We start from the raw sequence: 257,960 nt of genomic DNA on the forward strand, positions 1-257,960 counted from the left end.
AGTCTGACAGGCGGGACATCCCTGGGGGGGTGTCCACCCAGCCCATATTCCTGACTCATGATTCCTTTTCCCTCACGAGAACTGGTCCACACTTGGGCTCACAATACTCACTGCTCTCTATTGTTTGGGGTATGGGCACGGTTTTCAGGCACGGTGACATTTTATAATTTAGTGAGAAAGTGACTACCCATGGTTTACAACTCAGTGAGAAAGTGATTTCTCAAGGTCCCCTGTGGATAGGGGAGGGTGGGAGCTGACATTTTACTCATTGTTTATAGAAAAGACAGGTCACGGTTTGAGATTAGGGCATCTGGCAGTAAACAGCTCTTTGTCTGACCCAAAGAAACTTGCAGGGTTCTTTCTTCTTGCAGGGTTCTTTCTTCTTGCAGGGTCAAGCAATGTTTCACAAAGCATGTAGGCAGCAATTCAAGGAGGTTAGCTGGCATCTACACAATGATAGTTAGACATTAACTCCTTTGACAGGAAAGATCTAACTTTAGTTGACTCTCACATCCACCTCCCAGGTAGCTGAGGTTACAGGCATGAGCCACTGTGACCACTCAAAAAAAATCTGATTTTTTTATTAGAATTTGTTTACTGAGAGCCAAGGCATCAGTTACCAATTCATCCATTTTTAATTTGTTCATTTATTCAGCAAATGTTCCTTAAACATCCCTTAAGGAGCTCCCTTTCGTGATGGAGACAGAAATATAAAAGGTAAATAAAATGTAAGGCAGAATGAACCAAGTGTGAGAACTCAGAAAGAGGCACTAGTAAAGAATAATAAGAGCATCCAAAAGGAATGATAATAACTAACTCTTTCTGGGCACTCACCATGTTCTAGATTCCTTCAAGTGCTTTATACCTAGCAGATTAATCTTTACAAAATCCCTATGATGTGAGCAGTAGTTTTCTCCCTACATTTATATCAGAAAACTCAGACACAGATGATTTAGTAAATGAAGAGGAGGGAGACGGGTCTTCTCTCTACCTTTCCTAGTTTTTAGTTGTGAGGGATCCCTGCAACAAAAGACAGATTAATCAAAGGAAAACAAACAAGTATAATAACATGTGTACCTCATGTATATATGGAAGATACCCAGAGAAATGAGTCAATCTTAAAGAGGTGGCTTTGGATTTAGGTGTAAAAACCATCATTCAATGAACAGAGAAAGAAAGGTGTGGGAAAGGGCAGTTAGGGGAGGCATCCAGGAAAGGAACAGTAAGCAAGAGGAAGTTCAAGGTGTGGATTTAAGTTGGTGCCACCTCTATGTGTAAGAGTTTCTAGTTATTTGGAGTTATCTTTCTCTTCCTGGTAGAGAAAGGAAGCCAACCTTACAAATGGAGATTTCTTCTGCAGATTATGTTTCCCTTACAAAAGAGTAATTTTGACTTTGCCGTCAAGAGCATCTCTAATGTGTGCAGTTTTAAAAAATAATTAGTTCAAAATAAATCCTTATGCCTAAAAGGCATATTTGGGGCATAATCTGATTTCCTAGTCACATCTTGGGGTGGAGCTGTCCTCCTACAGAAATTTGTCAAAGATCACAAAACTAACAAATGAATCCAGGCAGCCTGGCTACTTGTCTTACTGGAGTTGTTCAGGGGCAAGTGATGCTTAGCTTTATCCTCAGGGATCAGGGAGGCTTCGTGGAAGAGAGGTCATTTGGCGTGAAGCCCTGAAGGTGAAGTAAAAGAATGTTCTAGGTTGGAAGAGTAGACACAGAGACACAAAAAGAAATATTTGAGGATAAGCATTTAGCGTGGCAAGTGAAATGGGGTTTTCTGGTAAGTGGCCTGCACATTATTCTAAAGGCAGAAGGAAGTGAAGGAATTTTTCAGAGCAGGAAAGGACTGTATTATGACACCCTCTAGCCCTTTAATCAACAAATATTTACTTTATACCCAATACTGGGTGGTGGTAGAGGGGAACATTTCCTGCTATCAAAGAAGAACTACAAAGACACAGGACTAGAACACTTTTTGTACTTGTAGACAAGTTGAAAAACATGTTACAAGGGATGAACCAAGGTACTGCGTAATTGTTGAACAAATCATATGGTTTCATAAACTCAAGGTATAGTAACCTTTTTGGGGGGTGGGACTGGGTTGAGGGTTTGCAAGGGTGAAAAGTTGAGAGTTTGCTAGTGGAAGAAAAGTCTGGAAAGCCAGTTGGGGGAGTTTTTGGAGAGTCCTTAGTTAATGGATGGTTAGTCCTGGGCTGCCCAATGCAGGAATGTTTGTACAGGAAGAAACACAGTATATACAGAGTCCAGCACATCATGGCTTCTGGCAACTGAGGGACATCTTGGAGACCTTGTAGATGAAGAACTACCGTATTAGCAAAACTGCATTGACTTTCCTCATTGACTGTCCTTTTCTCAAATTCTCCTTTCAAAGAGTCTTAACATCTTACAGGTGCCCTTATTAATTAGTGGGTTGAATGAAATCTTTAATCCATGTTAATTTTATGTTTGCGTAGAAGTTATGTCTTTACATTTAAAAAAGATTTATTAGGTGGAGGTGTAGCTCAGTGGTACAGCACTTGACTAGCATTCATGAGGCCCTGGGTTCAATCTCCAGCACTGCAAATAATGAAAAAAAATATATATATATATACTCTAACACTGAGAATTCTTATAGATTTTCTAGTATCTAAGCTAACTAGAAGAAAGTAAATGCCAATATCTACAAATGTACCCAAAGTAGTTTCCAGAAACTCTAATTGTGGTGCTTGTAGGTAACTTTGAGAATTCTAAATGCTTTATGAGAAATTGTTTTTTAGAAAAGAAAAAACATTTACTATGTATATAACTACCTATTACTATGCCAGGTGATTACAAACATAATTTTTCCTAATCCTCAGGACATTTTGGAAATAGGGGCAATACTGAGGAGGGATGGCAACACCCATTTGCAGGTGGAAAATTACAGTAGTGGTTCATTAACCACCATGGTTAAAGGGCACACTCTAAATAAGGAATAAAACTCAATGAACAGGTGAGGGAAAGGACAGCCAGCAAGATTAAAGTCATAAACAAGAAAAACCAGTGCCAATGCTTGGGCGGGTCCTCTTAATTACCTGGATAGTGCTGGAAGGCTTCTTTAGATAGCCTGTTTCTTTAGCCCTCAGCTAACTGACTTTCCCACCCCCCTCACCCCCTATCCTACCACCCCCACGCCCCCACACCAGCTGTCTGCCGCCCTTCCTGAGCAAGACAGGAAGTTTAGAGTCTTCCTACCTCAAGACATGACGGCAATTCTCAAAGGCATGCACTCTACATGGTGGGAAGGCAGCACTGGTGACCAGAGGCTGACAGAATGAATCAGCCTCTTAGACACAGCAGGAAAATGGCTTCTTTGTAGGTCTGTGATGCTTCCTTTCTAAGCTACTAGCTCTGATGCAAAATGTCTTCATGCTAAAACTTAAAAGCTGGGTTATATTTTTCTCTATTCTTGTTTCTACACTATATATCATGAAAAATAAGTTTATCACTATAGCTGGGCATGGTGGTTCACGCCTATAATTCCAACTACTCAGGAGGATGAGGAAGGAGGACCACTTGAACCCAGGAATTCAAGGTCAGCCTGGACAACATAGCCAAGACCCAGACTCTAAATTAATTAATTAAGTTGATCCTTAGGAAAAAGAAAATCTGGAGGTAGCTTGAAATTGTTTAAGCTGTTTGTTTTGGTTTAGAGCCTACCAACGCTGATCTCCCTGGTCTACTCCCCTTTTCATCTTCTACCTGGTAGATACCTCCTTCCCTTGGACACCTTCTCTTATAAATGTAAGGACAGTTCATGGAGATCCTACACAGGAAAGACTTGCTCAGTTAGTCCACAAGTCTCTTCAGGCCTCATTTCTTCCTCTGGCTTCACAGTACTGACTTCAGTTCTCACTCCCCCTCCCCCCAACTACAGTATCTTCTCCTGTATCTTCTCTGTTTGGGCATATTTTATTTTATATTCTTTTCTTTTTTCCAGTACTGGGGATTGAACTCAGGGCCTTGTTTGTGCTAGGCAAGTGCTCTACCACTTGAGCTATGCCCCAGCCCTTTTGTTTGCATTTTGTTTTTGACATGGTGTCTTGCTGCTTTTTTGGCTAGGCTGTCATCAGTCTGATGATCCTCAGGAGTGTGTACCTTCTGAGTGGATGGAACTACAAGTGTGTATCAGTGCACTGGGCTGATCATGTTCTCATAAACATGTTCCCCATTCTCCCTGCATGTACAGACACACAGCCTAGACATGTGCCTCAATGTGTTCTGCAACTTAGTAAAGAGTCTCTGTAGTTATAGAATCAGAGGCTGAGAATTTCTGCCCAGTGTGCCAGAGCAGCCCCTCTGCTTCCTTCTATTACCAGGTTACATTCTGGCAGCCCACTCAAGTAGTGTGAGGGAACTGGGCCTCCTGCAGCCCTTGGGCACAGCTCTGGGAAAGTACTTTTTGCTTCTCTGCTGGTCGCCTGTTTGCTGAGTGGAACTCAGCTGAGACCAGGACTTTGTGGCAGTTGCAGTCAGGATGGGCTGGTGTTTGAAGCAACTTTTGCTACTGCCTGATACAAAGCAGCACCTGTAAGGCTCCAGGTGTCCACAGACAGCACTGGAGAGCAGGGTTACCCTGAGGTAGCAGCAGTGCCTGCTCATCTGTGCTTTTCAGCCCTTTCTGTTCCCTCCGGCACCTGGGGCATTCTGACAGTCCTGCTGCCTTTACTTTCTTCTCACGCAGCCCCAGTCTCCTTGTCCACAGGACTACTGTGACAGCCTCTGGTTGAAAACCCCAGCAGCCTATAGCCAGCTGACTAAGTCTGCTTCCTGTCAGTAGGAAGCAATGTGGCTGGTCTGGTGTGTCTCCTCTACAAATCTCTTTGTTCTCCACTGGCTCCATGGGTCACACTTCCTTCTGAAACCCCAGCGGTACCCACAGAACTTCCCTGAAGCCTTGTCATGAGGCTTTCCACTTGCCTGGTTTGAGTTCTGGGCTCTGAGAGGGAGCGAAAGTGAACCCACACTGCTGCCTTTCTCGGGAAGGTGGGAGGTGGACTGTGCTGCAGGCAGAGGATGGCACACATGGGCTGCTCCCAGACAGGGGAAGGCAAAAGGAGAGGGGAAGAGAGGCCAGAGGACCTAGCCCTGTGGTACCCTGAAAAGCATGGGCAAGGGGAAGGTGAGTCAGGAAAAGCCTTGGAAAGTATAGTGCAAGGCCACCAGGTGCCAGACCCTGAGGGGTCGAGGCCATGAGAGGTCACTGATGACTTAGGACAATAGTGTCTGAGGGTGGTGGGGTCTGAACACTAATTGGAAAAATTTAAGGAATGGCAGCTGACAAGTGGAGAGCCTGTGGGAAGCCTGCTTTCACAGTGTTGTGAAAGAAAGGAAAGAGGTAACTCAGACCGGGGCACAGGGACAAGTAAAGTGCGGGATGGTAGAGAAAACTGGCTTGGCTTGTTTTTGTCTTTGCCATGGAGGAATATGTTGATATGCAGAACAGACTGAAAATGTAGAAGACAAAGGAAGCAATTGACAGAGCCAAGTCCCAGTGACAAAGGAGGCTTGTAAAAATCACACTGAAGGTGAGGTGTCATTTGAAGCATAGTGTGACATTTCAGGGGGCATTGAGTAGGAAATCCCAGCTTAGCTTAGAGGTGGCATCTCCTTAACTCCTATCTCCAAATCCTGGGATCTTATCTTAGGAGCCTGGACTTCAAGGCAGTGTTGTGGAAAGGAAGGAAGTCTATAGGGAATGAAAAAAGAGCGACAGTCCCTGCAGGCTCTGAGTTAATGTACTCCTGTAGCTCCTAGGAAAGAGGTCTTGAAAGGAAAGAAAGATAAAACATGTACACACATAAGTGTGCACACATGCTGGCCAAACCCACAGAGCAGGCTTTTATTTTTCAGTCACCTATAAGGAAGTATTAGATGAACAAGTAAGAATAAGACGCCCTGGCCCTAAAAGAGGTCACTCTACTTTAACTTCCCTGCTCCCACTGCTTAAGGCAAATGAAGAATAGAAGGAAGATTCCAACAAGGCCTAGGATTTGGTGCACCCCATCTTGGCTCCTTGGTAAATGCTATTGGAACTTTCTCAGATACCCTTCTTCTCAGTTGTTACGAGCACAGGGATCCAGGATCAGCATGGGTGCTACGGAGCTTAGAACAAGGCAAGTGTGGTGCCACCCACTAATAGTGCCAGCACTCAGGAGGCAGATGCAAGAGGATCATGAGTTTGAGGCCAGTCTGAGATACATAGCAAAAGTTGTCTCAAGAAACAAAACAAAAAAGAGCTTAGAACTGTGCCAGGCTGTTGTAACATAGCAGCTACATATCTGCTGAATATGACTATTGTCATATATGTATTAGAAAATTGTGTTTGACTAAACTGTTAATCCCAGCAAGAACATAATGATATTCTATTTCTTCAATGAGTAACTAAATGTTTCTACTGTGCATTGGAAAAATATAATTGGCATGTAAGATCTATGCTGGGCAGGCATTCTACTGCTTGAAGTTTTATTACAGGGTAAAGTGTACACTCAAAGACTGCAGGTTTCCCAAGAGAGAGTCACATCCCCGGGATCTTGGGTAGCTTCTTGTGGGCAAACTTAGTGGAGGAAAGGGTACTCATGAGCTAAGGTGGGGAAAAGGCAGGGAATTTCAGGAATGGGTCAATATTTTCCCAGCATGGGGTTTACTCCACTTTTCTTTTGGTCCTTTTATGGGGTTTTGGGATGTATATGATGGGAGCAGGTAATTTTGCAAGGCTAATGATATGAAGCTGTCATTATAATGAAGCAAAGGACACTTAGTGGTCTTCTTGGTCCACCATGTTGGTCCCAGCCGGTTTTGGGTGGCCTTGTTTGAGAGGTCAGTCACATGATGTCTGGCTGTGATCCAGCTCTGTCATTGCATTAACCTCTAGCCACCTGCAGTTAGCTTCTTCCTCCATCCCCATGCCTATCTAGCCTGCTTCACAATTGAGATGGAGCAGGCAGGCAGACAGGGACAATATAGCAAAAGGGCCAGAGAACAGGTGCAGCACTGTATCCATTACAGCTGTATCCTGTATACTGGAGTAACAGCTGACCATGGTAGAGAACTTCTTGGTACAGTGGCCAGCAGTCCCCCAACATGGACTTTTCCTACTCTAAAGGTTATATAGAAACTTCATCTATATCTCATGATAGTTTTTTTTGGTATAGTTTGTTTGTTTTTGCAGTTTCACGTACCAACTTCCTCTCAAATTACCATCTTGGCTCTGAGGGCACTTTATTAGGTAAAAATTACTTTCCATTCTCTGGTTCTTGGATAAGCCTTCCTATTTCTTAGAAACATCACAATTATGTACCTATCTTTAGCATAAGCCGTAAAGTGCCTAAGACCCAGAGTTTGGGGCACACCCTTGATTCCCTTGAAGGGTATACTTCCACATTTGCTTTAATAAATATTACTCTATTAAAACTCCCTGTGTTTCTGACCCTGAATTCTTTCTTTGGCAAGACCAAGAACCTGTCATTCATCTCTGCTGATACAATCATTTATGACACTTTACTTTGGGAACTAACATTGGAAGATATTTTTACACTTATCCACCTATTTGAGGAAAAGCCTAAATTTTAACAATTTTCCCTTCCCATGGAGACTCTTACTATTCAAAGTATGGTCCATGGACCAGCAATAGGGTGACCAACCATTTAAGTTTTCCTAGAGTTTGGACATTTCCAGGGACAAGGGACTTTGAATGCTAAAACCTGGGTAGTCCTGGAATGAGCTGGTCATCCTAAGCAACAGCACCTGGAAGCTCATTAGCGTGGAGACCTCTGGGCCTCATCCCAGGTCTGTTGAACCAGAATCTGCACCTAAACAAGACTATGTTCACAATCATGTCTGAAAAGCATTTCTCTAGAATGGATACTGGTGAGTTGAATGGTCCTCTGTATTGGTCAGGACTCTTCAATGAAATAAAAGGATATGATTTATTTATAATAAAATACAATAATGTGTATCTTTATGTGTATATATGTCTCTTTTATATGTATATCTATTATCTATAGCTATCTACACACACATACACATAAACACACATAAAGAGATTTAAGGAATTATTTCACACAGTGATGGAGACTTGGTGAGTTCAAAACCCGATGGGGGAAGATGATAGCTAGAGGCTCAGGAAAGAGTTATGGTTCAAGTTCAAAGGCAATTAGGCTGGAGACCCAGGAAAAGTCAATACTGCAGATGAAGTATGAAGGCAGTCTACTGACAGAATTACGTCTTGCTCGGAGGAGGTCAACTGATTGGATGAGGCCCACCCACATTATGGAGTACTTGAAGTACATCAATTTAAATGTAAGTCTCACCCAAACACTCTCACACACACACACACAAATCCAGAATAATGTTCAACCAAATACCTGGGTATGATGGCCTAGCCAAACTGACACATAAAGCTACCATACCCACCAAAAGATAGATCCACATCAAATCCCAAAATCTGTGAGAGTCTTTGCAAATGTGATAAAGTATCTTGAAATGAGGAAAATATCTTCAATTATCCAAGAAGGCCGTAAATCCTTATAGGAGCTAGCCAGTAGAGGAGAAAGCCACGAGAATACAGAGACTGGAGTAATAGCATCACAAACCAAGTAAGCCAAGGAAGGCCTACTACCACCAGAGCTAGAAGAGCCAAGGAGGGTATCTTCCCTAGTGCCTACACAGGACATATGGATCTGATGACACTTTGATTTTAGATTTCTGGTGTCAGAGCTGTGAGGAAATAAATAACTGTTGGTTTAAGGTAGCAGCTGGTGTAATTTATAATGGAAGCCATGGGAAACTAAAACAACTGGGAAATGGCAAGAGGCTTATCTGCCTCACTTCTCTACTGGGGCCACTTTACCACGCCAGGTGCTTATGCGCTCTCTCTCTCTCTCTCTCTCTCTCTCTCTCTCTCTCACACACACACACACACACACACACACACGCACGCACGCACGCACGCACGCACTGCGCGTAGGAGGGAAAAGCAGGAACCGTCACCTCTCCCTCAGGTCCCTTCACCTCTAGTCTCCCCTCAGCTCCTGCTCTGCCAAAGCCACTCAGCTCTGCTTCCCCATTGCCAGCCTGCGTCTCTCACCAGCCAGCACCCCAATCCTGTATGCCTCACTGCTCAGGCTGCTGATCCTGATTCTTTCTTTGAGGCCTAGGAGGCCTTAATCCTGCTTAGCCCTGCACCCACCCACTGTCACTGCCTCTCAAGTCAGCAAGCATTTATTGTGTGCCTATTTCAAATCAGTACTTTTTGCAGTGCTGGGGGCACCAGTGAACTCCAGGATTTCACTGTCTGCTCAGTGACCTCCTATTGGCTCACCTCTCTGAAAACATGGTCTGTGGCCACTGGTGTCCAGGAATCTGCTTAGCAATGGCTCCTCTGTCTCTCAGGGTGCAAGGACTCTTCTGCAGAAGATAATGTACCAAAACCAAAGCCTCTTTCAAATGTGCAGCTTCTTTTGTTGATCTTTGCTGTAGAAGAAACTTTATGCCTAATGAAAGCAAGGCAGGAGCTGAATCTGACACGTGGAGTTACAAAGGTTATTTCATTAAAGGTATAGATCTTATGGCCTAGTCTTATGTATAATAAAAACAAGATAAGGAACAATGAAGTTATATTTTTCTAATGTACAATAGTTGGAATTTACATAAACATTTGAACTCTATTACTAGAAAAATATGAGGTTAGCTCTGATTTCAAATCCTGTATCTTAAAAAAATTATACTGTAGCAGGGTATGGGTGGCTCATGCCTATAATCCTAGCTACTTGGGAGGATGGTGGTATGAGGCCAGTCCAGGCAAATAGTTTGTGTGACTCCAGCTCCAAAATAACCAGAACAACATAGACTGGAGGTGTGACTCAAGTGGTACAGCACCTGCTCTACAAGTGCGAAGCCCTGAGTTCAAAATCCACTCCCACCCCCCAAAAATTATGTAAAACCTATTTCAGTAATCAAGATATCAGTATATATTTATATTTATCATAATATATGCTATGTGGTAAGTGTAGGTAGGAGGACCACAGTCTGAGGCCAGCCCCAGGCAAAAAGCATGAGACTATTCAAAAACTAAAACAATTAACTAAAGTAAAGAAGGGCTGGGAGCATGGCTCAAGTGGTGAAGTGCCTGTATTGCAAGTATGAGGCCTTGAGTTCAAACACCAGCACTGCCAAAAAAATTGTTTTAATTGAACCATCTTGATAATTGAGATGAACATCACTTGGTGCTAAGCTGTTATCATACATTGCTGGATTTTACTTACTGATATTTTCTTTGGGATCCTTTAAATCTATTTCATACATGGTTTGTGCCAGCCTGTGTCAGTAAAATAAAATCTGCTAGCTTGCATGTCTACAAACCTTCCTGTGTTATTCATTACCATCTAAAAAAAGCAATAAAAAGGAACATCTTCTTACAAGTGGATTACTTTCTGTTTTATTGGGATAGGGTGTGACTAATGTAGTCCAGGCTGGCCTTGAACTCACAATTTCCATGGTTCAGCCTCCTGAGTGCTAGGATTGTAGATGTGAGCATTACCATACCAGCAAGGTAGATTACATTTTTAAAATTATTTATTTTTAGCATTCGTTAATAGAACAAGGGTGTTTCATGTGAAAACTTCACATACACATGCAGTGTATTTTGAGCATGTTTGCCCCTCCATTTTAAAAACAATATTTGGTGAGTTTTTGATACTTTTTAATTACAGATTTCTTTAAGTGGAATATAGATGTTTATGATAGGTAAATGTGCACATGAGCATCTGTCAGAGAAATGGAGAACTGTATTTGTTTCTTAATTATTTGTAACCAAATTTTAATTCCAAGGAGAATCATATTTGATAACAAGTCAATTGCCAGCCAGTACCCTCACAGCTTTGAGGGTCCCTGGCACCAAAACCACAAGGTATATCCTTTATAAAGTGTGGTACATTTTCTGTCCTAATGTAGCTGAGATAAAATGCAACAACATAGACTTCCTCCAATCTCATGAAACTAAAGTTTCTAAATATTGTGAAGTATATGGTTATTAAGGAATCCTAGAAAAAAGTCCTTCAGTTTTAATGTCTTTATTTTCTTTGCTCAAAGTAGCATGCATATCAATAAATGTTATCAATGTACCTATGTATGAACACAATGTGAAAAAGATGATTGAGATTATGACTATACATTTTAGGGTTATTATTCAGAAACTCAGAAGAAAAGCTAGTGGAAAATAAAACCACTTGGTAGAATGGCAAGTGAAGAACAGGGAAGTGACACTCCAGGTGCCAGCTGTCCTCCCACTGTCCAGGAATACAGGAAGAACTCAGAGCCACGTCTGTTTCAGAGAGGCGGGGCTTGAGCCTTCATTTGGAATTCAGATGCTTATTAATGAGGGCTGTGTGGAAGCTAACCCAAGAGAACAGACAGCTGCTGTGCACAGTAATTCAGACCACATCGGGGACCAAGGCTTGTGCTACAGGATGGAGAGCAGTGTGTACCCTCTCCGGGAATCCTGCGGTCTAGGACCTCATGTAAGTACTGTAGCAATTTCACAAAGCTTTACTATGGACACTGCTGTCAGGAAAAAGGGGAATTACTGGTAGAAGAAGAAAGCTTTGGTTTTAAGTCTATTACATCACTTTAAATTTTTTTTTTTAAACTGCTAACTCAAGTTAGTCGCTCTCCAGTTCCTATTTGTTTCTCGGTTATTGAGCTGAAACCCGTGGTCTCTGTATTTCCATACTGGATGCTGAAAACAAACTCCTTCAGATTCTCAATGCTTTCGTGAGATAACACGGTTTGCTGTTACTTTTTCAATTCTCTGCTTCATAAACCCAGTTCATTTCCAAAAGGTATGATACTTGCTGCAGCTGTTTTAATTTTTCATAGCATGTAGAGCTGCCTAGTTGTACCTCTTTTCCCCCCAGTTAATTAACTGATCACCTGGATACCAAAATGAAAGGAAATTAACATGTTTATCAGTATATAAATGGGTCACACAGTCTATTATATTATAATGTAGTGAGACTGTCGAAAGAAAGAAAGAAAGAAAGAGAGGGGGAAAGAAAAGAGAAAGAGAGAAAGAACCATTTCATGTTTCATTTGTCTGCCTGCGTTTGGTGGCATCTGTCACCAGCTTGAAGCTCTCTACATGACTTTCAGGTTACCTTCTAAGGTACTCTCCCACTTAATAATCCAGTTATATTTTCCTGTATTCCTTAGCAAAAACAGTTCTCCTGTCAGGCTGTTCTCCCGTGTAGGTTGTTCTCATTCTCATTTTATTAACTTCAATCACAGGATGTTCTCTTCCAGGAAAATTCTCTTTAAAAAGTAAATTGAGCTGGTCACTGGTGGCTCACACCTATAATCCTAGATACTCAGGAGGCAGCGATCAGGATGCAAATAGTTTGCAAGACCCTATCTCAAAAAATCCTATCACAAAAATGGGCTGGTGGAGTGCCTCAAGGTGTAGTTTAAGCCCTAGTACAGCAAAAAAAAAAAAAAAAAAAAAAGTCAAACTGATAGGATTTCACGGCATACTGAATGTGAAAAACAGGACAGGATTTCACGGCATACTGAATGTGAAAAACAGGACAGGATTTCACGGCATACTGAATGTGAAAAACAGGACAGTGGGAAGTCAAAGATGCCTCCTGGGTGGATGGTACTGCTACTCACTGAGAGTAAGAATGGAGAAGCCCACATTTATGAGAAAGAAGAAAACTTAATTTTGGCCAAGTTGATTTGAAGTGTCTATGGGACACAGCCAAATAAAGTTGTCCTATAAACAGTTGGTAATTGGGTTTGGACTGGGCTAGAGATTCAGATTTAGGAATAATTTTAAATGATTGTTAATTTATGCAAGTGAATGAGATCAAGCTGGCTGAATACTAAAATGAAATGTAAGGAAGGCTAAATACATAATCCTAAGACAGAATAACTACATGTAGAGATTTTAGGAGGTACAGCAACCAGAAATGTTAGAGTTAGACAGGAAATCAGGTGTCCTGGAAGCCCAGGAAGCGGAACATTTCAAAAACGATGCAGGGTGATGCAAGTAACCAACAGTGTAAAGACAAGAAAAGGTTTTGTGAAGGGAAGCTAAAGGGCAGAAAAGATAGTGCTTGGGCACTTGGAAAAAGTGACTTGGAAAAGGGGAAATGGGAACATGGCCAGGAAAGCACCACTGAACTTTTAAAATAAAGTATAGTAGGCTAAAGTCCTTGGGTTTCCACATTTAATAATGTTTGAGAATCTAATTGTCTAAGACTTAGACAACAGGATATGTAAGATACAGATGTCCCTTGCTATCCATGGAAGATTGTTCCCAGGACCTGTCAAGGACAGCAAATGCTGTGGATGATCAAGTCCTTTATGTAAAATGTCATAGTAGTTGGGTAGGAGGGTATACCATGCTATTCAGCTACTTAAGAGGCAGAGACAGGAGGATCAAGCTTAAGACCAGCCTGGGCAAAGGTACCAGTGAGACCCTATCTCAAAAACAAAATAAAAACAAACTGGCTAGGGGCATGACTCAAGTAGAGTGCTTGCCCAACATCTGCAGGGTCCTGGGTTCAGTCCCCAGCACACAATATTTGCAAATAACCTTTACACATCCTTCTATAAACCTTAAATCGTCTCTTCATTACTTACAATGCTTAATATAATGTAAGTGCTAGGTAAGTACTTCTCATACTTTTAGGGAATAATGACAAGACAAAAAGCCTGTACATTTCAGTACAGACACATTTTTCTCCCTGAATATTTCCACCTATAGTTGTTTGAATCTATGGATGTAAAACCTGCAGGAACAGAAGGCTGACAATACAAGAAGAGTTCTGAATTGACAAGAAGTATCACAAATTCAGATTTAGAGACAGAAAAATCCAGTGAAATGGCTATGGTAAGAAAGAGTTGGGTGCCTTAGGTTAGGAGTGAGCACTGAGTCCTGTAGGTGCTGCAAATTTAATATATCCAGAATTAGGGCTCACATCTTCTCATCTATTCACACACTTATCCCCAAATCTGCTTCTCTTCTATTTCAGATAACTGCATTCATTGCCAGTCACCCAGTGCTTGAAATAAAAATCTGTCATGTCTTTTATCATTATCCCTTCCCCATCATCTTGGCCCTCAAGTCCTATCAACTCTTCACATTCTTTTGATTCCAGTCTCATGATTCTTTTCCTTCCTTTCTTCCTTTCTCCCTTCCTCTCTCCCTCCCTCCCTTTCCTTCCTCCCTCCCTCCCTTTCCTCCCTCCCTCTTTCCTTCCTCCTTCCCTTTCCTTCTGCCCTCAAGTGCTAACCACTCTTCTCATTCTTTTGATTCTAGTCTCATGATTCTTTTCCTTCCTTCCTCCCTCCCTCCCTTTCCTCCCTCCCTTGCCTCCCTCCCTCTTTCTTTCCTCTCTTTCATTCCTTCCTCCCTTTCTCCCTCCCTCCCTTCCTCTCTTCCTCCTTTCCTTCCCTTCCTCCTTCCCTCCTTTTCTTCCCTTCCTTGCCTTCCTCCCTCCATTTCCTCCCTCCCTTCCCTTCCTCCTTCTCTTTCCTTCCTTCCTTCCTCCTTCTCTTTCCTTCCTTCCTTCCTCCTTCTCTTTCCTTCCTTCCTTCCTCCTTCTCTTTCCTTCCTTCCTTCCTCCCTCCCTCCCTTCCTTCCTTCTTTCTTCTGGTTTACTTTTTTGGGGGCAGTACTAGTGATTAAACTCAGAGCCTTGTGCTTGCTAGATAAATGCTCTACCACTTGAGCCACACCTCCAGCCCTTTTGCTATTACTTTGTTTCTCAGATAGGGTCTCTCACTTTTACCCTGACCAGCCTCAGACCAAAATCCTCCTACCTTAACCTCCAAGATGCTGGGATCACAGGCATGTTTCACCATGCCCAGCTTGTTTTTGAGGCAGGGTCTCACTATCTTTCATAGGCTGGCCTTGAACCATGACCCCCTATCTCTGCCTCCAGAGTACCTGGGATTACAAGTAGGCACCACCATACCTTGTCCTCATGATTCTCTTAATTTCCACTACTATCACTTTAACTCAGGTCCTAAAATACTATTCCTAACTGGTATCCCTTTATTAATCCTTCTTCCTCTTCCCAATCTATTGCCCATAATTCTAATTAAGCAAATCTGATCACAACAGTTCCCTGATCTTAAAAAGAAAGAAAAAACCTCTCAATAATAGGAGAAAATTTGGTCTCCTTGGCATGACATCATACAGGGTCCTTGTTGACTTTGCTTCACCGCAGATCTTAGCCATATCTTCTGTTACTTTCTACCTCCACATGTCTTATAACACCACTAAAATTTCTTTGTGTTTCAATTTAACATGTTCTTCATACATGATTCATTATGCAGTCTGAGCAACAGCACTGTACAACTAAGATCATAAGCCTATATGGTGGAAGAGTGTTATGGGGGAAACAATACTCGTAAATGGGCCAACCATAGAGAACAGAGATGGCAAGGAACTTTGGTAAATGACACGATCCTCCTTTGACTCAATGTTTATTGGCTGTTTCTTACATAGGCATGATACAAGGAACTATTACAAAGACAAACATACCAGGGTTACTTCATGAATTTATAACTTGATTAAAGAAATAGGTCATATACAGTGAGGTAACTAATATGACGGGTTTTTTTTCAGGTTTCTCATAATACACCAGATGTATAACTTTACAGTCACAAATACATACATTCAAAGAAACCAGAGAATAGTAAGTATGAAATGAATAGTTGAGCCAATTGCTACAGGAACTCAGAGAAGGGATTATTTTGGGATAGAGAGTTCAGATTAGGTTTCAGAAGCCCAAGTATGGTGTAAAAAGCAAAGACTAGGAGCACCTTCTAACATGGGGAATGACACAAACAAAGGTAGACAAGGAAGTGTTCATGACCAAAGGATATGTATAAGATCAGCAAGAGGTTGGGACCTTCAGCGCCAAACTTGATAGGCTAGGCATACCTCATCCAGCAGGGAGTGGGAGCCACTGAAGTTTCTGTTAAGCAAAGAAATAACTTGATGAAAGCAGTCTTTTAAGGAGATTGACTGGGTAGTTGTGTACAGGACAGGTGAGAAGGGCAAGGAATTTGGGTGGGAAGAGCAAGTAGGAACACAGTAATCTAGGTCTTTGATGTTGTATTTTTGGAGACACTATTGTCATAACAGGTTTTTGTAATAAAAAAAACTCTAGCTGAGGACATGGCTCAAGTGGTAGAGTGTCTGCCTAGCAAGCACAAGGCCCTGAGTTCAACCTCTAGCACTGTAAAAACTCTACATTAAACAGATACATAAATCTTGATTTAGGAATGTAAAATCATGAAAAAATAGGTGACTCAGATTTAAGGAAATAAAACAATAAAGAGCTGAATTAAGACAACAGGATCTGGAAGGGAAGAGTACATGCAAGAAACATTTTTGAAGAATCTGAAAGACTGGATACTAGAAGTCAGAGAGGGTGAAGATTAAAATACAACTCCATGAAATGGGAGGAGGAAAAACAACTAAATTTGACATATGTACTGAGCTTGAGTTGAGGGAGTATCTAGGAGGCAACTGAAGGTATGGCCCTCAAGCTGGGAGGAAAGGGCAGGCTGGTGGAAGGTATCCAAGGAATTGTTTAAACAGGAGTCAATGTAGGGGCTGGCAGAGTAGCTCAAACAGTAAGAGCAACTGCCTAGCAAGTGTGAAGCCCTGAGTTAAAAAAATATATATAATGTAATTTAGAAAAGAAAAAAAAAAAAAGAAAGAAAGCAAATAAAGAAGTCAATGTGGAAAGCTTAAGAGTAAATGAAATTCTAGGGCGGAGACATGGCTCAAGTGGTAGAACACTTGCCTAGCAAGTGCAAGGCCCTGAGTTCAAACCCCAGTACCACCAAATAAATAAGAGTAAATAAAATTCTGAAAGATGGAGTATTTAGAAGACCAAAGGCAGAGGTGTAATCGTGGTAATGCTCACATTCAGGGCTAGGACAAGGTATAGGGAAGAAGAACAAATGATTTGAAAAGTAAAATCTGATTCACTCCAGAGTAGGGGTATGAAAGACAATCGAACAGAGACACTGAGGTCTATGTACTGTGATTATTTCCTTAGCATACACTGGGAAATCATGAAATTTCTCCAAAGGTGTGTTACTGGTATTGAATGCTGTTGATCATTGTTAGATCCTTGAAAGTCCAAATGAACATGCATCCTGTATAACTTTTAGTGTCCTGTTATTTTAGAACATAATTGTGTTGATCCTACTTTTTATAGCAGAGTCAAAGTTAAAGGCAAACTAGTTTCAACACTTTTCCAGTCCTTCAGGAATTGTTGTGCCAATTAAGCTTTCTGAACTTCTGTTAGTCAGGGATGACTGAGTGCTTTCTGGCTTATGTCATTTCCCTAGTAGCCAGACAATAAAATAATTTATCTTTATGGCCCCTAAAGAAAAATGCATTTTAAAATCCCAGTAAATATTTCACAAAACCATACATGAACTCATAATTTTTATTTGTATGTCTCTGTTATAGCTGGAAAAGTTAGCATAGAGTTGGTTCATCACCACAGGTACTCTAAAAGGCCAGCTGGCTGGCATGGTAAACTGATTAGTAACTGGGCTGGTAAATAGTGATTATATGGTCTTGAAATGTGAATTTCAAAAAGGCTCTCTTCCAGTTATAAGCATCTTAATTAGTGTATTTGTAAGCATACCTTATAATCTCATGCTCTTGCAGACCTGAAGTTAATGAACAGAGTTTAGGATGTTACTGATTTATTTTCAGCCAGTAATTTTAATCCTTGAATGTTTTTCCTGGGGATAAAGAACTGTTTTCCCGCTGGGGGCAGGTGGCTCATGCCAATAATCCTAGCTATTCAGGAGGATCGAGGTTCAAAGCCAGCCTGGGCAAATAGCTCGGAGAGACCCCATCTCGAAGAAACACATCACAAAAAAGGGCTGATGGAGTGGCTTAAGGTGTAGGCCCTGAGTTCAAATCCCAGTACCGCAAAAAAAAAAAAAAAGAACCATTTCCCCTATGTAATACAGCCTCAAAAAGTTACTCAGTGCAATAAGATCAGTTCTTTGTCCCAGGGAAGTTATAAACAGTTGGGCTTATGCAGTGGTATCTGGTTTGTAAGGTGTGTTTTACCTCAACATGATCTAAACACTCTGGCAATTAAAAGTGTTGTGGCTGACATATAGAGTAGGGTGAGAACAGTTAAATGAAAGATATTTATGAAACTGAAACATCTAGCTGAATATGGTGACTGCTCAGTTTTTTCTATCTCGTCTTGGCTGATTTCTTCATGATATTGGCTCAGGACAGAGATAACAAATATAACACCATCCCTGTTCCCTCCAGCCCCTTAAAAAACAATATGGTGGGGCCTGATAACATGGCTCAAGTGGTGGCCTAGCAACTCTAGTACTGCAAAACAAAAGTAAAAAACAAAAACCACCACCAAAGTAGTCTTTCCATTAAATTCTTACTCAGCCTCAGAGTCATTTTGACAAAGTTCTCCAGCCATAAAAAATGAGTTGGAGTTGGGGATCAAAATAATGAGGTTGGGCCTCTCCCTGGCTTACAGTTTCGTTGTTAGTATCTTCTGATTGCAAGGGACAGGGCATCTGAAAAAGAGAGAATTTATTTTAAGGATTGAAATCGACTGGGCAGTAGAGTACTTGCCTAGCTCCAGGTTCAATCAAAAGCACTGGAAAAAAAACATGAGAGAAAAAAACAAAAGCTTACCTTTCAAACAAACTGAAATCAGAAAAGCTGTTTAACATTCAAGACAAGTTAGGCACTGGACTCTTTCCCTATAGTCCACCTATCCTATCTTATGTTTTGTTTTTTTTGGTACTGGGGCTTGAGTTCAAGGCCTTCACCTTGAGCCACTCCACCAGTTTAACTTTTTGTGATAGGGTGTTTTGAGATAGGCTCTTGCAAACTATTTGCCTGGGTTGGCTGGCTGGTTTTGAACTTTGATCCTCTTCTCTGCCTCCTGAGTAGCTAGGATTATAGGCCTGAGCCACCAGCCCGGCCCACGGTTTATGCCTATGTTTTTCATATGAGCCCCTCCCTCTCATGCCCAACTGACCAATCCTCTTTTCCCTATCTGATGGTTCAGAGAACTAGTTTAACATTCTTAGCTAATTACTGTTGTGCCTGTTCACCAAATACAGCCTTGGTGCCAGGTCTTTTCATGGATCATGGATAGGCAGCTCTTGAGTAGGTAGCCCATGGACACTGGTAATGTTTTCTTTCCTCAGCTTCATGGTGGATTTTACTTCATGAAAATTCAAAACTAAAACACCTGCTTTAGCTATTTACTGATACCTCAATAAAATTATTTTTTAAAAAAATGCTTATGCCAAACTGACCTCATTTTTTTTTCCTTTTTTTAAAGATGATACTTTAATTTCCTTTTTGTTTTGTTATTGTTTTATTGCACAGTGCTGGGGATTAAGCCTAGGGCTTCATGTGTGCTAGGCAAATGCTCTACTTCTTTTTTCTCTCTTTCTCTCAAGCAAGTGCTCTACTTCTAAGCTAAACCTCCAGCCCACATTTTTCTTTTCTAAAGTTTTATTAGACTAGTAGGTCAGAAGTATGCCACAGACATTTATGTTTTGATTTTAAATACATTATCTTTTAAAATCTCTCAATTTTTTTGGTGGCACTGGGATTTGAACTCAGGGCCTCACACTTGTTAGGCAGGTACTCTGCCACTTGAGCCACTCTGCCAGCCCTCTTTTGATTTTTGACATCACTTTTCTAGGGGTAAATAATATTACATTTCTGGATCTCTGTTACTTTGCTATTAACACTATGAATTAAAATTTCAAAACCTTTCCAAGTAGTTAAGTTTTATTTGGTTTGATTTCCTTTGACTTTAGCCTGAGGTCTCTATGAACTGTGAACAAGTACTTACAGTTTTGTAGTATAAGAATCATATCTTTCTCTAGATTACTCCATTAGCTGAATTATAACTTAAGCATTCAGAATATAATTAGACTATCAAAGAATTATAAATTTTTTTTTGTGAGAAAATAATTTATTTTTTTTTTCATTTTTCTTTTATTATTCATATGTGCATACAAGGATTGGTTCATTTCTCCCCCCTGCCCCCACCCCCTCCCTTACCACCCACTCCGCCCCCTCCCTCTCCCCCCCCTCAATACCCAGCAGAAACTATTTTGCCCTTATTTCTAATTTTGTTGTAGAGAGAGTATAAGCAATAATAGGAAGGAACAAGGGTTTTTGCTGGTTGAGATAAGGATAGCTATACAGGGCATTGACTCACATTGATTTCCTGTGCGTGGGTGTTACCTTCTAGGTTAATTCTTTTTGATCTAACCTTTTCTCTAGTACCTGTTCCCCTTTTCCTATTGGCCTCAGTTGCTTTAAGGTATCTGCTTTAGTTTCTCTGCGTTAAGGGCAACAAATGCTAGCTAGTTTTTTAGGTGTCTTACCTATCCTCACCCCTCCCTTGTGTGCTCTCGCTTTTATCATGTGCTCATAGTCCAATCCCCTTGTTGTGTTTGCCCTTGATCTAATGTCCACATATGAGGGAGAACATACGATTTTTGGTCTTTTGAGCCAGGCTAACCTCACTCAGAATGATGTTCTCCAATTCCATCCATTTACCAGCGACTGGTAACATTTCGTTCTTCTTCATGGCTGCATAAAATTCCATTGTGTATAGATACCACATTTTCTTAATCCATTCATCAGTGGTGGGACATCTTGGCTGTTTCCATAACTTGGCTATTGTGAATAGTGCCGCAATAAACATGGATGTGCAGGTGCCTCTGGAGTAACAGTCTTTTGGGTATATCCCGAAGAGTGGTATTGCTGGATCAAATGGTAGATCGATGTCCAGCTTTTTAAGTAGCCTCCAGATTTTTTTCCAGAGTGGTTGTACTAGTCTACATTCCCACCAACAGTGTAAGAGGGTTCCTTTTTCCCCCGCATCCTCGCCAACACCTGTTGGTGGTGGTGTTGCTGATGGCTATTCTAACAGGGGTGAGTTGGAATCTTAGCGTGGTTTTAATTTGCATTTCCTTTATTGCTAGAGATGGTGAGCATTTTTTCATGTGTTTTCTGGCCATTTGAATTTCTTCTTTTGAGAAAGTTCTATTTAGTTCACATGCCCATTTCTTTATTGGTTCATTAGTTTTGGGAGAATTTAGTTTTTTAAGTTCCCTGTATATTCTGGTTATCAGTCCTTTGTCTGATGTATAGTTGGCAAATATTTTCTCCCACTCTGTGGGTGTTCTCTTCAGTTTAGAGACCATTTCTTTTGATGAACAGAAGCTTTTTAGTTTTATGAGGTCCCACTTATCTATGCTATCTCTTAGTTGCTGTGCTGCTGGGGTTTCGTTGAGAAAGTTCTTACCTATACCTACTAACTCCAGAGTATTTCCTACTCTTTCTTGTATCAAGAATTATAAATCTTATGAGAACATTTAATACAACTTTCTCATCAAAGGGGGAGACCTTTCTAGACTGTTCCTGACAAATAGTCATATATCTGTTTTGACTATTTTTTGTTCATTTGTTTTTTGAGACAGGGTCTCACTATCTTGTCTTACTCTTTTAATTGGTACTTATTAAAAGCAGTTTGTTGTTCTGTAAATTCCACCCATGTAGTAGTGGCCTACACTTCTATATACTTATCTGTATTCAATCAGGACTCATAACAACCTTAAGATGTGCATTTTTGCACCCATTTTATTGATAAGCAGAGCAGAAGCCAGAAAGCAAAATTGCCTGATGTCACACATTTGTTAAATACAGGAGCACAGCATTTGATTCCACCTACTTAGTGGCTACAGTATATTTCCTCTTTACAAAGTAGAGCCCTTACACATTATGACTTCTAGAAACCTGTCTCAGGTTGATCTAAATCATCATTTTTAGGGCAAGTTGTTCCACTGGTTAAGAATTCATTCAACTCTTCTGTTATATTGCTTACATCTCTCTGAATTGCTCACATCAACAACTTAAGAGATTTTAAGGGCTGGTAGAGTGGCTCAAGTGCCAGAGCACCTGCCTAACAAACATGAAGTCCTAAGTTCAAACCCCGGTATCCCCTATGAAAACAAAGAAACAATCAAAAAAGTCATTCTAAGGCTCCTTGCAGCTTCATCTCAAGAGAACACAGGAGGCTATTTGAAAAAGACCTTTTCATTTAAGATTAAATAATTCCATGAACACTGGCCATATCTGGAAATCCAAAATTCTCAATATTGGTCAAATGCAAACTTCCAATGACTTAGTAAGTGTGCACAAATTCTCAAAGTGTATTACCTACTGTTAAAGGTAGTTATGTTTACAGTTACTTTTTCCAAGATACAAACTTATACATTAAGTATTTTGAAAACATATTGCAGTATAACATACATACAAAAGCATATACATATTAAGTATATAATGTGAAATTTTACAAACTAAACACCTTCAGGTCATCAGCACCCAGGTTTTAAGAAATAAACATTAAGCATTGTTTTTGAAATTATTTTTCTTAACTTTCAAGAGAAAAAAAAATAAGCTGGGTGCTGGTGGCTCACATCTGTAATCCTAGCTACTCAGGAGGCAGAAATCAGGAGAATTTAAGATGGGAAGCCAGTCCAGGGCAAATAGTTCATGAGACTCTATCTCGAAAAACCCCAACACAAAAAAAGGGCTGGCAGAATGGCTCAAGCGTAAGAATGCCTGCCTAGCAAGTATGAGGCCCAGAGTTCAAACCCCAGTACTGCCAAAAAAACAATGCTTTACTCTTGATTATCTGCATGTAACTTTAAAAGCAATATGCTCCTCTTGACCATCTGTGACTTTTAATACCACTTGTGGTAGGCAAAATGGTTCCCCAAAACGTCTACATCTTAATCCCTGGAACCTATGAATATGTACCTTTTATGACAGGTCAGATTTTGCAGATATAATTGAGGATTTTGAGATGGGAAGGTTATCCTGGACTATTGGGTAGGCCCAATGTAATTCCAAGGGTCTTTTTAACTGAAAGAGGGGGACAGGAGAGTCAGAGAGATGAGATAAGAGAAGCAGAGGTCAGATGGTCTTCATGCCAAGGAAATATGGGCAGTCTCTACAAGATAGAAAAGGCTAAGAAACATTGTCTTCTGCATTCTCCCAAAGGCAGGGAGCCCTACTGACACTTTGATTTTAGTCCCCTGAAACTCTAGCCTCCAGAACTGTTAAGATAATAAAGTTGTGTTGTTTTCCAACACTAAATTAGTGGTAATTTGTTATGGCAGCTACAGGAAACTAATACAGTATAGTGAGTTTGTGTTCGGATTTGTACATCTTATTGCCTACTTGGTAGCTTCATGTGGCTGGTTATCTCATAGGCATCTCCATCATATAATGTCCCAAATTAAAACTTTTTTTCTTCCCAAACCTGTTCATTTCCCTAGACTTTCTCATCCCCAGTCTTTCTCATCTTAGGAAATGGTACAACCACCCACCCAACTCTAGTAATAGAAACCTGGAGGTCATTCTTGATTCCTTTTCCTGTCATTCTCTTACATCTAGTCCATAATGTTTAATAAATTTTTTTTCCAAAAAAATTTACATATTCACCCACTTGAGTTTCACTGCCTCCAATTCTTGCCTTCCAACAAGTTCATTCTCCATTCAGCAGTCAAAAGGATATTTTAAAAAAGAAATCTGATGTCTACTGAAAATGAACTATTTCCAGCATATTAAGAATCCTGGGGTGAGGGCTGGGTGCAGTGGCTTACACCTGAAATCCTAACTAATTGTGAGGAACAATCAGGAGGATTGTGGTTTGAGGCCAGCATAGGCAAAAAGTTAGCAAGACCCCATCTTAACAAAAAAGCCCATTGTGGTAGTGAGGGCCTGTCATCCAGCTACCTCTGGAGGCCATAGGTAGGAGGATCACAGTCTGAAGCTAGCCTGGATAAAAACAGACGATCCTACCTAAGAAATAACTAAAGTTAAAAAAAAAAAAAAAAAGTGGCCGGGGGAGGAGGTAAGGGTGGGGGGTGGGAGGGTGGTACAGCACCTGCCTAGCAAGTAGGAGACTGAGTTCAAATACCAGTACTGCCAAAAAAACAATCCTGGAGTGAATCACGAGGCCTGGGTTCAAACACTAACTTCACCATACATTTATTTGTGTGTGTTCTTGGGAAGTCACAACGTCGAGGAAGCTCAGTTTGCTCAACTGTGAAAGATTGTCTTAAAGGTGAAGATAAAGTGAACAACATCCAAAAGAGTAACAACATAACAGCAAGCTACTCAATTTTGGGGAAAAAAGATCCGATGGTACTTCTTAACTGTACCCCTTAATGTCTGTTCCTTTGGGCTGATGTGACTTTTTAATGAATCTGCAGGGGAAACGGTTCACAAATATTCCGCAAATTAGAGCTTTACCATTAATTGAAATGGATCACAAACTGCGAAGGTTTGACCGGATTTGAAGAAATCTCAACGCGCTGTTAGGTTGTTTTAAAAGTTTCGCCTGTGGGTTTTTTCTTGTTTTGTTTCTTGACAAGGGGTCTGGCTATGTCTGGCCCGGCACTCTCAATCCTCGGGGTTGGGGGTGGGAGGGCCGGGCAAGAGGGTTGGGAAAGAGGGACTTGAAGGCTTGCCCCGCCACACCCAGTTACCTTAAATTTCTTAATGATTGGAAAAAAAAAAAAAGTCTTAACATTTTGTGTCATCAGTTCAAAGTTTCTTATTAGTGGTGACTCAGGAATTTGGAAAATGACGTTGAATTTCGTCACAGCCCCTTCCTGCCATGTGTCTTGGAACTCGCTAGGGGGTTCCAGCAGTGGAGGCGGATGCTGGGCTGACTGTAGCCATCAGATAGTACTTGTCGTCCCTCCTCTCCATTCGACATTCCCCGAGGGCGGAGTGGCAAGGCTTAATCCCAGGGACAGCTCTGGGACGGCAGGCTGTACAGCAGGACGGCTTCGGGGCAGGTCTACGAAACGAACGCGGGATGCAAGGCGTAAGAGATCCCACCTTGAGTGCAAGGGCACAACTGTCTCGCGAGAGAGCTGCGTGTCGGCGTGTGTGGCGCCGGACTGAGAGCACGCCTCGGGGCGGGACCTGAGGAGAGCAGGCCAAGACCGCTGCAGACCCAGCGCCGCCACGACAACGGAAGGCGCGGCCCGCCCGGCATCCGGCTTCCGAAAAGCCGCTGGGAAGGGGCGGGGCGCGGCGGGAGAACCAACCAATCACGGCAAGGCCTCGCAGGCGTCGTGAGGGCGCGTTCGCTGATTCGGCGCTCGGAGTGTGTGTGTTGGGGTGGTGGTGGGACTGGGCAAGCGGGCAGCGGGGCCGGGGGCGGAGCGGCGAGTCATCTGCTGGCACGCGCGGGTGGTGGAAGCCGCGGGGGCGGGCTTGCCCCGGGCCTGCTTTCACGCGTTCGGTTCGGGAATTGCGCGCGACGTGCCGCGGCGGCGCTGGAGGAGCCTCTGTCCCGCCCTGGTGAGAGCCGCGCGCCAGCCGGGGACTTGGGAGCATCTTGTCAGACCCGGGGCCGCCTCCTCCTCCGGGCCCGCCCCGAGCTCCCTGGCGGGCGGCCGTCTACAACTTGCCACAGCGCCCCGACCCGGGCCATGCTCTGTGTCCTCCAGCCCTACCCGATAGGCTCTTCTTAGGCCCTTTCAGGGCTCCGGCTTGGGGCCGGTGGAGCAGACAGGCTCAGTGGGTGGCCAGGGTCAATAGGGACGGGAGATGCGGAGGAGGCCTAGCTTGACTCCATCCCCGTGGGCAGTGCTGTCCAGCCCAGAAAGACAGCGAGTGTCCCCTTAACCGGGCGTACGAGTAGGTAGAGAGCCTCGAGGGAGACCGGGCTGCTCTGGAGAGTAAGATGGTCTTGAAGGACTCGCCCAGTCTTGCCTTGCATTTATTTCCCCCCACTCCCAGCACACTTGTAAAATCGTTGGAACATAAGGAAATGTGCTTTACTCCTCTGATAGGAGTACAGCTTTGCTGCGCAGATAACTGGCTCTATTGTAGCAGCTCTGCAAGGAAAGGACAAACTGAGTCGTAGCTCCGGAATCGGTTCTGAGTTTCAGAACACTTGATCTAGTCCTTTCCTTCTCATTGCTATGTCTCATTCCCTCTGAATTCAAGGAAGGTTTGCACTTACAGTGCTTTTGGAATGAAGACAAAGCAAACTGTCCTGAGTGCTGGAGGTTCATCCAGGTCAGGGTTTGATCTGGTTTTGGTTGTATCAGTTTATTAACTACTTAACTGTGATTGTGGCAACTAAGTTATTTTCAGTGTTGCTGTCTATTCCCTTTTGTTTGTTTTTGGAGACAGGGTTTTGCTGCCAGTTCATCTTGGCCTTGAATTTGTAATCTTCATGCTTCAGATTTCCCAGCGCTGGGATTACATATGTGCACCACCCTGACCCACTCTCAGTGCCCCGCCCCCCGCCTGTACACTGGGGCTAATGAGAGGACTGGGATGATAAAAATGACTTAATGCTTGGTGCTTTTGCAAAAGTGCTTAGCATATGTTTACTGTTACTACTGTTTCCTCTGTTTAGTGACTGCTAAATGTACATTATTTTGATTACTTGAAAAAATTCCTTTTGCAAATAACTTTCCACTTGAGTGGGACATTTTTTTGTTTGTCTGGAAGGGGTTGATCACCTTTGGCAGTATTTATAATGGACAGTGTTTTCTCTCTCTCTCTCTTTTTTTTTTTTAGGTTTGGGGATTAGAACTCAGGGCCTACATCTTGAGCCACTCAACCAGCCCTTTTTTGTGATGAGTTTTTTTTGAGATAAGGTCTCACCAACTGTTTGCCCTGGCTGGCTTCAAATTGCGATCCTTGTGATCTCTGCCTCCTGAGTGGCTAGGATTACAGGCGTGAGCCACCAGCACTCAGCTGTAATGGACAGCTTGACTTGAAAGTGGTCCTTAAGAATTGTTTCTGAGCTGGAGGTAATGGTGCATGCCTGTTAACCCAGATCTCAAGAGGCAGAGGCAGGAGGGTGGAGAGTTCTAGGCCCAGCCTGGGTCATATAGGAAGACCCAGTCTCAAAAAAAAAAATGTATTTCTCAGAGATTGCCATTGAGTTCAAGATGAAGGCATACTTTTCTGGAAACTTATTTATCTGTGTATCTAAGTACCTATGTATCTATCTATACAGTTGTGGAATTAAAAGTGAAATGAGTGCAAATATCCAGTTCTTCCTTGTAATTTTCTGAGCTTTTGGCTTGAGGGGATTCTAGACAATATCCTTGTTCATCAGTATCCTTCATTTAATAATGAAATATGGCATAATGAATATATCTGAATAAAAATTTTATAATAAAAATAATGAAATATGTCAAATATCCTGAAAAGGATATGGTACCCTTTACCAACCACCAAGATTTAACATACTTCAACATGTGACCATATTTCTTTCTTTTTTTTTTTTTTTTTGTGCACCATTCCTGAAGGTACTGCAATACCAGGTTGAAGCATGGAATGGACGGAGCAAGCTCCTACTCTGTCTCCCTGTTCTATTTAATATATCGTCCTCAGATAGAGGACGTATTAGATATTAAATTGGTAAGAACAGAAACTACACTTGATCTTAGCCAAAAGGCTGAGAAGCGATCCATATTTCTTTCTGATCTTTACTTATGGTATAATTTTTAAAAAATAAATTAATGTTTGTATAAACTAGAGCCCTTTCACCCTCATTTTCTTTTCCCTTTCCCCTCCAGAGATACTACTTTCCTGAGTTGGGTTTTACATATTTCAAAGGATGTACAAAAATGATACCTTATTGTAGCTAGCTCTTTAGAATTTGCTGTGTTTGAGAGTTATCAATACAGGTTAAGTATTCTTTATTTGAACTGCTTGGGACCTGAAGTGTTTTGGGTTTTAGATTTTTGGGGGTGAATTTTGAAATACTGGCATCCATGTAATAAGATATCTTGGGGATGGGACTCAAGTTTAAACACTAAATTCATTTATGTTTCTTTTCTTTTTTCTTTCTTTCTTCTTCTTTTTTTTTTTTTTTTGCAGTACTAGGGCCTAACTCAGGGCCTTTACTTTGAGCCACTCAATCAGCCCTGTTTTTGTGAAGGGTTTTTTGAGATAGGGTCTTGTGAACTATTTGCTCCAGCTAGCTTCAAACCATGATCTTCTTGGTCTCTGCCTCCTTAGTAGCTAGGATTACAGGCATGAGCCACTGACACCCAGCTCATTTATGTTTCATATACACTTTATACACATACCCTGAAGGTAATTTTTAAATAATTTTGTACATGAAACGAAATTTCATAGTATGGAAGTTTCCACTTGTGGTATCTTGTCAGTGCTCAGAATTTTTGGATTTTGGATTTATGGATAGGGATGCTAAAATTAGTAAGTATTGACATAATTGACTTTGTTATATAGGATTCCACTGTGTAAAGAAATGAATATTTTTCTTGTTTTACAACTATTGTTTTACCATTATTTTCTTTTACAGATTTAACTTCTTTCCTTTAAAAAGTTTTGGCTTTAAAAATAACATTGTTGCATTTTTTATAAATTATTTATATGGCTGGCTTACTCAGTTTAGGTAGAATAACAGTTCAGTGCTCTGGTAAATATTACGTACTGCCAGGTGGAAAGTTTACTATTCTTTGTAAATAGAAACTGACCAACTATGAATTACTTGCTTTGCCTCACCCAGCAAGTTAAATATCATCAGTTTATTTAGCTCAAAAAAAATTTTTTTTGTTGTTTTTTTTTTTTTTGCATTACTGGGGTTTGAATTCAGGGCCTCACACTTGCTAGGTAGGTGCTTTACCATTTGAGCCACTCCATCAGCCCTTTTTGCTTTGGTCATTTTTGAGATAGGGTTTCTCATTTATGCCTAGGCTGGTCTGGACCATGATCCTCCCATTTATGCCCAAACAGCTGGGATTACACTTGTGCTACCATACCCAGATTTATTGGTTGAGATAACTTTTTGCCTGGGCTGGACTGGAACTTTGAGCTTCCCTGTCTCTGCCTTCTGTGTTGCTGGGATCACAAGTGCGAACACCATACCCAGCTTGTTTTTTGAGAAGGGCTTTCACTAACTTTTTGTCTGGGCTAGCCTTGAACCTTGATCCTGCTGATCTGTGCCTCCCAAGTAGCAAGGATTACAGGCATAAGCAATCAAGTCTTGCCTATTCAGCTCAAATTTGATGCACTAGTTGAACTATAAGCATTTTGGTATGGCAGTACTTTGACACAGAGTAAAGTTTTAGATAGGAGATATAAACTTTAAAAAAATGGGTTAGGTCCAGATCAGCAATTTGGATTATGTATAAGAATACTTAAGACAGCTATTTTGGAAGAATATTTTTGTCTCTTTAATGACTAGGTAGTGCTTTGGTTTTCTAAATATAACTATCTTTGCAGAATATTCATTTTATTATCCTATAAGTGCTTCCCCTTTAGAGGAATTATCTTTTACTGGGAATTGTGAATTCAGAATGGGCCTGAGAATGGAACAGTTTGCATGGTCACAGAATTCTACTCTATAAGAGACAACAGCAGAGAGCTACTGATGGATTTCCAGTGAGTTTAGAGTACAGTGCCCCTTGTGTTGGCATCCTTACTCAAGCTCTCTGGATTCCTCTGTTACAAATTCTAAATATTGATGTACTTCTTGCAACCTAAGCATTGAGGTCAATCCATGTGGTAAAATTTTACATTGATGTACAAAAGTTTAAAATGCTCCATAAAACAAATCTCCCTTCCCTCTCCCCTGCTAGACAGGGTTTTGTCATGTGCTGGAATTACACACATGCCACCATGTCTAGCTTGTAGAGAAGTTTCTTGTGTTCTATAAAATCAATCTCTTATCTTGTGCCCCAAGTTTTTGGTTTGAACAGAGCATATACATAGCATGAGGAGTGAGGAGTCGGTGGGTGGAGGAGTTGAGTGAAAGCATACTTATGTATGATGGGACCATAGTGCGCAGAGGAAGATGGCAACTGAGAGGGGTGGGCTGAGGCAGACCTGAGGTCTATGTGAAGCCTTTCCAAAAGAGGTAACACTTAGGCTGAGTTTTGAAGGAGCCCAGGCAAGAGGGAAAGGAAGTTTTAGGTAGAGGTACTTGTATGGATAAAGGCACAGAGATCCATTAATTGAAGCATAAGTGATTTGGTGTGGGTGGCACTTTGGCACAGAGTAAAGGCAGAGCTGATATGGTTAAAAATGGGCTAGGTTCAGATCATTGGGTTTTGTACCACGGTGATGTACCCTGTTTAGCATGATGATCAGAATTTAAGGTCTCTGGAAGGATTGTTTAGAAAGTTTGTGGGAGGCAGAGTAAGACTAGAGACACAAACCACTGCCACAGCTGTTTCAGTAGTTCAGGTGCAAGATAGGAACTGGGCCATGGGAAGTCCTGGTGGGGATGAAGAGAAGGAGACAGATTTGAAATATGACAGGACTTAGGAGGTACTGGAGAGAACAGAAAAGACAAGGAAGTCAAGGTATTTAATGAAGTGCATAACTGAGAGAATAATTAAGGAGAAACAGATTTGGAAAAGAAAATGAGTTCACCTTGGGGCATTGACTTTAAGGTGCTTATGGGTCATATAACAAGATATCTGGTAGGCATTTGGAGTTGACAGGTTCGTAGGCACTGGTGTGTAGGTCTTTATCCTGCTCATCCTTCTCTTTGCCATCCCTACCTGAAACAGTGTTTTATATTTAAGGGAGTATACTGTGTGAGGGTGAATAGACTGTATTCTTATGTGATCTTGAATCTTGGGGAAGCAATTCTCTCTCTAGACTTGTGTTTCCCTTTCTGTGAAATAAGGAAGATAAACTAGATTGGTGGTTCTCTATCAAAGTTTTATAACAGTTTGATAGGTTGGGCTCAATTGTGAAGTATCGCAATTTAAATTATAATAAAGAGCTGATATTTTGAGCCAGACACGGTGGTGCATACCTATAATTCCAGTGATTGGGAGGTGGAGGAAAGAGGATTTCAAGTTTAAGGCCAGCCTGAGCTACAGAGTGAGATCCTGTCTCAAAAATAAAAAAAGAAAAAAAATTGCTGACATGCCTTTTGAATGTGAGCTGGTTTATGTTGCTCCTTCTCAGTTATGTTCCCATGTGCTGAGTGTGAGGGTGAATTACAGTTAGCCTGCTGGAAGTTTTTTCTTTAGTGAATACTTTATTAGTTCCTGTAACCAAACCCACATAGATAAGACCTTACATATTTAATGCAGAGCATTACCTCTGAATAAATGGAAAAAATAAGTTTAACATTTCTGGACCAATATGGCTGTTAATTTCTGTAAAATATAACTCAACCAGTAAACTGGAATTTCATAACTGGATATACCAATGAGAGTGTCATACAGGAGTAGGGGGTGGAGAAAAAAAGATTACCAGTCATGTACTAAATGGTAAGACTTATAACTGAAAACTTCTATTTTTATGTCTAAGACTCATTTTGATTATAGACAATAATTTTTTCAGGAACTTTATTTTAAGAAAATCTCAAATCAAAAAAAACAAGTCATGGAGAAGAACAGGAATAACCGAAAACTCCGGGTTTGTGTTGCCACTTGCAACCGTGCCGATTATTCTAAACTTGCCCCAATCATGTTTGGCATTAAAACGGAACCTGAGTTCTTTGAACTTGATGTGGTGGTTCTTGGCTCTCATCTGATAGATGACTATGGGTAAGATGAAAATGTTTTCTTTTTCTTCATTGCAACAGAATGCTGGAGAGAGCTTGGATTTTGTAGCTAGCTTCAAATACCACTTCTACCACTTAATGTTTATGTGACCTTAGAGAAGTTGCTTAACATTTCTGCTCACTTATAAAGGAGTGAAAACCTATATTGTAAGTTATTATGAGGAATAGAGATAGTGATCTAAAGCCTCTGTGGCAGTGATGCTGCTCAGCAGATACTTGACAAATGATACGTAGTTTCATTATTATGTATTACTATACTCAGGAGAAATGATACTTGCAAATGTGTGTTGTGTGACTATATGTGATTCCATGTAATCTATTTTGTGAGGTTTGTTTGGTTTTTTTTGGTGCTAGGGTTTAAACCCAGGGTTTCACACATGCTAAGCATGTGCTCTATTACGAAGCTAACCATCTCCCAGCCCAAGCCTGTTTTTTCAGTTCCAATGGCAGTTCTTCAAAACTGGTTTACAGGTCAACAGCTTACAAAGTAGTATATATGGAACAAGATTTAAAACGTCTAATTGATCTGTGAGGTAAAGTATAATGTTACATTGCCATGCCTTTTGGCATTTTAGTGACATTATGTTTATATTAATCACAGATATACTTGAAAAATGAAGGGTAATCTTTGAGGGAGCAGAATGTAATAGCAAGAAGTGCACATTCACTTTGCTGTAAGTGGCACTTAGTGCACCCTTGTGGCATGGAAGTATTCATGCAGTCTCCAACGATGGTCGACACATAAGTATATATGAAAGAAGCTGTGTTACAGCAAAAGTGTCCGTTTTCAAGACTATTCAGTAAAAGCAAGACAAAAACAAAACAAATTTTAAAAAACTTTATGGCAATTTGCTCTAAGAAAATAAAGAGTAGAGAAGAAACTTATGGAGAGTTCAGAGATCCATAGATTTTTTTTTTTAATAAGACATGAAATGAATTCCAGGTTTCTAAGAATATCCACTTGGGTGAGAGTTACAGAAGAGAAGTTTTAGCTAGACCCAGAGATGAAAGTCTGAGTGGGTTCTATAATAAAGCTTTTATAGTGAAGACTGGATGGAGAGAGAATCCCAGGGAAATTGTGGTAGGTTTCTTTCTCCTAATTAATAGTAATTAAGGTGGAAAGGTAGTATTTTTCTGGTGAGACTATTAAATAGGTAACTTAAGTAGTACTTAATGAAAATGTATTTTTAAAATACCTTTTAACTCAAGAAATTGGTTACTTTGGGGGAGAGGAATTGGATGACCAGGAGATAAAAGAGACTTTTTACTATATGAACTTTTGAATTTTAAACAATATGAATGTATTTTCAATTAATTAATTAATTATTAATTTTTCTTAAGAGTTAAGGTCTTGCTGTACTGCCCAGGTAGATCCCAAACTCCTGGGCTGAAGGGATCCTCGTTCTTCAGCCTTCCAAGTAGCTGGGACTGTAGGCGTGTATTGTCATGACTGGCTTATATTTTTTATTTTAGAAAGACATTAAAACAACAGGAAAAAACCCTGCTTTTTATTTAAACTACAGGCAGTCCCAGATTTGTAATAGTTCAGCTTATAATTTTATGATAATTGAGTCTGAAATGATAGGCATTCAATCATAGAAATTGTACTTTAAATTTTGAATTTTGATCTTTCCCTAGGTTAGTGAGATGAAGTAAAATACTCTTTTTGGATGCTGGGCAGCAAGAACAAGCCTCATCTCACAGTTAGCCATGAGATGAGGGAATAAACTACCAATATTCTACAAAAATATACTGTGTTTCTAAGCTAGAATGGTCAGTTGGTTAGTCATATTAAATGCATTTTCAACTTACGGTATTTTCAATTTACAATGGGGTCAGAAGGATGTAATCTCATTATAAATTGAGAACATCTGTATTTGGATGTTTTTTTAAAGTCAGCTTTTATACCCTTAAGAGTTGGGTGAGGGCTGGAGGTGTGGCTCAAGTGGTAAAGCACCTGCTTTGCAAGCACAAAGTCCTGAGTTCAAACCCCAGTCACACCCAAAAAAAAAAAAAAAAGTTACAACAATACTTAGAAATTCATTTGTTCACTTGTTCATTTAGCAAGTAGTTATTATGCACCTAGAATGTGTCCATTGACAAATTAGAGAGAAACAAAGTCCCTGCTCTCATAGAATATATATTCTCATGGGGGAAATAGATACATACATAAATAATAAAAATAAGAGAAAATAATAGAGGAGATAAAATAATAAAGGAAACCCTGTAATAAGAAATAAATTTATGGTCTTAAGTGATTTCATTGCTGGTGGTGGGGGGAATTAGAAGTAAATGAACTAAAAATTCCACTCAAATTATTAAATACTTTTTTGAGTGAAAGGTCAGGTTGTAGTAGTGTCAGAACAGCTTACATCTGATTAATTCCCCCATAGCTACCTCTTATAAGCTCTGGAAAAATAATTTTTAAAATATTGAAGGCATTGGAGAGCAGCAGGCAGAAACTGAGGGAGATTCAACCCACAAAAGAAGGGTGCCAACATGTTTAGCTTTTTCTCTGAGAGTGTCTACCAATCCATGTGGTGTAGAGTGGCTACCAATCCATGTGGTGTAGAGTGGCTAGAAATCAAGCAGGAAGCCACTGTTGTTTAGGTGAGGTACTAGGAAATGGACCTTGAGCTGCTATAGCAGCTGAAAACTGAGGGGAGAAATTCTAAAAATGAAGGAACATGGAGGAGAGGCCCCAGAATCTATATATAAACTTCTCAAATTCTTTTTTGACCACTGAACTGAACCTGCACAGGACTCAAAAGAAACTCAGCAGAAAGCAGCAACTGAAGGCTGAAGAAACTGAGCAGGAATTTCATTTGCTGTCTACTTCAGATTGGAGTTTGAGTCCTACCAAGTCAGAGGGGCTTCATAAATACCTCAGGCATTCTACTGAAACTGCAGAAAGATTGCACATTAGGTGTAAACTGTATCCCATTTGTTTCTTTAAGAACAAAACTGAACCACATTCACCCTAATAACGTGTTAAACCATGTTTTCACAGATTTCTCAGCCTCTAACTTAACTGTCTAGTCAAGTGAAAATCAATAGTCTTAAGCTGGATGCTGGTGGCTCACAACCGTAATCTTCACTACTTGGGAGGCTGTGATTGGGAGGATCATGGTTTGAAGCCATCCTGGGCAAATAATTTGTGAGACCCTATTTCCAAAATAACCAGAGCAAAATGGGCTGCAGATGTGGCTCAAGTGGTAGAGTGCCTGCTTTGCAAGTGCCTGCATTGCAAATATGAGGCCCTGAGTTCAAACTGCAGTCCCACCCATCCCCCCAAAAAAAATTAATAGTCTTGAGGAAGATAGCTGGGTGTAGCTGCACATGCCTGTGATCCAAGCATTCAGGATGCTAAGAGAGGGATCTAAAGTTTGAGACGAGTCTAAGGAACATAGCAAGGCCCCTTCTCACTTAGAAAAGATAACAGAACTTGGAGGCTCTTCAGTATATCATCCACAGTATTTTAAAGAAACTGGAAAATTTAACCTAATATCGAGAAAAAATGATAGAAATAGGCCCAAGATGTTTCTGATATTAGAATTAGATAATGACTTTCCCAAGCAGCTATCTCAACAAAAAATTGGACACTATAAAGAATTAAGTCTACAACTGTGAAGTATAATATATGAAATAAAAATACAGTTGATGCAGATGCCAACGAATGAGCCAGTGATCTCAAAGACAGATCAATAGAAATTATCCAAGTAAAGAGCAGAACTACAACAACAAAATTTAAATGAAATGAAGAAAAGAGCTTCAGTAACTTCTGGGGCAGAAGCAAAAGCATACTGTGATACATTTAATTGGTGTCTTAAATAGAAGAGGAAAATCAAGTATCCAGAACTTTCAAAGTTTAGTGAAAATAACCAATATACAGACCCAAGAAGGTCAATAACCCCTAAAAGATAGATAGAAGACAACTGTAAGCACAGCATAGTCAAACTGCTGAAAACTAAGTGAAACCTCAAAAGCAACATGGGAAAGATAACATTTCCTACAGGGGAACAATGATACAAATGATAACTGACTCTTAATCTGAAACAGTGGAGACCAGAAGATGATGGAAGATCTTTAATGTGCTCAAAGAAAAATACCATTAATGTAGAAATTTTTATCAGGTAAAGATATACTTTAAAAATAAACATAAAGATAAAAGGTAAAAACTAGGCACATTATCACCAGCAAGTATGCACTATAAAAAATGCTAAGGCAAGTTAAGATCAAAGAAAAGTGATACCTGTTGAAAACTTAAGAGTTGTGAGTAGTAGAAATGGTAACCATATGGATAAATGTGAAAGAAGAATACCTTTTTTATTCTCTTAATTTTCTAAAAAGTTATTGTAAAACTATGCAAAAATCATACAGTTTTTTTTTTTTTTTTTGTAGTGCTGGGGTTTGAACTCAGTGCTTCATGCTTGATAGACAGGCACTTTTACCACTTGAACCACCCTGCCAGCCCTTTTTTTGTGATGGGTTTTTTTGAGCTAGGGTCTTGTGAACTATTTGCCTGGGCTGGCTTTGAACTGCAATCCTTCTGATCTCTGCCTCCTGAGAAGCTAAAATTAGGCCTGAGCCACTGGAACTGGGTGACAATTTTATAAGTACACTTAAAATGTATGATAGTAGTAGCACAAAGGATAGGAAGGGACTTTTACAGTTGTAAGAATCTTACTATAAATAAAATGATAGGATAATAATTCAAAGTAAACTGATAAAAATGTTCATTTCCCTAGGAAAAACAAAAAATAGAAATGTGTAGATCAAAGTTCAATTTAGAAATTAAATTGCTAAGAAATAGTCTGCTAACACAATAGAATATAGGAAAAGAGGAACAACAAAATGTACATAAGACAAACAGGAAACAAATGGCAAAATGATAGACCTATACTTTGATATATCAATAATTACATTAAATGTAAATGGATCAGTTTATCTAATTAAAAGGCAGTGATCATCAGACTAGGTGAAAAGTCTTATGCTTCTACCAGAAACACCATAAATGCAAAGACAGATTTAAAATAAAGGAATGAAAAAAGATACACCATACCCAACAGTAAGTATAAGAGAGCTGGTTTGAGTGCTTATATCAAAGTAGACTTAATTCAATAAAGGTGACTAGAAACAAAGGATTACAACTACTACAGACATTAAAATGATGAAAGATCATTTCACTGGGACACTATAACATTCCTAAAAATGTATATGTCTAATAACAATTTGAAAATACATGAAGCAAAATATGAAAGAACTAAAGGGAGAAATAGACAAACCTTCAATCGGTTAGAGACTTTAATCACTTCTGAGGAATTGATATAACAAGCAGAAAAATCCCCAAGGATACAAAAGCCTCAAGCAAAAGGACCAGTCACCTTAACCTAATTGACATTTAAAGATTGATGCCCCCAATTACTGCAAAATATATGCTTTCTTCAAATGCATATGATTATTCACCAAGATAGAGCATATCCTAGGCCATAAATTGAGTCTCCGTAAATTTTAGAAGACTGAAATATTATAGAGTATATTCCCTGATCACAATTAATAAATTAGAGATAAATAAAACGAAACACTGTACTTCTCAACAGCTCATGGATCAACCCAAAAGCGAAATTGGAAAATATTTTGAACTGAATAACAACTATTATAGTATATCAAAATTTGTGGGGTATGATGAAGCACTGCTTTGGGAAAATTTATAGCTTTAAATGCTTATATTAAAAAAAGAGATTTAGACGGGCACTGGTGGCTCATGCCTGTAATCCTAGCTACGCAGCAGGTAGAGATCAGGAGGATCACAGTTCAAAGCCAGCTGGGGCAAATAGTTCACGAGACCCTATCTTGAAAAAACCCTTTACAAAAATAGGGCTGGTGGAGTGGCTCAAGGTGAAGGCCCTGAGTTCAAGCCCCAGTACCCCAAAAAAAAAAAAAAAAAAAGATTTAGGGCTGACGGAGTGGCTCAAGTGGTAGAGTGCCTGCCTAGCAAGTATGAGACCCTGAGTTCAAACCCTAGTACCACCAAAAATTAAATAAATAAATAAGGTTTAGAGTGAATTATCTGTATTTCCACCTTAATAAACAAGAATGAGAGGAGAAAAATCAAGTGTAAAGTAAATAGAAGACAAAAAATAAATATCAATGGGATGTAAAAATAGATAAATAATCAACAGAGCCAAAAGTTAATTCTTTGAAAATATTGATAAAATTGACAAACTTCTAGCAGTACATACAGAAAAAGGCACAGAAATTACCGATGTGTTAGTGACAATGAGGATAACACTTACATAATAAAAGGATAATGGGAACTATTATGCCAATAAATCTGATAGTCAGTTTAGATGAAATAGATAAATTCCTTGAAAAAATACTGTTGTGGCATTTCACAACCACTTTAATTCTGCAAAAGCTACATTTCCACTCCAAACAGTTATGCTAAGTACCATACAAAGAGAATTCAGAAAATAATTTCCATCATTCAGAAATTTATAGTGTAGGGATATGTCAGGCATCCTGGTTCCCTGCTTTTTCAGGGTTTCTGGTTCTTTTTGAGACATGGTCTCACTACATAGCTGAGGCTGACCTCATAGTCGTTGTGTAGCCCAGTCTGGTCTTGTACTCAAGATTCCTTGCCTCAGGACTTACCATGTAGCCCAGACTGGCCTAGATCTTCAGATCCTCTTGGTTCAGCCTCCTGAGTGCTGGGATTACAGGTATGCACCACCATACCCAGCTTTAGCTTTGTTTTTGTAAGTAACATTTTTCCTATTAAAGTACATATTTCTTTTTAAAAATTGGTAAAAGAAAATTGGAAAAGAGAAAAGTCCTGACTACTCTTAAAAGTTTGGTTACTTTCTTCCTAATTAAAAAAAAATTCTCCCTAGATGTTTTTCCCTTTAGGTACTGACCAGGAGGGCACAAGTAAGCTTTCCAAGGGACTCATGTATTTCATTGATGGGTACACAGAGGTATTCATGTAAAAACACTAATCAACTTGAGTTCAAACCTCAGCACTGCCCCCCCACACACACACAAAATCAGGTTATAAATACTTTTAGGGTCTTTGCTCTTTATTTTGTTTGTAAGTTATATATCAGTCTATTTACTTTGTTTTAACAGATAAAAAATTAAACATTTTCCCCTCTGGGCTAGCATTAGATTGTGTTTCTTGTATGTTAAGAACATGCTCTCACATCCTTTCTCTCCTGTTTTAGAAACACATATCGCATGATTGAACAGGATGACTTTGACATTAACACCAGGCTGCACACCATCGTTAGGGGGGAAGATGAAGCAGCCATGGTGGAATCAGTAGGCTTGGCCCTAGTGAAGCTGCCAGATGTCCTTAATCGCCTAAAGCCTGATATCATGATTGTTCATGGAGACAGGTTTGATGCCCTGGCTCTGGCTACGTCTGCTGCCTTGATGAATATCAGGATCCTTCACATTGAAGGAGGGGAAGTCAGTGGGACTATTGATGACTCTATTAGACATGCCATAACAAAACTGGCTCATTATCATGTGTGCTGCACCAGAAGTGCAGAGCAACACCTGATATCCATGTGTGAGGACCATGATCGTATCCTTTTGGCAGGCTGCCCATCCTATGACAAACTTCTGTCAGCCAAGAATAAAGACTATATGAGCATCATTCGGATGTGGTTAGGTATGTATATCAAACTTTATCAGCCTAATGGGTGTTTTTGTTTAAAAGTGTTGAGTATATTTCAATCATTTTGGAAACTCATGGCTAGAATATTTCATTAATGATGAGAAAGGTAAGGTTTTAGTTCATAGATCTTTCCCTATTATATGACTTCACCTTTGAGATTCACCATTTCTGTAAAATAGGCTTATTGGATTGATTTTATTTTTAAATCTATGCTATATTTATAGAATGGAATGCTTTTACTCCATTAAATACAATGTGAACAATTCCTATTATATCAAAAAAGGAAAAAATAAGCCAGCTACAAAACTGTATGTGTAACAAAACGCCATTTTTGTAGAGATTCTAACAATGGAACGGTTAGGAAAGATGTACACCAAGTCATTTTTATATTAATTTCTGTGAGATTATGGATGTTTTTAATTTTGTTTTTCTGCATTTTATTTTTTAGTAAAAGTTATTATTTTTACTTTTAATGCCTTTCTGACAGTATTGTTGGACTACTCAGATGAGATAATGAATATTGAAAGCAGTTAACAATCCAGAACTTCTTATTAACATAAGAGATTTTAATTATTATTAAAATGCAAAAGTCCAAAAGTCATGCTTGTAACATTAGCTTTTGGTATTTTTACAAATAAGACTTAAGGTCTAAAATTTTTAGTGATCAGTGATTTAGCTTTCTGGAAATTATCTTTTGCTAACCAGAGGTTAAGAAAACAAATTTGTGCTCGCTTCGGCAGCACATACACTAAAAAAAAAATTTTTTTTAAAGTTACAAACAGAATACTTGGGGACCTTCTTTTTTTTTTTTTTGTGGCACTGGGATTTGAACTCAGGGCCAGGTACTCTACCACTTGAACCACTCTGCCAGCCTTTTTTGTGTCTGGTATTTTTAAAATAGCATCTCACAAACTGTTTTCTTGGGCTGGCCTCAAACTGCGATCCTTCTGATCTCTGCTCCTGAGTAGCTAGGATTTACAGGCTTGTCACTAGAGCTCAGCAGGACCTTCCTGTTCTAAAAGGCAGATTATTCAATAGATAATGAAATTACTCAATGGAAATTCATTATTCAATAGATAATGAAATTATTCAATGGAAAATTGATTTGGTGATTATGTAATGAAAGAAATTGGGTATATTTTAAGTCTACATCACATGGGAACAAGAAAGGAATGAGACCTTACCACTAGATAAATTAATCCATTCTATATAGTGCTTATCCTTAAACAGACTTGTAGTGATCAAGAAGTCTGTCTAGAAAATGCTGGTGGAACAAACTTCTGTTTCTTTATCTCCCTCTTCCATATGCTTCTGAGTAAACACTCTTACATTTTGTCTGATGGTACTGTTAGCTCTGTCTGTATTATGGAAAACCTTATCTTACTAAAAAACTTATGATGAATAGAAAGTAGGGAGTGGGATGCAGCAAGATTATAATTAAAGAGTTTAAAATCCTTTCTTTTTTGGTGGTGGTACTGGGGTTTGTACTCAGGGCCTTGCGCTTGCTAGGTAGGTGTGCTATCACTTGAGTCACTTTACCAGCCCATTAGGACCACTTAAATAGTTCTTTATGAAAATAGCAAAAACTAGATCTTATTCTGATTTTTAAACCAGTAAAAAAAAAAAAAAAAAACTACAAGTTGATGAACTAGAGCTGTCCACCCCAACAATAACTTTTGCAGAAAGGCTGTGCCTGCTTCTTCATGAGCAGCTTCATGCCCTGCTTATAGGAAAGTTATGTTGAGTGGACCGCTTATAACATGCAGCCTTGTAATCAGAACATTAATATATAATGATCCTAATAAATTATTAGCAAAGTTAAAAAAGGCATTAAATTCTTAATAATGAAAGACATCCCACAGTAAATACAGAATTTTACAACACAAAACAAAATGATGGCATCTTAATAAAAAAGGGTTGTATGGCAAGACAGAGGCTGCTGAGTTATAGAAAAAAGGCAGAGTGATCATGTCAGAAACTGCAGGTTGAGAAGCAGGTGATGGCTTTGCATAAAACCTGTTACTGTAGCAATAGATAGTTCTAGCTCACTGTCTTGTGGTTTAAAAAAAAAAAGACATCTAGTTTTTACTGTTTTGCCAAACTTTCATAAAGAAACTACTTGTGGCTCCATATAGAACATGAAGATACACAGGGCAATTTCACTGCATGTGCATTGTATACTCATTTTCTATATACTACAAATGTTTAATCACACTAAAAGTAGAAGTTAAATAGGTCAAGATAAAGAATGGAGGAAAGGGGCTGTGTGATGTGAAGATCAAGAATAAATAATTCAACTACCACATTAAAGACTGGCATTGCAAGACAGTTTTGTACTGTGGTCAGTTTGTAGCATATACGTAGTTCCACATCCTTCAGGATGAAGACACTTCTTTTATTACCACTACTTCCCCCAAGGTTTTAATATTTCTCTCTCCCTGTCCCTTTTTTCTTCTCCTTCTCCCTCTCCCTCTCTCTTTTTCTCTCTCTGTATTGGAGTTTGAATTCAGGGCCTTGCACTTGCTAGGTAGGCACTCTTGAGCCATGCCTCCAGCCCAAGTTTTTAATTCTTTGAAATGCTTTCTTTCTAATGGCCCTGAACTGCATTTAGTAGATTACCTGAATTTAAGCTGCTCTCATCTTTATAGACTTCTAGTAACTATATGTAAATGTTAAATGTAAGAGGCTGTTTCCACTTTGATCTTTGAAACTGTGCCTTACCAAGTTTCTGATAGTTTTTTTTTTTTTTTTTTTCAGGCTTGGGCTTGAACCCAGTGCCTTGTGCATGCTAGGCAAGTGTTCTATCACTGAGCTACACCACTAGCCCTCCAAGCTTTTTTTGGCCTTTAGGTCTTTTTCTTAATTTATAACATAATTTCATAATTATATTCCCCCTTCCCCAGTTTAGAAGTTAATATGGGATCAATAGGTTTTCAAAATAAAAATTTTAGAGCAAAACAAAAAACAAAAGTAAAACTTGACACTTGTTGAAAACAGTTGGTGATGGTATAGGAAATGCTTAATAATAGCAATTATTCATCAAAAATATTAGGTAGAAATTGAGAATATTCATTTTTTTAAGAATAATTTGGAGTTTAAAAGCAATGAATTTCTAGTTCTTACTATTTAAAGGTATATTTCATGCGTGTGGTAGGGATTACCTATACAATGTTAAGTTTGCTGATTCTTAGACCTTGTCAATGAAAGTTCTCATTTGATCTTAATTTGGATGCCCTGTTTGGAATGTGACAAACTGATTTTACTGTAGAATTTCTAAAAGCACAAACTTTAGGGTCTTGCTTTTAGAATTTGCTTCTTTGAAGATTATTAACAAATTGTTTCTTTAAACAGGTGATGATGTAAAATGTAAAGATTACATTGTTGCGCTCCAGCACCCTGTGACCACAGACATTAAGCATTCCATAAAGATGTTTGAGTTAACACTGGATGCACTTATCTCATTTAACAAACGGACCTTAGTTCTGTTTCCAAATATTGATGCAGGTAATTGAATTTGAAAATGACGTTCTGCCACCTACCTTTCCAAATTTTGTTTCAATTACTTCTTCTCTTTACTGCCTTCCTATCTTGCCCATCTTGTCATTGAAGGCCATCTACTCTGAAATGCATTCTAATTTTCAAAAGATTACCTATTTTGTGGTAGACCAAAACATTGTGATACTTTTGGCAAGTATAATAGAAACCTTTTTTTTGTGTGGTGGTACGAGGCTTCATACTTGTTAGGCAGGCACTCTGCTGCTTGAGCATGCTTCCAGCAAGCCTGATAGACACTTAAAGAGAAAGAGAGAAATGTTTTTTACAAAAGCTCTTTAGTCTCCATTTTGCTCTTACATTTAGTCTCTTTCCCTCCAGTTTCTACCAACTGCAAGAGCCACAAGATATAAACCTTAGAAGTAAAGTGAAAGAATGTCTCTAGGAAAATGATGATGCCACTGACTACAGTAAAATAGCCATTATTACTATTATTTATGTTAGCTACACCTTAAAGTCATTTTGACTGTGAGCAGTTGGGATCTGGCATCCCCAGCCAAGTGATTAGCACCTGGTGGACAGCACTGTGGACTTTGATGCTAGTGAGACCATAGGTAAGTTAGTGGGGATCTGAGACATAAATGATAAGTGCTAAAGCAGGGCCTGACACTGAGGAATTTTCAAATACTGGCTATTGTTAGCTGATATTACTCACTGCAGAGCTTTTAGGCATTTTTTGGTAAAGGAGGCAGGTCTTTTCTCTGCAATGCAAGATGCCACCACCTTACTGTGAAAGAACCCCCCTCTCAGTGTCTCTCCAATGATCTATTCTGCTAGAGAAAACAAAACAAAGTATTAGCTGAGGAGAAAAAAAAAAAAAAAGAATACTTAACCCAGACGTGGTCAGGTATCAATATTTCAAAAACCTTAATATATATTATTTTCTAATCCTTTAAGTTCTATAAAAATATTTATATTTATGTATCTCTCAATGATATGATGTTCTGTTTGTAATATACTTTCCTGATTGTGTACACTTTAAAATTAGGGATACTTTTTCCTCTATAAAAGAGAAGGGCCAGCTGAGCATGGTAGCACATACCTGTAGTATCAGCTGCTCAGGAGGCTGAGGAAGGAAGATCACTTGAGAGCAGTCTGGACAACATAATATGACACCATCTCAAAGAAAGAAAGAAAGGGATGAAGGGAGCAAGACAGGAAGAGAAAAAAGAAAGTAGCCCCCTGATTTAAAGGGAATTATTTAAATTATGTCTGCTACTTGCCTTTATTCTCTGTGGATTTTTGATACACTGTACACAGGGAATAATAAAGAACTAAGTATGAAAACATCACTTTTTGATTTTCTTACTTAATGCCCAGTTGTGCCTATAGTTCCCCAATGGAAGACTCTCTGGAAAACTGGATTAGTGCATGTGGTTTAGACTTCAGTTCAAAGAGAAGACTTCAAGTGAATCCAGATCTGAATCTTGGAACAGTAGTACTATGTACTGCAGTGATTATACATGAGGATTGGCATACTCTGGCAAAACTGTGTGTGGAGAGAAGTGGCCAGTCCTGTTCTAAGGAGTTGGCCCTGAGCCCATTTTCCTACTTTCTCCATATGAAGAATATAAAAAAGAGACAGATGTATGCACAGCTTCTGTGCAGTAGATGGCTTTTGCCCATTGCAGAGCATGCTATGGTCATTGTCCTGTCTTCTAACCAATAGAATGAGCAGCTTTTCCTCCCATGGCTAGGAGAGCAGAATAGAGGAGGAAGGAGAGAAACATGAGATACTGCTTTTCCCTCATATATATTTAAGATGCATCTTATATATCATTTATGCATTTAAGTTAAAATATTAGCCACAGTAGTAGAATCTATTTGTATTTTCTTGGAGTTTAGTCCACACAAGTGGGAATGCTACCCAGCTGAGCTAATGTTAGTATAAGTGTGAGCGGAGTTGGGCAGAGGCTCTCTGATTAACTTGGTGTATAGCACCTATGACATTCCCATTTAGTATCTCAAAGCCTATCTTTAGCCTCTTAATTGCTGTTGAAGAATTACTTGTTGAAGAATTGCTGTTGAATGAATTACTGGGGTATTAATAAAAGGTATTTGCTTTGTTGAGTTCTGTTTGGAAAGCCCCAACTGCTACTGTTTAGATGAGTTGAAATAGAAATAGGTAGACATTTTAGATGCCCATCTAAAAATCAGTAGTGGTAGAAAGCATTTGCTTGTGTAAGGCATTGGGTTCAATCCCCAGCACAAAAACAAACAAACAAAAAGAATGGGAAAGAGAAGTGATTAAAATTGACTATTTTCCTAATCATTTGTATGAGATTTTATGGGTAGTTTTCTTGAAATGAGGTGATACTTTGTCTCATGAACCATTTAATTATTAAGTCTTTTCATTCTCACAGGGAGCAAAGAGATGGTTCGAGTGATGCGGAAAAAAGGCATTGAGCATCATCCCAACTTTCGTGCAGTAAAACATGTCCCATTTGACCAGTTTATACAGCTGGTTGCCCACGCTGGTTGTATGATTGGAAACAGCAGCTGTGGGGTACGAGAGGTTGGAGCTTTTGGAACACCTGTGATCAACCTAGGAACACGTCAGATTGGAAGAGAAACAGGTATTTTCACCTTTTGTATATCTCAACTGATGAGGCTTTCTGTATTTGTATTAATTATTATAAAGTATCATATATTGGTGCTAGGCATAGTGTTTACTAACAAGTAGGCAAATGAACTCAATGACATTGCAATCTAGAATCTATAACAGCACACAGGGATCACCAAATTTTTAGAGCTCTATTTACATTTTTATTGTCTTTGTGAAATCAATTAGAGCTAAGTGGTTCTTAATTATGGTCCTTAATGGCCTTGTTTAAGAGACAATGTGGTTGAATGTGTCATGAGAATATGAATGCTAGTGTTTCATAAAGTACTGTCCTTTCATTCAGTACTTTAGCAGATGGTAATTCTAAGTAAGGAGCCCATTAATAACAAAAGTACAAGTAGGATTCTTAATAATGAATGTGCTAACTGAGCTAGATCCTGTTACAAACATTAATTAGTTCAAGTTCCAATACTAACTACATGCAAATATATATCTGTAGCTATATATATGAGAAAATGTATGTTGCTAATGGAAAAACAACTGGATTAGAACTAAGGAGATTAGTTCCAGCTCTGTTCTTAATAATTGTCACCCCAACTTCCTATTATCTTTAGATCTTCTCTGCTCATTTCTAGCATATTACTTGCTCCCCATTTCTTCGAGGAAAATAGCAGTCATGAGATGGAAATTCTTTCAGATTCATTAAGAAAATATTCAATAAGTACTTGCCATGTTCTAAGCAGTGGGATTTGGCAGTAAACTATACTAACAAGGGCTAAGCTCTTATGAAACGTGCACTCTGGTGGAAGGGGAGATAAATGATAAATAAGCAAAAAGAAAACTACAAGGATTTCTATGTGCCTTGCAGACTGTAACACAAGATAATGTGATGGCCTACATTAGATTAGTAAAGGAAGGCCTCTTTTGAGGAGATCGCACTTAAACTGACATCTGAATGACAAGGTATCTGCTATGTGAGGATCAGGGAGAAGCAGAGGAAACAGCTGCATGAAGGCCCTGAGGTGGGAACAAGCCAGTGTGGGCTATAAAGTAGTAGCCAAATGCAGATAAGGAGACAGGCTTTTATAAACCAAAATATTGGTTTACCAAATTTGTAATTTGAATTTTTTGAAGTATATGGGGAGCCATTGAAGGGAGGGAATGACATGATATAACTTGTATTTTAGAAAGATTACTCTGGGTAGTTATAGGGATAGTGGAGTGAGATGGGGCAAGAAGGGAAATGGAGACCAGTTAAAGCTATTTCAGTTGTTCAGATGAGAGTATCTTAGATTAAGAGGCAGTATCAGTATTAGAAATGGGAAAAAAGTTAGATTTAGGTTTTGTTATCATACTTCCTGGTGCTTACATGTGGATTGTAAAAGGAAGAAAGGAATTAATAACACCTAGATTTTTGTATTGAGCAGTGGGGGTGTTATTTCCTGATAGGGGATACTGAAGGAGGAACAGATTTGGGAAGGGAGAGAATGAAGAGTTCTCTCATGACTGTGTTAAGTTTGAGATGCCTGGTGGAGTGCCTGCCTAGCAAATGTGAGGCCCTGAGTTCAATCCCCAGTACCACCCCCCCGCAAAAAAAAAAAACCAACAAAACAAAAACCAATAAAAAAAAAAAAAAACCCTCTTTGACTTCACATGTCTCTCTAGCCACCACTCTTCCACTTTTCTTAGCCAAGCCTACTGAAAAACCTGGTTATCTTTGCTATATTAACTCTCACATTGGTCGGGAGATGTATGGAGAGAAAGTGACTGCCTGAACAACTGAGCAGCCATTGTCTGAACAACTGTCTAACCAGATGATCAAACAGCTAGCTGAGTAGGTGTAAGGGATGTAAGGCAGAGCAGGTTGAGAGAGTGGACTTAATGGATAATGTACATGGATACTAGATTAATCTACCCTAGCCAGGTATGGTGGTACATGCCTGTAATCCTAGTACCCCAGAGGCAGAAACAGGAGGCTCGCAAGTTCCAGGCTAGCCCTGGGTATGTAGCTAGACCCTGTCTCCAAAAAACAAATTAATCCACATTCTTTCTTTTTTTGGGGGAGGGTACTAGGGGTCAAACTCAGAGCTTCGATCTTGCTAGGCAAGTGCTCTACCACTTGAGCCATACCACCAGCCCCATCTATTTATTTCATTAAACAAAAATTTGATTTATTTTCTTTAATTTTCTAACAAGTATCTAAACTGTTATGTACCTACCTAATTATGAAAACTGTATTCAAAGAATTGGCAGAGTAGGTCGATTTGGGAGTAAAGTCATGGCTATAAAACTTTGTTACTGAAGAAGACAAGAAAATCCTTCATAAGGTTGAGACTTTCTATGGTGTTACAATGGAGACACATAAGTATGGCTGACCATATTTAACTCCTGGGATGAGGTAGTTTTGAGTGCAGTGCTTGGTGTTGTTGAATAAGCGATCACAACACACACTGTGTTTCTTTGGGAATATTTGAATCTGCCTCAGTTGCTCATAATGGATGAGAAATACAGATTTTGATAGCAAAGTGACTTTAGTCATGAGCTCTTGTGAGGAAAGTCATTGACTTTATCCTCTTTAGAGTTAGCCTGTTGGGGAAGATATAAAAGATAGGGTCCATAAAAATCTTTCTTTTTTAAAAATTTATTTCCTAGTTCTATAGAAATGGCTATATTAGATGTCTGTCATTTAGTAATGTACTTGTAAACTAAAAGATGTAAGTGCCAATTATGTTAGACTGGCATCTCTCCCTTTTTTGTGTTTATTGACCTCAATAGAAAGGCCTTTAAAATTGATTTTTTAGAAAGCACTTGAATACATTTTGTTTGGTAGTATATTTGTTCAATAAAGTATTTAATTAGTGCTAAGTGTGAACTGGACCCTGTTGCTAAATCCCAGTAAGCAATAATATCCTAGTTAGGTATGTAAAATTGCCACATTGCATGTCTTAGTGAAGTATGAATATTAAAATTACATATTCCCTTATATGCTCTTAAGTTTTGCTATATGGGAATCTTGCCAACAATACTTTGCATTCTGCTGGGTTTAGGACTTAATTATGAATACACAGCTAACTTCTTTATTCTTTCCAAATGATTATAATGTGTCACTGGATTTACTTAGGGGAGAACGTCCTTCATGTCCGGGATGCTGACACCCAAGACAAGATATTGCAAGCGCTGCACCTTCAGTTTGGTAAACAGTACCCTTGGTGAGTATATAACCTCTTTTTTAGAGAGATTTAAAGAGGGAAATCTATCTCAGGCACTGTTTGAAAGCTGACCTTGATCATTATTTAATAAGTTTTTGTCAGATTGAACCCAGGGCCTTACACTTGCTAGGCAAGCATTCTACCACCTGACCAATGTCCCCCGCCTCACTGTTTACTCATCTTAACAGAACTTCCCTTCTTATGCTCGGGCCCCCTAACTGCTGGTGAGACAGGGATGGCAAATATCATACTCCTTAGAATTCTGTCCAGGGTGCTGATGTAGAGTATTTTAAATTTGTCTTAATTACTAAAGTACTTCTGCTAGAAAATACTGTAGCCTAATTTGACTTTCTGTAAATATTAGTATGTAACTGATTTTCTTTAAAAAATGATCTAGTCACCATTTTAATTTTGACAACCTTCCTCTTTCAAATTGATGCATTTTCTTAGGAATGTAAAGATAAAACTTCTAAAACATCAAAAACAAAACAAAAAAAAATGCAACTACTCAGTTACTATGTTGCTGAAGACAGCAGATGTTATTTTATTTATTTCTGTATAATTATGATTTCAGTTTTAATTGGTAGATAAAATTACATGATGTTTTGGAATACACACACACACACACACACACATCCATTGTGGAGATGTTATTTATTTTTTGTGATGCTGGGGATTGAACTCAGGGCCTTATGCATGCTAGGCAAGTATTCTACCACTGAGCTATACCCTCATTTCAGAGAGGTTGTTTTAAAAGAAAGCACAAATCGCTTCAACCTGGAGTCTGAGTTCATCAAACCATGACCTTAATACCACATATAATGTATGGCAGATGCATTTAATTGTTTTTTATACTGTAGCTCAAAGATATATGGAGATGGAAATGCTGTTCCAAGAATTTTGAAGTTTCTCAAATCTATTGATCTTCAAGAGCCACTACAGAAGAAATTCTGCTTCCCTCCTGTGAAGGAAAATATCTCTCAAGATATTGACCATATTCTTGAAACTCTGAGTGCCTTGGCTATTGATCTTGGTGGGACTAACCTCCGCATTGCAATAGTCAGCATGAAGGTAAAGTCACTGCTAAGCTCTTAACTTTATATTCCCTATGAGTAATTGATTTTTAAAATGTATAGTTGGAAGGTAGGACTAGAAACACACAGGAGAGCTTGGAATCATTTGCCTGTCATATTGACTTTTGGATCCATTACAATGTTTGTCTCACTATTTACCAATTATTAACATTTGAAAGAAGTAAATTCTCAGGGAATCCAAGGTTGACAATGGAGAGAGCCCTTTGGACATCAGAGGGGCCTTTTGCCCCTGGAGACTTGAAATTTTATACTTTGGTATAGCCTGGAGTATGCAGTATTGAGCATGCGGATCAGAATCACCACCCAGATGAGCGTATCTACAGGTGCTACAGATAGCCAAAGAGACCACCTTTCTCTAGGATATGATCAATTGCATGGATTCTCCATTTTGTAATACAGGTGCTCTTCTGCTGGAGCCACATCTTCAGTCCATTTTGATCTGGTTATTTTGGAGATGGGGGTCTTGCAAACTCTTTGCCCCAACTGGCCTCAAACCATGATCATCTATCTCAGCCTCCCAAGTAGCTAGGATTACAGGCATGAACCATAGGTGCCCAGCCACATTTGCACGTTTTTGAGTAGTACAGCATATCCTCAACGTTCTGCAGCACCTGTCTCATAGCAATGTCTGATTTATCTGAAAAAGGCTCCTTAGCTAAGGCCACTAAGACAGACCTATTTTTTTTCCTGTTTTAGGGTGAAATAGTTAAGAAGTATACCCAGTTCAATCCCAAAACTTATGAAGAGAGAATTAATTTAATTCTACAGATGTGTGTGGAAGCTGCAGCTGAAGCTGTAAAACTGAACTGCAGGATTTTGGGAGTAGGTGAGATGATAAATTATAAATCCAAGAAATTTTTTTGGGGGGTATGGGGGGGCAGTACTAGGGTTTAAACTCAGAGCCTCACACTTGTAAGCAGGCACTCCATCACTTGAGTCACTCTACTAGCTTGTGTGTGTGTGTGTGTGTGCGTGTGTGTGTGTGTTGGGTATTTTCGAGACAGGGTCTCACGAGCTACTTGCCTGGGCTGGCCCCAAACACAGTCTTCCTGACTTTTGCCTCCCAAGTAGCTAGGATTACAGGTGTGAGCCACCAGCACCTGGGAAGAAATGTTCATTTTTATATACACAGTTTACTAAGTTCTGATGCTTGACTGATTATCATGTCAATGTCTGCCCGCTGTGTAGATGGCTCCAGGTCCTCTGTGTGGGCACAAAGCATGGGGCCTTCCTGGGATAACAAGCACTATGGGAGAAGCATGAATAGTTATGTAAATCTGGGGAGAACTATAGATTTACCTCAGAATTGCCTGATATTTCCTCACAGTCCTTGGAAATGTTTGTGTTAGGAGATTTGGGGTGAATTAATTTGTGTTGTGAGCAAGAAGCTGGCATGCTTTCCTAAGATTGCTAATCAGCATTATTTTGCCTGTTTGTGGTGGAGTTCAGGCATTTCCACAGGTGGCCGTGTAAATCCTCAGGAAGGAATCGTGCTGCATTCAACCAAACTGATACAAGAGTGGAACTCTGTGGATCTCAGGACCCCATTGTCCAACACTTTGCATCTCCCTGTGTGGGTAGACAATGATGGCAACTGTGCTGCCATGGCAGAAAGGAAATTTGGCCAAGGAAAAGGACTGGAGAACTTTGTTACACTTATCACAGGCACAGGTAAGTGTTGCTTGAGGAGTTAGAATGGGTGCTCCGACAGGCTTTAACCCTCAGTCAGCCAGTTACAACTCTGCCTTAGTGTTTATTCTAGCTTGAATAGAACCTGAAGGTGAACCACATATGAGAGCTTAGGGCCTTTCTGAGCACATGTCCAGCTATAGTCAAGAGGGGTCTTTCTATATTCCCAGAGTTCTTATTCCCCAAAGCTTCTTATTCCTTAGCTTTCCCTCCCTGTCTTTTTGGTTAGTCTATTATATGTCCCAACCCTTATCCTTTGTTCTATGTAGCAGAGACTAATAATTTTACCTTTAATTTTTTTTTTTTTTTTAATAAACACTCCTGTGTAAGTCCCCTCAAGCCCTGTGGTAGTTCCCAATTGAGTGAGTTTGAACTGGTCTACAGGGAACTATCAGGTAGGTCAAATCAAATAACCATTAAGTTTTTGAGAGTAAGTTGGTTCTGCCCCCCTCAGGTACTAATATCTGGTACTGATGTCTGTACTGAGAATGTGGCTGTTGTTCAAGGTCATTGCCAATGTGAGAAGTGAGTGTCCAGGGAAGTTAACACGCCAGAAAGCTCTTAATGAGATCCAGCTGCTTTCTCCAGTCCTCCCTTCCTCCCCTCCCTTCCTTCTTTTTTTCTCTTTTCCATTCCCCTGCTTGTTACAAACTTTTAGTGTCTAGAGTTCCAAAAAAGTTGATTCTGACAATTTTGCCAGTTTACTCATTGCCATCATGGAGACAGGGTCTCTTGCTATGTACCCCAGCTAGCTTCAAACTTGCAAAGCTATGCCTGCTTCTTAAGTAAATAAGTAAATAAAATAAATAATCTTGTGTACTTAAACTCTATATTACCCCACTTCCCCTTTAAACTCTTATACTTTAGTTCCCAGTTTTAGCAAGCTTGGATACTTAGCTCAGAAAGGTTGATAAACTGCAAGTCAGAAGGATAGAGGTTGAGAAGTAATGGCAAGACAGCTCTTAAATGCCATTTACTCCTTAAAAACGCCTGATCTCCATCAATGCCATTAACCAGGCATTGATGGCTCATGCTTATAATCCTAGCTATAAGGAAGTGAGATGGGGTTCAAGGCCAGCACAGGCAAAGTTTGTGAGACCCCCATCTCCAAAGTAACCAGGCAAAATGGATTAGAGGTATGGCTAATCAGTAGGGCACCTGCTTTGTAAGTGCAAAGCTCTGAGTTCAAACCCCAGTCCCACCAAAAAAAAGACATTCATATTTGTAACATGAGTCAGTAGCAGGCTACGTGATACATTTTAGAAAGATTGTCTCTCCTTCAGAACAGAGTCTAATATAAGGACTTAGGTGTTTTCTTTTGGAGGTGATCCTGAGAAGTAGGAAGGAGTGGCAAAGGTGAAACAAGAAAACCATCAAAGGATGTGTTACCAAAGTTGCTTCAAGGGCAGTGGGGCCTGAAATCTTCCAGAAGCTCTGAAGAGTGCCACCAGCATTGTCATTAGGGTCTGCAGTCTCCTGTCTCCCCTGGCTGACAGCTGCCTCTGGGCACTGGGCCTTCATGGCAGACGAGGTGTTCACCTTAGTGTAGGAGAAGGCCCTGGCACACAGAAGCAGGCAGTGTGTGCTTGAGAGGCATACTACTTATATGAGGCCAGTCAGATGCCCTGAACTGTCCACCACAGCTATGTTTGAAATCATAGACGAGCTGATGGGACACAAGGCATGAGAAGATCTGCTAAAAATATTTCCTTCCAAAATATTGCCAAATGAAGTTTTGGTGCATAGAAAGCTTCAACTATCTAGAAAAATAGGCAAAAGCTTTGCTCACAGAAAAGGCATTGCCATATCTTAGTTTTCTGTTGCAGGTAGCATGCTATGCCAGTGATTGTTGTTTTTCACTGCAGGAATTGGTGGTGGAATCATCCATCAGCATGAACTGATCCATGGCAGCTCATTCTGTGCTGCAGAGCTTGGTCACCTCGTTGTGTCTCTGGATGGGCCCGACTGTTCCTGCGGAAGCCATGGGTGTATTGAAGCATATGCTTCTGGAATGGCCTTGCAGAGGGAAGCAAAAAAGCTACATGATGGTTGGTGTCTTTCTCTTAGGAAATCAGTAACCAAATGGTAGATAAGTACTTCAAAGTAGAAATTCCAAAGAGAACCAGACACTGCAGCCAGAACTTTTATCCTTTCCACTTCCTTCATACTGATACTCAGAGCATCCTTGGTCCTGACCCCAATTAAAATTCTTCTCTGGGGGAGAGGTAGACTGGGGCCTAGAGCTCCAAGAGAGCAGGAAAGATTTCTTTCACTTCTGTTTTCTCAGCACAGGGTAGAACACAGGGTGGGCACTGAATACACATTTTATTATTTTTTTAAACATTTTTTTAATTTTTATTTTATTCATATGTGCATACAATGTTTGGGTCATTTCTCCCCTTTTCCCCCCACCCCCTGTTACTCTCCCCCCTCGCTCCTTTAGCCCCCTTACCCCTCACTACCAGGCAGAAACTATTTTGCCCTTATTTCTAATTTTGTTGGAGAGAGTATAAGCAATAATAGGAAGGAACAAGGGTTTTTGCTGGTTGAGATAAGGATAGCTATACAGGGCATTGACTCACATTGATTTCCTGTGTGTGGGTGTTACCTTCTAGGTTAATTCTTTTTGATCTCACCTTTTCTCTAGTTCCTGGTTCCCTTTTCCTATTGGCCTCAGTTGCTTTTAAGGTATCTGCTTTAGTTTCTCTGCATTGAGGGCAACAAATGCTAGCTAGTTTTTTAGGTGTCTTACCTATCCTCACCCCTTCCTTGTGTGCTCTCGCTTTTATCATGTGCTCAAAGTTCAATCCCCTTGTTGTGTTTGCCCTTGATCTAATGTCCGCATATGAGGGAGAACATACGATTTTTGGTCTTTTGGGCCAGGCTAACCTCACTCAGAATGATGTTCTCCAATTCCATCCATTTACCAGCGAATGATAACATTTCGTTCTTCTTCATGGCTGCATAAAATTCCATTGTGTATAGATACCACATTTTCTTAATCCATTCATCAGTAGTGGGGCATCTTGGCTGTTTCCATAACTTGGCTATTGTGAATAGTGCTGCAATCAACATGGGTGTACAGGTGCCTCTGGAGTAACCTGTGTCACAGTCTTTGGGGGTATATCCCCAAGAGTGGTATTGCTGGATTATATGGTAGATCAATGTTTAGATTTTTTAATAGCCTCCAAATTTTTTTCCAGAGTGGTTGTACTAGTTCACATTCCCACCAACAGTGTAAGAGGGTTCCGTTTTCCCTGCATCCTCGCCAACACCTGTTGTTGGTGGTGTTGTTGATGATGGCTATTCTAACAGGGGTGAGGTGGAATCTTAGTGTGGTTTTAATTTGCATTTCCTTTATTGCTAGAGATGGTGAGCATTTTTTCATGTATTTTTTGGCCATTTGAATTTCTTCTTTTGAGAAAGTTCTATTTAGTTCACTTGCCCATTTCTTTATTAGTTCATTAATTTTGGAAGAATTTAGTTTTTTAAGTTTCCTATTTATTCTGGTTATCAGTCCTTTGTCTGATGTGTAGCTGGCAAATATTTTCTCCCACTCTGTGGGTGGTCTCTTCAGTTTAGAGGCCATTTCTTTTGTTGAGCAGAAGCTTTTTAGTTTTATGAGGTCCCATTTATCTATGCTATCTCTTAGTTGCTGTGCTGCTGGGGTTCCATTGAGAAAGTTCTTGCCTATACCTATTAATTCCAGAGTATTTTGTACTCTTTCCTGTACCAGCTTTAGAGTTTGGGGTCTGATATTAAGATCCTTGATCCATTTTGAGTTAATATTGGTATAGAGTGATATACATGGATCTAGTTTCAGTTTTTTGCAGACTGCTAACCAGTTTTCCCAGCAGTTTTTGTTGAGAGGCTGTCTTTTCTCCATCATATATATTTAGCACCTTTGTCAAAGACAAGTTGGTTATAGTTGTGTGGCTTAATATCTGGGTCCTCTATTCTGTTCCACTGGTCTTCATGTCTGTTTTTGTGCCAGTACCATGCTGTTTTTATTGTTATTGCTTTGTAATGTAGTTTGAAGTCAGGTATCTTGATACCTCCAGTGTTGTTCTTTTGACTGAGTATTTCCTTGACTATTTGTGGCCTCTTGTGTTTCTATATAAATTTAACGGTAGATTTTTCAGTCTCTTTGATGAATGTCATTGGGATTTTGATGGGAATTGCATTAAACATGTAGATTACTTTTGGGAGTATCGACATTTTTACTATGTTGATTCTACCAATCCATGAGCATGGGAGATCTCTCCACTTTCTATAGTCTTCCTCAATCTCTTTCTTCAGAAGTTTATAGTTTTCCTTGTAGAGGTCTTTCACATCTTTTGTTAGGTTTACACATAGATATTTGATTTTTTTTTTTTGAGGCTATTGTAAATGGAATTGTTTTCATATATTTTTTTCTCAGTTTGTTCATTATTAGTGTATAGAAATGCTAATGATTTTTCTATGTTGATTTTATATGCTGCTACCTTGCTATAGCTATTGATGGTGTCTAGGAGCTTTTAAGTAGAGTTTTTTTGGGTCTTTAAGGTATAGGATCATGTCGTCTGCAAATAGGGATATTTTAACAGTTTCTTTACCTATTTGTATTCCTTTTATTCCTTCTTCTTGCATAATTGCTCTGCCTAGGAATTCCAGTACTATGTTGAATAGGAGTGGAGATAGAGGGCATCCTTGTCTAGTTCCTGATTTTAGAGGGAATGGTTTCAGTTTTTCTCCGTTAAGTATAATGCTGGCTGTAGGTTTGTCATATATAGCTTTTATAATGTTGAGGTACTTTCCTTCTATTCCTAGTTTTCTTAGAGCTTTTATCATGAAATGATGTTGGATCTTATCAAAGGCTTTTTCTGCATCTATTGAGAGGATCAAGTGGTTTTTGTCTTAGCTTCTGTTAATGTGGTTTACTACGTTTATTGATTTTCGAATGTTGAACCACCCCTGCATTCCTGGGATAAAGCCTACTTGGTCGTGGTGAATGATCTTTTTGATGTGTTGTTGAATTCAGTTTGCCATTATTTTATTGATGATTTTTGCATCAATGTTCATTAAGGAGATTGGCCTATAGTTCTCCTTTTTGGAGGTGTCTTTGCCTGGTTTTGGGATAAGTGTAATACTAGCTTCATAAAATGTGTTAGGCAGTTTTCCTTCCCTTTCTATTTTGTGGAACAGTTTAAGGAGGGTTGGTATCAGTTCTTCTTTAAAGGTCTGATAGAATTCAGCAGAGAATCCGTCAGGTCCTGGACTTTTCTTTTTGGGAAGACTCTTGATTGCTGCTTCAGTTTCATTTTGTGTTATAGATCTATTCAAGTGATTAATATCCTCTTGGTTCAGTTTTGGATGATCATATGTATCTAGAAATCTGTCCATTTCTTTAAGATTTTCGAATTTATTTGAATATAGGTTCTCAAAGTAGTCTCTGATGATTTCCTGGACTTTCATGGTGTTTGTTGTTATCTCCCCTTTTGCATTCCTGATTCTCCTAATTTGGGTTTTTTTCTCTCCTCATTTTAATCAGGTTTGCCAGGGGTCTGTTGAGCTTGTTTACTTTTTCTAAGAACCAACTTTTTGTTTCATTAATTCTTTGTATGGTTTTTTGGGTTTCTATTTCCTTTATTTCAGCTCTTATTTTTATTATTTCTGTATTTGTTTTGGGATTTGCTTGTTCTTGTTTTTCTAGGAGTTTGAGATGTGTCATTGATTAGGGATTTTTCAGTCTTTTTAATATATGTACTCATGGCTATAAACTTTCCTCTCAGGACTGCCTTTGCTGAGTCCCATAGGTTCTGGTAGGTTGTGTTTTCATTTTCATTGACTTCCAGGAACTTTTTAATTTCTTCTTTTATTTCATCAATGACCCATTGTTCATTAAGCAATGAGTTATTCAGTTTCCAGCTGTTTGCATGTTTTTTGTCTTTACTTTTGTTGTTGAGTTCTAGTTTTATTGCATTGTGATCAGATAGAATGCATGGTATAATTTCTGTTTTCTTATATTTGCTGAGGCTTGCTTTGTACCCTAGGATATGATCTATTTTGGAGAAGGTTCCATGGGCTGCTGAGAAGAATGGATATTGTGTAGAAGTTGGAAGAAATGTTCTGTAGACATCAACTAGGTCCATTTGATCTATTGTATATTTTAGATCTAGGATTTCTTTATTGATTTTTTGTTTGGATGACCTATCTACTGATGATAATGGGGTGTTAAAGTCTTCCACAACCACTGTGTTGGAGTTAATATATGCTTTTAGGTCCTTTAGGGTATGTTTGATGAAATTGGGTGCATTGACATTGGGTGCATATAGGTTGATAATTGTTATTTCCTTTTGGTCTGTTTCCCCTTTTATTGGTATGGAATGTCTTCTTTATCTTGTTTGATCAATGTAGGTTTGAAGTCTACTTTGTCAGAGATAAATATTGCTACTCCTGCCTGTTTTTGGGGGCCATTGGGTTGGTAAATCTTCTTCCAGCCTTTCATCCTAAGCCTTATGCTTATTTCTGTCAGTGATATGGGTCTTCTGTAAGCAACAGATTGTTGGATCTTCCTTTTTAATCCAGTTCGTCAAATGTTACCTTTCGATGGGGGAATTAAGTCCATTAACATTAAGTGTTAGTACTGATAGATATGTGGTGATTCCTGTCATTAGTTGTCTTAGTTGTTTGAAGGTTTGATTGTGTGTACCTAAATCGAGGTTACCCTCTACTTTTTTGCTTTTTCTTTTCCTGTGGTTTGGTGCTGCCTGCCCTTTCATGGTTATGTTGGATTTCACTTTCTGTGTGAAAAAATCCCTTAATGAATCTTTTGTAGTGGTGGCTTTGTGGTCACATATTGTTTTAGTTTCTGCTTATCATGGAAGACTTTTATTGCTCCATCTATTTTTCAATGATAGTTTTGCTGGGTAGAGTATCCTGGGGTTGAAGTTATTTTCATTCAGTGCCCGGAAGATCTCACCACAAGCTTTTCTTGCTTTTCATGTTTCTGTTGAGAAGACTGCTGTGATTTTGATGGGTTTACCTTTGTATGTTTTTTGTTTTTTCTCTCTTACAGCCTTTAATCTTCTTTCTCGGGTCTTTGTATTTGTTGTTTTAATGATAATATGCCATGGGGTAGTTCTATTTTGGTCTGGTGTTTGGTGTTCTGGAGGCCTCTTGCATCTATATGGAAATAGATTTCTCTAGATTTGGGAAATTTTCTGTAATTATTTTGTTGAATGTATTATGCATTCCTTTTGCTTGCACCTCTTCTCCTTCTTCAATGTCCATGATTCTCAGGTTTGGTCTTTTAATGGAGTCGGTGAGTTCTTGCTTTTTCTTTTCACAGGTCTTGAGTTGTTTAATTAATAGTTCTTTGATTTTTCTTTTAATTACCATTTCATCCTCGAATTCTGAGATTCTGTCTTCTGTTTGTTCTATTCTGCTGGATTGGCCTTCCATTTTGTTTTGCAATTCTGTTTCATTCTTTTTTCTGAGGTTTTCTATATCCTGAGTCCCTTTCTCTTTAATGTTGTCTATTTTCATCCTGAGTTATTTATCTCTTTATTAATTGTGTTCTTTGTTTCACTTTGGTGTTTATACAGTGCTTCTATGGTTTCTTTTATTTCTTGTGATTTCTCAAATTCTCTATTTTTATTGTCTTGGAATTTCTTGAGTGTCTCCTGTACATTTTGGTTGACTATAGCCAGTATCATCTCTATAAAATTCTCATTGATTACCTGTAGGATTTCTTCTTTTAGATTATTCTTGTGGGTTTCATTGGGTTCTTTGGCATAGTTTATCTTCATTTTGTTGGAGTCTGGACCTGAGTATCTGTTTTCTTCATTTCCTTCTGGTTCCTGTATTAATTTTTTGCTGTGGGGAAACTGGTTTCCCCTGTCTTCCCGTCATTGCCCTTGGTATTGTTATGTCCCTATACTGTGTTCAATTAAGTATTTTATAGCTTGTAATAATAACAATGGTGATATTTAGAATGGAAGGGTGAGAGGAGAGGGAAAGCAAAGAAGGTTGAAAAAAAAGGGAAAAACAAACAAGTAAAAAAAAAAACAAAAAAGTTTCAAAGATATAAACAGGGAGAGATAGTGTGCTAATCAACAGTAAGCATTAGAGAGACAGAGAGAGGATTGAAAAAAAAAATCTCCATGTTCAAATGCAATAAAGTTTCAGTCTTAATAATTTTGGTGTTTGTCACTCAGTCTCCAATCCTGGAGATGGTGTCTCAGAAGTAATTCTGTCATTGTCTCATCAAAGGGGAAAAAAACCAAAAAAACCCAAAACACCACAAAGTGTCCAATGTTCAAATGCAATACAGTTTCAGTAAGTTTTTCAGCATGCAGGTGTAGTTCGGTTGTTTTCTCATCAAAGGAAGAGAGAATAAAAAAGAATCTGGAGACAATTCTGTGAATGGCTATCTGAGGCTGTGTCTCACCTGCCCGCTGCTGTCAGCCTGCTGTTGCTGGAGGCTTTATTTATGCAGATCTCAGGAGTGAGCTTAACACTCACCTAGCCCCTCAGGCTTTGTTTATTTAGAGTTCTCCTGGGCACAACTGCCACTGTTACAAGTTTTCCCCTCTCCAAGCACACTGAGGGAGGTTATGCTACACCTGCCTTCTCCACCAGCTTGTTTATTTTACAGTTCACGTGGGAAGTGTCCCTTCCCCCCTCTCCTGTGGAGTTTTCCTCCCATCACCACTTTTACAAGCTTTCCCGCTTCTGGTTGCTGGGTGGGTATCGCCGCTCCTGCCTTCTCCAGCTGGCTTGTTTATTTATAGTTCCATGAGGGATTGCCCCTGCCCCCATCTTTGGCGCTCAGGGTGCCCCACCCTCTTTGCTATTTGTCTTTTTTGTTGTTGTTGCTTATTATTCAGTTTTTTTTTTCTTTTTTTCCCTGGGTGGGGGTCAGTCTGTCCAGGGGGCTATGCTGATCTGGCCCAGGGTTGTCTGTGGGAGTACTGCATACCACATAGCTCACCTTGTTGCCTGTGTCTTCCCAAGCGGTCTGGGAGCTGGCATCTTGTGACGCGGGAGCCCTCCTGGTTTCTCCATTTAACGTGGAGTGGGGATGCTGTGCACGGGCTGGGGGTGTGGAGGAGTCAAAATTTTGCCTCTTCTCAGTGGTTTTTCCTGTAATGTGTATCTCCAGCATCTCTCCAGGATTTTACTTTGGGAAGCATGCTTTCTGCTTCCTCCCTCTAGTTGCCATCTTGGAATCCCTTAATGTAAATACACATTTTAATGAAGAAATAAATGGAAGAACACTTCAGTTTTCAAATACTGGGAGATCTATTTGAATTAAAGCTGTTTCTAGACAAGTTATGAAAGTTAGGATAGATTCTAGTCTAATGCAAGAGATTCAGTTAAAATCATTTTAATACAATGCAAAACACATGGGGAATGATGGCCATGGAATGCAGCTACATGTAAAAAGGACACCAGAGGTCCTTCCCCACCTTCTTCATAGAAGCAAAGGGAGTACCAGGGTGCTGTCCTGGAAACTGAGCATCAGGATAAGTGAAATTATCAGGCAAGTTTGGATGACAAGAGCTGTTCCAGGCATGGAAAATTGATGCTGGTGCCTAAATGGCAAGACATGGTATAGTGTAGCAGGAGGAAAGTAGGACCAGCATGTCAGAGAAACCACTGAACAGTTTTAGGGCAAAGAGTTGGATCTGAATTTTCTATTCACTAAACTGTAACTTTATTTTAGGGGACAGGAGAAATGGTAGTTGAATAGAGGATGGCTTTAAGTGGGACAGTTCTAGAGTGACTCAGTTTTCTGGTTGGATAACTAGGGTAGGAAAGATTAAGAGGAGGAACAGGCATAGAAGAGAACAAATGAGGGAGAATGAATTGAGAGCTGTCGCTGCAGGGCCCAGGGAAGGCAGGAGAGCATCAGTCAGTATCTAGGTAGTAGTCTGCATGGTTGGGGATTTTCTTCCTTCAGAGCCCAAAAATAATAGATTAGGAGACTGATAGATCTGGGTTGATGTGTTAATCAGCTAGCTTTCTGTTACTGTAACAAAATACATGAGATAAATAACTTAGCAAGTTTATTTTAGCTCAGTTTCAGAGGTACCTGTCCACATGTAGTTGGCTCTGTTGCTGCACAGTACTTCATCCATGGCAGGAGCACATGCAGAGGCCAGTTCACTTCATAGTGGCCAGGAAGCAAAAGAGAGAGGAAGGGTCTGGGGTCTCAATATTCCCTTCAGATCTAAGCACCCAGTGACCTAAAGTACTCTTACTAGGCCCCACCTCTTAAAGGTTCCACCACCTCCCGATAGCATCACAGGCTGACTAAGCCTTTGACACATGGGCCATTGAAGGACACTTATCCAAACCATATCATACCAACAAAAGTGCCTACTGTTTATTTAACATTTATTCTAGCCAGCACTATAGGTACTTTATGGCCATTATTTCATTTAATCCCTAAAACAAACCAAGGTATTATTGCTCCAGTCTTCTAGAAAAGAGAAACACAGAGATGAAGTGATAGGCACAGGTCCATGCAGCTAGTAGTGGCAGGGTTGGAGCTGTCCAGGCCTGTCTATTCCTTAGCCACTAAGCCCCGCTGCCATACACCATGGGGCACTGGTGAGTATTGCAGCTTTGTATCTGGGATGCATGAGGGAGGAGCTGAGTCTGATAATGGAGGAGGAAGAACATTTAAGGAGTCTAATGGAAATGAGGGAGCCAGAGGGTAGGGGGGTGATGGTCAGACTCAAGGATCTGCCAGCAAGACAAGTTCTGGATTATGTATAACCATGTAGCAGAGGCTTTGGGGGCAATGTATATGGATATTTGTGATGGTAAATCACTTTGCAATTGTGAAAAGAAAACACCTTCTCACTCAGGACTTGCTGCCAATAGGCACAGTTGTAAGTGTGTATAAGTATGGGCACCCTCCACTCCCACCCCCGCCGGGCTGCCCACAGGTTACTAATGACTGTTTTTCCTTGCTTGCTCAGAGGACCTGCTCTTGGTGGAAGGGATGTCGGTCCCAAAAGATGAAGCTGTGGGTGCGCTCCATCTCATCCAAGCTGCGAAACTTGGCAATGCAAAGGCCCAAAGCATCTTAAGAACAGGTGAGCCTGTGGCTTGGGGCAGCTGTGCCACAGGGGGTGATCCCAGACATCCCAGGGCTCCCACAGAGAACCCTCGGTTTCCTTCAGGCTGTGATCTACATTGTCTGTTCAGAGGTATTTTTTCCTATTTACTCAGAAAGCAAGAGGAAATGCATTAAAGGTATTTGGCATCATTGCCTTTTCAAACAGGTTTCTGATTTGGTTTGGTTTTATGGCTGAAAATACTGCTTGCTCACTTTTATAGGATATTTAGAGAAATATCCAAAATATCCAATAATAAGAAAAAGTACCACTGATGAGTTTTAACATTCAGAGATACCAACTATTAAGATTTCCTCCCAGTCTTTCTACTCATTTTTTCTGTAATTTTTATACAGTTGAGAGTATATTTTATATGTAAGTCTTTAATTTTAAATTTTCTTGCAGTGTTGGAGATTAAATCCAGGACCTTGTACATAGTAGACCTGTGCTCTACCACTCAGCCACACCCCCAATTACCCTCCCATTTTTTCAGATGGTCTTATTTGGTTACCCAGGCTGACCTTGAGGTAGAATTGGAGGGACAGCTGGTAGCTGTGAGGTCCAGGAAAGACAGAAGAGCATCAGTTGGTATCATGGTAGCAGTCTGCACAGGATTTTCATCCTTCAGAGCCCAAGAATAACAGTAGATTAGGAAGCAGATTGATGTGGGTTGGGCTCAAACAGTCCCTGCCTCAGCCCAGTAGCTGGAAATACAGGGGTGTGCCACTGTGCCCTTTAAGTTCTCTTTCAGAGACTTAATTTTTGTTTTCCTTTAGCTGGAACTGCTTTGGGACTTGGTGTTGTGAACATTCTCCACACTATGAATCCCTCCCTCGTGATCCTCTCTGGAGTGCTGGCTAGTCACTACATCCACATTGTCAAAGACGTCATCCGCCATCAAGCCTTGTCCTCCGTGCAGGATGTGGATGTGGTGGTTTCAGACCTGGTCGACCCTGCTCTGCTTGGTGCTGCCAGCATGGTTCTGGACTACACAACTCGCAGGATCCACTAGGCCTCCCAGGAATGGACATGGACAGAGACCTAGCCCTCCCTAGTGGAGTTCTTCTCTTAAGATGAGCATTTCTTAAAAAGAAAATTTGGTGTTTAAGTGCTGGTGACATTGGCAGATAAGTGTTTTTCCCAAATTCACCTTTGCCCACACATATTTTTGTAGATGCTGCTCTTCGATACTTTCCTAATAGGGATCACTTTAGTGTAAACCCTGTAAATTCCAGTCACAACTTTCTGTGCCAAAAGGAGCTGCAATAGACCAGGAAGCCTGAGGATTCCACTTACTAAGGTACCACTTAGATATGTAGGCCTTCCTTAGGACGTGAGCCTCATACGACAGTTAGGTTATTAACACTTCCACCTCAGACTCAGACCCTAGAAAGGGATCTAGTCAGAGGACGGAAGAAAAACCTTATCAAGGGTTACAGAAAACTTTTTTTCAGATGGCTTTATTTAAGTAGCTTTTAAAATGCACAATTTGGTAAGTTTTGACTTATGTATTAGCCTGTGAAACCATCACTGCAGTCAAGATACTAGACAAATCTGTCACCCCAAATGTCTTTGTTGAGAGATGTTGTGCTGTGGCAGAACTTTAGACCAGGGATCTGAATTACAATGGCCTTAGTGACCTTATCCCTATCTTCTTAGGGACAGCTAAGAAGCCAGGACTTACAGCCTCTGAAAGGAGATTAACTGTCCCCAAAGGATCTTTGCTCCTGATAGTGTACACTTCTCCCTTCAGAGCTTTTCATACTATGTTGCCTGTGACTCCAGAATATCTATGAAGGCAGTGTTTATATGTGTTAACACCTAGAGACTAGATCCATGGATCTGGATTCTAATAGTAAGAATCTGTGCTTTCATTGATGGCAGAACACAATAGTAAAAGTTCTGCCTATTAATTACAACCTGGAAGAAATACTATTAACCAACGCTTACTAAGTGCCTATTGTGTGCCAGGGTCTGAACGAGGTGCTTCATATACATTATCCTAAATACCTCACAATCTGTGAGGTACATATCCAAATTAGTGTTTGAGTTACACACCGAAAGTATGGGGCTAGTGAGCTTCAGAGTTTGATCCGAACGGCGGGCCTCGTGGCGCAACGGTAGCGCGTCTGACTCCAGAGTTTGATCCGAAGTCCTTCTGTGCTTTTCCTGCTAAGTCACACGACTTCTCATTTCAAAAACTTTCAAAATGTTAACGTATTGTAATTTACTCTAGGCTACAAAGTTTTAGCAAGAATATCTGAGTTGCAAATGACTTGATTTATTCTTGACTCTATCTTTCAGCTGTGAATTTAATGAATATTCCTCTCTGCTATGGAAATCTTGCCAGACAGTATTTGATCTAGTGACAGGGTTTTATGAGTACTTTTAGATAATGTAAAAAAAAAAGCATATGCGTATATTTTTCAGATTTTTTATTTTAGAAAAAAGGCTTTTACAATGTAATGTTCAGTGTTGACATATAAATTAAACTGAAGGTTTTAATACTGAATGACTTCCTGGTGGGTTAATGTAAAAAAGACAGGTTGGTTAACTCCTAGAACTCTACCAACCCCTTAAATCATCTCTGGAGCCTGGTTACTGTTCAGACATTCCACAGTGACTGCTGGGAAGGACACTGGCTGTCCTGTTAGCAGTATCTGGAGTAGGTAGATGGTGTACCCCAAAGGGCACCAATCATTCCTTGGTGAAACCCATAATCACTGTACACCAAACAATGCTACTGCTACCAAGTTTCATGCTAAATATTTGAAAGAATGATATGGAATTAAAAACCAAATCTTAGTTTTTATTAAATCCATGGAGAGACTAATATATTTGGACATAAATTATTACATATGGTTAAATCACGTAATTTATTTAATGTATATATTTTTATGTTACTGTTCTGAACCAAATTCCCAAGAAAAAAATACATTTTCTTGTTCCAATCTTAAAAATGTTGTATTTTGCTTTTTTCTTAATTAACTCACTAGCTAAAAAAAGCATTTCCTTTTCTGGAACAGATTTATATCGTTGCCTGGCTTACATTTTGAAGATTATATAATTTAAGGAATCTAATATTATTGTTTTCTTAACCAAGAAGAAGCCTATTAATAGAAAGCAGTTACATATTTAAATTTTGACTTCACTAAAAAAAATCCAAAGTGGCCCCAAGAGGAGGTTTGAAATTAAAATGTTGAAAACCCATTGAATCACCCCTGATTCCTTTTATGTTAGCTCCCTCCTTTTATGAAGTCCACTAGAAACCACCTCAGGTTACCACTGCCATATAACAGAATATAAAAGATCTGAAAACACCAGTAATTGTTTTCTCTTTCACACCACCTCAGGTTACCACTGCCATATAACAGAATATAAAAGATCTGAAAACACCAGTAATTGTTTTCTCTTTCACAGTAACTGTGAATCAGGAACTTGGGAAAGGCTCTACTTGGCAGGTCTGGCTCACAGTGTCTTTGCACTGTGGTTGGACTATCTAGGAACTGGCCTATCATGGTTTCTCTTGTGTTATGTTGGGCTTTCTCACTGCATGATGGCTTCAGAGTGGTAGACCTTTTTCTGTGTAGCTGGGAGCTACCAAATAGTGTGTTCTAATAAATCACCTGTAAGCTGAGTTGCCTTTTATGACCTAGCCTTGGAACTCACACAGCATCACTTTTGTCATATTATGTCAGCTTTTGTTCACATTTTAAAACTGCCACATCCTCCCTCAAGAAGCCCATCTGGTGTGGGAAGCAATACTGGTCAGACAGTGATATCAAGAAAACACCAAAAAGTAAGCTGTCTCAGGCAGAGGGTTATGGGAATTCACTGGAGAGAGTAAGGCATTAATGGAGGTGGTCTTTGAACTGATTCTTAAATTAGATTTCCACATTTTGAATGGCATTATGAATGGTTAGGGGAAACATGGCTTGTGAACAACAGTGAGTGCAATCAGACGTTGCTAAAGGGAATGAACATGGGCCAGAAATACCCAGATCAAAGCAAGCCACACTTAAGAAGCTGGGAAAGGAGGAAGGAGGAAAAGTAATGGAAGTGCCTCTCCCATCCACACATTATTAGCATTCAGAGAGAGATGATGGACTCTTTCTTGATAATGGCAAGATTTAACCCCCTTCCTGAGTGTACTATTACAGGAGTTTGCTTCATTCCCCAATTTGGAAATACCAGGTGAGTATATGAAAGATAGCTTTATTAGTTGCTTACAACATAACTAAAAAGTGCCACATACTAAACAGGTTTTCTGAGAGAATGTGGGAGCAAGGTTTCCTCAAAGTACCTATTGTATAGATTAGTATGGTCCAGAAGAATTTTCTGGGATGATGGAAATGTCCCATAATCTACACTGTCCAGTTGGGATGCTAGCTATCCACAGGGGCTAATGGGCATATGAAATGTGACTAGGATTAGAAATGTATTTTTAAACTTCAGGAATCAAGAGTCACACACTCATGCCATTCTAACTCAGGTTTACTTGCTGAATCCAAAGGATAGTAAAGACTATGAATTACAAAAGACCATGTAACCCAGACAGACTCCTGTGGAAATACACTATCCAAGACTCTAAACTAAGGGATAATGATGAATGAGCCCATCTGGGAGAAAATGGTTGGTGAGAGGATTCAGAGCTATGTCTTTTGTAATCAATAAGGGGTCAAAAATTAGCTATGAAGTCCCCTTTTCAAATGAAAATTTCACAGAATCCTACAGAAAAGAGAAACTAGCTATTTTAGTTTAAGGAGGGGGTAAAGGTACAATGGCTGGGCCTCTTAGCCCTAGAAATGATAAAAGACAATTCCTCTTCCCTTCAAGCATGTGTCTTCAAGTTGTAGCACATCTTGAAGTCAATAAAGAAGCTTCATGTATAATGTTTGAAACAAAAATTTATTCTCAGAATAATGCACAAAAGCACAGGGTAAGGCTAATGTGGGGAGCTTCCCTCCCTTCCTCCTCCTCCCCCTCCTCTCTGAATGCCAGGGAGAAAGAACACAGTTGAAGGAAACATGCAATCACAAACAATGATCAACTCTAAAGACAAAAAAGGTTTGGTCCAAAAGAACTCAACATAATTAATCCAATTACTGTGAACAGCCTCATTGAGTAGGATTAAGATATTGCAGATGTAGTGTTTCCACAGGGTGGCTCTTCAGTGCACCAGGGGGGCCTGCTTGAGGGAGATGAGGACTGAGCGCATGCGGGAGACATCTTTGGCCTGTTTGCTGGACTTGGGATTAAAGTCACACAGCCGGGCCACCCTCTCCCACTCAGTGCCTGGGGAGGACTCATCAATGTCGTTTACAAAGGCTTCTTCTGCTGCCCTGGAAGCAATAACAAAATACGTTGGTTTAATGTAGAAACCCCTTTGAGCAACCTGGTGGCTGCCTTGCTACAACAAAAGTGACTGCCTTTTCATTCCTAACTAGATGGCATTCTGTTTTTCCCAAGAACTAACAGCCGCTGGCCCAAGTCAGACTCAGGGGCAGACATATAACCAGCTCTCCTAGGCTCAGGGTGCCTGGGCTGCTGTGTAAAATGGTGGAATACAGGTGTTTGGTTCAGGGCTCACTCTGTCTCTCTGTCTGGCTATCTCTGCTCATAAAGAGCATTTTAAAGTAAGTCCTTGACCATCTATGCACTCATTTTACAAATGAGCACTGCAGCAGGTTGATCAAGAACTTAAAAGAATAGCTTATGTTGGGCTATATTGAGTTTCAAGGAAATTTTGAGAGTTCTAAAAAGCCCACAGGTCATTGCATAGTAGCCTCTAGACTTATTCCTAAGGCTGGAGAGAAACAGGGCAGATCAAAAGGAATTCAAGACAAAGCTCCCATGCGAGCAGGCACTCAAGACTATAAAGCCATTCTGGAAGGGGGTTTGTTAGGAAATTCTCTAGTTCAGCCAGGTGCCTGGGGCCACTAGGACATTCTCTAGTTCAGCCATTTTCTCTCCAGCCGGGTGCCTGAGGCCAGTCAAGGCACACTCTGGCAGGAGAGCCAATGTTAGCTGCTTTTTGGCAGGATGCCAATCCAACATTCTTTCACTTCAAGGACGGCCCACCCCCAGCTGGGAACTAACTGGTGGGAGCTGCAGCCCAAAAGGACAGTGGTAAGAGGTGGGAAAGACACCAAATATTCATCTACTCCAACAAGCATCACGGGCAAAGCAAAAGCAATGGAGATGACTAGTCCGTGGGAACGGAGGGATGGCACTATCACAGGGATGGCCGTGGCAAACACTGCTGAAGCCCAGAGGCACTACAACACTGCGACTTCATGGCACACACAGTTAGGGGCAGTGAGAAAGGTTTACTTAACTGTTCTAGGCTGTAGCAAGGATGGTTTATGTTTGTGCTTAAAGGTGAAGAGAGAAACGAGAGAAACTTTAGGTCAGATACAGAAAATGAGAATGAGCTCAATGCAGATGGTCAGTAAGCTAGACATGCCTTGCCACTCTATCTATGCTTAGGAATGTGCAGCTGGCTTTGCTGGGCCACCCTGCTGCCCAGCAAAACCAGACTCAACCTTTCCAGTCTCCATTTCTACTCCAGAGAGAATGTGCAAAAAGTCAGATCAAACACCACCTGTAAGTCCAGCATTTCACAAGTCTCATTGCAAATGCATCTGGAGGCCCAGATAACCCAGTTCTGTCTTCTAATGAGGTGAATATCTCAAGGTTATGGGCCTTAAGAGACTCTACAGACCTCAGTTTGTCACCACATTCTATAGGTTTCTTTCCTCCATTCTACCCTCATCTCCCTTATATAACAGGAAGGGAAAAATGCTGACAGCAATACTGCTTTTTTAAATGACTGGTAAGAATCATTAAAAAAAATTTTATCTCAGAAAAGATGCAAAGTTTTTCTCTTTTTGGGGGGTGGGGGTGCTAGGTGGTTCATATTAGACAGCTTTAGTTATCTTGACCTCACAGCTGGGGCCTTTGTGCTAAGGATGGGAACATGGCATCAAAGCAGTTTCTGATATGTAAGACCAGAAAGAAACAATGACAGACACCCATCACAGGTAGTCCCCTCTCTGCTTTGTACTCCTCTGCCTAAGGGAGAGGCAACCGGCCCCATACTCTGAAGGATCAAGTATAGCAAAGTCAGAGCCCCCATGACTCTGACTTTGGCAATGCAAGGTGCTGCTATTCACTAGCTCCTCACTTCCTGGTATTTTTCATCTACTCCAGGCAGGGAGGCTCTCCTTCCTGGAGGGTAGGGAGGCAATAGGGCCCCAGCAGCAGTGGCAGCAATAGCAAGAGGTCAGACTCTACCCAAATCCCAAACCCTTTCCAGACAAGATCACAGAGGACCTACATTTTGAAAGGGAACCCCTCCAAGATTGCAAATATGAAAAATGGTCATCAGAGGGCACAGGGAATCTTTAATTCTGCAAGATTTTTAGCAATGGATCATATCCAGCTTTATCAATTCTCAGGCAGCTCCCAGTGCCAATGTGAAATATTTTCAAAAGCAAAGCAACTTGTGACAAAAGGAACATTAACTCTAAACAAAAAGTAGGAAGAATCAAAACAAGAAAAGGAATTAGTTTTGCAACATACACATAACCAATCAGGTCAGCGAAGGGTTGTTTGTAGAAAGCTTCATCTGCCACCCTAGACAGCAAGAGGTCCAAAAGGCAGGCAAGCAGGCAGGAAAAAAGAGAGAACATTGAGAAGCAGAAACATCTAAAATCCACAGTAGAGGCGTGACTGGGCTCTGGGGAGCTGCTCCCGAGGCTCCACCCTAATCCGCGGAGACTCCAGCAGGCCAAGGCTTCCCAGAGACCGACCTTCTTGCACCAGGCTCCTCCCTAAGAGTGAGCAGGTGCTTTAATTTCTGGGGCTTACCCAGCAGCAATATTATTAAGCACCCAATTATGAGCCAAGCCCTTCCACATACATTATGCTGATTCAGTTCTCAACACAATCTACGCTGTGGAGAGCTCCAACCCCTCTTTTACAGACGAGGTAACTAAAGCTTACAGGTAAAGCAACTTGCTCAGCTGTAACACAGTGGCCAGCGTTCAGAACTAACAACTGAGCCAGCCTGGCTGTAAGAGCAGGGTTCTTTTTCTGTACGTTAAAGCTGCTTGCCAGCTAGTGTACACTCAGGAAGCCATGCTACCTTTCTGCCAATCTCAGTAAATATCACTGGGCATGACCGCTGCCATGTATCAGATGAACTGAATTCCAAAGATTTAATTTCAAATCTCAGATTATCCAACTACTACTTCTCCATATTGACTGGGTGGGGTAAATTTTCAGTATCCTGGGAACACAAATGTTATTTCAAACTACCTTAGAGAAAAAAAGCAGCTGAGATCAAGTGGCCTAGTGGAAGGAACACAAGACTCTGGTCCTGGCTCTGGCCCTGATTTGTGTGTGTCTTTGAGTAAGGCTGTCTGCTCAAGAGGCTGAGACAGTTTCTAAACATTTTTATGCCATACTTGGACTGGCTCTGACAAATTGCAACCCAGAAATCCTCTTTAACTCTCACTCAGGCATGATAGGGTTCTGAGGTAAAGAAGGGGTGTACTAAGTGAAAAAATTTATATTATGGGGGACAGGCTGGCTTTAACTGTTACCCCATGTGGAATCCATGGGTCCAGCCACCCTTATCCACTATGGCTGGGCAGGGAACCTTCTTCAAGGGGTCTCAACCTATCTCTTGCCAGGATGGTTTAGGGTGGGCAAGTGAAAGGGAAGGAGCATTTTAAAAGGATAATCATGCACAGTTATTAACCTAAGTGTACATATTGAGTTCACTGGGGTTTGAATTCAGGGCCTCACACTTGATCAGCAGGTGTTCTTACCACTTAAGCCATTCCACCAGCCCTTTTTGGTGTTGGGTATTTGCCTGAAACGAACTATTTGAGCTATGATCTTCCTGATCTCTGCCTTCCTCTAGAAGGAAGATGGTGGAGTAGCTAGGATTATAGGCATGAGCCATGGGCACCCAGCTCTAGTAATTTTAATTTCAGTTTATTTTTAAACTCACACATAACCTTTCTTTCCCATTTTGGTTTCTACACAGAAGATGTTTTGTAGACATTTATTAGAGAAAGCAAAAAGAGCAGCCTGATTGTAACTCAAAGTGAAGTGACTCAGCAGGGAAACAGAGTTGTGAGAGAGTCGAGTGAGTAGGAAGGAAAGGAAAGGCAGGCCAGCTTGTAAACCCATAATCCTTTTAGTTTACACAAAGGGCATGACCTAATCGATTTCAACTCCAGCTTACTCCAACTGGAAGAGAATAAAGGTTTAATGATTCCAGTCAAAGCATCACTTGACAACAAAGGCTTGAATGTCAGACTCTGTTCCATTGTAGCTAACCTCAAGACTAAAGATCTTGTGTGTGACAAGCAGAGCCCCTGAAAAGCAAACAGAAAATCAAACACAGCAAATACAGGTACTTCTTTACTCTTTACTCAGCACAACAGGGGACCTGCAAGCAGCAATTGTTAGCCTTAGCAGGTCTGATGGGGTCCAGGCAAGCCTAGGAGAGGGCAAGAAGGAGGAATGCCTAACCACAGGTAAGTTCCACAGGCCTAAATATAATGCAGTACTTCATTCTATAAATTGCCGCACAGTGGGCATGGAAAAAAAAGTATCTACCACTGCTGAGAATCATAGATTCTGCAAACTTCAAGTCTTGACAGAGCTGAAAAGTCTCAGCACAAAAGCCTACTGTAACAGGGGGAATGCTTCTCTTCTGGCTTAGAAAGGAACATGTTCTGGGGGTTGTCCTCCATAAGTAAACTAACTGCAGGAGACATTCACTGCTCTGAATCCTTGGAATTGAATTCACAGGCTGTCATGATTAATTCATGCTCTGTACAGTGACATTTAAGCCTCTATGGCATAAAAGGGAAGGAGGACAGACAACAGCCTACATATTCTGCATGTGGGGCAAAGACCCCACTTGCCTCATGCTGACTGCTGTATGTCCTTTGCTGTTCCCAGCATAGTGCCTGGCACAGATGTGCTCCCAATGCTTTGGTGACTGACTGGGTTGGGAATCTGGAAGGCAGAAGGCCTTTCAAAAGAGCCTTCTCTTTTGCAGTTTTCTGATTTTCTGGCTGATCTCTGGGGTCCTCTTATTATCCAGCTACTGAAGGAATCACCCAGGGAGAATGACATCTGCCTGGAATGAGAACTCCATTTTTTTTCTCTAAAATTACAAATAACAGGAAAGATAAGTTACTTTATAGACATTAATGGTACTTACTCCTTTAGACTCTAAAGTTTAGAGGCAAGCAGGAATGGGGGGAGGGAGTGAGTATTGAGCCAATATCACAGTCTACAAGGTTGCCAGGCATGGTGGTATATGCCTACAATCCCAGCACTTGGGAGGTCGAGGCAAGAGGACCACAGCTGGAAGCAAGCTTGGGCTACAGACTTTATCTCAAAAAACAAAGAAACAAAACAATCTCCAGGGTACGACATATGCTATGGGAAAAAGTTCCCAAAAATGATGTTTTTTCCTGAGATGGGGAATCTTACTACATAGCCTAGACTGGCCTTGAACTCACAACCTCTTGCCTCTACCTCCTGAGTGCTATTAATGCCCTAGTTCTCCTTCTTTTGTTTTTTTGTTCAGTGAAATTTGAGGTGTCACACATGCCGGGCAAGTGCTTTGCCACTGAGTCTCCAAAATTATTCTTAATTGACTCCCACCTCTACCCTCTGAACAATCGCTTCTGTCCTAAGATCATGGTGACAGTGGCTAGAAGGCCACTAGCTTTACGTATGCAGGCTCAGGTCTGTACTGCAGTTTCCACAAGGCCAATGACCTGATTTCTAAATAGCTTGATGTGGGGTGGCTAAGTACCTTCTCCTCTCTCAGATCTCAACTTAAGAGGTTCACTTGAGACCAGCCAAATCAGCATTCTACAATTTCAAGTAAAGAATTAGGTACCATGGCCCTAACTCCCTGCCCACAGCCTCAACCTCTAAGACCAAGCACCCACAACAGGTAAAAGAAAGAGTTCAGCAAAACTGGCTTGAAATTTCTGCAACCGGATGCCTGCTCCCAATATATACATTATTGAAGTTTGAAAATACGTGTGTCAAGTTGCTGATGCCTTGGGAACCCCATATAAGGTTCTACGAAGTACTTCAGAGTTGATTCAAGGGCTAAGGCAGCTTTTCAGGGGAGTATCACCACACTCAAGCATTTTTCTTTATAGATCTGGACTTGCACCTGGGGAAATCATCTTGAGTAAGCCTGATACAGGAGCCATCAGCACTTCTTGACCACCAGCTCAAGAGAAGCCCTGAATACCAGGATGGCAGCCATCATCTCTGGCAACTAAACAGCCTGACCAAGCAGCATCCCCCACCATACCTGCCACACAATTTTAAATAGAACTTGACAGGCACTCCTTGAAAGTCAGAGGCACTGCTTGAAAGTAAGGTGACCAGGACAGAGGCTTGAGCCAAAAAGTCACAAGGAGAAAGTGTTTAAAGGGCTACTGCATGAAAGAAGAGTCCACTATTTCTATCCATCAGCTGGCTCGCTCTTTCTCAGCAGATTTCCAACTAGATTACCAGAGACAAGGGCTCTTGACCCAGTCTTTTTTTTTTTTTTTTTCACTTTTAAAAAAATTTTTTGATGGCCCTGGGATTTGAACTCAGGGCCTCATGCTTGTTAGGCAGGTGCTCTACCACTTGAGACACCTACCAGCTGTTTCCTGACTAAGTACAGGAACCTAAGGCTCTACCTTGAAAATTAAAACTATCCCCTGGCCTAGTCTGCCTGTTTCTACACTGAAGTGGGTGGAATGACTACTATTCAGTGAAAGGTAGGCTGTGAACCCAGAAGAAAGAAGCCAATCTGTCTAGCCTGAGGGGAGCCATGCTGCTTGTCTCTCTAAGCTACTTCCAACAAGGAAGGACTTCCCAGAAAGGACTTCCAAGAAGTGAATGCATTAAAGACCGCAGCTGCTGCTTGGTAATAATATGAGAACAAATGTGTTTCTCTCCACAACTACTCAACCTTCAGTAAATGAGGAAAAGAAATTCTGAAGAAAGCATTTTTCAGAAGCCAATTAAAGATTTTCTTAGGCACAGGTAAATACTCAGCGAATCCTTAATTCTGAAGGCACTTTGCGAAACATCTTTCACTAACTAATTACAGAGCACATTTCCATGCTAAGGACCCCTTTGGGAAGACTCTTTCAGAGAGCTGGGTTTTATTTAGGGGATGTAACATGACCAAGTCTATAATCATCCCCAAAGTAATGAGATCCTATTATAGTAATGAAACTGACCTTTCATTTCAGGGCACTCCATTTTTTCCACGTGGACTTAATTCATGAAATAACTTTCCCTTTTCTGAATTATACTGTTACAGCTGAAGCAAACCAAACTCTTAGTTTAAGAGCCAAATTCACTACAATTGGGATAAAGAACAGGCTGAATTACGCTCACAAGATCCAAGAGATTTGCAGCTTCTGTGTTTCAAGCACTTTCTTCCAAACATGCAAAGACACTTCACATTAAAGGAGGGAAGAGCCAGAAGAACCTAGACTGGATGCTGGAAAATGGATTTGATTCAGTCTTGAAAATAAGATGTGCTAGAATCACTGTGGACTGACCTGTTGTTTGCTTTTGTTTTCTGTAGCTGCTCATCCTGTCTTGCATACCACTCTTCTAGCTCCTTTATTGCTTTTTCTTTCCACTCTGCTTCTTGTTTCCGAGAATTGGCATCTTTGAAGAGAGAGAGAGAAAGACAACACAAATAAGGCAAAGCACAAATTTAAGCTAATTTCTTCAATTTATTTTAGTCTTACTGAGTTTATGGTTGGTGTAGGGATGTATATACATATATGTGTTTGGGAGATTAACAGGGAGGGGAAGATAAAATTCTGGTTCTTTCTTGGTACAACCAACTGTTGAGCTCAGTGATCTTATTTCTGGTCTTTGACTGTATCTTATCCCAGTCCACTGATCTTGGTGGGTCACTAATTGGACTTACTGACAGACCAACTGAATTCACTTCAATTGGAATTGCTTTTGGCAGGGGGAGGATAGGTGTGGAAATAATGAATTTTTAATAGAAAAAGCCTCCTGGTGAACCAGTTGAGGAAAAAAAAATTAAAGATGATTCTTTAATAATGCTGCCAATATTAGGGTGATATTTTCATATCATCTTGGGTGAGGATGAAGCTCAGTGGTAGAGTACTTGTTTGGCATGTGCAAGGTCCCAACAAAACAAACACACATACACACACACACAAACACAATTGCATATTAGATCATCTTTTAGCTCTTCTCATAAAACTACATTCCACATCTGAGGTTTGACCATTAATGGTTTTATAAAACAGAAGGTGGCCCTCTTGTAACTAAATATCATAGAAGCATTGGTATAAATTAGGAAACTATTAGGAAAATTATCAGAGGTAAATATGATTCAGGAACCAGAGAATGGCAGAAAATAGGATAGTAGAGACAGTGAAGACCACAAAACATCTACTCCTACTCAGACTGCAGAGTTAAATTGTTAAGACAAACTGTAAAGGAAACTTCAGTGGAGGGAATTGCAGGGGCCAGGTGTGGGATTGTTAATGGTTAACCAAAAGGTTCTAGAGATGCTAGTGAGAAAATGCATATCTAACAGGTCTGCCAGACTGAATTCTCAAACATAGTTTCTGAAGACTAACTATGGTTTTCTCTAAGATATTTAGCTGAAGAGACATATATCAATATAGTATGAGATAAAAGAAATACATGTCCCAGTTACTGGTGCAGGTGATACTATAGTAAGTGGCAGGGCCAAGATCCAAACCAGGTTTGACTCTAGAACTCAGACTTGTACTTAACTCATTATGCAAGCCAAGAAATAATCACTGCCACTAGTAATCCAGGCAGTTTTGAAAGTGCAGTGCAAGAACCCATCCTGTAATTAATATCTCTTGAGAAGGGGGGAGTAGAAAGCAGGTATGGTATCAATATGACTCAAAGGGAAGAAATGAAGCATTCTTGGGCATTTTTAGGGGCCTTGCAAGAAAGGTTTTGTAGTAACAATCTGCGGAAGGCTGTGGGTAACTACAAGAAACAGTCTAATAGCAGTTAGATACCACCCCCAAGTTTCAGATTATAAGGAACTTTTCACTTTGTTGTCTAATTTGTCAGAAGGTGAACTATCATTCAAAAGGAGAATCATTTTACTCAAGACTTTCCACTGATGACTCTAACGTATCAAGAAACTTCTAATATATGTCTGTCCACAGCATATGTGGAATGGACAACACTGTATTGCAATGAGAGATGCTGTGGGCTGATGGTACCATGTAAACAAGGAACTGAAAATACCACAAAACCTAAGTGCAAGATCTACTTTTATAGGTGAAATTACTTTTAAAAAAGTACTTTTCTATTAGAATAGTTCCTTTTAATGTATTCTAATGATTATTACAAATAGTATATATTAGGACCAAACTATTGTGGAAATTTATCCGAGAAAAATTAGCCTAATTTAAAAAAAAAATTGTGACAACCTGTAGCAATGTAGTTACTGCATATAAAACAGCACATTTAAATTATCTCCTGGCCTTAACAGATTTAGGAAGTGCTATTAGCAGTAAAAATTCAGAATCCTTCAGTGTTTAACTTGATGAGACACAGATTTAGCCTAAACACAGTCTCTTTGAGCCTTAGGGGATGGGAAAGGGGGGTGTTTCAGAAGACAGGATAAAGAGTCCTTTTAGAGAACAAGGCACACTGACAGGCACCTTCTCTGGCCACCCTCATTGCTGTTTGCACAAAATTATTTGAGAATGCAGCCAGGGCTAAGCTGAGAACCATTTTATTATCCCTCCCCCGACTTCTGCTGGTACCAGGGGGTTGAACTGGAGCTTTTCACTTGCTAAGTGAATGCTCTACCACTTGAGCCACTCCACCAGCCCTTTTACATTCATTCATTCATTTATTTATTGATTGATTGGACTGGGGCTTGAACTCAGCCCTTTTTTGTGTTAGGTATTTTCAATAGGGTCTCGTGAACTATTTGCCTAGGCTGGCTTTGAACTGCAATCTTCCTGATCTCAAAATAGGATTATAGGCCTGAGCCACTGGGACCTGGCTGTGTTGGTAATTTTTTGAGGTAGGGTCTCACTTTATATCCAGGCCAACCCAGACCTTGATTCCCCAACTTGTGCTTCCCTATGTAGCTGGGATGATAGGCATGTACCACTGTACTCAGCCACTGGTTAAGATAAGGTTTTGCTATTTATTTGCCTTGGCTGGCCTCGAACTGCAATCCTCTTCATCTCTGCTTCTCAAATAGCAGACATGAGCCACCATGCCCAGTCTGGCTCTCTATTTTTAGCATCTTGTGCTTTCAACAGTTCTTATAGGACAAAAGGTGTAACTAAAGAAATATCTTATTTGTGGACCAACTAAACTGGAATGCAAAGCCAAATGTTCCCTCAAGAAGGCATCCTGAGTTAAGAGAACAACTTTTCATGGCCTATTCCCAAGGTATCCCAACTTGACAATTAAAAATTTAAATTGAAGTTTAGAATTCAGTTTTTCAGTAACACTAGTCACATTTCAAGTGTCAGTGGCTACCATATTCAGTAAAGATACTGAATATTTCTATCACCAAATAAATTACTACTGAATAATGCTGCTATACAGATTTAAACATAGTATGCCTTATTCTGAAAGCTATATAAATTGAACTAGAAATAAAACATCGGGCACTAACTAGCTATCTGGGCTGATTCTTTCCTATTTCCAGGTGTTAGTGATCCCACTTGTAAAGGAGTCATATTTTCATTAAGCAAATGGTCCTCAAAAAGGAGTAATACTGCTGACACTGTGGTTACATGGTACATGGCACTATTTCTACGAAATACACAATGAAATATTTAAACAGGAAGTTGTATCTTTATCTTACCAGATCAGCCAAAACAAAAGCTGTATGTGTAAGACACATACACATATGCAACTCATTTATATAAAGACTATACAATAAGGCAACATGGAATTTTTTTTTTAAGTTTATTATCAGCACTGAGGTTTGAACTCAGGGCTTCACACTTGCTAGGCAGGCACTCTATGCTTGAGCTGCGCCTCCAGCCCCTTTAGCTCATTATTTTGAGACAGGGTCTTACTTTTTGCCCAGGCTGGCCTTGACTACAGCCCTCCTATTTTATGCTTCTCATGTCACTGGGATGACAGGCATGTCCTACCATGTCCAGCTGAGATGGAGTCTCACAAACTTTTTTTTGCCCAGGCCAGCTTGGAACCATGATCCTCCCCATCTCAGCCTCCCTCAGTAGCTTAGAGGTTGATAGGCACATGTGCCACTATTTTTAACCTGCCCAGCTACTGGCTGAGATGGGGTCTATGAACTATTTGCCAGGGCTGGCCTCAAACTGTGACCCTCCAGTTCTAAGCCTCCCAAGTAGCTAGGATTATAGATGTGAGCCACCAGCACCCAGCCATGAAAATTATTTATTATCGATTTTCCTCATCTTTCAACTGGTCTGTTTGAAATTTTAATAAAAAACTGAGAAAATACATGATGAATACATGATGGATTACATCCTCACGTCCTGCCATACTTCTTCAACTCACCATGTAGAGACACCAGATCTCTCCTGATCTTGAAGCAACAGGTGACATTCTTTCCCAAAGGTTAAACTGGGTTGTGTATACTGCATGTATTTAGAAAGAAATGTGATTGAAGAGGATGGGTATGGACCTTAAAGCAAGGCTGAGTTAAGACTGAAACTCTGCTTTAACACTTCTTAGCTATGTGCCTTAAATATTTATTCTACCTGTGATCCCCACTAAAAATATAAAAACGTACCTTATAGGGATAGTAAGGTTAAAAAAAAAATTATGCATATTTCCTATTATGGCTTAAATACAAAGTGCCCCCCACCAAAGGCTCATGTCTTGAAGCTTGCTCTTTAGCTGGTGGAGCTATTGAGAAATAATTGACTCATGAGGGCTCTGACCTAAGCAATGGTTTGATCTATTGATAAATTCATCACTGAATGAACTACAGAGGGGAATGAACTATAGGAGGTAGAAACCATAGAAAGTGGTGCCTAATTAGAGGGAGTGGGTGCCTGGTGGGGAGGGAGGTTATCTTGTCCTTGGCCTTTTCCTCTCTTTCTCTCTACTTCCTAGCTGCTAGAAGGTAAGCAGCTTTCCTCTGCCTTGCCATAGGCCTAAAAGCAATGAAGCCAACTAACCATGAAACCTTTGAAACTATAAGCCAAAATAAATAAACCTTTCCTTCTTAAGTTGATTTTTTTCAGGTATTTTGTCACAGTGACGGAGTGACTAACACATTTCCTAACATATCTCATATTTTTCTTGTGTATTACCTTAAATTCATCCTTCAAATGATAAATGAACTATAAATATCTCTCCTCTCACATGGATATAATAACTTCAAGTTGACAAAGCACTGACTTGAGGGTAGTAATACTGATCTTCCTTCGTAGATGATGACACAGACTGAAGGTTTAAATAACCAAATGCCCACAGTCAGTAAGGTAAGGTTAGGTGACCCAGCCTTTCACTGCAAGTCCAAGGCTCTTCCCACAACACCACTATGCTTTCTTCCTGGAGAAGTGGCTCTCCAGGCTACCAAACTCCTCATAAACAGCCTATGATTAGGAATCTCCATGACTGGCCTTGTGAGCTTCAGACTGAAAAAGATGTCTTCCAAAGACCAGAGAAGGACACGATGACTAATTCAAGTTAAAAAGGGGTAAAAGTAGAGTCTAGGTCAACAATTCCATTAAAAACAGACACCCAAAGACAGAAAGGGATTCCTTACCAAGGGCTTCCAAGCGTTCCGTTTGCTCTTCTCTCCATTTACGGATACTTTCAGGCTCTGATTGCAATCGATCCACTTGTGAAATAGCTGCATAACTGTCTGTTGGCCCATTACTCTCCTTAACACAAAACATAATCATATTTATCAGTACCAAAAACTCCTTCCTGAAATGTGCTCCATAAAATTTAGAACCTCTGGTTACATACAGCACTGGTGGCTGTCATAAAATATTAAAGAAGTACCTTAAAAGTAACAATACAACTTTATATGCCAACAGGGAACTTTCAACATTACTGCACTGAATCTTCATGATCTCATGAAGGCGGAAGAGCAGTTCTTATCTTACCTGTTCACAAGTGGGACACGAGTGGAAGATAGGAAAGTTGGGGATGAGTGGATAATGGATGGATGTATTAGGAAACCATGTTATCAGTTTCCTCACTTGATACAGATTATGTGGTATCTTCAAAGTAACAAAGCTAAGTACTTCTAAATGCCATGTAGGCATACCCTGCAGGAAAAAGGTCATGTATTACTACTTAATAAAAACACAGTAAATTCTAAGAAAGAGTCCAAAAGAAAATGTAGTTACTGTAGTCATACCAGGGAGAGAAGGGAAAAAAGGGCAGGCAAATATGAGTCACAGGGAGCATGGGGTGTTGCAGTGCTTCTTTTAGTGGGTAAGATTTGATAGATAATGAACAAATTTGATAAAGACTCAAACAGATGTTAATTGTTAAAGAGACTTACTCTACTTGTTCCACGAGGGAATATTATCAGTTTAACCTTACCAGACCATTATAGTGCTTTACACAGCGCATGACAGTGTTTAAATTGATCACCATCATCATGAACAATCATTTCTTGAGAATAAAGTTGTTAACACTAGGACCAGTTCAATAACATTTAAAAGAGTGCTCTATTGATGCCACCTCTTTTTAAACCTCCTACTGTGGTAGGTAATATACCATCTACTAAAATATCCAGGAAAGTCACAGGATGGGGTCTCTTTCTAGGTCAATCAATTCAAATCACAGAAGAAAAAGACTCTAGACTTCTACCATTCGACATAATCAGAGTACTTTGTACCTGGTAATATTCGCCATTCATCACGCCATCAACAGCATCTGCAAGACATAAGATTTCAGTCTTTTAATCAGGGTTGGTCAAGTTTGAGCCAAAGGATTACATAGCGGATGATTTCTCCATCTGCCTTTAGGTTGAAGGCCTTTCCCACCATGAGATACTCACTTTTCCTCTGGTATTTCTAAAAGTTTCTCTTTAATCTACCTGGAATTAATTTTTTTGTAAGATAGAAGAGTAAGATAGTTTTAAATCCTAGAGTCTACAAATGGCTAGTCTGACCAGTCCCACATTATGGTTAATATATTACAGCTAACATAACAACTATCCAGTTAAAATATTCCAGCCCAGGGCTACTTCCAAAAAGAAAAGACTTTGATCACTACTACACATACAAAACTAGAAGCAACCCTCATCCCATACTTGCTAAACTACATGCTGCCTGTCCTTTTGGTCTGAAGATTCACCCAGACTCACTGGCATGTGCTTTCTTTATTAGTTACTGTACTACTGTTCTGACATCTTATACGAATCAACTGACACACTAAGTCAAAAGTTAGTCCAGTGCTACAAAAGCATGCAGAAAGATATCTAGGACCTTTGACTTACTAGGACATCTAAGCTAAGCAACTCAACAATCCAGAAGCAAACTTTCTAGGGCACTTTAGGAACTCCAGAAAGAGAAAAGGGCCAGAGAAAGTTTCCAAAGGGAAAAAGACTGTCCCAAAACCAGTTTTGACTTCCCATGTTCCAGAAACATTTGAAATCAAGCAGAACGACGTTTGAATCCCAACTGAGCCACTGATTAGCTTGCTGACTTAGAAACACTGCTTAATTTCCAGTGACCAGTTTTCATCTGAAATATGATGACACTACCCCACAACTTGCAGTTAGTGCTGGATCTGAAAGTCTGTGTACCAGCATTCAGTAAATGTGTAGTGTACTTAAATATTATTCATGACACTTCTCTAAATTCCTCTCTACCATTGCTATCAATAAAATTGCTCTCCAGAAAGCTTCCCTTTAATGTGCTTTACCCCTCTTTGTCCTTCAAGAAAGGGCTTGTCCAAAACACAGTGTGCTCCTGAGTTCCTCGACTGCTCTGTTCTCCAACCCCGTTAGCCTTCATGATTGAGGGATTTTTCAAAAGCTCCACTTGTGATGCCTCCTCCTTGACTACTTGTTCTTCTTCAATATCCCCCAAACCACTTCTTGCAGCTGGTTACCTTCTACCTCTAAATTTCTGTCTTTTTTCTGGATTTCCTAACTGAAGGAGTCATACAAAACTCAGTCCTGTTTTTGCCTGTGTACATCCGCCCATGGGAATTTTCCCTAAGGCTGGAGCATGTTTAGATCTTTTCCTCTCTCCTCAAACTGTTGCAGCCTACCACAAGAAACAGAGCTCCCACCTATAATCTCTCAGTTTACTTAGTTACAACCAAAGCCTTTAGGCCTCATCACTCCTCCCCCCCTTGCCTCCAGGAAATAAAGCTAAAATTGACTGGATGCTTACGAAATATACCAGCAAACACTTTACACACAGTCTTGTGTAAAGACTTTTTACATAGGATTTTTAATCCTAAAAATACTATGTGGCATATATTGTTCACCTTTTACAAAGCAGAAAACAGGCTGGACAGCAATGATTGTTATATAAATTTCCTCAGATCACAAAGCTAAACTCACACTCAAGTAACACAGAATAGCCCAGAATCCTAACTACTAGAGTATCAAAAGAAACAGAGAGACACAAATAAGTTCTCTAATCCCCAAAGGAAGTGCTGACTGCTGCTCTATTACCAACCTCAGCACACTGTCAGGGATCTAGCCTTAAATCACTAAATGCTTAGTCCACTAAGAATGGCTTTCCCAGGAACTAAGTCAGCAATCACCCCTTTCCTTCCCTTTGTTGAAGGCTTGATGCACAAAGGACTGGAGTATCCAGCTCTGTTCTCTCCATACTACCTTTCCAAACTGCCTACCACCAAGAGCTGTGTGTTCTTTACAGGACTCTTTTTTACCTATTTCTTTGTCAAGCATGTGAACACTGTCAGGCATCCTGCTAGGTGATGTAGATACAACAGTAAGAATAGCTGTCCTTGAATCCCAACAGTCTTCTACGGGTTCTATGTGATCCTGCTTCTCCCAATTCAGCCACAATGCCTTTCTTTTATCCCAACACAGTACTAAACCAACTACAATGGAATGTGGTACAGACTAAAGGTGGGGAAACCCAGGGCTCAGCTATTAATTCACACTTTTTTCTTTAAAAAAAAAAAAAAAAGTCACCTCTCCCTAAGATTGAGTTTTCTATTACATAAGGAGGTAAACAAAGGATCTAAAAAGTAAAAATGTTTAATCCTCAAAGAAATGCTAAAAGATCACCCAAGGAAAACAGCTTCTATTCACTTAAAGCCAACTTCATTTCCCAGTCACAGCCCAGTTCTGTCCAATCTGTTTGCTGTAAATTGTATATTCAGGCATATTACATGTCTTCATGTAAGTTCTTTGGGAAGAGGGGCTGGTTTTCCTAAGAGCACAGTGTAGTATGAAAACTCAGAAGCTGCAAACTAGCAACAGCTAACCCCCTCTCCCCTACAAAAAAGTTCTGCCTGGCTGGCATACTAATTTTGAGATTTTTGAGTCTCAAATATATACAAAGCAATACTCATAGTGTTGGAAGTCTCCAACACTTCTTATAGTCTCATGCCCAGACTGTTTCACTCATCTGCTACCTGCCTGGTCCCTGAAGGGTGGAGTTTATGGTAGCATAGACATTCCTATTTGCACCAATAGCACCCTCTTCTCCTATAATTGGACTTCATTTTTTTTGTTTGTTTTTGAGGCAAGTTCTCAGTGTTGCCCAAACTGGTTTTGAACCAGCTTCAGCCTCCTCCTGAGTAGCTGGGATTACAGGCGCCCAGCTCAGGTTTTTGTTTGTTTTTTGTTTGTAGGTAAGTGAAAATCCACTGTCTCGTTTCTTCTAATTTCCTACTTCTCTATATTACTGAACAGGTCTTTTCCACTCAACCTTTCCTCCCACATCACAATCCTAGGCATCACACACAAATCAGGCATTCAAAGGTCACTGGTCTCATTTCTATTTCCCGCTCTCATTTGACTGGGAAAAGACCATACCGCACTCTCCAGTCACCTCTTCTTCCCTTGCTTAGTGGTCCAGGCTACACTGGGGTCTCCTTGGCAACAATGCCTACCAAAGCAAAGGAAGAAGGGCTTCCTAAGTCCTGGCTGTGATACACTCAACCATGACAGACCAGAGTGTCTAGCTGGCACTAGACCATCTTCCTCGAGTCCCTTATTCACGCCTCGGTTCTCCCCTTACCCCGACACTGTGCTGCCGAGGTGTTGTAGGTAACAGTACCGTGCCACTGCGGAGAACGGGCTCAGAGCACAGCAAGTGCTTGATGAAAAGTTGAACGGGCGTGACTGTCACGGCATCTACTTTCCCGCTCCGCCGCGCCCAGCCGCACTCAGACACACTCCGGCCGGAGCAGGCTTCTAGAGCCGAGGTTTCTGCACGCGTGACTGAGCCCCCCTCCCACACACACACAACGGGGTCTAGCTTCCTCTAACCTCCTGGGTCAGCCAGGAGCACCAAACCCACGGAAGCTCTCAGACTCACACCGGGCCGACGTCCCCGCCCCAAACGCGCCCGCACTCTCACCCGGACCCCCCGGCGGCTCGCCGTGCGGCTGAGGTCCGGGGGCGCCGCCGTCCAGGATGGCGAAGGCCTCGTCGTTTTCGATGCCTGCAATCTCACTCTCCTGCTGCGCCAAGAAGGCCGCGGCCGGGTCTTCGTCGCCGGCGACCCCGTTCCCCAGCGCGGGGCCTCCGGGAGCGCCAGCGGGGGCGCCGAACGGATCTAGCTCAGCCATGGCGGGCAATTCAACGGCACCGACAACCAACGTTGAGAGACTAACCAACCGACCCACCAGCACCGCGCCCGGCAGCGGCCGCGGTGGCGGTGACTAGACCCGAGGACGAGCGGGAGGAGGGAGAAGGTGGAAGCGGAAGCCCAGTCTCTATATCCGGCTGAGTGAGGAGCCCGAAAGGGAACAACCAATCAGAGGACAGCAGCTGCCCAATCAGCAGGCTGGAGGGGCGGATCCCAGAGACAACTCGTGACTCCCGGCAAGGCAGGAGAGCCTTAGGGGCCAGGAAGGCGGAAGTGCCACCTGACTGAAAGCAGCCTTGGTTGCCGGGATTTGGGGAGCCGGACTGACTTCGGACCGCCACGTCTGAGGGCACCTGTGCTGCACAGTTAGGTGAGGTGACTACAAAGAGGCAAACCACGTAGGCCTTCTGAGCCTCAGTCTCCTCACTTGTAAAATGGGGAGAAGGGTGCTGCACTTGCCTTCCCCTGGGCTCGTTGAAAGACTGAATCCATTCGGGGATATATAGATATATAATAACTACATAAAGTTATATATATATACATACACATTTATTATTTATATATTCATAATATGTATAACATTTTTGCTAGCATATATTAGTTATACAGGGGGTTTCACTGTGCCATTTCCATATATGCTTGCAGTGTATTTGGTTAGGTTTATCCCACCATGTTTTTTTTTTGAGACAGGGCATCACTATATAGTCAGGACTGGCCTGGAACTCAAGGTCCTCCTACCTCTAACTCCCAAATGCCGGGATTATACCGTGAGCCACCATGCACAGCTCTTCTACAATTTCTTTTCTTTTCTTTTTATTTATTTATTTATTTTGGTGGGATTGGGGTTTGAGCTCAGGACTTTGTGTTCACAAAGCAGGCACTTTACTGTTTGAGTCATACCTCCAGTCCGTTTTACTGTGATTACTTTGGAGATGGGGTCTCTAGAACTATTTGCTGGGACTGGCCTCAAACTTCTATCCTCTGGAGCTCAGCCTCCCAAGTAACCTAGAATTACAGGTGTGAGCCACTGGCGCCCAGATTAATTTTTTTTTTTTTTTGAAAAGCTGTCATAACTTATTCACCCAATGTGGATTTTTTTGCTCCTTTGAAGCCAACTGACTTATATGTGGTTGATTCAAATTTACTACAATTTTTCTCACCTGTATTTTTATAAAAAGGCGAGTATGTCTTCTTTTACAAAGCACTTTTGTACCCAGACTGCCTTTTCAGCGCTAGACAGAAGTTTCTATAACTGGAAAATTCCATCGCATCACCTGCTTCCTAGAGAAACATGTTCAAGGGGGTCAGTGGCCAAGAAGAAATCTAGGTTTCCCAGGGGCTTCCATAACAGTACTAGTCACAACCTCTGTAAGTACACACTGGTACCCAGCTAGGACATCAGGAACTTTCCCTGGATAGGAAGTTCTTCAGTACTTCTATTAAGTCAGGGACATGTTAATAACATGACTAAGTTTGTCTACACCAGTTAGTCATACTTACGTTGAGGAATGGTGCATATGCGTTGGTCAGCCGAAAGACCTTTCTTCACTGCCACCACTCTACAAAGTAAAACACACACACACACACACACACACACTCTCTCTCTCTCTCTCTCTCTCTCTCTCTCTGCTGAGCACAGTTTAGTCCCAGTTTCTTGGGAGGATGAGGCAGGAGAATTGCTTGAGCCCAGGAGTTTGAGGCCAGCCTGGACAACATACTAACACCCCATCTCAAAACAAAACAGAAAAAAACTAAAAATAACAACCAAAGGTCAAAAATGCCTTCAGAGATAACAAGGGGCAAGAGAGGTTTTGGGTTTTTTTTTAAATACATGTATCTTTAGTGACAAAAATGTTAATTACTTGAAATACTTCCGAACTCATTTTAAATATGGAATATAGAACATTTTGAAGAAAAACATTTAAGGAAGTTAAACGTTTAAGGTCTACAATTGATTTCAGTTTTCCCCTCCCTCTTTTCAATGCCCCCTCAATACAAATTGGCAATTGGGAGAGGTAAAACACTCCTGAAATCCCAGCACTCACTCAAGAGGCTGAGGCAGGAGAATGGCAGGCTTGAGGCCAGCCTGAGCTATATAGTGTCTCAAAACAAAACTGGCAACATATCTGGTGGCACGCATCTGTAACCCCAGCACTTGGGAGGCCAAGGCAAGAGAATCGTGAGTTGGAGGCCAAGGCAAGAGAATCGTGAGTTGGAGGCCTGTCTGGGCTACATAGTTAAACCCTATCTCAAAATAACAACCACAAAGACAATATATTTTTAAAAAATTGGCAACAATGTATGAGGTATTTTCCTCATTCATCTCTCTAACAAATCCCTTTGAGGAGGATAGGAGCAGGGACTGCCACCAAAGGGTCCAAGGAAAACAACCTTGGGTTGCTCACAACAGTAGAAGCTGAGGGGCAAACAGTGTTCTCTCTGGGAAATGCTTGGCTGGGGGGAAACTGTTCCACAATTCCTTTCTCATGCAAAATCAACACATGGCCAAAACAGGATAAATCAACTGGTATGTTTAAGGATGATTTCACAGAGGTGACTTGGAGCTCAGTTTTGAAATATGGGTAAAATTTAGAGAGATGAGTCAAAAATAGGGAGTCTAATGTTATTGAGTAAATGTTCAGAGGTGGGAATATGCTTGACATACTAAAAGGACAGCGGGTAAATCTTTTGGAGGCCTTATCTCCAAATACAGCCACACTAGAAGTTCAACGTATAGATTGGGGGGGGTGTCACAAATATTCAGTCCATAATTTATTTGTGTGTGTGTAGAAAGAGAGACACTAATAGTAGTATTTTAAGGGATTGACATGACAAGCTTGGTAAATTCAAACTCTGCATGTCAGCAGTATGAAGACCCAAGGAGAAGTTGATATAGATGCTCAAGTCCAAAGACAGTCTACTGGCAAATTCCTTTTTTTACAGAAGAGGCCAGTCTTTTCTATTAAAGTCTTTGACTTGTTGGATGAGGCTCCCCTACATTATGAAAAGTAATTTGCTTTACTCACACTCTGCTGATTTGTTAATCTTACCATAAAAATATACCTTCACGTTGGGTGCTGGTAGCTCATGCCTGTAATCCTAGCTACTTAGGAGGTGTGAGGTCAGCCTGGGCAAGTTCACAAGCCTCCATCTTCAAAATAACCAGAGCAGAATGGGTTGGAGGAATGGCTCAAGTGGTAAAGTGCCTGCTTTGCAAGCACAAAGCCCTGAATTCAAACCTCAGTCCCACTAAAAAAAAAAAGTATATATATAGATAGATAGATAGATAGAAAGAGAGAGAGAGAGAGAGCGTGCGAGCGACACTCACACACACACACACACACACACACACACACACACAAATACACATACCCCTTCACAGAAACATCTAGAATAATGTTTGACCAACCATATGGCCTAGCTAAGTTGACACATAAAATTAACCGTTACAAATATCATTCCATTTTAGGTCTTCTGGATGCAGAGTGAGGATTTCTTTTGGCTCGGTTTCAGAGGTTTCAGTCCATCCTCACTTGGCTGTGTTGCTTCTGCGTTCATGCGTAGTGAAGGCAGAACATCATGGTGGGGAAGCATATGATAGAGCAAAGTAGCTCACCTCATAGCAGAGGAGAGGACAAGGAGCTGGAAATAAATCATACCCTTCAAAGGCATGCTCCCAGTGACCTAATTCCTCTAGGTAGACCCTACCTCCTAGTTTCTACCACCTGTTAATAATGCCATCATATTATGAATCTGTCGATGGATTAATCTGTTGATTAGGTCACAACCTTTATGATCTAATTGCCTCTTAATAATTGGATCCACCAACTGTGGACCCTTCAGCATGTGAGTTTTGGGAGGGACACTTCATATCTAAACCATAACAGTAGTGGTGAGGGGAATTCCTGGTCTGGATGTGAAGGGAGAAGTGTGGAGAGGATGCACTAGGGAGCATATCAGGGCAGAGCTCTGGGTGCTGGGGGAGGTAGATATTAAACCCTTCTTCCTTAGCACTCTCAGGGCCAGTCCAGGGGCCACACGGTTATTCCTGAAGGGTCCTGGGCAAGAAACTAAACATAGTTCCTACACTTTAAAGCAAAAAATGATTTTTGCCAAGAGAAGGACAATAAGAAATAGATACAAGTCACTGTAAGCAGGGACCATGGCTGTCTTGGTTGTCTTTGTATTCTCTGGGTCCAGCATTCTGCCTAACAAATAGCAGGTACTCAATAAATATTGTTGATGGAATGAAGGAAGTAGCATTTGAGATGGATCTTAGTAAAAGACAACTGTGAAATAATGGAACAGAAGGTGTTATGGTTTGTAACACAAAGACTTGGGCTGGAAGCTTGATCTTCAGTGTAATGGTATTAAAAGGTGCTAGGATTTTTAAGGGGTAGAACCTAATGGGAGGTGATTGGGTTATGAGTGCACGTGTGATGGTATTAACAACAGTCTCAAGGAGTGGGTTAGGTCTTGCAGGATTGAATGAGTTCCCTCAACAACAGGTTGTATGAACTGGCTCCTCCCTGCTCTCTGTTCCTCCCTTACCTTGTGACTTCTAACTCTTGAATGCACTCCCACTATGTGATGCCATCTTCCATGTTGTGACACAGCTGGGAGGCCCTTGCCAGACACTGGTATCATGGTGTTTGAACTTTTCTGCCACCAGAATCATGAGCCAAATAAACCTTTTCTCTAAACATTACCCAGTGTCAGGCATTCTGTTACAGTTACAGAAAATGGAAAGAAGGAAAGGGGACACTCCAGGAAGAGGATGTGTTGTGCTCAGGGAAAGGTTTGGTTAGATCATGACAGGAGAGCAGATGGACAATGTGGAAGAAAGTATATTGGAAACAAATCAAGAGGACCTGTGTACCAGGTGAGAATTATTCTTCAGTTGCAGAGGCCACTGGGTGCCTTTGACTTTAAGTGGGCAATGACTTGGCCAGAGCTCTGTTTTGGAAGAGTTATCTGCTACCTGGCCTAGGGGAGGGTTCTGAAAGCAGAGAGAACCATCAGGGAAGACTGCTCGAGTGGTTCAGGAGGGAGTTGAGGGAAATGAGACATTCCAGGGGATGGCAGTGGGCTCAGGGGAAAGGAACACAATGAAGGCAGTATGTAGAGTACTTAATGATAGTATATAGAAGGAAGGGAGGGAGGGAGAGAGATATAAGATTTATAGCTTGGAAAATCATGACCAGAAATAGCCACAACAGGAAAAGCAGGTTGTGTTGTGTGGTTTTGGGCAGAGGATGAAGCAGATAAAGAGTTCAATGTGAACACATTGACTATGTGGAACCCATGGGACATTAAGGAGATGTTCAACAAGATATTGGAAATCTAGGTCTGAGATTCAGGAGGTAGTCAGTTCTACTTCCAGTAACAGTAGGCAAAGTTTTTAGGACTAACTCTTCTCAGAAAAACTGTAAGAGTTGAGCAAAAGGTTTTCAAAGTCTGCTTGAAGACATCAGAGGATTACCAGTGCAGTGAGGAATTGTGGGCCCAAGTTCTAGAAGAGGAGGAAAGCCAAACTTCAGAAGTCACTTTTCCTTACAAGGAGATTGATAGTTCTAAGCCAAGTCTGAGGGCTGGGGATGTAGCTCAGAGGTAGAGTGCTTGAGTTTGATTGCCAATACTACAAAAAATAAACTAAAAGTGGGGACTATGAAGCTGAGTAGAGCTTTCAACAAACTGATGGGGAGAAAAAAATAGTCAAGGGACTACCAAGAAAGAGGCCTCTTGATTTTAAAAAAACAAAACACCTAGGTTTTTGTTAGGACCATGAAGGGCTACAGACACTAGTAGTAAATGTGAAAATAGAGTAAAGCTGAGCTTTGAATCATATAAATCCTGATTGAACTAAAGTGATGCAGGTTTTATAGGCAGCTTAGTCTAGCTTCCTGCCAAAAGCAAAGGTAAATTCTCTCAAACAGAAAAATTTCATCCAAAAATAACAGCATGCAAAAAAAAAATATGAATTAAACACACTTTTAGAGAGGGACCATACAATAGAAATAGGTCCAAGGGAATTCAGACAGTGAAGTTATCAGATCTGCACTTTAAAACTGTAATTAAGGAACTTTATGAATTAAAATACTGAAGGCCAGGCATGGTTGGGTACCTCTATAATCATAGCTATTTGCAAGGCTAAGGCAAGAGGATTATGAGTTTGAAAATGAACTAAATGAGGGGCAAGGAGAAAAAAATGAACTAAGTTTACAGCATCTAACATTAAGAATTCAAGCTGGGCACTGGTGGTTCATGCCTATAACATTAGCTACTCAGAGGGCAGAGATCAGGAGGATTGCAGTTCCAAGTCAGCCTGGGCAAACAGTTGTAGAGAAAAAAAAATTCACTAGGTAATTTAACAGTGGATTAGAGATAGCAGAAAGAGAATTAGTGAATTAAAAGCAGAAAAAAAATCGGGCTGAAACAGAATCAAAAGGAAAAACAGCTTTAAAATATGGTATATGAGAAATAGGTTTATACACATGTAATTTTAGCTAGAAGCAGAAGCAAGAAGATGGAACAGCAATTTTTTGTTTTGGGGGCTTGAACTCAGGACCTCATGCTTGCTAGGCAGGTACTCTACCACTTGAGCAACTCTGCCAGCCCCCTGGAGCAATGTTTTAAAGAGAAAAATGGCTGAGAATTTCCCAAATTGAGGAAAGAAATCCAGTCACAGACTCAAGAATCACTATGATCTCCAAGGTAAAAATAAATTCACCTTTAGCAATTTTACTGAAACAGCTAAAAAAAATGAAAAAATAATAAACTTAGAAAAAAAGGGAAAAAAAGGCCTTATGGCCTTCAAAGGAGCAATAATAAGACTGATAGCTGACTTCTCAACTGCAGATGAAAGATATAGGCCAGTTGTGGTTGTGCATGCCGGTAATCCTCACTATTCCAGAGGCATAGCCAAGAGGATCACAAATTTTCATTCAGTCCCAGGCAAAGTTAGCAAGACCCTATCTCAAAAACAAAACAAAAGGGCTGGGGGCATAGCTCAAGTGGTAGAGTGCTTTTCTGATCTGAAGCCTCTGATTGTTAAAAAAATTTGTTCTAGCCGGGTGCAAGTGGCTCACACCTGTAATTCTAGCTACTTGGGAGACTGAGATTGGGAGGATTTCGGTTCAAGGCCAACCTGAGCAAATAGTTCATGAGACCTCATCACAAAAATAACCAAAGCAAAATGGACTGGAGGCATGGCTCAAGTAATAGAGCGCCTGCTTTGCAAGCATGAAGTCCTGAGTTCAAACCTCAGTCCCACAAAAAAATTTTCTTTGTTCTAGAGGCTGGAGATGTAATTCAGTAGTAGAGTGCTTGGCTAACATTGTGAGGTCCTGGGTTTAATCCCTAACACCTCAAAAGAACTTCTATATTAATTTGCATTATACTTATTTATGGAATGCATTTAATCAAAGGAACACAATATGCCAAAAGTTGATATTAAGTGAAAAATTTTACTAGAAATTCCTGTCTTGAGATGGATTTGTGTTATCTGTTGCTGTGTAATAAATTATTTTTAAACTTGGCACCATAAAATACTATTTCCCATGGTTTGTAAGGGTCAGGAATCTGGGAGGGCTTAGCTGGCTGGTTCTGACTTAGATTCTCTCCTGAGGTTGCAGTCAAGCTGTTGATCAGAACCATAGCCATTGGAAGCTTGACTGAGGCAAGTGGGGGAAATCCACTTTCAAGGGCACTCACATGGCTGTTGACAGAAGCTCTCAGTTCTTTATTATGGGCCTCTCCGAAAGGCTGCTCACAATACAGAATTTGTGTTCCCCAGAGTGAACAGTCCAAGAAAAAGAGAATGAGCAAGACAGAAGCCATAGTCTTTAACAACTTTATTGAGATGTAATTTCACATGCTCTTATCTTCATAGAGTTATGCATCCCTCAGCAATGTGTAATTACAACCAATGTTAGAACATTCATCAGTCCCCAAAGAAGCCTACATCATTTTGCAATTTTTTCCTCAAACCCCTCAGTCCTAGAAACCACTAGTCTATTTTCTGTCTCTGTAGATTTGCCTACTCTGGACACTTCATACAAATGGAGTTATATAATATGTAAACCTTCATGGCCAGCTCGTTTCACTTAGCTTGTTTTCATGTTGTAGCATGTATCAATATTTCCTGGACTGGTAGAGTACCTGCCTAGCAAGCACGAGGCCCTGAGTTCAAACCCCATTACCAAACCACCAAAAACAAAACAAAAACATTCCTTTTTATAGCTGAATAATGTCCCACTGTGTGGATATACCACGCTTTATTCACTTACCAGTTGCTAGACATTTGAGTTGCTTTCACTTTCTAGCTATTTATGGATAATGCTGCTCTGAACATTTTTGTACAAGTTTTTGTGGGGACATACATTTTCATTTATTTCGAGTAATATATATGAAATAACTGGGTCTTATAGTAACTCCATATTTAACTATGTGAGGAATCTTCACACTACTTTCCATTGTGGCTGCTCCATTTTATATTCCCACCAACATTGCTTGAGGGTTCCAATTTTTCCACATCCTCAACAACTTTTCTTATTATCTTCTTATAAGTATCCTAGTGGGTATGAAGTGGCATCTTATAGTTTTGATTTGCATATCACTGATGACTAATGATATTGAGCATGTTTCATGTGCTTGTTGACTATGTACTTTTGGATAAATGTCTGTTGTCCATCTTTCATTTGCCTTTCTGTTGAATTTTTTTTATTTTATTGTTTTCACATTTACTCACATGTGTATACATTGTTTGAGCCACCTCCCCTCTTGCCCCCTATTCTGTTGAATTGTAAGAATTCTTTATATGTTTTAAGTTCCTAGTCATACATGCTTTTCAAATATTTTCTGTTTTTATTTGCTTAGGTTGTCTTTTTCACTTTCTTGATGCTGTCCTTTGACACAAAAGTTTTTAATTTTGATCCAGTTTATCTCTTTTCCTTTAGTAGAAACCATTGCTACCCAAGGTCAGAGATTCACACCTATGTGAGACTGCTAAAATCTATTTTTAAAATTTAAAGCTAGGAATGAAAATGGGACCATCATTAAGGCTTTAAAGACATTATAAAGATCATAAGATATCCTGACAAGTGTATGTTAATAACATGGAAAATTTAAACAAAACAGAAATAAGAAAATACAATTTAAAAATAACACAATGACTCCAGGCACTGGTGATTCTCACCTGTAATCCTAGCTACTAGGGAAGCAGAGATTAGGAGGATCACAATTCAAGGCCAGCCTGGAAAAAAGTTTGCAAGACTCTGTCTAAACCAATAGCTGGGCACAGTGGTGCCCCAGTTATGCAGAAGACTGAGATTAGGAGGATCACATTCCAGCTAGCCTAGGCAAAAAGTTTATGAGACCTAGTCTCAACAGAAAAGCTGGATGTGATGGTGTATACCTGTCATCCCAGCTATTGTGGGAAGCATAAATAGAAGGATGGTGGTTCAAGCCAGCCACGGCAAAAAGTGAGACCCTACCTCTAGAATAACCAGAGCAAAAAGGGCTGGGGTGTGGCTCAAGAGGTAGAACACCTGCCTACTACGAAAAAAAAAGCAATAAAAATAGAATTAAGTATTCCTATAACTAGTAAAAGCCATTTCATAAATTAAAAATCACCCCCCCCTCACAAAACCTGCCATTGGGCTTTATTAGTGACAATTTCAGTCTTCACAGATTCTTCCTGAGACTTTCTTTAAAGGGACAACTAATTTTATGAGATAAGCATAATTTTATTTATTTATTTTTTTTGCAGTACTGGGGCTTGAATTTAGGGCCTTGCACTTGCTAGGCAGGTGCTGTATGACTTGAGCCACTTCACCAGCCCTTTTTTGTGTTGGGTGTTTTTGAGATAGGGTCTCATAATCATTTACCCCCGGCTGACTTTGAACCACGATTCTCCTGATCTCTGCCTCCTGAGTAGCTAGGATTACAGGCATGAGCCACCAGCGCTGGACTAGGATTAGCATAATCTTGATTAAAAAAAAAAAACAAAATTACAGACTCATATTGTGGGGAGGGAGTAAGATGAAATAAGCACAGATGGAGGAGATCTATTTGAAGAGTCTGACAAGTAAATAGTGTCAGGGGAATTGGGGAAGACAAAATTATGACACACACACCTGACGACAGTCTACCTTTTGTTTTGTTTTGGTTTTGGTGGTGGTACTGGGGGGTTTAAACTAGGACTTTTCCCTTTCTAGGTAGGCATGCTACCTCTTGAGCCACATCTCTAGCCCTTTTTGCTCTGGTTATTCAAGTTAGAGTCTCACTTTTTGCCCAGGCCAAGCTAGATCACTATCCTATTTATGCTTTCTGCTGTAGCTGGAATACAGGTGCTCACCACCATGCCCAGCTTTTCTCTGTTGAGATAAGGGTCACATGCACTTTTTTGCCTGGGCTGGTGTGGAACCACAATTCTCTGTATCTCAGCCTCGGCATAGTTTGGGATGAAAGGTGCTCAGCAATGCTCCCAGCTATTGGTTGAGATGGGATCTCGGCAAGTTTTTGCCTGGGCTGACCTCAAACTACAATCTTCCCCATCTTGGCCTTTCATGTAGTCACTGGCACCTGGCTTAAGTTTACTTTTTTTTTTTTTTTTAAATCCACTAGTCCTCCTCCACTTGGTCTGATGTGAACATGACTGTGGAAGTTCACAGCAGAGTGTCTTTTGAAAACTCTAGCTTTCTAGCTGGATAACTAAAAAGAAGAACCCCAGGGAACTGAATAGTATAAGAGAGATTATAGAGATGGAGAAATTTGGGGAAATGATTCCATAAAATTGTTTACAAACTTCTAGGTTTGGCTTTGAGCTGTTCTTAAGTTGCTATGTCCCCTGATCACAATCTGGGTCCCAGACTGGCCACTAGGTGGCGCACACGACTCAGATCCCAACGTAATGAAAAGTCTGAAAATTGAAGTGTAGTTCTAACCACAGTCTACAAAAGGTAGGTTAGATCTTAACAGGCCAAACCCAATTCAGTCAATTCATAATAATACCAGAATAGCAACATTCTTTCAGGCTATAAGGTTATAATTCCAGCATTTGAGAAGCTAAGACAAGAAGACCTTAAATTCTAGGCCAGCCTGGGTTGCATGATGAGACCTCCTCAAGAGAGAGAGAGGGAGTGCTACTTGGGAGACTGAGATTGGGAGGATCACGGTTTGAGGCCAGCCTGGGCTAATAGTTCACAAGACCCTATCTCCAAAACAGTCAGACCGAAATGAACTGGAGGTGTGGCTCAAGTGGTAGAGCACCTGCTATGTGAGTATGAAGCCCTGAGTTCAAATCCTAGTCCTATCAAAAAAGGGGGGGAAACAAGTGTTTTTAATACCAGCTACTGGGGAGGAAAAGGTAGGAGGATCACAGTTGAAGGCCAGCCCAGCCAAAAAAGTGAGACCATATCTGAAAAACAAACTAAAAGCAAAAGGATTGGAAATGTAGCTCAAGTGGCAGAGTACTTGCCTAGCAAGTGTGAGGCCCTGAGTTCAAACCCCAGCACTGCCAAAAAAAATTATGTAACAAAATTATAGTTGGAGAATTCAACACACCTCTCACAGAAATCTGCAGAACTAGTTAAGAATAAAGCCAGTGAGGATACAGAAGAGATGGAGAATGTCATTAACCAACTGGATCTAAATGACATTTATAGAACACTCTACTCAGCAACAGCTGAGTACACATTTTTTCTGTTGAGGACACACTGAACATTCACATAATAGACCATATTGTAGTTCATAAAATGGAACTTAACAAATTTAAAAGAATCATAAAAATACAGAGTATCATCTTTGACTATAGTGGAATTAAATATCAAAAACAGAAAACTATTAGGAAAATTTCAAAACACTGGAGAACTGACACATTTTATACTAATCCATGAGTCAAAGACAAAGTCTTAAGGGAAATTAAAAATATTTTGAGCCAAATGAATGAAAATACAACATAAAAAATTTATGGGATATAGTTTTTACAGTGAAATTTATAAGTATTTAAATACTATATTATTTAAATAGGTATATTAGAAAAAAATCTCAAATAAGATTCTAGCTTAAGAAACTGGTAAAAAGAGCAAAAAAAAAAAAAAAAAGCCCAAAGAAAGCAAAAGGAAAGAAGTGATATAGTACAAATCAACAAAATTGAAAACAATGACAATAGAGAAAATTAATGAAATCAAAAGCTATCTCTTTGTAACAAAAAAATCAGTGAAATTAACCTATACACATAATTTGACAAGTAAAATGGAAGGATTCTCTAAAAATCAGAAACTACCAAAACTCAACTAGCGATAAAATTTAACTCAATTTGATCAACCAGCAGGAGTTTTTAGTTGCTACATACAAGATGATTCTAAAATTTATGTGGGAAGACAAAGTATAATAGCTAACCAGTTTTGAAAAGGTATAATAAAGCTGGAGGGATTGCACTAGCCCATTTTAGAACTTAGTATAAAATGACCATAATGAAGACAGTGATATTGGCAAAGGGTTGGATGGACCAATGGAACAGAGTAAAGAGTCCAGAAATGGACCCACACCAAGTTGCCCAATTGGTTTTTGTTTTGACAATACTGGGGATTGAACTCAAGGCCTTGTTCTTGAGCTCCACCATTTGAGCCACACCCCCAGTCCGATTTTTTTTTTTTGACAGTATTAGGGTTTTAACTCAGGGTGTCACACTTGCTAGGCATGTGCTCTATCACTTGATCCACACCCGCAACCCTACCAATTGATTTTTTTTTATTCATATGTGCATACAATGTTTGGGTCATTTCTCCCCCCTTCAATTGATTTTTGACCAAGGTGCAAAAGCAACTCTATAAAAGAAGGGTAGCCTCACAAATGTTGGAATAATTGGAAATTCATACACCAAAATAAATTAAGTAGGAAGGAAGGACATCAAAACTTACAAAAATTTACTTGAAATGAATAATAGGCTTACATATGAAACTATAAAACTTTTTGGCTAGGAGTATGGCTTAAGTGTAGAGCACCTGCCTAGCAAGTGTGAAACCCTTAGTTCAAACCTCAGTACCATCAAAAAAATAAAAAGCTGGTAGAGTGGCTCAAAAGGTAAAGCACCTGCCTACCAAGCATGTGGCCCTGAGTTCAAACCCCAGTATTACCAAAAATTCAAAAATCTATAAAATTTTTAGAAGAAAACGTAGGAGAAAATCTTCATGAAGTGAGTTGAGGTAAAAGTTTTTAGATAGGACACCATTTAAATCAATTTAAAAAAAAACAAATTGAATTTCACTAAATTTAAAACTTTTGCTCTGTGAAATACAGTGTTAAGAAAGACTAGCCAGGCCAGGCAGTGGTAGTGCACACCTGTAATCCTAGCTACTCAGGAGTCAGAGATCAGAATTGTGATTTGATCATTTGGTTTTCCCTGGCAAATAGTTCACAAGACACTATCTGGAAAATGCGTGACACAAAAAAGGGCCGGTAGAGTAGCTTCCTATTCCTAGCAAGTGCGAGGCCCTGAGCTCAAACACTAGTGAGAGAGAGAGAGAGAGAGAGGAGAAGAGGAGGAGGAAGAAGAGGGGAGCGGAGGGGAGAGAGAAGAAAGGAAAGGAGGGGAGAGAGAAGAAGGGAAAGGAGGAGAGGGGAGGGGAGAGAAGGAAAGGGGAGGTGAGGAACAACTATCCAAGTGTTGTGGTGCACATTACTAAAATCACAGCATTCCAGGCTGCAGGGTTGGATGGAGAGCTCAAGGCCAGCTGGGCTCCATAGTGAGACTCTGTCTCAAACAAAGCAAGCAAACAAACAAATACGGTCACATGCTATATAATTCCAGTTATAGGACATTCTCAAAAAGACAAATCTATATGGGGTGGGAAGAAAATGTGTCTATACAGATAGTACAAGGTCAGTTTCTGCTTTATTTTTATTTATTTTGGCAGTACTAGGGTTTGAACTCAAGGCCTTGCACTTGCTAGGCAGGCACTCTACAACTTGAACCACACTACCAGTCCAACAAGATCAGTTTCTAGAAGTTATAGACCTGTTCTCTTTCCTTATTGTGGTAGTGGTTACATTTATCTATGTAATGTGTTAAAAATCATAGAACTGTTAAGTAAAAATTTAATGTTCCTTTTTGGTGGGACTGGGGTTTGAACTCAGGGCTTCATGCTTGCAAAGCAGGCACTCTACTATTTGAACCACACCTCCAGTCCATTTTGCTTTGGTTATTTTGGAAATAGGGTCTCCTGAACTATTTGCCCAGGCTGGCCTCAAACGATCCTCCCAGTCTCACCTCCCAAATAGCTAGGATTATTGGAATGAGGCACCAGCACCCACTACTGTATGATTATTTTACAAGTAAAATAAAAACTTGAGTGAATACACAACACAAGGAACTCAGTAAAAGAGAAATAATTACTAAATGCAGTAATTATATAAAATATTACATTTAGTGTTTTATGTAACAATATGTAATGCCATGACCAAAATTTATCCCAGAAATGAAAGGATGATTTTACATTAATATATTCATAAAAAATAACTTGTCCTATTAGTAGATTATAAGAGAAATTCATGATTTAAATAGATGCAGAAGTATTTGATAACATTTATCATGATGTTGTAATACCAGTTTTACCTAAATTGATGTGTAGATTCAACACAATAACAACCAAAATCTCAACAGGTTTTTTTGTGGATATAAATAGCCTAATTCTAAACTCTATAGGCTATGATAAAGTTATAGAGACTGTGATATTGGCATCAGGTCAGACAGATGGGATGAGAGAGCTCATAAACACATCCTCCCATGTATGGATGTGTGACTTACAATAAAGATAGCACTGCAGAGGAGTACTGGGACAATGGGATATCCATATGGTAAAGAATGAAACTGGATCCTACTTAATTTTTTTTTTTTTTTGGCAGTCCTGGGGTTTAAACTCAGGCCCTTGAATATGCTAGGCAGTCGCTCTTGCCACACCCCTAGCCCTTGGATCCTACTTAATACCATACAAAAAAAAAAATCAACTCCATGCAGAGGATGTGCCTAAATATGAAAGGCAGTGTATTTGAAGATATTATAAAGAAATACACCATGACCTTAGGGCAGAGAATAATTTCTTCAAATATCAAAGAGTAATAATGACGACAGCAAAAAGCAAATCAGATTAAAATTAAAATATGCCACTAAGAGTGAAAGACAAGCCAGAGTGGGAGAAGATACCTATAATATATGACAGATAAAGGCTTCATATTCAGACCATATTAGCTGGTGTGTGGCACACACCCATAATCCTAGCACTTGGGAGGATGAGGTAAGAGGACTGTGGGTTCAAGGCCAGCCTCAGCTGCATAGCAAGACCCTGTCTCAAAAAAAACAAAACAAAAAACAATAAATAGGACTGGGATGTGACTCAAGTGATAGAGTGCTTGCCTAACAAGTGAGATTGAGATGCCCTGAGCTCAATTCCCAATACTGCAAAATAATAAACAAAAGAATTCCTGCACACCAATAAGAGAAAAATAGACAACCAAATAGAAAAAAAAGAAGCAAAGACTTCATAAAAATCTAAATGACCAATAAACCAGAAAAGGATCTTACTTTAATTAGTAATCGGGAAAATGCAAATAAAAACCACATTGAAATACTGCTTCATTTAAGATTGTATGCAATCTAAGAGGCTGACAGTATCAAATATTAGTAAGTATGAGAACAGAAGCAATTCTCATGTACTGCTGATGGCAGCATGAATTGGCACTATCACTGCAAAATAGGTCATAATCTAGCAACAAAGACACCATTTCCACTCTTGGGTATTTACTCTAGATAAACTTGAGTACCTGTTTACCAAGATACACAAGAGCATTGTTTGTAACTGCCTAATCTGGAAACAACCCAAATGTTCATTTGCCAAAGAATGGATAAATAAAATGATATATTCATATGATAGAATACTCTACAGAAGTGAAATGGAAAAAAAACAACACCAACATGGATAAATGATAGAACATAATTTTGGATGAAAGAAGCCTGCTGTACAATTCTTTTATGTGATGTTCAGAACAGTGCAAACTATACTGTTAGAAATGCCTATAAGGATGGAAAAGCTATGCAGAAAAGCAGGGAACAGATCATAAAGGTCAGATAGGAAAAAGGGGGTTTTAATCAAAGAGTGGACCTTGTAAGTGGCTTCCAGTGGTATAGGCAATGTCTGTCCTGAACTGAATAGTGCTTACATGGATATCTACAATAATTCCTTAAATTACAATTATATATCAGGCACTTTTGTATTTGTGTGTTTTTGGCAGTTTGAAGTCAGGCCCTTGACATTGCTAGGCAGGCTATCTTTATGAGTGTATTGTAATCATACAAAATGTTTAGAGTTGCAGGTATAGCTCAGTGGTAGAGCACTTCTCTAGCACATGCAAGGCCATAGTTTGATCCCTAGCATCACCTAAAAAAGAAAGGTTTAAAATGTTTCTTGAGAGTCTGAATAAGCATTCTAATTTACATATGCAGTATTTCTTTTTGTTCAAAGATATAATGCTGATCCTTTGCAAGTAAATATGAACCTTTTTAAGTGATAGAAAATATGTAACTGGACACTAGAATATGAGAGCTCTTTCTCGTGACTGAGAATGGTGAAAATGCAGAGAAGACATGCATAAGTAGCAGATATTCTCTAACATACTTCTAACAAATCTAGAGTATTCTGAGAGATAAACAGGGAAGACTTGCCATGATTCTGTGGTCTGAAATGATGCACTATGGCCTTCCATGATTCTGAGCTATGCTGTCTTTGTTCTATCCTTACAAAACTCTTCCTCAGCAGTAGGGAACCTGGGGCAGGTGGACTGTGAGTTCAAGCCAGCCTGGGCTGCATAGTGAGACCCTGTTTAAAACAATGAGTTCTTCCTTGGGAATAATGCTTTCTCTGATAGTTGAGCAGGGAAGAGGCACGGTTAACAACTGTCATCAAATAACCCCACAAAAGATGCTATTCATCATTAGCCACCAGGGAACTGCAAATCGAAACCACAATGAGAGTGAGTGCCTGTGACTCATGCCTGTAATCCTAGCTACTTGGGAGGCAGAGATCAGGAAGATAGCAGTTCAAAGCCAGCCCAGGCAAATAGTTCACAAGACCTTACCTTTAAAATACACAACACGAAACAGGGCTGGTGGAGTGGCTGAAGTGGTAGAGCACCTACCTAGCAAGTGTGAGGCCTTAAATTCAAACCCCAGTACAGCCAAAAATAAACAAACAAACAAACAAAAGCCCACAATGAGATGCCACTTCACATCTCTAGGATGGCTGTATTCAGAAAGACAGAAAATACATGTTGGTGAAGATCTCTGGAGAGAGTGGAACTGTATATATTGTGAAATGCAATATAAAATGCAGTTGTTTTGAAACTGAAATACAGTTCCTCAAATGTTTAAACATAGTATTACTATACAGTTCTGCAGTTTCAAGAGAAATTAAAACATACATCCACATAAAAATTTGTATCACAGAAGCATTATTTATAATAGCCCAAAGTAGAAATATTCCAAATGTCCATCTGCTATTGAATGTGTAGACACAATATACCTTAAAAATGGATGAACCTTAAAAACCCAATGCTAAGTGAAAGAAGCTAGATAAAATGTTATGGTTCCATTTGTATGAAATGTCTAAACTAGGCAAATCCACAATGACAGATAGTAGATTAGTGGTTATCTAGGACTGAGAAGATGAGGCTAGAGTGTCACAGCTAGGGGCTGCAGAGCTTCGTTGTGGAATAATAACAATATTCTAAAATTGACTGTGATATAGCCATTTGACTTCTATTTTTCTGAATAGCTAGTGGCAGAATAGCTAGTGGCAGAATGAGAGGTAGGTGGCTGTGAACAGGGAGTGGGGGCCCTGGACAGCAGAAAGGGTTAATAGTAGTATAGGGTGTGAGCAAGAGTTGACCCACTGACTGACTAAACCTGGGCTGGGGACTGTTGAGCTTAGTGCATGGACATGTAAGATCCCATTCTTCCAACTGGGAGCTGGCATTGAAGTGAGCAGAGGTGGGGGCCCATTGAGTTGCAGAAGTGCAAACTGTAGGCAAAGTCTCAGGGGAGGGAAGACAGGATCAGCTGTGAAGTCCAAGGTCCTGGCTAGAAGGAAGAAAGGCAGACCTGGCAGGTTACAGGATTTGAAGAGAGAGGCCACCCAATACAGAGGTCAGCAGGATGACACACCCAGCACAGAGGTCAGCAGGATAACACTGGCCAGCTGAACAGAATGAAGTGGGAAGAAGAAGGGAACAAGCAGATTTGACTTTGAGAATGTCTAAAGTGCCCTGCATGGTTTAATACAGTAGCCACTAATCTCATGGGATTATATATGTGTGGTGAGACTGAACTGAACTGTGCTACAATGTAAAATACACAATGGATTCCAAAGACAATATGAAAAAAATGTTGAGTGTTTCATTAAATTTTTACATTGACTACATAGTTATGCTTTTTTTTTGAGACGGTCTTGTTACGTAGCCCAGGCTGGCCTGGAACTCGTGATCCTCCTACCTCAGCCTCCCAAGTGCTGGGGTTGCAGGAGTGCTTCACCAAGTCCAGTAACTACATACTTAAATGATTACATTTTTGATATATTAGATTAAATAAAACTGAATTTTACTTGGTTCGTTGACTTTTTTTTAACTTGACTACTAGGAAAACTTAAATTCCTATGTGACTTACATTACATTCCTGCTGCATAGCACTGCACATGGATTGTGTATGTCATGCCTGTGGCCTCAGCATTTAAAGCAGGGACTTGGCACAAAGAGGCTTCACTGAATGATGTCTATGTGTGTGAATTAATGATTGAATGGATGAGTGAATTTATGAAAGGATAAATGGAGATTATAGTTTTCAAGAAGTTGGTTAACTTTTATATTGTTGAGGATTATACATGATTATGCAAATGATTAAAAGGGAAACAGGTAGTTAAAATTGAGGAGTACTAGCTGGGCACTGGTGGCTCATGCCTGAAGTCCTAACTACTAGGGAGGCTAAAATAGGATTTTGGTTTGAGGCCAGCCTGGGCAAATAGGTCAAGAGACCCCCATCTCTAAAATAATCAGACCAAAATGGACTGGAGGTGTGGCTCAAGCAGCAGAGCACCTGCTTTGCAAATGCAAATCCCAGAGTTCAAACCCTAGTCCCACTTTAAAAAAAAAATTGAGGCATGTTTATGAAAGCTTTGAAATAGGGAGTCTCAGAGCATTTTATGGGGACTCACTGTAAGGGTTCAAGAATCTAGACCCTTGCCTCACCCCTCCTCTTTTTTTTTTTTTTTATCTTTTAAAAAGGTACTTCTGTAGCACTTTCTACATCATGCCAGGGACTGTTCTAGGCATTTTGCATGTATTAGCTCATTTAAACTTCACATCTACACTGTGAGGTACGGAGAAGGAAAGTAAGGCACAGAGATGTTAAATAGTTCACTGAGGATCACCCAGTAAGTGATGGAACTGGAATTCAAACCAGTTCCTTTTTACATCATCATGCCTTCCTGTCATTTTGCCTCATTCCCAAGCTTCTCTCTACCATAGACACAGGTTTCTTTCTTCTCCCTACTGGTCACTCTTCCATCTCCAGTCCCTCGAACCTCACATTCCTGGAGAAAGTTCTCAATGAACCTTGCTTATAGAAACACTTGTAAGTACCCCCAACTTCCCCACAAATGAGACACAAACTATCATAGCTACACAGTCAAATACAACAGCCTGTTAACCCTGCCTCCCCCATCCCTTCTGCCTCCTTCCCTGAGCCTTGTCTACACCTTACTCCTCCTCCACCCATGAGTCTTCTCTCCCAGACCTGGGTTGTGTCCTCTCCTGCCTCCAAGGAAGTGAGTGTTAGAAAAGCCTGAGACTTCATAGCTCTGAGCAAGGATTTGCCTGACAGTCTAGCAGATGCCTGAGAATTGACTACAGGAGTACAGAATAGGGGCCTTTCCAGATACCACTTTGGCCAGTGACTAGAGGGTACATTTCAACTCCCCCCAATCAGAGATTCTTTTTCTGGCCTCACTTTTAGATACTTCTAGTAACACAGTAACCCTGAATTTCTACACACTTTGAGACGTTATCCAGGAGATGTCTCAGTCCCACCCACTAGAGACTTCTATTCTATCTATTGGATACCTTCAGTGACACACTAGCCCTGAGTTTCCCCCACTGGGAGCAGCCTCAGCCCAAGAGCTCCACCTTCAGGACCAAACACAGGCTGGAACACTAAAAAGGAACCAAAAGCCCACCTTCCTCTCTTCTGTCTCTTATTAAATTGTGAATAATAATGCATTTACTTATTCTCCCACTTAGAAAGTTGTTTAAATCCTTTGAAGAATCTTGCAAGGTAGCTTGGCTAGACAGCAGGCAGGACAGTCCAGTGCCTCTGGTGGGGAGGCCAGGGTCTTCCACTCGCCTGTTTTCTGGTCTAGCAAGTAGGCATTTGGATTAATGGTATAGTCCTTTGTCTGGACATCGCTGGCTGTGGTGACACCCCCACACACAAACACCTTGCCATCTCCAATGGAGCATATAGCATGGGACACATCCAAGGGACAATTGTTGGGCAAGAGAGGCACTGAGGTGGTTGTCTTGTTGGCCTTTATCTTCTGCAGGTTGATTTCCACACTCTGCCGGTGGCTGTGCACGCAGAGGATGTTGTCCTGATAGAAAGAGAGCAGGGGCCGGTGATTGAACTCAATGGGGAAGGTTATACACTGGACCACTTCACCAGTGTTAGTGTCAAAGCAGTCCACTACCCCAACCCGGGAGATATAGCCCTTCACCAAGCACCGCCCAGTGACAATGTACAGGTTCCGGTCACCCTTGGTGATCACAGCTGTGCCATCCATAGGGATGCTCATCTTCCCTGCCAAGCACCAGGCCTCCTTGCGTTCATCATACCGATAAATGTTGGAGACGTATCGCCTTGGAGCAATGCTCCCACCAACTGAGTAAACTGTCCCCCCACAGGTCACCATGGTATGGAAGACAAGCCCAATGGGCAGGTCAGGCAACTTGGTCCAGGAGTTGTCATCCATGTCATATCGCCAGGCGGTCTTCAGCCCTGAAATCTGCTCTGTGGTGCCACCAGAGATGTAGATGTAGCGACCAGCAGTGGTGGCACTAAGAGCTGCTGCTCGATAGGGCATCTCTGAGAGCTTCAACCACAGATTCTCCTGGATGATATAGGCAAATACGCCATCATTGAACTTGCCATGGGCCTTTTGGCCACCAAGGATGACCACGGAATCAAGCAGGGCCCCTTTCCGCTGGTAGCTCAGCAGGCTGCAAGGCCGCTCCTGCTTGCGATCCATCAGGACACTCTCAATCAGGGTGGTCTGGGCTAAGCTGTTCTCCAGGCCCATCAGCTTGTTGCTGGCAAACATCAGCATCTTGTTGGAGACAGCATTGAGATTGATGTAATTGAAGAACTTCTTAAAATACTTTTCCCGCTCTTCCTTCCGGAAGTACACCCAACTGATTAGTGCATTGAGGGCCTGGTCCTCATTCAGCACATGAAGGTTTTCATCACGGAGCAGACGGCCGAAGATAACAGGTGGGCAGCGCATGAAGTGCATGGAGCCCTCAGGACTGACCCAGAAGTGGAAGTTGTCGCGAATGCCAGAGTAGGCCAAGTCTGATACCTCTTTGAGCTCAAACAGTTCAGCCAAGAAGAGATAGCGCAAGCAGTTGGCACGGCAGATGGACTTAATAAGGAAGTCGTTACAGTGAATTCGAAGGCGTGGTATGTTGAAATACTGGGCACCCCGAAGCAGCTCCTCCACGTTCTGCTCAGAGATCACCACCTTGCCACTGTAGAAGTATTCCAGGAGCTGGTCCACTGTGGCTGGACTCAGGTAATTGGGGTCAATGGTGATGAAGAGCTCGTCAGTGGTCTTCATGTCATTGCTAAAGATGAGGCTCTTCACCAGGGGAGAGACAGCAGCCAGTACATTGCGATGTGCAAAGAAGACATGATGGTCCACAGTGAGGGCCATGTCCCAGTACTCTTTGCGTTTCCTCTGTTTGTTCAAGTTCTGCAGCACGAAGCTGTTGTAGTTTTTCTCAGTGAATTCCAATTTCATGGTGTTTCTTGGTGGCTGAGGCAGAAGATCAGAAGCAGGTACTAGAGAACAGACTTTCTCAGGCCTTTGGGATTCAGATTGATGGTTGTTTGCAGAGCAGTTGACCAGAGAGGACTGGGGGTGGGAGAGAGGATGATGTCATAGAGTGGGTGAGGTCATCACAATGTAGCCCCCTGAGGTCTTTCTCAGAGGCACAGGGCCCTTTTCCCCTTTGATGGCTCCAACTGACCAGACCAGATACTCTACCAGGACCTACAGCCTAAGACCTAGAGCCCAGAACCAGAGCTTCTTCCCTGGAAGAAACTAGGGAATGGGCTGTGTCTTTTGAACCTTAGTTCAAGGCTTCTTCTGGAATGTCAAAGCTGGTTTGGGGTGGGGGACAGTAGGAAACCCTATATGTAGGGGAGATAAGAGAAGGTGGGGAAAGGAAGAGGTTATCAGTTCATCTAGAAGAATCCTCCTAGACCCTGAGAAGAGAAAGGACTTGCACAAGGTCATAGAGCCAGTTGGAAGTAGAGCAGGCCCTGGAACCCAAGTTGTCTCTAATTTAGGGCTTTCTGCCCTTCAGGAAGCCCCCAACCACTCAACTTTCCACAGTCTCAGGCCTCAGCCCTTTCTCTGCCAAGAGTGGGATGTCCCCAGACTCGCCAACTCTGGCTCCCGCCTGCACCCACTACTGCCTGGTGGAGTTCCCTGGGCACATCCATGGCCAGAGCCCATGCTGTGTAGCAGAGGAGCCTATTGGCCCCAATTCAACTAGACCTTGGGGGCTCCCGGGAACGTCCCTTGCACTGCAAGGTGGTGCCACCCGGACCTTGCTTAGGTAGATCTGGGCTCCAAGTTCCACTCCAGACCCTCAGATGGTCCTGATAGCCCCTCCCAGGAATACATAGTGTCAGCTTCAGATCTTGAGTGGCTCCAGCTTTTCCCTTCCTGGCTTCTGGATCATGTCTTCCTTCTCCTTTCATTCTAGACTGAACATTTTCCTTATTTTGGGATTTGGTCATTTGAATTTTATTTTTATTTACTTATTTTTGTGAAACGGGTTTGAACTCAGGGCCTTGTGCATGCTAAGCAAGCACTCTACCACTTGAACCATGCCTTCAGCCCTGAAAATTATCTTAAAAATAATTACTCTTTCTGTTCACCTTGATGCCTGGACGGGATAGAGTTTGAGTCTGGGGTATGATGTCGACATAAGGCTCAGCTCAGTGCCCCTGTTGCGTCTCTCCCTTAGAGAACACGTAAGTGCTAAATGCTTCTCCAGCTCCCATCTGAGAAGCAGCTGAAGGAGACCTCTTGGTGTTGATGCTAACACTCCTGGCTCCCATTGGCATCCAGGCTGGCATCTCCCTAGGAGTAGGTCAGTGGGTCGCAGAGCACAGGGCAAGACGCTTGCTCATCAGATGCCTCCAGCCAGAAACTAGGCCTGGAGATTGTCATAGAGACCTATCAGACCTCCAGCTGGACAAACAGGCCTAGAGAGGGAAACAGGTTTTCTCAAATACACAGATCTGGGGCTTGACTCAGGGTTATGTCTCCTTTCTCGCCCTCTGGCTGCAAAGGAGAACAATCTGGCTTTTCCTCTGCTTTTCTTGGATTGTGGGCTTGCTGTCTTCAAGGAACTGAGTACCTATAATCTCAGCTACTGGGGAGGCTGAGTCAGGAGCGTCTCTTGAGCCCAGGAGTTCAAGGTCACCCTGGACAATATAGTGAGATCCATCTCAAAGAAACAAAAAAAAAGCAAAAGGATGTGGCATGGCAGTACATGCTTGTAATCCCAGCATTCAGGAGGCTGAGGCAGGAGGATAGAGAGTTACATAGTGAGATCCTGGCTCAAGAGAAAAAGAAAAGGAAGTCCATGAAATAACTATAAAGTGGGGGTGCTCAGCTGGCCTTGCTGTCTGACTTTTCTTCAGTCCTGGAAAGCAGCTTTTTCCTTAATCCTACCAACTGTGCAAACAGACTCCAGCCTACAGAGGCTGGCTGCATGCCAGCTTCCACCACCTGGCTATGTGTGTATTGGTGTCCCTAGGAGCCTCCAGGAACTTCATTGGCAGCTTGCCTGGTGTGGCCAGAAGAGGACCTCCTCTAGGTCTTTTCACTTCACCCACCCTCAGCTTCCTGCCCAGCTCAACATTTTCTATCACGGAGCCCTAGGAGAGGGGATACTAATATTCTAATCTTTGGGGATCATCAGTTAATAAATCAGTTTTTTGTGAAGCCCTGAAGAAAACGAGGGGCAAAGCATAGAATGGGCCCAGAACTAGAAAGCTCAGAAACAGTCTCTTTCAGTACCTCCTCCTCTTGCACCTCTAAAAACTGTCTTTCTTCAGTCTTTCCCACTCATAACTTAGCCGCACATGGCTTTGGCTTCCCATGGCCTGTTTTGAACTCATGGCATCCTTAGTTTTTCAGTTCCATTGGCAAATTGTCTCCAAGTATCTTAGCTCAAATTCCCAGTCCATGCCCAGCCTAGGAATTGGCTGCCCTTGGAGCAGGTGTCCACTTTAGTCCAATAATCTGTGTGCTGGTGGGTCACATGGTATAAAACTTATCTGCTTAAATCTATAGGGGAGGGGCTGAGGGATACCTGGACATGAGTTACTCAAGAAACTAATTGTCTCAGCCACCCACTTGGAATCAGCATGAATCACATTAGAGGAAGATACTATACAAAAGAAAAATTTTTATTGTCTTATTAGTCAATATCCCTGGATGAAATGAGGGCACAGCATGAGACATGTTCACAGTGCAATGCAGACCTTCAGAAAGCTGTTTCAAAGACTGGCCAGCAATCCCCTTCCTGGACCCCTGCTACCTTGACAGAGGGAGAAGCCATGTTTCAAGGACTCTCAGCTGGTCATCTGGGTTGGTCCATCTCATATGGACCTTGTAAAACTATGATTCCAGGGAACTTTGTCTAGTTTGAGGCAAAACATAGAACCACATTAGCATTTCTAAGCCCCTTGCCTGGGACACCACCCTGGAACATTTGGGGTTGTCACACATTCCAGAAGGGAGTAGCAGCACAGCTGCAGCCACAACTGCCAGGAATAGGCCTGGGCTTCTGCCGGGTGGGGGCAGGGCCCTGAGTGAGCTCACCCTAACCCGCACACCACTGACTTCATTGGCCCAAGTCTGCTTGGCCAGGAGCCCAGGCAATGTGAGGGGCTCTCTCCTAGAAAAGGCCGGGCCACGTAAGGGGGAGGGGTATGCATCCAGACTTGGCCCAACTTCCCAGAAACCAGGGGTAGCACTCTGAGCTCTGAAATGCAGCAGAGTTTAAGAAAAAGATGTGTGGGGATAAGAGGTGTAGTGGTGGTGGTGGAAGTTTGCTATTTAATGGTTTAAAAATGTAAGGAAGTGTTTGTTCTCCATTTGTTCTTTGGCAATTCCATAAGAGAACCCCAGGAGACATGCTGAATGACATCATGTCTTCCATTGAGAATGTCCATGGTTCTGTGAAGTGACTCTGGCTGCCCCTTGTTTCCAACACAGGCTGCTTTGTGTCCCATTGAAATGAAGGTTTAATACTCTTAAATATCTACCAAAAGTAGATTACAATGCATGAAGGCCACATAAAGGACCTTCACTTCTCAGCATCACAAATATTTGGAATACAAAATGTCTAAGGATAGGTATTAGAAGTAAGAAAGGTACAAAAGAAGTTTGCTTAAAAAATAACAAAAAAAAAATTGATCCCCCCCACCCCTAAATTCAAATAATTGTGTGGGTAACCATTGGGTAAATGTTTCAGACACTCATTCCTCTAATAAGATGAGCTCACACAGAGCTGTATATCCAAGTGTGTGCCCAGAAGATGTTCACCTGCATGGCACACACAAGCACACACACCCCAGGGATAGACATGCAGCTGGGTTTTCATTGTTTTAGGCACTTCATACCCACATTCTTAAGTCTCCCGCTTTCCCATGACATTTGACAAGTTACTTCTTTGGAGGCAGGACATTTTCTTCAAAGAAGCCCTGGTTGACAACATTCCCTGCTGGGAAGTATCTGGCCACCACAAAGGAGGACCCATCACTTGCAGATGCCTTCCCCACTCCCATCTTCTTTGTGTTCTTCCACACCATGGCTGTGAAGTGTCCTGCAGAGAATAGGCAGAGAGGGCAATAGGTGAGGTGACATAGCATTGAGAAAGATGTTGCAAGGAATTCCTGAACCCCTGCACCGTCTTGCCAGGCTTAGGCACCCTGCTCTTTGCAGACACCAATCAGAGGAAGAAGAGACAAAACACATCAGATCCTTCCCTTCTTCCCTTTCTTCCTCCCTCCCTCCCTCCCTGCCCGCCTTCCTTCCTTCCTTCCCAGCAACTGCTGGATTTCTAAAGCAGCCACACAGACTTCAGCCTCCTCAACATTTACTTTCTAATGGTCTTCCAGAGATCACAATAAAGGCCAGTGGGCCCCAGCAATTGCAATACCAGCCTACCCAGCATATACTCCCAACCTTGCCCCCCGATCAGCACTCTCTGAGCATCGATCCCTATGTTACTTCCCAATGGTCACTTTTATCTTCATCTTACTTGACATCTCAGGAACACTTACCAGAATCAGCTGTCCCTCTTACAAACCACTCTCCCCTTTTGAGTTCCATGACATCGTCTCTCTCACTCCTTCTACCTCTTCATCTTGCTCTCCTACCTCCCTTGCAAATGCTGGAGAACCTACACTTCCCATAGCTCAATTTTGGGCTTTTTGCTTCTCTTTCTACACTACACTTTAGGCAATTTCATCTCTCTCTGGCTCCCAAACTATTTCTCCAGTTCAAATATGCTCTGTGTTCCAGAAACTACTTACTGCACATTTCCACTTAGATGACTCACAGATGCAATCTATCCAAACCTCACTCTCAATTTTGGTCCCCCTCCCCCAGACTTACTCCTCTCCTGACCGTTTTATTTGCATCATCAGTACCTCCCAGGGGTGGGCCTCCATTCTTCCTTTTCCCTAATGTCCCTCCTAAGTATCCACCATTTATTCCTGAAGTGTTAAACTCTAAAATGTATTTCAATCCATCTCCTCCCCAGCCCTTGGTCTCAACCACAACTTGTCTCTCTTGGACCACTGCAATAGCTCTCTGACTGGTTCTTGGCATCATCCTTGGCCCTCTCCAATTCATCTTTCACTTATGTAGCCAAAGTGATCATTCTGAGATAGAAATCACATCCATGTACTTCCCCAAGTTAAAAATCTTTTGCTTACTTCCGGTTGCACCTCGAGTGAAAAATAATTCTTCAGCCCAGTGGCCTTCTTTCCATTCTTGAACATGCCAAGTTGTTTCCCACTGGGGAGCCTTGCTCACTCACACTGGCCTCTTGCATAATATGACCAGGCTTTCCTGATGACCAACAGCTTCTTGTCCCTTAGGTCTCAGGCTAAATGTCACTTATTCAAAGAAGACTTGCAATCACACTTTTATTTACCTAACACCTCCCTGGTTTTTTTCCCTTCACAGTATTCTGACCATTTACAATGGCAAATTTGTTTGATCATTCAATTAATCTTTGGTTATGAGCCCCACATAGGCAAAGAATAAGTTTCTTTTATTTACCAATGTATAGCCGTTACCTTGACATAGTGTGGCACATGGAAGTGTAAAATACAGCTTGGGGGTATAGCTCAAGTGGCAAAGCACTTGCCTAACAAGCGTGAGGCCCTGAGTTCAATCCCTACTACCCCCCCCCAAAAAAAAAGTAAAATAAGCTTCTGCTCAGTGAATGAGAGGATACAATAAATAAGTAAAAGTCAAATGAGAGAACCAGCCTGGACTCAGGTTCTGCCTCAGTGGAAGCGCAGGTCTTCTATGTTTGGAGCTCTGAGACCATGGGGCTATAGCCTCACTGGGGGACAATTCTGGGGCTTGCTAAGTCCCCTACATCTCAAGCTGTCTGTTCTCTCATGGGTCCTTCCGAGCTACTTGCATAGCTTGGCTTCCAGCTCTCCTCTCCTTTGGAGTCTAAGGGTTGATGCTTTAATGAACTCTGAGCAATCATACATTCCTTTGATCTCTTGGGAGCAGAGGTCAGGCATTTGTCCCTCCCATCTTTAGTATCTGACATTCACAGAAACCAATGAGAGGCTGCTTATTTCCATCTCATAGGCAGGATAGCATTCACCTGCTAAGCAACCCTAAATGAAGATACTGTTTTTTCCTAAATATGTTATTTGCAATTGGCCCAACTATTTGAGGGCAGGCCCCATATCTATTTTATTGACCACCATATCCCCAATGTTTAGCAACAAGTAAGGCACACAGTAGACATTCAGTAAGTATTTGATGAAGAAAGGAAGAGAGAGGGAAGGAGGAGGAAAATCATGATTAAAGCAGCTAACCTTTCCACAGAGTAGATAAGAAAGAGGGCAACCACTTCACACCCATTAGGATAGCAATAATAAAAAATAAAAACAGGACTGGAGGCTTGGCTCAAGTAGTAGAGGACCTGTCCAGCAAGCATGAGGCAATGAGTTCAAACCTCAGTACTGCCTCTCCCACTCTAACAACGGAAAATAGCTAGGTGTGGTGTGGTGGTACACATCCAGTGCTATATCCCAGCACTCAGTAGGTTAAGGTAGGAGGATCGTGAATTTGAGGCCAGCCTGGGCTACATAGTGAGTTCTAGGGCAGTCTTGGCTAAACGGTGAGACTCAGTCTCAAAAAGAAGGGAAAGGAAGGGAAGGGAAGGGGACCCTGTTTTGAAACAACAAAACACAAAATAAGGAAAACCCACCCGCCCCCAAAACCCAACGACAACAAAAAAGAAAATAGCCAAATATAAATATTAATCCATATCATTGATAATAATTTTTTGTCAGTATTGGAGATTGAACTCAGGGACTCAAGGTCTCTACCACTTGAGCCATGCCCCCAATCCTTATGATACAATTGAAGCAAGAATTAAAAGAAATTAAACTCTAAGCACAATTCTACAGCCTTACCACATATTCCTAAATGTGGGTTAACTTTTGCTCAATAAACTGGTTTTCTGCTCCTGTTAGAGGAGAACAGTTTCTTGCCCTTTTATCCTTGGTCCTTATAATGTTGGCACTGTTCCAGGAGCCTGGCAGCATTGCCTGGCTTTACTGCCTCTCTAGGTATTCTCTTTGCCAAGGCTCTAGCCCTTTCTTACACAAGCCTTCTCTCAAGAGGCCACATGCTTTTGCCATTGACTGCCCCTTCTCTCTGTCTCCCAGAGAAGGAAGAAGCTGCTATTTATCCACTGGTTGCCAAGCAAATGGTTAGTCACAAAGTGCACATCAGTAGCACAAATGCCTGTGGCAGCTTTTTCCAAAGAGATGAGACTAAGCAATCTTTCCTCTCACTAGAGAGGTTTCCATCTGCACAGAGTTAATTCAGTTAGAGGTATTTAGAGAAAAACAAAAGGACATAACTTCCTTAGCAACCATCAGAAGATTAAACAATAACCACAGTTCTTCTGTCTCCCTCTCTCTCCCTTCCTCCCTTCTGATTTCTTCCTTTCTTCTTCCCTCCTGATTCCTTCCTTCCTTCTCCCCTTCCTCACTCCCTTCTTTCCTCCCTTCCTCCCTTCCTTCCTTTTTGTCCTAAAAGAATCATATCTTCTTTCCTGCTATAGACCCAAACTTCCTAGAATATGCCTTTGAAAAACACACTATGAATAAATTACAGCATATCCTAGCAAAGGAATAATATACAAAAGTAAGAAAGAATGAGAAAACTCTCTGTGCACTGATATGGAACAAACTCTGCTAAATGCAAAACAGAACACATATTCTGACCCCACAGTGTGAAAAAGGGGAAAAGAGAACACACATACACACATGGTGGCATAATCCCAGAATAACTCTAGAATGATACAGAAGAGACTGGTGTCACTTGAGGACTTCTTAGGTGCTAGAGGTCAGGGTTTTATGTAGCTTATATCACTTTCAAACTTCCTACCATGTAAAAGTATTACTTTTCATAACAAACAAGTCTCCTCATTTAAACAGCATATGACAAAGTAATTATAAGAAATGTACCTCTACAAGAGCACATAGCATAACCCAGAGCCCTTCATCACAGTTGCTTGCCAAGGGTGGGCTGAGGGTGCTGGTAGATTCCAGGGTACTTTAAAGGCCCTTTTAGCTGGGTGCTGGGGGCTCATGCCTGTAATCCTAGTTACTCAAGAGGCAGAGATCAGGAGGATTACGGTTTGAAGCCAGCCCAGGCAAATAGTTCGCAAGACCCTATCTATCTTGAACACACACACACACACACAAAGGATTGAAGGAGGGACTCAAGTGGTAGAGTGCCTGCCTAGCAATCATGAGGTCCTGAGTTCAAATTCCAGTATCATTGGCAAAAAGAAAAAAAAGGCCCTTTCACTGCCAATGGACTCTGGTCACAACGGTGTGAACTCCTGAACAATGGTATAGCAAGAAGAAGGTGGAGACTGAGAATCTGGGGGGTGGGAATTGGGGGCCTATGTAGGATGAGCTTGAGGATCTTTGAGGGTCTCATAAACCCCAGTTATAACACCAGCCACTCCTTTCTTAGGCTCAGGGTCCATTTGTCCCCAGGCATTGTCCACTGGACCTAAGATGGCACAAGGGCTGGTTCTCTGGGGTTGTCCCTTTTATGGGTGGGAGATGGCTGGGGCAGGTGATCAGTGATCAGGAGGAGTTGGGTCCCATTCCCAACTCTGACTCTTGTAAGATCCCCACATTAGCATAGGGGCCAGGAAGAGTCATCAGATCTAAGACAGAAGCCATACGAAAAGCCTCTTGCCTTTTGTAGGCATCAGTTTTCTCCTCTGTAAAATGGGCAGAGGAAAGACCATGATATTGTGAGGCTAGTGTGGAGTGGACGTGGAGGTGCTTCATAACCATTAAGTGGTGTGCACACGAACAAGCACCAAGAACTCGCTCTGACATACGTCCGATTACTCAAGAATCTTGTTCATGTGAAAAGCAATTCCAGAAGCTATGGAATCACACATATCTGGAAACTGATCTTTATTAAAAGAAAACAAAGCTCTGCCTACACATCCTTAGTCACCAATCCCTCGCCCTCACTCTGCGGCAATGTCAGTCCCCACTCAGGCCCTGGACAGCAGCCTTCTGCTCCCCAGCCTGGAGCTCTGGAGAAGGAAATGGGGAGGAGAAATGCTCCAAGAGTCCTGACCAAAGGATTGCAAGAGCCTTTGCCCCAGAAGGTGAGCAGAAAGCCACAGGAAACAGTGACTGGCTCTGAGAGCATGTTACTTCCTGCTTCTGAAGAAACCCAAAGAGGCCCAAAGTGGCTCTACTGTGGGTGGGACAGTGGTAGGAGAGGGAGAGAGAGAGGGCAGAAATCCTCCCTTTCAGTTTCCCTGGTGCCTCTGACCACACAGATTCACACCCCTTCCAACTCTGTCCTGAGCCCAGACAGAATCTGAGTCAGTTCTGAGGAAAACAAGGAGGTGGGTGAGGCCAGCAAAGGGGCAGAGGAACCCATAGCACAGAGCTGCTGCCTGAGCTCTAATAAGAGGTGTAGAGGAGGAAGGTCCCCACAGAAGGCTCCTCCTGCATCTGAATCATTGGCTCTTGAAGGTCCCCTAAAGGCCATCACAGTGTCCCTCTCCCTTGGACAAGAAAGAAAAAGAATTGACTCAAGTCAGCCAGGCTCCTGTGGCTCACACCTGTAATCCTTGCTCTTTGGGAGGCTGACATCAGGAGGATCGTGGTTCTAGACCAATCCTGGGTAAAAACTTTATGAAACCTAATATCAATGGAAAAACCTGGATGTGGGGGCACATGCCTGTCACCCAGGTACTGCAGGAAAGACTGAAGTCCAGGCCCACTTGGGCAAAAAGTGAGACCCTATCTCAAAAGTAAACAAGGCAAAAGGGCTGGCTCCTGCAGTAGAGGCTGAGTTCAAACCCCAGTATCTCCAAACGAAACAAAACAAAACTGGCTCAAGTCCACACAACAAATAGTGCCAGAGCTAGGACTAGACCCAGTTTTTCTTAACCCCAAGCTCAGCTGAAGCACAAACTTGAGCGAAAAGGTGCTGGGAAATACCAGGGAGGCAGCAAGGTGTGAAGGGTGGAGGAAGGGTGTGAGAGAAGAGGTTAAGATCAGCCTGACCCTTTTCTTGAGGGCCCCAGGAAGCAACAGCAGGCCCCGGGGCAGCTCTCTGGCTGCCAGAGAGCCTGATGGAGAAACCTAAGCAGGATAACCAGTTAGAGGTGCTGAGACACCAGTTCAGGAACGAAGCTCTCGACAGCTCTAAAAATCCATCTCTTTTACAACACACTGCAGGACTGTGTAGAACCCTGAGCTGGAGGTGGGAACCAGCCGACTGGGGCTCTCAGATGGAGGGGTACATGTGTGGGGTAGGGTGGGGCAGGTATTTGGAAAAGGAGAGCTTTGCAAGGTCAAACCTCAGAAAATATGGAAGTGCTAGTGCAGGAGGGAAATGATTAACTTTCTGAAGGTTAGTTCCTCTCTGAGGGCAGACACCCAACCTGCCACCTACCCAGGCCACTGGTGGGCCCTGCACTCACCGGTTCCTGAGGTGAAGCCAGGCTGCTGGAAGTTGTAGTTCTTGATCTCACTGTACCATCTATCTGCCACCTCCTTTCCTGTATGGAAAAGGCACTGTTCTGAACTCAGCAACAAAGTCCCTTCTCCTCCTCCATCTTCTCCATAAACCCCAAACTACCCATCCCATAATTGGATGTCTGATAAAACACAAAGAACTAAAGAATCTGGGCTGTGCTCTCCAGATTCCTAGGGACTCCTGTCCACGAGCATATCCAGGATGAAGAAAGAGTTTTCATGGGGTCAGGGATCCCAGGATCAAGGAGCCTGCATTGGAGTCTCTGCCCTGCCACTGACTTGCTGTATGGTCCTGGACAAGGCCTTCCCCTCTCTGAGCCTCTGCTACAAGGTTGAATGCAGTACACTCCAAGGGCCTTCCAGTGATGCTCTGAGCTTCCGGGTGACTCCACCCTCATTCTATCCCATATATGGCTCCTAAAATACCCACACGAAGAAAGGCAATTGGGCTGGGAGGCCAAGGGTTGCCTCTGCGGGCAGGAGGGTTCTTAACTGTCCCTCCAGGTGGGGATGCAAGCAAGCATTTTCTAGGAGCTACTGAAGTCAGGGCCAGAGTTAAGAGCCAGGACCGTGGGGCAGTAAGTCTCAAGTTTTAATGTGAACGTGGATCACCTGGGTTTTTGTTAAAACGCAGACTCATTTTCAGTAGGTCTGGGGAAGGGCCTATGATTCTGCATTTCTAATAAGTTCCCCGTGGCTGCTGCTGGCTCATGGAGCACACATTGGCCTCACCTGGGGACCATTTAAAACAAACCTGAGGACTGGGTCCTTAGATTGGTGCTATCAGTTTCTTTGGAGGGCAGAGCCAGGTAATGGTCATTTTAAAAAGCTCTTCGAGCCAGGCGTGGTGGCTCATATCTGTAATCCTAGCTACTCAGGAGGCAGAGATCAGGAGGATTGCGGTTTGAAGCAAGCTGGGGCAAATAGTTCATAAGACCCTATCTTGAAAATATCAACACAAAAAAACAGGGCTGGTGGAATGGCTCAAGATGTAGGCCCCGAGTTCAAGTTCCAGTACCGGGGGAAAAAAAAACTAGCAAAAAAACACATAAAAAGCTCTTTGAAAGACTCCAGGGTACAGCAAGGGTGGGAACCATTGCCTTAGGATCCCCCTACCCAACGCCCCTCTGGAGTAACTGGGGCCAGAGAGGGTGGTGACTAGAGCATGGTGCCCCAGGGATCCAAGGCATCCAAGATGAGGCTGGGAAGAACAGCATCTCCCAGGACCATCTGAAGCTCTTTCTATCTTGCACCTTTCTCCCAGCCCACCAAGGCTACAGTCTGGGTCTAGGAGGAGCCTGCAGGCTAGGACAAGGCCTCAGAGGGGGCTGCTGCCTTCCTCACAGCAAGCCCACAGCATCCCGGAGGGAGGGGGCTCTGACTTAAGCTGTGCTAGGGAAACAAAGAGGGCTGGGGGCTCCCCCTGGGAACTCCCAGGAATGTGAAGCTGGGGAGTGAGTCATTCTCCCACTGGGGTTTGAAGAAAGCTCCAGAGGGCAAGACAGCTCTCTCTGGCATTTTCCTAAAAAGCCATTGTCGGGCTGTAAGAGCCAAAGAGTTTGAAAATATTTGGTCAGTGTGGTATGATATTCCATCGGAGACCTTGGATGGAAGAACTGTCTTTTCCGTTAGTTTTTCCAAAATGGAAAAAGCTCTATTTCATTTCCCTGATTATGAAAGTAAAATTCCAGCACTGTAACAACAACAACAAAATTAGAAAAGAGAATGTCCCCAGTAGCTGAGAATGCTGCGGCATCTCAGGATCAGGTTGAGACTGTCCAGAACCCTCTGCCCCATCTGCCCCCACTCCTCAGCCTGGGGGCTCCCGAGGGGTGCTGCTCAGTCTGACTCATCTCTGACCCTGGCTTCCAGTACTGGCTTTGTCCTGAACCAGCCTTTGGAGCCCTTGTGGTGAGGGAACAGAGTCAGAGAACTCTGGGTTTCCTCTCGCTTTCTGGGCTTGAGGCTACATCATGGTTAAATCAGGAAGAGTGCTGGGGTCAGGAGAGATCTGTGGTGGTCCCATCCTAGGCTCAGCTTGAGCAGAGGGAGGGGACCCGAGAAAGACGCACCTGTCTGATCGTAGGATGCCCATGCCAGGTTCTCCCCACACTGGCCTCGACTGGACTCTGGGCTGTGCTTAAGGATCCTCGTGCTGGCCAGGGCCTCGGAATACCTGCCAGAGTCCATGGAGTTTCTTCAGAGAGGGCCCAGCCCAGGGAACACCCCCAACATCTGAGCCCCAAGCTGGTGTGGCTGTGTCCTTCCCTGACTGGGCTCAGGGAGGAAATAGTGGAGCATCACACCCGCATGGCTTCTGGGCCTCCCAAGAGTCCCATTTTACAGAGGTGCACATTGAGGCTCAGAAGAACAAAGGGACCTGCCTGGGCAAATCACATGGTGGTATTCAAGTCTGGCTGTATTTGACCCCCAAATGCACCACCCAGTGCCCCCTTTGTGACGGCAGCAGCAGCCCCATGAAAGGCCTGAGCCCCCTGGGGTGCTGGGGGACTCACTGCTGAGCCTCTTGGTTGAGCTTCTTGCAGAGCTTCAGTGGGGGAACGCCGTGCTGCTGCCGGTACTCATTGTGGGCCTTCAGGACCTCATTATTAAACTGTTTGGAAGCTAGAAGGATGGCAAAGCAGAGAATGGCTCAGTGCTGAGGAAAGACCCACCGAAGGACAATGGCATGCTTCAGAGCAATGCCCAGTTCAAACCTCAGGCCACATGGAAAGACCTCTGTCCCTTCCCACACCCAGTGCTCCAGATGCCACTTATCCTTATCCTCCCTCATCTTCCAGGTCCAACCCCCTTGGACTGTGCAGCGTCTTCTGGGCCATGTTGGGGGTTTGGGTCTTCTTTCCAAGGCAGTGGGACACCACTGAATGAGGACAGGGGAATGAGCTGATTTGACTCAGACTCTATAAGCCGCTAAGCCACAGATGGACAGAGGTGCAAAGCAGATGCTGGGGGACTGGGCAGTCAGCAACAGGACTTCTGAAAGAAAATGTCTAAAGGAGCCAGGCACCGGTGCTCATGTCTGCAATCCTAGCTGCTCAGGAAGCAGAGATCAGGAACATTGAGGTTCAAAGCCAGCCCAGGCAAATAGTTCTAGAGACCCTATTTCAAAAAACCCATCACAAAAAAGGGCTGGTGGAGTGGCTCAAGGTGTAAGCCCTGAGTTCAAATGCCAGCATCACAAAAAAATAAAATAAAATGATGTCTGAAGGAAACTGGGTACCCCAGACTGGACCTATGGGGACTGGGAAGGGCTGGAGTTGGGAATCCAGAGAGAAGCAGACTGGTTGGGGTGGACAGTGCCCACCCTGGACTAGTGAAAACAAGACAGGGGAATAGGTAAAGAAAAGAGGACAAGGGAAGGCAGCCACGGGGATATGGAGTGAGAGGAGAGTGCAAATGCAGAAAAGAAAGTGGGGGATTGAGGGGTGAGGGGAGAGGGTGTGTTAGCTGGGTCCAGGGCCACAGTAAGGGAAGAAGTGACACCTGTGCCCAACTGGGTCATGCACTTAGAAAAGGCAAGGTAACGCTGCTTTGGATCTGAGATGAAACCCCATCCATTCACTATCACATCTATTCAACAACGATCCAAAGTCATTCATCAGTCCCTCCATCCAAACACCATTCATCATCACCCATCCTCCCTTCATCCATCCACATCATCCATTCACACTTCCACCATTCATCCAACATCATCATTTGCTCAACAGCAGCAGCCATCCATCCACCATCCATTCCATCGTGGACCAGCTGTTCATCTGTTCTCACAGTACCTCCTGTGTGTCAGGTCCCACATTGTGTGCTAGAGAGTTAGGGACAAATCGGCCATTCCTACTCAAAAAGCTCACACATAGAAGGGAAGACAGCCTTATAAACAGACAGTAGCAATGTGATAAGTGCTACCAGACAGGTAAGCACAGGTCTAAGAGGAACTTGGAGAAGAGCAACCTAATAAAGTCTGGGGGATCAGGAAGAAGGTTGAGGCAGGTTAGGACATAGGAAAAGATGCCATGGAACTTCTTGGACCTCATGTAACTTATTCTAAACCACCTTATCTCAGCCCAATGCTATCTTTTGCTGTTGTAAATTGCAAAACAAAAAGCCTTGGTGATTCCACCTTCCATTATCCCTCAGATAAAAACATGAATATTGATCACACCCCAGCCCAGAGCCACCCAATCCCTTCACCCATTATTGATGATCAAAAACTGCCCAAGTTTTTCCCCTCCCACAGGTTAGCATGTTTTTTAAAAACTCCTTGAAACACAGAGAGCTCTGTCTCTACTTCCAGCTTCCACACCTGGCCCATGGTGACCTTTTATAACTCCTTTTCCTAACTTATCATTCTCATTACATCTACATATCCTGCCCGGATGCATCCATGTAGGATATAAGAATCTGGAAATTTCCATTTACCAGCAACTACAATAAAATGACCCCTGATTTGAGGCTCCAAAGATGCCATGACAGGTGCTAGCTAAATGAAGACATGAAGGCAATGAGCGCCCGTCTTAGGAGTCCCCCTCTGTGGACAGGGGTGTGGGGGTGGATTGTGAGTGAGGGCCACATCTGACCAGGATCCTTTCCTTTGAGGGCTGTCCGTGGGTGGTGTCAGGAAGGGTGTAAACCGGGGCAAGAAGGAAGTGCCACACTCCTTCCTCCTCCCCAGTCACCTTCACCAGAGCCTTCCTCTCCTCTGCTGCCTTTCCACCCAAGGCTGAGAAGATGGTCCAACAGGGTGTCCTCTTCTCCCACAGCCAAATCCCCTGACTCCTGGGCCTTCAAGGCAATGCTCAGAGAACCCTGGAGGGAGCCCAGAGCTCAGGGGAAGGACCCTGAATGGGCTGCGGTAGCAGAGGTGTCCAAGGGCTTTTTGACAAATTAAAAGAGGAAGTGGGTCAACTTCAAGGGCTCTGGGGCTTGGTGGGGGCTGCCATTAAGGAGGTCCAGTTACAGGAATGTGGCATTGGGCAGGGATGATGGTGAGGGGCTCTGAACTTCAAATATGTGAGGTTTTGATTGACAGGCAGAGATGGGGAAATGAGAACAAAGGCATGAGTTGAGAATGGAGGTGAGAATGTGGTAATGGTGACCAAGCACAAGGAAGGCAGGGTTACAACCAGAAACTCTCCGGACATTGTGGCCAGAGATGGCCCTTGTTGATATGATAGACAAAGATTTCAGGTTTCCTGGGTCAGGAGGAAAAAGGGAGGTGGCTTAGTGAATGTAGAGTTTCAGCTGTACAAGATGAAAATTTCTGGAGCTGTATTTCATAACAGCGTGAATACACTTAACACTACCATTTTAAAACGGTTAGATGGTACATTGCATATTCTGGGTTTCAGGAATTTGGGACATAGAATCACAGGCTTTCAGTGAATGTCTCATGGGGAAATAGTGGGAGCCACAGCAACTCCTGGGCACTGGATGGGGTCTCGTTGATAGTATGCTAAGGAGACAGTAGGGCAGTGTGATCAGAACCACAGGGGCCTCCTGGGTGGTAGCTGCTGCACCCTGTCAGACCCTTGTCTTGCTTGGGAGGTGGAGCCCATCTGAAGGGCATTCAGAGGCTAGAAATGGGGTCTTGGGAGGAGTGGTTTCTCAAGAGCAAACTGGAAGACACAATGGTCCTTGATTAATTCTGGAACCCAGAGGGCACATTTGGGATCAGGAGATAGAAAGAGCAGGATGACAGATTTTCAACTCTTAAGGACTTTGCTTTAGTCAAAGCTTTTTTTTTTTTGTGGAACTGGGCTTTTGAACTCAGGGGTTCACATTTGCAAAGCAAGCACTCTACCCTTGAGCCACACCTCCAATCCATTTTGCTCTTGTTATTTTGGAGAGGGGGCCTTGAGAACTATTTACCCAGTCTGGCCTTGAACCACCATCCTCTGGATCTCAGCCTTCCAAACAGGATTACAGGTGTGAGTCACTGGTGCCCAGCTCAAGTCAAAGTTTTCTGAAGACAGCAAGGGCTCCCTCTCAGGTCGGTGAGCTCTCTGCAAGCAGGTGAGGCCCTCTCAGAGACTACAGTGGGTGAAGACTCAGTCAGATGACCTTCAAGTCCCAATTCTGAGACCCCATAAGGTCCCATCAAGTGTAGGTGAGGGAGATAAGATGAACAACTGACCCAAGACCTCCAGGAGTTTCCTGAGCATTTCTATGGAGATGGTGTGATCAAACCAAGTATATGTGTACAGGCAAGGACATGTGCAGATTGCACATGGTCAGGAGTCCCAGTTTGAATGACAGGCATGTGTGGTCAGGTTCATCCTAAAGTGCCTTCAATTTCCCATATCCAGGAGGGCCATGTGGGTCTAGTGGGACACCATGAGAGATGCCTGAGGCTTGGTGGCATGCACACTGCAACCACAGGAAAGGCTTGCTTGAGGAGGTGCTGCTAGAACAGGAGACATGAGGTACAGGCCAAGGGCACAGAATGGGTCCGGGTGGAAGGCACCTAGGATATTTGAGGGCTCTGGGGAGGAAAGAGAGGTAAGGGGAGTGGGTGGATGGCTCAGGGGAAGCCAGTTTAAAGCAGGCAGAGTGTTGGGGTGAATTTTCACTGGACCCCATGGTGCTGTAGGCTCTGCAGCCTCCTCGGCAGGGAGGGACACAAACGGCTGCTTCAAACTAGGTCACTGCACTCCCAGAATGAGGGAAGTTAGAAGGAGCAAAAGTGAAAGTTGCTGTGCGTAACCCAGGCTCAGTGCCCAGAAGCTGAAGTTAGGCGGGATCCCCAGTGGGCCAGGGGCTCTGCAAGGGTTCAGGTTTTTCCATAAGGAGAAGCAGAGCCCCTCTCACCTCACTAGCTATGAGCATTGGGCCCCCACACCCACCCTACTCCTTGGGCAGTCCAAGGAGTCCCCTTCTACCACAACGGCCAGGCCCTAGCCCAGGTGGCTTTTTCAGAGCAGGGCGACAGCCCAGGGAGACAAGTTATCAATGGTGACCACACCCAGAAAGAGGTACACCCAGCAAGAGATAGAAAAACTCAACGACACAGATAAACATAGGGGGAAAGTCAAAGAGAAAACACCCAGTCCCAGTTAGGCAGAGGGGCCCTCAGCCACCTCATAATGGGGGAAGGGTTGGGCAAACTGTGACTCAGAAAGGTCACAGAGCCTCAGAGTGCCACCCAGAAGAAGGGAGAGGCAGGCCCATGATGATTCTTTCTTCTGCTTGCTGGCCAAGGCTGTTTGGCACTTGGCCTGTGCGTGACCTCATTAACTCTCTCGACTTCTGTGGGACTTTCACTACCATACCCATTTTGTGACTAGTAAACTGAGGCTTGTGAAGGGAAGTAAGCTACACCCCTACACCACACTAGTGGGTGGATGGAAGTTACTATCAAGAGGGAAACTGGATCCTGCCCCCCACTCCAGCCTGTGAGTCACCAAAAGGAATGACAGAGGGGTCACTTAGAAGATGATCAGGTTCAGTGGGTACAGCTAAGGAGAATCATAGAAGGAAAGAGCCCAGGTTGGCTGCTGCCTTCCCATCCCGGAAAGGAGAGGGAAAAAAACAAACAATAACAACAAAATCTAAGATTTCTCAAGAGCCTCCTCTGAGCCAAGGCTCTCAGAGCCAGAACTGCCTGAGGAGTCCCAGCAAGCCAGCAACTGTGGCTCAGAAGTGACCAGGCTGCTGGAGATGGCAGGGGTTTCCTGGGGCTGCTGTTTGTTGGGGTATATGGCACAGGCTGCTCTGGGTCTCTACTGCTGGTGGCTGCATAAGGATTCTGCGCAGATCTGTGTCCCACCACCCCCTCTGATTCCTCCTCCTCCGTGGCTTCCTGTTTCACATCTCAGCCCTCGACAGAGTCCCTCCCATAGAGGCCATGACAGTCAGGGTCCAGGACAAGAACGATGGACAGGTCCCCCTGACCCCTTGGCAAGCAGCAGGAAGGCAGCTTGGGGAAAAGCTGGTTTTACCTGTTTATAAGGAAGAAAGAGGGCTGGGGTAAAGTACTTGCCTAGCATGTGCATGGTCCAGGGTTCCATTCCCGCACTACCAATACCCCACAACAACAACAAAAAAAAAAAAAAAAGAAAAGAAAAAAAAAAATTCTGGATGGGTAACTCCTGCTCTTAAAGCCTAGGTTCCCAGCAATTTAAGGGGCAAATCCCAGCTCTGCTTCTACTAGCTTTGTGACTTGGCCCACACTGCTTAATCCCACTGTGTGGCATTTCCCCCACATATAAAATGGGGGTACCAGTAGCTCCTCCAAGGCTACTGTGAGGAGTAAATGACTTAATCTCTGTACAGGATTTAGAACTGTGCTGCAGCAAAATGAACAGTTATTGAATATCAACTCAACTTACAGCTACTGGGTAGAAACTCTTTTGCTTCTGGCTTTGGGAGAATGTGCTTCCATCTGGTCCCCCACACACACACCTTTAATGGGAGTAGAGTACCTATTATTTAAATTGAATTTTAAGCCAGGTTCAGTGAGGCAGGAAAATGGCTTGTGACCAGGAGTTTGAGGCCAGCCTGGTAACACCTTGTCTTACAAAAAAAAAAAAAAAGAATTTTGAAGACATCTTTTAGTACCTCCAAGCCTGGATATTGCTGAGTGAGTGAGTAAATAAGTGAGTAAGTAAAAGAATAAATAATTTATAGGTAAAATACCAAGATAAAACCACACTGAATAATGAACAAACACTTTAACAACAAAGGATAGGATTGTTAAGGAGGTAGTACTAACAGGAGGGGGAGGGTAAAGAAGGATGAATGTGGTTGATGTATTTCCTACACATGTATGGATATGGAATATTGAAACCTGTCAAAGTCATTTTAAGAAGGGAGAAGAGGAAGAATGAGAACAATGGAGGTGTTGAACCAATCGAGGTACACTATCTGCATATATGGAAATGTCACAATGAAGCTCCCTGAACACATATCATAAACTAATAACAACATTAAAAAAGAAGAAGAAGAAGAAATGAATGAGGTTCTGACACTGACAGTGAAGATACCAGGGCAGGGTTCCTCAACTTGTTACAGATGAGGAAGTCAGCGTCTGGGGCCTTATGTGACTTGCCCCAGGTTACTCAGTGAGTCCTTATTAGAGCCAGACCTAAGCCACCACCTGCTTTCCCCTCCTACTGCCTGCACTCTTGCACACGTCCCTCTTTAGCCACCTCTTTTCCTAATGGCAAGAATAGGTAATGAAGAGTTGCTTGCTGGGCACCAGTGGCTCATGCCTATAATCCTAGCTACTTGGGAGACAGAGATAGAAAGATCACAGTTGCAGGCCAGCCTAGGCAAATAGTTTGTGAGACCCTATCTCAAAAATACCCAACACAAAAAAGGGCTAGTGGAGTGGATCAAGTGATAGAGCACCTGCCTAGCAAGCATGAGGCCCTGATTTCAAACTCCAGCACTTCAAAAACAAAAACAACAACAAAAAAAAGAAAGTTGCTCAATTACCTAGGGAACAATGCATCCATTTCCTGAAGCAATAGCCTCTTCGGCCTTTGTCTCTAACATGAATGACTAGGTAGACACAGGTTGTGAATTAAAGGAGCCAGAGCAGGGGAGAGTGAGCACTTATTCAGGCAGTTCAAGCTCTAGCCCTGTGTGTCAGGCAGGGCCTGCCTAGAGGACCCCTGAGCCCCAGGCTCTCTATCAGTGTGCATGGGACAACAGCTGTAGTTTTCTTTGAATGTAACCATCAAGAAAATGAACAGGTGGATGTGAACTTCTGGGGCACACCCAGAACTTCTGCCCACCCAGACTCTCCCTGCAGAGGCCCCAGGGGCCCACTCTAGAAAATTCCAGGCTAGTTGGTTCCTAAAGCCCTGATATCCTCTGGTGCTAGGAGATGTGCATACAGAAACATCAAGTTTCTTAGATACAAGAGGGTGTGTGGAAATCCCCACTGGCCAGCTGGGAAGGGAATTAGGATTGGGACATCTTGTCAATGTGGTATGGAAGAAAGCACATGGCTGGGAAGTCAGAGAACTGGGTTCAAATCCCAGTTTTTTCACTTGTCAAAGTATGAGCTTGGGCAAGGTATTGAGTTCTATACATCTATAAAATGAATTGGTAAGTAACGACATGGAGTACCGTTACAAAGGTTGGTAACATATAAAATGCCTGTCATGCAGAAAGACCTTAATGATTGGTAATCACTATTGTTAGGGGCAAGAGGCTTCTACTGAGCCCAAAGTCATTGCCTCCCCCTGCCCTAGCATGCTGTGAATTGAGGCCCTGCAGGGAGACCAGGGCTGAGAGAAGAAGCTGGGGTCTTCTAATATTAGGCAGGGCCACTTCTAGGATTTGAAGTTGGTCGTCATGCGAGGAATTTATGGGTTGTCGACTGGGGTAGATCTTGCACCCAGACTCATGCCTCTGACCCCTCCCTTCATTCACAGCAAATTGTCATCAAGGCTGCTAGAGGCCACCAGCCTGCAAATCCTTCCCTTCCTCCTCTCCAGCCCCTACCCTTGCCATATCATATTGCGTCATATAACTGTGTGATCTCCCCATCCTCCACTTCCATCCTCTCCTCTTCTAATCCTTCCTCCCCTCTGCCACAGCTCCAGTCATGCTATATTCAATGCATGTTGGGTCCCCTAAGATAAAACCCCAAATCTCAGGACCCTTTGGGATTGATCCCCTCCTCCAGACGCCTCAGATGAGCCCTCACAGAACCCTTTCCTTCCCTGGTCTCCCACCACCCCTCACCTGCATGACTTGCCCTTGACTCATGGCTTGGATCACTTCTCACCTCTTTCTGAAGCATTGCTGTGTTTATCTATCCCCCAACCAGCTTTATTTATTCATTTCACAATCAAAATGAACACTCCAAAGGACAAGAGCTGGTCCTCCACAGTATTCCATCTGCAGCTTGTTTCAGAGATGAAAGTCAGCAGGAGGGAAGGAAGGATGAACAGGTAGAAGAATGGGCACGCAGCTGAATAAAAGCAGTTGTGAAAAACTGTCTTAGGAAAGAAGCCAGAAACAACTGATTAAAATGTAGCTTTAGAGAATTTCTGAATTTTCTCCTAAATCTGCAGAAAAGGGAGTTGATTTCTGTTGTAGAGATCTCAAAGTGCTCCCTCACAGCTGCCAGAGTTTGCACAATCATCACCTGTCACTTTGTTCTTTTAACTACATGACAACCTCTCTTTCACCTTTTCATATTGCAAAGACCCTGGGGATCATATGGGACATTGTACAGATGGGAAAAACTGAGGCCTGGAGGAAGAAACAGCCTTGCTCAATATCTCCCAGCAAGTAATTAGCAGGCAGGGGCTGAAAGGCAGGCCTACATTACAGCCTGAGGTAAGCAGGTTAGGATCAGTGCCAGGGAAAGCCACTTACTTCCAACCCTGTACTTCATGAGTCCAGGTCTCAAAGGACAGATCCAAGAAGGGACCAAGCCTTCCTCATAAGAGACTGACAACCCCAGAAAGCTGGACTTCTGAGCTCTGTAAGAGCCTCCTGTGAGGCAGGAACTATGCCGAGATAACAGACACCGCTGAGTATCAGCAGTGAGGAGTCTGGGGGAAGCAGTTCTATGGCTGAACACTTGTCCCGGGCCCATGCAGGAGGGGCTGCAACAAAGAATACCCAGGGTTGGACGTCCCTCTGTCCCTTGGCATGGGAATCAGGAATGGGCTCAACTTGTCAGTGGGGTTGAAAGTGTTAGAGAGCTGACAGGAGGTCTGAATTTCAGAAACTTCACCATGACAGTCAGAGATGGGGATGGCAGTAACAGATCTGAGATAAAGTGTGGGGGGGGGGGGGGAGGGGCAGCCAGACTGCTTCTGGCCTAGAGCAGAGGGGGCTCAGGAGAGGAGCCAGGAAAGAAAGAAAAAGACGCTCAGAGTGTTCTTAGAAGGGTTGCACGGGCAAGCTGCTTTGCAGGGAAAGATCCTGTCACAGTTTGGTGTCTTTTTCCAACTGTAATTTTGTCCCTCCTGAAACAAAGCAAAAGCCACGCCTTGGCCGGACGCATAGCGCTAATCCCACCAGTGCTGGGAAACTCTTCTTGACGCAATGTCTGGCTCGCAGCCTGGAGGACCCTCCCTCGATCTCCCCTTCCCTCCTTCTCTCTTGGTGGCCTCACGGCCACTCGGCTTCATGGTTGCCCCAGAAACTGCCCGCGCTACGCCTCTGGGCCTTTTGCCCCGAGCCCTCTCCATCCCGTACCCAGGGGGTCCCGCATCGCAGCCAGTGCCGCGTGCCACGCGTGGAGGGCGAGGCCCGGTTCCCAGGGACCAGGCCCGCGACGGGGCAAGGTGAAAGCTAGAGTCCAGGGGCTCGGGGATCCGAAGCCATCCCTGCACCGAATCCGGCTCACCTGACTTGCCCATGGCCGGCTCTGTGCTCTGCTCGGCTCCCGCTGCAGCTGCGCTGCCCTGCGCTCGGTGACCCTCCCCAGCCGCTTGGCGGGGACTAGAGGGGCCGGGCGGCCACAGCCACTCCCCCGGCGCCGCCCGGCCCCCGCCTTATAAGGCAAAGACAGCTGCAGGCTGCGGCTCCCGGGGCCACCCGCCGGCTGCCCCGGGAACTCGCCCCGCAGAGGGGATTCCGACACTGCCAGGGCTCCCGAGGCTCAGACGCGGTGCTCAGGCCTCCTGGGTCGCGACCCTGAGCGGTCACCTCTCCCCGCGCCGATTGGGCAGATGCCCGCGCCTTCCACGTGGTTCGCGGGAGCTCTGTGACAGCCGCGCCTCGAGGACCCCGCTGCTCACTGTCATGGCGCGAGGGACTGTTTTGGTTGGTGCCACCACCAGAGATCAGAACCCTCCCAGCCTCAGCCTGCCCCTCGACAGGCACTCAGGCCGCCTTCCGAGTGACCCTGGATCTCGAAGGGGACCTTGGTCTAGGAGACCCCAGAACATATCTCGCAGCCGTGTGAGCCGGGTGGGATTGGGCACTTCTGAACCCCCTCGCATAAGCTGATCCAGGGAGGGCTAGTGGCCTGCCGGTTCTGACCTGTCCTCATGACCCTGGTGGCCTATCAGATCTAGCCAAATTACTCACTCCTGAAGTCTGGCTCCAGACCTGTCTCCTCGCTAACTAGTTTTTTGTTTGTTTTGTTTTTTTGAAGTACTGGGATTTGAACTCAAGCACCACACCTTGAACCACTCCACCAGCCCTTTTTTGTGATTTTTTTTTTTAATTCATATGTGCATACAATGTTGGGTCATTTCTTCTCCCTTCCTCCACCCCCTCCCTTACTCCCCCAGCAGAAACTATTTTGCCCTTATCTCTAATTTTGTTGTAGAGAGAGTATAAGCAATAATAGGAAGGAACAAGGGTTTTTGCTAGTTGAGATAAGGATAGCTATACAGGCAGTTGATCGCATTGATTTCCTGTGCACGTGTGTTACCTTCTAGGTTAATTCTTCTTGATCTAACCTTTTCTCTAGTTCCTGGTCCCCTTCTCCTATTGGCCTCGGTTGCTTTAAAATATCTGCTTTAGTTTCTCTGCGTTGAGGGCAACAAATGCTATCTAGTTTTTTAGGTATCTCACCTATCCTCATATCTCCCTTGTGTGCTCTAGCTTTACCATGTGATCAAAGTCCAATCCCCTTGTGTGTTTGCCCTTGATCTAATGTCGGCATATGAGGGAGAACATACGATTTTTGGTCTTTTGGGCCAGTCTAACCTCACTCAGAATGATGTTCTCCAATTCCATCCATTTACCAGTGAATGATAACATTTCGTTCTTCTTCATGGCTGCATAAAATTCCACTGTGTATAGATACCACATTTTCTTAATCCATTCGTCAGTAGTGGGGCATCTTGGCTGTTTCCATAATTTGACTATTGTGAATAGTGCTGCAATAAACATGGGTGTGCAGGTGCCTCTGGAGTAACCTGTGTCCCAAGAGTGGTATTGCTGGATCAAATGGTAGATCAATGTTTAGCTTTTTAAGTAGCCTCCAAATTTTTTTCCAGAGTGGTTGTACTAGTTTACATTCCCACCAACAGTGTAAAAGAATTCCTTTTTCCCCTCATCCTCGCCAACACCTGTTGTTGGTGGTGTTGCTGATGATGGCTATTCTAACAGGGGTGAGGTGGAATCTTAGTGTGGTTTTAATTTGCATTTCCTTTATTGCTAGAGATGGTGAGCATTTTTTCATGTGTTTTCTGGCCATTTGAATTTCTTCTTTTGAGAAAGTTCTGTTTAGTTCACTTGCCCATTTCTTAATTGGATCATTAATTTTGGGAGAATTTAGTTTTTGAAGTTCCCTATATATTCTGGTTATCAGTCCTTTGTCTGATGTGTAGCTGGCAAATATTTTCTCCCACTCTGTGGGTGTTCTCTTCAGTTTAGAGACCATTTCTTTTGTTGAGCGGAAGCTTTTTAGTTTTATGAGGTCCCATTTATCTATGCTATCTCTTAGTTTCTGTGCTGCTGGGGTTCGTTGAGAAAGTTCTTACCTACACTTACTAACTCCAGAGTCTTTCCTACTCTTTCCTGTCTCAACTTTTAGTTTGTGGTCTGATATTAAGATCCTTGATCCATTTTGAGTTAATCTTGGTATAGGATGATATACATGGATCTAGTTTCAGTTTTTTGCAGACTGCTAACCAGTTTTCCCAGCAGTTTTTGTTGAAGAGGCTGCTTTTTCTCCATTGTATATTTTTAGCGCCTTTGTCAAAGACAAGTTGGTTATAGTTGTGTGGCTTCATATCTGGTGATGGGTTTTTTTTTTTTTTTTTTGAGATAGGGTCACGTGAACTATTTCCCCGGGCTGGCTTGGAATCGTGATCCTCCTGATCTCTGCCTCCTGAGTAGCTAGGATTACAGACATGAACCACCAGTGCCTGGCCTGGCCTCCTAGTTTTAACCCATGCTCCAGTCCAACTGGATGTCCTGATATTCCCTGTTTCCCCTGGATTTCCCACTCCTTGTCTTTGCTCAGACTGCAGTGCTGAGCCACTGCCTGCCTGTCTCTTCCAACTCAAGTTCTACCCATCCCTGGGGGCAGTCTGTCGGTCATTCGAACTTCCAGAGACCCAGACCTTTTCCTGATCCTGGCTGCAGTATACTCCCGGTATTGGGGACAGCTGGTCCCCACCTCTGTGTGAGAAGATAAGGTGGAGAAGCCATAGCCTAAGTCAACTTGTGCTAGACCCCAACAGGGAACACCTGTGGGTAAGGGACTCTGGAAGCCCTCATGTAAAGAGATTAATTTAAAGCCTTTCAATAAATGGGCAGTGAATTGAACTGATTTGTTGATTAGAAGGGCAGAATTTGTTTGTTTTTAGTCTTGTTTTGAGGCAGGATCTCACTAGGTAGCTCAGGCTGGCCTAGAATTCATGATCCTCTTGCCTTAGCAGGGCTGGGCATTGCCCTCCCTCTTCCTTCCCTTGTGTCTAGCAAATACACTCACTGTATTTGAGTACTTTCAGAGCTAGAGGGGGTCATACTGCTGCCTACTCTGATTCAAAAGGGACTTCTGGTGCTGGGGGAAGATCTAACCCCCTCTGGCCAAGTCCCTGTTTCATTTGTTAACAAATCCCCACTGAAGTGATCAAAGTACTCAGAACGAATTCCATAACACCCCTAGAATCTCTAGAAGACTATTTCCGTGTAACCAAAACTTCAAGGTGGAGACAGCTGAGCACAAAGGAGCCATTCTGGGCATGGAGGGAGTTCCCTCACTCCTTGTTCAGCGATCTTGAGTCCTGGAGGTGAAAGGGCCAGCGAGTGGGCAGGGCCAAATTCCTGACTCAGTGGCACCTGTGGAGTCTGGGTGGGTGGATTGCCGTGGGCTCTTCCAGTTGACTTTAGCAGTAGACAGGTGCACAGAGTACTGAATGGACTTAGGGCAGTGTCATCACTGACCCCTACCAAGGGCTACGGACTGGCTTGAAAGAGGGACACTCGCCAGCCCAGTGGACAGAGATTAATAACAAAAAGTAACCAAGGTCAGACCCAAAGAACAGCAATTGACCCAATTTATGTTGGATTTATGTTTTATTTAAGAACTCGGCTTGGGGGGAGGTGTTTAGTGCATACACACACACACACACACACACATATCAATAAAATTGAAATTATGAGATTTCCTTGTGTTCTCTTCTGGAAGTTTAGCCATGGTAAGTCTTATATTCAATTTTAACTTTTACATCCATTTTGATTATGCTTTGTGCTGTGGAGTAAAGGTTGTGGTGCCCTTGCTTTTTATTCTTACATAATGTATGAATATCCAGTTGCAGTATCATCTTGAAAAGCTTGTTCTTTCTCAATTGACATATATATAACGTTTTATATATATATATATATTTGGGCCCTCTATTCTATTCCACTGATCTATATATGAATACCACACTGTCTAGATCACTGTAGCTTTATAATAAGTCTAAAGTCAGGAAGTATAAATCTTCTCTCCATTTTTCTTTTTAAAGTTGTTTTATAAAGTTTAGGTCCTTTGCATTTCCACATAAATTTTAGAGTCAGTTTGTCAATTTCTGGGGAAAACAAAAAACAAAAGCCTGTTGGGATTTTGATTGGGATTACATTGAATTTATATTTAAACCTGGGGAGAATTGACCTCACAATATTGAGTTTGCTGACCTATCAGCATGGCATCCTTTCTATTTAGATCTTCTTTAATTTCCCTCACCTATGATTTGTGGGATGTTGTTATGTAGTTAGTTTTTGATTCTTGTAAGGTTTTTTTTTTTTTTTCAGATTTGGGACAAAGTTAGTGTTGGCATTACAAAATAAGTTGGAAAGGGTTTCTCCTCTTCTATTTTCTGGAAGAGTTTGTGAAGAATTAACATTATTCTTAAATATTTTCTACAAATCAGCAATGGAACCATTCAACAATGAAGGTGTTTGTTTCTTTGGGTTTTTCAGTGGGAGATTTTAAACTACACATTCAGCTTTATGAATAGATATAGAGTCATTCAGATTATGTACTTCTAAAGAAAGCATTGCATCTTTTAAGTCATTTGTCCATTTCATTCATCTAAGTGGTTAAATTTACATGCATAAAGTTATAATATTTTCTTGTTATGCTTTTATTGTCTATATGATCTGTTATGGTGTCTGTCCTCTTATCATTTTTGATATTGGTAACTTCTATAGTTTACCAATGTAGTTGAAGCTTCATTATTTATAGAATTTTCCCACTTGTTAAGATTTATTTGGGACCCTCAAATTAATACATGTGGTGTTTTTGTGATCATTCACAGACATGTACAGAGTAGTGAAAAACTGAGTTGCACGCTTAAGTCCTCACCTGAGGTTGAACAAAGAGATGGCTGCTTTCCTGTTTCAGCTGTCATGCTGTGAATAGTGTTCTTCCCACAGTCTACTCAGTGTCATGTTTTTTGCTTTTTTTTTTTTTGTCTTTTCTTGGTGATTTTGTTGTTTCGAATGGCTCCCAAACATAGTCCTGAAGTGCTCACCAGTATCACCAGTATTTGCAAGGGCAAGGGCTGGAGGTATGGCTCAAGTGGTAGAGTGCTCACCTAGCAAGCACTAGACCCCAAGTTCAGACCCTATTACTGCCAAAAAATAAGCTTTCCAAGGGCAAGAAGAGTGTGATGTGTCTTATGGAGAAAGTTTGTTTTAATTAGATAAGCCTTCGTTTAGCCATGGATTATAGTGTTGTTGGCTGTGAGTCCAATTTTCATGAATCGACAATACATATTAAATAAGAAATTTATTCGTTTATTTATTTTTGAGACAGCGCCTAATTATGTAGCCCAGGCTGGCCTGGAACTTGCAATCCTCCTGCCTCAGTCTCCCGTGTGCTGGTACTACAGGTATAATTGAAACACACACGAAACTATGTACAGATTGTTGATGAAAAGTTGTGACCAGTGGCTCACAGGAAACTAACAACGATTTAGTATTAAGTAATTTTATGTTGTTGGCAACTTTTTGAAACCTGACTACCATGAATAATGAGAATCTACTGTACTATTGCTCTCAAAGAACCAGACTTTGCTTTCATTGACTTCTTTCTATTGTCTCTCTCCTCTCCCCTCCTCCCTCACTCTCTCTCTCCCTGCCCCCTCCATTTTTCTTCTGTTTACTTTGGGTGTTTGAATTTTTCTTTTCTTTTGGCGGTACTAGAGTGTGAAGTCAGGGCTTCACGCTTGCTAGGCAGGCACATTACCACTTGAGCTACTCCACCAATTAACCTTCAGTTTAATTTGTTCTTTTTCTAGTTAAGGTTATTGATTTTAAGACTTTTAGTCCTGTAAATTGATTTTAAGGACTTTTAGTCCTGTAAATTTCCCAATAAACCTATCTTAAGGTGTATGCCACCAAGTTTGTTATGTTCTGTTTTCATTAAGTTCTCTCATGGTTTATTCTTTTGATTTATGAGTTATTTAAAAAATGTCACTTCATTTCCAAGTATTTCGGAACTTTCCTGATATTTTGCTATCATTGGTTTCCATTTTCATTATGTTGTCCCCAGAAAACATGCCCTGTGTGATTTCACTTCTCTTACATCTGCTGACCATTGTTTTAAGGCCCAAGACGGGGTTTATCTTGATAAATATTCTCTGAACACTGTATTCTGTTGTTATTGGGTAAAATGTTCCATAAATGCCAATTAAACTCTATTGGCAGTATTGTTCAAGTCTTTTGCATCCTCACTGATTTCCTGTCTGCTGTTTCTGTCAACTATTGAGAGGGATGTTGAGCTCTTCAGCTATAATCAATTTGTCTATTTTGTCTTTAGGTGCTATTACTTTTGCTTCATGTACTTTGACCCTTTTTTATTAAAAAATAAGCATTTATGACTCTTATCATCTTGGTAAATTGACTCTTTTGGGGGGAAGGGTGATTCTGGGGATTGAGCTCAGGGCCTAGGGCATGCTAGTAAGTGCTCTACCACTGAGATGCACCCCCAGTCTCTTTTTTTTGGTTTTTTTTTTTGCAGTAATGGGGATGGAATCTAGGGTCTCTCGTATCCTAGGCAAATGTTCTTCCCCTGAGCTGTACTCCTGACTCCCAATAAATTGACTCTTTTATCGTTATGAAAGGATCGTATCTCTGGTAATATTCTTTCCTGTGAAATCTACTTTGCTTGTGTTAGTATAATTATTCTAGCTTTATTTCAATCAGTGTTAATAGGTTCATCTGATTCCTAACCTTTAACTTTTCTTCTTCTTCCACCAAACTCAGAAGACTACTGTTTTCATAGCAAAATACAATTTTGCTTTTATGGTTTGTAGAATTACAGTTTTGCTAGTATAAAGCTTGATTTTGCTTGTGTTTTGAAGGTTAAGGTATATCAAGTGGTATAAAGTATGCAAGAAAAGAGTTGCTCACATAGGCACAAATACACTTTTTGTCTTATTGCAACATTGTTTACACTAAATCCCTTGTAACTCAATGCTCCTGACCTGCTCTGGTGGCTCATGCCTATAATCCTAGCAACTAGGGAGGCAAAGATAAGGAGGCAGAGATCAGGAGGATGGATGGAGATGCGAGGTCAGCCTAGGTAAATAGTTTGCAAGACCCTATCTCAAACATACACAAAAAAGGGTTGGCAGACCGGCTCAAGTGGGAGACTGCTTGTGTAGCAACTGTGCAGCCCTGAGTTCAAATCTCAGTTCTGCAAAAAAATAGAAACTCTGTGTGAGCAAGGTATGAACTTGGACAAGTTACTTGATTTAATTTCCTCCTCTATAAAAAAGGGATAGTAATGTGTCTCCCTCACAGGATGGTGAGCATGTAAGTGAACTAATATATGCAAAGTGCTTCAAACACTGCTTACTACACACTAAGCACTATGAAGAGTTTATTTCCATCCCACCATTAACATTTGACTTATGTCTTTATATTAAAGATAGGCAGCTTGTAGTTGACAGGAAGCAGTTGGGTCTTTTTTTTTTTAATGGGGTACATTGTGGCATTTACAAAAGTTCTTACAATATATCAAATAAATCATACTTGAATTCACCCCCCTCCACCATTCTCCTTTATTCCCCCCCTAAATTTGCGTTGACTATTTTCACTTGAGAAATGATTTTTTTTTTTTTTTTTTTTGTGGTGCAGGGGTTTGAACTCAGGGTCTACACTTTGAATCACTCCACCAATCCTTTTTTGTGTTGGGTGTTTTCCAGATGGGGCTCTTGAATCACGATCCTCCTGATCTCTGCTTCCTGAGTAACTAGGATTATAGGCGTCAGCAACCAGTTCCTGGCTTGAAAAATGAGTTTATCAGTTATTTTATATGGAATAAATACAGCAATTGACTAAATTTTAGGCTTTAATATAGGCCATAGTAAAGTCGTGAAAGCAGGATATGGTCAAATTTTCTAAACACAATGTAATAAAACTAAAACTTAATTTTTTTTTTTTTGGCAGTAGGAAGATTGAATTTAGGACCTAAATGAAAACTTTAAATCACCTAGAGAGGAAATTTTAAAATGTCTCTTAGAACACTGACAGACAAAATCAAAACGAATGTTTGACATAAGCGACAACTGAACAACGGGTAGTGGTGAAGAGCGTGGAGGAAGTGAGGCGGTAAAATAAGGAAAATGCCCCTGGACTCTTCAGACCCCATGTAACTCTCTCTCCTTTTCTCAGCCCCATGCCACCTTTTAGCTGCTGTAAATTGTAAGACAAGAAGACTTCGAGAGATTCCTTCCCCCATCATCTCTCAGATGCAAAACGCAAATACTCATCACACTCCACGCGTATGATTAAAATACCTAAGAGCTGGCTTCAGGGCATGCGCAGAATAACTGCCAATCACCCTAGCCCAACCCACTGGAACGGCCCAATCTTTCCGCGCCCACAGGTTATCTACCATTTAAAATACCTGGAAGCAAAGAGAGCTTTCTGCTTCCTGCTTCTTCCCCGGGCGGGGCACCCGTTGCTGTTGTCACGCCTTACCCAAACCTTTACTAAACTCCATTACCTCCCTTACTACGTCCATGTGTTGCCTGGATTCTTCCAAGCCGGCACAAAGAATTCGGGAAACTTCTGATCAGAAACTACTCGAGCCTACAACACAAGGAGTTGATTTCATGGTGCCCACGTCCAAGTTCTGGCCCTGCTGCCCACTGACTGAGACTCTGACCTGGGCGCTTGAACATCTTCCTGTGTTTCCTTTTCTGTAAAATAAAGATAGTAATACTCATCTTAGAGGATTTCTTAACATTGAGATACAGTTTTAAAAAAACAACAAACACTTTTAACATGCATAGCACTCCAGCACTGGAGGCTAAGGCCGGAGAATCATGAGTTCAAGGCTAGTCTGGGCTATATGCCTAGTGAGTTCAAGAACAGCCTGGGCTGTACAGCAAGACCTTGTCTCCACAAACAAAAAAGCTCTTTTAGTCAATTATTTTCATGTATATAGTATATCACAGTCAAAATTCTGATGTGTAAAAAATGTAACTATTTCTCTATAACAAACCCAAATTCTGCAGCTAAAATTTATACTGTTGCTTAAACTTAAACTCCCACAGTCAAGGAAGATCAGGCACATGTACTTTTTCTTTGGGATAAGTATTCACGAAACTCAGAATCTTTTCAGGCTCCTTCTGTAAATTGAGTCAGCGGCTGCAGATACAGGTTCCCAGGCAGCAGTATCAGTTGGAGAAGCCTGGGTTACTTCCTGCCCTCCCACAAGGTCCATCCAAAAAAACCAAAGGAAATGCCTGCTCCCCAGCCCTTCTTCCCCTTCCCACCAGTTCTCATAGTTGAGCACAGGATCTTTTATATGCAAATAGAGATCTTGCCACTTGCTGAACAAAAACCCTATCTACTTCCAGGAGAGTTTTGTTTCTATCCTAAATCATTTCGCCAGAACATGCTGCAGCCTGTGACTCAGCCCTTCTCAGTGTCTAAGCTATTTACATCACTATGAATTAGTTCCCAGACTAGTCTTTAATGCTCTCTTTCTCTTTTTATTTATTTTTTGGTTGTGGTACTGGAGTTTGAACTCAGACCTTCACATTCACAAAGCAGATGCTCTACCACTTGAGTCAAGCTTCCAGTCCATTTTGCTCTGGTTATTTTGGAGATGGGGGTCTCACTTTCTTTGTCTGGGCCATCCTTGAACCATGATCCTCCTGATCTCAGCCTCCCAAGTAGCTAGGATTACAGGTATGAGCCACCAGTATCTGGCTGGTTAATGCTCTCCTTATTGTTGTTGGAAACTACATAGGATGCAGGCAAAGCTGTACATAGAGGAAAGTATATAGTATGATAAATATGAACATAGGCTTTGAGTTAGGCCTGGATTCAAAATATCTTTTTTCTGCTACTAACCAGCCGTATGACTTTGGTGAACTATTGCTTGTGTGACTCATTATTCCTAGAGGAAATATAGGATTAGGTTCCTTTGAGCCTCTAGTCACAGTTTTTCATCAACCAATCAGTACAACTAAAGTCAAGCCTTAGTTACATCAACTATAAGTGGTGTCAATAGTACTTGTGAGAATTCCATGAGCTAATCTATTTTAAAATGTTATTTATTTATTTATTTTTCTGGTACTGGGATTTGAACCCCATGCTTGCTAGGCAGGTGTTCTACCTCTTGAGCCACTCCACCAGCCCAGAGACAATGCCTTTAAAGGACTTCTATGACAGGAATCCTTGGACAATCTTGAGGAAGTGAGCCAGGAACCTGTCTTGGTTATTCTTGGTCACTTATCACATGACAGTTCTTCCAGTGGAGACTGGTAACAGCAGCGTGAGCCACAAGGCCAAAGCTGTCCTAGTCCCAGGGAACAACAGGTATAAGGAACAATAAAGGGGGGAGTGACTGCTAGACTTTACGTTTTGCAGATTTGCAATACAGTGTTCTTGTTAATGTACAGAAAGTCAGCTTAGTGTTACCAATGAAAGAGAAAAACTGTAGTGAGCTGACATCTCTGGCAATTTTGGATAAACAAGAGGAAAGCAGGGAGATAGAAAAGAGAGAAGTAATGACCAGGTCACATCTGTGGAGTTGACTATAGATGGGCCTCTCATTAAAGACCCTTCCTGAAACTTGGGCTAGTCAGCTCTGCCCGGAGCAGTGGCACCAGGAAGGAGAAAGGCGCTCGCTGTACGGCTGGAGCCATGACCTGAGCGCCCGGTTCATTTTATTGTGAGAGCTCTGCCTCCCTGACCCGGGACCACGCTGGGCTGTTTAGGAAGAATATGAATACTCACCGTGAAGGGGAGTGCTGCCTCTTGGACAGTTCCTTGCTGGAGGAGACGGTGAGCTGGACCCACAGCCACCAAATTCCCTCTACCTCTGGGGCTAGAGTCGAGTCCTCCACTTCAGAGCCAGCAAATCTGGGCAGAAGGTTTCTAGAATAGTCTGAAAGAGCATACAATAGTTTCAAGGGCTGTGTCCTGGGTGCCGGTTTTCATGTGACAGGGACAGAGGGCCTAGACTTCTTTGTTAGGCTGCAGAGGGTTGGGGAATTCTTGGGGTGCTGGTGGAGACCCAGAACACATGAACTTGAAGAAGAGCCAAGAGAAGAAGATGGAGAGGAATGGAGGCGATTGTGGGGCAAGGAAAGGCAGGAGCATTAAATGACCTCTCCATTGTGGGTGGCACAACAGATTAAGTAAAGTCACATTTTCTGGTCCTCTGTGTGACATTGCCTTGGGCTGTTGTGCTGCATATCTTCTTCCTCTTCATCTGATAGGGTCTCATTATGTAGCCTGGGGTGGCCTCCTACTCAAAATCCTCCTGCCTCAGCCTCCCATGTGCTGGGATTACAAGAGTGTGCCACTGTAAGGGGAGCAATGACAGAGGTGGCTTCATTTTGGGTGAGGGAAGACACTTTAGAAGCAGACTTGAATGGGGGTGTGGAAAACAAGAGGTTTCTCAGAGAAAAACAAGCCTCTCTCACCAAAGTAACAAAATGCAGCTGGAGGAGTGGGTGCCCAGGCCAGCACAAGCTGACCAGGCCTTCTTGAAATGTTCTGTTGGATAAGGAGGGAGACAGGCAAGTGGCCAGGTTCAGCAGGAGGTGACTAGGCGTCAATCAATCACAAATAGAGTTTCAAAGTAGAATAGTTGGACCCCAGCCAACTATATCAATCCTAGACTCCAGCTATACTACAGCTTAGCCTTTCCACTAAGCCCCTCCTGTGCAGGGAGCTTTGCTCTCCTTTCAATGAACTCTGTGCTTATTTTACTCTTAACTGCTGGTCCAACATCTTCAGTCATCGCCAGGACATGAACTTGGGATCAACAATCCAGTATCACCACCACATCCAGCTTGTGCAAATCTTTTTTTTTTTTTGCTCTGCTTTCATAAATTGACTCTGCCCTGCTCTCTGCCCCAAAGATGACATGTATAGCAAAACACCTTTCAGGTCTATGGTTTCCATTTTGAGTTCCTGATGGGATCTGCAGAAGACCCGAGGGAGGAGGGCACACCTTCTCCAAGCTGTCATGCTCTCCTTGGCTGTGCTCACCATCTGGATCACAGCCCCATGTTGACAGCCCAACGTGCTGCCCATCTCTTGTGGCTTCCCTATACCTGCCCACACCACTGTAAGTAGTCCCTTTGTTAAACTAATCCTAATTAGGGTGAGTCACCTGTTTCCTCAAGGGGGACCCTGACTGACATAAATGTTTATGTGACTATTTAGTAAAGCAACTGCTCATCTACAGTCAAGGTCAGTGTGAGGCTGGTCTGGGGAGGACCAGAGAGGGGGTCCTTAGGGGAATTTGCACCTCTTCTTCTACATGCTACTTAACTACCTGGTGGGATTCCAACCAAGTTGGTGCTTCCACTTGTGAGCCGTTAGGCATCTTACAACATCCCAAACATAAAACCCTGAAGTTCTCCTCACAGGCCAGTGACTTAGCCTTCCCCTGTCCCAATTACATTCAATGAGACACACATGCAGAGACACTTTGGAAGGACTCTGCATCACTGTTTTGCAGAGCCAGGAGAAGAAGGTGTGAGGCTTTTTCCTTTATGTTTCTAGGTGTCTGGAGGAATACGTATATATCATTTTTATAGAAAAATAATACAGTGAAGTCCATTTTGGAAAAATGGGAGAGTGGGTGGAGCTGGGCAGGTGTTAGCACAGTCCCCACGTGAAAGTCTCCTGCCTTCCCCTTTCTCCCATCAGCTTAACTCCCAAAGCTCAGCTCCAAGCTAGGTAACTCAACCTTGGATTTGGCCTTTGCTCTCTGTGTGGATCAAGAAGCACTGTGTAAACTGTCCTGGAAAGCTGCTGGCCAGCTATGGAGGTTACTTTTATGACTCTTGTTGCTTCTTGGACTGTCTGCTCAGATCTACCATCTGTCTGCCTCATGTCTGACCCCAGTTGAACTAAGTCCACTCCCTCTGCCCTTGCTGCCTACCTTCATGACCTTTATCCTCTTGTATAGCTGGCCCCATCCCAGAGAAGCTTCTTTGTGCCAGGGGAAGCCCAGACCTGGCTTCCAGCTGTGGCTTTGTCCTGACTCAGTGTGTGACCTTAGGTTAGTATTTCTGTTCTCCAGGCCTGTTTCCTAGATACACAGTGGATATCCACCCTTCAGGCCAAAGACTGATGGACTGGAGAGAGAGTCTTCCTTAGGAATGATGTCTTCCCTTCCCCCCTCTGGCAAAGTGCTCATCTAAGGCCTTTTTACAGCTGGGAGGGGGGAGGGAAGGAAGGAGGGGGAGGGAAGGAAGGAGGGGGAGGGAAGGTCCTGGAAGACAGCCTCCTGTCCCTTTGAGAAATAGAGCACTTCCATGGAGTGTGTGGTCTTCACTCTCACCAGTCCAGGGCTGAAGAAGAAACAATAAATCAAATGAAGGAAAGTAATATTTCTTCTATGGAGTCCATGTCAGGAGCATCTGTGTTCTGGTGGGTTTAACTCTCTTCCCATAGTGTAGCTGAAACAGACCAGGGGTGGGGATGATGAGGCCTAGGAGGAAGCCTGGCTCCCAACCTGGCTCAGATCGTGTTTCCTCAGTAGAGCCCAGGATAGAGCTCACAGGACAGAGGGGAAAGAAGCACTGTTTGATGCCCAGACCTGGGGCTGAAGTTGACACACACAGTGCTATGGCCACCAGGGCTGTACAGGTTGGTAAGTGAGCTGGAAGGGCAGTAGAGGCTCTGGGTGCCACTCTGGCCTGGTACTCAAAGCCCAGCACACCTAGTGGCCAACATGTCAGCTCTGCTGTCCACCACTGGAACAGAACGGGACTTTCCAGCTCCCAAACCTTTTCTCAGACTCTTCTTTCTTAGAAAGTCTCTCCTCATAGCCTTCGATTTCTACCAGGTCCAGCTCAAACTGAACCCTCTTTTAGAACCCTACTGTGTTCTCACTTGTTGGACTTTATCTCCCCGTTCTTATTCTTCCCATGGCAGGTTGTCTATACAATGACAATACCTACTCCAGCCTGTCTTGTAAAGGCAAACCATAACTGAGGGCAATGCCACTCAGGAACTTAGTTGACAGACTTTCTTGCTGGAAACAAATGCCCTACAGCTTGTACTGAGGACATCTCAATGACTGTCCATAGCTGATGCCAATAGTGATACCAAGCCAGATTTACCGACTTACTGAGAAACAAGCCTTCCCCATGTTTGGGGCATGGAGACCATACCTCTCACACCCTCCACTCTGAGCCGTTCAAGTTCGTCATTTAGCCTAGGCAGGGGGAGGCAGAAAAGCCCTTCACTTCAGATACTGGAGCTTTAAGGACCAGGAGAAAGACCTGAGAGATGAAATGAGGCTGTTTCAATCATTAATAACACCAGAGAGAGATGGTGTTCTGGGGGTTCATTACCTTCATGGAAACAGTGGTCCATATAGCACAGCCAGGAGACAGGTATTGGAAAGATAAAACTATCTTCATATTTTTATTCTAGTAAGTAGACACTGCAAAAAGACTAGTTTTATATTGAAACAAATGCTGTTGGTGGCCAGTGTGACAGCCCATTGCCTTCTTGCTTATTGAACCTTGGCTTGCTTTGGGCAGCAGTGTACACAGTCCTTGACGAAGCCAGTGTGACCATCCTGCATCCCTTCGGCAGTGAAAGTAAGTGGTCTAGAGGAGGGAGTATGGTCCAGTCCTGGTCCCAGAGATACAAGGGATGAGTTCTCGGGAATTTCTGAAAAATAATTTTCTCACTCAGAGGAGACACAACTGACAAAAAGCGAAGTCACTTGTGGCTCTTGTCTTGTGCTTGACACATGGCTTCATGACCCATGTCCGCAGAAGACAGACTTAACTTTCATTGAATTTCCTCAACTAACCTGTCGTACTCCTACAGAACTTCTTTCTCTGTACTCCTACAGAACTTCTTTCTCTTGGACTTCCCGGTCTGCCCTGCTACTAGTCCCTGGTAAACTTACAGGATGCAGGAGCCACATTTCTCTCCCCTAGAGTTCCAGTTCTTTCCCCTGGATCTCAAGGCCTCTGCTAGGGAGCCACCCAGCAGGAGTTCCAGCTGCTCAGGTGTTGGGAGGCCATTCATGATCTGTCCATGAGGCAGCCTGTGTGTCCACCACAGCTGCTGGCACTTGAGGAGTGTTGTTTCACTGACCTGACCTGTTTCTCCTATAACAGTTTTTGCAGTTCTCATTTTTCTCCCTTGTTATGTCCCCTTCCAAATCTTCTCATTTCTCTTATTTCCTTCTCAGACCATGGGATTTTTCTACTTAAAAATCCAGTCAGTCCTGGCTGTTGTCCTGTCCTGATGAGGACAGACCCTCTGTGGTATGCTATTATTCAAAATACTTATTGCCACCCCCCACACACAACATATACAACACCATGGGAAGATTAGACATTCCTACCCTTTGAACACAGGAGCAGTCATGTGACTTGCTTTGACCAGTAAAATGTAGGCAGAAATGACAGTGTCACTTCTGAGTAAACTTCAGAGCCAGTTGTGGTTCTCTGTTGTCTCTTCTCTCTCTTTTGAGGACACTAGATTTGGTCCTAGAATGAAGATGGTATGGACACAACCATAGGACAGAAGTCTGTGGTGTGAGCCACTGAGGTTTAGTGACTTAGCCTAAGCTGACTGATACAACCTCAGGTCCTCATCAATAAGCCTGTCATCCTCATATTTCAGAGCCCTCTGCTTCAGGATGTGCCCTGGAGAATGGGAAGTAGACCTGCCTAGTCCCTGGGTCTTGGAAGGCATGAAGCTCTCTGTACTGAGGGTCTGAAGATGGGATCACTTCACCTGACTTTCTGCCACTGTCTGCTCTGTGGCTATGCCTGGATCTGGTCTGTTCTAGCTTCCCTGCTCCCCCAGGCCCTTGGCATGGTATAATACTACTCTATGATTTCTTATTCTAGAATAAAGATATAGTTCACCCAAGGTTGATCAATGGTTTTGTTTTCAACACATTGCTTGGAAGTATGCATGATCATATAAAATTACTTTTATTAAAATAGAAGAGCTTTCTAGTATATTGCATTGAAAACATTTATACAGAAATAAGCAATTGCAACAAACATGCTACATCAGCACTGAGATACTCTGAGGATTTAAGTGCCCACTTTTCAACAACATTTTGGTATAAGAAGCACATCCCTATATATATATATATGTCAAAGGGTACATATAATACTGAAAAAAATACTTCATGTAAAATCTAAATTCAGGTGCATACAAACAAGAAGTATTGCATTGAATAGCTTATTTCAAACTGTGAACACATTCAAAGTATCCAATTTCTTAGACAACATGCAACATTTTAATACTCAGCTTGACATTTTAAAATATATAAACCACAATTCTTTATAATTCTATATCAAAAAGAAAGTCAGACAGAACATATATCTACATTGTGCACATCACAAAAAGCAAATGGGCCTTCATGAACGGAAAGTATTGGGTTAACACAAATGATTGTCACTTTACAAATATGGCTATTCACCTTCTTCATAATAAAATAGAAAAATCATGTATTATTTACATGAACTACTAATTATTCCACTTTTTGGCAATTATATAAGTAGCAGCAATTGGTTTAAAGATCGATGTTTAAAAACTGTAAATTTCACTTGATGAATACTGAAGGATTCATATCTGGTTGACATAAAAATTGCATGATGCATTGTAACTTCTCCCTTTCACAAAAGAATCACAGGCATAAATCAGTGACTGATGCGACTGTCACTTACAACATGTAATTATATGAGTGTTATTTGGTTAGCTTGCATTTGCTTACCACAATAGATGGGGTCCTGCATTGAATTTCTGTAAATTAAGCCAGGCATGGTGATACATGCCTGTAATTCCAGCACTCAGAAAGCTGAGGAAAAAGGATTGAAAGATCAAGGCCAGTGTAGGATATATAGCAAGACCCCGCCTCAAAAAAAAAGTTTTTTTCCTGTAAAAAAAATTAACTTAAGCCGGTCTGGTGATTTCCATGATAATTTCAAGGAAGCCTTACCTTTACTTTATACTCTGTAATAGCAGTGGTTCTTTACAGACCCCAGTTTTTGGCTAAAGGAGGTCATTATCTATACACAAGTACAGGGGCAGCCTGAATATTTACAGGAGCTCTGAAATGAAGGTTCTGCCTTCTGCCCTAATCAAATCAACCCAACAGCAAAGTGAGTTCTCTTTCTAAAAAGTGATCATCTCATTCATCAGTGATATTAAATTGCTTTAGAGAGGGGTCCCCATCTACTACACAAAATGTATATCATGAGGCAGTGATCTACTGGAAAGAGGCATCCTCTTTCATCAGGATTTGGAAGAATGTATTTTAACATTTGCAAAAACAAGATAAAAACTCTACTTCTGTTGGCAGGTTAAAAAAAATACTGTGTGGTGAAGAGGTGACATGTGCCTTTACTAGGCCACTGTTCAGCCTCCAGCCAGCAGTCCTGAATGTCTTTCACAAGATGGAAAAGTTAGGTCTAGGAATACTGTGCACCCCTGGAGAGCCCTCAGTGATGAGTCAGAGCACACAAAAGGCAAGGCCCAGGCTGAGGAGGAGGAGCAGGGAGTGGCAGGGAGGCCTGGCCTGAATGGTGGCAGATGGTAGGCTGATGGACACTTGCACTTGGGAAATAATGAGGGCAGAGAGAGGAACGTGTGATACTAGAGTGGGGCTGTCAGAGTTGATAAGGGATTCGATCTTCTCTGCTTCCTTATTGCAGGCTTCAATCTGGGAAGGAAAATATGAAACCACAAAACCCGTGAATAACCATAGAATAAGTTGAACAAATTCCACGTATATCCCAAAAGCAGTGTGGTGCCAAAGGGAGCTCACTTTCTCTCTGCCCTTCTTTTCTTAGCTAAAGTAACATTTTATTAGGGTCTTATTATATAAATATGAGTATTAATGGAAATCAGAAATGATTGACAATGCCACAGCAAAATTAAATGAACTGTTTTCTTATTTTTCCACCATAGTGTTCTCTGCTTGGCCACACTAGACATCATAGTTAGATAGCTCCTTTAAACGTGAAGATGAAGCAATTGAACTTCACGGAGCTTCTAATGATGGCAGTCACTAACTGTGTACCTGCGTTCCCTTCACTGGAGCCCTCACTACTTTGATGCTGAAACTTAGGCCTACATGAGCGAGGTCCCACGTGCTCCAAGACTGTGAGGAAGAAAAACCGGGCCCATAAGACTGACACTGATGAAATCCTCCTCTGCAGTGAGAGCACAGCCCCCAGGAGACAGGAGGCTTTCTAGCTTTGTCACTGCATTACCTGTGCTAATTCTTTCCTCCTTGGGCCTTAGCTGCCTCTTCTGTACAAAGGATAGACTGGAATCAATGTTATGTCAGTCTCTTTCCATCTCTGCACACTCTGAGTCTCAGTAACTTAGCTTCTCCCCTTCCCGCAAGTCTGCATGTCTGTCACCCCCAGCTGCCTGGAAAAGTCCTTCAGATGCTCCCTTGCTTTTCTCCCTCCTGCCTTTCCCAACCCCACAAGTGTCCCCATTTCCTCATCCTTGGTTCTCCCCACTCCTGGTTTGTGCCCTCCTCTCAAGTCTACCAAACTTGAAAGTACGAGATAGCTGCACAAGGAATGCCAAACCCTACCTGCAAAGGTTTTGGATAATGATCAACAGGAATGATCAGGATCACAATTTCTGATTCAATGCTGAAGTATCCAAACACATCACACTGTGGGACAGAAACATGCAAGCGAATTTTCTGAAGTATTTCCAGAACTGTTATTGGTTTTTTGTTTGTTACCTAGAAAGAGAAGACATTTCTTTTACCTAAAAGAAAGGATTTCTCTATTACTGCCAAAGCTCCCTTGCTTCAGCTTTGGGAGGAGGCTCTGTGAACAAGGAACCCTGAGTGCCAGGCCTGGACCTGGCTCTGCTAGATCAAAGCTTAGTCTCCAGAGTCCACTAAAACAGGGTTTTGCCTGCCCATGGAGCTCTGTAGCCGAGATAAGCACTCACCAGAAGTGCATTTTAAACAGTGATTGTTCTGAGTTAGAGGCCACAAGGACACAAAGTCTTTCTATAAAAATTCAGGTTTTTTTGGATGGGACTGGGGTTGGAACTCAGGATTTTGCACTTGCAAATCAGGTGCTCTACCACTTGAGCCACACCTCCAGTCCATTCTGCTCTGGCTATTTTGGAGGTGAGGTCATGCAAACTGTTTGCCCAGATTTACCTTGAACCTCAGTCCTCCTGTTCTCAGCCTCCCAAATAGCTAGGATCACAAGCATGAGCCACCAGCCCCTGGCTGCAAGTTGCTTTTCTGAGGATTCATTTCTTCATCCATAAATGGGGACAAGGCATTCTGCTCTCCAGGATTCCTGAGAGGTTTAGCAGTAAGGTTTTAAAAGAACCTGACATATAAAGCAATTTACCTTCGCAATAGTGTCCAGTTTTTCTTTGTCAAATAAAACTCTTAACAGTCCAGCACATAAAGGGCAACAAGCACCTGTAACAGAAATTGTTTTATGTGTGCTCAGAATTCAAACAAGGAGAATTCAAAATGTTGGTGAAGTGACCAACCCTTCATTCTGGGATTCATTCTGTCCTTCCTGATGCTTTTGTTTTCAGATATGCTCCCTGACTGTGGGGTAGCGGATTAAAGCCTATGAGAACTGGACACAAGCAAGGTGAGATGCAGTTAATTGCTTTTACCTGTAGGCCGAGATAGGCACAGCCCTCAGACCAAATGGAAATAAAGCTTTGTATGCAGCCAAAAAAAAAAAGAAAGAAAAAAAATAAACAGGGAAAGGCAGAACAGCTGCTGGTCTCCTAAGTTGTGTTCAGAGAAGCAGGAATGCAGGTTTCTCCTGTTACAATGTCACGCCCCTCCCCGTGGCTCCACCCTGTTTGCTGCTATAAAAGACCCCTGAAGGAGTAAGAGGGGCTTTTGCCTTTTTGCCTTTTGGGGTTATACCTGGGCTTTTTGGTGTGGGAAGCTTTTGGAAGAGAAAGGAATTATTGAAGGGAAAATGCTAAAGAGGGGTTGATAGAAAGTCTGCATCGAGAACTTTAACATAGGCTTCAGAAAGTAAAGCTGAGAAAGAACTTCATACAGAGGCCTTAGGAAAGCTAAAGCTAAAAGCCAAAGGGAACATGGGAGAGTGCACAGTGCGAGTCTAAGGACCAAGACTTTAAGAGTTATACATATGCAGGTTGTAGGCACAGCTATTTGCAAGTTTGAGCACCAAGGCTTGGAGAGAGCTAAAGAGAGATGGGACAGTGCAAGCCTGAGGGCAAAAGACTATAAGAGCAATTAAGCTAAAGATAAGCTGAGAGAAAACATGGGACAGTGCGAGCCTAAGGAAAGAGGTTTTAAGCCAGGTTTTAAAGAATTGCAAGGAGCAAGGCCTTAAAGAATCAAGATACAGAAGAGAAGCAATGAGGGTTGTGCGTCTCCAACAGAGTGTACAACACACCTGACCCAAAATTTCTTTCTATCCTGTCTCTTCTCTAAAATTTCCAGTTGCCTCCAGTTAAGCCCAGTTAGGTCCAGAAATAACCAAGGAGCAAGAGAGAAAAACCTCGCTCCAGCAAGGGAGGGAGCTCGAGAAACAGCGCCCCCTTCACCTGACAACCCAAGGTTTTAGTCTGTTCATTTACCAAAGTCCTTACTTCCTGCCTACTACCATCCTTCAGCACTGATCAAGGTGAGGAGGCTTGAAGGAACAGAGCACACAGAGTGGCACTTCAAATGACATGGGGCCTGACCTGCCCTGCCTCCAATCCTTTGGCCAAACTGCTTCCATTGGACCTTTGTTTTTCTGTCTGCAAAATAAGGGAGCTTGTGTTGCAGGGATTCCATGAATATTTGCTCCAAATTTAACTCTTAAAACTCTTTAAAAACCATAGTAAGACATGGCATGATCAAATTTAATGTCATAGCATTTGTAACACAACAGACATCATTAACCAGCCCACTAGCAACCTCTCACACTGGCCCCTCACTATCCTTTTCACATTGCTTCATCATACTCCTTGCCACCTGAAAGTATGGATTTGCATGGTAACTTGTATCACTTCCCTTGGAACATGTTCTCCAGGAGGAAAAAAGGCTTCATTTTGCTCAATGCTGTGTTCCCAGTGATGAAAAGAGTGGTACACAGTGGAAGCTCAGTAAATATTTGATGAATTACTGCATGATGAATGAAGTTGGCAGATTCCAGATGAACCTATTCTGTGCAAACTTGGAAAAAAGTCTCTTCTGCCACCTCTGTTTAACTGAGGCGTGCAAGATTGTAAGGTAAGCTGCTTTTAAAAATTTAGCATTTACAACAGTCTGCATGAAAGAAGACTTTCCTGATTATATGAAAATAAATCAATTCAATTAGATGCTAAGGCCAATCTAATACAACTCTTTTGTTTCAATGTCAAATGTTTGGGTTCATTCATTAATTACTAACTCATTGTTCATTAGCTTTGTCATAAGTAAATATCATGCATTTCATCTTATAACCTTAATTTTAAAAATGAAATACTACTTTACCTGTTTATATATTTGTGTTTGGTGTCAGATTTTGCTTGATTGAAAAAAAGTTGCTATATTGTTTTAAAGTCACTAGATCAGCTGGGCACCATGGCACATGCATGTAATCCTCACTACTCAAGAGGCAGAGATCAGGAGGATCACAATTTGAAGCCAGCCCAGGCAAATAGCAGAGTCCACGAGATCCTATCTCAAAAAAACCCATCACAAAAAAGGGCTGTGGAGTGGCTCAAGGTGTAGGCCCAGAGTTCAAGCCCCAGTACCACAAAAAAAAAAAAAAGTCACCAGACCAGATGGTATCTAAGGCAATCCATAGCTTTTCAAGGTCAACTCAGAGTATTATCTCTAACCAGCATATGGGTCTCTTCAGAACTTTCTGAAAAATTTAAATAAATTAGTCAACTCTCTTCTCAATGACTCACTTTCTGGAGGCAGATAAGCAAATATTTGGAATACCACCCTTACCCATCCCAAATACCGCCAGCTTACCAGGTGGGATGATGGGTTTGCACCCAGTTGCCAAGAGCGAAGGACACTTCACAGCAGCACACTCAGCAATAGAACTGTACTCTGAGAGGACCCCGACAGCCTGGCAAGGCCCAAAGTAATCGACTGCCACTCGATCTGAGTAGGCAGCACACACGCTACTATAGGTCTCACCGTTGTGCCCACAGATGGGCTCTGTGGCTCTGCAGAAGGGCTGAGGTCAAACAAATCAGTTAGCCTGGAAACCTCTAAGGTGCACCTCTCCTAGCCATAAGTGCAGAGAGTACCTCCCTATTTTTAGAAAGGAAAAAGGACACAGGTACACATTTTGGGAATCCTCTTAAGCTCTTCAAGTGGACTAAGTGGGAAGTGGGGAGCAATAGGGTTATCTCAAGATGAACTGAAAAGATTACTTTTCTCAGCCTCTCTGGGACTTGGGTGCTCATTCCATGTGAACTGATATGAGATAAAAATATCCCCTCTTGATACTCCTCTGTCTAGACTTCTCTAAATATCCAAGAAGGTCTGTTTGAAGAAAACAAGATCAATCTTCATGCAAAATGTGGAGGCCTTCCCATTTCATACTAGCTATGGGATAGGAGAGAGAAGAGTAGAGAAATCAGCAGAGCAGATAGACAAAGAGAAAAAAGCCTAGCTAGGAAGAGGGAACAAGAATGAAGAATGGGAATTCAGAGTAGAAGGTGCCAATGCAAATGAAACACAAGATTTGAAAGAAAACAAGCCTAGGAAGACAAGCTGAAGGGACTTTTCTAACCATTAAGACCAGAGAATGAGAAGAAAACATGTCACTGAGGTGTTAGTGGGTTGGGGGATGCTGGGCCCAAAGATGGGAATCCCCTAGGAGAAGGGCTAGCATGAAATCAGTGGTGCATATGGGAAGCCCCAAAGGGGCTGTCTGGATGCAGATTCTGCAGCTGTAAAGAGATAGTAGGTTGATGTAAAATGATATAAGTCTTAGAGAAATTTTCAGTCACTTTTTAGTATTGCAGGAGGTAGGAGAGAAGGTGGATTGGGGGAAACTCCTTTTCTTCCTAATTTGTTTTCTAGTGGAGACCCACTTAACTATGAGAAGAACATTTAAGTTATTTTCCTAGGAGCGGGCAACAAAAAGCCACTGTCTATTTCTATAGAAATACTAAATGTGCAAAGGCATATACATTAGCCAGACAACTTTGCAGAGTTAGAGGAAAAAGCCAGTTCTCCTTTTCAGTGGAGAACTTGCTCTCCTTATCTATAAAAGATCATAAACCAATTTTATTCCCAGTGCACTTTGGTTTATCAGCTAAACAACGTACCTGGCACGGGCCTCTGTAAGAGAGGCTTTTTCCTCTTTGGTATAAAGTGCAGAGATTGTTGTGTTCCATGTGGTCTGTGTCACAGACAGGATCACGGACCTGGTCACAGGCAAGTTGTCTGGGCACACACTCATACTGGCTACATCCAAATTTATCAAAAGTCGTCAGGCAGACTTGGGGTTTGGGTACACATCTGAAAAACAAGAATGCAGCACATGAGCCCCTAAATGAGGCCCAGGAGGCCACAAAGAAAGCAAGAGATACAGGAGCTTATGCAGAGTAGGAGAGTCAAGCATGCTTGAAGAGAACTATGAGTAGAAAATGACATGTGAACTGCTCATGGTAATGAGTCACTGAGGGGGCAATGGGGAATGCATGGGGAGGGGTATTCTAACTGGAGCCTGGTGGGTAAGGAGGGTGCACAGCAGGCCAGATTGAGGAAGCAGCCATGAACACAGGGGTGATACTCAAGAACAGCAAGTGACCTAAAGGCGGGAGCCAAGGCTGAATGCACAGGGAAGAAGTGCCATGATATGGGGTCAGTAATGCATGGGGTCTGATTGCTCGAGGCCTTGCAGTCAATAACAAGTAGCACACTTTCAGGTACTTAATTTGTAGCTTGGTTAACAAAAGTCTATCTTAAGAAAAAGATTCGTTCTGTGTCCTAAAAAATTTAGGTTTCTGAACATATAAGGCTGAGGAGTTGATGCTGACTTGTGAGTTACTTAGAGAATGCCACCAAAGCTGGGCCTTCCTAGCAATGTCTGGGCTCTGTTTCACTCTCAATTCCTGACTCCTTCAAAGGTTTAGGATGATGGCTTTCTTCTTCTATAGTTTTTTCTGCTTTACTATTTTTTTGGGGGGTGGCAATACTTGGGTTTGAAGTCAGTGGTTTCCTAATTTTTATAAGAGGTACACATAATTTTCTATAAGAAGGTAAGACCCATTTGACTGTGTATTTGAAACAGTAAGATACACAAATATGGTAGCTGATGTCATTTTAAACCTAAAGGAAATGTTTTAGGGATCAGCCTCCTGCCCTGAAGCCAGTACTGCCACCACAATGTGTGGCTGCCTTTGCTTATGCAAATGAAATTGGGACGCAATTTAGTTATGGTTTAATGGAAATTTGAGACATTTGAAGAGGAAAAGAATATTTAGAACTTCATTATCCATTAATAGGAAAGTATGAGAACCAAGAGTATCAGGGGAAATCTACTAATTTGTGGAGGAAAAACTTGACCAATTTGAGAAGCATAGGAAAAGGCTGACAAATGAAAGTAAAATGATCAGGGTAGGGACAGTCTGTCTTGCTTGTTGTTATGTCCCAATGTTTATATCAGTAGATGCTTTATTTATTTGTTTATTTTTTAAAAGGACAACACTCCCACGGGAGGGCGAGGGGACCTGAATGGGTGGCCCACTAGTAGATCCTTGAGTGAATACACCTTTCTTCTTAAAACAATTATTTTAAACAGATGATACAAGTTTATAGTGAAACTGAAAAGATATAAAATAGTAATATGCAATATAGTGAAAAGTACCTACTCTTGTGTCCCAGCCAGGTAGTTCCCTTCTCCAGGTGCAGCCACTCTTACCAATTCCTTATTTATCTTTCTGGAGATATTTTACAGAATTATGAACATTTATATATGCTAATCCAAAGAGAATATACATTTAAAACTGGATGGTACCAAACTGCCCTCCAGAGAAAATGTACAAATCGTCCCCCACCTCTTCTATGACAGTGTCTGCTGTCCTACATTGTTACCAACCTTTTTGTCTTTACCAATATGATAAAAAGTAGCACATAATTGTAGTTTTAATTTAATTTTCATTTCTCTCAATATTTGGAAGGTTAAACATTGCAGCAGACTGGCCAGATGTTTATCAAAGTCATTTAATTTTCTTCTGGGAATACATTTCCCAGTCTCATTGACAGCTAGTTGTGGTCAAGTGACTGAATTCTAGACAATAGAATATGATTGGCAGTAATGATGAATGTCACCTTTAGACCTGGCCCATAAAGGGCCCTCAAGAGCAGCCTCCACCATCTCCCTTCTTTTATCTGTTGGCCAGCTACAGATGACACAGAGGAGGACTACAGGGCTGTACAGATGTAGAATCACTGCATGGAAGGATCCTAAGTTTCTAAAGAAATGACCATATGGGAGCCACCTGCTGAACATGCAAATGAATGTTACTAGATCTTCTACTATATGAAAATACTGATCTGTTGGAATTTACATACAATAGCTGGAATTACTTGTTAAAGTAAGTAAAAGCATTTTCAAGTGTTTAAGAATTATTTATATTTCTTTTCTGTGTTTATATTATTGGCCCATTTTTTAAATTAGGCTATTAATCTTTGCCTGTTTTCATATTAGGTTGGCATCTTTCATGTTGATTTCTAGAGGTGCTTAAAAGGACACTAGCTCTTTCTCTGTGATAATTCTTCTCAGTTTGCTCTTTCTCTCTGTTATCGTGCAGAAAATTTTGACTTTCATGTATCTGAAATTTTCTATCTTTTCTTTTATATTGGTTTTCTATTATAACAAACAAGGCCTTTCTACTTTGAGATTTCTTTTTGTTTTATTATAAAGACAACCTTATTCAGAAAGTTTAGCTAAGAGAGAAAAACAAGCAAATAAACAAATACCAAAACAAGCCTCAATTCTGCTCCCCAACACAACATATATTAATTATCCTTTTGGTTTATTTCTCATGCCTGACATCCCATCTTCTTTCCACAGAAACTTTCTTAGTTTTTATTTTATAAACTTTGGCAGATGGGTAACCAATTCTTTGCCATTTCATTTAACACATTAGAAAATCTTCCTCTCCTATACTATGCCAGGGTTTTTAAGATGAAGAAACAATTGGGTAATTACCACAAGATCTTTTGTAAGGAAAGGTCTGTAGTTCTGGAATATGGCCTGCTTAGGTCTCTTAGGAAGACAGTGAATAATACAGTTCTAGAAGGCTGAAATCTAAGTTAGTTAGACACCTGCCCTGATGGTCACCACATCAGAAGTCCCTTAAAGCCAGGTCAACTGATTCCTGGCTCAGTGAGGAGACTGCAGAGAAGGGAACCCAAAACCAAAAAATTTCAAATAAACCAAAATTACATTTCCTGAGATTTCTCATGTCTAATTTCTAAAACAGAGGAATATTAAATATTCCTCTTGACTACCAGGCATACATAACTAATAATGAGAATACATCCATTTCTTATATCTCCTCTGCTACCTCTCCTTATAGTATTCTGTTTCAGTTTTATAGAACTGCTGGAGCTTGAGCAGATACCATGCCATCTCATTTCCAACAATCACTACTTCTGCTCCTGTTGCCATTTGCCTTCACCTACACTGCCTTTCCTCCTGTGACCTTGCTTGGGCCTCCTTCTCATTTTCCCACACAGCTGAGTGTCACATCCTCCAAGCCTTCCTTGCAGTCCCTTCTTTCCCTGGACTCCCTCCGTGTCTGGGCTCTCAATTATGTTGCCAAGCAGATTTACTTGGCTCTCTTTCCTTCCAGACTCTACACTCTTCAGGACAGAGACCACTCTTTTTTTTTTTTTAAGACAGGGTCTTGCTATGTAATCCAAGCTATCCTTGGACTTGAGATCCTTCTGTTTCAGCCTCCTGAATGCTGGAATTGTAGGCTTTCACCACCATATATGGCCAAAGACTACATGCTGGTAGAAGTTTTGTAAGTGTTGGTCTTTGATTGAGAAAAACTGAAGCAACTATCTGACTTACCTTTGGTTTTTAGGGCAGAGGTTAGGATTACAAGGATCCTTGGAGATGCAGGATCCAAATTCAAACTGATGGTCTTGGAGACCCACACAGCGAGCAATGCAGGCACTGGGGTATGTGCGTCCATTTTGCCCACAAACGGGGACAAACTGATCTGCACAGTTACAGGGCAGACCTGAAGGGAGGAAACAACCTCAGAAATATGTACACGTATGCCCCTCTTTTCCTCCTATGTTCTTATGAAGGCAGACCATTAGCAATCAGGTGTAGGCCTCATACTAATATAGAATTGTAAACTGACTCGGAAAAATCTCCATTTCAATTTCCAAAGGGTTTTAAAAGGCAACAAGACTCTGAAAAGTGCCAATTGTCTGCAAGATGGCTTTCCTTTGTCCTTTTCAGTGCCAGCTAATAGGGTGCTTCCAGGCCTTGATCCCAGGTTCAAATTCCTATGGATTACAAGCAGGAAAAGAAAAGATTGTTTCTCCTGATCTGGCATATAAAATTTGGAATTTAGATGTCTGAAGTCTGAGGGGTGTTCTTTGTTTCGTTTTGGCAGCACTGGTGTTTGAACTCAATGAGAAAGCACACACTGAGATACCAACAGACTGTGCTGTTGCTATTGGCAACTGCAACTTCACAGGTGAAAACATCCCATTTTACCAGGTTTTGCACCTGCTGGGGCTGGCATGAACATAATACCACAGCTTAAAGCATGGTAAAGTAAAAAAAGTAGTACTGGGGGATGAAATTGCTTGTGGGAGCCTCACAAGCTCCCACAATAAACTAAGGTAGGTTGAGAAAAAACATGGCAAGAAAGAAACTTAGAAAATACATGGATACTTTAGACCATCATGGTAGGGCTAAAACGGGGCACTTTTACTAGGTAAGAAAGTTCCATTTAACCGAAACTATCCCAATCTTTGGCCCTGGTTTTTTATTTTTTTGACTCATGGACTCCCAGAACATGTGCAGGAGGCACCCTAAGAACCATTCAGTTTAATGCCTTCAATTAATACAAGATGAAGCCCAGATCCAGAGAGGGTAGTATCTTGCTCTGATATTCTGTACTGGCTTTACTGTGCCTATCTGCAGTTAAAGCAAGAGCACAGACGCTGCCTGGAAGGGAAAATGGGTGCAAAGGAATGATGGCTCCCTTGAGGACAGGCCCTGGATGACCACAGTCACCTGTGAAGGTGCGACGATCATCATCTGAACTGTGCTCACTGAAGCAGAGGCGGGTGGAACATACCAAATTGCCAGCAAAACAAGAACAGACATTGCAGTCAATACTAAAGGATGTTCCATGACCTGAAAGAAAGAAAAAGAAGACACTGATCTATATAATGCATTACGAACTGGAACACTGAACATAAATTTAAAATTTTTAAGGTTCACAAAGTTTTAAGATGGAAATTCTTGAAGGATGACTTCTGCATATATAAACTAGGGACTTAAATCTGACAGTCATTTTTCCTTATTTATCTCCCACTATATTCCTCCAAGTCCTAATGTGCTGGTCTCACTGTTCTGCTCCTTATTCTCTGACAATGTTGCCAATTGCTGCTCCTCTGCTTTGATTGCTCCTCTCTTCCTCTGGAGCTTTGTGTATCTCTCTAGGACCAGACCCAATGCCATCTTTGGACTGAAGACATGGCTGATATCTTGACAGGAATGACCAACTCCCAGAAGAGCTCTGCAATTTTCTTTGGCTCAAATTCTTTCCAACTTACCATGCAAAATAAAGCATGATTGCACCTACGACTCAATTTCAGGCCCACAAGGCACTAGTATGTTCTCTTGTGTAGAGTTAGCATTTAGTCAGTGAACATTTATAGAAGGAATGACCTTGTTTGTCCTCAGATATTTCTTGTGCTACAAGGTACTACCTTAACATTTTAGCCAAGTAGAATATGGACTAAGAAACAAATACCTGATTTACTCTAGGGTAGAAATTTGTGAGCTCTTTTTAGCTAAGAGCACTCATACAGAAGCTCTCACTCAGAAGAGTAAGCCAAAAAACATATCAGAGCTGAGATACTCTGAAGGCTAGCAAAGTGAACAGGGAAGGAGGAAGCATATCCTCAAAAGTGGTGTCGTTTACAATTTTTGAAGTCATATATTGACATGAATAGCTGTTAAGGTTATAAGCAAATGATGGTTAAGAAAGTGGTGGGAAAACAACACCCTATAATTTGTGGGGAAGGTGATCAAAGGGTGGCACTTTTTAATATGTTTTTTCCAACCCTCTAACCAGCATTGTAGCTCCTGCCTTTATTTGTCAAAATCCAAGTTTCACTTCTGGTGAAGTGGGGGGAGGGTGGGGGAAGGGATGAGGAAGTGGTGGGAGGGTATTCTTCACTGCTGTGAGGACAAGGGTTTTGAAATCAAATAGACCTGGGGCTGAATCCTGCTTTGTGCATCAGCTTCCTCATTTGTGAAGTAGGGATAATAGTAATACCTATGTCAAAGAGTAACTTGAAGGATTAAATGAGATAATGTAAGGTAAGGCTTGGCACATGTTTAGAATTCATTAACTATTAGACATTGCCCTTCTTGAGGAGCTTGGCTTCTAACAGGATTCCTTAGAAGTCCTATTGTATAGTCTGTATAGTTTGAAAAATACTACCCTGAAGTAGCTGATATTACACCTTACCCTTAGTAAGAATCCATTCAATGTTCTTTCTACAAAGTGATGACAACCAATGTCATACTAAAAACAAAACACAAATTCAGTTCAAGGCTCACTTTTTCTTTTTCCTCCAACAATACAAGACTTCTGGAGGTCTATACAGTGCATCTCCACACAGTTTTCTAAAAGTCCACTTTGTCCACACGAACAGATTTTATAACAACCAACTTCCCCTGCAGATGATGGCACCTGGATTAGTGTCCCTTGACCAACGATGAAATCGGATGCTTCTCCCAATTTGCAACCTGTAAAAAGAAAATTACCTGATGTATTGTTCTATGACAATGTTTTACACTTTATAGAAGTCACATAAGTACTTTGTAACTATTAAAGATTATATAATTTTCACCAAATTAAGGAACTGCTTTTGTTCAATGGCCATAAAATATATCCTCTCAAATGAACTCTCCATGTTCTGAGTATCAGTGGGGATTGAGGACCTGCACCCCAAAGTTAGGTATAGTTTAGTACAAAATATACTATATGATATGAATTTTGGCTGGGCATGGTGCTATAGATCTGTAATCCCAGCACTTGGGAGGCTGAGGTAGGAAGATCTCAGGTTTGAGGCCAGTCTGGGATACATTGCAAGACACTGTCTCAAAACAAGCAAACACCCAAAACAAACAACAAAAGATATGTAGCCTTTTATTTCTCTCTGTGGTTTTTTAAAAAAAAACCACAAGGTTTTTTTTAAAAAAACCACAAGGGGAAAAAAAAAATATGGGAGCATGGCTCAAGTAATAAAGTGCCTGCCAAGCAAGCATGAGACCCTGAATTCAAACCCCAGTGCCACCATTAAAAAAAAAAAAAAAGCACAGATATTTTTAAAATAGAGTATATTTTAGGCAATATTTTTAGAATAATTTGGTCAGGAAAAGTTTTAGTGATGGAATATAAGAATGCTGTAAATTCAAAGAAAAACTGAGTATTTGGGAGGGCTTAAGAAAAGCTCATATTCTATCTTATCTGGGCTTTCTGAGTTTAACAAAACAAAAGAAGTTTGAACTGAATTCCATATTAAATAATGTGGAATACAGATGTCATCATTTTAGCTATGTTTTATTTTCTTATCAAAGAAAATACCATATTATAAAGACAAATGGTCAGAAAATATTATTTTAAAATTTAAAACAGCTTAACATTTCTAATTTTAACAAGTTTATCATGAATCTAACTAGTATATTATGGTGTTATATACAAATATTATAGACACCCTTTGAGACACCATGCTTATTTAATCTTCTTATTTCTTTAAATATATTTTAAAATGTCGATTTTAATATGATAAAACTTTTCAATTGGGAAATAAATGAAAAGCAAAATGTTGCAGCAATTATATTCTAAAAGGACTGACAGCAAGATAAAGACTATCAAAATTCTCTGTCAGAAAATTTTTCAGGGGCTGGATATATAGCAACATGGTAGAACCTAGAGTGCACAACATCTTAGATTCAATCCCCTGTACTAAAAAAAATTATTCATCTTCCTTCCTTCACTCCTGCCCCTCCCTTGCCCCCTTCTTCCCTTTCTCTTTTCTCTCTTTCCTTTTGGCAGTACTGGCGTTTGAACTCAGGTCTCACACTTCCTTGGCAGGTGCTCTGCCACTTGATCCACTACCCCAGCCCCTTTTTGCTTTATTTTTTAGGTAGGGTCCCATGTGTTTTACCTGGGGCCAGCCTTGAATTATGTTCCTCTTCCCTATGCCTCCCACATAGCTGTAAAAATGGACATACATTTACCATGCACAGCTTGTTTGTTGATGTGGGGGTCTCACTAACTTTTTGCCCAGTCTGGTTTTGAACTGCAATCCTCCTGAACAGCTGGGATTATAGGGTTCATATGTATTTTCAACACATTAAAATTTTTTTTTTTTGTTGCTAGGGATTGAACACATGTTAGGCAAGCATTCTACCACTGACCTATACCCCCAGCACCAAATTAATCTTTATGAAGATAAGTATGTATCCTGTTGCATGACATTTCTCTACATACTATGGCAACAAAAGAAAAAACCATGAACCATGTACTGCAGCACATCTGTCAAACATTACAGTACAAAAGGCTGACCTAAGCTTCTCTTCCCTTTTGTAGTTACAAACCCTATAACTCATCATGAGAGTCAAGTTCAGATTGATACTTAGTTTGCAATTTAAATTACAACTGAAAATTGTAAGTCTTTGTCTTTCTTTGCTTATAAACAATAAATGTTTTCTGGAAAATCTTCAACATTAGTAAAACACAATATAGACAATAAAGACCCTGATAACCTTACTCTAAAGATAACCCCTATAAAGAAATACCAGCAGTGCCCATCCATGCTCACTTACCACCACCCCTACCTCCTCTCACCTTGAACACAAGAGTAGGGAAGGCAGGGATCTCCGGATGGACATCCTTTTCGGTTCACTTCACAGAGCTCATTGGCTGGGCAAGGATTTGGGTTACAGGGATGAGTCACTTCTTCTATAATGTTACCTAAAGTACTTGGCCCTGAACAACAACAACAACAACAAAACCAAATGGATCAGTGTAACAACCTGAGTAACAGAAATCTGTAAATTATTTGAATCAATTATGGCTAGAATAAATGGAGAGCGCTTGGGAAAAAGGAAGGCCTGATTCTAATGAGCTACTAAAAACTTAGATTCAGGGGCTAGAGACAGGCTCAGTGGTACAGTACCTGCCTAACAAGCACAAGGCCCTGAATTCAAACCCTCAGTACCCCAAAAACAAAAACAAAAACCCCTTAGATTCACCATTTTGTGAATTTAGCATAAAGATGCAGTAATTCATTTGTCTATTTATTGGGTGCTTATATGATGAACAAGATTCTAGCTGCTAGAGATACAGTGATGGTCAAAACAGACAAGTCTCTAATACAGAGTTTATATCTGGTAGAGAAAAAAATATATAGTTTAATATATTTGTGTGTGTAAATAAAAGATAAAGTCAGAGGGCCATAAGGAGTAAGTAGTGTTGGGGATGGAAAGTGACAGGTATGTTTTGAATAGGTTGACCAAATAGGTATTTATGTCTAAGAGGGATAATTTTGTATGTTTACCATAAATGAAAATCTATTGTGGCAATATGAATCCCATGTCATGATTATACTTAACTTCTGAAATCATGACCAAGAAAGAGTCTCACTTAAAATCAAGTATGTGTGACATTTAAAGAGTATTCACGTTCAAACAAAAGCTTTTTAAAAATTTTCCTCCTACTGAAGTAATTTCCTTCTGCACATATATTTGCCTGCTGTAATAGTCTAGGATTTTGAATATATCAATATTGCTTACTTGATTTTAGGTCAGACTGACTCTAAGACTAACAGAGGTAGAAGGTCTTTTAGAAGTAATTTCTTCTAGCCCAGCCATTCTGTACCTGGAGAATCTGAGGCTTAAAGAAGTAATCTGTTCAACTATAGAGGTCTAAATCCTAGTCTTTTGTTATTTATGTAAGCAAAGAAAGAAGTTTAAGGGGGATAGTTTGTTAGTCTTGAGAGAATGCACCAGATACCACCAGCTGTGAATTCAGCACCACTCTTCTCTTCCTGTTTACTAACAGATCTCCAATTTTATTCAGGGAGGCAACAGGCCCATAGCTAAAAAGATAATCTTTCCCAGTTTTTCTGTACAACCAGGGTTGTCCAATGAGACAATTAGTTTAAACATTGCCCCTCTCCCTTTTACCATCCAGAACTAGAATATGGTGGCTAGAACCCCCAATAGCCATGCTGTGATAATAAAGTAACCTTGATGACAGAAGCCAGGTGCAAAGGAAAGTGGAAAAAGATCAAAGAATCCTAGATTCCTGATGATGGAGCCACCATAATAGCCTTGGATTATTTGTTTCTGGGCTTTCTTTTACTTCTGTTATCTGCAGTCAAAGTTAATACTATCAGACACAGAAAAAGAAAGCAAGTAGGTGCTGATTTCACTGTCCACCTTCTAGTCAGCTCACAGCACTTCTGTCCCTGATGGCAGTCTAAGCACTTCCTTTACCCTAACTGCTGAATGTGTAGGAGTTCTGTCTACTTGTTATTCCCTGGCCTGTCCCATGTGGCCACACAATGAGATACCAACATGTTCTTGTAGCTCTTGGTAAGAGTATTTGGCAGAGAGAAGCTAACGCGTGAGATCAGTTCCATTTTCCTCTGTTAACCCAGAGTGTCATTCTTTTCTCTGTATTGGGTAAGTCTAAGCCAGGCCCTGCTCAGGTATATCAGAATATCTTCTGATGACAAAAAGCTGAATACTCCCTGGGGGGAATTCCACTTTCTGATCACTGCATAGAAAGGGCCTAGTAATGCTATCTGAGAATGATATCTGATCCACTGCTTAGAATTTCTGATTGGCAACAGTTCATATTTTCTCAGAATGATAAAATGCCAATTTACTTACAAAATTTAAAATGACAATACTTTTCTGGGCCACAAAGGCCAAGCAAGTAGAATAAGAATCTGTGATTGCGATGTGTTACCATACAATGAGTTTTCAACAGACAGATGCTCATCCAAGACAAGCAGCCAGAACAGGGCTCACAAGAGAAGTATCTGAAATCTAAACATAAACACAAACAGTACTTACTGAGGTATGTGTCCAAAGGTATACAACTCTCCAGGTCATCTGTGGGTGATAGAAGCTCACAAATACTTTCAGCTGTGTGGTCTTCTGGGAATTTGTTCTGGTCTCCACATTTTTTGAGAATTTCTACACAATCTGATCTTGAAAAGAAAAATGCACCCAAATTTAAGAGTTCAGGGAGACCTCCTTATGTTGTCTGATCAAAATCACTTCTGTTTCTGAAGCTTTTCTAGAAAGTGAGTTTTCAGTACCCAACAATGTTTCACAATTGGCTAGAACTGGTTAGGAGTAAGAACAGGAAAAGAGGAGTCATGGTGAACTTCCAGCTGCATAGTAAATTCAAAGTAAGATCTGAAATTTTGCTTAAGGGCTGGGAGTGTGGCTTAAGTAGTAGAGCACCTGCCTAGCAAGTGCAAGGTGCTGAGTTCAATGCCCAGAAAACACTTCCCTCCCTCAAAAAAAAAAAAGGTCTTCCTCAAATTTTATAACTTTTATTTATTTATTTTCCTGGTACTAGGGATTGAACCCAGGGTCTTGTATATGCTAGGCAAGCACTCTACCACTTGAGCCATGCCTCTAGCCCTCAAATTTTATCCTATTGTGCCTATCATCAGTGTGACTTTTCACCACCTTTGAAAGAAAATTAAATTAGGCTAATCTGATTTGCCCTTTGAGAAATCATATATCCTTACTTTCAGGATCTTATGCTTTGCTTGTTTGCTCCCTTTCTTCTTCCCTTCCTCCCTTTTTCTTTTTAAATATTTTGTAGTTATCAACAGTATTGGCTTATATCAACTATCAAGTCCACTACTTTAAAACATGCTTAGTCTTGAAGAAGGACTTGACTCTTAAAAGTTTTCTGTGCTGAGAGTCATATATTTCCCACTTGTTCCTCTTGCTCATCACTCAATAGTTACACCTTGGTAAGTTCCCTATTCAGGTCATCCTCAAGTGATGGCAGAAAACAGATCTGGATCCTCTTTAAGGGTGAAATAATCGGAAATCAAGTACCAGCAGCACTGAGCCATTCACCAACAATTTAGAGGCTGAATATTAACTTGGTCTTGGAAAGCTTTTAGGAAAAAAAGATGCTTAAAGAACAGCTGATGTAGATCACTACGCAAATAGTTTTGGTTTCACCCACCACAGAGTTCCCATCTTTATCCTAGATTTCTTAAGTAAACTACTCAAACATGTTAGTTACTAGGAAGAAGCCCTGATGACTGTATTTTTTACTAACTCTTTTACTCATCAAACATTTATGGGATATCTACCCATAATCAGGATTATGCTAACACCTAAAGAGAAAAAGAAGGAAAGCTGACAAGAGAAAAATGGCTCAAAAAAGAGTAAGTTCCTTAAGGAACGAAAAGTCTAACAGAATATAAGACAACTACACAAATTAAAATATAAAAATAGGGGCTGGGGATGTAGCTCAGTGGTTAAGTGTTTGCCTAGCATGCACAAGGTCCTAGGTTTGATCCCCAGTACTGCAAATAAAATAAAATAAAATAAAATAGGAAAATACAATTATGCATTGAAGGGACTTAGTAAATGTTTCTTGAACTAGGTTCCATAAGGAAGTACATTAAACAATCTACAAGAATGTCTGGTAAGGATAAATTACTATCAGCTGGGGAAACTGGGGAAGATTCCAAGGAATGTCTGGTATTTGAGAAGAGTCAAGAAGGACAGGCAGTTGGGCACATGGAAATGAGAGGAAAAGTATTTGAAGGAGAGGAGGAGAAAGTGGGAGAGAATCTGACATGCAGGGAGCAACAGGCAAAGGAAAGTGGAGGGTAGAAAATTCTAAAAAGGCATTCTGGGGAGAGATCAAGGGTAGACAGCTGGAGAGCTGTTCTGATAAAAGACACTTACTTGCAAATAATACTTCCCCGAGATTTACTATGACAAGGCTTGATCTGCAGAGAACAAGCTATTGCTTTCCACATCTCAGGATGGCACTTTTTAATATCGAGAACAGGAATATTGATAAATGGCATCTTTATACTTCCTTTCTCCCACAGCTTCATGTCATTCATGGCTCCTTGATCTGATTGAGTATTACAACTCCTGAAAAGTTCTGTTGGCCTAAAGAAAAAAAAAAAAAAAAAACCAGAAGGAATCAAGAGGCAATGAAAGAAGCAGTGAGTAAAACTCCTGACACACTAATGCATCAGGATGCAAAATCTGACTTTTTTTTTTTTTTTTTTGCAGTGCAAGGGTTTGAACTCAGGGCCCACACCTTGAGGCACTTTGCTAGCCCTTTTCTGTGATAGGTTTTTTGAGATAGGGTCTCTTGAACTATTTGCCCCATCTGGCTTTGAATTGCAACCCTCCTGATCTCTGCCTCCTGAGTAGCTAGGATTATAGGCATAAGCTTGTATGTAAACAGGCACCCAGCTTGTATGTAAACTTTTTTTTTTTTTTAATGAAAAATAACTGTATTTTCCAAAACAAAACAAAAATCAGTGAGAAAAAGAAATAAGACTTTTTTTTGGTGGGCCTGGGATTCAAACTCAGGGCTTCACACTTACAAAGCAGGCACCCTACCACTTAAGCCACATCTCCAACCCATTTTTCTCTGGTTATTTTGGAGATGGGGTCTCACAGCCCAGGCTGGCTTTGAACCTTGATTCTCCCGATTTCAGCCTCCCAAGTAGCTAAGATTTTAGGTGTGAACCACTGGCATCCAGCTATAAGACTGCTTTAAAGTTCTGCAGGTCTCTAATTGACAGAAGGAGGATAGCATCTGCTTCTGTAATCAGTCTGTTGCTATATTACACATCTCATAGCCTCTGGAAAACTCCACTGTCCACACTTGTGAGAATGTAAATGAAAAAGGCAAATAATATTCTAATATTGTTATAAAAATACTTTTGATTTTATAGATTCTTGAAGAGGTTTTGGCCCACAATGGACAACACTTTAAGAAATGGTAGTTCATTCAATCACCTGTCTGGACATTAAAGATATTTCCAGTTTTCACATCTAGGAATACCATTGTTGGGTCACATGGTAGGTTTAACTTCCTAAGAAACTCCTAAACTGTTTTCCAAACAGGTAATACCATTTTATATTTTCACCAGCAATGGGGGAAAGATCCAGATGCTTGTCAGTCTTTTTAACCGTAGGCATTTCATTGGTGTGCAGGGATATTTATTGGTGCATACTTGTATTTCATTGATGACTAGTGATGTTGAGCACCTTTCCTGTAATTACTGGCCAACTGGTCATTTCTTGCGAAAAGTCTTTTTAGCCCTTCATTCTTCTTTAAAAAAGTTGATCTTTTAAAAATATTATTGAGTTGTAAGAGCTCTTTATATATTACAGATTTAAGTCCTTTGTCAAGTATATGTAGTATAGGGCTGGCAGAGTGGCTCAAGTGGTAAAGTGCCTGCCTAGCAAGCGTGAAGTCCTGAGTTCAAACCCCAGTACTACCACCAAAAAAAAAAGTATATGTAGTACAAATATTTTCTGCCAGGTTGTGGCGTGACCTCCATTTTCTTTTCTTTCTTCTTTTTTTGGTGACACTGGGGTTTCAACTCGGCCTTCCACTTGGTAGGCAAACATTCTACCACTTGATACATGTCCCTACCCCTTTTTGCTTTAGTTATTTTTCAGATAGGGTCTCATCCTTTTCCTTGGACCTGCCTCAAACAGCAATCCTCCTGATCTCTGCCTCTCACCTTTCATTTTTTTAATGGTGTCTTTTGATGAGTAGAAATAGTTAATTTTAGCCAGGCTTACTGGCTCACACCTGTAATCCCAGCTATTTGTTGTGGTTGCAAGCAAGCTGGGGCAAAAAGTATGTGAGATCCCATCTCAACCAATAAAAAGCTCTGCATGGTAGAATGTGCCTGAAAAGCATAAAAGTCCAGGCTGACCCAAGCATAAAATAAAAAAATAACAAAAGCATACAGGGGCTGGGAGTGTGGTTTAAGTAGTATAGTGCCTGTCTGGAAAGCTCAAGACCAAATTCAAACCCAAGTACCACCGAAAAGAACTTAAAATTTTATTTAAAATAATGCACAGATCTTTTTTGTTTGTTTATTTGAGACAGGGTCTCATTATTTGGCCAGGCTGGCCTTGAACTCACAATCCTCCTTATGTGTTGGTAGGCTTCGAACAGTAAAGCCCTCCGGGCCCTGATCATTTCTTTGTGTGGAGAATTATAAACTCAATTTCTCTAGTATACATAGGACTAATCCTATTTTCTACTTTTTCTTGTGTTAGTTTTGTTTTTTAAGGAACTTTATCTAAGTTGTAGGATTTATTGGCATAAGGCTATTCATAGTATTTTTAAGGATATTCTCATTTCTGATCTTATTGATAATTCGTATGCATGTATGTTTGAACTGTCTTTTTTTTTTTTTAACTAGGGTTTGAACTCAGGCCTTGTGCTTGCTAGGCAAGTGCTCCACCACTTGAGCCATGCCACCAGCATTTCCTGCTATATTTTTTCAGCAGTCTCACATTTTTGCCTGCAGTCTGCCTAGAACAGCAATCCTCCTACCTATGCCTACCATATAGCCAAGAATATAGGCATGAACCATCATGCTTGGCTTATTGGCTGAGATGGGGTCTTGCTATTATTTTGCCTGGGCTGGACTTGAAGCATGATCCTCCTGATTTCTATCTCCTGAGCAGTTGGGATTATAGACATGAACTACCATGCCCAGACCTTTGAATAGTCTTATTAGAAATTTATCATTTAAAAAATCTCTTCAAAAAGGTGATAGCTGAAGTGTTCTGTACCCATACACAGCCTACCAGGGAGGTAGGGGATATAGCCCTACCCTTAGATCAGTCCACAGGGCAAGGAAAGGTAAGAGAGGAAGAAAGATGAGAAAGACGCAAGGGCCTTACAGAGCCAGCCAGCTTAGGGTGGCTGTGTGTGTGTGTGTGTGTGTGTGTTTGTGTATGTTGGGAGTGGGGTGTCACAGGTGCCTAGGAGATCTTCCAGATCCTGAGAAAAAAACTTGCTCACACTAATGCTCCAGAAGCCTCCTAGAGAATTTAAAAAAAATGTTTTGAGACAGGGTCTCACTATGTAGCTCAGGCTGTCCTTGAACTTGTGAACTTCCTGCTTCTGTCTCACTAATACTGGGATTATAGGTGTATACTACCACCACAACCTCAACAGGTCTGAAGGTCCTTCAAAGTAAACAGTTCATCCAAAGGTGGGCATCTGAATGCACAAATAGTTCACAATAATTTATTCTGCAATGAATTGTTTCCACTGTGGTGCACTGGAAGGGAGAAAGGACTGAAGGTAGGAGAGATTCTCTGAATTCTAGAAGCTTGAAGTATCTCTAGATTAGAAAGGACTTTGCAATAGTGATTCCTTTTCCAGAGAGAGCTTAGAAGGAATATAGCATTTAAACATGAAACCATAAAGAAATACAACTTCTTTTTAAACCTAGAAGGTAGAAAGAGTATAGTGCTATTTCACTAATTAAAAAACAGATAATGGACTGGGGATATAGCTCAGTGGTAGAGTGTTTGCCTAGCATACACAAGACCTTGGGTTAAATACCTAGCAACACACACACACACACCCCAACCAGATAATTAATGACAAAATGTTTCCATTCCACATATAATAATTTCTTCCTACCTGTTGTTAAAATTAGTACAGTAAGTAAGATTTCTACAGCCCAACTGGCAAGGTTCCCGGACATCTGCTAGACAGGTCAACATGGACACTTCCACTGGATTATATTCACAAAAGCGGTCAAACTCCTGCCAACTCTGCGTATTGCCCCAGCTCATGCTATAAAGTTTAGTACACAATTCCCTGAAATAAAAGGACAAATGCAGAAAACAGAGGTAAGCCAAATGAAAAACTATTGATTTGCATAGAATTCAAATTCTATGAACTACATATATATTTTGGAACATAAATGAGAAAAAAATTACAAAACACAAATGACTATCTCCCAGAATTTGGAGCCAGAAAAAGTGATCTTTTCCATGAAAACTGGGCTTCTTTTATTGTCCATATCTTTCCTTTTAGCCATGGTTGCTAGAAAGCACAGTGCTCAATTTAATGTTCAATTATGTTACCTGTATATTCTTCGTTCTTCATACAATTATTTCTCCTATATCTTTCAGAACTCTTTTTTTTTTTTTGAATCTTTAGTTAAAGCACATAGTTTTGCCTCCACAAAGGTATATTGCTCTATAATTATGTTCAGTCATAGGAGGTAAAACTGTAATACAGTCCTCAGACTTCTTTTAAGAAGCATTATAAGGGCTGGGGTTGTAGCTCAGTGGTAGTTGTGCCTAGGATGTGCAAGGCCCTGTTCAAGCCCCAGCATAAATAAATGAATGAATGAATGAATGAATAAGCATTCTAGATTTAGGGTTTGCTTAGGGTTTCTGGTGAAATTATCCCAAAGCTACTTATATTCCTTAAGATTGTCCAAAGCCTCTACATACTATTGTAGTTGATATACAACATTCTTATTTTTAGTACTCGATGATTACAAAGCAACTTAAGTTTGTGTCTATAGGTAAAGTGATACCTGTAAGGTTTCTAAAATGCTTCTATATATTATATTAATTAGTTTAAAGACATAGTCTCACTGTGTAGCCCTGACTGGCCTGGAATTTGCAATCCTCCTGTCCCCATCTCCTGAGTGATGGGATTACAGGTGGTGCTAGTTTAATTTTTAGCTATAAAAGTAACATATGTTCACTACACAAAAATTTAATATTATTGAGATATACAAGTAAAAATTCTCATACATATATATATACACATATATGTTTATATATATTGGGGGGAGTAGAGAATTTTAATATATCTTCATATAATAAATTATATATTTATGTATATTTTTATATACAAATTTTTTATTAAAAATTGTTTTGGGTGGTATTCAGAGTTTCGTGCTTGCTAAGCAGGTACTCTATAGCTTATACCATGCCTCCAACCCTTTTGCTCTGGGTATTTTGGAAATAGGATCTTATTTTTTCCCTATCCCAGCCTGGACTGTGATCTTCCTACTTTATGCTTCCTGCCATTGCTGGGATGACAGATGCACACTACTATCCCCAGCTTTTTTCCATTGAGATGGGCATCTTGCAAACTCTTTTGCCTGTGTTGACCTGGATCCACAATCCTTCTGATCTCACTCAGCACCCCAAGTAGCTAGCATATAAGCATGAGCCACTGGTGCCCAGCTTCTCCTCAAATTTTATTTGATTCTCATAATTACCCCTATGAAGATGGTATCTTTATTTTTAAGTTTGTTCATTCACTCTGCCAGCATGTACTGAGTGCCTATTTTGTGTCAGTACTTGTTCAAGGCATTGGAAATGCAATGGTGATTAAAATATCCAAGGTTCCTGCTGTCAAGGGAGCTAACACACTATGAGAAGGAAGTTGAGATTAAGGTACATCAGGTACCTGTGCTTTCTCTAGCCCTTAATTTTCTGTATTTTCCCTGAACAGAGACTATTTAACATCTCAGAGTTGGTGTCTTGCATGTAAGACAGAAATTACAGTGTCGTCAATTATCTTACAAGTTTTCATGAAGATCAAATCTGACAGAAGTAGTAGCATTCAGCAAACCATAAAACCCTATTTCACAGAAAGAGAGAAGAAATTTTCTTTACTGTAGGTCCTCTGGGACTACACATACAGGCATTCCAAGCTCCAGAAACTCTGTGTAGGCATAACGTTTTTTATGGGCATTCCTTTTTACACATTTATTAACTTCCAGAAGCAATCTATTCTCTTAAGTACAGGACCAACTTAATTAATTTCCCTTTAAACCCTTCTATTAATTTTCTTCTATTTAAGCCCTTCTACTAGTATTGTTTGGTTATTTTTCATAACTTCAGTAAAGTTTGATGAACTATTCCAGGTACATTTTTTGTTAAAGGTCCATCTAATATAGAAACCACAGGAAAGGATGTTGCATTCCTAGCATTCCTGGTATCTCATATTTCAGGATATTCACCCAAAATATCTCTAATAAAGTAAACTTTCTACTTTTTATCTGTATTCTATCATGACCTTAGCTAACTCCATTTATTCTTGTCTCTAGATTGTGTTTCCTCTATCCTATGTTTGTAATGTTAATTTTTTATCCCAAGTTTAACATCTAAATGAATGCTGGTTATGGTTTGAATATAAAAATGTCCCCCCACAGGCTCCTGTGTTGAAGGCTTGGTCATCACAGGATCTGGAGGAAGTAAGTCACTGAGGGAATGCCTTTGAAGGCATAACTTGTCCCAGGTCCCTTCCTCTTGTCTCTTTCTACTTTCTGGCTGCTATGAGGTGAGCAGCTCTATTCCAGCACACATGGTGGAGAGCACCATTGTTCTGCCTCACATCAGGCTAAAAGCAATGGAGCCAGTTGACCATGGATTGAAACCTCTGAAACTGCCAGCCAAAATAAATCTTTCTTCCTTAAATTGCTTATGTCAGGTATTTTGCACAACAAAAGAACCGGACAAACACAAATGGCAATATACTGCTATCTAGCTTTGGATATAAATTCCAACCTAGATTACTCACTAATATAATAAAAGGGTTTGCTTAAGTTCAAAGCTTCATAATTTAATAAAGAGAATATCCTTTAGATACCAGATCAAAACATCTTTAAATTGTAAGCTTACCTAATATCTCCTAGAAGGTAGACTCCATACTACATCATCTTTAAATATTTATTGCCCTGTCAATGCTAATCAGTCATATCCCAAAACACAGTGCTTTTTGCACTCAATATACAAAACAATGTTTCATATATATATATATGATGCTCTGTAAATATGTGCTTGATAAAAGAAAGATTTTGTTAAATCCTCTAAGCCTACACAATGCAAGAATACATATTTACTAGGCTTAAAATCACTAATTAAAATCCTGTTTTCTATTGATTTTAATAAAGGAAAATGAGATACTAACCTACATGTTGAAGTGTTTGCTTTAGCACAACAATGCAATTTAGCTCCATCAAGGCCTGTTGAGGGAGGAGGGTGTACAGTGACTCCAGGGTGAACAGATTGGGAGCTTTCAAGAAAACACTGCCAAAGAGGATCTTGAGGCAAGGGCTGGGTCTTACAACCCTCGATGAGACCATCAACAATCTCCATTTCTGTTTTCTTTGACATCAGAATTCTCTTGCAGGCATTTTGGCAAGCATGGTCTTCAGCTCTGTCACAGCAATATAAACCTACATTTTCAGAATGTAAGTGGCTTAATTAGCTGGTTTAATCTTATGTATTGTTCAGCAGAGAAGACCTTAGTAGTATAGCAGAAAACACTACTCTATATCAATATCTGCAGTATACAAGGCCTACTCAATTCTCTGTCCACTACTCTGCAGTGTAACCAAAGGTGGACATGGTATTTATTATTAGAACTCACCACTGTCCCCACTCATGGGCTCTCTAGCACAACCCTTACAAACATGAAGTCATCTTACACCCAAGAGCTCCTCATGTAAACCATCTTATGTCCTTAGAAAAGGTATTGTAGATCAAAGTGGACTTATTTCCTGCTAGAAAAGAATGTCTACCAGATTTTTGTTGTTGTTTTGTTTTGTTTTGTGCTACTGGGGCTTGAACTCAGGGCCTGCACCTCAAACCACTCCACCAGCCCTCTTTTTGAGAAGGTTTTTTCGAGATAGGGTCTCACGAACTATTTGCCCAGACTGGCTTCAAACTGCAATCCTCCTGATCTCTGCCTCCTGAGTAGCTAGGATTACAGGTGTGAGTCACCAGCACCTGGCTGGGACTATATTCTTGACATGAGAGAGATAACTATTATTTATAGCAACAAAAACAAATACTGTGTCTCATCATATTCCAAGACAGCTCAACACTTTTATATATCTATGCAAGTTAATTAGTCTTAGTTATAATTTAAACAACACAATAGCAAACTGAGAGGATTGACCCCAGGACCTTGACTTTAATTTTCTACAAAGATCAGACATGAAAGAATGGTTTTAACCATACTTTAGAATTCAGAAGGGCTTCTTAGTTTTCTTAGGTATCTTTGACTTTTGAAGAGACCTATTCAGTTTATAGCTTCCTCCCACCCTGCCTCACAAATTCCTCTGTATTAGGACAGACATTAGAGATGGTTCTTAGTCTACCCTTAAGGCCTTGTTCTGCCTTAAAAAAAATTTTTTTTTAAAGTTTCTATCTCCTTTTTTTTTTGGTGAGGCTGGGGTTTAAACTCAGGATTTCATGCTTACAAAGCAGGCACTCTACTGTTTGAGGCATGACACAAGCCCATTTTGTTTTAGTTATTTTGGAGGTAGAGTCTTAAGAACTATGACCTTGAACCATGATCCTCAGCCTCCCAAGTGCTAGGATTACAGGCATGAGCCACTGATGCCTGGCAAGTTGCTATCTCCTTAGCTCTAGCACCATTTCTGTGTAGTCTAAATGTCAGGAAACACAATTACATAGATATGCCTAGAAAACAAATTAAGGGGCTGGCAGAGTGGCTCAAGTGTAAGTTTGCCTAGTAAGTGTGAGGGGCCTGAGTTCAAACTTTAGTACTGTCAAAAAAAAAGTTTAAAACAAATGAAGGTTGCTTATGGCAAATGCTTCATCTGATTTTCACCAGATAGCCATATCACAGAATGTCAAAAAGTCTTAGAGTTCTGATTTTAATTGTGGCCAAACAAGGCACAATGCTTTTGAGTTTATAAAAACAAGTCTTTCAATATGTCAGGATAAATCAAAACATTGTCTTTTTCAGTTTGGTTAGTCAGTCAGTTCTTTAAAACCTTATTCCTTGTAGGTGAACAAAATGGATTCCAGAATGTACAAACTGGAGCCTTCGAAGATTGTCAAAAGATGCAGGTTCATTAGGAAGCCCTGATTTTTAAAAAATATCAGACTCTCTTTTCATTTTTTGTGAATTTTTAATTATTAAGATAATTGCTCCTTAATAAATATTCAAACATTATAGAAATATATAACATGGAACAATTAGGTATATAACTAAACTAAAATGTATCCCTTATTTATATAGGATTTAGTTATATAACTTGCTTTTTTTGCTTAATTTATCTTGGACTTCTCTTTTTTTTTTTTTTTTTGTGGTACTGAGGATTGACCATAGGGCCTTGCACATGCTAACTAAAAATGCTACCATTTGAGCCATGTTCTACCCTTTTATATAAATCTATTTCATTCTTTTTTGTTGGTTGTAAAGTATCACATAGATATATCTCATAGCTATCACATAGATATATCATTATTTAGCCAATATCCTACTGATGGATGTTTGGGTTATTTCTAATTTTTTTCTATTATACCAATACATGCATATACAACATATTTTTGCAAAGTTGTGTAAGTTTTCTTGCAGGACAATTATGAGGAATGAACTTGTTAGACCAAAAGGTATGACAGTTTGAGATTCTAATGGTCATTATCCAGCATTCCTCCAAACTATCCATACCAAAGAACTTTTTAACCATCAGACTAGAAAATTCCCATTTCCTTAAGTTCTCCACAGTCCCATCTTTCTTATACCTTTTAACTGTGACAAAATTGTCCAATCTGCCAAATCTAATCACCAAAGGAAGATGGGTGTTTCCCCAGTGACCCAAACTGCAGGTAACTCCTTTTTATAAACTCTTTCACCAAAGATTGAAATGAGAAGAATATATCCCTTTTACTTACTATCTGTTGGGTTCCTCATTGGATAAGACTGGGTATAGTTGTTCACGCAGTGTATTAATTGTGGACTAATAGAAGCACAGTAATTTTCCACTGCTTTGATCTGAGATGGTCCAGGAGAAGAGTCTGTTCGAAAAATGGCTTGACAGTATTCTCGGCAGTTTGTGTGATGACCAGCATAACTGCAACATACTGAGCCCACTACGGGAGAGAAGACAACATTGAAATGGGAAGAGCTTTTGGTTAACATTAAATTATCAGCATAATGATGGAATACTATGTCTTTCTGAATTTGAGAAATACAATCAGCCCATAGAAGACACTCAAACTCAATACTACTTGTTGGCATAGTCATGGGGACCTTAAGTGCTTACTAGCTTGAGAAAGTCATTATTCATCAACTTATAGTCTATAGTCCAGTGGATCTCCATAGAACAATGGAAGAGTGTGGAAGCATATGGAAATATTTTTGGCTGTTATGATGATTTGAGGACATCTGCTGGCATTTAATGCAAGGAGTTGAGGGCTGCAAAATGTCCTGCAATGCACAGGACAGTCTCAATGAGCAAACCTATCTCCTAAAATGCCTAGAGTTATTTTGAGACCCACTGAAATAGAATCCTTCCATGTTATATATGTGGAGGTTTATAAATAAAGCAAAGCAAAACCAAAACCCAAAATAAAATAAAGACCCCAATGCCTCACATTTATAACATAGGACCAGTAAAAACTAAGAGACATCAGAATAATTTAATAAGTATAACAATTATATAATTGTGCATCTTGAAACAAAATTCCCAAACAACTATATAGTTTGAACAGTTACAAGAATATGTCTAAATTGGTATAGTCTTCACAATTGATCATGATCTGCCCCAATACTGAAAAGTAAAGTCATTTGAAATAAGTATGATTCTGGATTTAAGTATTAAAAAAATCAGTGAGTGTGGTGGCATATGCCTGTCATCTAGCAGTCAGGAGACTGAGGCAGGAGGATCATGAATTTCAGGCTAGCCATTTTAAGTTCCAGGCTAGCCTAGGCTATTTAGTGAGACACTGTATCAAAAAACAAATAAACAAAATACTAATGGGCTATCACTTAAAGTATCTGGGAAGAAGAAGATGAGTGGCTGGGATGCAGATGTGGAAATTATGATGAAGGGCAAGAGACCCTCGCAGGAGTCTCAGGGGACCAAGGGGGAGGCTGAAGGGAGCTAGGATAGATATGGGGCCAGAAATAGTTTATAGAAAGGCAGGTAAGAATTCCTAGATAATTACTAGAGATGGATATGGAGGAACCTGAATGTGGGTTTTGGTGACTTTGAGAAGTAACAATAATGACAACAAGAAAATTGCATACAAATTAACTAAATGGGCTGAATTTACGGGTGTAGGACAAATCTCAATTTCCTGGGTCAGGAAACAGTTCAATACCTACTGTCACTTGTTTTTATCCTTGCAATTACTACCAAGCTTAGTGTGCCCACTGCCAAAGAGTTCACTTTCATCACCAAGAACATGTATTTTTTGCTATTTTGTATGTACGTGTAGTGCTGGGGCTCAAACTGAGAGTCTGGCACATACTAAACGCACACGCTACTACTGAGCTTCATCCCCAGCCCCACAGAGAACAATTATTATGGCTACAATTGTCAGTATAAACCTCAACAGGGATAAATGAGGAGTGGTAGTAAGGAATAGTGAGGACAGAAAAAAACAAATAGAATAGGACAAGATGTCTTCTTTTGGGTGGGACTGGGCTTTGAACTCAGGGCTTCATGCTTGCAAAGCAGGTGCTCCACCACTTGAGCCACACCTCCACTCCATTTTGCTCTAATTATTTTGGAGATGGTTTCTTGCAAACTGTTTACCTGGGCTGGCTTTGAACCTCAATCCTTCCAATCTCAGCCTCCCAAGCAGCTAGGATTATAGGCATGAACGACTGGTGCCCAGCTGAGATGTCTATCTTCTGACTCCCCCTTTAAGTTGGCTTCCTTGTCATTGTAAGAGGACCTAAGATTACATACTACAGACTATCTGGGAAATCTTGAACTTAGCCCCAGTTTGAAAGCATAGAAGATATTTAATGCTTATTGATTGCCCTTCAGTATACCCCCCTGCCAAGCTAAACAACTATTTGTTACTAAGGTGTCTTTTCTTTAACTGCTCTCACTATTACCTTCACCTGGAATGCCCTTCCTCCAATCTCCATTGTTCACATCTTGCCTACCCTTCTAGGCCCAGCTTAGCTACTAACTCTATGAAGTCACCTGTAAGCACTCTTGCAGAATGTGATCCCTCCTTCCTCTGATCTACAGCACTTTATTGGTGCACTACCTTCTATTCTACCATGTCCTAGAGTTCTTTGTGTACAGGTCACATCCCTCACAGATGTGTGTCTGCCCACATCAAGCAAGTACTCAATAAATGTCTGCTGAATGAACTGAGGGGCAGCCCTTGGCAATGCTCTAGCATTATATAGTGTGGATGTGCTTAACCTCTGACCAGTGATCCTGTTATTGGGTTATTATTTGCAATTAGGACATGGGAATTGTTATAATACATGCATGACTAGAACAATGCAGTGTAAACAGCCTAGTAGAATCCTGCTGTGCACATTCCTTCACTTGGCTAATTAACAGTCTAAGTTATAATGTCAGGGTCTTGGCAACAGTTTCAACAGCTAATTAGTTCTGTAAACTAATTTTGCTCTTTGGACTGCTTCATAAACATTGGCAATATACTTACTTTCATTTCTGCTAATGCAACTGAAAAGAGCATTCTGTAAATTAAAGAAAAACAAACAAATTAACAAAATTTCTAGTTTTATTGCATTTTTGCTTATATGCAAATCAGGTTATCAAACTATTTAACTCTTATCTAAGTCCAAGACTGAAAGCAAAGAAGCTATGAAACAATCTCCTGGTAAAAAGGAAACCATCTTCTAACACATATTGGGGATCAAGACAATCTCCTTGAACTAAAGCTGACACTTATAGCACACCAAGTTTATGTAAGCTGCATCAATGGATGTGATGTGTTGTGATGTGAGTGTGTGAGTGTGTGTAGGGAGTACAATGTATTAGTCTCAATTATTATTATTTTTTTAATTTTTTTTTCCTTTATTCATATGTGCATACATTGTTTGGGCCATTTCTTTCCCCTGTCCCCCCTCCACCCCCTCCCCCCGCCCTCTCCTCTCTCCCTCACCCCCTCACTTCCAGGCAGAACCTGTTCTGCCCTTTTCTCCAAGAAAAGACATAAGCAATAATGAGAAAGACATAGCATTTTTGCTAGTTGAGATAAGGACTGCTACACAGAGAGATTTCTAGCATTGCTTCCATGCACAAGAGTATTACAACCTGAACTGACTCATCTCTACCTGACCTCTTCACTACTTCCTGGTCACCTTCCCATAGTGACCTCTGTCGTTTTAAGGTTACTATATTAGCTCCTCTGCAGTGGGGACATCAAACGCTTTCAAGTTTTGGGTTTCCTACCTTTCCATATCCCTCCTGTATGTGTTCTCACCTTAGCGTGTGACCCAAGTCTAATAATATTACTGCATTTGTTTTAGATCTAAAGTCCACATATGAGGGAGAATATATGATTTTTGGTTTTCTGTGCCTGGCTAACTTTGCTTAAGATGATGGTCTCCAGTTCCACCTGTTTACTTGTGAATGATAAGATTCTTCTCCATTGTGTATAAATACAACATTTGCTTAACCCATTCGTCAGTAGTGCGGCATCTTGGCTAGTCTCAATTATTTTCTGTAGGATATAAAACACTTTGCAGAAAGTAATTTAACAAAGGATGTTTAGGGAAGTACATATTTCATGCAACCACATCATTTTAGTTGTTCTCACACGTGCACTGGAATCACCTGAGTTTTCCAGGCATTACCTTAGACAATAGGATCAGAATCTGTGAGTGGGACACAGAAACTGAAATTTACAGCTTCAAAGATGGCTCTTAAGTAGCCTTCCAGAGACCAGAGTTTGGGAATCTCTACCATTTTACAGATAGAGAAACCGTTTCCTCATCAAGGAAGACACCTGACCTAGACCACAGAAGGAGTCATGAGCAGAGCCTGAGATTAGAATTAGTGCTTCTAGAGGCTTAGGTTACAATTCAGAAAATGACATGCTGTTTTAAAGTCACAGTAAAGAAAATAAGAGAAGGGCACTGGTGGCTCACTCCTGTAATCCTAGCTACACAGGAGACAGAGATCAGGAGGACTGCAGTTTGAAGGCAGCTAGGCAAATAGTCCTCGAGACCCTATCTTGGAAAAAAAAAAAAACATTACAATAAAAAAAGGGCTGGTGGAGTGGCTCAAGGTATAGGCCCTGAGTTCAAGCCCCAGTATTAAAAAAAAAAAAGAGAAAAAACAAAAAGGAAAAGGAGACAAAAATGAAAAACTCCTTGTCCAAAGCCATTTGGATACTGAAGGTTTATTAGCTATGATTAATATCATTCATAATTGGGAGAGAAAAAATATTACTAATATATGAGTATAAATAAAAAGATTGATGGAAATAAAATGCATCATTATTTTTGGTGGTACCAGGGTTTGAACTCAGGGCCTCTCACTTGCTAAATAGGTGCTCTACCACTTGAGCCACTCCACCAGCCCTTTTTTGTGTTGGATATTTTCAAGATCAGATTTCATGAACTATTTGCATGGGGTGGCCTTGAACTTTGATCCTCCTGATCTCTGCCTCTTGAGCAGCTAGGATTACAGGCAAGAGAGCCACAAGTACCCCAGCTGTATCCTTATTGTTCAGTCAAGATGATTTTGGCTTGTGGTACTGGGGTTTAAAACTTAATTTTTTTTTTCTGGTGGTGCTTCGGATTGAACTCAGGATCTTATGTTTGCTAGGCAGGCATTCTACCACTTGAGTCCTTCCACCAGTCCCTGATTTTGGCTTTTAAGTGTAGTAAAATCACAACCCATAAAGAGCTGAACTTAAAGGACCAGCTTTAGTAGCAATGAAATCTAGCTTCAAAAATCCATCTATGTAGTTGGTAAAGCTGTACTGCATTCACTTTCTCCACTAAATAACATTTCATTGTAGTAATAAGTCACACTTGGTTCATACATTTAAAGCAAAACAAAAAGGGCAGGGGATGGCCCAAACAATGTATACACATGTGAGTAAATGTAAAAATGATAAAAAAAAAAAAAAGCAAAACAAAAAACCCTGGGCACCTTATAGTTATGCGTTAATGAATTCACCCTGTATAAATATTTTCTGCTAGAGCTCATCACGAGATATAAGAGTTATGAAAAAGAAACTATTCTTAGGGCTCAAGAGTAATATTGTTCATATCTCTTTTTACCCATGTATCCTTTTTTTTTTTTTTTTTTTTTAAATGAATTCTTTTTATTGCAAACAAACGTCTAAATTAATTTCTCCACCCACTTTCTTTAGAAAGAAAAAGAAATCAGCAGGCTAAGGAGATACCCATTCAAGAACTGACATGATTAAAAATTAAGATATAAATGGGTGACTCACAATTCCATTAGCTTACAAAGATGGTGGAGCTTACTACTACAAGCACACTAGTTATACAGTATCTGTGGGAGAAGGGCATACAGACAGAGCTAACTTCATATAGATCCCATTAGACAACTGGATTTACAACAAGTTTTTTTTAATAAGAAATGGGCAAAGCCAGCTTTCTTTTCAGAATCAAAATGCAGAACAAATGGAAAAATTATGGTATTTAACCTTCACAAGTTTGAGCCTCCACAAATAATGCAACCGAGTTTTACATTTTTAACAGCCCTTCTACATACACTCCATCTTCTCCATCTTAGTTCCAAGTTTCATCTTCATTCCCAATTACACCCAATTCCATTGTGATAATAAACAGAAAAGGCCTTCCCAGTCAGTTTTTTTCAGAAATTACTATTTAGCTCACCCCCTCCACTACTATCAGCACACTACAGAGAGGATGGAGTGTAATATGAGCATTACAGAGTCTTATGCAATTCATGAGGACCACTTAGTCCTTACATGAATCTGGTTGCTAACATTTCTATTATAGTGTGACAATGACTCCCGACTGTTATTCTCTGTGAGAAATTGGGGGGAGTAAATTCTTAATAAAAGACACCAGGTACAAAGCAACATTTTACTTTTGTTGTGATAAAAAAAAAAGTCACATTTTACAGATAAAATGTAGAACCCTGAAATACTGACACATTCTCTTATCGTGCACAATGCTGAGGTTCTCTTACGATTCACTTTAAAACTGCAATTAAAAATGTACAAAAAAGAAAAGAAAAAAAATCAACCCACAAAGCTTCTAAAAAAGGAACCCGCAGGCACTTCCTCTTGTGGAATGTTTAAAAAGTTAGCCTACTAAAGAAAACAGTCGACTTCTTGTGAAGGTTTTGGAGAAATATGTATCAGTTCGTTATATTGTGTATCCTTGCTTTAGTTTGATTTTTCAACTACCTATCATAGGTAGCCTTTGACTAGGGTTCTCTGGCCTCAGGAACACTTATAAAATGATCTAAATTGATAAAAAGTAGTCTGCTACCAACTCTCTAGTCTCTTTTGACTGGATGAATGCAGTTCTAACTGCCCTTCTTTTTCTAATAAGATAGTTATTCCTTCTGGTTTTGACTTTTTTGACTTTAAACATAAAAAAAATGTATTTGTTACCTTGGTGGATATCTTGGTGCATGAACTGATTTACATTTTGGGGATTCTTCCAGTTATTTATTTATTTATTTGGCACTAATGGAATCTGAATTCACTTAGGGACTTGTGCTTGTTAGATAGGTGCTCTAACACCTGAATCAAGTCCCCAGCCCTTTTTGCTTTAGTTATTTTTGGGGTAGGGTCTTGTGTTTTTGCCCCAGCCAGTCTCAAACTACCAAACTCCCTACCCATGGTCTTTTGAGTAGCTGGGATTACAGATGTGTCTAGCTTATTTGTTGAGATGGAGTCTTGCTAACTTTTTGCCCAGGGTGGTTTCGAACTGCAATCCTCCCCATCTCAGCCTGAGAAATTGGGATTAAGACATGAGCCACGGCACCCAACCCCTTTTCTAGTTATTCTTAAAGTCTCCAGAGCAGTGGATTTCAACTAAGTGTGCTTTATAGACTCCTAGAGACCATTTGGAGACATTTTGGTGATCACAACTGGAGGGAGGATGATTAGAATCTAGTAGGTAGAGGCCAGGGAGCTGCTAAGCATCCTATAACATTCAGGCCAGCTCTACCCAGCCCCCAAACAAAGGACTATCTAGCCAAAATGTCAGTAGTGCCAAATCTGAGAAACCCTGCCCCAGAAACTTACAAATTTGTTCAAGTTGGGTATTTAAAATTTGACCTTAAAATAAAAGAGATGTCATTCTGGGTCAGTCTATGGATTACTTAGCTTAAGTGAGAGGTACTAAAGGAATAAAAATCTGAGAAATGTCAAAGATCAACTTCCTTAATTGATGGAAGCCAGTGATAGAGGCCTAGAAAGAGGCCACAAACAGGTATTGGCAAACTATGGCACACAAGCAAATCTTGACTACCACCTGTTTTGTAAATAAAACTTTACTGGAACACAGTCATACCCATAGCCATTCGTTTATGTATTTTATATGACTACTTCATGCTATCCTGCTGTATATGCTATGAGGCAGAGTTGAGTAGATAGAGGAAATATGGGTTGCAAACATAAATTATTTTCTATCTGGCCATTTTGCAGAAAGTATGACAACTGCTAAAGAAAAAGGAAATAGCTGCTGTCACATCCAGAGTTTAGAGATGTTTCCCAAGTACCTCTCATTTTTTTTTTTTTCTTTCTCTACCACTTGAACTATGTCTCCAGCTTTTTTTTTTTTTTTTGGCATTAAGGTTTGAACTCTGGGCCTCACACTTGCTAGGCAGGCACTCTACCACTTGAGCCACACCCCCCACCCTACTCTCAGTTCTCTTAATGTTTACTGATGGGCTTTTCATGCACAGATTTAACTGAATTTGTTGAATAAAAAACATTTATATTTTTACATGGCAGCAACATTAGTATTATTAAATACCATTTTACATCACTACCTATTTTAAGGTTTAAAAATGTTTCTTTACTCCAGTGCACTGATATTTGATGAATTTATTAATTTTGCTGCACCTACCATGATGTGACCCATCATGACCTCACAGATTGATCATACACCCCACTCTGATGAAAATATTCCTGAATTTATTACGGACAACTCCTTTAACTGCTTAAGCTATTGTTGATTAGTTGACAGGGCTTAAGACATATACATAATGAATTACAGCATTAATTTATAATTTGTTTCTTGATTCACCAATCTTGGAACCTTAGCTAGTCGGTTAAGTCTGTCAAATGTCTGATCACCATCTGGTGGCAACAGCAGGAAGTAACTGAGGGTTTATATTCACTTGTGTGGAGCCTCTTGACCTGCTTTACCAGTATCACACTCAATGTGCCTCCATAAAACAGCTCCCTCACCCCACTCATCTTACTTGAGAAAGATCAAAACTACAGTACCAAGGTGAAGCTCTACCACACCTCAGTGGATTCAAAGAACATGTTAGTGTACCGGAGTTGACAGGATCCCAAGAGAACTTAAAATCCCAAAGATTTCATTATCCATGTGGAGAGCCAGAGGTACACAGCACGCAAAGGGCAGAGCCAAGGCTAGATCCTGTGCTGTTCCACCAATGCGCTTCCATGACTCTGTACCATGAAAATAGTCTGGATTATTCTTCTATGCAGCCAATGCAAGGTTGAATAACATCCACAGAGTAATCAATTTGACCAGTCTGTTTTTCACATGAGCACCTTAAATTGTGAAAATATAATCCTTTTCTTGAGGTTAATGTTATTTTCCTTAAAATTTTTTTGATCCTGAAATCCTTCCCACATAGCTGTTTCAATAATCAAACTCCCTACCCAACTCCCCCTGGTTTTAGAGAAGTACAACAACTTCTGTCTACTGTTGGGAGCAGGTAACCTGTGGGCAAACCTGGTAGAAAACAGAAACAGGGTAGAATAAAAGTTGAGGGAACTCACCACACTGGCCTTCCTTCTGGGGTGGGAAGAGTCTTTGGGTATAGGAAGTAGACTGCTTCCTAGAGCCAACAGCACAAGTTGGCTCTGCAGGTTTTCTTCCTGCCCCAGTTAAACACTCTTCCATTTCAGCAATACCTTTCTAACATTATTCCATTTGTCCACTTGTTTCATTCCTTTTTCTGTCCACTGCCCTTCTATGACTAGTCATTCCAGCTCCCTCTCCCATTCTCAACAAATATCTAAACAAATCTTACAAAAAATGCAGGCTTGAATTTTGGATGTTTTACTCATTTTTGGACAAAGACCAAAAAGACCACATTTTATGAACTGTTATTTAATGTTTTCTATTCCCAATGCTATCTATAAGCCAGGATAAAAGTAAAGGGGGCTACTCTGTTCCTAGGTCTTAGTTATTAAAAACCTGTTTGCTTTCTACAAATGAATTGACGTTTCTCCCACTTTGAAGTTTTTCATTTTATGTAAGGAATCCAGACCATCAAATATTAAGTTGGAGAGATTAAATAATTGACCTTTAAAACAGACATATTTTAAAACCTCTACAAGATGTTTTTTTTTTCCTTGTGGATATTATAACCATCAAAAAGCATAAGACTAAAGTAGAAAGGAGAAAAATGGAGAGGATGAACCAATTTGGGATATAATACATATATACATGGAAATGTCATAATGAAACTCCCTGTGTAGCTATCTTAAACAGAAATATCTTTTTTTTTTTTTCCCCAAAAGTGAAGGACAGGATTGTAAAACAGGCCCTGACTGCAGGTTGGTACCAGTAAGAGAACACAGGGAAAGGGTGAAGGAGGGTGAATAAAGTAGAAACATTATATAATCATTCATGTATGAAAATGGAAAAATCAAACCCATTTAAACTATTCTAAGAAGAGGGAAGGGGATAAAGGAAAATGGTGGAGGGGATGAATTTGACTAAGATATATTGTAAGCGCTTTTGTAAATGTCACAATATACTCACAGTACAACAATAATACAGTAATAAAATTAAAAAAAATTTTTTTTGCGGTACTGGGGTTTGAACCCAGGGCCTTCTTCTTGAGCCACTCCACCAGCCCTTTTTTGTGAAGGTTTTTTTTGAGATAGGGTCTCATGAACTATTTGCCCAGGTTGGCTTTGAATAGCCATTCTCCTGATCTCTGCCTCCTGAGTAGCCAGGATTACAGGAGTGAGCCACCAGCACCAGCTCAATAATAAAATTTTTTTTAAAAAGCATAGGTGACTAGATTATGTAAAGAAGCTTAATATCACGATCTCTGTATCAATAAAGAAGTGACAATTTCTTCAGCCTCCAAAATGGTGTCATTTCAGTAGTCAGATAAAAATGAATACTCAAAACTGAAATGAGATTATCACATGTAGCCCACTCAAAGAAGTTTGTTTCTGCACACAAAATCCAACCAGCATTAAGCAAATTCACTGGCAAGTACATCTGCAAAGCAATGCAGGTCTAGAAGAGAGCCTAAAGCAGAGTATGTGCTTGTGGTAGATTGACTATAGTAATGGTACCAATTTTTCACATCTCCTTGTATCTATTTCTTGCACACTGAATCTAGATTTGGTCATATGACTTGCTTTGGCCTAGGGAACATCAGCAAGCTTGAAGCAAGCAGTCATGAACATGCATTTGCATGTTTCCACTTCCTCTCTTGGCTCCTTTCCACCCACATAGGAACATGTCTGAGTTAGATTGCTAGAGGGATAGAAGAGACATATGAAGGAAAACTGAGCTCACTTAGCAAGGACATCCTAAACCAGCTCCAGGCTGACCTGACAGTTGATTGCAGATACATGAGTGAACCCAGTCAGAATCAGGTTAAGTCTGGCTCTTAGATTCATAAGAAATAATACATTGTTACTGCTTTAGACTATAGAGTCTTGGGATGGTTTACTATACAACATTACTGTGACACAACGTACTCAATGCTTTCTCTACTCATTCATACAGGATTTCTACATCAAACTAACTTCACATAATTCAGCTGATCAGAGAGGAAAAATGTTCTAGATTAAAATTCTATCTAAGCAGGATGTGGTGGCATGCACCTGTAATCCCAGCTACCCAGGAATCTGAGGTGGCAGGATTACTTGAACACACAAGTTTAAGACCAACCTGGGCATTTCTAGCTATAGAAGTATTATTGCATCTACTTACAGGCAATAATGTTTTGCTCATCCTTTTAAGTCTTAATAGCTTTGTGAAGACTTCCCTGTTACCCTGGACAAAATTCTGTCCTCCTAGTCCCAATGTGTCTTGTACAGATTTGTAACAATGTTCTTGGCTCACTGTGTTGTAGCAATCTATTTGAACTTATCTCTTTCTTTCTTTTTTTTGTGCTACTGGGGCTTGAACTCAAGACCTACACCTCCAGCCACTCCACCAGCCCTTTTTTGAGACAGGTGTTTTCGAGATAGGGTCTCATGAACTATTTGCCCAGGCTGGCTTCGAACTGCAATCCTCCTGATCTCTGCCTCCTGTAGACAGGATTATAGGCATGAGCCACCAGTGCCAGCCAATTTATCTCTTTCTATGGATTACATTGTGAGCTTCTTGCAGATAGTTGCTAAATCCTTTCACCTTTGTACTTTGGGAACAGTGCCTGACACATATTAAGCATATCAGTTCAATGGATGGTAAATGAATGATAGATACAAAAAAAATCATATGGCCTCTGCTCCAAGAACTCAAGAGTTCAATGTTAAGAAGAGACATGGAAATGCAGTTCCACTACAGGGTGAGAAATGCTATGATAAAACATATAAAGGGTTTAGAAGTAGCAATCAATTTTATGTGTATGTGGAGGGAAAGAGGGATGGACAGGAAAGGTTTCAAAGAGGTACCATCTAAACTAGAATTTGAGGCAAAGATTGCTAGTGGACAGGGAGAATGTTGTGCTGGGATCAGCTTTCTTGGGAGGAATGGAGTGGATTGAAGAAGGGAGAAAGTCCTGATTTGTATTATCTGTTGATGTTCATGGTATAAATAACCCCACCCCTGACTGAATTCCAGTTACAAGCTGGCTTACAAAATTCTAGGTATTCAACAATCAGTTCTTTATAGCTAATAGAAGCCAACTGTGGTATACTATGGATGGGTAAATAAGAATGGATCAGGGAAGAGGGAATTCAAAATGAACAAACAACTTATACAACTAACAAATAAAACAACATGGTCAATCCAGGAAATGACAAGTAGCATGCAGCTGAACTGTTAAGGAAGGAAAAGACAGGGTCTAGATTGAGAAAATTTTGGTATATCAGGCTAAAGGGCATAAACTATATCCTACAGGAGAGCCAATGAAGGGTTTTAAAGAGGGGAGTGACATGATAAAATTAGCCTTTTAAGAGTTTACTCTAGGAGAAGTGGCAGCTGGCAGGTAAGAGAAGAAACTAGACTTAGGAAAGCTGGTTTAGCAGCTATTCAAGGACTCCAGTAAAGTGGTATAAACACTTGAGCTAAGGCTATAACTGAGGATCTGGAAGGCAGACCAACTTAAGATGTATATAGAAGGCAGCAGGGCATTGGTGGCTCACCCTTGTAATCCTAGCTACTTGGGAAACTGAGATCACGAGGAATGAGGTTTGAGGCCAACTCAGCAAGTAGTTTGAGAGACCCAATCTCTGGAATAGCAACAGAAAAATGGGCTGGAGGTTTGGCTCAAGCAATAGACCACAAACTTTGCAAGTGCAAAGCCCCAAGTTCAAACTTCAGTCCCACCAAAAAAAAAAAAAAAAAAAAAAAAAAAAAGATGTATTTGAAGGCAAATCTTGGACTGGTGGAATGGCTCAAGCATTAAGAGAACCTATTTAGCAAGCATGAGGTCCTGAGTTTAAACCTCAGTGAAGCCAAAAACAAACAAACAAACAAAAAAAAAACAAAGGCAAATCTTTGGGACTTGATAGCCAGTAGCTGGTGGTAGTAAAAAATGAAAAACAGGAAAGAGTGGACAAAACCTGTTATGCTTTTTGTTGCTTATTTCTGGGAGGACTGTATTGTATAACCCATCAAGAAGTATAAGAGAAATCACAAGTTTCTGTTTTGGAATATGAATGTGTGCATGTGCATGGGGAGAGGAGAGGTAGAGAATGAAGGGAAAAATCAATTTGGTTTATTTTAAAGTCTATCTATTTGAAATCTATCAATTTAGGTTGATTTAATTTTGTTCCAAAGGAACATCAAAAAGTAAACCTATCCAATAGTGGCTTCAGGAGCTCAGAAAAGGTTAGCAAAGAAGATTCTGGAGTTGCCATTAAATAGGGGCAATTAAAGCTATGGGAGTCAGGCTGGGCACGTAGCTTAGTGGTAGTGCACTTGTCTAGCCTTCATGAAGCTCTGGATTCAATTCCCAGCACCACAAAAACAAGCAAGGACAACAACAACAACAAAAACCTATGAGTATAGATGAGCTTGCCTAGTGGGAAAATTTTGGTCATTTAAGATTAGCCTAGATCACAATTTAATCTGACTTGATCAGATTTCCCTTTGGAGAAATTCAGGCAAGTTCAGAGAAGAATGAACTGGAAAGGAAATATATTAGCAACAAGGAGACTAAGGAGGAGTTACTCCCTTCCCCAAACTACTACACAACTATAAGTAGACAAACAACATATAAGTAGAACGTAATCAAAGTTTTACACTCTTAGCCAGTACTGCAGGACCTAATAGGTTTCGCTCTTTTTGGAGCTCATCAGCTGCAGGTAACGGCTCAAAGCTACTCTGATACAGGATAACTGTAGTACTTTATCATTTCCAAAGCCTCCTTTTTCAGTCTTCTATTTAGTATATCCCAACAATTTTTGGAGTTCCCTTAGCATTAACTATCATATGCTTTATATTTAGGTACCTCAGGCTTTGCTGGGGCAAAGTACCAGATGATTCTTCTTTTCTTTCCTTCCTTCCTTCCTTCCTTCCTTCCTTCCTTCCTTCCTTCCTTCCTTCCTTCCTTCCTTCCTTCCTTCCTCCCTCCCTCCTTCCTTCCTTCCTTTCTTTCTCTCTCTCTCTCTCTCTCTGTCTCTCTCTCCTCTCTCCCTCTCTCTCTCACTTTCTCTCTCTTTCTTTCTCTTTCCTTTTTTTGTTGCTAAGGATTGAAATAAGGGCCTCTGAGCCACTCCTTCAGCCCACATAATTCTTTTGGTTAAGATATCTGACTGGATGAGGGACAGCACAGTTGTTCATAGCCTAAGCTGTCACCTGCCAAACAAGATAGTCTCCTCTATTCTTAGCACAGATCCAATCACACAGACGCTTAGGAGGCCTCTAGCCCTGCCCCTCTTTATCACTAAACTAGACTACTTTTTCATTCCTCTTCCTTATGCTTTTGGTAGTAAATCTAGAATCAAGGTTAATTTGAGGAAAAGGAAGGAAATTAATACAAAGATACCTTTAAGCAGAACATTTTATTGTAATGCTTCCTGAGGATACACTGCATAGTTTGTATAGGCATACATAAATATGTATCACACACTGGAGTCCAGAGGCAGAACAGAGTATATGGCAAGTTACCATTTGTGGTAAAGGGAAGTGGAGGAGGCCTACACATACATGTTTATTTTACATGCATAAAATATCTCTGGTAACTTTAGGAACTTGGTGGCCTGTGGTACAAGAGATGGGAAATAGACTTTTAGTTACATACCATTCTGAATTTTGAACCACGTGAACATCCAAAAAAATGTAATTTAACACATACCTGCACCCTTGTCCTATGCACTTAGCCATGTGTTGACAGGTGATGTTGACAGAACTGTGATTGGGACTCACAAGGTTGTCTTTGCTTTTGTAGTTCTAAGAGTCTCTTTAATATCTTCAAAGCTTAGATTATATTTTAGTATTCTCACAGAACCAAAGCTCCAATGCAGAATATTTTAGTTGCATTAGCAACTATTTAGCTTAAACTTTAATTGCTTTAAGATAAAAAATGCCCACAAAATATCTCCTACTGACTTTCCTGCATTGTTTCACCTTTCCTTTTTTAGTTGAAAAATTTATTCATTTATTTTGGCAGTACTAGGGTTTGAACTAAGTGCCTCATGCCTGCTAGGCAAGCACTCTATCACTTGAGCCATGCCCCCAGCTCCTTTTTGCTCCAGTTATTTTTTAGATAGAGTCTCTACTTTTTGCCCACATCAGCCTTGGATCAAGATCCTTCTATCTACAGCCTCCCACATAGCTGGGATAACAGGTGTCATCACCATGCCCAGCTTTTTGGTTGAGACAAAAAGTTAGTACTTTTGTATGGGATGACCTCAACTAGCAATCTTTCAGATCTCTGCCTTGTATGTAGCTATCAGGTGTGTTTCTCACTTTTCTTTTCTTTTTTTTTTTTTTTGGCAGCACTGGGGTATGAACTCAGGGCCTCACACTTGCTAGGCAGGAGCTCTACCACTTGAACCATCCGCCAGTCCTGTTTTGTGATGGGTTTTTTGCAACATAGGGTCTTTTGAACTATTTGCCCTTGCTGACCTCGATCCTTCTGATCTCTACCTCCTGAGTAGATAGGATTATAGGCGTGAGCCATCAGTGACGGCTTATTTATTATTGCGGTACTGCAGATTGAACCCAGGGCCTGACGCTTGCTAGTCAAGAACTACACCACTTAAGCTATGTCCCCAGTCTTTTTTGTTTTTTTTTTTTTGGTGGTAAGAGTCTCCTAACTTTACCAGGACTTGGTCTCGAACTCTCGATCCTGGCTCTACCTCCTTAGTAGCTGGAATTATAGATATAAACTATTACCCACTACACTGGCGGGACTCAGTATTAAAAAAAAAAACAGTTTTCAGTAATTGCCTTGCCCTTAGAAAAGATGGTTCCAAAGAACACACTTCCCTTACATAGGGAGGTAACTTCACTTGAACTCCCACGCTGTGTGAGCGATAACACGTTAACCTTAAGAGAGATGGCAGCAGTGTGGCTTCTCTGCCCTCCTCCAACATGAAAGCCCTCTCACTTTTCTTAATGAAATACCATCAAATAACTTTTCTGAAGAAAGCCAAAAGATAAAGGAGAGAAATGAAAATGACATTTCTGAAAAGAATATAAAGGAGAACCTAGAGAAAAATCTGTGAAAGAAGGAAGGAAAAAAAAACCCTATAAAAGTCTTAAGGCAAATTTGTAGCACTGTATTTCAGTGAATCACTCAGCAAGTGGAAAGGTAGTCTTATTTGTGCTTATTATGTTAACAGAGTGGCAGATAAGGTCTTACATTAAAGTATGAACAGATTTATGAATCCCAAACTAAAATTGATCTCATTACTTCACAGCCAGTACCAGGCCTCTAAATTTCCATTCACCATCCTCGTATCATCTTAATAATGTTCGTTTTGATATTCGAGGATGAAAATAGCTATCAAAAATCAAAATTTTTAACAGAATCACCACATTGATGGCTTGAAGAAAAGGTTCACAGCTAAGCTGTGAATAAAGGCTATGCAAAAAGAATCTATACTTTGTTTCATACCTCATGTTTACTTCAGATATAGTTAATCAGTGTGTCTGGTGTGGCTGTATCTATGGTTTACAGCATTTGTTCTAATTGGTGCCTGTGTCATTGAGCTGTTCGATATTTTGAATATGGTCTCAGGTTCTAGCATTGCACATTTTGAATCTCAAGCAACCTAATGAATACTTTGAGGTGGGTCAAGGACCACACTTTTGAGAACCTACAACTGAGCATGCCCATGACACTTGACCATGACTATGCAGAGTTACCAAGCAAACAGATGATTTTAGTAGATCAAAGCTTGGTGACCCCCAATCAAACAGGTGTAATTCCCAAAGTAATACTGTTAACACATTATTAAGTTGTCAAATATTCAATTACAAAACATATTAAGGACCATATTACACGATGTTATCTTTTCAGAATTTTTTTTTTTCTGTACTGGGATTTAAACTCAGGGCTTCACACTTGCTAGGCAGGTAGTCTACCATTTGAGTCACACCTCCAGTCCTTTATGCTCTGGTTATTTTGCCCAGACCATCCTGGACCACAATCTTTCTATTTTATGCTTCCTGCTGTAGCTGGGATGACAGGTGGGTACTACTTTTTTTCCACCAAGATGGTATCTTATGAATATTTTTTTGCCTGGGCTGGCCTGAAACCATGTTCCTCCTATCTTGGCTTTCCACATATGTAGGATGACAGGCATCCACCACTGTGCCCAACTGTTGGCTGAGATGGAATCTTGCTAACTTTTTGCCCAGGGTAGCTTAGATTCTTCTGATTTCAGCCTCCCAAGTAGGTAAGATTACAGCACCTGGTTTCTTTACAGAAGTTTTAAAGAAAATAAATTAAAATTCTGATTTTTTAAAAGTTCTCTTAAATACTAAAAGAAGTACTCTCTTTCAGATATTCATCAAAATAAGAGAAATGCAAACCTGAAAGGGAAATTACCAATCAACTCTCCTGTCCTCTGCTGAAATCTTCTCCACAGTATGTGAATTCAGTAAGCCTTTGCTTAAAGATATTCAGTGATAGGAAGTGCTCTTGTTTTGGAACATCTCATTACATTTTGGACACTGATCTGAAATGTTAGATTAGTATCTGGCTCCTTCTCTTCTAGTTTCCTCCAAAGAAGCAATTTTCAAGCTGGGTTCCAGAGGCTCACACTAATCCTACGTAGCCTAGGCAAAAAGTTCGTGAGACCCCATCATAAGCAATAGCTTGGAACAGTTGTGCATGCCTGTCACCCCAGATATGCAGGAAGCTGAGATCGGGAGGACTGCAGTTCCAGGCAAGAAAAAAAAAAAAAAATCAAAGGATTCCCATCTCAATGGAAAAAAGCTAGACCTGGTAGTATCTGCTTGTCATCCCAGCTACAGCATGAAGCATAAAATAGGAGGATCATGGACCAGGCCAGCTCTGGCAAAAATCAAGACCTCAAAAAAATTTCAAAAGTAACCAAAGTAAAAAGGGCTGGAGGCATGGCTCAAGTGGTAGAGAGCCTGCTTAGCAAGCATGAAAATGAGTTTAAAGCCCCAGTAACAGCACGCAAAAAAAAAAAAATCTTCAAAACCCAGCTCTTAATACCATCAAAACACACATACAACATGGAGCTTTCATTCTCAAGGCTCAAGCGTATTTCAAGGTTGATGGTAGGCAAAAGATCCGTATTCCTAACTACCCATAAGATACAGGTCTTTACATTAAAAGGACCTAATACTCAATTCTTCAATTTCTTTAAACCCTTCCCAATAAATATGCTAGGATCACAGGCACACGCTACCATGCCTTATTGATTGGGTTGGGGGGAGGTCTCACCAACTTTTTTGTGTGACTGGTCTTGAACCCCAATCCTCCTAATCTGCACCACCTGAGTAACTGGGATTATAAGCATGAGCCACCACACTCAGCATTAACTTTCTTTACTACATCTAATCTGTTATGATACCTATCCATTGTATTTTTATTTAAATTATACTTTCAGTTTCTGGAAATTCTTTTTCAACAACAGTTTGTATTTTCAAGACTATTTTTTCTGTACTACCTTGATTTTTTTATTAGCGAATATTAATTGTACAAAGGGGTTTCACTGTGATATTTACATACATGTATTCAGTGTATTTGATCAAATTCACCCCTTCAATTATTCTTTCTTATCTTCCTCCCTCCTTTTAAAAGCAAATTTGAACAGGTTTTATTATTTTGCTTTCTTATATATGCATAAAGTACTTTGATCATATTCACCTCCTTTCACCCTCCCCACTCCTGCTGGTTCCAACTCCCAAACAGTTCCCATTTTACACCCTTTCTTTCTTTTTTTTGCAGTACTGGGGTTTGAACTCAGGCCTACACCTTGAGCCACTCCACTATCCCTTTTTTTTGTGAAGTGTTTTTTTCAAGATAGGGTCTTGCAAACTATTTGCCTAGAGCTGGCTTTGAACTATAAGCCTCCTGATATCTACCTCCTGAGTAGCTAGGATTACAGGTGTGAGCCACCAGTGCGCATCTTTGTCATTCATTTTGTAAGGTCTAGATTTTGTATATGAGAGAGAATACGTGATATTTATCTTTCTCAGTCTGGCTTATTTCACTTAACATGATGATCTTCAATTCCATCCATTTTCCTGTGAACGACATAATTTCATTCTTCTTTATGGCTGAATACTCCACTGTGCATATATACCACATTTTCTTTATTCATTAATCAGCTGATGGGCACCTAGGCTAATCCATAGTTTGGCCATTGTGAACATTGCTGCTACAAACATGGATGTACAGGTATCTCAGCTGTATGTTGATTTACATTCCTTTGGATATTTGCTCAAGAGTAGTATAGCAAGAACCTATGGTGGTTCTATTGTTAGTTTCTTGAGGAACCTCCATATTGATTTCCACAGTGGCTGCACTAATTTACATTCCCACCAACCGCGTTTAGGGGTCTCCTTGCCCACTTCCCCATTCTCACCAGCATTTGTTGTTTGTTTTCTTGATGACTGCCATTCTGATTTGGCAGAGATGAATCTCAGTGCTGTTTTGGTTTGCATTTCTTTACGGCTAAGGATACTGAGCATCTCTTCGTGTGTTTACTGGCCATTTCTCCTTTTGAGAGCTGTCTGTTCAATTCATTTGCCCATTTGTTAACTGGATTGTTCATTCTTCTGGTGTTTCACTTTGGAGCACTTTAAATATTCTGGATATTAACCCGTTATCTGATGAATACCTGGCAAAGACTTAATATCACTGCAAGTTTTCTTTTGATTCTGGTAATTGTTTCCTTTGCTGTGCAGAAGATTTTTAATTTGACGCAATCCCACGTCAATTCTAGTTCTTATTTCCTAAATATTGGGGTCCTATTTGGAAAGGCTTACTTAGGGTTTTCCCCTAGTTGTAACAAAGTTTCAGGCCTTACATTAAGATCTTTGATCCATTCTGACTTAACTTTTGCACAAGGTGAGAGACAGGGGTCTAGTTTCTTCTACATGTGGACATCCAGTTTTCCCAACACCATTGTTGAAAATCAAATGGCTATAGTTATGTGGGGTTAATTCTGGATCTTCTATTCTATTCCATTTGTCTCCATGTTTGTTTTTTATGCCAGTACCAAGCTGTTTTTTGTTATTATTGGCTTTGCAGTATAATCTGAAGTTAGATATTGTGATAGCTACAGTGCTGCTCTTTTTGTTCAGGATTGCTTTGACTACTTGGGATCTTCTGGGATTCCAAATAAGTTTTAGGATTGATTTTCCTACTTCTGTGTAAAACGACATAGGAATTTTGATAGGGATTGCACTGAATCTGTAGATTGCTTTCAGTTTTGAGAGTTTTCATTATATGGCTTTTTCACCTCCTTAAATTAGGTTTATTCCTAAATATTTATTTTTTTGAGGCTATTGTGAATGGGTTTGAACTCAGGGCCTCATGCTTGCTAGGCAGACCTGTTTTTTGTGTTGAGTATTTTTGAGATAGGGTCTCACAAACTATTTGCCAGTCTGGCTTCAAACCACAAGCTTCCTGATCTTTGCCTCCTGAGTAGCTAGGATTATAGGCATGAGCCACCAGCACCCAGCTTAAGGTTTTTTAAGTACAGGATCGCATCATCTGCAGATGGGGATAATCTGACTTCTTCCTTTCTTATTTGTATCCCTTTTCTTTCTTTACTTTATTGCTCTGGCTAAAAATTCTAGCACTTTATTAAATAAAAGTGGAGAGAGTGGACACTCATGTCATTACTGACTTCAGAGGGAATGGTTTTACTTTCCCCCCATTTAGTACAATATTGGCTATAGGTTTCTCGTATATAGCCTTTCATTGTGTCCAGATAGATTCCTTCTATTCCTAATTTCTTCTGGGCTCTTATCATAAAAGGATGTTGACTTTTGTTAAAGGCTTTCTGTGCATCTACTGAGATAATCATGTGACTTTTTGATCCTTTATTCTGTTTATGTGTTAGACTATATCTACTGATTTGTGTATGTTAAAACATCTTTGCATTCCTGGAATGAAATGAAACCAACTTAATTGTGGTATATGGACTTGTGTGTGTGTGTGTGTACAACTGGGGTTTGAAGTCAAGGCTTTGCACTTGCTAGGCAGGCGCTCTACCACTTGAGCCACTCCTCCAGCCCATGTATGGCCTTTTTAATGTGTTGTTGAATTTAATCTGCAAAGATTTTAATAATTAATTTGCGGCACTGGGATTTGAACTCAGGGCCTCATGTTTGCTAGGCGGGTGCTTTTATCACTTGAGCCACTCTGCCAGCCAATAATTTGCAAAGATTTTATTAAGGATTTTTGCATCTATGTTTATCAAGAAAATGGGCATATAATTTTCTAATTTTTTTTGTTGTGTCTTTATGTGGTTTTGGTATAAGGGAAATACTGGTTTCATAGAATGAGTTTGGTAGTGTTTCTTCCCTTTCTATTTTATGCAATAGTTTGACGAGCATTGGTGTTGGTTCTTTAAAGGTTTGGTAAAATTCAGCAGTGAATTCATCCAGTCGTTTTCTTTGTTGGGAGACTATTACTGCTTCAATTTCATTGCTTATTATAGATCTGTTTAGGTAGTTTATATCTTCTGCTCAATTTTGGTAGGTCATATGCATCAACAAATGTATTAATTTCTTCTAGACTTTCCAGACTATATTAGAATATAGGTTTTTGAAGTATTTTTTAATGATCGTATGAATTTCATTATGATAAATTTTTTTTCTCATTTCTAATTTTATTAATTTGGGTCTTCTCCCTCATTCTTTTTGTTAGTTTGGCTCAGGGTTTGTAATCTTGTTTATCTTTTCAAAGAACCAACTTTTGTTTCATTAATTTTTTTGTATCATTCTTAGTGTCCATTTCATTAATTTCTGCCCTAATCTTTTTCTTTTTCTTTTTTTTTTTTTTTTGGTACTGGGTGTCGGGTATTGAACTCAGGGCCTCGTGAAGGCTAGGCAAACAGCAATTGAGCTAGTTATATCCCCAGCCCTCAATCTTTATTATTTCTTTCTGTCTACTACTTTTTGGTTTGGCTAGTTTTTCTAAGAGCGTAAGACACATTATAAGGTTATTTATTTGAGATCTGATTTTTTAATGTAGATGCTCAAAGCTGTAAATCTTCCTCTTAGTATTACCATTGTTTGCTGCGTCTCAAAGGTTCTAGTATGTTATGTAACTATTTTCATTTCATTCTATGACTTTTTAAAGTTTCTCTTGTATTTGTTTGATGACTCGCTAATCATTCAAAAGTGAATTGTCATCATGTGTTTACATATTTTCTGTAGTTCCTCATTATTGGTTTTTAGTTTTATTCCACTGTGGTCTGATAAAATGCAGGGAAGTTATTTCAATTTTCTTTTATTTGTTAAGACTTGCTTTATATCCTATAATCTGATTTATTTTGGAGAAAGTTCCATGGGCTGCCGAGAAGAATGTGAATTCTGAAGCTATTTGGTAGAACATTCTGTAGATGTTTGTTAAGTTCATTTGATCTCTACTGCCATTTAATTCTCAAATTGCCTTGTTTATTTTTTGTCTGGATGGCCCTATCCTTGGTGAGAGGAGGGCTATTAAAGTTACTCACTATTATGTTGGGGTCTATTTCAGCTTTTATGTTCAGTAGTGATTCTTTTATGTGTCTGAGTGTGGCAATGTTCAGTTCACATACACTTAATAATTGTTATACTCTTTTGATAGACTGTTCCCTTTATCAATATGAAGTGATTTTGTCTTTTCTGACTAATTTTGGTTTGAAGTCTGCTTTGTTATCTATGAATATAGCTACTCCTGCTTGCTTTGGGGCTGTATTTGCTTGGAAAATCTTTTTCCATCCTTTTACTTTAAGTTTGTGTGTTTGCCTTTGCCAGTCAGATGCAGTTCTTGTAGGCTACAAAGAATTGGGTCTTGTTTTTTTAATCCAAACCCACAGTCTTTGTATTTTGATTGGAGAATTGAGACTGTTAACATTCAGAGTTATTACTGAAAGATATGTAGGAATTCTGACTTTTTTTTTTTTTGCATCTGTAACGTTTGATTCTTCCCTCCTCCCTATTTGCTCATCTACAGGAAAGACTTAGTCTTTCCTGTATTTTCATTGTTGAGATTATCTTCCTTTTCTGTGTGTAGGATTCCTTTAAGTATCTTCTGCAGCACTGGTTTAGTGGTCATGTGTTTCTTCAGCTTTTATTATCAGGTTTTTATTTCTCCTTCAATTATGAACAATAGCTTTGCTGGGTACAGTAATCTAGGTTGACAGTTATTTTCTTTCAAGGCCTGAAATACATCTTTCTATGCCCTACATGCTTTTAGAGTATCTGTTGAGAAACTGTGATGGGTTTGCCTTTATAGGTGAGTTGGTGCCTCTCTCTTTAAGCTTTCAATATTCTTTCCTTGTTCTGTATACTTAAAGTTTTAACTACACTATCACGTGGGGGAAGTTCTATTCTGGTCTTCTCTGTTTAGACTCCTGAAAGACTCCTGTACCTGGATGACTATCTCTTTCTCAAGATTTGGGAGGTTTTCTGTTATACTTTACTGAACAAGTCTTTAGTTTGCAACTCTTCTTATATGCCCATCATTTGTAAATTCATTTTTTTAAAGTGTCCCAAAAGTCTTATGTGTTCTGTTCATATTTCATTTTTAAAATCTTCATCTGATTTTTCTAATACAATCTAATACATCTGATTTTTTCTTATCTTCCAGCCCTGATATTCTTCCATTTGATTTATTCAGTTGGAGAGGCTTTCAACTGAATTTTTTATTTGATTTACAGTTTTTTCATTTTGATTTTTTTTCAGAATTTCTATCTTCATTGAATCCTTCTTCATATCTTAATTGTCTTCCTTATTTCATTCAGCTGTTTATTTGTACCCTCCTTTTTTTTAGCTGTGTTTTCTGTTTAAATTCACTGAGTTTATACATGTCCTCTTTATTTATTTTTTTTATTTATTTATTTTTTTTTCATTTTTCTTTTATTATTCATGTGTGCATACAAGGCTTGGTTCATTTCTCCCCCCTGCCCCCACCCCCTCCCTTACCACCCACTCCACCCCCTCCCGCTCCCCCCCTCAATACCCAGCAGAAACTATTTTGCCCTTATCTCTAATTTTGTTGTAGAGAGAGTATAAGCAATAATAGGAAGGAACAAGGTACATGTCCTCTTTAGTTTCACTGATCATTCTTACAATCACTCTTTTGAGTTTAACATTTAAGATTTCATCCACTTCACTATCATTCAAATTGTTTTTTTCCACCTCCCTCTCCACCCCAAATCCTTTATTATGGGATTGTTGATTATGGGTGTGTGGTGTTGGTTTTTTTTTTTTTTTTTTGGTGTCATGTTGCCTTGTTTTTTCATATTTCTTATGTTTCTGCATTGAGATTTGCTCATCTGAAATCAAGTTGTTGGTTTTAATCAACTTTCCATTGAATTATTCTCTATGTAATGGCAGGATGGGTAGTAGCAGGATTGATGTGTCATTTCTTCTCACTGGCCTCAGTAATAATAATTTCACCAATTCAAAACCACACCAGATTATTTACATGAAGTACAAAACAAGTGAAGTCATCTATACCACAAATAACATTATATATGAAAGGGACTAGGGTTTTTATATGGTATGCTAGGGGATTAGGGAAAAATATTAGCGTAGGGTTTAAAAATTAAGTAGTAACAACAAGGGAGATGTGAAGGAAGGAAAAAGGGAGATGGAGTGTATGGGGTGAAGTTAAATGAAATAATAGTGTGAAGAAAAATAGTTTCAAGTTTCATTATTGCCGAGAAAGATGCTATAGATAAGAATTATAAAAGGATAAAACAATTACAAATTAAAGAAAGACAAAAAGTAAAACAAATTAAAAGAAAAAAAAAGGAGGCAGAATAAACTGTTGAGAGAAAAATTTATAAAAAGAAACAGAAAAAACAAGTCATTATTTCTTTCTTACTGAGGAGCGAGTGTATGCCAGCTGGGCTCCATCAGTGTTCTCCAATGTCTGGCTTTCAGTGTTTTGTCTGTGGTTCTCCTGTTGTGCTTACACATATATCATTTCTGGGCCTGGGACTGCTTGAGATTACCCTCTGGCTGTGGTGCTCCATGGTTGGTTAAAGCTCTGGGCCAGGAGCAGTGACTGGAGAGAGACAGGGCAGGTCCTCTGGAGTGACAGCAATTCCCAGGGGCTGAACTGCTCTTAGAGTATGGCAGCTGTATCCCCTACAGGGGTTCTGGTGGGGGTGATGCAGTTTAGGGTGTATGAGGCAGCAATGGACAAGGAAGCAGAGTGCAGGAGCCTCCAGGCACAGCTATTGGGTCAGGAAACACTCTGCCAAGTGTGTTCACTCTTTTAACTCATGTCTTGCCCTGTACTGGGGATCCAGTAGCAGCTCCAGCTTATCCAATGACCTTTTTCCTTTTCTGGCTAGGCCTCTGGTTTGATGTTATCACAGTATATATGCTGGGCTGGGCAATGAGTTTAAGAGATGTAGCTGAGCTGAGCTGGGTGCTGGTGGCTCAGGCCTGTAATCCTAGCTACTCAGGAGGCAGAGATCAGGAGGATTGTGGTTCAAAGCCAGCCTGGGCAAATAGTTCATGAGACCCTATCTCAAAAAAAACAATCACAAAAAAAGGACTGGTAGAGTGGTTCAAGGTGTAGGCCCTGAGTTCAAACCCCAGTACTGAAAAAAAAAAAAAAAGAAAAAAGAAAAAAAAAAAGAGAGATGTAGCTGGTTATAAGGGACTTTGCTGATTTGCTTGTTCCTGTACAGCACAGGATACAATTACAGGTTGGCTTCCATCTAGCCAGGTAATGCTTGCTGGTTGTTCTTAGGTAGCTCTCACCACTAATACACTGGGCAGTTAGTCTAGGGATGGAGGAGATCAGGTCCTGCTTCCATAGGTAGCTCTGGGCTCTACCCAAACAGTTTTTTTATTTTTTTCTTTTTCTTCTTTTTTTTTTTGGTGATACTAGGGTATGAACTCAGGACCTTGTGCTTGCTAGGCAGGCACTATACCACTTCAGCCACACCCTCAACCCTTTTTGGTTTAGGTTTTTTTTTATATAGGGCCTCACTTTATTCCCCAAGCTCACCTGGACTGTGATCCTCCTTATTTATGCTTCCTGTGTAGCTGGGATGAGGGGTGCATGCTACCACTCCCAGCTTTTATTGGTTCAGATGGGGATCTCATGGACTTTTTGCCCAGGCTGGCCTCAAACCATGATCCTCCCAATGTCTGCCTCCCAAGGAGGTAGGATTAAAGACTTGAGCCACTGTGCCTGGCCCTCTTTGTTTCTTTTAGAGATCTAAAGTTAGATATTTTTTATTTTCTCTAGCCACTAGCTGTCTGTGCTTTTATTGGTGCCCTCTCCTAACTTACTAACTTGCCTGCCTGTCCTTGTAGCCAGGCACTTAAGGATTTATTTCTGGTTTATGGAAACACAAGAATGTGGTAAGTGTCTACAATCTACCATTTCTCCAAGACTATTCTAAACATTTTATGGTTTGCACCTTACAACTTCTAAATCAGAATTATCTTGAAGTCTGATTTGTCTGATTCTGTTCACTATTGTTCCTGCTGGCTGTTGTTTTCTGATGAATTTTGTGATTTCTTAACTAGGTGTTGCTTGTTTTCTTTGGAACTCTATCTGTGGAAATCTCAAGATGTTTGGAATAAAGAACCATTCCTCTAGAAAGGACCTGTGCTAGCTTGTCTCAGGTACCTAAAAGACACTACCATTTTAGAATCACTTTAAATTCTCAGATTGAGGTTTTATAAATACTCACCTAATATAACTAGGGCTGCAAACTCAAGTGAAGGCCAACTGATAGATTTTTAGTGTTGGAAGGAGAAAACATTAGGGTTTCCTTGTAGCCCTCTGGAAGGGGAAGAGATGAAAATAATTCTTGATCACCCTACTATGGAGGGTATGGTCCTTTTGGATTCCAAATTTTTTTGGTGGGAAGGGGATAGAGCTTCAATTAGGTTTTCCATTTTCAATTAGAACCAAAGGTTTTTCTAATAACTTCTGAGCTCCATGAAGCCACAAAGCTATGAAAACTGATTCAGCAAATGTCCTTAAGGTTAATGCCATCTCAGTGCTCTTACTTCTCTGGATTCCCATCTTCACTTTAGTTTTTGATCTGGGCATTCCATATTTTATTTCCAGCAAATTAAGTTAGCATTTTAAATTGTTTTCACCTGGAAGACTGGTATAGGTACCAAGTCTGCCTATTATCAGAGACAGGACCTACACAGTACCTTCAAGAGCAGGAGAATAGTAAATGTATGCCAGGACACCAGGCTTAAAAGACTAGAATTGTTTATTTTATCTCCTTGGACACTATCTCCTATATTCTATCCATCGTAACAAATCCTGCCTTTAAATCTCTCACTTATTCTTGAATACTTGTCTCTACTGTTATCATTCTAGAGCTGGGCTTTATCTCTTTAGCTAAACTAGAAGAATTAGAGGCTCTAATATTAAATCTGCATACAATTAAGTGTTTAAACTTTTGAAAATATTGGTTTTCTTATTTATTATATTAGTCTTTAACAGAATTTCATTATCACTCTCTATTTAATAATGTGTTGAACTCTAAAATGTCAGTTTTCTAGAATCTGGCCCCACTTTTCCTATCCAAATACAGATACTCAGTCTAAAACAGGCCTGTCTTCTCTTTGCCTCTTGCATTAGCCGTGTGCGTTTTTGCTGGCATGCCTTTGATCCACAGTCTTGTTAACCAAATTATACCAATCCTTTTAGGCTTTGTACTTTTGTAAAGTTTTCCCTGGTAATGCCTCCCATGCTTGCTCTGATTTCCTTGAGCTTTGATACATATACTGTATGTCTTAATTAATTTGACTCAATTAGATATGATTCTTTAGCATTTGAAATTAAAAAATAAGCAGCTTAACCAGAATTCTGGTCTAACTCCAAAGTCTGTGCTTTTTCTAATATATAAAACTGCCTCTCCATCTTCAATAAGAAAGAAACCAGACTTCATAAAATCTGATATAATAATGCTTTACATTTAACTGGTTTACCTTAGGTTGACTAGAACAAAACAGAAACTTAAATAGTATTACAATTTTTAAACTTTTATTCTTAAGTAAATATCTTAGGAAATCTCTTCAAAAAAGAAGTCTGCAGCAGTTTTCCAATAAAGATAATAAGCTCTTTTAAATGTAATTATCTCCTCTCTGAATCTCTAATCAAACTACACAAAACGACCGTTCAGGGTAAATGCTACTCCTAAAATTGCAAGCCTAAAGGAATGGCTTAAATATCTAGAAGTTCAGCCAGGGACCTCTCCCAGGTTAAGGAAAAGATACTGAAAGCCCAGTTTTAGAAATTATTCTCATGCTAATAAGCAACCAACAAGTTAAAATACACTATATTACACCAAATTTACCCAATTCATTTTATAATAGTCACTGTCTCTAGACTTCCACAGTGACTTATTTGGGGTTTGGAATGTAGAACCACTTTCCTGCATTAAATTGTTTCCTGCAGAACCATATTTCTTGCATTATTTCTAAAGAATATATAAGAAATTAAACTGAATCTTGAATTATCTTAGATAATTTCTGGGGTCAGCTTTTAATATAAAAATAAGGAATTCTCTTCTCATGTAGACATTTGGAAAGTGGTTGCTAATTCTAGGCCAAATAAGGGAGGACAGAATAGGAAAAGCAAATTGCTCTTATCTCTGTCATACAGCAGTGTTTATCTCTCTTACCTTTCCTGTCCCATCCTTCATCAACACACACTGGCAGACTTCCTAGGGAATGCAGAAATCCAGACAAGAGAAGAAAGCACACTAAAATAGTGGAGGACAGGCTACAGGGATGGGCAGTACCAGACATCATGTGGAAGAAAAGAAGGAATTAACACAGTTAGCCACTCTGGTCAAGAGAAACCAATACTGGTCATTTCAAAGGTAAAGAGATTAGAAGAAAAAAAAAGAAAAAAGGTACTCTACTTTTTTTGTAGCAAGGCTCCTAATTCACTAAGAACAGAGGAGAGTTCCAGTTAATTTGGAAATTTACCTTTAGAGAAACAGATATAATTTAGCAAACAGCACAAAGGGATGAAAGATAAATAAGACTCTTCAGTTTGAAAATTTTAATCAAGAAATAATTATAGGCTTTGAGAACAGAAAAAAATCAGAACTACAATCTAGAAGCAGTTTAAAAGAGCTATTCTATGTTTCTTCTTTAAGATAACATAGACTATTAAAAGCAGTGTTTACATGTAAAAATGATGAGGCATGTGCACTTAAGTTTACTAATTACTTGGCCTATACTATGAAAAATAATAATAAATAATAGTGAGGTTTTAGACAATGAACAAAATAGTTCCCTAAAAGGAGCTTTTCACATCAGGGACAATCTTCTGCACATAAGTATATGGCGCAAACTAACTCCTTTACTCCTGCCCTAATATAGATACCACAGTGTTTAAAACCTCATCATTGCGAGACATAAGTTTCAGATTTAATATAGATTTTGGAACTTAGTATTTTTATTTCCCCAAATGGAGGATGCTATGAAAGTTTGAGGCTACTATACTAGCAGCATGATTTTATTTGTTTGTTTACATTTCTTTTCTTTTTTTTTTGTGGTACTATGGATTAAACTCAGGGTTTCACACTCAAGCACTCTACCACTTAAGCCACGCCCCCTTCCTTTGCTATTAGTTTGTTTTTCAGATAGGATCTGACACTGTTGCTTGGGCCAGCCTTGGATCACAACTGTCCTACCTCCATCTCCTGGGTAGGTATTATAAGTATATACCACCACACTTGGTTTGTTTTTGAGATAGTGTTTCACTAACTTTTTGCCTGGGCTACTCTTGAACCATGATCCTCCTATGTCTGCCTTGCTAGTAACTAGGAAGATAGGACATATGCCACCATGTCCAGCCCTATTTGTTTATATTTCTCATGATAGAAGTAGTTTATAAAAATGGATATCTAGATGGATCCAGAGATGGGAAAAGGGGCAAAAAAGGATACAGAACCTACACAAGACTATTTCACAATCTTGGGTTCAGCTAGTTGCTTTGTTATAAAAACGTTATAAATCCTTTGTATGTGAAATTCAGGTATGTCTTTAAAATTAATACTCAACTTCAACAAAAATCAATTAAAACCAAAACACTTCTAAACAAAGTAAGTGACATTTTTGTCAAGGCTAAATTTTCTGCAAATTTAAAAGGTAATTTGTGTAAAAATGGATTAAGTTTTAAAATTAAAGTGATTTTGTTAATTCTGATATCATCTGAACAGTTTATTCAAATTTAGTAAATAAAATGCATACCTCATATTCTTTTCTGCAAACTTTGGAAATATCATTCTTTGAAGATGCCTAAAAGCCAACAAAATCTTCATTAATGTATTATACATGCTATTAAGCACAGTACAAAAACAATACAAATTAGTATGTCTTAATTGCTGGTGCAATATTCTTTATCTCATTAAGGAAACTCTTAGACTCAAATATTTAATAGTTCCTAAAACAAGTTTCATGCAATGTCTTTAGGACAAACATCATCCTAGGATTTATTCAGTATGTTAAAGCTTCACTGTAACTTTTATGGTTTTAATCTCACATAATAACATGGCTCTTTTGTTATTTTGGAAACTAGATGACTTTGAAGGAAATGTAAATCAGAGAACTTTTTTTTTCTTAAACTGAATTCCACTCTAGTGAATTTTCTTGTGAAGCTCTGCCACAGCGAATATTCTTGTGAAGCTCTGCCAGAGTACTCATATTTTGCTTGTCTTTAACCCTTCATAGTCAAAGCTTTATAATGAATGTATTGAGTCAATTTCTTTAGAGAAGTGCCACAAATGTTGGAGAGGGCAACTAAAGACAGAAAGGGTATGATGATAAAAAAATTACTTTTAAATACTTCTCAAGTTTATGACGAAGACGAAGAGACTGATGCTCAGAGAAACTGCATCAGTTAAGTACACATGCAAGTACTTACGTGTATACACACGTAAGAAAGAAAGAAAGAAAGAAAATGAAGATAATATACCACATCTCATATACTCCAGAGACCAATCCCTAGAAGAGTAACAGAAGGCTTTCCGGCTGTGATTTTAGGTGCATTTAAACAATTAGCTTCCCAGTTAAGTCTACATCCTCCACTTAGAGTAGAGAAGTCAGGATCCAGTTTTCCTATTCTGAGGAGCCACTATGAAAATATGCAATGAAGATGAACTCAGGGGTCTAACATGAATTTGGACTACAGATATATAAAATCAAAGAGAGCCACAACCTACTATTGGAATTACACTCTTCATAGGAGCTCAGAGGGAAAATGAGAACATGTTCAGGGTAAAGCCACGATGAAAGAGGGAAGGGAAGATGAAAACAAAATAAGCCAACTGTGTCAACTGCTGTCATCCAAGCATATCCTAAGTTTACATGACCATTTGGAGTGACTCAGCATTGACTCAGCATGACCTGGGCAAAGTACAAAAGGCCTTAATTCCTATAAAGTCCTTTGTTTGTATACACAGGGAAGGAGAGATAAGAAGGAATAAGAGAAAGCTTAAGGTCTTACATGCAGCTGCCATAACTGAAAAAAAAAAAAAAAAAGCAGGAAGTGCAAAAGGAAATGACTTATCCAAGAAATGCCAAGTTTGCAGTTTCCATATGTCACCTCTCCAAAGCTATGAAGCAGGCAAGGTTCAAAACATAAGCACAGCTAAAACCCAAACTATACTCTATGACACTGAAATACCTGATTCCCAGGTGTTACCTGCTTGCATGCCTGACGACACTCCAAGGCAATAGCTAGTTCACAGCAGCCTAATCCAACCCAGCCGTCAGACTTCTTAAATACACCTTAAAAACAAAATGTTCAAATGTTTTGGTTGTAAGTATTGACAAAGACAAATAGCATACCATCATCCATGCTACTTAAAAGTCAAAGCAGAAGTCCATAGGAAAACTAGTCAGGCAGCAGGGCCTCAAAATTAAGTTCCTTCCTTAACTCTTATGTCTAATGCTGTCTGTCTCCTCAACCTCGCACAGCATAATTTATCAGGTCCTTTGTTTTTTCTCTTTTCCCAAATCAATCTAAACTCTCTTTAAGTCTCACTCTTGAGTAGGTATTATCGCTATCAGAAAAGCAAGGGATATTTTCTTTCTTATTTTTAGATTGTTAATCAGACAAAAAGATTCTAATTTAACTTAATAAGCAAACCAAAAACATGAAGTATTATTTGTTCAAAATATTAAATAGAATAGCACAAAATCCATAATTCTGTTTTAAAACTGGTACTTAGAAAATTGCAAGAAAAAGGACTGGCTTTAATGGGCACACTTAATCATGGAGCAAAATGACTATATACTATTTTGGTGCAATTTATGAACAACACCAATTTCCTGCACCAAATTATTATGAAATAAAAAATGATAAAATTATTAAGTCTTTTACTGTTTTTTTTAGATCTATTTTGTAATAATAATCTCAATGAGTGACTCCTAGAGTAAAATTACGAAATATAAGAACTAATTATGAAAAAAAGTTATGCTTGTAGGACACTGCAAATTCCTCATTTCCTTTTAAAAATGCTTTATGCTACTTTCATGTAATATAAAGATATGCAAGTCCACATTTGTATTAAATTAATTATTTACATTTTAAAAAAATTAAAGATTTGAGGCAATAGGTAAAATAGTTCTCCAAATGAAACTAGCAGTACTACAACAAGACGCATTCTACTAAAAATTAAAGCAAAATAAGCAAAAGCGAAAGAGAATGGCTTAGAGGTAAATAAAACTTTCAAAATATAATTATAACATGCCCCCAAAGTTGATTAAATATAAAGCACCCCAATTATAAAAATATTGTACATTATAAGCTTATCTCTATGTGCTTTAAGGGTATAAAGGGCAACAGACTCCCATCTAGCCCCATCGCTTAGTATAGTTTACTCTAACTCTTTGCTATTTGCTATTCAGAATCTTCACTTGTTAGAAAGAATTATGAATAGAATCTGAGCTATTATATATAATTCAGTATATTGCTATTTTCATATAACTAGTAGCTTTAGAAAATAAATTATTCAATGAGCTTTTCCATTTACTGAGACTCCACTATGTTCAAGGTACTCTATTAGGTGCTATGTGGATACAAAATTATGAAAATAGATAAAATATGTGTTATCTCATTATGGGGATTGAATGTGGTACAGACTGTGTGTGTGTGTGTGTGTGTGTGTGTGTGTGTGTGTGTGTGTGTATAAATTCCAGAATACTAGGTAGAGAAATAGGTACGGAGGCAGATAATTCCAGGAAAGCAAATAACCCAGTTTGTGTGAAATACAAACTTCAAACAATGTGGCAGCCTTTAGAAGTTAAGAGACACATAAGGTATAAGGTAGAGCTGGAAAATGAGTTCCAATTCTGGAAGACTGTAAATGCCAGGCTACAGAGTTTGGACTTTATTTTTGTGGAAGTAGATATTCCCTGAGGTATACTTTCTGAAGGGGTTGGGGAAATTGTGTTGAAACATCAACTATAAGGTTATTACAACATTCTATACCAATGATGTAATAACAAAGACTTGGAATAGAAAAGACAAGATTCAACTCTCTCCCTTTGCAAAGGGAGAGTTAATGAAACTAGAAAGAAAAAGGAAAATAACTTGCAGATTTTTAATCTAATGTGCTTCACAAAAAGGGCAGTTATGAGTTTGACTTTGGTTTTGTACTTCTGATGCTACCTGGATGCAGAAATCCAGGCAGAGATGTCTATAAGGCACAAACAACAAACTACATTTGAGTTTCCTTCCCAGAGCTGATTAGTTAACAGTTCTTGGAGGAACTAAGATTACCAGGGTGCGTGTGGAGAGAAAGGGAGGAGCTCTACACACAGGAATAATCAACCAGTTCTTAAAGCATCTAAGAGGATAAAGATAAGAGAGAATTAGGTTCTAAGGCCAAGGTGAAGTTATAAGGAATAGTGGTTAATAAGATCAAGTGTTTGGGGAAAATCAGAGAGTAAATACCAAGAAAAGCTATAAAAGCTAAGAATCAAGAACCTCAGTGAGCCTTCAGTTTCAGGAGAATGGTAGAACTAAAGACAAGAGGTAAAGACTGACTAAATGAGAATAAATTACACATTTGAAAATGTGGATGCTGAAGGGAAGGAGAGAATAAAAAATATGGAATAAATTAGGTTATGGACACATATTTTATACTCATAAAGTAAGTTTTTAACATTTTAAAGTTTTTAAAATGTTAGATGTTATACTTCTATTGCTTACCTGGCAAAGACGAATTCATACAACTCCAAATTTCAACCTGAAAGTATAATCACCAAAAGACTTTCATGTGGATAACCAGTTTCTCTATATGACAATTTATTTCTACAGAAATTACATACAGTTAATTTGACTATGGCCGAGTCTATACAGCCAATGTTCTAGAGCTAATTTCACATTCAGGAAAGAAAAAAAAAAAAGCTAAGATATAAAATTACAGATTATACTTTTCCATTTCCCACCTAAAAGCAGTAAGGACTAGCTTGGTTACTCAGGCTCACTGTTCCTAAGCACAGAGACAAACATGTCTAATGAGCTGACTTAAGGAAAACATGTCAGTCAGAACTGTTTGACCATCAATTTTTTTTTTTTTACTTACTACATAATAGAGGCCACCATATCCAAACAGGTTCTTTCATGCAAGCTCAGGCCTTTTTGACCTGGCCCACAAGGACCCCAAACACTGAAGATAACCCAAGTTCCAGGGAAAATGTTAAGATACCTGATTCAGACAGGCAAGCAATATCTATAGTGTGCCAGAAAATAGAATGATAGGAATAATATGTCACATATTTCCCTTATCCCAAATTCAACTCTTCAACATTTAAATAAATAAGATTTAGTTATTATAGTTTTCACAAATCTGTCAAAATGTAGTAAGTAAAATTCTAAATTCCAGATAAAATATTACAGTGAAACTGAAAGACTGGAATACATTTATATCTAAGATAAATTTTTAACCTACATCCTAATACATGATAAAAGATGACAAACGGGGCACCGATGGCTCACACCTGTAATTCTAGCTACTTGGAAGGCAGAGATCAGGAGGATGGACCGAGGTTCAAAGCCAGCCCAGGCAAATAGTTTGAGAGACCCAATCTCGAAAATACCGAACACAAAACAGAGCTGGCAGAGTGGCTCAAGTGGTAGAGCACCTACCTAACAAGCGCGAAGCCCTGAGTTCAAACCCCAGTACCACCAATAAAAAAACAAAGAAACAAACAAATAAATAAATGATAACATAATATTGTATCTAGCAATTTGTATGAGGGTTTTTTTTTTTAATACCTACTTAAACATAACATTGTACTCTTGACCACAAGTCCCAATCACATTTAAAAACTTGTTAAACCTAAAAGTAACTTGCATTTGTCTAGTAAATTTCTAGACAAAAGCTTCCATAGTTAAGTAAGACTTACCATTGTTTCTGGGCAATAGTCTGGGGCTCGTTGTAACAAATGTTTTAGTCGGGATTCACTTTTTGAGGAGAAAATCTATTTGACAAAAAAAAAAAAAAAAGTTTTGTAGCATTTTTTTCTGAAGAAAAGACAAGGCACAATTTATTATCTTCTAGATTTATCAGTTGTCTAGAATATTTTCCTTTTATAAATGAAAAACTTTTGGAAGGATATAAATTAAGCTGAGGTAACATTTCTTAAAAGGTTGGTTAGTTTGGGAACTAATCAAGAAAGTCTAAATATAGCAAGCCTAGACCCTTTTCTATTGACTTAAATGGAGAAAATCAGGCTACCAACCTGTTGGGGGTGGGGATAGAGAGAAAGAAAGATTGAGAAAGAAGGTAACAGAAAAGGAAGAAAAAGATAAAATTATTCTAAGTTGTTCTATAAATTGTTTTCAGTTAACTAATGACAATTTAAAAATAAACAATGTCATTCCTTTGATATTGGTGAAGATGAAATTAGTGAATAGGATCATAGCATGTAAGTTCTCCATAAAATACCATGAAATAGACAGTCATCTTTTAATACAGATGCTGAGAACTTCATAAGGTTCACTCACCAGACTAAATGACTGTCATACAGGAATTTAATTAATGCAATTACAATCTGGTGTCTCAGTAAAATATAAGTCATTACATATATCAGACAGACCTTCATGGTTACCTGCAAATAGTCGAGACTGTAAAATCCATGAATGCTAAGGACAACGAAAAAGGATTTATCTCCAGTTAGTTTATTTAGTAACCATTTTTCTCTCCACAACTACCAACTATAGTTAAGTAGTAAAAAGAGCTAGAATATCACCATTTTTCAATCTCTAGTGAATTAATTAATGCAATTAGGTACTTACTGTTAACATCACAAAGAGACTAGATACAGTACCACTTATGGGGAAGACTTAACAAACAAACAAACAAAAAAAGGAGGGGAGAAGATATGGAAAGAGTACAGGGTTTACAAATGAAACAAAATGTTCATGACTTAATAATGCTGAAGCTGAATATATCTGTATACATTTGAAAAATTTACATTATAAAAAGATGGAAGGAAGAAAGAAAGGAAGAAGGAAGGAAGAAAGAAAGAAAGAGAGGAAAGAAGGGAAGAGAGAAAAAGAAATGGGCACAAGAAGGGCAACAATGAAGAACAAGAAAAAATGAAAAGAGAGAAAGAAGTAAATAAATATCATTGATAGCAGAATAGGAAGAAGCAGAGAAAGCTATGTTTTCAAACTCATTTTCCCCACTCCACCCCTCATCTTCATCTCTCCTCAAAAACAAAAAACACAAAACAAACAGAAACACACACACACATAAACTCAAATACTTGAAACATGTTGGAACAGCAGAAAAAACAAGGAACTGAGATGGTAAATTATAGATTTTGAGTAACTGAGCATCCTACTTGGCCTTACAGGAGGTAGTAATATCCTGATGGCTACCAGTATGGTCTACATAACCAGACACATTCAACTCTGAGACTCCACTCCTAAAATCATTAGCTTGGGGACTTGGTAAGTTATTTAACTTTTCTGTATCTCAATTTCCTTATCTATAAAATGGAGATGACATTATCTCCCCAAAGGATGTGGTATAAGAAACTGACAAAATATAGGTTATTACTAGAAATTTTCAAATGATTATTTCTCAAGTACTAAGGCTAAATAATACAACTAAGGGGATGAAGGAAAAGTAAGACTTTATGAACAGGTATTGCTTCAGTGAAACTTGCCTAAAAAGGCTCAATCAGTAAAATTTGAACCTACAAAAAATTTTTAAGAATATTACAATGAACACCCATACTGTATTCACACAATTCATTATTAACACTTCACAACATTTGTATTAACTGTCTATATACATATATTGTTATTACTGTCATTTTGATGAATTATTTCAGAATTCATTATAGACATTATGATCAATTATTCCTAAATCCTATAATGTATCTCTTTAGAACCAAGGACACTATCATACCTAACCATAATACAATGACCAAATTCAGGATCACAATACTGATATAATACTCTCAGTTAATATCCACTCTATATTCAGATTTCACCAAATGATCAATAATGTTCTTTATGACAATTTTTTTTTCCATTCCAGGATCCAATTCAGGATCATGCACTGCATTTCGTTGCATGTCTCTTTAGTTTCTGTTAATCTGGAACAGTTTCTTGGTCTTTGTTTTTATAATAACTGATGTTTTTAATTATAACTAGTATAGAGTATAGAGTGTTGTTTTAAGGAATATTCCTCAGTCTGGGTTTGCATGATTGTTTCCTCATGATTCATGTTAAGCATTTTTGGTACAAATCCTTTAGAAGATACTGGATTCCTTCTCAGGGCTTCATGTCAGCAGACACATATCAATCTGTCCCATGTTGGTGATGTGAATTGTGATCACATGGTTAAGATGCTGTGCTACAGATTTTTCTAAAACAATTAAATTTAATAAGCAGTTACATAACTGATAGCTTCTACAATTATTATCAAGCTTACCTGTTCACATACATCACGACACATTTGGTTATCCTTTGAATGATTACAACATAATGCACCTAAGGAGAAAAAATAAACATGTTGTCTCACTGTTAAACTCTGTAGCCCTGGTTGGTCTCAAATGCAAGATCCTCTTTTCTGCCTCCACCTCCCCAGTGCTGGAATTATAGGCCTGAGTGACCATGCCCATCTATTATTATTCATATTAAACCAACCTTTAATGAACATCTATTACAACTCAAGGGCAGTGTTAGGTTTGAGAACATGGTGTTGCCCTAAAGAAGCTTGTAGTCTAACAGGGGAGACTATAAAGTAATAATAGTAGTTACTAGCTACTGTGTGCTTGCTATATGCCAGAATTTTATAGTTTTATGTACTACTTTATTCAATCCTTATAATTACCCTATGCACCAAATTCTATTATACCTACAATACAAAGTAAAATAAAAAATAGTGAATTTTGTTTCGAACATGTTGAATTTGAGGTAAGAAACCAAAGCCTGGAGTACAGGAAAAACCAAGCCTAAAGATCCAAATCAGGAAGTCATCAGCATAAAGAAAGTATATGGAAGTGACGCTGTCCACTGAGAGTTTCTACTGAGAAGTAAACACAGCATCAAATTCTAAAGAAGAGTGACATGTGAGACATATAAAGAAACAAGGAACATGACTGAGATTCAACAGTCAAGAGGTAGGTCAACCATACAGTGATATTACAACAGAGGAAGAGAGAGTAGTTAGTGTCATGTGCCACAGAGTTGTTAAGACCGAAGACTGAAAAAAGGATATGGATTTACTAATTAGAAGGCCACCTGTTGAACATAACAGGCAATTTCTGTGGGGCTGGCAGAAATCAATGATATCAAGAAGTAAACCTGAGGTGAGGAAGTACAGACAATAGTACAGACTCTCAGAAGTCTGGCAGTGATGGGAGGGTAAAAAGAAAATGGTCCTTACAGGAGTATGCAGGATCACAGGAAGATGTTCCACACTACTACCTTTTTCACAGTGGGAAATACTTGCACTTTTTTATAGATAGAAGGAAGCAGTAAAGAACCAATGCTCCTCTGATAGAACAGTATCTCAGGAGGAATCCAAAGAGAATGAAGTCAAGTGTTTATGAGAAGGTACTAGTCTTGGAAAGAAGCAGGGAATACCTCGACTTCTAAGATATGTATTTGCTTAAAAATATTTTGTGAGCAGCTTATTAAGTACCAGGCATTGATTCATTCAATCAACAATCATGAGTCTGTCACTACAGAGATTACATTCTCTGCAAAGAAGTAGGTATTAAAATAATCTCTCTGTGATAAGAATTTAAGATAGCAAGAAAGACTATGGTAATAATAAATCAAATTAAAGAGTAAGGAGGATTGGAGGGACAAGTGGGTAGATGTTTTATAGAGCAGGGTAGGAAAGCTTCATGACACTTGAGCAGAGACCTTAAAGGAAGTGAAAGAACAGGTCATAGTAAGTTTTCCTAACAGCAAGTACTGTTTCTGATGTGTTTCTCTTAACAGGGGTCCTAGGAATTAGGATCCTTGCAGGAAATACCAAGCTGAGAGTGAAAATGGCACACCTCAAGAGCTGAGGCACCAGGAGGACTTCTCTCCCAGGACAAAGACTATCTCCCAGTTCTAGCAACTGAGGCCCACAGCTAAATCTATATTTGTATATTTTGGCTTTTGTTTCACCTTTTCTGTAAGCTTTAGTACTGTTATGGGCAAGGCAGAGACAGTCTGAAAATTTTTCCTCAGTTTTAGCCAAAACTGCAAATAAATTCATTTCCATTTTTTTTTTTTTTTGTATATGCTACGCTGTTTTCTCTTAATGCAGATGAGCATTCTAACCCAGAGCCAGGCCTTACGGTAGGGTTGGATAGTTAAGGGGGTACCCTGCCCCTGTTCCTGTAACAATCACATAATAGCAAGGAATATGGCTAGAAAAGAATGAAAAGAACAGTAGATGCTATGATCAGAGAGGTACCAGGGCTATACCATAGAGGCCTCTACAGGCTACTGCAAGGACTTCCACTTTTCTGCTATGAAGGATGGAAACGAAAGAAACACCTGGAAATACCATTAACTGAAATGGAAAAGACAAAGAAAGGAGATTTCAGAGATGAGGAGGTTATTCTAAATTCAGTGTTTTTTTTTTTTTAACCCCTACAAGCACTGGGGTTTGAATCCAGTGCCTCATGCTTGCTAGGCAGGCACTCTTACTGCTTGAGCCACTCTACCAACTCTTTTTTGTGATGGGTTTTTTCAAGATAGGGTCTCAAGAACTATATGCCAGGGGCTTGCTCTGAACCTCCATCCTCTTGATCATTGTCTCCTGAGTAGCTAGGATTAGAGGCATAAGCCTCTGGTGCCTGGCAGTTTTTGAAGTGATTTGGATGTAACCTTTAGCTAATCATTGGATATCTAATTGCATGAGAGTATTCAATGTATGGGAAGAAAACTGAGAAAGAACAGTACCAAGAAGCCAAATAAGTAAAATGTTTCAACAAGGAGGCATTAACTGTTCTAGGTGTTGCTGTCTAATGAGGATTTGAAATTGAGTGTATATTTTGCAATGTGAAAGATACTAAAGACCTTAAATAAATGTCATCAATGTGAAATGGTGAGATCAAAAGCCTGATTGAATCCAAGAATCTACAGACTTTTTTTTTTTTTTTTTGGCAGCACTGAAGTTTGAAGTCAGAGCTTCATGCTTCCTAGACAGGCTCTCTTATCGCTTGAGCCACTCAGCCAGCCCCATATATCTCTTTTGAGGATCAATATTGTATAATGAATAATTTGACTGGCCTTTGTTCCTTGTCTTTATGATAATGAGGTGACCCGTCTTCTTACCTAGGTAGCTTCAGGTTGGGGCTGGCCATGTCAGAAAGACTAGCCTTGTGACTAAAGCGTTGAGACTTTGAGTCACATATTAACTTGACCTCCCAACTTTTGGTGGAGGGGTTAGGGGCCGGAGTTTGAGTTCAACTATTTGACCAATAATTCAATCATGCCTACATAATGAAACTCCAATTAAAAAACAAAACAAAAACTCTGGACACAGAAGCTCACTGGAGCTTCCCTGGTTGGTGAACACAATGATATGGTGAAATGATGCTAAGTGATTCCACCAGAGGGAACAGAAGCTCTGCAATTTCTCCCAGACCTTGTCTTTATTTGGCTGATCCTTCTAATTTGTTCTTTCTTTCCTTTCCTTCCTCCTTCCCTCCCTCCTCTCTCTCTCTCTCCTCTCTCTCTCTCTCCTCTCTCTCTCTCTCCTCTCTCTCTCTCTCTCTCTCTCTCTCTCTCTCTCTCCATCCCCCCGTCCCTCCCTCTCCCTTCTTCTCTCCTCTCTTTTAGGGACCATGCCATCTAACTTGTGGGGTATAGGCTAAATCTGGGTGTCAGTGGCAGACTGAATTGCAATTGGAGGTCAAACAGAATATAAAAAAAATGAATGGCCCTTGGAAAGGGATGTGGACTCAAGAGGCATTGTATTTAAAGACAGGGACACAACAGTGAATAAAAGTTATGCTGACTTCAGCCAGGTTGAGTCTTATGGTAGGACAAAATCTAGACAAAAGAAAAGGATTTAAGAACACATAAATGAAGAGGGAGGTTGACAGCAAGTACTTTCTCAGGGAAATAAAAAGTGGGTTTGAAAATAGAGTTGATACATGTAGGATTGGGGGCTTGAGCTGAAATTGTCAAGGTCTGAACTAATAAAGGAGGTAACTATAGATGTGTTTCTCAAACTTGTGCTCAAAGGAGTACTACTTCATTATTTGTTAATGTATACCTCAAGAGAAAATGTTTTATATTCAAGTGAATTGGGAAAGAAGGATTAAACATTACACAAATTCTTTACTGCAGGACCTTACGAAGCCATTCATACACTAATACATATTATTAATCTGCTAAAAAAGGACCTACTACACAGATTTCTTAAGAACATAGAACACTTTTTTCATACCACTTATTAACATCTCAAAATGACAGTCTGAGAAACATCAAGGTAGAGAAAAGAAAAAAAGATTGCCAAGCAGCATTATGGGCCTAGAAGAATTCATAAATTAGCTGCAGAGATAATGAGCAGGGACACATAACTATTCCAGAGTGTGAAAGACTGGAAAAAGAATAGAGCTGGATTGATCAGGGGCTTTCTAGGACTGGCAAGTCAAAAGAGACACAGAAGTAAAAATATTATATTTTAGGCAACTAGGTCTGGTATAATGGCTTAAAAACATTATATATCATATATAAATCTATCTATCAATCTATCTATATATATATATATACTAATATATGCAACACAATCTTCCATCTAAATAAAACAAACAATTTCAGCATACAAATGGTATAAAAGAGATTTTTTTGGTTGAAAGTTGGATGGCGAGAAATGAAAGAATAAACCAAATGAATAAAACAAGTCTGCTTACAACAACGCTTCTGAGTTTGAAAGTGCAAATTGGTTCTCCACAAAACAATGATAAGGTCTACGATATTACTGTCATGTTACCATAGATAGTTTGGTCTCATAAAAGACTATTGTGGGGCTGGTTTTCTAATACTAATTTTAGGGAAAAGTTTCTTGAACTCCTATACATTTCACTGAATTCTGAAGAACATACAAAAATTTCACATTTCAGAAGAAAAAAGTGCTTTGATTCTAACTGTAAAAGCTTCTTACTTTCTAAGAAGCACAAAGCACTCATGAGACTTCCTCTCAGTAGCCCTGCCTCCCCTGCAAAGTCACACCAAACTGTTAAGTCACACACATCTCCTAAGACTGTTCTCCTCAATCTCCTAAGAATGGGAGGATGGGCAAGAAAAAAGGGCTTCCTTGTGTGATAGTGATGTGCTCTTCTGAAGTGCTCTAGAAGTTGCCACTTTCTACTATCCTTTAACACAGAGGTCATATGAAGGCAGAAAAACCAGCTGATCTTAAGTAAAGATAACTCAGAGTAACATATGGTCCCAATAAACACAGGCTAAGCAAAAAGTAAACAATCAGGCAGACAGGAGTCTGATTTGGGCTTAGGGGTTTTTGAAAAACAGTTTCTCGGAGCAAAGGTCTATTTAAAACAGAAACACAAGATGTGCTATAATTAAAAATCTGATAATAACTGGTTTTATTTAAAATAAAGGCCTTTTTTCCTATTTAGTGATAAACGTCAAAATTATAAGCATGACTTCCAAAATTAGAATTTTTAAATGATTATTTTTTATTAAAAAAAAACCTACAAAATTGGAAAGTAAAGAGAAAAAGGAAAATGATCTATACTCCCATTGTCCTGCCACAACTTCTGTAGACATTCTGGCATGTTTCCTTCTAGTCTTTCCCAAAGCCTTTTCTGGTATTTTTGACAAAATAGGATGAAAGAGGGCAGCCTGAAGTCTTCTGGTAATAACCGCTTTGCCTCTCTCAACCAAGCATTCCTCTATAATAGTACATTTCCTCCCTGGAGAGGACTGCCACACTCCCTGAGGCTGGGGAGCCTCTGCACCACCACATTTTCCACACTGATTCTTAACCTTAGCCATTACTGTGTTAATACAGTTTTTTTCCTTTTGAACAATGAAAACTTATTGCAATCTTTAACACTGCTATTTTTAAGAAATAAATGTCTACAAATAGACATCAATTCATATGCCTCCATTAGGGATGGAGGAAGGAATCCAAATGCAATTAATGTGGCAATTAAATGTCTTATCTTTTTTAGAGCAATTAAACTGGATTAACTGGGCTATTCAACTATTACAGGGCAAAAATCCAGCTCTCTGATGCCTAACATTTTCAACAAGGAAATGAATTCTTGAAATGTTTAGTTTTTATAATTTGATTCTAATTTGTTCAAGAAAAAAGTTTAAAATCCTGCTTATTCTCATAAAATGGGATTGAATAAAGGTAAAATAATCCAAAATAAAACTTGATATTACATGATGAAAATAAAAAGCATACAAATCCCTTATCTTGCAGTCTTATTCCAAGGGTATATGATTGCAAATTAATAAAAATCAAAAATTGACTACTAAAGGCTCTGTTTGTTGGCTTTAAAAAGGAATTAGTGTAGTCTAGAAATATGTAAGCAGAATTATCCAATATTCTGAAACATCAAGGTTTGGCACCTGGTTTAGGCCAAGTGTATGCTAAAGATAGGCAAGCAGGAAGCACATGCTCCAACCACATGCAGAAAAATGCAGCTTCTAAGACCAAATAACATTTGAAAAAACAAATATGCACCCTAATCTAAAACTAAGAAATACTCATAGAATTACAGAATTTTTTAAATTAAGAGAGATTTTGCCAGTTTCCCAAAGCCTATAATTCAATTAGTTAATGCAAAGTCATTCTTGTTTTTTTCCTTTTTTTTCTTTTAAAGAAAAGAAAGACTCCTTAAAATTAATATTTCCTAAAGAATTACTAAGCCAGAAAATATATAAATATATAACATAAATGTATAAGTAAATATATCTGTATAAATCCCACACTACTAAAAAAAAAGGAAAAAAGCCAAAATCTGAGCTGATACTGGAAAAAGGCATTCTAAATTAAACAGATATATATTAAAAATCTGGCCTTACTTTTATTATTTATGTGAAACCCTATTTTTTATAACATTTTTATTTTCAAAACAACTTGAAAAATGACACTATATAAATGTTTAAATGACAACTGAAACTTAGCTTATACATTCATACAATTATCCTTTAACATATGTATGTGTGTACATTTATCTATATAAAATTTATTATCAGCCAAGGAATAGCCAAACAGTAAAATGATTACCCATACACCCACTACCCATTCAACACTGCAATTTCAAAACCAACCTAGACTACATAGAGACCCTGTCTCAAAAAAAAAAATGCTAACATCTTGTCATATTGCTTTACCTGTTCACATATTTATATACACATATAAACAGATATACATTTTTTCTGAATCATTTGCAAGTTATAGATATCTTCCATTGCTTGTTTCAAAACTGCATTGCTGTAACACCAATTGTATTCATTTGGTTGTAATACCAATCAGACTGCCAAGATAATTTTTTAAACAGACCTTTTATGATGTCACTATTCATTTATTTGTGGTTCTGGCATTTGAACTCAGGACCTATACCTTGAGCCACTCCACCAGCCCTTTTTGGTGATGGTTTTTTCGAGATAGGGTCTCCAAACTATTTGCCCAGGGCTGGCTTCAAACTGTGATCCTCCTGAGTAGCTAGGATTATAGGCATGAGCCACTAGCACTCGCATGATGCCACTATTTTAATCAATGGCTTCTTGCTATTCCACCGCTAAATTTTCCAAGTCTTTTTCTAGCTTTTCTTAAAGTTCAATTACTTTCTTCCCCTAAACTTCAATAACTTTTTTTTTTTCTATTTAGACAAATCTTGCTATGTAGCCAGCCTGGCCTTGAACTCTTGATCATCGTGCCTCCACTTCCCAAATGCTGGTATTAAAGACATGCACCACCACATGTCTTTTAACACGAAAAAGGTACATTTTCCAGGAACAGTCTTCCACCTGAAATGCTTAATGTCCCCTTATTGCTGATCTAAATTCCCAACATCTTTCAAGGCTTATATCCCACCTCAACACTCATAAGCTTTTCTTCAACAACTTCAGGCTATTTTTTTGTTGTTGTTGTTAGTTAAAAGTCTATTAGTCTAGGTAAGACTGGAACCTTTAACACTTAACTCTTTTCTAATCACTTAATATGGTTCTTTTGGTACCCTAAGATTGGCTGTAAACTTATTAGTACACTGGGGACAGTGCTCAGTTCAAAAAAATTATTCATTGATTTTAAAGTAATAATATCCTTGTTATAGAATGCCTTTTCAGCAGGAAGAAAAAATGCAGTAAGTTTTCGCTCACTGTATCTCAGTGTCATATGATGAGTCATTCATAATTTATCAAACATCATGATTTTTTTTTTTAGTTTAGGTCAAAACATAAATTGGTTAAAACATAAACCAATCAAGTACTTAAGAGGTAAGTAGCCAGCTGGTGGTAGGTATATGAGGAAAGCTGAAGTTTTACGGGAGTATAGAAACTGAGTAAAAAGAGGAAACTGGAAGGGGTGGAGAGAGGAAATACAAGAGATGCACAGAAAATGCAGTGAGAGATAGAAAAATTGTCTCTAAAGGCAGTCTTGCTTCCTGGCAACTTGGCAGTTTCTCCAGCAGTCCCTGAGGTGGAGAGGTGAGCTAAATTTCCACCTTTGGTTTTCCATGCAATTTCTTCTTAGAGGCTACATAACCAGCCTCCTAAACTGAGCTACCTCAGTTCTATTTCTTGGGATCAAAAGTGCCTTAACTCAGACATTCATCATTATGAAACTAAAGCAAATGACTCTTCTGAAGTCTTCCCCTATATGCTAACAGCCAGTATTTTGGGAATAATTCCCTTTATTGTGTCTGTGCTAAGGGGCTCTCACTTATAAAGGAATCTAAAAGTTTGAAATCTGGCTTCCAATGATAATCTTTGGTCAGAAATGTGTGTCTTACTACTACGCTTTTCTTCTAGTCTGTTTTTTTTTTTTTTTTGATAGGGTCTTGCTATGTAGCTCAGGCTGGCCTTGAACTCCAGATCCTTCTACCCCAGCCTCCCAAGTGCTAGGATTACAAGCGTGTACCACCACATCTGGCTCTTATAGTTCTCATGTTATCTATATGCTTTACAGCATTATTCTATGTTCTCCATACTTGATGAAATCACATGATTTTTCCTCAAACATACTGTTTCTTCAGGTTTAGGATATAAATTGATAATGTACTAATAAACCATGAATTAGCAATGTAGATATTGTAAGCTGCATGAAAGTAGAGATCATGTCTGTTTTTGCTTACCACTTTATTATAACTTGGGCCTATCATGGTATCTGGCTCTATTAACAGCTGAACAAATATTTGCTGAATGGATTACTGACACTATGAAATTCAACTTAATAAGCAACAGATATAGGGCAGTATTCCTAATACCCATTTTAAATATATATAAAAAAGAAACTTTTCCTTTACAGTGCTAGGAACTGAACTTGGTCTAGCACCTGCTAGAGTGTTCTATCATTGAGCAACATTCCTAGCCCCAAATGGAACTTTTAACTCTCTTCGTTCCTCACCTGCCAATTTTCAAATATGCCCCTTCCTGTCTTTTGTACTTGGATAAATGGAATCAATTTTTACTAAGCTGCTCAAGATTTAAAAAATGAAACCAAACAAGCAAATAAAAAGTATGAATATCCCTTAATTTTTCCTTCCCTCGTTTTCTATATCCAATCCATCAATAAAGTACCTGACTCCTGTCTCCACCACCACACTTCTCTGAGTCACCACTATCTTTTGCTGAAACTACTGAAATGGCCTTTAGTAACACTGCTTTTACAGGGTGACTACCCACTATAACTTTTTTCCTTAACATTTAACAGCAAGAGGTAAAAAAAAATATATATTAGGTCATATCTCTCTTATTTAAAAATATTATTTCTATCTGTACACAGAATAAAGTCCACAATCCTGACATGGCTTCTTGCAAAGCTCACCACCATCTAGCTTTACTTTACTCTCTTGCTCACTATGTTCCAAACATCTAGACTTTCTGATCCTTATTACTTAAAGCCTCTACTCTTTCTGAACTCCACTGTCTTTCCTTAAGTATAGAATCTTCTCAACTTTCAGATCTTAACTCTAAATTTCACCTCAACAAAACTGTTCTTGTCAACTCTATGTAATGAACCATTCCTCCTGTACCCACACAATTCTGACACCACCTGGTTTGTTTTCTTCATTGCATACTTAACACACTCAGAAATAATTTTATCTACTTAATATCTATTTATCCTCCCCTAAAATGTAAGCTCCTTGAAAGCAGATCTGCTCTGAGAACTTGGCTTGACATAAAGTAATCACTCAGTATTTTCTGAACAAACCTTATACAAGTATTTGTTTTGCTCTTTTAAAAGCTACATTTGTAACATGTAAAACCTACCTCTTTGACATCTTCTCAGTTTCTTCTAGGAGTTGGGCACAGTGAAAAGTATGATTAATAAAGGATTGCTTAATCTATGGATGCAAGGTTGGAATTTTTAGCAGTATACCAGAATAAACTGTCATACTGGTCTATCACTAATCCTAGCTCTTTCTACAGTATGGGCTGAGATACTTTAATGGGAAAAAAGTCTGCTTTTTATTACTTTGCTCCAGATAGGCGTTTTCTTTTTCTAACTTAAAATTCATTACATTCTTTTTCAGGATTCTAGGCTATTACATAATTCCTTAAATGTCAACTTGCTGAAACTTGGCCCTTGATATTATATCTTTCTTTCCTTTGTACTATTACAAAACATCTTAAACAGAAACAGAGCTACTACCAGGTGGCATGAGACACAGATTCTAAGATGCCAGCACAGGATCTCATCCCACCCTCCACAGAGAAAATCATTGAGCAAGTCATAGTAGTCTTATCTCTACCTCTCAAGAATAGGAATAGTCAAGGCAAATATAGCAGAGGGAACCAGTGGCCTAAAAAGTGTTATACCAGAGAGGACAGAAGTAGCCAATCTTGGATGAGGGTAATGAGGGGGAAAGAAGACTGTCTGAATCGGAATACAACCCAGGCCTTCACTGAAATACAATTTAATAATTGTGTTCTCAATTTCTGTTTAGGACTGAAGAATATTTCCAGCACTTTCTACAAATCCACAGTAGAAGCCTTTGTCCATTATATTACTGAATGTCCTTTATATAAGGAACTAGGCAAGATAAGCTTTCCAGAATTGAGTTCAAGGAACAAGACTCACATTAAGATCAAATTTGGAATTTTCTTTTTAATCAAACAATACAAACTATATGAGGTCATGGACTTTTCAGAGTCAGAGCGCTGTTGGAAATCAACCAGCCCAGCATTTTCTAAAGTACACTTAAGGTATTATGAAGAAAAACATGAGTTTAATTAGCAAACAAGTTTTTCCCCTTTCTGTAACAATTTTATTGGGATATAATTCACATACCATGAAATTCACCTTTTTAAAGTGTATAATTAAGTTGCTTATAGTATATTCAGAGGTGTGCAGCCATCACCACTATTAATTTTAGAACATATTCGTCACTTCAAAAAGAAACCCCACACTCCTTAGCAGTCATTCTCAATTCCCTCAGCAAACAAGAGTCTTTGTCATAGGAATACTTGGATCTTTTGTTGTGAATCTCATGTATTTTGTGAATTTTTAAGACAGGGTACAATGTGAAGTGTTTCCCAAACATATTTAGTGCTAATATTTCAGTGCACACTGCATGTGTGTTACCTTAATTAATTCTCATAGTAACATCTAGGTCATACCAAATATGATGAGTGTGATTATTAAAGCACCAAAAGATTAAAGCTAAGTAAACTGCTACAGTGTTCTTAACCACTCCTCTCTTCTATTTTCCATAGAACTGACTACTGGTGAGATGAAAATGGACAACTAGTATTCTGTGGACCTGTAAGAGCTTTAGTTCAATCTCTTTTAACTCAGTGAGAAAAAGAGGGCTAAATTAGTGTCTCTTCTCTCTCTGGTTTCTGGACTAATAGTTAAGTTCAGAAGTTAAGTTTAGAATCCAATTAGTTACCTGTCTAACCCCAGGTTCCTGACACAATTCTCTTCCTTCTTTAAATGCCTTCCTTTTTTTTTTTGTTTTTTAAATCTTCATTTTTAACATTGTAGGCTATCTTAAAACCTTGTTGGGATGGACTCTGCTTTTTCGAAGCGTCTCTCTCCCTGTAAGCAATGCACTCCACCACTTCTGTAGTACAAACCCCAGCTAGTATAGTTAGAAGGCATCACTCAATTTTCCTCCCTCCTTCTGTGCATCTCCTCTGGACACTCGTGCCTTGAATTCGAGCTACTTGGAACTCCTGTCGCATTCCACCTTCTAGCCCGAGTCTCCTGGAGGGCAGAAGTTAGCATCAAGTCGGACAGCCCATCAAGTGGGGCAGAATCCTAAGCGCCCAACTGTCTTCCATGCATCCCTGGTTTAGTATCTCTAGAGCAAGGACACAACTCAGGGCTGCCAGCCCCAGAGAGCGGGGTTTACTGATTTTTAATGACTCCCACCCAGCCTGGGCTCTGCCATACAGCGCACGGACCAGGCCGGCCTTTCGGAACCAAGGGAGCTCAGAGCAAGTAACCAGTAACAATAACAGGCCGGACCGGCGGTACCGCGGCCATCTGGAGCGAAGGCATGTCACCGTTTTCTGCAAGGAACCAGAGCCAGGCGAGGGAGTCAAGGCCAGGCATGTCTGATGGGTGACAGATCAAGGCCTCGAACCTGGGTCACTGCCCCGGGTTCAGATCTTCAGGGCGGAGACAGTGAGGGAGGGGAGGGGCCTCATTCGTCCCGCCGCAACACCCTGCTCCCAACTGTGGGTCACCGGGCGTCTGTCGGGTCTGGGGTCGCGCGCACTCCCGCCCCCTGCCCCGCGCCATCTTGGAGCGCTGAGGCGGCCGCTCCGGACTGTCCCGAGCCGCTGCTCCAGCGGTTACTTACCCGCACTGCCCGGAGCCAGGCCCCCCGCCACCTCCGCGACCCCCACCACGGCCAGGAGAAGCAACAACGCATGTCTCAGTGAGGCCCGGACGGTAGCCATGTCCGGGCCGGGCGGGTCCGAAGCAGCGGGATGCTCGGACCCAGCCTGGCCGCCAGAGCAGCTCGCGCCAGGCCCCGCCTCTGGCGCCTCACGCCGCTGGTGATTGGCTGCGGTGTGCTCAAGCCCCGCCCCCGGTCTCACGGAGTTTCCAAAACCTCCTGGGGCGGCAACGCGCCCTGGACCCCGGCTCTTTGTTAAGGGCCAGCTGTGTGTCGGCTCCAGCTTCTGTCTCCGCGCCTGCCTTCTCCAAGCCGGGAGTCGGAGGCTGTCAGGGCTGGAAGCGCCTTTGGAAGGCCTCTGCCATCTCTCCCGAGGTTTACACGTGGGGCCACTGAGGTTCAGAGAGGGGACTGGAGATGATCACTCTGCAAGTTAGCCTGGATTCAAGGGCGAAATCTAGGCTGAATCACAAGATCCTTTCTGCCCAGCTGCTGCTCAGACACAAAGAAGGTGTCCCCCAAAAGCTGAAGGACCCTGCCACTGGCACCGGCCAGAGTTACGGATTCATAGGTAGCCTGGATGTGCCTTCATGTACGAGTAACACCTATTCCTCTCAGGAACCAAAAAGGGGGAGATGGTTCTTGTGTGACTAGGCACGGAAAGCCATGACTGAGGTCAGACAAATCCAAGAGTGAAGTTGAAGTTGCGGTCCCTGCGCCACTCCAGTGAAGACTGCCCTAGACCTAGGTGTCCTAGCTATCAAAGCTAAAGCATTGTGTGAGTGTGCCTCCCCACCCTCGCTCTTCCCTCCCTCTTGAACAGATTGCACAACACTTTTACAACTGCTGTTCAGTGATGAAGGCAACAGTTTATTTCCAGTTTCCCTGTGTCCAGACTATTAGAAGCAGTTAGTTTTCCCCTGGGGCAGAGAGCAGCAATGTACCCTAATGGAATGAGTGGGACTTAACACATCCAAATGGCACACTACCCTAACTAGCCCTGTGACCCTGGGCAAAGACATTTAACACAGTCTCAGTTCTTTTCTTTCCTTTTCTTTCTCCTCCTCCTCCTCCTTCTTTTTAAATATGGAATGCTTCATGAATTTGCATGTCATCCTTGTACAGGGGCCATGCTAATCTCTGTATCATTGCAGTTTTAGCATATGAGCTGCCAAAGCGAGCACTCTTTCCTTATTTTTATCTTGGCCTTCTTGAGAAAAGTAAAGAATATATTATATTTAAAATGTCTAGAGATGCGCCAGGGCTTCTGTAGCGGCTTGGTCTCCTTCAGGGTCTGAGCCACGCCAGCACCTCCCCCTGGAGACCGTTGCTGTTGGCCAGCTCCTGCTCTGCAGTAACATTGTGTGACCGAAAGGCGGTGGTCAAAAATGCGGACGTGTCGGAAGAGATACAACAGGACTCGGTGGAGTGTGCTACTCAGGCGTTGGAGAAGTAAAACATAGAAAAGAACATTGCTGCCCATATCAAGAAGGAGTTTGACAAGAAGTACAACCCCGCCTGGCACTGCATCATGGGGAGGAACTTCGGTTGTTATGTGACACATGAAACCAAACACTTCATCTACTTCTACCTGGGTCAAGTGGCCATTCTTCTGTTCAAATCTGGTTAATAGCATGGACTGTGCCACACACCCAGTGATCCATCCAAAAACAAGGACTGCAGCATAAATTCCAAATAACAGAGACTGAAATCTTCAGCCTTGCTAAGGGAACACCTCCATCTTTAAACCTTTATTGTTTTGTACAGGGCATTTCTCTGTACTAGTTTGTTGTGGTTATAAAACAATTAGTAAAACAGTTTATGTTTGTATTTATTTTCTATTCCATACTTCTGTGCCCCATGGTTTTTTTCCCCTTAATCCATTCCTTTAAAAAAAAATGTGTTTGAGATGTTAAAAAATATTAATTAATTAATTAATTAATTAAAATGCCTAATATAGTGCTTGACAAAGTGAATAGTGCTAACACTTTCAAATTAGAATGAGAGAGCTTCCACTTTGGCTATGGGATTGAGTGACTGGGCTTATTTCCCACCTTGCTCTCTGCTCCTCCTCAAGAGGTGAGTCAAGAAAAAGAAAAAAAGAAAAGAAGGGAGGAGGAAGAAAAACAAAGGAAGGAAGGAAGGAAGTCCAGACTGTCCAGATGGAAATCAATAGCTGTGTGTAGCTCCTGAGTACTTGAAATGTGGCCAGAACCAGTCCGAACTGAACTGTGCTGAAGCCATGTTTTTTAAACCTGGTATAAAACCAAGAATGTAAAATATATTAAAATCAATTCATCTGTTTCTTTTTACTCTGTGTGTGTTGTTGTGGATCAAGCCAGGACCTAAATCTTTTTACTTTAAAAAGGTAGAATTTATTTTTCAGTAAAAGGCAAATGATTTATACAATGTAAAAAGAAATCAGAGTATAGACTTCATTTTTTACAACAGTTTTAGATTCATAGCAAAATGTAGTGGAAGGTAAGGAAGGCATGTGCCTCCTACCACCAAGTGCATAGTCTCCCTGCCAACTACCATCCTGCTGCAGAGCCTTTGTTGACACATCATGTATTGAAGTTTATAGCTGACACAGGATTCACTATTGCTTTCCTACTTTCTGCGGCCTTGGCAAATGTATAATGATGTAGCAATCATTGTTCCTCTTATCTTTTTAAAATGCAGTTGTTAAAAAACTTAAAAATTACAGATGATGTTCTTCTAACAGATACATGTGTCTCTTCAATCAGCACTATGGGCCTATTTTCGCTAAAATGAATGCTGCTGTTACTGGAAAACACTGAAAGCATGACAGGGCCTATTTTCACTAACGTGAATGCCCTCTCTCTGGAAAATGCTGAAAGGAACTCTACTGTTTGAGCTTTTATGATCCATCTTCTCATCATGTGTGGTTCAAGGAGGATCCAAGATGGCGAGTAGGGCACAGAAGCAGACAGTATGAGCTCTGTGAATCAAAAACATTGCTGAGATGCTGGAGCCACACTTGGTGGAAATAAAGCACCAAGGAGAATCAAAACATCAACACCCTGAACCCCTAGCACATGGAAAGCTTCTCCATGCCACGTTACACTGAGAAAACAGGTGGGCTGCCACTACTGCCAGACCCTGGCTCCAAACCTGCTTGGGAGACATTAGGCAGACTAAATAGGTGAGTGCCAAGCATCACATGGTATTCCCCCAGCCATCCGTGGCATAAACCACATAGCCCCATGGGCAGACTGACCCTTCCCCCCAAAAAAACCTGAACAATAAACAATGAATTGAAAAGTAGCACACAGCAGAGCAGAGGGGGCAGGAAGCTGAAAGCACATGGGAGAAGTTTGCTGATCTTCATGCAAACTTTCAGTAAACAAAGGCTGGAAAGGCAGGAGGGCCAACAGCAGGGGGGTGACAAGCCACTACTGAAATAGGGCAGGTAGCAGTCTACAAAGCTCATCTGCTGAGCCAGTAAGCAACATCTAAAGTCAAACAGCCCTGCAAAATTGAAAAACAAACAGCAAACCATCACAACATGCTGACAGCAGGGAGCCAGCTAACAGATCACTGACCTTGCCCCAGAGAAAGGGGGCAAGGCAAAGAAACAAGCCCCCAGTAAGCAAACACAGTGAAAACCCAACTCCAAAGCAAAACAGCTGGTGGACTGCAGACCTGTTTCCAGAACCTGAGGACAACACTCAAACTTAAACTGCCACACCTCAATGAGGGAGAAGCTGACCAAGCAGCTGCTGCTGAAAGACAGAAGAAAAAAAAAAAAAAAAACACAACATTACCTAACCATGTGGCAAGACTATGACAGAGCTTTGGCTTAAACACCAATACCAGGACTGGATGCTGGAGGAGTAACACCAGAACTTAAACTAAGACTGAAATTCTATTTTTCCTGAACCTGGAATTTTTTGTTTGTTTGTTTGCTTGTTTTGTTTCTTGTTTGTTTGTATTTGTTTGTTCATCTCTCCCTGTTGATTTCTTTGGGTTTTGTTTGTTTGTTTCTTTTTGTTAGTTTTACTATTGTGAATTAGTTAATACTAAATTACACCCAGACCAGGGACAGAGATGGCACACACACACTTAGCTAAAAACCCAACACAGCCACAAAACAAAAGTAAATCAAGGGAAAGAAAACAGGCAACTGAAACCACCAACTAGCCTATCAGGAACATAGCTGCACAGTACCAAGTGGAGCGATGGGAAGATGAAAAAGAGATGGAAACCATTCTCTCCCTGCCCCCAAATAATTTAATACAGGATTCAAAGGGAAATGAAGAAAACAGATACTCAGTTCTGGACTCCAACAAAACAAACATAAACAATGCCAAAGAACACAACGATGCCCACGAAAACAGCCTCAAGGAAGAAATCCTGCAAGTAATCACTGAGAATTTCATGGAGATGTTACTAGACATTGATAGAGTAATAATGTCACCATTTTGTTAATTGGTGGCCATTTTATCCTCGGGTCTCACTTCTTGAGAAATGGAGCTTCCAGGTAGCTCCACCTCCAATGTCAGCCCCACCCTTTTTTTTTTTTACTTATTTTTTTTCTTTTGTTATTCATATGTGCATACAAGGCTTGGGTCATTTCTCCCCCCTGCCCCCACCCCCTTCCTTACCACCCACTCCGCCCCCTCCCTCTCACCCCCACCCCCTCAATACCCAGCAGAAACTATTTTGCCCTTATTTCTAATTTTGTTGTAGAGAGAGTATAAGCAATAATAGGAAAGAACAAGGGTTTTTGCTAGTTGAGATAAGGATAGCTACACAGTGAGTTGACTCACATTAATTTCCTGTGCGTGTGTGTTACCTTCTAGGTTAATTCTTTTTGATCTAACCTTTTCTCTAGTTCCTGGTCCCCTTTTCCTATTGGCCTCAGTTGCTTTTAAGGTATCTTCTTTAGTTTCTCTGCGTTAAGGGCAACAAATGCTAGCTAATTTTTTAGGTGTCTTACCTATCCTCACCCCTCCCTTGTGTGCTCTCGCTTTTATCATGTGCTCAAAGTCCAATCCCATTGTTGTGTTTGCCCTTGATCTAATGTCCACATATGAGGGAGAATATATGATTTTTGGTCTTTTGGGCCAGTCAGCCCCACCCTTAACAGAAATTCACATGCTCTAAGACAGCTCCATCCCTAATGGAGACTTCTGCTCATGCACTAACTTCCTCAAGTTCCCTCTTCTGTAAAATCCATGCCCAGTCCAGAGTCAGTGCTGTGCCATCTTTCCCTGGCCAGCCTGACAGTTCAAGCCTGTCATTAAACCTTGCTCTTGGATGTGAGACTTTTCTCATGACCTTTCTTTGCAAGCGGCGTTTTTCCTAACAGACATGGTTAACCAAAACATACAAGAGGCACTCAAAAAATTTCAAGACACCGAAAATAAAGAATACAAGACACAGAAACAAATAAATGAATTCATAGCAGCCCTAAATAAACACCAAAGTGAAACAGAGAACACTGTAAATAGAGAGATAAATGAATTAAAGACAAAAATAGACAATATTAAAGAGGAAGTGACCCATGATATGGAAAAACCTCAGAAAAAAAGAATGAAACAGAAACACAAAACACAATGGAAGGCCACTCCAGCAAACTAGAACAAGCGGAAGACAGAATTTTAGAACTTGAAGATAAAATGGAAATTAAAGGAAAAACTGAAGAACTATTATTCAAACAATGCAAGACCTGTGAAAGGAATATGCAAAAACTCACCACTCCATCAAAAGACCAAACCTGTGAATCATGGGCATTGAAGAAGGAGAAGAGGTGAAAGCAAAAGGGATTCATAATATATTCAACAAAATAATAACAGAAAGTTGCCCAAATCTAGAGAAAGCTATGCCCATTCAGGTACAGGAAGCTTCCAGGACACCAAACAGACTTGACCAAAATAGAACTACCCCACAACATATTATCATTAAAACAAGCACAGAGAATAGAGAAAGAATATTGAAGGTTGTAAGAGAAAAAAAATAAATAACATACAAAGGTAAACCCATCAAAATCACAGCAGACTTCTCCATGGAAATCTTGAAAGCAAGAAGGGCATGGAGTGAGGTATTCTGAGCACTGAATGAAAATAACTTCAACCCTAGGATACTCTACCCAGCAAAACTATCATTCAAAACAGATGGAGCAATAAAAGTCTTCCACAATAAGCAGAAACGAAAACAATATATGACCACCAAGCCACCACTACAAAAGATTCTTCAAGGAATTCTGCACACAGAAAATGAAAGCAAACAAAATCATGAGAGGACAGGCAATACCAAACCACAGGAGAAGAAAAGACAAGGAATCAGAGAGTAACACTGATTCAGCTGCACACAATCAAACCCTTAAACAACAAAAACAACTAAATGACAGGAGTCACCACATACCTATCAATATTAATACTGAATGTTAATGGACTTAACCCCCACATCAAAAGACACTGTTTGGCAAACTGGATTAAAAAGGAAGATCCAAGAATCTGTTGTTTACAGGAGACCCATCTCATTGACAGAAACAAGCACTGGTTTAGGGTGAAAGGCTAGAAGAAGATTTACCAAGCCAATGGCCCCCGAAAACAGGCAGGAGTAGCAATACTTATCTTGTACAAAGTAGACTTCAAACTTACATTGATCAAACATGATAAATAAGGACACTCCATACTAATAAAAGGAGAAATATACCAAATGGACATAATTATTTCCTTTATGCACCCAAAGTCAGCGCATCCAATTTCATGAAACATACTCTGAAGGACCTAAAAGAATATACAGACTCCAACACAGTGGCAGTGGGAGACTTTAATACCCATCACCAACAACAATAGAAATGTCATCCAAATAAAAAAACAAGAAAGAAATTCTAGAACTAAATCACACCATAGATCAAATGGACCTAGCTGATGTCCACAGAATACTTCATCCAACTTCCACACAACATATATTCTTCTCAGCAGCCCATGGAACTTTCTCCAAAATTGATCATATCTTAGGGCACAAAGCAAGTCTCAGCAAATATAAGAAAATAGAAATAATACCATGCATTCTATCTGATCACAGGGCAGTAAAACTAGAACTCAATAACAAAAACAACAGTAGAAAACATGCAAACAATTGGAAGCTGAACAACACATTGCTCAATGATCAGTGGGTCATTAATGAAATAAAAGAGGAAATTAAAAGGTTCCTGGAAGTTAATGAAAATGAAAACATGACCTACCAGAACCTATGGGACACAGCAAAGGCAGTTCTGAGAGGAAAGTTTATAGCCATGAGTGCATATATTAAAAGGACAGAAAGATCTCAAATCAATGACCTAATGCTATATCTAGAAAAACAAGAACAAGCAAAACCCAAAACAAGCAGGAGAGAAATAATAAAAATAAGGGCCAAAATTAATGAAATAGAAACAAACAAAAAAACCATACAAAAATCAACAAAACAAAAACCTGGTTCTTTGAAAAAATAAACAAGATTGACAGACCCCTGGCAAACCTAACTAAAATGAGGAGAGAAAAAACCCAAATCAGTGAAATCAGAAATGCAAAAGGGGAGATAACAACAAACACCACTGAAATCCTGGGACTCATCGGAGACTACTTTGAGAACCTATATTCTAATAAATTTGAAAATCTTGACAAAATGGATAAATTTCTAGATACTTATGACCATCCAAAATTGAACCAAGAGGATATTAATCACTTGAATAGATCTATAACACAAAATGAAATTGAAGCAGCAATAAAGAGTCTCCCAAAAAAGAAAAGTCCAGGACCTGATGGATTCTCAGCTGAATTCTTTCAGACCTTTAAAGAAGAACTAATACCAACTCTCAAACTTTTCCACAAAATAGAAAGGAAAGGAACACTGCCTAACTCATTTTATGATGCCAGTATCACACTCAACCCAAAACCAGAAAAAGACCCCTCCAAAAAGGGGAACTATAGGCCAATCTCCTTAATGAACATTGGTGCAAAAATCCTCAATAAAATAATGGCAAACCAAATCCAACAACACATCAGAAAGATCATTCACCACGATAAAGTCGGCTTCATCCCAGATGCAGGGGTGGTTCAGCATATAAAATCTATAAATGTAATATAGCACATTAATAGAAGCAAAGACAAAAACCACTTGATCATCTCAATAGATGCAGAAAAAAACTTTGATAAAATCCAACACCACTTCATGATAAAATCTCTAAGAAAACTAGGAATAGAAGGAATGTACCTCAACATTGTAAAGGCTATATATGACAAACCTACAGCCAACATCATACTTAATGGAGAAAAACTGAAACCATTCCTCAGGAATGAGACAAGGGTGCCCACTATCCCCACTCCTATTCAACATAGTCCTGGAATTCCTAGCCAGAGCAATTAGGCAAGAAGAAGAAATAAAAGGAATACAAATAGGTAAAGAAATTGTCAAAATATCCCTATTTGCAGATGACACAATCCTATATCTTAAAGACCCAAAAATCTCTACCCAAAAACTCCCATAAACAGCTACAGCAAGGTGGCAGGATACAAAATCAACTTACAAAAATCATTAGCTTTTCTATGCACCAACAACAAACAAATTGAGAAAGAATATATGGAAACAATTCCGTTCACAATAGCCTAAAAAAAAAATCAAATACCTAGGAGTAAACTTAACAAAGGATGTGAATGACCTCTACAAGGAAAACTACAAACCCCTGAAGAAAGAGATCAAGGAATACTACAGAAGATGGAAAGATCTCCCATGCTCATAAATTGGTAGAATCAACATAGTAAAAATGGCTATACTACCAAAAGCAATCTACATGTTTAATGCAATTCCCGTCAAAATCCCAATGACAATCATCACAGAGATTGAAAAATCTACCTTAAAGTTCATTTGGAAACACAAGAGACCACAAATAGCCAAGGCAATACTCAGCAAAAACAGCAAGCTGGAGGTATCATAATACCTGACTTCAAACTATATTACAAAGCAATAGCAATAAAAAACAACATGGTATTGGTGCAAAAACAGACATGAAGACCAATGGAACAGAATAGAGGACCCAGATACGAATCCACACAGCTATGCCCACTTTATTTTTGACAAAGATGCCAAAAACACACAATGGAGAAAAGACAGCCTCTTCAACAAATGTTGCTGGGAAAAGTGGTTATCTGCCTGCAGAAAACTGAAACTAGATCCGTGTTTATCACCCTGTACTAGTGTCAACTTAAAATGAATCAAGGACCTTAGTATCAGACCCAAAACTGTGAAGTTAGTACAGGAAAGAGCAGGGAATACTCTGGAAGCAATAGGCATAGGCAAGGACTTCCTCAATAAAACCCCAGCAGCTCAGCAACTCAGAGAAAGGATGGACAAATGGGACTACATAAAATTAAAAAGCTTCTGCACATCAAAAGAAATGGTCTCTAAACTGAGGGGACCATCCACAGAGTGGGAGAAAATATTTGCCAGCTATATAGCAGATAAAGGACTGATAACCAGAATATACAGGGAGCTCAAAAAACTAAACTCTCCCCAAATCAATGAACCAATAAAGAAGTGGGCAACTGAACTAAGCAGAACTTTTTCAAAAGAAGAAATTCAAATGGCCAAAAAACATGAAAGAATGCTCACCATCTCTGGCCATAAAGGAAATGCAAATCAAAACCACACTAAGATTCCACCTCACCCCTGTTAGAATAGCTATCATCAAAAACACCACCACCAACAGGTGTTGGTGAGGATGTGAGGAAAATGGAACCCTTGTACTACATTGCTGTTGGGAATGCAAGCTTGTGCAATGACTCTGGAAAACAATATGGAGGCTTCTTAAAAAAACTAAACATAGGTCTGCCATATGATCCATCAATCCCACTCCTAGGGATATACCCAAAGGAATATGACTCAGGTTACTCCAGAGGCACCTGCACACCCATGTTTATTGCAGCACTATTCACAATAGCCAAGTTATGGTAACAGCCAAGATGCCCCACCACTGACGAATGGATCAAGAAAATGTGGTATTTATACACAATGGAATTTTACTCAGCCATGAAGAAGAATGAAATCTTATCATTCACAAGTAAATGGATGGAACTGGAGAACATCATTCTGAGTGAGGTTAGCCAGGCTCAGAAGACCAAAAATTGTATTTTCTCCCTCACATGCGGACTTTAGATCTAGGGCAAAGGCAGTAATGTTGTTGGACTTGGGTCACACACTAAGGGGAGAGCACATATGGGAGGAAAAGGAATAGGTAGGAAACCCAAAACTTGAAAGCGTTTGATGTCCCCACTGCAGAGGAGCTAATACAGTAACCTTAAAATGACAGAGGTCAATATGGGAAGGTGACCAGGAAGTAGTGAAGAGGTCAGGTAGAGATGAATCATTTCAGGTTGTAATACACTTGTGCATGGAAGCAATGCTAGGAATCTCTCTGTACAGCTATCCTTATCTCAAACTGCAAAAATGCTATGTCTTTCTTATTATTGCTTATGTCTTCTCTTCAACAAAATTGGAGAAAAGGGCAGAGCAGATTCTGCCTGGAAGCAAGGGAGGTGAGGGGGAAAAGGAGGGGGCAGGAGGTAGGGTGAGAAATGACCCAAACAATGTATGCACATATGAATAAATGAATAAAGGGAAAAACTTAAAAATTACATACATGGTTCACTTTGGGGCTTACTTTATCTTTCTGTTCTACAGTGCTGGTATAATTATCTTTTATTTTGAAAAAGATAAATGCTTAAGAGATCAGTATGGCTCTTACAAATTTTCCTCAACAGTGATTTTTGTCCTGAACCAAGAAAAAGCTATCTCTCTGTATTTTAGATAAATAAAACTCTTCAAATCTTTTTTTCTCAGTCAAGAGTTGAATCCAGGGCCTCACACATGCTAGACAAGTTCTCTACCTCTGAGCTACATCCTTAATCTCCTCATAAAATCTTTCAGTTACTGGGTAGGTAGTACATTTCCCCATGATCTTGTTATTAACCTACCTCTGTCTTTAAAGTGAGTTTCTTGTGAAAATCATATTGGCATTACTCTTTGTTTTTTTCTTTTTAATCTAATATGACATCATTTTATTTATTTATTTTGAGACAGGGTCTCACCCTGTAATCTAAGTTGATCTGGAACTCACTGTGTAGTCCAGGCTGGTTTCAAACTCATGAGCCTCCTATGTGCTAAGATTACGGACATGTACTACCACACCTGGCTAATATAGATCTTTTAATTGGAGTAATTAGACCATTTGGATTTAATATGGTATTGATATGGCTGAGTTTGAATCTACTATCTTGCAATTGTTTTCTGTTTGCTCTATTCATTCTTTTTTTTCCCCCCATTTTTCATGGTTCCTCTTTTCTTGTCTTCTTTTGGAGTAAAGAGGTATTGTTTTCATGATTTCATTTTTACCTCTGCTGTTGCCTTATTAGTGCTACCTGTTATTTTTTTAGTTGCTCTAGGGTTTATAGACTACATTTTATCATATAACAGTCTATCTTCAAATAATGAATTATCATTTCATGTAAAATATAAGAACATAGCAACAGTCTACTTTTGTTTCCCTCTTCCCATTGTTAGTGTTAGTATTATCATATATTTTGTCTCCATGTATTATTATTTTGCTTTAAACAATTACTTTAAAAAGAGATTATAAATGAGAAATCATTTCTTTTATATTTAGCCACTTAGTAACCATTTGTGATGCTATGCATTCATTTGTGCAGATCCAAATTTCTCTTTAGTATTGTTTTTCTGCTGCCCAATGTACTTCCTTTAACCTTAAAAATAATTGTAATGCATGAATACTTGTAATAAATTATCTTAGCTTTTGAAAAAGCCTTTGTCTTCGCTTTTGAAAGGAAAAATTTCCACAATACTAAGGGTTGAACTCAGAGCCTGTTGTACCACTTGAGCAATGCCCCCAACTCTGTTTTGCCTTATTTTTTGGATAGGGTCTTGTGGTTTTGCCCAGGATAGACTGTGGACTCTGATCCTTCTACCTGTGCCTCCTGCATAGTTATGATTACAGCTGTAACACCATGCCTGCCCCTCCCTCACCCAGTATTTTCATATAAAGTTCTGGTTTGCAATATTTTTTCCCTTTCAACACTTTCAAAATGTCATTCAATTGTCTTCTGGCTTGCATAGTTTCAGACAAAAAGCTTTCTGTCATTATCGTCTTCACTTTGAATAACATGCCTGCTTCTTCCCCCCTTTGTGTGCTTTAAAGTTTGTTGTCCATGTGCTTTGATTTAATTCTTTACCTGTGTGTTTTATATTTTTGTTTGTTTATATTTTGTTTTGGTTTTTGGTAGTGTTTGGTTTTTGGAGGTTTGAATTCAGGCTGTCATGCTTGCTAGACAGATACTCTACCAGTTGAGCCACAACTCCAGTCCTCTAGTGTAATTCTTTTTATGTTTATCTTGCTTGGGTTGTGTTGAGTTTCTGGGACTTGTGAGTTTGTGTTTCCACTAAATTTGGAAGATTTCTGGCTATGAGTTCTTTTTCTGTCTCTTCTGATCTCTTTTGGGAGTCTAGTTAAATGTAGTTATATTGGTCACTGAGTCTGGTTTTTTTCTTCAGCCTTTTTTTCTCTTGTGCTTCAGTATGGATAATTGCTATTGCTATGTCTTCAAGTTCACTGTTCTTTTCTCTGCACAATCTGATCTGCTGTTAATCTTACCCAGCATATTTTCATTTCAGGCATTATATTTTTCATCTATAGAAATTTCCTTTGTGTCTTTTTTTTTTTTTTTTGCATTACTGGGGCTTGAACTCAGGCCCTTCACCTTGTGCCACTCCATCAGCCCTATTTTTGTGAAGGGTTTTTCAAGATAAGGTTTCACGAACTATTTGCCTGGGCTGGATTCAAACCGCGATCCTCCTGATTTTTGCCTCCTGAGTAGCTAGGATTACAGGCGTGAGCCACTGGCACCCAGCCTCCTTTGTGTCTTTCTATATCTTCTTTCACCTTCTCATTATATTTATGTTTGCCTTTGAATTCTTGAACACACTTATAATGTTTATAGTAGCTCTTTTAGGGTTCTTGTCTGATAATTCTAACACCTTTGTATCTGTTTATATTGAGAGATTTTCTCCTGATTATGAGTAATATTTTCCTGCTTCATTATATGCTGAAAAAATTTTGATTGCACGACATTCATAGTGAATTTCAAATTTTGAGCGCTAAAATTTTTTTCAAGTGTGTATATTCCTTTAGAAATGTTACTTTTTTTTGGCATGTGGTTAAGTTACTTGTGAGTCTGCTGAGATCATGCAGCTGTTTCTTCAATATGATCATATTTCCTTTACATACTTAAATATATGGATGACAAGTACTTTAAAGTCCTTGTCTGCTGATTCAAACATCTGGATAATCTTGGCAATGATTTCTATTGGCTGCTTTTGATCTTGATAATTGGTTATATCTTCTAGTTTCTTCCCATGACAAATACATTTTTCTTTTATGCTGGATCCAGGACATGCTCCATAACAGCACCTACCCTGAGACATGGCGGTCACTGCAACAGAAAATGGAAATTACAGAAAAAGAACCAAGTAGAATTTCTATATCTATAAAGTACAGTATGTGAATTAAATGTACAATACATTGGAAATGGCAAAAGAAGGATAATTGAACTTGAAGGTGAATCAACAAAAATTATTCAATATAAAGAAGAGGGGAGAAAGATTGGAAGAAAACAAACAGGTCTTTGGTGACTTACGAGACAATATTAAGAGATTTTACATATGTGTAATTGGAGTCCTACAGGTAGAGGACAATGAATAGGGTTAGAAAAAAACTGAAAGGCTGATAACTGAAAACATCAACTTTCAGACACAAAAAGCTTCTTTCTCGTACTCCAAGAAAGACAAATTAAAAGAAAACTTCAACCTAGATACATCATTGTCAACCTGCTGAAAACTAACCATAAAGAGAAAATCTTGAAATTAGCTGGGATAAATGACTAATTACATAAAAGGAAATAACACAGAAGAGAATTGATGTTTTATCAGAAATAACTGAGGTCATTGTTAGCCACCTCCATTGCTGCCACCCTAGTCCAAACCACCATCTTGTCTTGCCTGGAATATTGTAATAACTTCTTGACTCATCACCTTTAACTCCCTACAATCTATTTCAATAAGCCAATTCTAGTGACTCAGTTGATGTTGTTCTTCTCTCCAGAACTCTTCAACTCAGAGAAAAAGTCAGATTTATTACAATGATTCTCAAGGTTGCATTCTTACCTCTTCTTCTTTGACCTCATTTCTTACTATTTCTGTCTCATTCATCTATTCAGCCAGTCTTGCTCTGTGCCTTTGCTTAATTCCTCCACACTCTTTTGCCTCAGACCCTTACATTCGTGATCCCTTCTACCTGGAATCCATTTCATCCAGGTAGTTACATATTTCTCCCTCTTTTCACGTAAAGAATGGCTTTCATCCATTGTCTACCATAAAATTGTAACTCAACCCCACCCCTGCATTCCTTTTTCCCCTTTCAAATTTTATCTCTTCAAAGCCATTTTCTGAGCCAGGCATAGTAGTGTACACCTGTAATCCTAGCACTCAGGAGGCTGAGGCAGGAGGATCACAAGTTCAAGGACAGCCTGGCCTACATAGTTAGACCATATCTGAAAAAAAAATCTTCTAACATACTATATAGGTATAAATATATCTGTGTATATACATAGTAATATAAAATATACTGTTTGCTGTTTTGATGTGGTGTTGTTTATTATCTGTCTTTCTGCTTCATGAGAGTAAACCATTCATTTCTTTAAGGATCGTCATTGGAATTGAAAAGTAAGTAAAAAAGATAATTCTTAGCTTTTAGATTTAAAAAGTAGATGTTTGAAATTCTAGGCACAATAGCTTTAATAGAAACATGTTTTAAAATACCAGAACCAGGGACTGGCGGTGTGGCTCAAGTGGTAGAGTGCCTGCTTTGCAAGCATGAGGCCCTGAGTTCAAACCCCAGTCCCACCAAAACCAAGACAAAAACAAAATCACCTTGGTATTAAAATATCAGAACTAGGCCTTGAAAGGTTGAGGACATAAAATATATGCTTGAGTAACAGAAGAGTACTGTGATCAGTCAGATATAGACTCTTCCACTCTCTTCAGTACCCAGCAAGTTGATTCACTCTGATGCAGCAGGAGGAGAACAACTAGAGGACAAGAAGGAGTTAGTGGCATAAGACACAGAACCCCCAGAGAGTCCTGAGAGTGCGACGAGAGGGTGATAGCCTCACTTCCCATGCGAAATTCAGGGAAGTGACAAATCCTAAAATTCCTCTGCACTCAGCACAACTTAGCTATAGAATCGAAATGGCTTCAAGAGTAGCTGAAAAGGAGCTGAATGTTTCCTATGCCTCTCAAGAGAGAAAAGGTAAAAGTCAAGCAAGCTGAGATCCTGAAGAGGCTTCAAGATCAGTATGAGGAGCCTGTAGCTATTGTGTGCATGGCCTGTTCAACTGGATACCAGATGAGAATGCAGGTGTCAACAGAAGCCAGTGATGACAAGTGAAGTCCATATGTCCTGCCTTCTTCCCCAGCCCAACTGCTATCTCTGGCTGTGTGTTCTCCCCTCAACACTGGGGAAGGCATATGAGAACAGCCTCAACTAAATTATGATTCACTGAACTGAGAAGAAGTCTTCATCAGCAGGAAGGGGATGTGCACAGTTAATTGATTTTATCTGTTAAATCAAATATTCGTCCATTAAAGATTTGAATACACTGTCTAGAAATTGTTGCTTGGAAGCAACTGCCTGGTCCAAGAACTATTTTCCAGTTATGAATCATGCTTACTGTTAATTTCATAACTGGAATAACATGGAGAAGAAACTGCCTTGGGGCAGAATTGGCATACCTGACATCCCCATTGGCTCCTAGAGTGAGCTCTTAAAGGAGGAAGAAAAGCCCTCCCCAAGTCATCTAATACATACATGTCATAAAATTCAACACTGTGATCTTCAGCCTGAGATGCTCTCAATCTGCCAGCCTCCAATGAGCCCTCTAAAGACATCAGCCCATGAGTGTGAAATTGTCCCCTGTTTTCTACTCTCTTTGCTTATTTATTTCAGTAACTTTCAAACTTAAAAAAAATTATTACATCTGGGGATGTAGCTCAGTGGTAGAGCATTTGACTAAAATGCACAAGGCCCTGTGTTCGACTTTCAACACTGAAAAAATAGTATGTTTTTAGCAATAGGATCCTTTTTCCAACAAAATCTTATATAGATCTGCTATTATAAAACCTAAAAACTGTGCTTAATTGCTCTACTTATTTTATAAGTTCAAATAACAATTTATTGGTTCAAAGAATGTGTAAGGTTTTAATGAACATAAAAACTTGACATTTGGAATTATGGATGACAATTGTAGTTATACAAGTTTTAGCTTCTAGGTTTCTTTTCTGGATTTTTGTTTTGCATCTACTGTAGAGAAAATTCTAATTCATACAGATGACTCATTTTCAGGGGTCACAGTTTTTTTGACAGCTACTTTGCAATCTCAGACAACTCTAAATTCAGACAGTATCATCTATAAGAAGTACTGAGAAATTTTTATTTCTAGATTGATTCGTGAAAACTTATGCCCACACAAAACCCTGCATACACAGAGATGTTTATAACAACTTTATTGATGACTGTCAGAATTTGACATCAGTCAAGGTATCCTTTGGTAGGTAAGTGGATAAACTGCCATACACAGAGAGTATGGAATATTATTTGGCACTAAAAAGAAATAAACTCTCAAGCCATGAAGAGACATAGAGGAAACTTAAATGCATATTACTAAGAGAGGGCTGGCAGAGTGGCTCAAGCAGAAGAATGCTTGCCTAGTGAGCCTAAGGCCCTGAGTTCAAATCCCAATACCACCAAAAAAAAAAGGATATGATTTCAAATTACTAAGTGAAAGCAGCCAATCTGAATAGGCTACATACTATGTAATTCCAACTGTATGACATTCTAGGAAAGGCAAACATACAGCGTTATTAAAAAGATTAGTGGTTGTCAGGGGTTGGGAAAGGAACGGATAAATGGCAGAGCACAGAGGATTTTTAGGGAAGCAAAACTATAGTATATTACAATACTGGATACATGTCATTATATAGTAATCAAAACTCACAGACTGTACAAAATCAGTTGTGAGCCCTACTGTAAACTATGGACTTTAAATGTCAATGATGTGTCAATGTACTTTATTAGTTTTAATGTATATATACATATACGTGATGCTGATAGTGGGGAAGGTTGTGCTCTTGGAGAGATAGGGAATATATGAAAAATCTCTGTATTTTCTGCTCAGTTTTGCTGTGAACCTAAAACTACTCTAGAAAATAAATTTTATTAGGCCAGATGTGGTAGCTCATTTCTGTAAGTCCAACTATTCAAGAGGCAAAGATTGGGAGGATCACAGCTCTAGGACAGCAAGACCCCATTTTTAACAAACAAGCTGAGTGTAGCCTGTAATCCCAGTTGCTATATGGCAGGCATTTGTAGGAGGATCAAGGTCTAAGGCCAGCAGGACAAAAAGCCGGAGACCCTACCTGGAAAATAGACTAAAAGCAAAAAGGGCTGGAGCATGGCTCAAGCAGAAGAGCACTTTCTGGCAAGCACAAGGCCCTGAGTTCTAATTCCAGTACCACTAAAATAAATAAATGAATAAAAAATAAAATTTATTAATTCAAAGCAGTTTGATACTAAAAATCAGAAAAATTATTGATTCATTAATAAGATTTGATATCTGTTCAAATTCTTTATCATAGATGTAAAGTCAGAGAAATAGCAATGAAAACTTGTGATTTGCTGGGTGCCAGTGGCTCACACTTGTAATCCTACTTACTTAGGAGGTAGAGATCAGGAGGATTGAGGTTTGAAACTAGCCTGGGCAAATAGTTCATAAGACCCTATCTCAAAAAAATCCATTATAAAACAGGGCTGGTGGAGTGGTTCAAGATGTAGAGTGCCTGCCTAGCAAGCGTGAGACTCTGATTTCAAACCCCAGTACTGCCAAAAAAAAAAAAAAACCCAAAATTTATGGTTCATCCTGATACTGCTAATAATATGACATTGTTTTTGCATGACCAGTTACACATTCACTTGTTTTTGTGCAATTATCTCTGACACCATAGTGAGACCATGCATGGAGCAGATGACTCTGAGCCTTACCCAACACTTAACTGAGAACAGCACACATGTGTACTCCCTTACATAATTGTACACAAGTGGTGTGCCGAGGCTTGGATTTTCTAATCAAGGACACAGCTAAGATGAAATAAATGCTCCAAGATGACAGGAAAAGATTTCTTCCAAGGTTTCTACAAAAGTGAGTCAATTAGACTGCACACCTGCTCACGTGACGTTGGCTTCTAGCATGGAAAAATGGAGCTGTAAAGTTTGCCTATGTCCTTTGTCTTAACACATATTAAATATTATTTAGAGAATATGTGCGTATACTTATACATATATGTATCTACTTACTTAGAAATAAAGTCAAGCACTAATGGAACCTGACAAGCTCAAAGTGCACGGTTATTAGAGTTTAGTATAACGCATGCTTGAACTATCTATTTTGATTCTGATATCCTCTTTCTTTTCCAGAACAGTGACTCACAGTATCTTCCACAGCTGGCATAAACATGCCATTCTGTTCTTTTTTAGCTTTATGTAATCACGATGGCGTTTTATGTGAGGCTCTAATCCATTTGAAGTCTATGGCAGCACATGGTATAATGTACGGTTCAAAGGCAGCACAATCAATTGAGTGTGTTGCTGTTCTATTATTTATTTTAAAATGATTCCTCTCTTTTCGGGAGGGGGGTACCAGTGAAAGGTGAAGGGTAAAGGAGAGGGTGATGGGGTGATTATGATCAAAGTACATAATGTAGAGGGGACAAATTTGATCGAAGTACATTATATGCATGTATGGAAATATCACAATGAAACTTCTTTGTACAATTAATTTGTGCTAATAAATTTTTAAAGAAATGATTCATCTTTATGCTATTAATTTTGATCTGCCATATGTGTTTGAAATCATTTTCTAGTATCAATACCATCGACTATACATAACCTTTGTATATGCCAATGGTTCAGCAATTGTTACTTTACAAATAAATTCAAATCTGGTAGGAAGAACCTGACATTGTTACCTTCAAAAGATCCTTGCATTATTCAATTGTTCTTCACTAGAGATTTATGCAATTCACAGTCTTTGAGGGATTTAAAATACTAAATAACTAGAGCTAGAGAGGTAGTTTAGGGGTAGGGTACTTGCCTAGCATGTGGGAGGCCCTGGGTTCCATCCCCAGCACTGCGAAAATTAAATTAATAAATAAATAAACCCAAATAACTATGTTTATCAGAGCAGATTTCCCATTAGGTCTTCCTCAGACAGTGAAATTCAAGTCTCAGCAGGGAGGGTAAGACCCCAGAAATGCACATAGTAAAGTAGTTTATTTTGTTTATTTATTTATTTTTTGTTACAGTTTGAGAATTTCTGCCTTGGGAATTAGGGTCATTTTTACTGAATTTCTTCCTCCTAAAACCTGACCAATCAACTCTGCCTTCTTTCATACTCCCACAAAAGTCTTAATCTTATCATTTTTTTCTTTTTTTCTTGATTTGATCTGTTACACCTATGTGGGTATGCACGAATACAGTTGATTTGGGGAAAATTACTTCGATCTCTAAACTTGTATTAGTGCTTATAGTTTTCTGGCTAAATTTTAGAAATACCAGAATTGTGTTTTCTGCAAAAAATGACATGTATGTCTTTCTCTGCTGTCTTTATGCCTCTTATTTTCCATTTGACTACATTTGTGTATCCATATGTGCTTGGCTGTATGCATTCTGCAGCTGTTGGAGGTGAGAATTAGATGGAAGGCGGGCAAAAAGGTACTTTTTAGAGGAAATTGACTAGTTCTATCAGAAAGATTGTACACAATATTCAGACAAGAAATTAGAACAAAAGAAATAAGGTGCTTATATTTTTTTATTTTTCAATCAACTTTATTGTATGCAAATAAAAATGCACTCATTCTAAGACTTAGTTCTATGAGTCTTAAGAAATCTGTAATAGTGTGGTAGGGGGAAGAGAGGAAACAATGGAGGGCATAAATCTAAGATATATTGTAAGCACATACATAAATATCACAACATATCCCCCTGTACATCTATTACATGCTAATAAAACTTAAAACCTTAAAAAAAAAGAATTGTATAAGGCTGGAGATGTATGCGGTTCAGTGATAGAGTGCTTGCCTTGCAAGGCTCTGGGTTTGATCCTCAGCACCCCCCCCAAAAAAAATTAAATTTGAGCTGTTTCTTGTGGTACACACCTGTAATCCCAGAATGTGGGAGGCCGAGGTAGGAGGATGTGAGTTCAAGGCCAGTCTGGGGTACATAGAAGAAATGTCTTTAAAAAAAACAGCTGGGTGTGGTGTGGTGGTGTATACTATAATCCCAGTTGCTCTAGATGCACAGATCAGGGGATCACAGTTCAGGCCAGCCCAGGCAAAAAGTTAGTAAGACCTCATCTTGACAAACAAGATGGGTGTGTGGAGCATGCCTGCAATACCAGCTGTGCACAAGGCATAAATAGGAGAATGGAGGTTGGAGGCCAGCCCCAGGCAAAAATGAGTTGTTCTCATTTAGTGACTATTAGGAATAAAGATTCTATGCATATTTGTATACAAGTCTTTGTGAGGACAGGTATTTTCATTTCTGTAGGGTAAACATGTATGAAAATGTACCTGAGGTATTTTAGTTTATGGAAGTGACTGGGGAGGACACACAGAGGCCAATGTCATTGACAGATTTTTATTACTGCACTTCCCAAGAGCGGGGGACTCCACAGTACCACATGCTGGGCTCCCAGGGTGTGGTCAGGGAGCAGAAGCAGGAGTGAGGGGAAGCCTAAGCTAGAGTCTTCCGTGGGGCTTTGGGGATGGGTGGGGAGGAAGGCAGGGCAGGATAACGGCTTAGGATTGGCTAGTGTGAATCTTGCTGGGTTTTGGGATATGGAAGCGGTCCCTCTGCTTGGCCCTGGGTGATCAGGACAGGGAAATCTTGGCTTGGTGTGAGAGTTAGGTAAGTAGGTGGCTCAGTATGGACTCTGTGTCTCAGGAGAGATGAAAACAACTTTTGCTGTTCGTTTGGCCCTGTGATTCATAGATGCCAAGCAGACAGAATCTAAGAAACAACCACTCAGGGCTGGAATGACTGAGTCACAAGGAAACCTGTGCTTAACTTTGTACAAAACTAGTAGCTGTCCTCCAAAGAGTTGTATCATTTTACATTCCCGTCAACAATGCCTGAGAGTTCTAGTTGCCACGTATCCAAACTCCCAGTATTTATTTCAGTCTTCTGAATTTTAGACATTCTAACGAGTACATAATGGAACCTTATTGAGGTTTTTTTTTTTTCTTTTTTGGCACTGGGATCGAACCCAGGGCCTCGTGCATGCTAGGCAAGCATTGTACCACCGAGCTACATCCCAGCCCCTTACTGAGGTTTTAAATTAAATTTCCATAATGAATAATGATGAACATTTTCCCATGCAGTTATGGGTCACTCATAAATCTTTTGTGAAACTCTTTTGTGAAGTATCTGTTCAAATCTTTCCCCCATTTTGAGCAGTTGTCAACTTGTTATTGCATTGCAAGAGCTCTTTATATATTATGGATACAAGTCCTTTATCAGATAAATGATCTAACTATTGTCCCTACTGTTTGTCCATTCATTTTCTGTTTTCTCTCTCTCTTCTCTTTTTGTTCAGGAAGACAGAAGGTATGTACCTTATTTATTTGCTACATATGGGCTGATGTGCACATACTTAATTTCACATAGTTAGTATTTAGGGTTCAGACTATAAATGTCCATTCGGTTTCCTGATGGTGTTTCCTAGAAAGCAAAAATTTTAAATGCTGGTGAGATCTAATTTAACACTTATTTCCCTCAGGGTTCTTCTTTTTCTTTTTAATCTTAAGAAATTTGTCTATTTAGGAGTCACAAAGATTTCCTCTAGATGTTTCATAGTTCTAATTTAAGCATTGAGGTTAATGATCCATTTCAGGTCAAATTTTGTGTATGAGAAGTAAGGATCAAGGTTCATTTCCCCTCACTTCAGACCCACTGAAACCATAGCCGCACTTTTATAAGATTTCCAAAGTCTGAGAAGCACTGAACAAAGGAGCCTGCAGAATTTCCAGCTGTCATCTTTGGAAATGTCCACCAGATGGCAGGTTTGCCACAGGCAACAGGTAGCTAGTGCCACCATCAGACACCTCATAATTGTTCTATAATTGGCAATAAAAGTTTGGAGTTGTTGTGCATAAACTGTGGAGGAAATGAATGGGGGAGAGAGCCCACAGGAAACCCTTCATCAAAGAGAAGCAGACTGTGATGCATGAACCATGACTTCTTCCCATGTGTGCATTCCCCAGCTGTTTTCATATGCATTGTCTGGTCAAAAGGTTGGCTATACACTCTTAGTTTACAAAGACATTGAAGCCCAGAGAAGGAAAAGCCTTAGCCAAGTGTTCAGCAGTGACAAATAGCATTGGAGCCAGAATTAGAGGGCAGGTATCTTGCTGCTGGTCCTGGACCAAGAGCATTTTACAAGGGCAGGGGGCAGGGTGGGTCAGCCAGCCCATTCATGCTGACCTGAGTGAACTGCTGCCTCTGCCTCCTCCCAGTTGCTCTTTGAATCATTGTTCCTCTGGGAGTGTAGAAGCAGCTGTTGAATAGCTCAATTTGGATTCTTAATGGGCTTTCCACAATACTCAGCTTCCCAGATTTAACCTCTAAGGGAAGGAAGAATCAGCCTTAATGAGGAATAAACAGGATCAGCCCTAGTCTCCAGTGTCCCCTGAGAATCCTGATGGTCTCTTGAGTCTGTGGTCAGTACCAGCTGAGAGTCACTCTTTAAGAACTTTCCTCTCTACCTGTTTAGTTTTGCTCTTGTAGCTGCAAGAACAAAGGTTTATTTGACCAAGATCAAGTAAATTTTTTCTCCTCTTATTTTTTTTCCTAAATAAGAGTACATTTGGATTAATTAGGGGAACCACACAGAATTCAAGAGAAGAGGTCTTATAGAGTTGAGGCTATTTGAGCCTGAAGAATGAGTGGTCAAATTATAAAAAAATGCAAAAATGTTTGGTGGAAGGGAAGCAAAGGCTTATATAAGAATCCTCATTTTCAACCTATCATTAACCATTAATAGCAATGTTAAATTCATATAACCATGGGCTGGGTGCTAGTGGCTCACAGCTGTAATCCTAGCTGCTCAGGAGGCAGAGATCAGGAGGATTGAAATTCAAAGCCAGCCCTGGCAAATTGTTCGCAAAGAAGGGCTGGTGGAGTGGCTCTGGGTGTAGGCCCTGAGTTCAAACCCCAGTACCACACACACACAAAAAAATCGTATAACCATATGGAAAACAATATGCAATCAATTTAAAAAAGAGAACCACTGTATGATCTAGTGATCTTAAGTCTGAGTATATAGTCAAAGGAAATGAAATCTCTATGTCAAAGAGATACCTGCACTTGCACGTTCCCTAAAGCATATTCACAATAGCCAAGATACAGAATCAACCTAAGTGTATGTCGACAGATGAGTGGACACCACACAATGGAATTCTAATTTGGCCTTAAATCTGAGGAAATTCTGTCATTTGCAACTATGTGGATGAGCCCAAAGGACATTGTGCTAAGTAAAATAAGACAGACACAGGAAGAGAAATATCAAATAATCTTACTCAGATGCAAAATCTAGAAAAGTTGATCTTATCAGAGTGTAGAATAGAATGGTTGTTACAGAGGGGAAGGAAGATTTAGGAGATACTGGTCCAGGATATCAAGGCTCACTCATGCACAATAAGTACATTCTGTGGATCAAATATACATCATGGTGACGATATATAAGGTACTTGAAATTTGCTGAGAGGGACCTTATGTATATTCACTGTACACACCAATGAAATTCTATGATGTGATAGATATGCTAGCTTGGATATAGTAATCTTTTTTGGGGACTGGGCTTGAACTCAGGGCTTTGCACTTGCAAAGCAGGCTCTCTACCCCTTGAGCCACATCTCCAGACCATAGTAATCATTTTGATATAGGGGTTAGGCAGGGAGTTAGGAAACACCAGTCCAAGAACAGCCTGGAGACAGTTGAAGCTAACTCCAGGATGTTTAGTGTCGAGAGAACAACTTGTGATTTACAGCTTCATCCTGGTGGCCCACAGCCCACAAAGAATGGAAAGCCCCGGCAGCCGTATTGACCACTGGGTGACCTTTGGGTGAAGAGGACACTGTTTCTCACACTCCCTCCCTTGGTGGAGTGAGATTTTCTTTCTCACTCCTTGGTTATTACTGGACCTAACTGGGCATAACTCGGGGCGACTGGAGATTCAGAAAAGACACAGGATAGACAGACAGAAAGTTGTGGTCAGGTGTGTTGTATGTTGGGCTGGAGATGCACAACCCTCATTGTGTCTCTTCTTTGTTTTGGTTCTTTAAGGCCTTACTCCTTGCAGTTCTTTAAAACCTGGCTTAAAACCTCTTTCCTTAGGCTGGCACTGTCCCATGTTTGCCCTTAGCTTATCTTTAGCTTAATTGCTCTCATAGTCTTTTGCCCCCAGGCTTGAACTGTCCCATCTCTCTTTAGCTCTCTCAAAGCCTGGGTGCTCAAACTTGCAAAAACATATGCATAACTCTTAAGGTCTCGATCCTTAGACTTGCACTGTGCACTGTCCATGTTCTCTTTGGCTTTTCTTTAGCTTTAGCTAAAGACCTATGTATGAAGTTCTTTCTCAGTTTTGCTTTCTGAAGCCTATGTTAAAGTTCTTGGTGCAGACTTTCTATCAACCCTCTTTAGCATTTTTTCTTTAGCATTTTCCCTTCAACAATTCTTTTCCCTTCATCAATTTTTCCCTTTAATAATTCTTTTCCCTTCCAAAAGCTTCCCACACCAAAAAGCCCAAAATAAAAGCTTCTTCCCAATGTTCAAAGGCAAAAAGCACCTCCCACCAAAGCAAAAAGCCAAAAGCCAAGCAAAAAGTCCAAAAGTCCAAAAGCCCAAAGTAAAGCCCCAAAAGGCAAAAGCCCCTCCTCCTCCTTCAGGGGTCTTTTATAGCAGCAAACAGGGTGGCACTACAGGGAGGGGCATGACATTGTAACAGGAGAAACCTGCGTTCCTGCTTCTCTGAATGCAACTTAAGAGATGCAGCTGTTCTGCCTTTCCCTGTTTGGTGGCTGGGGCTGTGCCTATCTTGGCCTACAGGTAAAAGCAATTAATTGCATCTTGCCTTGCTTGTGTCTAGTTCTCATAGGCTTTAATCCGCTCCCCACATTTAGGTTAATTAATAAGTGATTAGCATTATAATTAAGCAAAATCTCCACTCACCCGTGCACCTCCCATTTTGACTTGTCCAACGTGTAGGAAGAGTTTATAATGCACAGGCCCAACCCCAATACCACTCCTAGGGATATATCAGGCTACAATAGAGCCAACCTGCACAGACGTGTTTATTGCAGGACTATTCACAATAGCCAAACAATGGAATCAGCCTGGGTGCCCTTCAACTGATGAATGAATAAAGAAAATGTGATAAACATACACAATGAACTATTATTTAGCCATAAAGTAGAATGAAATAATGCCATTTGCAGGAAAATGTATGGAATAGGAAATCATCATGTTAAGCCAAGTAAGCCAGGCTCAGAAAGACAAATATCCTATGTTTTCTTTCATATGCAGAATCTAGACTATACATATATAAACATGAATGTAATTATGGGACTATTTGAGGGGAGAAGGAAAGAAAAGAATGGGGTGAATAATAGTGTGTCTATGTATGAAGACAGCATAATGAAGCCCACTAAAAAGTGTTTAAAAAATTCTTCAGGGGGAATGAGGAAAAGAAAGAGCAATAGAAGAGGTTAATCTGATCAAAGTACAGTATATGCATGTGTGAAATACCAAAAAAAGAAATTTATCCATTTCTTCCATATTTTCCAGTTTATTGGAGTATAAATTTTTCCCAGTGATCTTATATTTATGAATATAATCCCAGTGATCCTCTGGATTTCAGTGGTATCTTCTGTAATATCCCTTTTTTCATGTCTATTTTTATGAATTTGGTCTTTTCTTTCTTTTGGTTGGTTTGGCTAAGTGTCTATCAATTTTGTTTATTCTTTCAAAGAAACAATTCTTAGTTTTGTTGATCTTTTGCATTGCTTTTTAGTTCCATTTCATTAATTTCAGTTCTGCCCTTTATAATTTCTTTCCTCCTACTAATTTTGAGAATGGCTTGACCTCTGTAATTTTATTGATCATTCTTCTAGGTTATTTATTATATCTGTCTTATTTTTTATTTTTTAATTTTTTTTTAGTTTTTTCCTCAGGAATATTTATTTTTGTTTTTTTTTATTGTTTTATTATTCATATGTGCATACAAGGCTTGGGTCATTTCTCCCCCCATGCCCCCACCCCCTCCCTTACCACCCACTACACCCTCTCCCTCTCACCCCCACCCCCTCAATACCCAGCAGAAACTATTTTGCCCTTATCTCTAATTTTGTTGTAGAGAGAGTATAAGCAATAATAGGAAGGAACAAGGGTTTTTGCTGGTTGAGATAAGGATAGCTATACAGGGCATTGACTCACATTGATTTCCTGTGCATGTGTATTACCTTCTAGGTTAATTCTTTGTGATCTCACCTTTTCTCTAGTTCCTGGTCCCCTTTTCCTATTGGCTTCAGTTGCTTTTAAGGTATCTTCTTTAGTTTCTCTGCGTTAAGGGCAACAAATGCTAGCTAATTTTTTAGGTGTCTTACCTATCCTCACCCCTCCCTTGTGTGCTCTCGCTTTTATCATGTGCTCAAAGTCCAATCCCCTTGTTGTGTTTGCCCTTGATCTAATGTCCACATATGAGGGAGAACATACGATTTTTGGTCTTTTGGGCCAGGCTAACCTCGCTCAGAATGATGTTCTCCAATTCCATCCATTTACCAGAGAATGATAACATTTCATTCTTCTTCATGGCTGAGTAAAATTCCATTGTGTATAGATACCACATTTTCTTAATCCATTCGTCAGTGCTGGGGCATCTTGGCTGTTTCCATAACTTGGCTATTGTGAATAGTGCTGCAGTAAACATGGGTGTGCAGGTGCCTCTGGAGTAACCTGTGTCACAGTCTTTTGGGTATATCCCCAAGAGTGGTATTGCTGGATCAAATGGTAGATCAATGTTCAGCTTTTTAAGTAGCCTCCAAATTATCTTATTTTTTAATGTAAGCATTTATAGTTATAAATGTCCCTTTTAAAACCACATTCATCATATACCATAGGTTCTTCTTTGTTGTGTTTTCAATTTCATTTGATTCTAGAAATTTTTTTTATTTCCTTATTTCTTTGATGACCCACTGATCATGTAAAACTGTATTGCTGTCTCCATATGTTTGTATATTTTCTGTAATTTCTCTTGCTGTTGATTTCTAGTTTTAGCTCATTGTGGTGTGATAAAATATGAGAAGTTATTTGAATTTTCTTGTGTTTGTTAAGAATTGCTGTATGTGTTAAAATTTCTATTTTGGAAAAGGTTCCATGGGCTACTGAGAAGAATGTGTATTCTGTGGTCATTGAGTGTAATATTCTGTATTGTAGATGTCTGCTAAGTTTACTTAGTCTATAATGTCATTTAATTCTGAAGTTTCTCTGTTGATTTTTTTCTTTTTTTGGTCTGGATGACATATCTATAGGTGTGGTATTGAAGTCATCCACTATTATCATGTTGGGGTCTAGCTGAGCTTTTATGTCCAATAGTGTTTGCTTTATGAAAGCAGTGTGCCAACATTTATATATATTTGTAATTGTTATATTCTTTTGATGGATTTTTCCCTGTATCAATATAAGTGAATTTTTTTGTCTCTTCAATTTTGTTTTGAAGTCTGATTTTTCAGATATGATTAAAGCTACTTCTGCTCACTCTTGGGTTCCATTTGCTTGGAAAATCTTTTTCCTTAAGCCTGTGTTTGTTTTTGCCAGTGAGATGAATTTCTTATAGGCAATAAACAATCGAGTCTTATTTTTAAATCCAATCTGTCAGTCTGTCTTTTAATTAGAGAATTGAGACCATTAACATTCAGAGTTATTATTGAAAGGCAAGTACTAACTCCTGTCATTTTGTTGTTTTTGTAGTATTTGATCCTTTCTTAATCCTTATTTGATTTTCTATGCTTCTAAAGTAAACTTTATTCTTTTGTCCATTCTTATGGTTCCTTTTTTCTGTGTGTAGGATTCTTTTAAGTATCTTTTGCAGTGCTGGCTTAGTGGTCATGAATTCCATTAGATTTTTAACATAGAAGGTTTGTTTTGTTTTTTTTTCAGAAGCATGTCTCAAATCATAGAAGGTTTTAATTTGTCTTTCAGTTATGGAGGATAGCTTTATTGGATACAATAATCTATGTTGGCAGTTCTTTTCTTTCAGGATTTGAGGTATATCATTCTATGCCCTCCTGGCTTTTAGAGTTTTATGTTGAGAAATCTGTTATTTTGATAGGTTTGTCTTTATATGTGACTTGGTGCTTCTTGTAGCTTTTTATGTTCTTTCCTTGTTCTATATACTTGATGTTTTAACTATAATATCGTGTGTAGAGTTTCTTTTCTGGTCTTGTCTGTTTAGTGTTCTGAAAGCCTCCTGAACCTGGATAACCATTTATTTCCCAAGATTTTGGATATTTCCTTTATCATTTTATTGAATATTTTTTCATATCTTTATCTTGTACTTCTTTTTCTTATTGCCCATTATTTGTAGGTTTAGTCTTTTAATGATGCCCTAGAGATCTTGTATGCTCTGTTCATGCTTTTTTTCTTTATTATTATCTGACTATTCCAATTCATCTACTTTGTCTTCAAGCCCCAATAGTCTGTCTTCTACTTGATCCAGACTAGTGGTGAGGGTTTCAACTGAGGCTTTTTTATTTGACTTTTTGATATTTCCCCAGAATTTCAATATGATTTTTTCAGGATTTCTATACCTTTGATTTAAAAAAAATTTTTTTTTACTGTTTTTTGTTGTTGTTGTTCATTTATTCACATGTGCATACATTGTTTGGGTCATTTCTCCACCCTGCCTCCCTCCCCCTTCTCCCTCCCCTCAGTTCCAGGCAGGTCCTGTTCTGCTATACCTTTTATATTCTGCATTGTCTTTCTGATTTTGTTCAGCTGCTTGTTTGTATTTTCTTTTAATTCATTCAGGTGTTTATTGATGTCCTCTTTAATTTCATTCATCATTCTTACAATCATTTTATAAAGTCTTTGTTTGGGATTTCATTCACTTCACTCTCACTGAAGTTCATTAAGTGTGGAATTATTGTCTTTTGGAGGAGTTGTATTGCCTTGATTTTTCATATTTCTAGTATTTTTGCATTGGGATTTGTACATCTGAGGCCAAGTTATTGGTTGGAGGTTTTAATTACTTGTATTCTTTCAGTTGAAATATTTAAACTATCTTGGGTCTCTTGTATTACCTGCTGTTCAGGCTGGTGCTATATGTGGGCTGAGAACTGGTGTGGTCAAGGGTCAGTTGTCAGCATCAGGACCATATTCACTTTACAGGCTTTCCTTCTTTGTGTACTTGGAACTGCTGTTTGTCCCAGTGATCTATGCAGCTTGTGAACCAGACAGATTATCACTCATTCCACAGCTCCCCCCAGCCCCCGGTTTTTACCCCTAGAAGTAGCAAGTGTACAAGACTAGGAAAGTACCACAAAGGTGTAGAGAATGGGGTGAAGTAACTAGAACACTAGCTGTGCACTGGGTAGAACTGAGGAACTCCAACATTCTGTTTTCTAGTCTCAATAGTGTCAGACCACACCCAGTAGGAAACCACCCTATAGGAAGGAGAAGGCTGGGGAAGTTGGGTGATCTACTGGACTTGGCTCAGAGGTCTGAGCCCAGCAGCAAACCACACACAGCAGAGACGCATCTCCAGAGACTTGTCACAGAGGTCAGGGCCACCAACCACTGTATCCTTCATAGCCCAAATCCCCTGCTGCTTAAATATCTCACTGGATCCATATCACCATCCTCCTCTCATAGCCATCTCCTATCCAGACACTGTGGCAGGGTGTACTCAGGCTCCCTGGGCTTTGATTGGTCTTTGTTCTCAGGTCTCTAGAGTGGCTCAGATTCAAACAATAGGCCCCCTCTGAAGATGGTACTTTGCTATAGCTCTTTGAGAGATGAGGAAAAACAAAATGGCTTTTTTTCTCAATGTTATCACATTGTAGTCACAACAAATTCCCATATAGGAAAGTGTGGGCTTATCCTGTGGCTAGGTCTGCCAGTCTGTTGTAACCAGGCTTCCCTGCCTTACCTGTGGCTGCAGTTTCAGCTTCATCTTCCCACCTGGGGAGCAGGGGTTGGCATTGCGGACTGTCTCCTACTTTTCTCTGCATAGTTTCTGTTTTTCAGCTGTCCTGTCACTGATTTCATGATTCCTGATGCTCTTCTCTTTCTCTTTTTGGAATATATTCTCTCCTTTTTTACCCTAACCATGGAGTGAAATGAAGGAAGAGTCTCATCTTACTCTACCACTGCCCTGGAATTGCTCTTATAAATGCCCACTCAAAATGGGGTTCCCTGGGACCTACTTAATGTAATTTTCTTCCAAGGGTGCTACTCCTAATAACATAAATAATTCTAACAGATGAAACTTTGGGGAACACACTCAAAGCACCAGGCACAGGACCAGGATTAGAATCACTGCCTTAGAAGATCAGTCCTGAAAGAATCTCGTGCCATCCAGTCTAAAACTAACTTAAGCAGGAGAGAGGGACAGCTG

General features: G+C 40.4%; 5 protein-coding genes, 1 long non-coding RNA gene, 2 other non-coding genes and 1 pseudogene across 16 annotated transcripts; 3 read left to right on the forward strand and 6 right to left on the reverse strand.

The window, feature by feature from the left end:
- The first annotated feature begins 11,419 nt into the window (after positions 1-11,419).
- On the forward strand, positions 11,420-65,122 carry Gne (glucosamine (UDP-N-acetyl)-2-epimerase/N-acetylmannosamine kinase). 4 transcript variants are annotated; one of them, XM_074051466.1, is made up of 12 exons: positions 11,420-11,566; positions 31,489-31,694; positions 38,935-39,386; positions 42,744-42,896; positions 45,308-45,520; positions 48,629-48,716; positions 49,577-49,787; positions 50,507-50,636; positions 51,260-51,481; positions 53,365-53,547; positions 62,473-62,589; positions 63,387-65,122. In XM_074051466.1, the coding sequence occupies exons 1-12, from the start codon at positions 11,516-11,518 to the stop codon at positions 63,620-63,622; spliced, it is 2,262 nt and encodes a 753-aa protein (XP_073907567.1). In that variant the 5' UTR covers positions 11,420-11,515; the 3' UTR covers positions 63,623-65,122. The 4 variants fall into 4 exon arrangements, with proteins under 4 accessions (XP_073907567.1, XP_073907568.1, XP_020019967.1 ...); XM_020164378.2 differs by lacking the exon at positions 11,420-11,566 and adding an exon at positions 25,336-25,491; XM_074051467.1 differs by lacking the exon at positions 31,489-31,694 and having other exon boundaries at positions 11,438-11,566.
- LOC141415861 (U2 spliceosomal RNA) lies at positions 27,443-27,625 on the reverse strand. Its single transcript, XR_012440815.1, has one exon. It is a non-coding gene; the product is annotated as a U2 spliceosomal RNA (small nuclear RNA).
- A 2,377-nt stretch (positions 65,123-67,499) lies between the features above and the next one.
- On the reverse strand, positions 67,500-85,558 carry Clta (clathrin light chain A). Of its 4 annotated transcripts, XM_074051469.1 has the most exons (7): positions 85,209-85,558; positions 81,530-81,567; positions 80,441-80,558; positions 75,231-75,342; positions 70,195-70,248; positions 68,949-68,984; positions 67,500-67,952 (listed from the first exon to the last, which is right to left on the reverse strand). In XM_074051469.1, the coding sequence occupies exons 1-7, from the start codon at positions 85,417-85,419 to the stop codon at positions 67,781-67,783; spliced, it is 741 nt and encodes a 246-aa protein (XP_073907570.1). In that variant the 5' UTR covers positions 85,420-85,558; the 3' UTR covers positions 67,500-67,780. The 4 variants fall into 4 exon arrangements, with proteins under 4 accessions (XP_073907570.1, XP_020019979.1, XP_073907571.1 ...); XM_020164390.2 differs by lacking the exon at positions 70,195-70,248; XM_074051470.1 differs by lacking the exon at positions 68,949-68,984.
- An 11,991-nt stretch (positions 85,559-97,549) lies between these two features.
- Ccin (calicin) lies at positions 97,550-110,125 on the reverse strand. The gene has a single exon (XM_074051468.1). It carries the CDS (start codon positions 107,555-107,557, stop codon positions 105,791-105,793), a length of 1,767 nt encoding a protein of 588 aa, XP_073907569.1. The 5' UTR covers positions 107,558-110,125; the 3' UTR covers positions 97,550-105,790.
- Positions 110,126-110,226: 101 nt separating this feature from the next.
- Glipr2 (GLI pathogenesis related 2) lies at positions 110,227-130,612 on the reverse strand. Its single transcript, XM_020164350.2, has 5 exons — positions 130,475-130,612; positions 120,660-120,768; positions 120,216-120,319; positions 118,089-118,166; positions 110,227-111,668 (listed from the first exon to the last, which is right to left on the reverse strand). Exons 1-5 carry the CDS (start codon positions 130,485-130,487, stop codon positions 111,508-111,510), a joined length of 465 nt encoding a protein of 154 aa, XP_020019939.1. The 5' UTR covers positions 130,488-130,612; the 3' UTR covers positions 110,227-111,507.
- Positions 130,613-146,155: 15,543 nt separating this feature from the next.
- LOC141415405 (uncharacterized) lies at positions 146,156-156,335 on the forward strand. The gene is made up of 4 exons (XR_012440382.1): positions 146,156-146,352; positions 150,082-150,140; positions 150,977-151,753; positions 155,878-156,335. It is a non-coding gene; the product is annotated as an uncharacterized lncRNA (long non-coding RNA).
- On the reverse strand, positions 146,456-227,230 carry Reck (reversion inducing cysteine rich protein with kazal motifs). 3 transcript variants are annotated; one of them, XM_074051463.1, is made up of 22 exons: positions 227,062-227,230; positions 214,527-214,585; positions 212,689-212,722; positions 211,984-212,058; positions 210,785-210,821; positions 208,271-208,356; positions 206,818-206,865; positions 179,244-179,277; positions 176,499-176,696; positions 173,758-174,025; positions 170,455-170,634; positions 166,713-166,925; positions 164,838-164,974; positions 162,601-162,741; positions 160,305-160,493; positions 158,745-158,867; positions 157,560-157,731; positions 153,799-153,991; positions 152,486-152,696; positions 149,886-149,959; positions 149,099-149,254; positions 146,456-148,210 (listed from the first exon to the last, which is right to left on the reverse strand). In XM_074051463.1, the coding sequence occupies exons 1-22, from the start codon at positions 227,131-227,133 to the stop codon at positions 148,001-148,003; spliced, it is 2,910 nt and encodes a 969-aa protein (XP_073907564.1). In that variant the 5' UTR covers positions 227,134-227,230; the 3' UTR covers positions 146,456-148,000. The 3 variants fall into 3 exon arrangements, with proteins under 3 accessions (XP_073907564.1, XP_073907563.1, XP_073907565.1); XM_074051462.1 differs by having other exon boundaries at positions 212,677-212,722; XM_074051464.1 differs by lacking the exon at positions 212,689-212,722.
- A 287-nt stretch (positions 227,231-227,517) lies between these two features.
- LOC109701478 (dynein light chain 1, cytoplasmic-like) lies at positions 227,518-228,993 on the forward strand (annotated as a pseudogene).
- LOC141415911 (U6 spliceosomal RNA) lies at positions 228,181-228,284 on the reverse strand. Its single transcript, XR_012440863.1, has one exon. It is a non-coding gene; the product is annotated as a U6 spliceosomal RNA (small nuclear RNA).
- Positions 228,994-257,960: the final 28,967 nt, after the last annotated feature.

The sequence above is a fragment of the Castor canadensis genome, chromosome 13, assembly GCF_047511655.1.
Source record: "Castor canadensis chromosome 13, mCasCan1.hap1v2, whole genome shotgun sequence".
Classification (NCBI taxonomy): domain Eukaryota; kingdom Metazoa; phylum Chordata; class Mammalia; order Rodentia; family Castoridae; genus Castor; species Castor canadensis.

Excerpts from the sequence above, each read along its gene's own strand:
- Ccin (XM_074051468.1), bottom strand. The coding sequence starts at position 107,557 with ATGAAATTGGAATTCACTGAGAAAAACTACAACAGCTTCGTGCTGCAG.
- Gne (XM_074051466.1), top strand. The coding sequence starts at position 11,516 with ATGGAGAGCAGTGTGTACCCTCTCCGGGAATCCTGCGGTCTAGGACCT. Across the intron at positions 50,637-51,259 it reads CTGCAGGATTTTGGGAGTAG|GCATTTCCACAGGTGGCCGT; the intron begins GTGAGATGATAA and ends GGTGGAGTTCAG. Across the intron at positions 53,548-62,472 it reads AGCAAAAAAGCTACATGATG|AGGACCTGCTCTTGGTGGAA; the intron begins GTTGGTGTCTTT and ends TTGCTTGCTCAG.
- Reck (XM_074051462.1), bottom strand. The coding sequence starts at position 227,133 with ATGCGTTGTTGCTTCTCCTGGCCGTGGTGGGGGTCGCGGAGGTGGCGG. Across the intron at positions 212,059-212,676 it reads ATTTGCAGGTAACCATGAAG|ATTTTCTCCTCAAAAAGTGA; the intron begins GTCTGTCTGATA and ends TTTGTCAAATAG. Across the intron at positions 148,211-149,098 it reads ATTATCCAAAACCTTTGCAG|ATTGAAGCCTGCAATAAGGA; the intron begins GTAGGGTTTGGC and ends TTTCCTTCCCAG.
- Glipr2 (XM_020164350.2), bottom strand. Across the intron at positions 118,167-120,215 it reads GGCATCCTACGATCAGACAG|GAAAGGAGGTGGCAGATAGA; the intron begins GTGCGTCTTTCT and ends TTTTCCATACAG. Across the intron at positions 111,669-118,088 it reads TGGCTTCACCTCAGGAACCG|GACACTTCACAGCCATGGTG; the intron begins GTGAGTGCAGGG and ends TATTCTCTGCAG.
- Clta (XM_074051469.1), bottom strand. The coding sequence starts at position 85,419 with ATGGCTGAGCTAGATCCGTTCGGCGCCCCCGCTGGCGCTCCCGGAGGC. Across the intron at positions 80,559-81,529 it reads TGAATGGCGAATATTACCAG|GAGAGTAATGGGCCAACAGA; the intron begins GTACAAAGTACT and ends TTTTGTGTTAAG. Across the intron at positions 75,343-80,440 it reads GGAACGCTTGGAAGCCCTTG|ATGCCAATTCTCGGAAACAA; the intron begins GTAAGGAATCCC and ends CTCTCTTCAAAG.